Genomic DNA, 288,358 nt, shown 5'->3' with positions numbered 1-288,358 from the left:
GACCTACAGTCATAGATGATGGATAACATCAATGGCTCTTAAGTAGATTAAAAGATTCTTCCATGTAGCGCAGATTAAAAACCATGTGATGGAATGATTGTCAGGAGGTTCTCCTCTGCGCTATAGGGGTACTGAAGAAGTTAGACTTTGAAGAAGAGTTTGTAAGAGGTGGAATATGATCAGGTCAAGGCCCCTCTCCAGCCACTCCCATAATTGAGTTTCCATTTCAGCATGTAGCTGTGGATATTCTGGGTCCTTTCCATAAGAAGACACCCAGAGGAAAGCTGTACATACTGACTTGCTTGGCCGTAAGGCCAGGGCAAGCACCACCTCTGGCTGTAAGTTTCCTAAAGATGAGTTCAGCTATTGAGGATCTAATCCTCCCAGACGAAATGTAACATTTTCATGGACTCTCATTGTGCCAGCGTTGACTCTGGTCGCAAGGTAAAGATGTGTTCAGCTATTGAGGATTTAATCCTCTCAGAAGAAATGTAACATTTTCATGGTGTGACATTCTGTACCTCCATTACTCAGGCAGTGCAACTTCCCCTCCCACATACATAACTGAGTCCCATATGTATATATTTGTTATAATATTGCATTGGCCAGGAAGCATCGCTTTATATTGCACATGCTACATTGTACATGTACATTATACATAAGATCATATTTCCTTTTGTAAACATGTAACCACCTTATGTAAAATTGAGCAAAATGCTTAAAACAGTTCAAACACATTATGTGAGGAAAAGATACACACTGAAAATGTGTTGCGGTTACTGAAGTATTTCCCAGGACTATCTCCTTCAGTCCTGCATCTCAGGATATAAAATAATCTAGACCGGCAATAAACTGTACAAAGGGAGACTGTCTCTACAATGTAAATAGGTGAAGTGATCTAAAACATACTTTTCTTGGGCAAGACCTCATAAGATCAGATTACATGTCCTTCAATTTTGCTCAGTTTTTCTGTGTAAAAGAATGAAAGCTGGCACCTCCTAGAGTAGAAAACCTCCCAAACATTTTAGAAACGAATTAACCACTATATTAAGTCACATGTGCTGCCCTACCCTCTGTTTATATACAAAACCAGAATACAAGCAGAATAGCGGCACTGTGCTGAAAGCAGGGTATGTGCTGGGAAGTCTCTATGCCCCTTGGATTCTGTCATGCCTTTCTTTGCAACCTGAATGGAGGGCTGCGGGTGTAGCCACTAGACAGGTCTGTGCTGTAGGTGACAACCAATGTATGAGGTGTATCGGAACCCCATTTGTCTCTACCACTAGAACACCAGTGCAGCTATTCCATGCCAACCCAGCAGACTAAGGGGCAAAATATTCCACCCAAAGCCAGATTTTTGAGCTTTGATGAGAGGTGGCACCATTTGGCCCCATGTGTTCTGTATTTCTTGCCTCATTTTCTTGCTAAGGATATTTGCATACCATAATCTTCCCTTTTCTGTGACCTCATAACTTCCATAGCAAGTTGTTTCTAATGTCATAAGCAGTGGTGATATGTGTAAATTAGCAGCAGTAGATGAACTTCAGATGTATAATGTATAGCATGTCCTCAAGCTTAAGGGGAAAAAAAGCACAAGTATTGATTTGTTCTCAGTCCTTATTTACAACCTTCTACCAAATTGTTCAAATTTATTTGAACACATTGGATTAGAATGAACAATCCTCGATCCTTAGATAATTAGGGTAGTTTAATGACTAATAGCAATGGAAACCAAGTGCTCCACCCAACAAAAAGCAATAACTTGGGAGTTCTCAGGCAGATACAGGGCCAGAATATGGTGTATTGATCCTTTCCCCAAGTACAGGGTATCTATCTAGTGCTCAAGATAATGTTAAAAGGTGCAGTCCAGGTACCCCATGCTACTACATTGCCCAAGGAAATGTGGTTCACCAACAAGGGGGCAAAGCTATACACCAACTAGTGCATTCCAAGTTGCTAATACATAGTCATCATCTTCTGCACAAAAGCACAATTTTTGTGCATGGCCATGAACCAAATGCTGCTTGTTTGACTAATGGAAAAATTGTCAGTTCCATATCCATGCCATCTTATTTTATCTTTTTGTCTGACCACTTTTCCTTGCCAAACTCTAAAGCAAAGATCAAGCGGAGTGCACACTAGCTGTTCTGAAGCACCAAGGTAAAACAGTTTGATGTCAAAATTGCAAAACCGATATGGAGTGAGGCTAACCCAGATAGGATCCCATACTTTATTGCATTCGATAATGTGCCACACAGCATTGAAAATGGTGGTATATTACACTATAATACAAACAAGTAGCATGATGGTTTTGCTATATTTCCCAAACTTGGATGACCTGCTGAGGGGGGAAATTGCTCTAATGAAAACACTAGAGGTTAGCACATAGTGTAGACACTTTACTTTGACAGAATGGGCAAGAAAAATATTGGCCCAGCCAAAGCATAGAAGCAACTTGATGTAACCTCTCTTCAAGCAGGTCATTTTAACTCTTCACTTTTACATAGTATCTTCAGAGGCTTTATGTAAACTATGTAATTATCTTCTATATTTCCCTTACTCCTACTTTTCATCTAACAATTATGGCACCACAACAAAGTTCATCGCATATTTCCCACATCATTTCTCCTCCTTTTCCTCTCTCTTGGTCTGTGTCAAGCTTGCCTGTACTTTTCCTTGTATAGGCAGCTTCATTTCCCTGTTAGACCAAAACTGTGCTAGATAACCTGTAAGGGCCATCAAATAAACCCCTTTAATCCTAATTTCCCTTGAGGGGCTTTCCAACCTTGGGAAGCTTTTTGGCTAAAAGATAAGCTCATGTTGGCCTATATTCATCTTAACGTCTGACAACGTGGCAACCCTTCAGCACAACTCCTTTCACAAAAGAACAATTTCATATCTAGTGGGGTGATTGTTTTCAATTACTTGACTGTGTATTCATGCTGGTGATGGTCAAATGCATAGATAATTGAAGCATGTATGCAGCTGACATTTGCAAAATAATAAAATGTTAAACTATCTTCTGTGTTGAAATTTTATGACTGTCAAAAACATATACTAACTATGCAAGTCAGAATGCATCAATTCTCCCCATGTATAAATCTGTGTGGTATAAATCTGCTCCTTGAACGTGTCAGATACTGCTTTGTATAATGTATGAGAAAATGTAAGTAAGTGCACTATGACATGACACACAGGATCACAACACATACAAGCAGACGGACATAAATAGACAAGACAGAGGTGCTATAGCTGTTACCTAAACACAAAATCTTAGACAAGGTGAAGAACCTCCACAGGCTATAGAAAAGGTGATTCCAAGTCACAGGAATGATGTCTTTCATGCTCATACTCACAGAGTAAAACATACTCTTCAGTCTAGATTTGTTTTCATTCAGGTCAAGGAAAAACATCAAAGAAAGGGCTTAACCCTGAGAGGCACTAATGGCTTCCTGCAAGGTCCTGAGCACTCTGAACTCCCACTGAACTGGTGGGTGCTCAGCACATCTCAGAATTGGGCCCAAAGACTGAACAAAGAGAAATTTTCCATGGCAGAGAAAACACAGTGACTGTAACATGCTGCATCTTAAAGACAAGATGGCAGCTGCATTAGGCAGGGAGAAAATCTACTTTTAAAAGTGTAGTATTTAGAAAACAGCCTTTAATTTACATTGCTATGTGTAGAAAGAATAGTTAGAGATAATTGGCAAGATTCTGTCCCCCCTACTCACACTAATACCTCACTCTCCTAACACTGATTTCAATGGGGGTTGCTTGTGGGGTATTGTACTTGTCAACATAAGGGTGGCAGAGTCTGGCCCAACATGAGAACAATGGGCCAGATCCTCAGCTCATGGAATGCAGCATGGCACCTTGGCTAGCCCAATATTATTAGAAGAATCCAGATAAGCCAGAGTAGAAGTCAGTTACAGAGATTGGTGTAAGAGGGTCAGAGCCAGAGCCTGACAATAAAATTCACACACACACACACACACACATATATATATATATATCTGGAGAGAGAGATATCAACACTCAGAGATCATCCAGAGCTCTGAGATAATAATAGAGAGCCCCTGACTAAGCCAGCCCTGATTACAGAATGGGCCCCACCTGAGAGAAATTAGGTGATTTCAGGTTTAACTACTGAGTGGGCCCAGCTGAGGAAGGGCTGGAGGAAAGAGAAGGCAGAGAGTCAGAAAGTGCCTGGAGGGTTTTGAGTGAGCAAGGAGGCACCTGGGATAACCAGGGAACAGATTTGGAGACCTAGAAGGGAAGGAAAGAGGTCAGGGAGGAAGGAAGGAAATAGCGCAGGGAAAACTGCCATATGGCTGGAGGATTTGATGTAGCTGTGCAGTACAGGGCCCTGGGCTGTAACCCAGAATTGAGGTTGGGACTGGATTCCCCTACCAGCCCCAAGGACGTGGTGTACCAGGGTAGCTGAGCCCAGCAAGGGGGCTACAGGCTGAATGTGACCTTGCTGAAGAAGAGCTGTGGAGAGGGTGGAAGCTTTTTATTTCTGTTAGATAGTTTTGACCTTTACTTTGGAGAGCTGACACTGGAAGGAATGGGCTAAAGACTGTGCCCTGGCTGGAGGGATGAGTTATCTGAAAGAAACCACCACAGCCCCAGAGTGACTGTTGACAAGGGCTGCTACCCCACAAGGACACTGTGACGCCATGCCTGGCCATGAGGAAGTGCATAGTAAACCCTGTTACCATGCTTTTCCTTACATGCTTTAACTGCAGCATGTCTAAAACAACTATATTTTTGTAGTTTTCCTTTTCTATTCTCTTTTTTTCTTATACTTCATGGCAAGCACTGTATCTCAGCCCTAGTCTACAGCCAGCTCCTCCTTCCTTGGAAAAGAAGAGCTGAATCTGACACAGAATTTGAATTGAAGGACACAGTTTCCAGTTCTCACTTGGACTGGAATCACAGTTCTAGCAGCTAAAATAATTAGTTCAAGAGACATATAAGCAGAAGCCAAAATGATAAATACTTTTAATTAAATATTTGCCATTTGAACTCTGATCTTGAGAGATGCTATATCTTTTCTCTTGGTCAGTCTGAAGAACTTTGTTGTCTCTTGCCCTTCTTCTTTGAAAGAGATTACGTACACAATTTGTTCATAAAGCAAGAGAATGGCAAAAGACTGCCCTCTAGTGACATTTCACAGTAATCTTTCAGAGGTTGCTTTACTCTTTACCATGGACCAAGATATTCCAAATTTGCCAGGCCTGGGTTCTTTTTGGATTAAGACATTTTGAAAGTCTTTCTATAAAGTAAAGAAAGACTTGAGAACGTGGTTGAATCAAAAATGTATAGGGTTACACTTCATTCTTTGAAATTGCCCTGGGATCAAAGATTTTGTTGTCTTAGTTTCCAGATAAACAAGCAAGCTATAAACTGAGCAGTCAATAATACTTATGAGTTTTGCCATGGTAAGAATTCCTGATGGTGGTTGTTTTGGTTTTTTTTTTTGTTGTTTCTTTGTTGTCTTTTGGGAGGGGAAGGGACTTAGAACCGTTTTTCTTCTGGGTTCCCCTGGAAACCTGTTACACCTGTATAATATTTGTTCATCAGCTTTTTATTGCTACAGAGCCAACAGTGCCACTTTTTAGGATGGGTATATTTCTGCCCACAAGTCATAAAGCTTAGTTGATAGATACATCTCATCTTCTAAACTATATGTTCCACAGGTCATTAGCTGTCATTGATTTACTTCTGGAAGCTCCCAACAGTTTGTTTCCTAATAAACAGGGTTTCTAGTTTTGGGTTTCAACTGATAAAATGATCCCAAATCTATTTTAACTGCTTGAAAGTTTTTAAAACCTAGAACAGAAATGAATCAAATTTGGATATTTTGAAGGTTTTATTGATTGATTGTATTTAATCTTTCCTGCTGGAGCAGGTCTCCCAGTCTGTTACTGGAATGTTAAATAATACATCTGTGAAGGGGAAGATCTCTAATGTTGTTTTACTCTGTTAAAACAATGGCTTAGCTTCTTTCCTGCTATGTGGCAACATTGTGATCCTCTGCTGGCGAAAAGCTGCTTTCATGCTGGCATAGGCAGCCAGTAGATGATTCTCTCTCTATGCTAAGGAATTCTAAATGGTGTAGAGCTGCCTTCTCCTAGCTCTTGGGGTAGTGGACAGGGTTGAGGAAAAGGAGGTATGACTGGGATTTTCTTACACGTTGGTCATTCTTAGCTGTCAGTTGTGTCCTGGGGGCTGTGGACAGATGGCACAATTTAGAATAGCCCTGAGGTTGCTTTAAACTGCTTAAACTGAACTTGAGCTCAGTTGCTTATAATTTTTCAAAACTGTAACAACTTGGGCTTTTTTTTTTAAGTTTAGCAAAAATGGGTCAGCTGTTTCTGAGAATGGGATAGGGGAAATGTAGTTTTGCCAATGTTTAAAAAAACCCCTTTTATTTCTGATTTTTAGAGGGGTTCTAGCACCTTCAGACTTTGGAACTGGAACTTGGAAATTTGGCAGGGGAACGGTCTTGGGGCAAGAGAGATGTCTTTTGCTGCCTCTGTGAATATGTGAACAGATTTGAACAAGTCATCAGCCACTGAAAATCACCATTTCCACATATTCAGTAGAGTTTTGTTAGAGGCTTGCTGCTAAAATCTCTCAACATTCCATCTCCATGGAGCATGCTCTCAGGCCCCAAGGAGCTTTATGGTAGGTACAGAGCTAAAGTCTTGGATGGGACATAGTCAAAGCAGTATAATTAGCAGCCGAATATTGTATGACTTAGAGGAAGGTGTGCAGGACTGGGAACCTGGAAAACTTCAAATCTGACTTGTGTTAATAATTCTGCCTACTTCAGCCCTCCTATCTTGGAGACAGGCCAGTATCATTCTCTGCATTTCTGCAGGAGCTGAGAGATTGCACAAGGTCATTTCTAATGGAGCTAGGAATAGAACACAAATCTCTAAAACAGCAGACACAAAACTCATCCATAGCTATGCTGCCTTTCAGACACAGTGTGCCAAATCTGTGTGTTTGCGTGTGCTGTCTGTGTTAATTTTTTCACAGGTCTGGTCAAATTTAAACCAGCAGGTGAGCTGTTAATCTTCCTAGAGGAAGAGGATATCAAGGGGGGAAGAATGGGGATAAAAAGGCTCCATGTAAGTCTCCAGCCTTCTCTGCCCTCCCCCAGTAAATCTTCCCTTCAATCACCATTCTTTTACCCTTCTGCCCCTTCACTTTCCCTCCATTGCATCATTCAGGGTACAGGATAGACAAGTGAGGCAGAGTAATAGTGAAGAGAAAAGATGTTCTCTTATGTGAAGGCGCTCCCTGGGGACCCAGGAAAGCACAGTTCTATTGCTGATTCTGCCACAAGCTTCCTATGTTACGCTGGTTGAATCTGTCATAATCATGCATAGACCCCACACTACAAGAAGGATGTGGAAAAATTGGAAAGAGTCCAGTGGAGGACAACAAAAATGATTAGGGGGCTGGAGCACATGATTTATGAGGAGAAGCTGAGGGAACTGGGATTATTTAGTCTGCAGAAGAGAAAAATGAGGCATTTAACATCTGCTTTCAGCTACTTGAAAGAGGGTTCCAAAGTGGAGGGATCTAGACTGTTCTCAGTGGTAGCAGATGACAGAACAAGGAGCAATGGTCTCAAGTTGCAGTGGTCTCAAGTTGCAGTGAGGGAGGTCTAGGTTGGATATTAGGAAAAACTATTTCACTAGGAGGGTGGTGAAGCACTGGAATGGGTTACCTAGGAAGGTGGTGGAATCACATTCCTTAGAGGTTTTTAAGGTCAGGCTTGACAAAGCCCTGGCTGGGATGATTTAGTTGGGTTTGGTCCTGCTTTGAGCAGGGGGTTGGACTAGATGACCTCCTGAGGTCCCTTCCAACCCTGAGATTCTATGATTCTATGTGTGGGTAGGTACTAAGGTGGCACAGGGAACCTAGATTCTGGCATTTCTTAAGTTTTTAGTGCTTCGCTTTGCAGCTCTAACATTCCTTTAATAAAGTGTTTTTTTGCTATAAAATAGTAAAACAATAGATACATTTACAAAAAAAATCTGACTCTCATATAACGGCGTATGACGTTTCTCATGTGATCTGAAGGAGTTAAACAAACAGATTTTTATAAGTATTTAAGTGCCTGAAGATGCAGATAAGTTGGTTAAGGCAGGCACCGGGCCATGCTTCTGCTCCGGGGCGTGGGCGGCCGCCTGCTCCTCCCCCGGCCCGGGCGGCGGTTTCCACGGAGACAGCGGGATACAAGTGCCTGGAGCCGCCTCCCCAGCCCGGCTCGCCTCGGCCCGCAGGCGGCGGGTGTTAGCAGCCGCCCGGACCCGCTCCTGGGGCCCTGCCCGGGCTCTCGCCCCGCGCTCTGCTGGGCTGTGGACAGGGGTGACTCGCCCAGCCCGAGCGGACCCTCCGGCTCCGGCATAAATAACTCTCGGGTGGCCTGGCCCGGCCCGCCGGAGGGGCCGCGCCGCAGACAGAACCCGAAGCCCCCAGCCCGGGGAGTCAGCAGGTCGGCGCCGTGAGCACTGCAGACAAGGTGGGTGGGGAGTCCCGGGCCGGGCTGGGCTGGGGGCAGGGCTCAATGTGTCACCCCTCCCGCCGTGCCACTGCCCGTTCTGCTGTGCGGACAATCAGCCACTTCTCCAGCCACATAGCCACCATCCAGCCATGCAAGTGCCCGGCCACCAGTCCTGCTACCCAGACACCTTCCCGCTCCTCCAGCCATGCAGCCACCCGTCCAGCCACCCATCCAGCCATGCAAGTGCCCGGCCACCAGTCCAGCTACCCAGACACCTTCCCGCTCCTCCAGCCATGCAGCCACCCGTCCAGCCACCCATCCAGCCATGCAAGTGCCCGGCCACCAGTCCAGCTACCCAGACACCTTCCCGCTCCTCCGGCCATGCAGCCACCCGTCCAGCTACCCATCCAGCCATGCAACTGCCCGGCCAGTCCAGCTACCCAGACACCTTCCCGCTCCTCCAGCCATGCAGCCACCCGTCCAGCTACCCATCCAGCCATGCAACTGCCCGGCCAGTCCAGCTACCCAGACACCTTCCCGCTCCTCCAGCCATGCAGCCACCCGTCCAGCTACCCATCCAGCCATGCAACTGCCCGGCCACCAGTCCAGCTACCCAGACACCTTCCTGCTCCTCCAGCCATGCAGCCACCCGTCCAGCTACCCATCCAGCCATGCAAGTGCCTGGCCACCAGTCCAGCTACCCAGACACCTTCCCGCTCCTCCAGCCATGCAGCCACCCGTCCAGCTACCCATCCAGCCATGCAAGTGCCTGGCCACCAGTCCAGCTACCCAGACACCTTCCTGCTCCTCCAGACATGCAGCCACCCGTCCAGCCACCCATCCAGCCATGCAAGTGCCCGGCCACCAGTCCAGCTACCCAGACACCTTTCCGCTCCTCCAGCCATGCAAGTGCCCGGCCACCAGTCCAGCTACCCAGACACCTTCCTGCTCCTCCAGCCATGCAACCACCCGTCCAGCTACCCATCCAGCCATGCAACTGCCTGGCCACCAGTCCAGCTACCCAGACACCTTTCCACCCCTCCAGCCATGCAGTCGCCCACCCACCCTGCCACCTACCTGTCTGGCCATGCAATCGCCAGCCAGTCCTCCAGTCATGCAGCCATCAGACCAGCTGCATTGCCACCTGTCCATGCATTCTGTCACCTATGGAACTGCCCAGCCTTCAGTCAGCCATCCACCTGCCCAGCCACAAAGCTGCCCACCCTTCCAACCGCCTAACCATGCAGCAGCCTGTCCAGCTTTCCAAGTACCTGCCCAGTCATGCAACCACTCACCCAGCCTTCCAATTGCCCAGCCTCCCAATCACTCATCCACTCTCCCAGCCATGGAGCTGCTCAGCCACCCAGGCTGCCAACCCTCCATCCATCCATGTCCACTCACCCAGCCCGTATGACCACCCAACCACTTGCCTCACCATCTACCTTCCTATCATCCATACATCTATTCACTCACTCATCCATCCACCCACCCACTAGCTCAGCCACTCACTTTCCCACTCAGACACCCACCCATGCACTCAGTCATCTACCCATCCACACACCCACTTGAGGAGCCATCCAGCCACCCATACAACTGCTCACTCACCTGGACATCCCCCTATACACATCTGGCCACTTCCCCAGCCATCCAAGTGCCCAGTCATCCATACACTCACCCACTCTCCTACACCTCCTTACACTCAACCATTTGCTCATTTGCCAAACCATATGTACCAACAGTCCGTACACCCAGTAAATTTCTCATCCCACTCTTCTCCTGATTCTCTGTGCCCCACCCACTTTCCCATCCATCTCCCACAAACTCAGCCATATCCTCACTTACACACTCAGCTGCTTTTTGATCCAACCCTCAACACGCCAGTCCACCCATCCATCACTCAACTTTAAAATTATGTTATAGTTGTTTATTATATAGCACCACAGGTGGGCATGGTGCTTTCCAGAGCTGATGAAGACTGTCCTGTTCGTGAGAGCTTACCCTCTAAAGCACTGGTTCCCGAGTTGTGGTCCATGAAGCACTTGCTAAGGGTTCACAGACAGCTGGCTGGTCACAGGGTGTTGACTCACTTCCTTGCTTCCATGTGCTTGACTGCATTTAAAAAAAAGTTAAAAATACATTTAGACACCTTCCTCACACTATTTTTGTATGTGAGCAGTTGCAGTAATTGCTACAGGAATGCATGCAACAGAAAGGGAAGGTCCATGAGATAATCTCTCCATTAAGAGGAGATCCATACTATAAAAAACAACTTTGAGAGCCTTTGCTATAAGGTAAGATGATAGCACAGGGAGGGCTAGGAGAGAGAGAGAGAGAGAGGGTGAGGATGAAGACAATACAATTATTTGATTGATTGGGAAATGTACTGTATTTTTCTTTAGGATTATGCAGGTTATTTTAAGTGATAGGACTAGGTTTTATAAGCAGGGCTTGAAAAATCCACTTGCCTTTGGCTAATTGGAAAACTTCTGCAATATATAAACTTTCATTTAAAAAACAAATGCTAGCCCTTATAGTTGGGAAGATAAACAAATGTGAATCAAGTGCAAACTGGTGCAGTACTGCCTCCTGGATCTTCTACTCCTGAAGAAATTCTGTGCCAAAAATAAAAAATTCTGCACCAGAAAATTAAGAATTCTATGCACAATAATTTAAAATTATGCAAAATTCCACATATCTTAGTTGTCAAAATAACACTCTATAATCGTGCCAGTTTCAATTATTTTGGTAATTTATTCCAAAATACCTGTCAGCATACTCTAACAATACAGACACACAAATTGCCCCAGGAGTAGGGAGTTAAAGAAACCCCTATGACAACCCAACTCCTGTTTCTCTTCCCCTTACCCTCCAGAGCCCAGCCAGAGGTGCCCCTCCCCCACAGCCCAGACACTCTCATCCCCTTCCCTCCCAGAGCCCATGTATGCAGAGGGAGAAGCAGCCTGACACTGAGTCCTGGGCTTGTATGGCATTTCCTGCATGCCATCTCCTTCCTTCAGGGTGTGCCAGGAACTGTAGCTTCCAGGAACCCTCCAGCTCCTTCTCCCTCTCCCTGCCAGCAGTGTCTTCTATTTGGGAGTTGGGCTTTGCCGGGTCCAGCTGCCCCTAGTGATGGCCAACAGCTCTGCAGTGCCAGTTCGGTTGGGGGGAAGGAAATTCTGTGCAGAACATTAATTCTGTGCAAATTCTGCATTGCACAGTGGAACAGCATTCCCCCAGGAGTAATCTTCAGATAGACAGCTTATGTTTCCAATATGCTGCTGCTCAAGGTGAAAACTGCAGCACAGCAAACACTAACCAGTCTTGTTAGTTTATGTAGCTGCTATTCAGAACCCTCTGGGGAGCAGTGTAATTGACAAAAATCCGTTCCATTTTACTCTGCTGCTGCTACTTGAGAAAGCTTTGAGCAGTTGTAAAAGGAAGCACTATTCACTGGGGAGAAGGACTCAGACAGAAGCTGAGGGAGGAGGAGTATACCAGGGTAAATCCTCTTTGAGCAGTCAGGGAGGAGCTAGAATAGAGGTCCATGCAGACTACCTATCTTGGTATGTGGTGGTACATTTTGCTCAAAGTAGCCTGTTCTCACCACTCCAGTGAAGATACAGCATTGTTTGCTGGGGTGATATAACTTATCACCCCAGCAAAGGGAGGGATAGCTCAGTGGTTTGAGCATTGTCCTGCTAAACCCAGGGTGGTGAGTTCAATCCTTGAAGGGGGCCCATTTAGGGATCTGGGGCAAAAATCTGTCTGGGGATTGGTCCTGCTTTGAGCAGGGGGTTGGACTAGATGACCTCCTGAGGTCTCTTTCAACCCTGATATTCTATGATCTCTAAAGTCCTAAAGATATTTGTGTTACTATGGTAACTCCCTTGGGTCATCCCTTCGGGATAGGGGATTCCTAAAAAGGGTGACGTGGGCTGGATATAGGATAAACTATTAGAAGTGACGTGAGAGGTTGACCTGAGCCAGAGAAGTAAGTTTGTTCTTCATGCTAAAGAGAGCTCTAAAGCAGCAGTATTTGAGATCTACTCCTGTAGAAACCCACCTGGGTACATGAAGATTGAGGAAGCCTGGCTTAAAGGTCAGAGACTAATTACTAAAAGGGCCAGGTTATTGAGTATACAGGGATGTACCAAAAAGTGTTAGAGAGCTAATGTGTTGAAGAATTCTCTTCTGACTTTGTTCAGTTGAAACTGACTTCTTGTATCTAGTAAATATTATTTGTCCTTTTATCATTTGGAAACTATTTAGAAATACTATTTGTTTTGTATTGCTTTCTAGCAAAAGTGGATGAGATCTGGGCTGTATTCCTATCTGTGCCAAATATCTGTGTGCCTTTGGGCAAGTCACTTAATCACTCTGTTCTTCAATTTCTTCCTCTGTGGCAACTGGGATAATATTTACCTATCTTACTGGTAATGTTTGTAGAGTCTTTTGAGGTCCTTTAAGGGAAGGTACTGTAGCAGTGAAAAGTATTATTTTTAATTATTAATCTGGTCTGCATTAAAGAAAGTAGTATAGAGGAGAGATTAGAGATAGGTGTTGGTAAAATCAACAAAAGAAAATTCCAATCCCTAGAAAACTTGGATGTTTAACCCTTGTTCTGCATCCAGAACTGTCATATTGTTGAACCAAAGGAGGGCAGTTGTTGTATAATTTTCTTGTTGTGGGATGAGACAAAATGGGGGTAAAATAGGCCATCTGTGAATGGGAACTCTGGGCCAGGCCAAACAAAGCAGGGTAGGCTTTGCCTACTTTATTAAGTTAGATCCAATGTGATCTTTACTCACGTTGTAAATTACCAATGAACATTTAGTTTAGTTTTGCCTAACCATGTTCAAATATCAGCCATCTCTACTGGGAAACAAGAAAAACCCTTTCTCTGCATTGTCTCACCTCTCCTCCTTCAGTTACCAGTCTTACCATCCCTCAGCCTCCTCCTAATTTTGTCTCCCCTCCCCCCCACCAATGTTGTTTACCAAGTTATTTCCCTGCTGAATTGCCCTACTTGACATAGCTTGTATCTGCAGCATTGTCACTGAAATGAACTAATATTCTGTCTCTCACACTGTACTATTAAAACACAAGTATAATTTATTTATACCTCTAGGTGGCAATTGCAGACTGTGATCTGTTTTAGAGAATCCTGTGAGAACACATTGTTTTCTTAAGGGTTTAATCTGGTGGTATCCAGTTTGCTTTGGAACAGTGATTACTCCTGGAGGAATTATGTGCCAAAAAATCAAAAATTCTGCACACAATATTTTAAATTTCTGCATATTTTATTTGTCAAAATAACACAATATAGTCATACCAGTTTTGATTATTTTTGGTCATTTAGTTCAAAATACCTGTCAGCAAGTATGTCTGTAACCATACAGACAATAAAAAAAATTCAGAAAAGGTTTTTTGACAAATAGATTCCTTACTAGGCATATTAATACAGAACTCTGAGTAATAATTCATTTAAACTACAATACAGAACTGTATTTCCCGCACCCCTCAGAAGCAGTTTAAAGGCTTGGGGGAGTCAGGGGTAAGTGAGGAGTTGAGGGAGAGGGAAGTAAATGGCTGGGCAGGAGCCTGGTGTGAACTTGGAGGGCTGTTGGATATGGGTGGGAAAAGTATGGTGTGACATTGCACTCCATATGCTTTATGAAAATATGCTTATGAATGTGAATATGATATAACTGGAATATGCATTATGCAAAAGGTCTCTTGTAAGATATCATTACAAAGTTTATAATCTACTGAGTGTGTTCATCCTATTTGTATGTAGGTATCATTCTTGTGTCTGAAGCTAGAAATATGAAGTATAACTCTGAGGTCCTATAGTAATTATGCAAAGTATGGGCCATTAATGGTGGCTTAGAATCTTGATGGCTCCCATTGACTAGGACAATTGGTTGTGAATGGGTTTATTTATCTGCAAGCCTTCTTGTGTACCTGTGGGCTAGCCTATGAGATCTTACAGTGACATGTGACCATGTCACCTGAGACTGGAATCCATCTTAAATATGGTACTTTTTCCATTTCCATTTAGAAGGAGGGGTGGGGACCCAGAGAGACAAAAGATTCCTGCCTTGTGCCAAAGCTATAAAAGGGGGTGAAGCAGGACAAAGGAAGCTGCCAGTCATGAGAACACCATTGCTTTCCACCCAAGGCTGCCAGTCATGAGAGAACCCCTAGTTTCCACCTAAGATGTCTGCTGGAACTAAAAAGGACTGTACCAGGGGAAAGGATTGGGCCCAGACTAGGAAGGGATTCTAGTCTATGAAAGAAGCTCATTGGAACATCTCTGAGGGTGAGATTTTACCTGTAATCGGTTTCTTAATGTATTAGGCTTAAACTTGCATGTTTTTGCTTTATTTTTCTTGGTGACTTACTTTGTTCTGTTTGTTATTACTTAAATCCTATTTTTATACTTAATAAAATCACTTTTGTTTATTAATTAACCCAGAGTAAGTGGTTAATACCTGGGGGAGCAAACAGCTGTGCATATCTCTATCAGTGTTATAGAGAGCGGACAATTTATGACTTTACCCTGTAGAAGCTTTATATGGAGTAAAACGGATTTATTTGGGGTTTGGATCCCCTTGGGAGCTGGGTGTCTGGGTTCTGGAGGCAAGTAACCTGCTGAGCTGTTTTCACTTAAAGCCTGAAGCTTTGGGGGTGTGGACCAGACCTGGGTCTGTGTTGCAGCAGGCTAGTATGTCTGGCTCAACAAGGCAGGGTTCTGGAAGTCCCAAGCTGGCAGGGAAAGTGGGCTCAGAGGTAATTCCAGCATGTCAGGTGACAGTCCCAAGAGGGTCTCTGTGTCTGAACCTGTCACATATGAAACGGGTTTTTTGGGGGAGGCAAGGAAGGATTGTTAGGGAGCTTACCCCATGCAGACCCTGGCTGACCCCTAGCCTCTCCCATTCAGGCAGGCACATCTGCCTGCTCCCATGTGTCTCTGTGCCCTCACCCAGCCACTTCCCTGTCCCTATGTAGCTCTGGCCCCCTCCCCTGTCCCCATGTGTCTCTGAGCCTCCCTCCCCCCATGGCCCTGTGTCTCACTCCCATTCAGACCCTGCCCCAGTCTGTCCTCCCCCAGTAGCCCATATGAGCCCTGAGATAATGCTCCTGGTGGATCGAGAGAGTCTGATTTTTTGCAGTTCTTCAGCAGTTTCCAGAGTTGGCCTTAAGAACAAACAAAACAACTGACTGCTTTTGGCCTCTGGGTGAAGTGCTGTCCCCATGAAAGTCAGCTGGAGTTTTACCATTCACTTTAGTTGTGCCAGGATTTCACTCACTCCCAGTATTTTGGGGGCTCCACGTAGCTTCAATAACACCTAACCTGATCACCCTCTAGTAGAAGGATGGCTTGTTTTGTTTTGATCTTGGTTAAACCTTCGCTACTCTTTTGTTTTGTGTCATCCAGAAGTGACTCTACAGAAATGACACTGTGGGTTCATATGAAATTTGATCAATTTTTTTTATCTGTCAAATACTGGATCTGAAAGTCAAGTCAGATTCTTTCCTTCTTGAGTATAATTACCGGTATCTCAAACGAAACTGAGGGGTAGTATAGGTATAATTAAGGTGGAATGATTGTCCAGTTCATTACACCTGTACTAGGGATGTAAAATGCTAACTGATTAACCAGTAAGCATAGTCTTACCGGTTAACTGCCTTAACCGTTAACTCCTGGGCTGGCCGGCCAGCCAGCTCCCATGGTCTCGTGCCAGCTGCAGCTGGCCGAGCCCCAGAGCCCAGATGGGCAGCACCGCCTGGAGGGAGCGGGTCCAGCTGTAGCACCCAGCTGAAGTAGTGCCGGCTAGCCAGTGCCGGTGGTATGGGGCCCAGCCACTTAAACAGTTAAACATTACAAATATTTAGTTTAAACAGTTAACTTTTTAAATGGTATTTACATCCCTAACCTGTACACTTCTTATGGTATCGAAATACTATATATTGTATTTTATCATTTGTGCTATTCTGTTAAATAGGAACCTTCTAATTTTCACCAGAAATTAAAAGGTACAGCACCAAAAGTGAAATCCCTGCAAGCTGCATGGAAACTTTTTAAAGATACCATAAATAGAGGGTCTATTTAAATGTATGCCTCAAATTAAAAAAAACATAGTAAGAGGACCAAAACAGTGTCACCGTGGCTAAACAACAAAGTAAAAGAAGCAGTTAGAGGCAAAAAAAAATCCTTTAAAAAAGTGGAAGTTAAATCCTATTAAGGAAAATAGAAAGAACAGCTAGCCAAAGACTCAAAAAGTAAGAGCAATAATTTTTTTTTAAGTACACCAGAAGCAGGAAGCCTGCTAAACAACCAGGAGGGCCCCTGGCTGAACGAGATGCTGAAGAGCACTCAAGGAAGATAAGGCCATGGCTGAGGATGTGAGGGAGATTCCCAATTCTGAGCCATTTTTCTTTAGGTGACAAATCTTAGGAACTGTCCCAGTTTGAGGTGTCATAAGAGGAGGTTTTGGAACAAATTGATAAATTCAACAGCAGTAAGTCACTAGGACCAGATGGTATTCACTGAAGAGTTCTGAAGGGACTCAAATGTGAAATTGCAGAACTACTAACTGTGGTATGTAACCTATCATTGAAATCAGCTTCTGTACCAGGTGACTGGAGGATAGCTAATGTGATGCTAATTTTTAAAAAGGGCCCCAGAGGCAATCCTGGCAATTACAGCCTGGTAAACCTAACTTCAGTACCAGGCAAATTGGTTGAAATTATAGGAAAGAACAGTATTATCAGACACATAGATGAACAAGATTTGTTGGGGAAGAGTCAAAATGATTTTTGTGAAGGGAAATCATGTCCCACCAATCTACTAGTATTCTTTGAGGGGGGTCAACAAGCCTGTGGACAAGGATGATCCAGTGCACATAGTGTACTTAGATTTTCAGAAAGCCTTTGATGAGGTCCCTCACCGAAGGCTCTTAAACAAAGTAAACTGTTATGGGATAGGAGGGAAGGTCCTCCCATGGATCAGTAATTGGTTAAAATATAGGAAACAAAGGATAGGTATAAATGGTCAGTTCTTGGAATGAGGAGAGGTAAATAATGGTGACCCCCCAGGGCTCTGTACTGGGACCAGTCCTGTACAACATATTCATAAATAATCTGGAAAAAGGGGTAAACAGTGAAGTGGCAAAATTTTGCAGATGATACAAAACTACTCAAGATAGTTAAGTCCAAAGCCAAAGAATTACAAAGGGAAGTCACAAAACTGGGTAACTGGGCAACAATGACAGATGAAATTCAATGTTGATAAATGAAAAATAATGCACATAGGAAAACATAATGCCAACTATACATACAAAATGATAGGGTCTATATCAGCTGTTAGCACTCAAGAAAAAGATCTTGGAGGCAATGTGGATGGTTCTCTGAAATCATCCAGTCAATGTTGAGGGGCAGTCAAAAAAGCGAACAGAATGTTTGGCATCATTAGGAAAGGGATAAATAATAAAACAGAAAAATCATATTGCCTCTATATAAATCCATGGTACACCCACACCTTGAATACTGCATGCAGATCTGGTCACCTCATCTGAAAAAAGATATATTGGAATTGGAAAAGGTTCAGAAAAGGGCAACAAAAACGATTAGGGGTATGGAACAGCTTCCATATGAGGAGAGATTAATAAGACTGGGACTGTTCAGCTTGGAAAGAGATGACTAAGGGAGGATATGATTGAGGTCTGTAAAATCATGTCTGGTGTGGAGAAAGTAAATAAGGAAGTGTTAGTTACTCCTTCTCATAACACAAGAACTAGGGGTCTCCAAATGAAATTAATAGGCAGCAGGTTTAAAATAAACAAAACCAAGTATTTCTTCACACAACGCATAGTCAATCAGTGGAACTCTGTCGGAGGATGTGGTGAAGGCCAAAACTATAACAGGGTTCAAAAAAGAACTAGACAAGTTCATGGACAGGGGCGGCTCTAGGGATTTTGCCAACCCAAGCACGGCAGGCAGGCTGCCTCCGGTGGTTTGCCTGCAGAGGGTTGCCTGCGGGAGATCCGCTGAAGCCGCGGGACCAGTGGACCCTCCGCAGGCAAGCTGCAGAAGGCAGCCTTCCTGCCGCCCTCGCGGCGCCGGCAGAGCGCCCACCGCAGCTTGCCGCCCCAAGCACGCGCTTGGCGTGCTGGGGCCTGGAGCCGCCCCTGTTCATGGAGGATAGGCCCATCAATGGCTACTAGCCAGGATGGTTAGGGATGCAAAACCATGCTCTGAAGTGTCCTTTGCTGCTGTTTGCCAGAAGCTGGGAATGGGCGACGGGATAGATCACTTGATGATTACATGTTCTGTTCATTCTCTCTAGGGCACCTGGCATTGCCCACTTGCAGAAGACAGGATGCTGGGCTAGATGGACCATTGTTTGACCTAGTATGGCCGTTCTTACGTACCATTTATCATCACATATTCCTTTCCCTAAACTCTAGCCAGAAGCTTTGTAATGTGATGACTATTTTGATGTTGTTGCCTGGGAAGATAATTGTGTGCTTAAAGCAGCTGTTTGGCCTTAAAGCCAATAAGTTCATGCGGCTTTAAAAAGTCTGAACTGAGGCCCTGACTCAGCAATATACTTAAGTTTGTGCCTAATTTTAAACTCATGAGCCATTCCATTGAAATTAATGGATCTACTCACATGCTTAAAGTTAGATACATGCCTAAGTACTTCGCTGAACTGGAGCTAGTGCTTCTACAGCTGATTCTGGACCCATGTAAGTTAATGAGAATTTTGCCATTGACATCATTCGATGCAGGATCAAGTCTTTAGCCTCAGAATGGAAAAGTAAAATTGCATCTTGTTTTAATTACTTAATCCAAACTCATATGCATTTTTTTACCTTTTTTGCCAATAGTTAGTTGCTTCAGTCCTGTAATGATGCATTGAATATGTTCATGGAATGCCTCAATTCATCTGTAAGAATTATATTTGTAGTTCTACTCTTGCTGAAAAATTTCACTTTTGTGTACATATGTTTTTTGCAGATGGAGCATTTATCTGAAAAAGCAGCTGAACGGCTCCATGCTGAAATAATTAATGAAGCAGACACACCTCGCACCCGTGACCTCAAGCTCTTACGGGCCAAGCGCTTAGCTTACTATGGAAGGTGTGGAAGGACAAAGATTTACTCTTGTGGTACTGATGATAAACCAAGTTCATCAGCTTCCAGAGGAGCAGTTTTACATTCTGCAGTGAGCACTAAAGAAGAAGAAAATCAGACTTCCACATTAAATGGCTCTCAGCAACCCAATAATGCAACAAATGGAAGGAAACTTTTAATTCAGAGATCATCTGGAGTAAACCATCAAGGAAAAGAGCAAGAAACAGTTATCACAAATCCAGAAACACATAGCAAATATATGAGCCAGACCTGTATTTCAGAATTAGATCATAGACTACTTGAGGATCTGACTGTTCCAGAGACACACAAACTCCAGCATGTTATGAGTTGGGCACAATTGGTCCTTAGTAAATCTCAGCAAGCAGCTCATCTGCTGAAATGCTCACAGTTATCTCAAGGACTTATTTTGCCTCAAGGCAATGAAAGTGAAATAGCACTAAGCAGGGAGACGAAAGAAACCAGAAGCTCATCTAGTTCTTTGTCATCATTGACAGATGATTTTAACCTCAATGCACATGCTAATATTTGCAAGAGTTCCAGCTTTTCTTCAATCTCTGAAGTTAACTCAGAGCATACAGAGAGGTGCATTTCTCTTGATCCTTTAAGAGATAAAACATTAGCCCCTGAAAACAAATATTTCTATAACATTCAGGCTAATAATAATAATAATCAGAGAAAGACAATAATTAGCATCAAGAGAGAAAGAAGGAACCCTGAGATCTCCCCATGTATTTTTGGCCAGCTTGCACTTGCTGATGAAACCTGGAACAGCAAAGAAAAATCAAATTTTCAAAATATAAGTGAGAAAGATATGTGGTCAGAGATGCATAGTGTCCAGCCACAACCTCCAGTTGTGTGTAAAACTGACAATTCAAGTAAAACTGCAGAGGCTCCACGTGAAGATCCTAGTACTTATTTTTGGGCTCCCCTAGCTGATAGTTCAGATGAGGAATGCACAGACAGAATTGTGACGACAAAGAGATCAAATAGGTCTGGTGCTGAGATCAAGGAGCACAAAAAATCTTCACACAGCATATTTTCACTTAAAGAAAAAAATATAAAATATTTGAGTTCTGGTGTGCTGGGTGGTAGTATTGCTTCCATGAGGAAGATGCACAGCAATGGAAAATGGTCCGTGGGAGAAAAGCTCATATTAGATAACAAAGAAAATTATAAACACAAAGATTTCAACTTGGCCTTAAAGGCTCATGGCTGCAGTGAAGGGAAGGTTATTGCAGATAGCATCAAGGAGGAGGCTGAAAACAGATGTATCCCCTTCTCTAGTGAATCTGATGTTGAAAATGATGAATTGGAAGATCTGGTGGTAGATTTTACACCTCTGAAGAGAGAGAAAGATCATAGAAATGAATCAAGATTCAAGGATATGGAAGACTCGCATTCCTCTGAGGCGAGAAAATGGATTAGAGAAGAGCAAACAGACAGTATCTTCAGTAGCACAAGTTTTGACAATAGTATGGGTAAAGGAAATAATTACAAGAGAGCTCAAAAAGAAATAGAGCTAAAATGCTCTAAGATAGATCCAGCCATGCAAAGTAGCAATCCTTTGCTGAATTCATTAGTGAACCGTCCGGAACACACTTTTAAAGTTTGCCCTGACTGTGAAAGTCTCAGTTATCCAGATATGACTTGGTGCAGTGGATGTGGTTGTGTTTTATTAGGTGTATTAACACAGTCTAGTAAAGACAACATGGAACATAAATCCAAAGTATTCCTAGGAGATGTGACTGACAAGCAGAATAATGTTTTCAGTCAAGTCATCAAATCTTCACAAATTTCAGAAAGCAGCTCAGAGGAATTCCCGAAACTAAGAGAAAGAAGTGATGATTGCCAAAAGATATGCTGGGATGATAAGCCACTGTTATATTCAGACTGTGATATTAGTGTTTTGGATAAATATTATTTTTATTTGGATCAGTTAAATAAGGCCAGATGTCTTCATCCCAAAGAGAGAAACCAGCCATTTTCTTTCCAAGAATACCTTGGATACTCTAAAGAGGAAAAGATCGCCAAACATCTTGAGGGTAAGGTGGTTGAGCAAGAGGAGACTGAAGAAACTCACAGTGATTGTGGAGCTACTAAACTAAGCTATGTTAATGACATAAATCCTGATGCCATAGAACAAGAGAACAGCCATCTTGAAGAACAGGACACATCTGAAGGAGAATCTACTTTTATGAAACTTTTGGATGATCTCGAGTTGAATAGTAAAACAGAGCAGAAAAAAAGCAAAGTTTCAATAGGTAAAGAAACTTTTCACATTTAAGTTTATTTTTAATTATGTAAAATATATAACCATTGCTAATGACTACTTTAAGGAGAAATGTGCTAATCCTCTGTTGAATATATGCGTGATCCAGTTGTTCTTCTCTGACTGTCATAATTAATTATTTTGGGTGTTTATATGTAAATGTAAAATTTTATGACCTTTGACATAAAAATAATGATAATGGTTCAGCACCGATAAAGTAGCATCCATCTCTCAATTCCTAATTCACTGTTAACTGAAATTGATTCATGTGTTTTGAGATGCTTAGTTTTTGCATTTAAAAAAAGCTGTCAAGTAATGACACAACTGTTTGTGAAATTCATTGCTTTTATTAGCCCCTTTTTATCACTTGCATGTAAATAAACAGCTCTGATTAGGCTGCTCTTGGGACTCAATGAGTAAAGATGATGTTTGTTTTTTAGGAAATGTTTCTTGTGGAGTACAGTAGAATGTGGAACTACAGTACTATACTTTGGTGTCAGAATTTACTCATAGTGGAGTAAGATTGCTCCCTATGATTTTGAAAAAATCATAAATTCATTATATGTAAATGTTTGGTAACATTTAGTGTTACATATTTTTAGATAGGAAACTCTCAGAAACCAAAAGCATTAGAACACAACTGACTGGTTCTAAGAGGTATTGGGAGAAATCCAGCATTGCATGGTCATCTTACACACATGGAGAACTGAAGCCAAGGTTTGCTTACCTTTTTTTTTGAACTTACAATCTACTAAAAATGATCTGTAATAAATGCTCCAGTTAGGGCTTTAATACTTACATTCTACCCATCAACATCCTTAATCTTATCAACCTTGCCAATTTTTTTCTAGCTCTGCAGTATGTTGTTCTAAAGTTACAATTTAATTTGAAACATTCTAATTTTAACTCAAATTAAGTAGTCAGAATTGAGACACTAGATTGGCAAAGAATTGAAATCAAGATTTTTCTTCTACAACTCTAACAGCTTCTGAAACAAATCAAGCAGTGGGCATTTAAAAGGCAGCTGAGTGGGAAAGAACAAGTCTACTCCCCACATGGTTAATATCCCTTGGAGTCACAATAAGGTCTGTGGGAGACATTTGTTTATAGCGCTTCCCTTTTCCTTCAGGTCAGCGATTAGATGGCAAATGGTTAAAGAAAGGGGTTGGAAAATACAAAATTGTTATGGGAATATTTTTATTGTCTCTTAAGAAGAATATTATTTATTATGGTCTGATTATCCCTTATACTAATGCCCCTTTAAACTAATTTAGCAGTGTAAAGGGGCATAAAATCAGTGTAAATGACATTTACACCTGCTTTATGGTAAGGAGCCTTAGCATAAATGAGAATCAGACCCTATGCTGGGGACGCACTACAGAATATTTTTGTATAAAAAAGAATAAGTAGAAGCAGTGGGGAAAAGGGGCACATAAAATATATCTACATGGCAGAGTCTGGTGGTAGCAGCCTTCAGATGGCATCTGGCAGGAACAGAGAATTGAGTGGGGGGAGAGGGTGTGGTTAGCTCTTATAGTGGCACCATCCATATCAAGTGGAATGAGCCTGAGGATCCTCTCTCTGACTGCCCAGCAATTTTAATTCCGAGAAGCCAGGTAGACAGTGGCAGCACAAGGGTCATGCACAGGAGGTGATGGTGGTTTGCTGTGGGAGCTGCTTTGATGCAGCTCACTCCAATGACATTGCTTCCTGGATTTGGAGCCCAATGGAGGCTCAACATTTTCCCCATAATTAAGTTGGAGATAATATTTTCGTATGTGACAGTCAGCAGCGACCCCCTAACAGCTAGTAGCCTTATAATAGCTGGCAACCATTAGGGGAAAATGGACACCTCACGAACACAGTAGCCTGAACTTTTAAACTGTCTTCCCTTATCGGCCTTAAGACAGATAAAGCTGGTCCTAAACCGGTTTTTGCTGACCAGATTGCAAAAGTGCAGGGTTTGCTAACCACCAATCAAATGCTAACACAACCAAAGCCTGTATATAAGTGTGTATAAAAAATTCTTGGTTTTTGTATGGAGTAGAGTCTTTGTACCAAGGTGCAAAACTCTCCTTTCTTCTGCAGAATAAAGCAACCTTTCCTTATCCCTGTCTAGCAGTCATTGGCTCTCAGCTAGGCGGACTCGACATTTCGGTAACACCTACATCACAGGAGAGGGGAGGATTAATTCATTAGAATTAGCAAAAATGCTTTTAAATTGCTGGCTGGAAGGCACTATAGAAATGCAAAACTGTTTCATTATTGCTACTAAGCTAAATTCACCCTGGTGTAAATGCATTGACTTCAGTAGAATAACACCATGCTTGATTTGCACCAGTGTCTGTTATAGAGCTAATAACAAAGAAATCAGAGCAGCAACAAAAAGATGATAAATTTACATATTTCCAATCTAGTCAGTCAAATTATTAGTTGTATTGTGTATGTCTAAAAGGTGATACTTGTATTAATTTAGGGACCCAAATTTAGGCGCCCATGTTTGAAAAGGTTGTCTTACCATTTTTGTGGTGAAATTTCCAGTTTTAACAAATTCTGTTTCTTACCCATTACACCATTAAACTGATTAATTGCTTCCTGAAATGGATAGTACCAATAGTAACTAGATAGATCATAGCTTGGAAAGAGTCTCGTTAACATCTCATAGTCTCTGACCTTGGACATTGTTTCACATGGGCAAACCTCTGTGTCCGTGTGGGGTAACTGAAAGGATTGGGCCCATTTGTGGAGTCCAGCTTATAGTAATCATCATTTCTCTTAAAAGAAAATATAAAAATAAATTTGCAAGAGAAATAAAATAATTAAACTAGAGGTTTTATAAATCTTATCCGAAGAAAACATTCCCCAAGTACTCACAGCTTATCCGAATTGGTGTGAACGTATTATAAAAAAGCATACATCTAAACAGTGGAAAAAGTCAGTGTTTGTAGAATTGGGGAGAATTCAGGCCAAACATGAAGTTGCACCAAGTAAGTTTTCTTCATCCATCTACTCAAGAGGGCTAAATTCTTATGATTTCATGGCAGAGAGCTGAAAACTTTTTTTGTGTGTTAATATTCAGATGCTCTGGGTTGGTTTGTGTAGGAAGGCATTTTTATTTGTAAAAATCCAATTGTGCTTTTTCCATAATAAACTTCTTAGCACTAGTGATCAATAAGATAGAGTTGTTTTAATCTGGATTCAGTTACTAATGGCCTCTTTTCTTATTTTCAAGTGATTTGTTCTTTGGTTGTAAGAATCTGTGCATGTGCTCTTGCCCACGTCCTCTGTCATTTTTTGCCTCATTTCTGTCTTTGTTAAGGGCCTGACCCTGCTTCCTGTGAAGCCACTGGGCTGGATCCTGTGGTCTACTAAAACCACTTTGCACAAGGCAGTCTTAAAAAGTTGCTGGAAATGCACACTGGAACTCTTCACAGCCAGCAAGCTGGCAAAGCTGGCTCCACCACCTTCTGTGACTGCCACCCCTGTGCCATCCAACTCTAAGGGGGAATTGGAGAGATTCAGGGAGATTGGTGGGATGGAGATGGGATATGCTAGAGTGGAGTTCTGCTGTTCCCTATTCTTCATTGGTTTATGGTCCCTGGTGGACCTTACATCAGTAGTGAAAGGTAGTAGTGAAAGGTAGAGGCGCTTCGGTGAAGCTCTAATTTGCGATGGTGATGGAGGGTTGAATATCAGGGAGCAACAACTAATATTCTGCAGTGGCCTCCCTCCACAGCATCTGAACAGAGGTTGGGTGGAGTGGGGTGAAGTATGTACCCCATTGTTTCTTTAGACATGGGAGAAGGACTGGACCCTAATTGACTGTTTAAAACAGGACCAGTATGATGCATTCTTCTTCAACCCCTGCACCACTTTTGTCAGTTAATCTTTATTGGTCAATGGAGTTCTAAAATGTTTCCTCAAAATAGCTCATTCATGAGCATAACTGAGCACATAGGAGCTGCTATTGCTGGTGCTGCCCCAAAGTGGTTCATGAACAAGCCATTGTGTATGAGAGAGTGTTTAAGGAGATTTCACCCCAAGCTGTGAATCATAGAAAAGTAGGACTGGAAGGGACCTTGATAGGTCATCTAGTTCAGTTCCCTGCACTGAGGCAGCACTAAGTATTATCTAGACCATCCCTGAAAGGTGTTTGTCTAACATGTTCTTAAAAACATCCAGTGATGGAGATTCCACAGCCTCTCTAGGCAATTTGTTCCAGTGCTTAAATGCACTTACAGTTAGACATTAGGAAAAGCTTTCTTTCTTAAATAGTCCTGCTTCATAATTTGACCTAGTTTCCACTTTCTTTGACTCGTTTTTGAGTTTCAAGTTGTTGAAGATCTCCTGGTTAAGCCAAGGTGCTCTTGTCCCATGCTTCCTATCTTTCCTGTGCTTTGGCATAGTTTGCTTTTGTGCCCTTAATAATGTCTCTTTAAAAAACTGCCAACTCTCTTGAACTCTTTTTCCCCTTAGTCTTGCTTCCCATGGGATCTTAGCTACAATTCTCTGATTTTGCTAAAGTCTGTCTTCTTGAAGTCCATTGTCTTTATTCTCTTTTCCCTACTACCATTCCTTAGAATCATGCATTGTGATCATGAAATGATAAAGTTCATAATTCTTTTCACCCAAAGTGCCTACATATACCTGTAGACATTCAAATTGCTTGAAAGAAAGAATTTTACTAATTTCAGTTTACTCCCTTTTCTGGATCATTAGAGAGTATTTTAAATACGACAGGACAAAATACTGGATCCCACTTGATGCCTGCCTCCGTTCAGTAATTTGCTCTTTATCTTTACCCTTTGTTTTTGTTCCTTCAGTCAGTTTTCATTCCATGTGACTTTCCTCTAAACCCAAACAATTTTGAATAAACTTTGTGTATAATCTGCCATGAGAGAGTATAACAAATGCTTTTTTAAAATCTGCATATTAATATGCGTATTTACTAATTGACTTCTAAATGAACATTAATGCTTTAAAACAACTCTGTTTATACACTGTGGCTCTCTGTATATTTCCCAGTTAGGGTATGTCCATACTACCCGCCCGGATTGGCGGGTAGCAATCGACTTCTCAGAGTTCGATATATCGTGTCTCATCTAGACGCGATATATCGAACTCCAAACGCGTTCCCGTCGACTCCGGAACTCCCCACCACAAATGGCGGTGGCGGAGTCGACGGGGGAGCCGCGGACGTCGATCCCGTGCCGTGAGGACGGGTAAGTAGTTCGAACTAAGGTAGTTCGACTTCAGCTACGCTATTCGCGTAGCTGAAGTTGCATACCTTAGTTCAACCCCCCCGCCCCCAGTGTAGACTAGGTCTTAGTTAACAAGGGCAAGCAGTAATAATTTATATTAACATTGAAGGAAAAATGATTCAATAAGCACTTGTAGTATAATTCCATATATATGAGGTAATTTGCTCTATAGTAATTTAATGAGGAGAAATTAAATAAAGTCTCCTCTTGAAATAAGGTTAATGTTATCAGAGTTCATGTGCACACACGAGAGGTGTGAACATCTGACTCAAGCTCTCTGTCTTCATTTGCCAAATGAGCCAAAGGAATGCTGTGATACTGGAGCTGATCTGATTAATAATTTGTGATGGAAATGTCTGATAATGAAAGGGATGAATTCACACATGACAAGACTCAGATATTCTAATAATACTTTAGTGGGAAGAATCTGCATAGAGTTTTTTTAAGTGCCACTAAAAAATTTCTAAACCCAGACAAGTAAAGTGAAAGAATTTTTGTAGAACCTTCCTTGGATATATGTAATAGGTTCTGCAAACTATTTAATTGGTTCATAACATTTATCACATGGCTATCACCATGGTTCCATACGGCTCTGCAGCTTATCAAATATTTATTCTCTCCCAATATGTTGTACATTATATATGTAAATAAATGTGTCTAGTAAGTTTAATAAAACAGTAGTGGTACGATTTCAGTTACATGTTTGTCTTCAATTTACTGGGTGCTGTAGTGCCAAAGGTACGCACTATGTTTGTCAATCCATAGTATGAAATATCATATTATTAGCCTCTGATGATGGGCAAATGGAAATAAAGAAATATGCTATTCCAACGATTTTTTGTTTGCCTGATGTAGATCACAATGTGTACAAAGACCAGTCTCAGCTGATGTAGGCAAGAAGATGGTCTATAAAGCTCAAAATATTCAGCCTTCAGGTATGTGAATCAATAACCAGTAAATGTGACCACATCTACAATATGCCAGAGAAAATTAGTATTTTAAATATCATGAAAATATGTGATTTGATGCATGTATAGCACGTAGCTTTTGATAGTGGAGAGGGCAGGGGAGTTTAGGTAGACTCCAGAAGCTGAACTTTCTTCTGAAATAGCACATGTAACTGTATTTTAAGGGATCAAATCTATTTCTAATTTTTAATATTTTAATTAAAAACACAAATAAAGGGAGAAATGATCTGCTACTATGGGATTTAAAGAGCCCCACTGCCATCTTTTTTTTCTCTGTCATATTCTCCTCTGCCTTGTGAGAAAAGTGATGTGTTAAATGGATAATAGTCACTAGGGCTGAAATTCGGGTACCCACCACGCCTCTCACCAAAGCCCAAGTAAACAGGCTTTGGACAGGGAGGACGAATATGGAGACTGAGAGAGATGGAATTTTCCCTTCTCCTAGCCAAGAGGCTGGACTTGGAGCACTTGCTCAGCTAGTCCATGTCCATTAGTATATCCTGTGTTCTAGTAGCAGACATAGCTTGCTACAGCCTCACTGTGCAGGATTTGTGCACGCTGGATCTGCACAGTTATTGGGTCCATTGACCACTACCACTTATCCAACCACCTACAGTACTTTACCCCCTGCACTTCTGTAGGGAGAGCCACCATGGATCTTGACTCCAGGGTGTGCAGGGGCAGCAGCAGACTTTGTGGATATTTTTGGTAGTTTCAGTATATCCATAACCATATCTAGAGCCTCCCTGCTTATTCTTCCTCTTTCCCCTGACCTCATCCAGTTGCTTCCTGCTCTTTCTGAGGTTCATAGATTCCAAGGTCATAAGAGGGACCATTGTGGTCATCTAGTCTGACCTGCCGTATAACACAAGCCATAGAAATTCTCCAAAATAACTCCTAGAGCAGATCTTTTAGAAAAGTATCCTAAAGTGGAAGGAAAAAGGACAAATAATCTCTCTCTCCATCTAGGTTCTCAGTTGCACCCATCTTCATAGTGTCTGAGTGCATGACTAGAGAGTAACTGTCTAGTCTTTGCCCAGATACTTCTGCATATTAAAAATGTCTATATGATAGGCAAAGTGAAAGTACATAGCTGGATAGCTACTCAAAATAGGATGTGGGAGAATGGCAAACAAGAATGAGGGAATATAGACCTTTTGATCCCAAACCTGACAGATAATTTAAAATAGGGATAATTTAATTAGTAGGGAAGAACAGCAAGATACAAACAAATATTTTTTTAAAAATTAACCCCCCAGCTGTAATTTCTAAGCCCATTACTTCCTCAGTTTCTTTTGTCTTATGTAATATGTATATGTTCTCTGATCAGATCTAGTTTGAGGACTGATTCTGGAAGGTAACAAACACCTTTGGAGAGGTACTGAGAGCCCTTGACTCTCATTGCAGTTCCTCTCTTGTGAAAATGCTGAGATCTTCAATAACCAGAAATAGTCAGGACTGTGGGTTTGTATCTCATCTGCAAGACATCAGTGCTATCCTCACAATGCTTCTTTACAGTGTGTTTGGGCATTGGGACAGTCCTGATTTAGAAGGGGAATGGCTTCTTGTAAATTGCCAGTACCACTTCCTGCAACATTTTTTGGCTTTACTTGGAGGCCTCTAATAAATATTGTCAGGCCTGACTCTACCATGGAACATCTAACAACATCACAGCCTGATATAACATGGTTACGTTACATCCTAAATGAACAAAATGATTTGGGAAATTCTAGGTAGAAATCAATGTTTTGCAGTGGATAAACAGATCACCTTCCTTTAAAAATAAGTGGTCACTTTTCAGAGACCCATTCCATGACAATGGCTTTAATAAACACCCTTTAAAATGTTAAAAAAAACCCATGAGAATGAATTTACTGGCTACAAAAAGAGCATTTCTTATGAGTATTAAAAGACTTTTCTGAGCCTAACAGTGTGGACCTCAATTAAAGGCAAGTGAAATGTAAATAGGTCAGTCAAGAGAGCCATAAAACTGAACAAGGTTATGTAGCATGCAACCAGAACAGAGATATCCTGGGGATATTTACGGTTCCACAGATTTATAACTGAAAAATTGAGAGTAAGGTTGTTTCCTGTGCTCATCCAAAGTACAGAGAAAATTGCATGTTTTGGTGAATGTTCTTTCTGCTGTGAACATTATTTAACAAACACAGCAATGATCTGTGCAGATTATTATAAGGAGTGATTTTAGTGAAGTATTTTTATTTGATTTTTAGCCAGTTGAGGACATCTGAATAAGTCAAATCTGTTTTCTCTACTCATAATGCCCTGGGTTAGCGCCTTCCAGTTCCTGACCAGCCAAAGAAGAATCTGCCTTCAAAAAAATCTATCCAAGGTGGTACATTGAATGATGGGACAAGAGTTTGGGAATTTATTCATTGCTATGTGAATGCTCATTTAGTGTAGCTGTGATCAATAAAGCTCTGTCTTGCAACTCACTGTTGAGCATCGGTGCCTTGTATTAATGTGCTCCCTAATAACCAGGACATGCAACTATTTATGTGTTGGTTGAGTGCATAACTATTTACATAACTTGTGTCTAAAATGGAAATATAGCGGACATTTGCTCTCTTAATATTCTCTTGAAATGAATACTTGCAGCTATGGTCCATTTGAATCTCTATCTGATGATATTGTGTTCTATGTACAAAGACAATCAGCGTATCTGTGCCAGTAGTGGCGTTATAGTTTCGGTGTTCAACCATTTTTGCTTTTCTAAAAGATGCTAATTATGTATTTAGGATGGTGTATGACATTGTATAGATTAAAAGGCTTTCTAGTGAGTGGCCTTTCGACTGACGAATGTTTGATTATTTTTTAATGTATACCGAGTATAATGCAACTGGTCTGTTAGCAGCTGTAGTGACAGAAAAAAATAATGTAATTTAATTAATAATTGCACCACTCACCAAGACAGCAAAAAGTTTGATTTGAATATTTGCCAAAAATGTTATTCCATTGGAATGTCTGATATATTAGAGATAGAAAAGACCCGTTAAAGCCATGTAATCTATCCTCCTACTAATATGGGAATATTATATTCTAGTTCTGTGTTTAGGCTAGTTTTAGAGATTAAGTACCAGCATTTTCTTCCTGCCTTCAGCAGTCCCCGTCCCTCCCTCCCGCCCCCGCCCCGCCCTTTTTTTTTGACCTGTAAAATTGTCAGCATAGTTATTTATACCTAGGGTGACCAGATGTCCCATTTTTTAAGGGACAGTCCTGTTTTTTGGGACTTTTTCTTATATAGGTGCCTATTACCCTCCACTCCCTGCCCCGTTTTTTCACAGTTGCTATCTGGTCACCCTATTTATACTTGCATTAAGGTTACATAGATGTCTAACTATCTAATTGCTCCTGCAGGTCAGGTACTCAGACATACGTATGACAATGTTTGGGTCCAAATAATTGCGCGCACAAAAATAATTATGGCACAAAATTATGCCTGCAACTACTTGCCCCCATAATTTGCAATCATAAAAAAAGAGGCCAGCTTTTGAAAATCTGGTGCTACTGGCAAGATATTGATACGTAGAACCACCAAATATATTTTTCTATATGCGGCTGTTGGGTTTGTTTCTTTGTTTTTACATTAAAGGCAATTGGGAAGAATCCTGCCCTAACCGGAGGTAAACTAAATACCTTACCAGGTCTTTTTCATCTCTAATTTCTGTAATTCTGATTATTTATAGTGTGGCCAAATGGAAATATTGCTTCATCTTTTCCTCATATGTTGCTCTCTATTACCAAACAAACAGACTTTCACATAGCTCTGAGATTCCAGAATAATTTCTCTTTTACCCAGGCACTGACTCCAAGCAACCTTGCAAAAGTACATTTCAAGGTTTTGAGGAAACAGTAAATTGGGTAAGTGTCTGCATCAGCTCCCTAGCTGTATATAGAACATGCTGGTGTTTCAGAATTTTGAAATCTATTTTTCATACTAACCACAAATCCAGTCTTTACAAATAAAGGATCTTGTCTGCGCAAAATATTCTACCTTCTGGATTGGGCCTTAATAACCCAGAGCCAAATTCATGAAAGCAATAACTGCTTGATGTATTTATTTACCTTTTTTAGAAAAGTCATTGTACTTTATTTAATCTGGTCATTTGAATCTGTTTTCTAATGTGAACAAATTTCTATTAATGATTTATCTGCTGCATGAATAGCAAAATGGTATTTTTATAGCTATATTTTGAAAAAGAGAACTGGAGAGCTTTTATGAGACACTTTTTTTAAAATTAAGTTGTTAGGTAATAAAAAGACACTCTGTTCTGCAGGCAAAAAGTTTTATTGGCATTCAGATGGAGACATTTGTAGAAGAGATGGGGATTGAAGCCCATCTATGGCTACCTTGAATGACAACTCTGGAGAAGTTTTATAAAATAAAAGTAATACGGTGAAGTTTAGTACATTCCTAAGGGAAAAATTTTTTCTTCAGAAACTGTTATCATGAAGGCTGTGGTACCAGAAAGCATTGTTGTGCAGGGAATTTGTGGGTATATAGAGCCAAATCTCTGCCCATACAGGCCAATGCTGTGCAAATGTCATAAGATTGTATACATTGAATTTTTCTGTCTCCTGTACTTTTACTACATAGAGGACTATCTGGCCCTATGTCTGCAAACCATAGGAAGCACTTAAAAAAATGAGGGGTAGTTGGTAACTTTCTTCAGTGTGTTCCAGGCTGTTTCCAGCTTGGGAGAGCTAAGCAGAACCAAAACATTCCAGATTGGAATTGTTATCATTATTATTATTATTCTGAGAGTTGTATTGATAAAGTGAGCTGGCTAGTAAGGGTGTGGCTGATCAGAATGCTAGATCCTCATTCCTAACCCAAAATCCAGCTGGTTAAAATTAAGTAATACATCATTCTGATGCCTCAGATTGGAAATGGAAGAGGAGAAATAGACTGTCCCTTTGCATTAAAGTCTCTTCTCGCTTTGCTTGCCAGTGAAACAGAAGAAAATGTTCTTCTCTTTGGTACCTGAATCTGATTTGTTTAGTTTACTGTTTGGAATGGACAGGAGTTAGCTGTCCACTAGAGAATGCATTGTATTTGTTTGCTGTTCCTTGTAATAGCATGTTACTTTGATTTGTTTTTAGGATAATAACTGTGAGAATGACCTCTCAGTTTGGCTGCTTCTTCCGGATGAACTGTGGCTATGCATCTTCTCATTGTTTTCCCATAAAGAGCTTTCTCAGGTTGCCCAAGTCTGCCACCGTTTCCACCAGCTTGCGAGGGATGAGTCCTTTTGTAAGTACATTAAAATACCTAGCTAGTAATGGTCAGTAAGCAGAAAGAAAGGAAGGTCCTCCAAGGTAACTAAGAATGCCAGTATAAAGGAAATCTCTAGTGTAATATCAAAAATATCCTGGGATTCAAGATATAGGCAATAGGATTAGCAGCAGGAACAGACATTTCTGTGTTGAACTACATAGAGGAGTGAATCACTAAAAATGTTTATTAAAATGTTTAAAATAAAAAAATGAATAATTACCAATCAATTTGGAAGATGTCTGTTTCCTACAAAGTTGAATTGAAAGAATTGGCTTCAGCTTCATCATGCTACCTTGCAACCTGTATAAATTTACAAGTGTAAAGAAAACTGTGAAGGCACTGGAAATTAGGAAACTTTGGAGTTATAAATTAAGATCTACTATTGAAAAGAAAATAGTTGATTTAACAATGATTAAATCAAATGCTAAGTTAAATAAATTGTTTAAAAAAACTTGATAATTTAGAATTGATTCAAATTGCTTTCTAATGGTGCCAGGGGTGGCTCTAGGATTTCCGCCGCCCCAAGCAGGGCGGGACGCAGCGGGGAGGGGGGGCGCTCTGGCGGTCGCCGGTCCCGCAGCTCCGGGGGACCTCCCACAGACGTGCCCTGCGGAGGGTCCGCTGGTCCCGCGGCTCCGATGGACCTCCCGCAGGCATGCCTGCGGATGCTCCACCGGAGCAGTGGGACCAGCGGACCCTCCACAGGCATGCCTGTGGGAGGTCCACCGGAGCCGCCTGCTGCCCTCCCCGCGGGACGCCGCCCCAAGCGTGCACTTGGCGCGCTGGGGTCTGGAGCCGGCCCTGAATGGTGCTGCTGTCCCTCAGTCCTACTGTACTTTGAATTACATTGAATCCTTGCTTTGAAGTGTAACCAAAATGGCATCTCTTCCTGAAAAAACCAGACTCATTCACTGAATATGTATATTGAAATTAGAGATTGGATATTAAACCAAAAACTCCGAATTGGAACAACCCAAACAAGTTCCCCAGAAAAATCATGGAACAGATCCTCAAGGAATCCATTTTGAAGCAGTTGGAGGAGAGAAAGATGATCAGGAACAGTCAACATGGATTCACCAAGGGGAAGTCATGCCTGACCAACCTGATTGACTTCTATGATGAGATACTGGCTCTGTGGATATGGGGAATGTGGTGGACATGATATCCCTTGACTTTAGCAAAGCTTTTAATACGGTCTCCCACAGTATTCTTTCCAGCAAGTTAAAGAAGTATGGATAGGATTAATGGACTATAAGGTAGATAGAAAGCTGGCTAGATTGTTGTGCTCAATGGGTAGAGATCAACGGCTCGATGTCTAGTTGGCAGCCAGTATCAAGCGGAGTGCCCCAGGGGTCGATCCTGGGGCCGGTTTTGTTCAACATCTTCATTAATGATCTGGATGATGGGATGGATTGCACCCTTAGTAAGTTCGTGGGTGACACTAAGCTTGGGGGAGAGGTAGATATGCAGGAGGGTAGGGATAGGGTCCAGAGTGACCTAGACAAATTGGAGGATTGGGCCAGAAGAAATCTGATGAGGTTCAACAAGGACAAGTGCAGAGTCCTGTTCTTAGGATGGAAGAATCCCATGCACTGCTACAGGCTGGGAACTGACTGGCTAAGTGGTAGTTCTGCAGAAAAGGACCTGGGGATTACTGTGGATGAAAAGCTGGATATGAGTTAACAGTGTGCCCTTGTTGCCAAGAAGGCTAATGGCATATTGGGCTGCATTAGTAGCAGCATTGCCAGCAGATCAAGGTAAGATCTATTTGGCACTGGTGAGGCCACATCTGGAGTATTGCATCCAGATTTGGGGCCCCCACTACAGAAAGGATGTGGACAAATTGGAGAGAGGCCAGAAAAAGGGCAACGGAAATGATTAGGCAGCTGGGGCACATGATTTATGAGGAGACATTGAGAGAGCTGGGCTTATTTAGCCTGTAGAAGAGAAGAGTGAGTGGGGGATTTGGTAGCAGCCAGGGCCGGCTCCAGACCCCAGCGCACCAAGCGTGCGCTTGGGGCGGCGTCCTGTGGGAGGGCAGCAGGCGGCTCCGGTGGACCTCCCGCAGGCATGCCTGCGGATGCTCCACCGGAGCCGCGGGACCAGTGGACCCTCCGCAGGCACGTCGGTCCACTGGAGCTGCGGGACCGACGACCGCCAGAGCGCCCCCCACGGAGTGCCGCCCTGCTTGGGGCGGCGCAAATCCTGGAGCCGCCCCGGTAGCAGCCTTCAACTACCTGAAGGGGGGTTCCAAAGAGGATGGAGCTAGGCTGTTCTCAGTGGTGGTAGATGGCGGAACAAGGAGCAATGGTCTCAAGTTTCAGTGAGGGAGGTCTAGGGTGGCTATTAGGAAAAACTATTTCACTAGGAGGGTGGCGAAGTACTGGAATGGGTTACCTTAGGAGGTGGTAGAATCTCCATCCTTGGAGGTTTTTAAGACCTGGCTTGACAAAGCCCTGGCTGGGATGATTGAGTTGGGGTTGGTCCTGCTTTGAGCAGAGGGTTGGACTGAATGACCTCCTGAAGTCTCTTCCAACCCTGATATTCTCTGATTCTATGCCCTTACTTACAATTTGTGGTTAAAGTGTAATTGTGGCCCTACCTGTTTGCACCAGTCATCCCTTTTATTTCGGTAGTTTGTTTGCAGAATACACCATATTCACACACAAAAGAGACTTTGGACATGCTCTGCTTTGATTTTGGACATTTAAATTCAGCCTTGGCCTGTCAGATGTTCTTAACCACTGTGAAAAAGGCAATATCATTCCATAATTCCATTTGAAATTTCTCCAAGCACGGGGGGTAACTATAATGTTACTAGACAAGCTGCTCAATAAAAAACATTGGGGGAAATTTTTCAGTTTCACAAAATATTGTAATTCAAGTCAATGATAGCTTGTGATGGAAGCTTTGTATGACATATTGAAAAACAACAAAAATTATTACTGTAGTATTTTTAAAAACATTTTTAAAATGCTTTGAAATGTTATAACAAAAAAGAATAGGCAAAGATTTTCCAAAACCATATTATGCCTGATGTCAGCATCTTTATAATTTATTTTAATTCTCTGATTTAAAAAATGACATGATCTTTTTAATTTTGGGATTATAATTGCCTTTTATTTGTGCCTTGTCCAGGTCTGGGTTATAAATTACCCTGCTTGGAATTTTTCAATAGGGTGAGTACTCAGAAATGTTTCCGTAAAGGAAAATTCTGTCATGCTTATCTTTGGTAACTTAGTTCCTGCAAGGTGCCCTCTCTGTCTCTAAGTTCACCTTGATATGTTATCCATGTACTTGCTCCAGATACCATCATGACTCCTACGTTCAGTGATCCAAGAAAATTGTGCTTGAGGTTATGCTCATACAAGAGTGTGAACAAAAATTGGTGAAATGGCATCTATTGTTTCAAACAAACAGACAGCCTGAGCAAAATGTCATTAATAATGGATATTTGTATCCAAATGGGCTCAGTGATTCTGATTCCATGATCATACTGAAAACAAGATGATACTGGTAGTTAAGTACCATACATTTTGTAAGTTACTGTCTCTGGCCTAATTGCTATGGTCCTTACTCCATAAATAGTATGGGCCGAATGAGTGCAGTATCTTTAAAGCCTCTTGAGCTGCATCCATTTCCTCACTGTAGAATTTGACCCTGTATGACTGTAGAGTGAAATGAGCTTTTTGTGGCTTTAGGGAAGTCCCTTTGGTTGGGATCTATGAAAGTCCCAGTTTTAGCTCCATTGTGAGCCACAAAACTCTAATTGAACCCTAAACTCACTTAGCACCTAATTTTTTAGAATAAAATTTCCCTAGGGGCCTAAGTTCCTGCCTCTAGGCATGCACACTGCTGCCTCCCTCTAGGCAGCTGGATGCCTATCTCTTGCCTAAGTGCCACAAACCAGGGAAAGACAGGTAGTTAGCCACCAAAGTCACATGCCCTGGGGGCTTGATCTGGTAGGCTACCTCGGAGCGTGTCTACTGGATTGGGTCCCATTTCAGACTCCAGGAGGAGCAGTAGTATTAGGTCCCTTTCAGAATCGAGGAGGTGATGCTGGTATGCACCTTAAAACTTTTAGCTCTGTCGTTAGTGCACTTACCTGGAATGTGGGAGACCCAGGTTCAATCCCCCTCTCTGCCAGAGAGGGAGAAATGATTTGACCTCGGATCTCCTTTCTCTCAGGAGAGTGCTTCAACCACTGGCCTATGGAATATTCTGATGTGTGGCTCCCTGTTGAAGCTGTTGATCTGTGGATAAAAAATAATGAATGAGTGGTTGAAACAGGGGGACTGGACAGGGTCTTTTACCTCCCAGGTGAGGACTATAACCACTGCGCTAAAAGTAATCAGTGGGTAGCACTTCCACCTTCTCCAACCATTTTGTGTGGTGGAGTGCCCATTTCAGTCCCATGAAAAACACCTTAAGCACCTGAGCTGCCTGACTCTAGATGGCAGGTTCCCAACTGTGGATCATTAAGAAGAGCTAGGTGCCTCCCTGCAGCTCAGACTTAGGGGCCTGTCTCTGAAAGAGGGGCAGGGCTTAGTGCACACACCCAACTCCTCAGCACCTCCCTTTGGCTGCTGGCTCCCTGCCTAATGCGCTGGCTTTTGTGGATTACATTCTCAGGTGCCTATATATCCCTGCTCATTGTTCAGGGAGCCTAGGCACCTAACTTGGCTTTGTGGATCAGTGTTGTTCCTGTGTGGTGTGTGGGGTTTTTTTTGTTTGTTTGTTTGTTTTTGTTTTGTTGCCTAAAAGTTAAGCACCATGATGCTCAGCATTGCAATGTCTAAATCCCTTCGTGGATCCCATCCATCATGTTTCTGTTTTTCCATCTGAGTAATGGGGAGAATATGTAGGTATCACTTCCAAAAGTGTTTTGTGCATTAATTAGTTAATCTTTGTAAAGAGCTGCCCCACAGAAATATGATTACATTTCATTCACTGCTGACTAGGGCCTTATTTGAACCGGTGACCTGGATAGCTATGGAAAATTCTTTTATCAACAGTAGTAGTTCATATCTGGATTTTTATATCCTTTAAACAAAGGAATCCCAGTCGCACTCAGAATTTCCTTCAGGTAAAATAACTGATCCAGCGTATTTTTATCCAAAAGCTTATCATAAAGATAGATACGTAGTTAAAACAACAACAACAAAAAGCACTGAATGAACTAAATGCCAGACGTTTAACAAAGAAAGAGACTTCTAAAAAAAGAACAAACTCAAGGCTGTGACTGGGGAGGCAAACAAAGCTGTAGGTCACCTGCTGTAGATGCCTGTGTCTCGGCTTATGTCACATTCCCACGGTGAACTCCAAGACAAATACTTACACCTTGAACAAACAAAGGTGGGCCATTAGACGTAGCTGAGTGTTGCGTTTCAGTGATGCTGAACAAATGTTCTAGGAACTAAGTGTATTGTTCTTTTAAAGAAGCAACAGCTGTCATGAATGGTCTCATGTTTATAACTATTGTGTAGCCATAGGGGCTTGCATTTCTAGATGAAGCCAGCAGTGCATTCTGTAAAATCTTTGAATTGTATTGTTGGATCTCATGTATGAGGTAAACTAAACTAACCAACTAGCCAGGAATCAGCTTAGTTTCTACTCCAGGTTTTTTCTTTGTGTGTTTGTTTTATCTTGTTATCTCTGCTGTGCATATCATCAGGAACTAAACTCTAGAAAGGAAAGCTGGAAAACATATTAGGAAGATTTTTCAATTCCACATGGCAAATACAAGTGAGAAAGTGTTTTAGAGGATGTACAGTATATTTCCATATTCCCATGTATTTCAGCCATACTGTAGCATATGGTTTTACAAATATTAAAGCAGTGAAGGTCTTTATCAGTCTGTTTTGGAGATTTTAGCAAGAGGAATTGCGTTGTTTTTCTGAGGCAAAAGCATTTTCTTTTAATTTTAACTATATGGGTTTAGAAAACGATATAATATCATGGTAGAACCTCCCCCCGCCCCCCACCGTAGATGCAATTATACCTGCATAAAGATGCTTATTTCCATATATTTATAGAAATGAACTGTCTGGCTGTAAACACCTTTACACTGGTGTAACTGCATTCACATAAGGGGATTGTGGCACTTTATCGGTTTCTAAACCAACACAGTTATAGTAAACAAAAACTGTACATAGACCAACCATAAGAGAATTGTTTGCAAGAGTTCAAGTGACAAGTTGATATTGATAGAACAGGTTTACAGTAACATGGGCAGTGGCCCTCTTCAGTACTCCCCCCATCTCTGGTGGGGGGGAGGGGGAGGGCATGCTGTGGATCAGAGGAGTAGTACCCTTATAGCACAGTGCTATGGAGATTCTGAGCTGCTCCACAACCTACAGGTAGGGCTGTGGGTCCAAGGGATTGCTTGCTTTTACTAACAAACATCATGTATTTAAGGACTCATTCAGTACAAAAAGAAGAAAAGCCTAATATAAGAAGTTTTTCATCCAGTATCCTAACAAAGAATAGTTATACCTTCTAATCAGGCTCATCACAAATAATGATGTCATTTAGTGCTTAAGCACAAACAACTCTATGTAGCTTTCTATGGACTCACAATTCATGGGCTGACCCAGACTCCCTTTGGCAGCAAGAGTCGGAAGGATTTCTCCAGTCAATTTTTCCAACCCTACAGCTTAGGTCCCTGCAAATTGTAAATCCTGCCCTGCTTTTAGCTTCAGTTCTCAGCGCCATCTTCATATTTTTATCTGTAGTCATCATCTTGGATATTACTCTATGCTGTACTTGTCCTGCCAATATGGTGTGTAGTTTGGATTATGTTTGATTGTACACAGGTCAGTTTTGGTGTATTAAAGCAACTTTACTGGGAGACAGGGTGCTGCTTGGAGCACCTGAATTTGATATAATGTTCATTGAATATTTAAAATAGCAGATTCATTTAGTGTGCTTGTATCTTTTCCCTTGGATTCTCTTTAGAACTAGTTGAAAAATGACCAGATACAAAGCTTTGCAAACTTTGTTTATTTTTTATAAAGAGCTTCACGTGAGCTCTTAGCGTATTTCTACCCTGCAATTAAAAACCTGCAGCTGGCCCTGTGAGGTTGGAGGGTCCAAGAGTTTGGGTTGCAGCTCAAGTCTGAAAGTCTACCCACAATAAAACAGCCTCTTAGCCTGAGTCCCATGAGCCAGCTGGCACAGGCCAGCTGCAGGTGTCTAAGTGCAGTGTAGACATACTGAGGCTAAAATTTTCTACCTTTTATCTATGAGGTAGAAATGTCTGAAAATAAAGAGTCAAGTAATAGTTATACCTATACATCCTCTGATTACTTTAAACAGTTGCATATTTCCTGGACTTAGCGGACTGGTAAGTGAATCTCTCAGTTAACATTGATGCATCATATTTTGCGTTTGCTCAGGATTAATATTATCTTTCACCATGAACATTTCATTTGTATAATATTTATATCCCCTTTACTTGTATTGGAGCACTCAAGGCAAAGTGTGCTGAGCTCCTTCAACTTCCAAGGAAAACAATTGGTGCTGAGAAAGATCAGACCCTATGTTTACAAGTATAACTCAAATGGAGAGGCTTGAGAAGCTACTGTATATGCCAAAGGGCATTTATATTAGTGCAGTTTTGAATGAGGTACATCATGGATTGCAAGGCATGAAAGGGAGTAAATCAGTCTAACGATCCTATGAAGGCTCTTCTGATACTTAACGTAGAATCCCATTTGGACTTTCATTTCTTTTTTCCACAACCACCGTTTAATTTAAAAAAGTTGAGAGATTTTGATTAAATGTTGTGTTGCTGTCATCTCAGTCAGACTATATAGGTTAGGGGAGTTTGATAGATAAATGATGGCTTTTGGCTTTTAGCTGAGCTATTTTGCTGAAAGCAATATGGCTTTCCTGGTCTGAAATGGAAAGTTCTTGACCCTTTGTGAACTAACTTTTTGAAGTGTATGTTCTAAATTGTTTATTGGGATTGTGATTGCTATTTATATAGCACCAGAGATGCGCATCGTACTTTATAGACAAGGTGGCGGGGGAGGAGGGAAGACCCTGCTGGGATATCTTTTCAGTCTAATTGGAATCATATATTAAGCAAAGGGTTTTCAGTGAATGAACGTGGACAGCTGAATTTATGCACATCTGTAATTCAGTTAGAACTATCATAAGTCACTTCAACATTCAAGCACACATTAAAATATATTATGTCAAATCTGGAGGTCTCTGCATTTGATCTATATTTAGGCAATTGAGTTATGTCAGTTTGGATTGAGTACAAACTAAATAACAATTTCAGGATTTGGCCCTAAATATATTCCTATCAAGCTTAGAAACTTTCTATATTCTTGCACAGCTGTTGCTGTGGTCACAAAATTGTTTGTGTATAGTAGAAGCTCTACATTTTGTAAACAGTTTGTTCCTCCTACCTGCATCATTGACTAATGACACAATTGAGGATTTGTGACATTGCAAGTGTTTCTAATGTGATGTCACAACCACTGAGTTATAACTACTGAAAGAAAAAGGCTAACTATTAACGAGAGCTATTTACATCTCTTTTTCTATGTAATCAACAATGATGGCAAAAGTACAATAGATGCCTATTTTTGGCTCACCACTCCCATGAAATGCTGAGTACTCTCAGCTCCTGTTGACTTCAGAATCTAATGAAGTTTTGTGAAATTATTAGAAATCTGTGCTTGGTTATTTAAGTTCACAACAACTAGAAAAAGCATTGGAATCTATATCAATGAATCTTAATGCCAAAGGGTTAAATCAGTAAGACTTTGCTTGGCATATATCAGATGACTGTTTAAAAAAAAAAAAGGTCCAGACTGCCAGCATTTCTGTCATAAAAACTCCGCCTACTACTAAAGAAAAGAAGAAGAAAGGGACATACTTCCTGCCCCTAGAAAGCTCAGCAGAAATCTTATTAGTAATACAGGTAGGATTTTAGAATACTTTTACATAAAAACCGTAAGGAAAAATAGACCTGTGTTTTATGAACCCTAAAGGATTATGTCGGGACAAAGAGATGAAGAAAACACCTGATTCAGTAATATAATCCAACTGTTATCCTGCATCTCATTTCTTTGGATTCTGTAGCAGAATGTCATTCAGCTTTGATTAGCGAGCCCGTTTTACCACCGAAAGCCACTGTCTGCAAAAGATTTAAATAGCTGTGTTCTTTACTTAAAGTTGTATCTTCTCTTATCCCTCATACAAAAAGAAAGAAAAGGCTTTATTTTGATCCCTTGTGTCCAGTTTCCTCTGGATCCTGTGGTATACTTTGAGTCAAGTCATATGCAGTCAGTCCAATTGTAATGTATCCATCATCTAAGTATACAGAACATGTCAAAGGGGTCATGGGTTTGAGTTCTCTTTTATTTTAGAAGTGCTGTATATTGTATATCTATGGACAATTGAGGTTAAAGTAGCCAATTAGATTAGGATTTGAAATGTCTGTTAACAGCAGAGAACTTCTCACTGTTGAGGTGACAGCCAAAATAAGTTTTTTTAAAAGTCAGTGAAAAGGGAAAGGAATTGCAGTGACCTATATTGTTCTCTTGCCACACCCAGGGCTGTATAAAAGTTTATCCAGAAGCTCAGTTCCATTGTTGCGTTGCTATGGGCATTGCTATGTAATGGTGTATCATACACAAATAAGGGAAATAAGTCTGTTATTTAAGGAGTCTTGAACCCCTGTAAGTTTAATTCTTTTGACAGTGGAAGTCAAATTACTCTTCTTTGTAATAGAGCAATTTCATTTTAAGATGCCTTGATGGTGGTGGTGGTGGTTGTTTTATTTCATGTTTAGAATGCTAAAATCAGCTCAGGTTCCCTAAGGTTTGCTTTCTATTCAGATGCTCCCTTGGCCAAGTCACATACACAGGTCACAAATCAATCACCCAAATCCTACATATCCTGAAGGAATCAGTGTGAGCAGCATCCTGAAACACACAAAAGAGATCAAGGAAAAAGAAAGGGTCTTAGCTGGAAGGAAAGAAATAAAGTGAAACCATGGGAGACAGGATTTTTTTTAACACAAGTATTAAAAGCTTTTTAGCAAGAAAAGGCCCTGCTCAGATAAAATTCTTTGATACTATCAAGGCCATGTTCAGGAGGGAAGTTGGAATCTATTTGAACAAGGCTACAGGTATAATCCGAGAAAAAATATATTTAAAATCATGAGTTTATTATTGACATTTTAATACACTCTTTTATATTAGTCCAGATAAACTGTGTCTTGTTGAACAGGCTCAAGCAGTGCAGAACTAATTAGCTGACATCAAAGACGTTGCTTTGGTAGTGAATAAAGATGACATGAACATTATGATCTGATTCTGGGAACTAAGCAGAGTATGACTGAGAGTGAACTGTTCTTTACGCAAAGCCTGACATATCCTAGAGGAAATTGCTAATTTACCTTAAGCTTTAGTTGGACTTACTTTTATCATAGTGTTCGTAAAAACTTTACAACAATAACAATAGCAAATATAGCTATATTTTTATGATATAGTTTTCTCTACAAAGAAGTTTGTCCTCCTGCCAACCAAGGGTCTAATTCTTCTCTTATTTACACTGTTGCAAATCAGGAGTAACTCTACTGAATAGAAGGAGTTATAATGATGTAAAATGGGTATGAGGTCAGATTCAGGCCACAAATTGTTAAATCATTGAAGTTCACACTAGTTTTACATTAAATGCTTACATTATGCAATATACTAAATGCTCTCAATACTGATTGATTTCCCTGGCAGCACCTCTCAAAGTGAGTCCCTGGGTGATTATGTGCACCATTTCTGTGAAGAAGTATAATTTAGATGTCTCCCTTCCTACTAAATAGAGATGGTACAATATTAGATGTACCCAACACAAGAGAAAAAGTCCTGATACTCTGGCAAATTGACAAAAAGCAGTCATGATTCTGTATACTACATTATATGCAGTGTTGTTGTAACCATGTTGGTCCCAGGGTATTATAGGGTCTAGGTGGGTGATATTAAAAGAAGTTGGTCCAATAAAATATATTACTTCGCCCACTGGCTTTGTAACCACTTGATATAAAAAAAATTGTGCATTTTCAGTTCATACTATGGCTTTTTGAAAGTTGAACTTTAATGATGGATATGTTAGTGAATACATTATGCAAACATACCCTGAAATTCAGTTATCCAACTGAGATCCATCAATAATTATATTCTACCATGTTAATCAAAACAATAGACAGTGAATATGGGCTTGTATTTTGTGTTTGACCATTTTGGTAATCTGGCTGTCTTTTTCCAGGGAGGCAGATTCAGATTTTAGACTGCCATTGCTTGAATGATGAGTGGCTGATCCACCTGGGACTACACCATCCCCAGTGTTTCACTCTTTACCATTGCCATGATGAAACACAGAGCATTACTCATAAGGGGTTAATGAAGTTCTTTCAGCACTGCCGAGACTCTCTTAAGGTAACATCAGCCTATGTTTAGAATACAGCTTTACTTTCTGAGACATTTAGTATGACGCAATACTAATATATTTCAGATTTCTAAACGTGTCCACAGATTTCTAAACATGTGCTCTGTCATATGCACAAACTGTAAAAGTAGCATTCCAGTAAAGAAGTATTTCATTCAACTGTCTACTTTTCTTACCAACTTTTCACAGTATTTTAAAAATGTCATGTTTGTCATGATGACCAGTATTGTGTCCTTGATTCCTTGTGCTTCCCCACACCCGTCTGTTGTACCATTAGTTTCTCATCTTATTCTTCATTTGTAAGGTCTCTCACCAAAGGCTCTTCAGCAAAGAAAGCCCTCATGGGATAAGAGAAAAGGTCCTCTCATGGATCAGTAATGGTTAAAAGTCAGGAAACAAAGGGTAGGAATAAAAGGTCAGTTTTCACAGTGGACAAGGACCTGTACCGGATCCAGTACTGTTCAACATATTCATTACATGCTCTGGAAAAAGGGGTAAACAGTGAGGTGGCTAAGTTTGCAGATGACACAAAATTATTCAGGTTTGTAACTTTTCACAGTCTGCTTTAGACTTAACTAAGGGATCTCACAAAACTGGGAGACTGGGCTACAAAATGGCAGATGAAAGTAATGCACATTGGAAAACATAATCCCAACTGTACATACAAAATGATGGGGTCTAAATTAAATTGGAGTCCTCATGAATAGTTCTCTGAAAACATCCACTCAATGTGCTGCAGCAGTTAAAAAAGCGAACAGAATGTTAAAAATCACAAGTAAAGGGGCAGATAATAAGTATGGAAACAGTTTTGTCATGGTAGAATTAGGCAAAATTTATGGAACAGTCATGGTAAAAATGTACAAAATCAGGATATGGTCATGACAACAAAAATATGTAACAATTTAATAATTAAATATTACAGTGTAATATTTACACAAAAAACAAACAACATTAATGCATTGGTTTTCATTTCCTTGTCAAAGTAAACTGTTTCAAAATTATATGCCTATTGTGCAATAATGTTTCAAACAAAAATAATGAAAAACTACAAAAATAACTAATTCTTTTTAGTAAAGTCCCTTTTGTAAACTGTTGTAATTTTGGTATAACAAGTTATGCAGAGACAGATTGTTGTTGGGTTTTTTTTATGCGGCATCTGTTGTCCCCACACACATTTTTATAAGATGAGAAGGAGTGTTTGTCATCCATGCTGTTGACTGGAACTGCTAATCATCGCAGGGCAAGTACTGACAGAGCTGAGAATTTGGCCATTGTGCTTCTCCAGAACTGGAAAACATCCTCGTTCCTCAATTCTGGAACTGCTCCACAGTAAGCCCAATATTCTGTCTGTGCTGGAATATTGTCTTCAAACAGTGGTATATTGTCAAATACTGTGGTCTCACAAATGTCAGTGTTTTGCTTAATTTGACTCAAATACACTGAAGTTAAGAACTGAAGAAAGTGGCAGCAGGTTGGTGAAAGCGAGAACTTGAATCAGTGTCCATATATGACTTCATTTTCTTTGAGCTTTCCATGAGTGTTGTTTATGCAGTTGGGTGTTGGCAAGTTTCAGAGCAGCTCTCTGCCTACAACACAAAATCACACATGTCATTTTTGACTTGATGAGCGCAAACTGTGGACTCTTCATAAACTGTAAGTGTGTTCATGATTCAGGGCCCAAATTCTCTTAGAGCTTGGAGTTCAGCAGCTGCTTTGGATTGGCAAAGAGCAACAATCTCTTGAACACTTGAACTACTGCTATGACCATTCTCTTCTGTAAAAAAATGAAACGTAATCCTCAGTGTGTTCAGTGTGATAAAGAGCTGCATTGAACTAGGTGTTCCATCTCGTTATTATGGGAGGTTGTTGTGATGGAAGGACTGTTCCCTCTTTCTGTTAGAAACATACAGAACTAGACTTTTCTTGCAGGGCAGGCAGTGAAAGCACATTTTACAGCCACAATTAATTTATTTACTTTCAAAAGTATCTTCCTCTACAGATTGCCCACAAAGTTAAGCAAATGTGCCATGCATTTAAGGTGTGCAGCATTTAAAAACGTTTTCAAACCTTGATTTCAAGCTTTCCTCATGTACGTGGCGTTAGTGGTCATAAATGCAGTGTTACGGTCAAATGGTAGGGCAGAATTTTCAACTGTTTCCCATATAGCTTTGTGGACGGTTTTAAAATTGACTGCTTCCAAAACTTCACAGTGTAACAAAAAAAAAATCCAGCTTGTGTTCACTTGCATCAGAAGTGCCTGCATTGTCACTGCTTGTTGGGATGGGGATGGCAAGAATGTTAAGCACATACGTTTTCTTCAGCATCGGAGTTTCACCTGCGACAATGCTAATTCCTTCACAGGACTGCAACTTTTCCTTTGATTCTTCAATGTGACAGTCAAACACTTTGGAAGATAACATTTTCTAAGTTGATCTGCACTTGGTATAACACCTACCGTGCTTTCTAAAAACCATCTCAGTTTTGGATTGTCAAGGGTATGCAGGGGTATATTTGCAGCAGAGTGTGTTAATTTGAACACTTTACTTCTCCTGTAAAGCTGCTACTCGATCTTAGTATTAAACGGCTCTGTAACTGTTTTCTGTAACTTTTTAAAATTTTTATCTGCGTTCATTTTTAATGCCTTTCGTTTGCGCTTATGAGTTGCACTTTCAAGATGCTTATCACAGCTAGTGTTTCTTATAAAATCAATATTTATATTGCATGATGTAGAAAACAACTTTCCTTCACTTTCATAGAATGTTTTAGGGTACTGCTCTGCTCACTGCCTCACACTTAATTTTGACATTTCATTCATTTTTTTTGTTTGCTACTTTTCTGTCTTCTTTCAAATTAATCGCTGTAATCCCTTCTTTTACAAGATGCGTGACTCTTACGTATTAAATTTGACAAAGGCAGCGTGATGTAACATCCTTAGTTAATGTTGCTAGGTGAGTGACTAAACAAAGTGAGCAGTGGTGAATGGAAACAAATGTTAGCGAGTTTATTTCATTTCTTTTTTTACATATACTTCTTACAAATAAAAAAAATCATTTTTATAGGGATGGAATGGTGCATTTTAAGGCATTCTCTCTCTTTTCATGGTCAAACTGAAGTAAATGGCAAAATTTGTGGATTCTGTGCCAGTGATGACTGCCATGACATAATTGTACCCATAATAAGAAGACAGAAAATATCATAATGCAACCATATAAAACCATGGTAAGCCCACATCTTGACTACTGCATGCAGTTTGGGTCACCTCATCTAAGAAAGATGATATATCTTTATATAGAGTTGGAAAGGGTACAGAGAAGGGTAACAAAATGATTAGGGGTATGGAACAGCTTCCATATGAGGAGAGATTAAAAATGCTGGGACTGTGCAGCATAGAAAAGAGATGACTAAGGGGGGGATATGATTAGAGATGTATAAAACCATGAATGGTCTAGAGAAAGTGAATAAGGAAGTGTTATGTAACCCTTCACATAACAAGAACCAGGGATCACCAATGAAATTAATAGGCAGCAGGTTTAAAACAAAGAGAAGTACTTTCTCACACAAGATGCTGCCAACCCTTGGAACTCATTGCCGGGTGGATGCTGTGAAGGCCAAAACTATAATGGGGTTCAAAAAGAAACTAGGTAAGTTCATGGAGAATAGGTCCATCGATGGCTATTAGCCAAGATGGTCAGAGATGTAACCTCATGCTCTGGGTGTCCCTAAGGCTCTAATTGCCAGCAGCTGGGACAGGACAACAGGGGATGGATCACTCAGTAATGGCCCTTGTTCTGTTTATTCCCCCTGAAGCATGGGGCATTGGCCACTGTTGGAAGACAAGATACTGGGCTAGATGTACCATTAGTCTGACCCAGTATGGCCATTCTTACATTCTTATGCAAGCTATTCATTTGGCAGAGGAGGAAAATGAGTCACTGAGAAGTTAAAAGCCAAAATTTTCAAACATGTATGGCTAAAACTAGACACCTAAATCCTAATTTTAGTCTGAATGACTTGTTCAAGGCCACACGGTGAGTGAGAAACAGGACTGGGGTTAAAATTTTGGAGTTCCTGGCCCTCCAGTGGAAACTGTTGAAGCTCTACTTGGGATTCAGAATTACTTCAGAGTTTCTTTTAGTTTGTAATGCTAAAATAGGTTTCTGCATAGTGAATGGAACAGCAGCCTCTGCCAAGTAGGGAAATAAAATCTGTGAACCTTGTCACTGTACAGCTGGCACTTCCTCTGTATACAATGGGCAAAATTTATCACATATATTCCTGGTGTAAATCCATTAAGAATTCACAACTTTTTCATATGCTGAAAGACTTTACAGGGAAGAATCTCTCTCTCATTCTAGCTGTCATTAGTGAGCTAATTGTTCAGTGGGTATTGGCATACAGATTCAGTTAAATAGTAGATTTCAAATTTTGTCAGAAATATATTTGAGAACTTTCATTGAAAAATAGAAGAATCCTAGGCCTCTGGAAATAAAAAACCAACAACAACAAATGTTATTATCAAGGTATTAAAAAGCCGCAGGTGCAGTGCTTTCACATCCTGTTGATCCTAATTGTAGTTCATAAACATCTGAATGTTCTCCTAAGCATAATGAATTAAATTCTGCTTTCAGTTACACCAGCGTAAATCCCTAGGAGCTCTACTGATGGCTTTGCACCAGTGTAACTGAGTAGAATTTGACCCAATATTTTAAACTTTCCCTCTTTTCCCCTCCCAGCATCTATAAGAGCAGTTTGTAATAGTCATAGAGGTCACAGGATTCAGGAAATAAGTAGATTAGTTGGATGTCTTTAAAATACCTTCAGATTATTTGACTGCCTTTTGTTTGCAAAACTCACTTTGTGATATCCTTCTATCAACTTGGCATGTAATTGCGCAGTTCTGTATCACATGCCTCGCTATGCAAACTGAATAAAAGTTTTCCATTCAAAACATTTTAACTAAGCAGTTAAAATATTCTGAATGGAAAGTCTACCACTAGTCAGTAGCAACTTATTTAACAAACACGTTGCAGGTTTCATTGTTTAGTCCATTGACTTTCTTAAGAACTGCAGTGGTGAATCATGCCCTACAGTGCAACTTCCCTTAACTATATTTGAATCATCTGACCTTTTAGGGCATTACTGTGGCTCCTTATGTAACTCTGAGCTCACTTTCAACTCTGAACATCTTCAAGAATTAGGCCATATGTGACATTCCCATTTAAATACCCCCTAGATGTTACAGGTTTTGGCTGGGCAATAGAATATTGTACATGACAGAGGGGGAAGTGTAGTACACTGGGGGTGAGGGGGGAAACCACTTTTATTCATGCGACCAATACCAAATCCAGAATAACCAAAGCATTACATTGATTTTTTTTCCTTATGTAAATACTATCAGTGCCTTCAGTACAAATGAGTTTTCCTAGGCTAAATAATGTCTTCCTATAGCAGTATTCATTGGACAGGGGGAGGAAATCTCTGAAAAGATGCATTATTGGTGATTCTCTCAGATCATCCAGTTGTGTGCAGGGTGGATAGGAAGTATTGTCCCCTCTGTGGAATAAGCTGCATGGATAAACATATGTATTCCCAAGAATACGTGTGGTGTATGTAGTAAATACAGTGCTTATCCCTACAGATTACCTGGTAATTGTATTTAATTGCCATTTAATGTGTGCCCTTGTTTAAAGGTGAACTCTGTAGGAAAGTTGTTGGGGTTTTTTTTCTGCTTGTTTTTTATATTAGAAATATGTCACTTGTTTTGTTGAAGGGCCTTCTGGAAGACCAGAGAATTAAGTGGGATAATGATATCACCAGATGTGTTGCAACTTTCCCAACCCTCAGTTTAGGGGAGATTGGGGTTCTCACAGAGACAGCTTGTATCCCAGTTGTTTAATGTTAGGAGCTAGAGTTAAAGAACGTCCCGTCCTTCCTTGATCTAAGTCATGGGAAAGCTGCCACTCAGGTTTCAACCTGATGTGATGTCACTGTTCTTTTCCAGTTCTTCAGGAACAAAGGGTCCTTCAGAAAAACAGGGAAATCAAGCTCTGATATTTCTGTTTATACAAACAAGCTGTAACAAATCCCCAGAACAAAATCCTTTTGGTTGAAAAAATACTAAGGACCTGTCCCATGAACAGTTTGTTCATGACAATCTGAGGTGTGAATATACCCTCACTAACCTGCGGAGGACTAACTCTCCATATGGATCCCGCTGACATGCATTAACAGTTTGTTAATGCTTTTTGATCTAGTCCTCTTTGAAACAGGCTAGACCACAGCACATTAACGAATTGTTAATGCATATCAGCATGATACACATGACAGGTAGTCTGCAGCAGGCTAGCGTGAAGTGGATTCACACTCTTGCTTGCTGCCAGGAGCGGCTCTAGCAATTTTGCTGCCCCAAGCACGGCGGCACGCCGCGGGGGGGCGCTCTGCCGGTCGCTGGTCCCGTGGCTCCAGTGGACCTCCTGCAGACGTGCCTGCGGAGGGTCCGCTGGTCCCGCGGCTCCGGTGGAGCATCTGCAGGCACGCCTGCGGGAGGTCCACCGGAGCCGCAGGACCAGCGGACCCTCCGCAGGCACGCCTGTGGGAGGTCCACCGGAGCCACCTGCCGCCCTCCCGGCGTCCGGCAAAGCGCCCCCCGCGGCATGCCACCCCAAGCATGCGCTTGGCGTGCTGGGGCCTGGAGCCAGCCCTGCTTGCTGCAGACTAAATGTGTGTGTGGACAAGCCCTGAGTCTTGAATTTTCAAAGGGGGTTAAGGGAATTCGATGCTGAAATCCCACTAGAATTCAGTGGCAGTTTGACAGCTAACTTTCTTAGGCTCCTTTGAAAATTATAGCCTATGATTGTCATTATGCATTATAAAGGAGAAAAAAAGTAGAAGTAAAGAGTACAATCTTTTTGTTTGTTTTATTTTGTAGTTCACCTTTGAACCACAAAATAAGATGCATCTACAATGTCATTAACAGTACTTAGCCTGTAAACATCCAGTATGTATGTATCCAATCTGTAAACAAGAATGTTACTCAAATGATAAACAGTTGCCATACTAATAGTTTTACATTGTTTGTGCCCTGTAAATTAAACCATAATTGCAATGACAATAAGATCAGTATTAGTAAGAAAATGTTTGTTATTAGATTTTGATTTGCCAATAAATAGTTAAATTCTAATTCGTAATGGTTTATGGCAAAGATTACAGCAGTTTTACCACTGCCATGTGTGGTAGTACAAAAAGAGCCACAGAGGCTTTTAAAAGGGGACGACTTCTTCAAATACTGGGAAGCTATAATAGGCTTATAGTATTTGTATTCATTCTGTAAAGTAAGAATCTGAAATCTACTTTCCTCAGGATGGAATGTTTGACGTCCTAGTTGACTAGATTTCTGTTCTGTTAGTTTATTAATACTCATCTTTACCACATTGGAATAATGATTGTTTTTAGTATTTATATAGTGCTTTACATTGTAAAAGCACTCTACAAACATCAATTAATTTACACAATGTCCTTGTAAAATAGGTAATTGTTATCTCCGTTTCATAGTTGAGACATAGAGGTAAAATGACTTATATGAGGCCAAACAGTGCTCCTGATTCTTCTCACAGGTGTAATTCCACTGACTTCCGTGTGGAGTGTAACTCTATCAACTTCAGTGGAGTTACTCCTGATTTACACCATTGTAAGTGGGAGGAGAATCAAGCTCAAAGAATGAGTGGCAGAGCCAGGATTAGAACCCAGGTGAACCTGTCTCCTAGTCTGAAGACCCATCAAAGTCCCAAATGCTTGGAAGTGGGACTAATAAACCTTGGGTATCTACAGGAATTAATGTCTAAATGCCACTAATGTTTAATTTGCACTGAGGATTAATAAAACTTTGTCCCAAAGTTTAAAAACCCATCTCCAATGTTGTAAATGCAATCAGTTGATAATGCAAATAATTGGGAGTGTAAATTATGGCTTTTAGGCATCTAACTGCATGATTTGCTGGTGCAGTCAGTTAACTTCACATTTAAATGCCATAATTAGTACTTGCAATTGATTACTCTCACAAAATTAGTGATAGGATCGAAGCCCCTTTTAAACTTTGGTCCATCAATTTACAAATTATTCAATATGTTGGTATTGAGGTACTGGCTAGGCCACTTTGCAGTTGTCATCAAAGAATACAAAATACATATCTCTATTCAAGTTTCCGTACAGTGATATGTTTAACAATGCAATTCGAAAAAAACCTCACATCCTGGAACTATGCTTGGCAAGGTGTCACCATGCCTCCATGGGTCAAAACTGAGAATACCAAATTCATGACAAACTGCTGAGAAATAGGGCAGACACACCCAAAACTAATGGTTATTCTTCCATGAGATATACTCAACCAGCAACAAAAGTAAACTTCTGTCACACCATGCTGGCTAACAAGAAGTCAGAAATACAGCCTCCTTCTGAATTCTAGTCCTGGATTCAGTACCCAGACACTAGACTTAATGAGTAGTTATTTAAAACCAATTTAATCAAACAAAAGGTGGTTCTGATCCCAAAGGACCAGCCACATACCCGAGTCAATATTTAACTCATATCTTACCCAATAATCATGCTATTGCCAATCCTTTAATATCTAAAATCTAAAGGTTTATTTCTATGAAGAAAGAAAGGTGAGAGTTAAAATTGGTTAAAGGAATCAAATACATACAACAATTGCAAAGTTCTTGGTTCAGGCTTGTAGCAGTGATGGAATAAACTACTGGCTTATGTCAAGTCTCTGGTTGCTTCCAAATCATTGGAAGGTCCCCGTCCCTTGGTTAGAATGCTCCCATTAGTATAAGTTCATAGTCCAGAGATCTGAGCAGGAAAGAGGCAAAATGGAGATGCTTCCAGGGCCTTTTATAGCTTCTGCCAATCTTTCCTCATAGGTCATGCTTTCTAGACCTTTAATCATTTTTGTTGCTCTTCTATGGACTTTTTCCAATTTGTCCACATCTTTCCTGAAATGTGGCACCCAGAACTGGCCCCAATACTCCAGTTGAGGCCTAATCAGCACGGAATAGAGTGGAAGAACTACTTCTCATGTCTTGCTTACAACATAAGACCATAAGAAAGGTCATACTGGGTCAAACCAAAGGTCCATCAAGCCTAGTATTCTGTCCTCTGACAGTGGCCAATGGCAGGTGCCCCAGAGGGAATGAACAGACAGGTTATCATCAAGTTATCCATGTCCTGTCACCCAATACCAACTTTTGGTAAACAGAGGCTAGGGATACCATTCCTGCCCATCCTGGCTAATAGCCATTGATGGACCTATCTTCCATGAATCTATCTAGCTCCCTTTTGAACCCCATTATAGTATTGGCCTTCACAACACTCTCTGGCAAGGAACTCCAGAGGTTGACAGTGCATTGCGTGAAAAAATACTTTCTTGTGTTTGTTTTAAACCTGCTGCCTATTAATTTCATTTGGTGGTCCCTTGTTCTTGTATTATGAGAAGGAGTAAATAACACTTCCATATTTACTTTCTCTATACCACTCATGATTTTATAGACCTCTATCATATCCCCCCTTAGTTGCCTCTTTTCCGAGCTGAAAAATCCCAGTTTTATTAATCTCTCCTCATATAGAAGCCATTCTATACCCCCTAATCATTTTTGTTGCCCTTTTCTTTTTTGAGATGGGATGATCACATCTGCACTCGGTATTCAAGGTGTGGGCATACCATGGATTTGTATAGTGGCAATATGATATTTTCTGTCTTATTATCTATCTCTTTCTTGATGATTCCCAACATTCTGCTCGCTTTTTTGACTGCCGCTGGACATTGAGTGGATGATTTCAGAGAACTATCCACAATGACTCCACGATCTCTTTCTTGAGTGGTAACAGCTAATTTAGACCCCATCATTTTGTATGTATAGTTAGGATCATGTTTTCCAATGTGCATCACTTTGCATTTATCAACATTGAATTTCATCTGCCATTTTGTTGCCCAGTTACCCAGTTTTGTGAGATCCTTCTGTAGCTCTTTCAAGTCTGCCTGGGATCTTTTGTATCATCTGCAGATTTTGCCACCTCACTGTTTACCCCTTTTTCCAGATTGTTTTTGAATATGTTAAATAGGACTGGGCCCAGTACAGATCCCTGGAGGACACCACTATTTACCTCTCTCCATTTCTGAAAACTGACCATTTATTCCTATCCTTTGTTTCCTATCTTTTAACCAGTTACCAATCCATGAGAGAACCTTCCCTCTTATCCCATGACTGCTTATTTTGTTTAAGAGCCTTTGGTGAGGGACCGTGTCAAAGGCTTTCTGAAAATCTAAATACATTATATTCATGGATCTCCTTTGTCCACATTCTTGCTGACCCCTCAAAGAATTTTAGTAGATTGGTGAGGCATGATTTCCCTTTACAAAAAACATGTTGACTATTTCCCAGCAAATTATGTTTATCAATATGTCTATCGTAAAGAACAAAATTGTCAGTTTCAACCAACTTGCCTGGTACTGAAGTGATGCTTACTGGCCTGTAGTTGCCAGGGTCACCTCTGGAGCCCTTTTTAAAAATTGGCATCACATTTAGCTATTCTCCAGTCATTTGGTACAGAAGCTGATTTAAATGATAGGTTACAGATGACAGTTAGTAGTCCTGCAGTTTCATATTTGAGTTCCTTCAGAACTCTTGGGTGAATACCATCAGGTCCTGGAGAGTTATTACTGTCTAGTTTATCAAGTTATTCCAAAACCTCCTCTAATGACACCTCAATTTGGGACAGTTCCTCAGATCTGTCACCCAAAAAGAATGGCTCAGGGTTGGGAATCTCTCTCAAATCCTCAACAGTGAAGACCGATGCAGTGAAACACTCCTGCTTGTGATCCACTATGACCCCCAGATCCCTGTCTGCAGTACTCCTTCCTAGGCAGTGCAACTGATTGTTCCTTCTTAAGTGGAGTACTTTGCATTTGTCCTTATTGAATTTCATCCTGTTTACTTTAGACCATTACTTTAGACCAGTTTGTCCAGATCATTTTGAATTTTAATCCTGTCTTCCAAAGCACTTGCAACCCCTCCCAGCCTGGTATCATCTGCAAACTTTATAAGTGTATTCTCTATGCCATTATATAAATAATTGATGAAGATATTGAACAGAACCGGTCCCAGAACTGATCCCTGCGGGACCCCGCTCATTATGGCCATCTAGCTTGACTGTGAACCACTGGTAACTGCTCTCTGGGAATGGTTTTCCAGCAAGTTATGCACCCACCTATAGTAGCTCCATCTACATTGGATTTCCCTAGTTTGTTTATGAGAAGGTCATGCGAGACAGTATAAAAAACTAATGTCAAGATATACCGCTTCCCCCACACCCAGAAGGCTTGTTACCCTGTCAAAGAAAGCTATTAGGTTTGTTTGACATGATTTGTTCTTGAAAAATCCATGCTGACTGTTACTTATCACCTTATTATCTTCTAGGTGGTTGCAAATTGATTGCTTAGTTATTTGCTCCATTATCTTTCTGGATTGTGAAGTTAAGCTGACTGATCCATAATTCCCCAGGTTGTCCTTATTTCCCTTTTGTATAGATGGTCACTATATTTTTGCCATTTTCTAGTCCACTGGAATATCTCCCGTCTTCCATGACTTTTCGAAGATAATTGCTAATGGCTCAGATAGCTCCTCAGTCAGCTCCTTGAGTATTCTAGGATGCATTTCATCAGACCTTGGTGACTTGAAGACATCTAACATGTCTCAGTAATTTTAACTTGTTCTTTCCCTATTTTAGCTTCTGATCCTACCTCATTTTCACTGGCATTCACTACGTTAGGTGTCCAATCTCTGCTAAACTTTTTGGTGAAAACTGAAACAAAAATGTAATTTAGCACTTGTCATTTCCACATTTTCTGTGGTTTCCTCCCCGTCTCCCTCATCATTGAGTAATGGGCCTGCCCTGTACTTGGTCTTCCTGTTGCTTCTAATGTATTTGTACAGTGTTTTCTTGTTACCCTTTATGTCTCTGGCTAGTTTAATCTCATTTTGTGGCTTGGTCTTTCTAATTTTGTCCCTACATATTTGTGTTATTTGTTTATATTCATCCTTTGTCCATTTGACCAGTTTCCACTTTTTGTAGGACTTTTTTTTTGAGTTTCAGATCATTGAAGATCTCCTGCTTAAGCCAGAGTGGTCTCTTGCCATATTGCCTATATTTCCTACGCAGTGGGATAGTTTGCTCTTGTGGCCTTAATAATGTCTCTTTGAAAAATTGCCAACTCTCTTGAGCTGTTTTCCCCCATAGACTTGCTTCCCATGGGATCTGGCCTATCAACTCACTGAGTTTGCTAAAGTCTGCCTTCTTGAACTCCATTATCTTTATTTTCCTCTTTTACCACCTACCATTCCTTAGAATTATGAACTCTACCATTTCATAATCACTTTCACGCAAGTTGCCTTCCACTTTCAAATTCTCAACCAGTTCTTCCGTATTTGTCAAAATCAAATCTTCCCTAATAGCTTTCTCCACTACCTTCTGAAACAAAAAAAATGGTCTCCAATACATTCCAATAACTTGTTGGATAATCTGTGCCCTGCTGTGTTATTTTCCAAAGAGATGTCTGGATAGTTGTCCCCCATCGCCACTAAATCCTGTACTTTGGATGAATGTTAGTTGTTTTAAAAAAAAAGCCTCATCTACCTCTTCTTCCTGGTTAGGTGGTCTGTAGTAGACCCTTATTATGACATCACCCTTGTTTTTTACCTCTTATCCTTAACCAGAGACTTTCAACAAGTCAGTCTCTTATTCCCATCTCAACCTCAATGGTCTCTGCATTGTCTCTCTGTTGACTTGGCTTGTTCCTGTACTTTGAACACCCAGCTTTGAGCATTGGTTTGCACCTGGACTCTGGCTATGATACTGATTCTGGGTTGATGATGGACTCTGATCTCAATTTTGACCCTGGCCTGTCCCTGTATCTCAATTCCAATATCATCGTTGTCCTAGTCCTGACCCTACACCCAGCTTCAACAGCCACGCCAACCACTAGGTCTGATTACTGTGAGGCAGCGCCTGACATCACTTCTCACTTCATAGGGATGTTGTGAAAATAAATAAATTTAAAGTTTGTGAAGCACTCATATTATAGTGATGAGAACCATAGAGAAGTTCATAAGGAAATGAATTCTGTCTTCAGAACAGGGTTTGGATAGTGTGCAGTGAATAAGGCTTGGGAGTTAGACATTGAATAAGGACAAAACAAAACATTGACTATGCATCTTGTGCATTGAATGAGGCAGGAAAAACAGTATCAGATAGCTTTTTTGGTCACTGCCTTATACTTACAGATTTAATGTACCCTAATGACTTTAGTTTAAATGGGTCAAGTTTTTCTTATGTCTGATTACATATAAAAATCATATAGAACAACTTTATATAGATGAGCTGTTTTTGCACCTGTTAGTTATTAATGATCTGATAACAATGATTTTTTTAGTTTTTTAAAATAAAATATAAAGGAAAAGAAGATCTGAATAGTATATTTTATAATAAAAACACTATCTTGCTAGGATTTGATTCTATAATTGTCTTTATCAAGGAACTCCACTTATTCCTAAAGGATGCTCAGTATTTTTGTGAGGGAAAACGAAGAATGCAAATGAAAAATAACCACCAGAGGGAGCCCATAAGTTACCATTACCCCATAAATATGACATAATATTTTTATACAAGCATAGCCGAGGATATTCCATCTTTATTTCAAGACGTAAATGTATGCGGTTCTTCTTGAAAATTATTCCTAATAATTCCATGTATTTTAATTTTTCTTCAAAGAGATGGTGAAAACTTTTAATCAGATGCAATTTGAAGGCTCATAGCAAAGAGAAGACACTTATTGAATAAAAATGCAACCCTAGTAGCTTTGGGACAGTGTAAAATCCTATCTCCAAGGAAGTCTGTGGAAGTTTTGCCATCAACTTCAGAGGAACCAGGATTTGACTCTGTCTTAAATGTAAGGAAATCATTTTATCCACCAGGCTACAAAATGTATAGGTTTTTGCCTTGAATATTTTTTAAGAGTTTTCAAGAGTTCACAAAGAAGGTGACAATGTGAGCTCTTTATGTTTTTCAGGAATCTTCAAGGGTCACACAATGAGTGGAGACCTATTTGGTACCTACAAGGAAAAGGTGTAACAACTAGTATTTCCAGAAGGAAAGGTGCAGGCTAGAAATGAGGGGCAAGCTGCTTCTTTGAGGGAATTGTTCGATCAGAACTTTCCATCATATGGTGATGTGGAAGCAGATAGGTAAATGAGTTTAAGACAAAGATATTTTTGGAATCCAAAAATCTACTTAGGTCTTCTGGCTGAGTAGCAAGATGTCTCTTGCATAATGTAGAGAATGGAGTAATAAAGTAGTTTATTTTATCTCATGGAATTACTCTTGCTTTACACAAATGTAAATGGGAGGATAATCAGGCCCAATGTGTCTAATGTCAATACTTTGGCCATCCTAAATTACTGATAAAACGGGTGGTTTAGACAATCATCATCCTTAGGGCTCTTATAGAATGAGAATTTCCAGTTAAAGTCTCAGGGTAGTCATGGTAACAAGGGGAAAAAATGGAAGTATGGATTAAAAAAATGAGGACTTGATTCTCATTCACTACTTTGCAGTGTAAAGTGGACCAGAGCAATGTAAAGGGGCCTTAGTGTGAATGAGAAATCACACCTAAGGCCTGGTCTACACTAGGACTTTAAGTCGAATTTAGCAGCGTTAATTCAAACTAACCGCTCAACCGTCCACACCAGGAAGCCATTTAATTCGAACTAGAGGGCTCTTTAGTTCGAATTTGGTACTCCACCCCGACAGGTGGAGTAGCGCTAAATTCGACATGGCTAGTTCGAATTAGGCTAGGTGTGGATGCTAATCGAACTTAGTAGCTCCGGGAGCTATCCCACACTGCACCACTCTGTTGACGCTCTGGACAGCAGTCCGAGCTTGGATGCTCTGACCAGCCACACAGGAAACGACCCGGGAAAATTTGAATTCCTTTTCCTGTCTGGGCACTTTGAATCTGACATCCTGGTTGGACATCGGGGCGAGCTCCGCAGCACCTGCAACGATGCAGAGCTCTCCAGCAGAGGAGTCCGGGCAATCCAAGAATAGAAAGAGGGCCCCAGCATGGACTGACCGGGAAGTCATGGATCTGATCGCTGTGTGGGGCGAGGTGTCTGTGCTCTCGGAGCTGCGCTCCAACAAGCGGAATGCAAAGACCTTTGAGAAGGTCTCCAAAGCCATGATAGACAAAGGATACAGCTGGGATGCGATGCAGTGCCGCGTGAAAGTCAAGGACCTGAGACAAGGTTACCAAAAAGTCAGAGCGGCAAACGGACGCTCCGGAGCACAGCCCCAGACATGCCGCTTCTACGAGGCACTGCATGCCATTCTCGGTGGGTCTGCCACCACTGCCCCACCAGTGACCGTGGACTCTGACGATGGCATAGTGTACCTGGACAGTTCCTCGGCGATGTTCGCCAATGGGGAAGATGAGGAAGGGTTTGTGGAGGACGGCGCAGGCGACAGCGAACACAATACCGCTTGCCCTGACAGCCAGGATCTCTTCATCACCCTCACAGAGATCCCCTACCAACGGTCCCCGCCCGTTAACCCGGACTCAGAATCAGGGGAAGGATCAGGCGGTAAGTGCTATAAACATGGAAACATTTATTTTTTAAAAAAACAGGTATAGAAAAAATAGAAATACTATATAAAAAATTTTCAATGTCAGACTATATAAATAGTAGGTCCACACATATAGGGATTGAACAATTGAACAATAATCCTCTTGGGACAGTTCAACAAAGCTCTCAGAGAGATGCTCGAAAAGCCTCCACAGGAGGTTCCTGGGGAGAGGTGCCTTATTGGGTGCTCCGTGGAAGCACACTCTTCCGCGCCAGGGCATCCTAATGTAGAGAGGAATCATCGCCTCCACCAGCATTGCTGCATATGGTCCTGGTCTGTGCAGGGCTTCCTTTAGCATCCGCTCTTTCTGACTACGAGTGACCCGCCTCAGGGTGATGTCATTCTGGATAGGCTGCATCTAAGTAGGGCAATTAGTGTATTGTTACTATTGTTAATGGTTTAAAATTAGGTTGCATAACAACGACCCTCGCTTAACAGCCACGTGCTGGAGGCCACAGAGAACAAGCATACATTGATCTTTCCCGTCCACTGCGGCACCTCCTGCTGGCCATCACAGGGGTTCGCTCTGCTAGCCAGTGTGCCTTCCAGGTAAGGTTGCCAATTTGGGTTGGATGTATTCCTGAAGGTTTCATCATATGACATAGTCTTTAATTGAAGATTGATCTTAATTCCTGGACAATCCTGGAGGGTTGGCAACCCTACCTCCTAGTGGTGCCTCACCTGTTGTTGTCGCCTGCAAATCTGACTCAGTCTCAGCACTGCAGCATCTTTGTCTCGACTCAGCCCTCTGGCCATGTCACTGTCCATATTTTCCTCCTTCCGGGGGGAGGAAGGGGTGGTGGGAAAATCTCCGTTCTGGAGTCTAGCCACTTCCCCAGTGGTGAGTGTTGGGGGTGGGGGGGCGGGGAGGGCCACCCATTACTCTGGGTCCCGGCTCAGGGATCCTGAAGCTAGCAGCATCCCGCTGCCTCTCCTTAACTTCTCACCTATGTTGCTTCAGATTCCCCGGGCAACAAGAATATCTCAAAACCCATGACTCTATGTGGCCATCACGGCTAAAAGGTAGCTTTGGTTATCAGAGGGTGTGACAAATTCTATCTGCTGCACTACACTAGTGCTGCCATTGACACAGCTGAAAGATTTCAATGCTCATCTCCACATAGGAAACGTATCCGTTTTTCAAAGACAATATATCCCAGCTGCTACAGATTCATCAGACTAGTAAGAAAGGAGACTGACTGCCGTATAGTCTTTGCTGTTCTGTTGAACTTAATGAGCAGTGAGCTTGAAGTTAAGCATGTTGACTGTCGAACAAGGGCCTTCATTTCTGTGGTGACCTGTTTTAATATGTCACAAAAAGCTCACTCCTTTAATAATAAATAAATAAATAATTAAAAAGGCAGGTATGGAGGAAACAGAGAACCATGTTTTGGGACTCCTAATTTATTACTGGGCAGTGTTTTGCACAATTTGTGTCTTTTTTGTAGTTACAATGTATTCACATCCACATAGCAATCCTTATAATTATTTTAATACATTCACCAATGCATGATCTGGTAGATATTAGGCACACTGGTTCTGATGCATCTAAAGTCTTAACATGGGGATGGTTGCTCCTCCCTCTTCCCCTGCCCCCATGCAGTGTGATGTATTGTGGCTCATAGTTGTTAATACATCATGATTTATTTTAGTGTTTATAAATGTGGTGTGTTGAGGACTGTTGGAATTGCAAGCTATTGCTTTAAGAGCAACGGGGAGGGGAGATGTTCCCTGGACGTGCTTGCAGACTAGAGAGTTCTGTAGCAAAGCATACAAGCAGAGGTAGTTCGCAAACAGACAGCTGAAAGCTGGGTGGCGTGAGCTGTGCCTCTCTGCCTTAAGGTGCAGCCTGTTTTTCTCTCTCTCTGTTTTTGGGTTCATGTATTATTGTTCTGAATTCTCAGAAGTAAAGTAGTGTTATGTTGCAACCTTCTAGCAAGAGAATTTGGTTTTTTTTGTTTTACTACTGTTTGTATGCTATGAAACATAACAATATGTAAATATTTTGTACCATAAATAGCAATTGTTTGTGTAGGGAGACCTGAGGAAAGTCCTTCACTTGGTTATAAATTGTCTGTTCTATGGTTCTAAAGAAACAAAAAACATTCTAACCATGGTATTGTATTGGTCCCTTACTAGATGGAAATGGTAAAATTGTCAATAATAGTAGAGAAGAGGCAGAAGTGTTCAATAAATAATTCTATTCCATATTTGGGAAGAAGACAGAAAATATATTCATATCATAAAATGATAATGAAACACATTCCTTTCCAACAGTAACTCAGGAAGATGTTAAACAGCATCTACTAAAGTTAGACATTTTTAAATCGCCAGGTCTGGATAATTTGCATCTGAGAGTTTTAAAAGCACTGGCCGAGGAGCTATCTGGACTGTTAATGTTGATTTTTCAATAAATCTTGGAATTTGACACACATTAGATTAAAAAGATTAGATTAAAATCTGGCTAACAGGTCTCAAAATGTAATTCTAAATGGAGAATCATCAAGTGTGGTTTTAGTGAGGTCCTGCAGAGATTGATTCTTAGCCCTGCTCTAGTTAACATTTTTGTCAATGACCTGGAAGAAACCATAAAATTGTTACTGATAATTTTACAGATAAGCTTACAAAGGGTTACTTGATCACACTCTATTTGGATATCTACACAACATTTTGAAGCAAGTGGGAGCGAAACTTCCACCCCAGGTTGACAAATGTGGGTTAGCGGGGCTCACACTGGTGCTCTAAAAATAGCTGTGAAGACAGGACTTTGAAGTTGTGGTTTGGGCTGGAGTTGGGCTCTGAAAGTCCATCCTACTCCTTAGGCTTTAGAGCCTGAGCTTTAGTCTGAGATGCAACTTTCAAGTGCTGTTTATACAGCTATTTTTAGAGTGCTAGTGTGAGCCCCCTTAGCTTAAATCTGTTGATCCAGGCTGGGAGGCTCACTCCCGTTGGCTCCAAAATGCTGAGTAGGCATATCCTATAACAGCCTATATGGGGAATAAAACTTTGATAGTGGGTTCTTCGATTTAGCAGACACAGATATAACAAGATACAATGATTGAAAGGTGAATCTAGAGTCTAGACCAGTGGTCCCCAAGCTATTTGTGGCCAGTAGCACATTCTTGTTTTCAGAAGAGTGTGGCAGGCACCAACAATTTTTCAAGACTTATTTTGTATTTGTACATTAAATAATACGAAAAACATCATATTTAATATACATAATATATGAATCCATAAGATAAAAAGGGTAATTTTACATGTAAAAGGTATTAATTAAATTATTCAGCAGTTACTCTTTCACCTTACCATGTGAATTTTCTCTTTTTTTATCTATCTGTAAGAAAAATTAAGGAGTTTTACCAAAATAAATATCAAGCAGTTTTCATTATTTATTTTTAAAAAGTTAAACATTGTTGAACTGCTAGTCCAAATATATTTATTATTCTTACTTTAACATAGAATGAAGCCTGGAGCCCCGGACTTCTCTGTCCCCGGCAGGCGCGGGGCCGTGGCTTCTCTCCCTTGCTGGGCACTAGGCAGGCGCACATAAATGCCCCGGCAGGCACCATGGCTCCCACAGGCACCGCATTGGGGACCACTGGTCTAGACTAATCAGACTGGAAATAAGATGTACATTTTTAACAGTGAGGGTCTTAGTCACTGGAACAATCTACCCAGGATGGTGGTGGATTCTCCATCACGTATAAACAAATAAAACTATTCTCCCAAAATAGTGACTAGCAAATAAAATGTCAGCTGATATGAAATAAATGGTCTTCTTCAGAGACAGAACTATTGCTGGACTGCTGCCATGATTTCCATAATGAAAACGTGTTCTGACATTTTATGCCATTACATGAGACTGCTGGAAATAATTCAGTTAATTTCTGTAGCAGTTCACCTTTTGCGTGATAGTTATTTAATTACATGCCTGTTCCCACAAGTTTAAGATTAATTAATAGAACCAAGTCTACTCTTCTAAAGCAAGTCATTGGACATATTTACTTGCATTCAGCAGGTTTTGATTTATTTTAAAGTACAAGAAAATGGCAATAATAAGTAATATTGCCATTTTGTTGAGAAATCAAAATATTGTGAAATTAGGCTATGAATTTTTTTTTTTTAGTTTTCTGAAACTTCTGCTTATTGTCAATTTAATATAATTGCATTTAGAACCCAATCCAGCTCCTATAAAAGTGAATGGAAAAGCTCCTATTGACTTCAGGGGGAGTTGGATTGTACCTTAGGCCTGGACTACACTACAAAAAGGTGAACATAGGTTGCCTTGTGTTGACCTACTTGCGTTTTTGGCTATGCTCAAATTGGTCACCAGCTAACATAATAGCTTAGTTACAGCAAAGTAGTAAAACCACCTCCTGGAATGGCGTGAAGCCAGGGCTGATCTACTGAGGTCAATGCAGTGCAATTGTAGACACTACATGACCTGTGTTGACCCTAACAGTCCTTCAGCAGTTGTCCCACAATGCCCCATTCCCTGCAACAATGACTGCTCAGGTCACAATTGGAAACTAAACTGCCTTGGAATCATGGATACTGGAAGTCTCTCTCCATGTTAAAACTTCCTATGTGTTTTTGAAATTCCTTTTACATATTGCCCAATTGCAAATCTAGCAATTCTCCCTTGCTGTGTGCAACTGCCCAATCAACCATGCCAGCTCCATGCACTAGACATGCTGCCGCCTGGAGTAGACATGAATTATTGGATCTCTTGGGACTGTGGGGAGAAGAGGTTGTGCAAGCAGAGCTACGGACCTGCTGGAGAAACATGGACATCTATGAAAACATTGAATGGGAAATGCAGGCAAAGGGGTATGATAAGGATCATTTGGCAGCAGACGTGCAAAACCCGTGAAAAAAACAGAGAAATTGGGCTTTGTTTTGGCCTAATTGGCTTATGAGTTGCTTGTTGGCTAGTTTTTGGCTTGTTGCTTGTTGTAGCTTTTTGCTTCTTTTTTTGACTGGCTGCCGGCAAGGGGGAGCAAAGAGGGGAGAGAGTCAGGGGTGCACAGCAGGCCCACCACAGTCCCAGACTCCACGCCGGGGGGATCTAGTCACATAGAGTGTTGGGGTTCTTAGGGATTGGCTTGTTTTGGCCTTGTTTTGAAATGGGATTAGCTTGATTTTTGGCTTATTGTGAAAGTCGGAGTCCTTATTTACCACATGAAAGTTGGCAACTGTGATCAGCAGCAGTGCCACATCAAACTAAGGCACTTTGTTAGGCATAAGGCGAGGTCAGGGGGTCAAAAAAACTATCTGGTGCTGAGCCACAGACCTGACACTTTTACAACTGCCTGCCATACTTGATGGAGACCCCACCAACACCCAGCAGATCACCATGGATACCTTGAAGGAGCTCGAGACAGACACTTCTGCAGTGAACAGGGAGGGCAAGATACACTACTCATGCCACGAGCCAGGACCTGTTTGAGACTCCACCATAGTGTAGCCAGTTCCACCAGCCGAGCATGGACCAGCCCATTAACAGGGAAGGAAACTCAGGTGAGATGGGGCATGCCAAGCAGTTTGTTTATGTACATAGGGATATCCCTTGTATCCTCCTAAGGGATCTTAATAAAACTTTAGTGAAGATACTCTGCAATCTTCTTCCAACAGTTTCTAGGGTTGGCTGCCTTATGTTTTCCTCCATGTAGGACATTTTCCTATGCCGCTCCATGATGAGTTCAGCAGGTACCACTGTAGTAAACAGGCAGCTCTCTTTGCTTTTGTCACTAGGCAGAAGTGATTTTGCTGATAACTCACACCCTCAGGAGTGAGTTATCAGCCAAAAGCACCACTGCCTGTGGAAAACAGTGCCAATATTCATTGCCCTCTACTGGTATGTGTGAACTAGGGACCGAAATTGTATTTCTTGATGAAACTGAAATTCCTTCCACCCCTTGCCGTGGTGGGCCATACTCACTATGGCTGGGCTGGAGAGCGGTGCTGTGCTGAGGTGTTGCAAAGATGAAATGACAATAAACATGACTTATTAAACATTTTTATGAGACGAAGGGAAGGCAGGTTTGAAACTTGTCTTTCCCTTTCCGCTGCGACTGGAACAATACAATGATACATCTGTTTTTATCAGCTACTGCTGTTGTGGCCTTAGGGGGTGCCCCTTCCACACCCACAGAATGTCTAACCCAGAGGAGGAGGAGGAGAAAGAAGATGACTAGGGAGGACGTGTTCAGTCAGATTCTACAAGCTAGTGCTGCGTCAGAGCATGAACAAAGGGCCTGAAGGCATGGAGAAGGAAAGAGCAGACAGGAGAAAGACCTAAGAGTCCCAGCAGGAAAAGAAGAGGGAGATGCACCAGGACGTAATGGTTCTTCTCAAGCAGCAAACCAAATGCTCCAGACGCTGGTTGACCTATAAGTCTAAAAATCGCAGACTTCCCACCTTTGCAGTATTTGGAGAACTCTAAAGTAACAGCTCCCCACATCCCCCAGCATACCACATGACCTCCCTACTCCTATCATTCCATGTTTGTCTATGTGTGAAAAATATAAACTGGGCTGAAAACACAAAACTGAGAGAGACAGAGGCAAAATGCAAGAAAGCCAAGCATCTGTCTGTGAGCATGGTGTATGACCCTAGAAAACACCAGAGAGAGAGAGTGTGTATTTGGGGCCTGGGGTTGACTAAAGAGTTTTCGGGCGATAAGCTAAAATAATAATCTTTTGTTTCTGGTTCCTCCTGTGTTCAGAGAAGCAGAGACTTGTATATTCCTTGTAAATAAACAAAATTGTATCAAAGAAAATACCAGACTTGATGATTAATTTCTACCCCCAACTGGAATATCCTTAGGGCCCCCAAATTTTGACAAGCCACACGCGTCGAAAAGGGGCAACTAAATGACAGTCAGGGGTCCCAGAATGTGAAGGGGGGGAACAACTGCAGTGGGACATCTAAGTAATATTTGTTAGTTGATTGAAAAATTTTGTTATATAAAACAGGCAAAACTGTGCTATTCTCCAGCAGAACTACACATATTACAGCTCAAAAGATAATTGCAGGAACATTAGTAACTTCATGTAGTTGATGTCTCTTGGTAAAGATTACAGAGATGTAATGGCAGTGAAGAAAGATTTAACACCTCATTTTGCACTCCCTTTGAAGTCAATGAGAGATCAATGCATGTAAGCCTTGCAAGATCCAGGTCCCGGTGCAGCAGAGCATTTAAGCACATACTTACCTTTAAGCATGTGTTGAAATTATTTGCTTAATCTGGAGCAGTACTTTATCTCAGAAAAATAAATTTTAGGTAAGAATATGTTACAATTGTTACAATCCTAACAGAGCTCTCCTTGTGGATGATCACCACATTACTATATTAGACCCAAACCTTGGATTCTGCCAGAGTTTAGGCTGGTTAAATTGGGACAGAGCCCAGTCACTGTCATAAACTCTGTCGTTCTAGACACACTCTTGGCATGCAGATCTTCTAGCACTTCTTTCCCAGATATGGGACTCTGCAGGCCGACCGCACTGGTCCTGAAATTAATATTGTCCTCTCAAGCCTTCTCAGTAGTGACTGCATGCTCCCCAGAGTTCCACTGAAACCATGGACTCTCTGGATTTCTGTTTCATCCTTCAGAGAGTATGTGACAGTTAAACTGAGAGAGAGACAGCTATCACAAAACAATGCCTAAACACTTTATCTCTTGTGCTTTGTCTATGAGTATACAGATCTATGGGAAAATAACAAATACCTGCATGGAAATTCCTGCTTCCAGTGTCCTCAAAACTCCAGAACCCTTTGTGCTTTAGTCCCTTTTTTTCAGGGTCCCAGGATCCTCCTCTCTTCCTTCTCTTACCCAGTGTTGCCTTCTTGTTTGAGACAGTGAGAGAGTGCCCCTGCTAAAACCAAAACTTGTCCTTTTATAAAATTCTGTGCCCCTCTGTGAGGTGCTTAGAGCAGCTTCAAGTCTCTTTTCAGGTGATTTGTTGACAGCCCACCTGAAATCCAGATTGGGAAAACTTGTTCTAAGGTGCTTCCATTTGAATGGAAGATCATCCAGATTAAGAAATCTTGATGCTCGCCATTGTTAACCTACAGCTAGTGGGCACGAGGTTAAGAGGCAAAAGTAAAGGCACAGTGCAATATACAATCAAAATGGAGTTGCCAACCAATATAGATACACTCATCTGTCACTACAATGTAGCCAACTTTTGTAATTTTCATTCCCAATCTTGCATTTTTGGGTGTTTTTCTTAAAACCCTCTCTTGGGGTCCATTGATTACGTGAGAATGTCAGCTTTCATATAAAAAGAAAGTTGCTGAGAAAATCTTGAAAATATGAACACTAAAAGCTCATAAACCAGAAGGCAAATATAAAGTATCCCAACTTTATTATTTTTAAAATGTTATTATTTTAAAGCCAGTCATGTTATTTTGGGGCCTGATTCTTGATTTTTTTAATACTTGAGGTTGACAATACTGTATGTAGCAAAGTCCATAAACCTACGCCTTGTGAGGCTGCAACATTATCGTTTTACTTAAATAAAAGTGACTTAAGGGAAAAAAAGTGATCTTTTCTGTATGTAATTTAAAAGGAATAGTTTGGCTTTAAGACACTGTTTTAAAAAAAACAGGCCAATCAAAAATGAGTGGTTTGGACCTTGGCCACTAAGAGACCAACCCTGCAAAGTGCTGAGTGTCTGCTGTAACATGCTGAATGTCCTCAACTCACAATTAAGTTAGTAAAGTGAAAGCAAGCCACTGTCAGTTTAAAATTTTGGGTGCTCCACACCTTACACAGTTGAACCCTTAGTTGCTAAGGTTGACCCTAAAGACTTACCAGCAGTATGTTGGGGGGTGTCCAGTCCCACCTGCAAAAGTCCACAATTGTATTTGCAAATGCATGCATCTTGTATATTGCAGGGGCTCTGTTAGAAGCCCATTTAAAAACCTGGCCCTCAATATAAAAAAATCTCAATCTCTCTCTCTCTCTCTCTCTCTCTCTCTCTCTCTCTGTGTGTGTGTGTGTGTGAAAATATATGAAAATGAGAAAGTACATTGAAAAAAAACAATGAAAGAAGACAGAGACTGTACCCAGTTTGTAGTTTGGAAGGCAAACTTCTACAAGCTGTAGTCATTATTTAAAGTTGTCTTGCATTGCAGTTATATTGTTGTTTGTTCACCCAGGAATTGAAGATAACAAGCTGCAGTGGTCCTAGGTTGCGAGGGGACACAATTCTTCTCCATGCAAGCTCCTTTTGCAGCCAGCTGACATCCGTGGATATAAGCTGGACAGGGGCTACTGATTTAGGGGTCATTGCTCTAGCAGAAGCTTCTTTAAGGTAAAACACTTAAAACCCACTTCGCCGCCGGCGTGCTTTACAGCAATAGTTGTACGTTCCTCCTGTGGATCTGTTTAGCTGTGCAAAGTAATGAAAAAGATCAATTGTATTCATTGGGCGTGATTCACTTCTGTGCCAAAGCTCTGCTCAGTGTGGGGGAATTGAAGGGGGCCAGGAGTTGGGTTCCAGCTCTGGCTCCCTGGTTCCCAGCTCAAGCCACAACCTTGCTGGAGTTGGAGTTTCTTCCTAGCAGCTCTGACTTGTGCCACTGATGCAGGTATTATCGGTGTAACAAAACAGAGCTCTGTCATGGACCCCTCCCTGCCTAGCTCTAGAAAGTCCCTGACTGCTCCCTGCATTGAGGGCAAGAGAGGCACAGGGGCTGGAGCCAGCACACTTGTATAATTTGGATGTTCCTCTGAGATGGAATTTTTCTGCTGGACAGATGCAGCCAGTTTCCAGCCCCTTTATGTCTCCTAAGCGTCAGAAGGGCAACAGGACAAATACAACCATGGTGTAACTTTTTTGAAGCTGATGGAGTTAAACTAGGGATGATTTTTTTAAATATAGAGAAATAACTGTTATTTTTCATTTCAGCCTCCAGGCCCTTTCTGCTAATGGATGCCAGCTGACAGATGATGCTATAAATGCCTTGATTGAAAAGCATGGGAAAAGGTAATTCATATTCACACAATGATCCTGCACTGAGATATTAGCCATTAACAAACCAAAGAATAATAGCATACCCACCACAAAATGCTACCAGTTTGTTTCTCTTCTGGCAACCTACTTTTAATAAAGGTGCAACACACAGGAATGCTAGTAAAGAGACTGGTCCTAGTCACTTGACATGGGTCAGAGTTAAGAATGGTTATTTCCCTTGTATCCATTCACTACAGTGGCTCACCTACCTTCCTTGCACTTCCTGCTATGCTCATCCTGAAAAACCAAAATGCAGCCTTAACTCTGACCATATTTATAGGGTATATGTTCAAACCACCTGAACACAATGCACCAACATATAACCAATCACAACATATATAAAAATACCTGAACATGTAACCAATAATCTTACTCTTAGATTTAAGACTTAAGACTGCTTGGCTGGTTTTTTTTTTCAGGATAAGGGTGGAAATTTATGGGCTGTAAGGAATGTAAGGGAGGTAACTAGGGTTGAGATGGGGAGCTGATGAATGGAGCATGGAAGAGAGACTGAACAACTGAATTGTTTCTTTGTGTGCGTTACAGAATTTGTGTTGGTTTATACAAGGTCTAACAACCTTAACTCAAAGCTAACAAAGTTTTGTTGTGTGAAAATATGTATTGGGCATCATGCTCAAGCCCTCTGATGGCAGTAGATCAAAAGGAGATAAGAGGAGATTTCATAGTAAGCTTTAAGTAAGCATGGGAGTGAACATGAAGTATGTAGGAGGTAGCATATCATTTTGTGAAGGAGTGAGACGTAATGGAATAATTCTGTAAATTTTCTGAATGCAGACTGCTAAAATTTGTAATAAAAAATAAAGGTTAGGAATAGATAATAAATCTTTTGGGAACCCATTGCAGCTAATGAAAAATCATTTTTATATTACCTATTTCAGCAATAGGGTATAATAAGACATGTGCCACTAAGCGATAAAAGCAAATCTTGGCTGTGTAGTAGTGAAGCAATAAATAAAAAAGATCACAGGCATGAATTGTGATATTTTTCCCTACCCAGACAAAGGGGTACTTTGAGACAGACTTGCTTGCTTGTCAATGGACATCCTTCTAAAAAATGGAATCATAAAACATGAAAATCTAGTTTTATTGTGTTTGACATTCTATTTGTTATTGCTAACAAGCATGACTCAGAGGATGAATAAACCCAGCCAGCTGAGACCTATGTTTTTGTTTACAATCTGTGGATAGTTCTAATTCCTCAGATGTTTTGCTCAGGGAACAAATGAAAACATCATGGTGAATGAAGTCAACAGAGATGTTTATGTAGGTTTCTGCTGAATTGTGTTGGAGCTGATTTTTAGACAGAAACTTGGTTTGACTAATCAGGAGGCAGACAACCTAATAACCCAGGCAACCACTCAGATTTTTTTGGGTAAAGTCTAAGGGCTCAGTCCTCAACTGTGACAAGTGAGTTTACACTATGTGCAGTTTGATGAAGGGAAGAGTGGAAAGGTAGCCTCCTGGTCACTTTCTTCTCCCCGAACCTGGGCACTCAAATTGCCCTGGCATAATTTAGAGCAGTCTCATTGCTGCTTTAAGGTATGCCTTAAGTCTCATTGCTGCTTTAAGGTATGTAATCAGCAATTGCAGTAGCTGAAAATCTGATGGATTGCTTTTTTGCAAAGCTGCTGGATCCGGGGCCTGAGACTGCGTCCTAGTTCTTTAGAATCTGAATTTGCTTAAAGAAATTAAATGGCAAGTCAAGTGGATATTGTTTTTCATCTAAGGGCTAGGTTGAACTTCAGTCCTAAATTTGGGGCATTGGGTAGCAGCACCGTGTCCAGGAACGCCTTGAAGAAATTGTGATTCAGTGGCTCCCTAGACTCCTCTCTTGCACTTGCAGGCAGAGAGTAATTTACTTCACTCCTTTTTGAGGTGCAGCATACTCGCTCCCTCATGCAACAATAACTAGAATGTGGGCATAGAGCCATGGCTCCTCTACTTGCTGACCACTTGTTTGCAGGGAATTTTGGGTCACAGCCTCTACTATCCCTTCACACTTGAAATGGCAACCTGGGAGAGTACTATGCATGCATGCAGGGTGGGGGAGCAGCCTTACTCCACTGTTTAGCTGCATAGGAAAAAGGCACAATCAAGCTTTTCTCAGTTATAGAATTGAAGCATGTCTGACCAGCAGAAGAGAAGCTGTGGAAATAAAAGCCAAACTTTTCAAATGTAGCTTCCTAAATCTGGGCATGTTGTGGCATCTGAATTATTGACCTGAGTTTCAGAAATATTGAGTGCACAGTCTCATTGAAATTAGTGGGAACTGTGGGTACTCAGTGCCCCTGAAAGTCAGGCCACTTACAGTATTTAGGACTCTAAATGTGAGCTTATAAGCCTGGTTCTAAGCACCTATGTTTTAATTTTTAACCCAAAGAATTCAGATGGAGTTGAAAATCTTTAGGGAGAAGATTTGTCATGGACATCTCCCAAAGGCATACTTTGTTTGCTAGAGAGGAAATAGTCAATGAGCAACATAAAACAGTATGGATTAATTTACTTAGCTATTTTTGGACATTATAAAGAAACAAAAACAATGTGTGGTAGGATATATGGATAAACCAAAACCACCCACTGCACATAACGGAGAGAGAAATTCCCTTCATTCTCCCAATAATCAAACATAAGCGATAGAGCAGTTTTGGAATGGTTTTAGAAATTACAGTCAGCAGCCTCTAAATCAGGGTTTTTTCCAGCCTGCTTTCTTGCATTTAAGCCCATATAGGAGCGTGGAAATACACTGAGCTCTAGTTCTCCCTTCTTTAGAGTTCATTCTCTCATCTGAAGGCAAATCTCAAGCCCACCTCCAAGCAGTGCCGGCTCCAGACCCCAGCGCGTGTGCTTGGGGCGGCATGCCGCAGGGGGCGCTCTGCCTGTCGCCGGGAGGGCGGCAGGCGGCTCCAGTGGACCTCCCGCAGGCGTGCCTGTGGAGGGTCCGCTGGTCCCGCGGCTCCCGTGGACCTCCCGCAGGCATGCCTGCGGATGCTCCACCGGAGCCACGGGACCAGCGGAGCCTCCGCAGGCACGTCTGCAGGAGGTCCACCGGAGCCGCAGGACAGGCGACCGCCAGAGCACCCCCCGCGGCGTGCCACCGTGCTTGGGGCGGTGAAATTGCTAGAGCCGCCCCGCCTCCAAGTATCCATTTTAGAACTTCTCCACTCATGCTGGTTCACCAAGTCACCATCTTCTCTGCATTCAAGTCCTGCCTAAAGACTCAGATATTCAGTGACACTCACAACAAGTGAATATGTTCTTTATGAATAGGTCATAAAGAAGGAGCAAGGCTAGTGCACTTGTGCCTGGTTTGTTGACCCCAGTTACGCTTGAAAGACGGCACCTGGCCGGGGGGAGGGGGGGCGGTGGGGCGGAACCTGGGTGAGTCAGGCCTGAGAGTCAGTCAGGAAAGGGACAGAGTGAGTGCATGAAGACATGGGGCTCTCAGTGCCTATTCCCATGGACTAGGGAGATGGGCCAGAAGGCCTGGGTATTGGAAGCAGGACAGTAGGATCTTCTCTGGGAGAACCTGCCAAAATCCTTGGGGAGGGGAGGCAGTGGAAAACTGCTGGGGAAAAGAGTCTCCAGGAAGAATCTCAGGGTGGTGGTGCTAAGTGAACAGAGCATGGAAGATTCCTGCAAGAAGCCCTGAAAGAGGAAGGACTGAGAAGTGAAGGGGAGAATCCCCTGGGAGCTGTAGCCCAGGGTGGGCTAATTTTTATTTTGTTTTGTTAATTTTGCCTTATTACAGTATAATAAGTCAAAATGGATCCTTCCTCCAAGCATCCCATAATATCCCATCTTTTCTGTGTTTGTCTTTCAAATAGTCAGTTCTTATTGGACAAGGACTGTTTCCATTTTGTGTGTGGTTCACTCCTGAACACACTTCTAGCAGTATTATTACTATGGAACAGTATAAGGGGGGTAACTATAAGGTGGCCTATAAGTCAAATAAAAGGAAGTTCTTCGCGCAGCGCACAGTCAACGTGTGGAACTCCTTACCTGAGGAGGTTGTGAAGGCTAGGACTATAACAATGTTTAAAAGGGAACTGGATAAATTCATGGTGGCTAAGTCCATAAATGGCTATTAGCCAGGATGGGTAAGAATGGTGTCCCTAGCCTCTGTTCGTCAGAGGATGGAGATTGATGGCAGGAGAGAGATCACTTGATCATTGCCTGTTAGGTTCACTCCCTCTGGGGCACCTGGCATTGGCCACTGTCGGTAGACAGATACCGGGCTAGATGGACCTTTGGTCTGACCCGGTACGGCCGTTCTTATGTTCTTATTAAGCCTTTGGCATGTTCGTTAATCAAAAGAAATCAGAATACATGAAGAGAGTATTCTGAAGTTAATTAAGCAAATGCCTAACTTTCAGCATGTATATGGTCCCACTAAAGTTAAGTTTAGCTCTAAAACGACTGTATAGTTTGGCTATAATGAGTGTAGCTCTGCAGTTCTTTACCATTGAGCTTGCTTGCAAAAGAAATCACATCATGAAATCGATGTTAGTTGGGATAGCTTCACTTATGCAGGAACCCGTTGACACAGATCAGCTGGTATTGTTTTTTCTTGTGTGTGTGTGTATCCTCATAAATCTCATTCAATTTAAGGAAATTATATAAAAGCATACCAAGAAAAGAGAAATCTAGAGCACTCTGCAGATACAAAATTTGTATCTGCATTCAATCTATGATCCACAAACATGGTGCGTGGATATAAAGCAGATATCTGCATATTTGCAGGGCTCTAGAGGTATTTTCTATTGCACAAGATCCTTAGCTCACAAAAGATGACTTCTTAAAAGAGTATGGCAATTTGCACTCAGAGTAGAGACTTTTTCTACATTAACGAATTGCCAGCAATGGTCACATTGCATCAGTTTTCAGCAGTTTGAAGCCCAGTGTTACACTGTATTCTCACATGCCCAGTTATGTCTTATTTATTAGTAAGGATGACCTAAATGACACTCTGAAGAAATAGTATTGGATGAGAGAGAATGCCAGTGCTGCTTCTATTTTCAGTAAATACTGCTTTTTTCATTATTCACAAGTTGTATTGCATGTTGCATGGCTTCAGAGAGAGGTCTTCAAAAAGTGCTTTATTTGAGAACAAAAGATGGTGGTGATTGTCTGCCATGATGGCCACAGAGGAGATCTTCAACATGCTCTGCAAAGTATATGAGCATGAATTAGAATTATGGAAACACAAAAAAACCTTGCCAATCTATTTGATTTCCTTCAATGAATAAATTATGCAGTCTCAACGCTAGCAGGAAGCCTAAATTTTGCCTGTTGTTTTAATCTGTCTGACTGCATTCATACGTAGAATGACATATAAAATGCCTCTAAATAATAAATTGTTAAGCCTTCATGTACCCTTTCTTTCTTGGTATCTCACATCCTGTCAATTAGACTAAAACAGCACATATTAAAACACAGGACACAAGCACAATCAGTGGGAGTTGTGTATAATGGACCATATCCTTAGCATGTGTGGATTGAAGTCAATGGAACTATGCTGATTTACACTGATGAGGCTCTGGCTCTACATACTATTTCTGAGGGAAGAACTGAGCTCATGGTGTGTAGAATTTTGGGTGTTTTTTTTTTAAGAAATAGGTGTAATCCAGCTGCTAAGGGACACTTTTTCAATGTAGTTTCAAAAGCCTCTAGCCCAACTGTTGGTGGAGATGCTAATGGCAAACATTTGTAATAAGAGTAAACATATAATCCCAATAATAGTCTCTTCATACTTGCAGAGTGACAGCAGTATCTTTAATAATTGTTTTAAGAGGATCCTTGGCCTAAAGTTTTGCACCTAAAATTCACATTAGGCACTTACAAAAAGTGCTCTGATATTCAGAGTTCTGCAGGTTTCATTGATTTCACAGGACAAACTGGATTTCACAGTCCTAGCAGGAGTTATCTCGCTGAGTATTTGTCTACAGCATTCTGGCTGCAGTGCCTGTACATCTAAGACTGGCTGTCTTAGACACTGCGAACAGGTGGTTGCCTAGGGCAACAAAATGTTTAGTTATAAGCCAGCCAGGATCTATATCCTGTAATTAAATTTTCTTTACAATCCCTCCTACTCACACCCTCTGCTGCTTCACCACTTTCTAAAGAACACGCAATAAATCCTCCTCTCAGTGTTAACCCTATCTCATCCAAACCACACATATTTGTATTTTAATACTGATCTGAGACATGTCAGTCTCTTTGGACATTTAGAACTGATGGAACACGTATAACATACAGCGAGAGGAGGGGGAATTTTCTCTGGTGAAAAGCTGGATGAACCTATAGGGTCAGGATCAGAGGCAGAGAAAGACTAAGAAACCCCTCCCTGCAAAAAATATCATGACAGGAAAAAACAAAAATGAGGATTAATGTAGTACAAAAGAACCTCAAAAATACATTTCAAAAGTACCAGAGAGAAGGAAAGATGAATGAAAATGAAAGTAGGAACAAAAATAAAGTGAAAAAAAGGATACTACGGGAAGAAGAATAGGGCCTGATGAAGTGAGGAGCTAAATTCCCTAATGATTTGAGGAGCTCAGCATCTCACAAGGTGCTCAGCATTTTACAGAACTCTTGTGGAAGAAATAGTAAAGTCTGTACCATAATGCATATACACAAAGGGACCAAATTAAGATCTCCTGGGCAGCCTGAATACTGGCATCTCCTAACTTTTGAATATTTGACTTTGCTAAATAAATAATTCTTTTGACATAGATTTTTATATATAATCATTAACATATTACCAAATATATATTATACTGCCACATATATTTTAAATATTTTTCTTGCTCAACTCACCCCAGTAGGCATGCGCAATTGCTCACAAGGCTAATTATGTAATAAATATCTTTTTTCTTTTCTAAACAACTTCCTCCTGCTTGCTAAACAATTTTGTGCCACTACAATCTGAGGACTGGGACAACAATGTGACTTCCATGGTTCTGAATTATATTGTCGTAAACACTAGTTTGTGGCCTCAGTTCAATGAATCCAGGAGGAAGGGGTGGAGGTTGAGTAAATAAGAAACTATAGGGGACAGATTCAATACTGCATCCACCTTCTGCAAGGTGCAACAGAGCAGGGATCTGTTGGAAACTGCTTACGTGTCCCTGATTCTTTGCCCCCGCCCCAATCCATGGGGCCGTTTAAACTTGTGACACTTGATATGACCTCCAAAGGACCCTGTACCAGTAGTGAGTAGCTGCAGAAGAAATTTTCATGTTCTGGCCATTCCCTGTCCTGGCTCCCAATATTCCCTTGCTGCTCCTGATGTGCCTCCTGCATTGGTTGTTGCAGGAGTGAAATCATATGAGCCAGCTCTACACCTGTTGGGGACTCTCCCATGTACGGTGGGGCACCAGAAGGGACTTGTGGGAGATTTCCACTCTTTACATTGCCTCGAGAATCTAGACTTTTCTAGAAAAGTCAACAGCAGTGCAGGTTTCATGACAGTGCCCTGTCAGTGTGCCTCAATCTTGGTCAGAAAGGAACATCTCTAAGAGTGAGAGAACCAAGAGAACCATGCCATAGAAAGGGAAAGAAAAAAAGATAAAGTAGAGAGAGCTAAATTTTTATTCTTTCTTTCTTTTTTAAAAATCCAGGGAATACATTTCAGCTTGTCAGGGAGAAAAGAAATGTGGAGTAGAGTGAAAGGTATTCTTCTCCACCTTTGGAATAAGAAAACCTCTCTGCATAATGTCTGTTTTCTCCAGTTGTTCGGAATGATCTCATACCACATATGTTTGTGTTCTTAGCCATTCAACTCATCTCTGCTCTGTTAAGAGGAACATTGATTATCTGTCGCACTGTAGCTACCATAGATAAAGCATTTTGATGAAAGAGGCTCTTCTGTTGTTTATTTCTTTTTTTAAGTAGGACTGAATGTTCAGTGCACTTCATTTTAGGGGCTCCACATATGAATGAAGATAGTACTATGGGAATTGCTGTAGCACTGCTTGTCTAATTTGTTTTGATTAACTCAGTGCTGTCATCCAAATGAGGCTTTAGCATTTTGCTTCCTCTCACTTGAATAATGTGTGCTGGGGTGGAAAAATAGTTTTTTCTTTAAATGAAAGGCCCTATCTAATGCAATTTTCAATGTACTAATTTCTTATATTTAATACTTTAAAAAGAAGAATTTGTTTCCTTAAGATAATTAAAGTGGTTCCTCTTCATCCTTTAAAAAAATGTTTGCCTTGAATTTTGGTACTTATATTTCATGGTACAGTGTTTATTGCAGTTAATGGATGAAAAATAACCTTAGTTTATTTGGTTAACTTCAGTTGAGTTGTACCCTTGATCCAAATTTGCATTGGATTCAAGAAGTCTAATTCTGATCTCACCTACACTGGCGTACTGGAGTAACTGACTTCTGATTTACATTGATTTAAGTGAGAGCAGAAACAGATCCCAGTTGTCTTTCCCTTTTCATTGATCTGAATCTCTTGGTAGCATTTGTCATAGATGCTTTTCTTCAGGTGCCTAATCAGTCTGCAATTAGGGGTTGTTTAGAAGGGTTTTGTAATAATTATAATTTCTTGATAACATTTTTTTCATTTATACATTTTCAGAGTACAGATGAGCAACATGTCCCTCTGGCGCTTCTGTTTATACATAGTATGATTTGTAGGCTACTTATTCCCTTTCCACTACATGCATCCGACGAAGTGGGTATTCACCCACAAAAGCTCATGCTCCAATACGTCTGTTAGTCTATAAGGTGCCACAGGACTCTTTGCTGCTTTTATTCCCTTTTGTAATCTTTAACTATATGTAATAGAATAACATAAGAGTGAATTTAAATACCAGCATATAGAATAATGATGATTGCAAAATAATCTGTTTATAATATATAAACACACGGTAACATTTATAAACCTGGCAGGCACAATATGTAATATTGATGATAGAAAAACCGGACTGTGAACCTTCTGAAATTTACTACAGCAGAAAATAAATTATTTTTCCACTACTTTCAAAGAGCAAAATATGTCTCAAGTAATTTGGTCTTCCCAGTAATTAGCCTCTTGTAAGACATTCTCTCTTGAATTTCTCATTTTATGATTTGGCTCTGCAGGATTTTTGTGTTCCTAAATCTCCACTCCTTCTCTTATCTAGTGGCCTCACTGATCTGCAGACCTCAGCTATTTCCTGCCTCTACTCTGACAGTTCCTACCTAGTTCTTAGTGAAGAATCAAATACAAAATAGAGGTGGACTAAGGAAATGATGTTCTGGATTAGATTTAGATCTGGATTAGATTTAGGCTAGGAGTTTGGGTTGAAATTTGCATCAACCAAAATCTTGCAATCTTTATTTCTGAGATTATGGCCGAGAATGATCAAAATCTCATAAGATAGTTGTTCTCGTGACATTTTTCATCACTGGGGGCTTAAAAACCAGAGAAGTAGGTTCAGATCAAGGGATTCACATTGAATTCCTTATCTAGGTTTGGATTTGAACTGTATTATGGGGAGTTATCTCAACAGTCCCTTTATGTCATTGGTTGAAATGTCTGAGGGATGGAATTCCCTGGTTGATGCCATCATCAACAATAAGAAAGTGAAAGGCACTTGTGTTTAATGGTGCTTGACAAAGTAGGGATCTCTCTTAATTAGCTTCTGCTAATTAGCCGGTTCCTATCCTTGCTGGGATCAGCCTCAAGAGGGAGACATGATCACCTGTGTTATGCCTGTGTATTACACTACTTTGTTGAATGGATGCTATGTGCTCAGATAGAGTTTAAAAAGTCAGAGTGAATGCTATAGGCTTAAGTGTTGAAAGTGGGTTACTTTTAGGGTAATATATGATTATCTGAATTATTTTCAATCTATTGCTAAATTTTGTAGGGGAAAATGAACATGGTTATTGTTTGTTTTTAAGCATTTTATCAGTGATTTAATTTATCAATTTGTGTGATAGCCATTTCCAACTACTTCTTAAAGTTATCAAATATAAGGGGACTTGATTCCGATCTCACTTTTACACAGGTCTAATTCCAATTACTTCAATAGTGCTATCCAATATTTACACAGGAATGACATCGGAATCAGGCCCACTATGTTTAGGAGAAGGAAAACTGAAACATCTTACAAGAAAGTTTATGCAAAGCTGTGGTTTTTGTATGCGTTGCACTGTTGATATTGGATTAACTTTTTTCAGTAATCTCATCTGTCTTCCCTCAGTCTCAGTAAACTAGAAATATTTGGCTGCCATGCTCTTACTAACAAGTGCCTGGGTTTCATGGCTAGAGAGTGTCCAAATCTGCAGACGCTGAACATTGGCAGAGTCCCCAAGGTTACTGATGTCTGCTTGGCGAAGATAGTGAATTGTCTGAAAAAGCTAACTACACTCAATATAACTGGGCTCAATGTGGTAAGAACACTTTGATTTCTCACTGTTTTCGCATTGGTTTTAAATCGACTAGAAGCAGATTGATTGATGTATATGGTATTTGTATCAATAAATGCACACTGGTATGTGTGAAATTCTCTGTTCTTCTCCAAAGTGAAGTAATTGAAGGAAAACAGCATTTTTATATAAATGTTATGGCCATTTCACCTAGTTGTGAGACATGCAAATAGCCAATTACTTTGGCTAAAAAATGTTATCAAATATAATACAAATTCAAAATTAGTTAAACCGTAAGAGAGACAGTAGCTTCTAACACTTGTCCCCTGTACAAAGCCTGAGTAGCTGGGCTTTTCACAGGTTACTTACATGGAGTTTAGAAGGGACAGATCCTCCCTCTAGTAGTGTCCCAGAGGTCTCCCTATGTCCCGGTCTGGAAGAAACAATTATAAACGGGAACACTGCACTTGCTAAAACTCATGTCTGTTTTCAAAATACCCACAGCAACTACTACAGCCTTTAGGCTACAGCAGTGTCTGCACTTACAGTGCCCTTCCTCTCCCATGTTTAGGGGTTATGGCAATTGGATCTGGGTAGCTGATATTATCCACTGTCCTGAATTTCCTCTCTGTGTTTCTCTGTGGCACACAGTGGGTGCCTGCTGCTGTTTGGCTTTACATGACTACACAAAATTGATCAGGATTTGATTCAGTTTTTTTCTTAATAACAGAGCTAACCTTAAAACTATTGGGAAAATGTCCAATGTCTCATACATTCCTATGCTAAGCACCATAACACTTAATTTGTCACAAGGCGTGTCAGTAGGATCACACTGTTGCTGAGGAGAGGCACTAAAATGGGCAACTCTTATTGAGAGTCTACAGAACCATTCCAGGTCAATACATGTAGAGATTTTTAAAGAATGACCAGGATGGTGAGAAGAGGAAGGAAGGACAGAGTTCAGTGAGTACTGCACTTGAATTCAACAGCTAAAGTGCAGAAAACCAAAATTAGAAAAATCATAAAGAAAATAAAGCAAGCTGAAATTAGAGTTGGAAAAACTTTCATTAAGAAATGTGCTCTCTGGCCATGTAGAACACCCAATTCCTTTATTTGCTACTTGGATCCCCAAGTAAATACAGGATTTAACAACATCCTGCATAAGTGAGCCAAAGCTGCTGTAGTGCTGAGATCCAAGACTTTCTATATCTTCTCATTCAGCATTGGAGGATTTAGGTCATTCACACTGACAGAGCACTTCAGTCTCACTTGGAACCTTTCGGCTTGGAAAGAAATGCTCTTTGAACAGAGACGGCAATTTGCTATATGTATATAAAGTGCCTAGCTGCCCTAAGGGAACCTGGTCAGACTGAGACCACTAAGTGCTACCACAACACAAATGACAAATAAATTACTACTACTACTAAACGAACCTCCCCTAATCTTGTGAAGTTATCACACCACGTGTTTCATAGATGTACGTGGTGATATGGGTCCAGCTGTGTGATGGAGAACCCATGAGTCTGTACATATTTTGATGATGATTATTATTATTATTTATTTCTGTTGTTTTTTCTATTAATTTCCTTTGTGTTCTATGAGGGCCCTGCCCACAGGAGTTTCCAGTCTTCCTTCTTCCATATGGGTGAGAGAGCAGTAAGAGCCAGCCCAGATTCCAGGGACAGGAGTTGGCTATTGGGTCCTCCAGGCCTAGGGTCCCATTCACCCTTGAAACTTGAACTAAAATGGGCATCTTCTGATTGGCTGTTGTTTATTTGTCGCTCAGACATGTCTCTGTTCTAGGATGGGTTTGGTGGAAGAAGGGCAGTTTACTGTATTTACTAGGGGCAATGGAGGAGCAAGGGAGAGAGTGGGCCAGCTTAGGGCACGAAGATAAATGGGAAAACTGAAGGAAGCAGTTGGTGATTATGTCAATATATAGAATCACCAGACAGCTGTAACAGACAAAGGCTGTGAGAAGGAGATACATTATACAGGCACATCATCTATATCAGGGGTAGGCAACCTATGGCAGAGGTGCTGAAGGCGGCACGAGAGCTGATTTTCAGTGGCACTCACACTACCCGGGTCCTGGCCACCGGTCCAGGGGGCTCTGCATGTTAATTTAATTTTAAATGAAGCTTCTTAAACATTTTAAAAACCTTATTTACTTTACATACAACAATAGTTTAGTTATATACTATAGACTTAGAGAAAGAGCCCTTCTAAAAACATTAAAATGTGTTACCGGCACACAAAACCTTAAATTAGAGTGAATTAATGAAGACTCGGCACAGCACTTCTGAAAGGTTGCCGACCCCTGATCTATATAAACTCAAACCATATATATAATGGAACTAACACAATATGTGCTTAACATCAGACTCAAACACTGTGCCTGTATATTGTATCCTCTTTTGACATGCAAGTTCTTCAAGGAGCAGAGACTATGTCTTCTAAGAGTCTGCAGTGCCTAGCACGTTGGAGAATAATGTAAATAATAATGTTTGATAACATGACTGAAAGAATGAATTTTATTTTTTTAGCTACCACCGAATATCTCTGTGGGCTTTTGACAGACAGTTGCGCATATCTGAAAGAAATTTTTGCATTTCTTTTCCCTTTGTGTGATGCGTTCTAGGTAAGAGACCGTGTTGTCCACTTTATTGTAACACAGTGTCCTAAACTGGAGTGTCTGGTTCTCAGCTCCTGCTCCCAAGTGACTGATATAAGCCTAGTGGAAATTAGCACCTACCTGCAAACAATCAGGTACAAGTTTGAAAACTAAACTAAATGCAAATGCAAATGAATTAGCATTTGAAAGTTAAAGCATTTCTATCATTCAAAAGGGATGCTATTGGGATCATTGATATTCCAGTTAACAGAAGCTTTGTTTGGTTTGCTCACAGAAAGTATCACAATGGTGCTGTGTAAGCCACACTGTAATTGCCCTGGATCCACAGTGCTGCTCCCATTGGATGTTACAGGTGTGGATCAAAGCAAATATGTGGCCTTTTGAGTGTAGATCACTTAATAAAAACCTATTATTTCTACATACACACATTATGTGATTTTGATTTACAGAAGGATGTTGTCTCTTACTTTTCAAATGTATAAAACTCATGAGTCAGAATAAGAGTAACCTCTCATACTAAAAAGAGCAAACACTTTTCTGCAGTAACCAATCATAGTGCTGTAGTACTAATATGGCAAGATATGCAGCATTTAAACCATTACTGTAGAATTCTGGAATACTTTACTATAAGAGAAGCAATGTATGTGAATGTGGAAATGCTAGAAAGTTATTCAGTTAATTTGAAATTTATCTTAATTATATCATTGTATCTCTAAATACACACCTAGCTCTAATAATTCAGAAAAGAATTTAAATAAATGAATACAAGTGCAAACCTAGATAAGGATTTTACTGAATTGATTTAGGACCTGATTGAGTGAATGTGATACCAAAAAATGAATTACTGTGGATTGCAGAATTAGACCTTCCATCCCTGGAGTGAAATCTTGACTTCAGTCAGGCCAGGATCTCACCTCTTGTCTCTTTAATCTTCTGAGTGGCTCAGGCATAGGCCAGGTCCACAAAAGAGATGAAACAATGGAAGTGGCTTCTATCCATCTATCTTGGGTATCTCTATTCTGCTCACTGATGAAGTATCTAAGCACTGCTTCTGCAGACCTAATGACCATGCTGTTCAATAGGTTGGCTGAACACACAAATCTCTGATAAATGTGGACATCAAATATGAAAGGAAATGTTACTTTTATATTAATCCCTTATAACACTAACATCTTCCAGGCTGTTGGCCAAATGAAATCATAGGACATATAGATACTACATATGTCTGTAGTCTTCAAATAGTTAATGATAGTTGATTGAACTACATGGAGAATATATTCCTACAATCATTTTACAAACAACAAGATTTCACGGTACTATTTGATATAGTGATTTGGTATTAAATTAATTCTGACATAGCATATATATTGTAATACAAGACACGCCTTGGTAATTATTCCACAGTTTTAGCTCCTAATTGGTCAATTAGTAGCCTAAAATCCCATGCAGCTGAGACACAGTTGAAAGCTTCCCCAGTTTTATTATGCATCCTCGGTGAGATACTTCATAAATGAATATGCACCATCAGGTTTTGGTCTTATGGTGTAAGATTGACATTCATGAGCCATTTAGGCGTGAGGCTCACATGCAAGCCGAGTGGTTCTTGCAGTTAGAATACAAATGGAGCAACATGCTTATAGCTTGTTAGATATAACTCTCCGTGACACCTAATTCATTTCCCATTCTAGAAATCATTACATTTGGGTTCCTAAAAGTGTTTATATATAAAAAAGGTAGGGAGAGGGGATTACATTAGTAAATGATGCTTTTTTTAATCCAGAGGAAAACTGCCATGATGGAATAAAGAAAACCTTTTAGGTCATAACACTTTTTTTCCCTTAATTTGAGCTTCCTGGGAGTAAAAGGAATGAAATATTAGTGAATTTAGAAAGGGCAGTTTTTTGAATAATCAAGCTGTTTTTTTGTTATGCTTTATGGAGTTACCTGTATATTTATTAAAAATAGTATAAATGGGTAAAGCTCTATAAATCATCCCTGAAAATGAAACTCGTACACCACTTTACACTATTGTGCCAATGTTAGACATTCCTTGGTAGTAATCTGTTCTGAAACCTACAGATATCTTGATGTGAGTGGCTGTAAAAGGGTGACTGATGTAGGAATTCAAGCTTTGGCAGGGAGCTGCCGCCAGCTTCATTACCTTGATCTGAGCTCTACAGGAACAAGCAAGAGGGGGTAAGAGATAACTTCAGCAGTTATCACCTAATACTTGGTATTCTCTCTCTCTCTTTTTTTTTTCCTGTCATTTTCTTCTGTGTAACAACTTCATTGTGCTTCTTTTGTAGGATTTTCAGTATTCGGTATGATCATTCATTAATCATCAAAACAAACAGGAGTTACCCGTATAGTCCTTCTGTAAAGAATACATAACTGGGCATCGCTAAAATAGTGACATATGCTAATCACAGTTTGTATTTGTCACAGTGTTTGTTATATTCTTCACTCTAAGTGCAGGGAATACCACAAATCCATATGTGAGATAAATACTCTATCATGGTGCTGCAAACATTAAGGTTGTAATGGCATTTTGCTGTGCAGAGATGTACAGACATTCAAATATTTTATGCCCATCATTACTTATGTTGGTAACAAAGTATCCTCACTATTAATTAAGTACTACAGATGAATAAGGAACATTTTAAAATGTATTGTTTAAAGTGATTACCTTGATTACATTGATAGCCACATTAAAACCCCAGCTGCTTCATAATATCTTGCTGAAATTCTTCATATACCAAATGGTTTTAGGCTGAATCAAAATATTTGTATATTCATTTATGTGTATATATTTATATATGTTTTATATTCTTTCTATAGGACAGATGAATATCTGTATATACAAATTGCCCACATACAAACCCACGTCGGAGATTCCTTTCTAGTCACATACGTTTGGCAGTCACTCTTAGAAATATATTTTCTCTGTTTGTACATATGTGTCAGATGTATAGGAGGAAGAGTGACATGCTTGTGTGTATATTTGTGTGTGCCGGTATGTTGTTCCAGAATCTTCTATTTGCAAAGACTTCGGTCAATGTGAGAGATTTCCTCATTGAGTGTGTGGCAGTCTGTGAAAGGGTGAAAATATGCCACTCCAGTAGAGAGGAAAGGGTTAATAAGTTTCCTTGAGAAGGAGAAGTACCTGCCACACTTCAGATAAACTGTTACTTTTGGCAAGAGTGGCTGGCAGTGATGTCTTTTTAAGGATCTAGGCTGTTTAAAAGAAAAACTTTAGACCCTGGCAGGAGCACTTGCTCCTGGGAAAGAACAGACTGTGCCTGGACCCTGTCCTGTAGGACTGACATGAAGGGCAAGAGACTCTGAACATAGGGATGGTAGATTTGGTTTTGGTATGAATTCTGTAGCAGACTTTTCACACAGTGCAGTGACATCACTGTAAAAGTCTTGTGGTAGTAAGACACACTGAAGTATAGCCTCTTGAAATACAGATGGCATAAGTCCCATATTTATTTTTGTATTGCTGAGATCTATCTGGATATTGATAGCAGAATAAACCCCTTAGTGCAGGGGTTCTCAAACTGTGGGTCAGGACCCCTCTGGAGGTTGCGAGGTTATTACATAGATGATTATATGTGAATATGCGATAGTATCCTGTTGAGGAATGAAAATCAGAACAGAACTAAATGGTACTACATTATACAGTTGCCTTGCACATAGAACCCTGACTTAGGCATAACCAACAGTTAATTACAGATGGCTAGAACAAACTAGATATTAATTGTAACCTGTGACCCACTTAGATTTGTATTTGTTTCTTCTGACTTGAAATTTAACCTCTTCTTTGCTGCCTTACCTATGTCGTACATCAGTCAAAAAATATCTCCAGTGTTACTGCATGTGTTGCGTATATCCTCTTTTGAAATACTGATATTACAGTGGAACGCGGGCACTTCAACATAAGTCTGCTCCAGTTTTACTGCTGTTGATTAAACCCCAAAGCCAAATGAGACATTTGATAATTATTGCAGCCATTCATTACAAGTACCCTCCCATTTTAGCTTCTTGTGAAGCTTTGAAATTCTTTGCTGCTCCCTTCTCTGGTTTTCAATGTCATCACTTTAGGGACAGTTAAATATTGTTTCAGGGAGTAGTGTGTGAGGAAGACGACAGATGTGATTACAGACAGAGGACATATTTTCTTTTATAAAGGAGTAAAAAAAAAACCTCACGCAAACATGTTCTTGCTTCAACATGGCTGTATGTGCAACTGCAAGTGGAACTTGAGTGTGCTTGTTCGCACTCTTTTAACCATTTGTCCCAGAGGGTCAAGGATTTCATTATTGTGTTAGAGTAGGCGATTTCATTTTCCTAAGCTGTCAATAGCTGAAGAATTTCTCTCTGTACTATAAATTGCTAATGTTAATCTATTTTGACATTGTTAAAGGCAGAACACATTTTAATAGTGTGTGTTTGTCATTCCCAACTGTACAGAACCCTCTCCCCTCCTATTCACAATCACAACTTCCTTGTGGCAACTACAACAACTGCTTACATGGAAAGCATTAGGAAATTGATTATGTATGTTTAGTTTCTTTTAATGTAATGTTGCAGCTAGAAACAAGGAGGGGAGAAAGAATCATATGACCAATGCCTTCTTCACAGACTAGTCTATGAGCCATTGTTTAGACATCCCCGGGTTAGAGGACCTGGATGCCATAGGGAAGTGGCAATGGGATACAGAACCTTCCAACTCTAGGCTCTTTGGGCTCTTCATGAAATGAATTTGGCCATTGGCTGTGTGGCTATCTCACGTCGTGTAACTTACAATCTAAGAAATTTCCTGATTTGAATCCACCACCATTTGGGTTTTTTCCTTTCTTTTGTTCTTTATTTTAAACTACATTGTTTTAAATTCAGTGAGAAGTTTTCAGTATATGGGGAAATCTGCAAAAACTGAATAACCTATCACCTCTAAGCTCCATTTTAAAAAGAGAATGTTAAAAATTCAAGTTATACTTTAAGCCCAAATGGCTTAATCTTTATTCTTCATGAGATTTAATCCAGCTATCTCTGAGGGTACCTCTAGACTTTGAGCTGGAGGTGTAAATTCCAGCTCAAGGAAACATTCCCATACAAGCTCTGATCGTGCTAGCAGTAAAAATAGAGTGTAGCCCTGGCAGCATGAGGGGCTAACGGCCCCAGGTATGTGCTTTGCATCTCTTACATACTGGGGATGTCTAGCTCCTCCTGTTGCTTAGGCTGTGGGGGCTATGAGAGCTAGTGCAGGTGTGTCATCTCAAATTGGAAGCTACACCTCCAGTTTGAAGTCTAGACATATCCTGAGAAAAGAGGGGCATAGAAAAAATATCACTGAAAAAGTATGAAGCCCCCTAATTCTGGTATAAAGGAGATGCCCCCAAGAGGATCAACAAGTATGTTAAAAAATCTGTATACATAGTCTATAGGTTTCTCAGGAATTGGATCTCTGATCCATTCCCTCATACACAGTTGCACAAGGAAGTTTTTCTAATGCTTATTAAATCTACTGTACAGCCATGCATAGGGTTTTGAAAATGCCAGAGAATTAGGTGTTGTAGGATATGGACCTTTCAGCTCCCCTCTTCAACTTTCTCGCTTTGTACTGCCTAAAACAAAAGGGCTTTTTTGGATTTTGTTATTAATGGGTTCTGCTATATACAAACTCTTTTGGCTAACTAGTTGTCCCTGCCAAGGCAGCCCATGTTGTAAGATTTTCCACAGTTTTGTGTTATGATGTGGGAAGTCATGGCATATTGATTCTCTTGACCTGAGGGTGCAAATCATCAAATCTGTCTTAAATAATAAGGGAGGAGATTGGCACCAACATCCATTGATAGAATTTCCCCTCCCAGAGTAAAACTAGGTTACCCAAGACCAAGGGCAGAGACCAGGCTGTTGGGAGCCATGTAGGGTGACCAGACAGCAAGTGTGAAAAATTGGGATGGGGGTGGGGGTTAATAGGAGCCTATATAAGAAAAAGACCCCAAAAATCAAGACTGTCCCTATAAAATTGGGACATCTGGTCATCCTAGAGCCATGAATCAGCAGCAAAGGCACAGAGCCTCAATGGGGTGATCCACAGGGTTAACTGTGTGGGTCATATGTCTCATTACACAAGGAGGAAGAGGAGGAACGAACCCAGCCTCCCTGATAGAATGATATGGGGGAATTTTCGTGAGGAGATCCTTGTGGATTTTTCCTTCCCTCAGCCCATTCCCATATGCTTTACCATAGGAAAAGGATCTGGTCCAATAGTCATACATAACAGTACAGTTTACTTACATAGCACATTTTAAGCAAGGCATTTTTCCCAATCAACTTTTTGTGGTTACATTTATTTTCTCCAGCTAGCTTTCCATGTTTCCATTACACATCTTGGTGTTATTCTGTGACTAGAAAACCCAGGAAAAATAATTGAAATGAAGTGTGTCTATGTGTCTGTGTGTGTGATGAGGGGAGTTATATTCTCAGTTGTTAAAAAATATATAACTTATACATAAATACTAGGTTTGTATGATTCAATTATAAAAAATCCTGTTTTTGTTTATACATTTACAGTGAAACAAGGAGCCACATGCAACTCATTATAGCCATGTTTTCTGTATTATAGACATAGACTTTCATATGATTGTAACAAATCAGGTCTATTTTTTAATTAGAGAATTATCTACATTTAAAAAGAAGATGGCCTCACTGATGGAGTTGATGTGCGTCAGAGGCTACAAAGCTCCATGATAACAGAAATATTGACCGCAGGTGTAATGTGGGTGCTCTCTTTTCATCACATCTCCATCTTTTCAGAGGTGAAAAGGCTGCTAATTAAAACACAGAGAGGAGAATAGGCTAAAGAATTGAAGAGTGTTTTAAGTACATTTTCAATTTCCAGTCCTGAATCAATGTGCATTAAGATTTTGCATTGTGTTTTCTAGGTATCTGTAGCAACATCTCCATTTTGTTGGCTTTTATGTTTCTTTAATACAGTTCAGTTCTACGGGAATATCTAGTTTGTTTCCAGGGCTGCCCAGAGGATTCAGGGGGCCTGGGGCAAAGCGGGGAAGCTGCGGTGCTTGTACTTACCTGGCGGTGGTCCGGGTCTTTGGCGGCATTTCGGTGGCGGGGGGGGTGTCCTTCAGTCGCTCTGCGTCTTCGGCAGCACTGAAGGGCCCCCCGCCACCGAAATGCCACCAAAGACATGGACCGCTGTCGGGCCAGGGCTCACGGGGTATTTCGGTGGTGAGGGACCCTTCGGTTGCTCCACGTCTTCAGCAGCACTGAAGGACCTCCCGCTGCCGAAATGCCGCCGAAGACCCGGACTGCCACCGGGCCAGGGCTCACGGGGCCCCTGCGGGGCCCAGGGCCTGGGGCAAATAGCCCCACTTGCCCCGCCTTCCCCCCCCCCGGGTGGCCCAGTTTGTTTCTGTCCATTTATATACGACTCTGGTATTTTAGGTGAAATGTCCAATTGATTCAGATTTTAGTATTCTTTCTTCTGTGATCCAAGAGGATTACAGTGCCTTTGTCCTTGTGACCGGCCTTTTTATATGTAGCTTGCTACTGTGGTATAAATTATAGCAATAATTTTGATGCAGCTTCACAGCACTGGGTTCCCTCCGCTGCCCGTTGTCGTCCTCTACTGTCCATTGACTCAGAGGAAGAGCTCAACACCTAGTAGGGTCAGACCCAAAGAGTACATGTCAGTTAGTTATGTCTCATCAGTCAGTTATATGGACGGAACATTCCCAACCCTTTAATTACTAACAGAGCTTGTTTTATCATATTAGTCTGTGCTATTTTAATATTGAATGAAGATGAAAGAAAACATTAGTTATTTATAAATAGGTTTAAGTTGCTGCTCCAATTCCAATGTTTTATCATACAGTGAAACTTGTTTTAAGCAACCATTCAAGATTTATGAAAAAACACACTTGCTTGATAGTAGTAGTCTCCTAATATAGGTGGCATGGAATTGTACTGTCTGTGGACTAGCTTTTGACATAACAATCTGCCCTGACTGAGTCAGAGGGGGCATGTAGCTGCACTGTCTAGCAGTAGACGAGGGACAATCTTCCCAAGACTTTCCAAGTCACAGTTCATTCCCTGGTTTCCACCTTGTTTCAGAGGGAGGTATTCTGTGCTGTCTCTTTACCAGGCATCATCCTCCACACAAGCTCAGCTGTACTTGCTGGTGCATAAATGAAGAGGCTGAGTCAACACTCCGCTTTTTCCCTGTCTGTGCCAGCCCACTCATGTAGTGAGTAGTGAGCCTGCAGAGGCTGTTCTCTTCCTATGCTGTGACCAGCACCTTTACTCTTCTGCACAAATGCAAAGGACAGATGATGATCTTGCCTTTGTGTAGTGATATTTAGAGTGGTCTCTTATGACAGGAAGTTGCCTATGAAGAGTGAGATTTTGCGTAGAACAAATTGTCAACAACACAAGTCAAAAGATACAAAGTAAATATCCTTAAATCAAACTTTAATAAATTATAAACCAGTATTTTTTTTTACTTTGTCTGTCTTTTGATAGTATCAGAGGGGTAGCCGTGTTAGTCTGGTTCTGTAGAAGCAGCAAAGAATCCTGTGGCACCTTATAGACTAACAGACGTTTTGCAGCATGAGCTTTCGTGGGTGAATACCCACTTCGTCGGATGCAAGCAGTGGAAATTTCCAGGGGCAGGTGTATATATAAGCAAGCAAGAAGCAAGCTAGAGATAATGAGGTTAGATCAATCAGGGAGGATGAGGCCCTGTTCCAGCAGCTGAGGTGTGAAAACCAAGGGAGGGGAAACTGGTTCTGTAATTGGCAAGCCATTCACAGTCTTTGTTTAGTCCTGAGTTGATGGTGTTAAATTTGCAGATGAACTGGAGCTCAGCAGTTTCTCTTTGAAGTCTGGTCCTAAAGTTTTTTTGCTGTAGGATGGCCACCTTAAAATCTGCTATTGTGTGGCCAGGGAGGTTGAAGTGTTCTCCTACAGGTTTTTGTATATTGCCATTCCTAATGTCTGATTTGTGTCCATTTATCCTTTTCCTTAGAGACTGTCCAGTTTGGCCGATGTACATAGCAGAGGGGCATTGCTGGCATATGATGGCATATATTACATTGGTGGACGTGCAGGTGAATGAACCCTTGATGGTGTGGCTGATCTAGTTAGGTCCTGTGATGGTGTTGCTGGTGTAGATATGTGGGCAGAGTTCGCAGCGAGGTTTGTTGCATGGGTTGGTTCCTGAGCTAGAGTTACTATGGTGCGGTGTGCAGTTGCTGGTGAGACTATGCTTCAGGTTGGCAGGTTGTCTGTGGGCGAGGACTGGCCTGCCACCCAAGGCCTGTGAAAGTGTGGGATCATTGTCCAGGATGGGTTGTAGATCCCTGATGATGCGTTGGAGGGGTTTGAGCTGGGGACTGTATGTGATGGCCAGTGGAGTTCAAGAGTGGAGTGGTTTAACCAAGAAAGAAACCAACAGGACTTGGTTTGATTGATGTCATAATTTAACAAGGTGCTCATAACTCCAGCAGAAATGCCTGCTTTTAGATTAATTAGTGTGGAATATAATGGACTATTTTTTGTCTCCTAAGAGGAAAATATCCTTTTACTCAAGATCTGGAAATTAGCTGGTTATAGAGGGTTCAACCTACAGCTACTCAACTTGTAATGATGCCTTCAGGAGCAGCTGGTCCAGTGAATCACTGAACACATCCTATTTCTATTAATAAACTGCTTCATATGTGCTATTGTATTTTATTAGCTTAACGTGAAGTTTAGTCTCTGGGGGTGGAATCCTGGCCCCATTGAAGTCAATGGCAAAACTTGCAAAGATTTCTCTGGCCTAGGAATTTACCCTGTGCTTCCATTAGTCATAGGCATGGGTCAGTCTCAGTTACTAAATGCTGCTGAGTGTAGAGATGCTAAGAGCACCCAAAACTTTTATTCTTCCGTGTGTAAAGAGGTTTCAGTCTATTTTAGTGAGAGTTTTGGAAGGAAGAATGAGTTCTTGATCTTCACCTAGGGATCAGTATATTTATACACCTCTAGAATGCATAACAGCTCTTCACCAGGAATGTGCCATTTAACAATCCTTTTTCAGCATTGCGTGTATATATAGATCAAATGGCACCCATCTGTATCAGCAAGAATACCTGCAGCCCAATGTGGAAGCAGGCAGTGTTTGTGCAGCCAGCCTTCTCCAAGGGCTCATCCAATGGCAGGCGGTATTAATTTGCAATTGGAATCTGATGGTGGATACTGCTAAGGGATTTATTATTTGTATAGCCCTAGCACCTAGAGGCCACAGTCAGGACCTGGGGACCAGATGTGCTATGCTCTGTACAAACACATGCAATGAAAAGTGGTATGTGCCCTGAAGATGTTGCAGTGTAAGATCACATCCTGTATTGAAAACCATGTGGGTGCAGGGAGGTTTGGGGCCCAAATATTAGTTGAGACATAGCAGGTAGATAGACCAAACTGACTGGGGGAGCACAAAGTAAAAATGAGACAATTATGACTAGTGTAATACAGAGCAGACTCCATCTCTGTGTATCCCAAGTACCTAGTAACCCCCCTCTTCCTCGATCACTGCAGCCCACTTTTCTGGTTACAGTGGTCAGCTGCAGATCCCCTGGCAGAGCAGGGTTCAGGGCATCTTTCAGAAAATGAGTGAATCATGAGTAAAATTTTAAACTCATAAATGGCTGCAGTTTACAATTTGAAATGTTCATGTTGGCTGATGCTCTCAGAAGTCTCTCTATGCTTTTATTTAAAAAAAAAAGACATACAACTAAGTTGTTTAAACTAGGAGTATGGAGTAGTATCCTTTGCTAATAGTGAGAGCTATAATCGGAAGTTTGGCTTCAAGGAAGTTACAACTCTGTCAAATTCCCTGACAGAGCTTTTAAGTTCCACCAGCTTTATAGGTATTGATTTTTTCCCTTTTTCTTCCTTTTATTTTTCTAAACCAGGGAAAATAAAATTATAAATCTGAATGTATGTTTTTATATTTCTATATGCAATATATACTTATATTTTTCTAGCAGTGAACCACAATCACCCACATTTTTCTGAGATAATGTATTTATAGGTCTCTGTGTGGAGAACAAAAAAGTGTTTTTCAAGAGCCTGCGCAGAACTTGGAATTAATCTCTTTTTTATTCTTGGGCTTAAGGGTCTGCTTGTTGGCCAGCTTCTGCCATATCAGTTTGGAATGTGTGAAGCTCAGTTTCTGCAAGGATATCACTCTGGAGGCAGTTAAAAAACTCTGCAAAAACTGTAAAAGGTAAGAGTTTCAGCTTTACACAGATAAAAAACTCAGCTATCCTGTCAGTGCTGGGCTGATATACTAAGCTATTCTATCGGACACAGACTTTGATCCTGATAAATTAATGATTCCTACAGCCAACAGTACATTGTTTATATATGTTTTCCATTCATAATAGGTGCTGTTAAGGTATCTGTATTCAAATGTTTTACATGCCATTTTAAATAGCTTTTAAAAACTGCAGAGGCTGATGCAACTCTCAATGACTTTTCATACAGTACTTCAGGTGTCCACTTCCACTTAGTGTTTTTAACACTGATAAGAGAAATGTGATCTGCAGAACATAAGCCTGTACTGTACTTTTTAAAATCGATATTGTTACATCTGAAAACACAGAAGAGGTGCAAGTGACCCAGCTTTCTGACTGTAGATCTGAGCTGATAGAATTAACCATGGAAATACAGAATGAAGGGATAATCTTTAGATCACTGGTTAAAGCAAGCAAGCAAGCTCTGATGTTGTGTTTATAATGTATAATGGAAATATCACACCTGGAGAGGGGAAACTGAGGCACTTGAGAATTTTAGTATATCTTAAAAGTGGGGCTGTAATTGTAAGTACTTCTGTATTAAAAATCTGTACCTTTCTTGAGTTACTGACCATCATCAAAATACAATCCTGATCCTGCAGTGAAATATACACAGGTAGGCACTTGTGCCTGCAGGGATCTCAGGCTCCACGTGGCCCCTGAACTGTGCCAAATCTTGGGAGCTGAGGAATGCTGGCCAATCAGCACACCTCTCTCCCAGCTGGCCAGTGGGTGCCAGAGAGTCCCAGGGATAGTTACCTATTGTTCCTTGGCAAATGCCTCCCTGCCTTGCTATTAGGACTGTCCCCCTTTCAGCACCTGCCCCATCAATATCCCCCACCTGTTGATGTGGGTGGCACTTTGATTAAAGAATATTTGATGTAAGAAGTAGGCGAAGAGACAGGTTGATTTTCAGATGCCGTGGTGAGTTTGCAGAGCTGGCAGTTACAAAACCTGGGCTTGAAAACTCAGTTACGTTGCTGTGGAAGCCATAGAGAACAGAATAAATGTGTCTCCATGAAGTCATATTTACAGTCACTTTTCTTACTGTAGCCAAAGTTTAAAAGAAAAGGTTTATATTAAAAACAAAAACCAAACTCAGCTCTGTTCACAGTGTATTGTTTATTTAACAAATGTAGCTGCTCTTGTTTTTGGATTGTCTGCAAAGAACTTTCATACATTTATTATTATTCAGAATTATTTGCTAAGTCGTCATTGCAAATAATAATTGGTTTGTAGTGTGTATATAAACGAGACCATTGTGAGTTGTTGAAATTTGAGCTATCTTAGGTTTGATTGGACATATAAGGTCACCTGTTCTGTTTCAGTTCTGTGAATGGATGAATAATTATGATGGCCAGTCTATATTACAAAAATAACTGTACACGCAGAGCTGGTTGTAACTTGTTAAATGTCATGTAGTTTCAAGACAACAGAGGTTACAATATGGATATATCCAAAAGCCTTAGCCCAGTTTCACAACCCTGTTAAAACACTCAGTTAGGCTCTGCTCCTGTCTATGTTAAAATTCTAACTGTATAGTAACCAAGTCAATGGACAACTGTTATATTTGGGTCTTGTAACTCAGTTTTTTTGTAGAAGAGGATCATATTTCCATTCCAACTACTCCTGTGTACAGTCTAAATTTGATTTCTGTGTATATTCTCCAGTACGCACTTAGAATTCATTGTTTAAACAAACATCATTATCAGCAACTTCTTTGCTAGAATATTTGTGGTAACAGTATGTGTGCAAAGTCTAAGCAAATATATGTAAATATTTGAACAAATACGTGTTGAAAATAGTTGTTTTTAAGTGTTCTCCAGTTCTAGAACATTATGCTCAACAGAGATCTGCCAGGTTAATGGAAAAACTTTAGAAGGAATATTTACTTTATTCATGGAATGGGCGTCACAAGAACACCAGCTTTATTTCATAGTTAGTATTGGAGGGGAGTACAGGAAGAGCCTAGTAGTAAGAAATCTACTGAATTTTGATATATAACCTGTCTGTTAAAAAGAAATGGCACCCCCAACAGAGTTCAAATTTTTATTTTTTTATCCAATCCTTTATCATTGACGTACATTCTTTATTCTACCATTTATAAAATGTTTATAGTGTAAAAATATAAAAGGCTTTTATGGGCCTCGATGGGAAAGGAGGATCTCTTAAAATGGTTAGAAATACTGAAGAAAGATTTTCCAGCTCACTTGTTAAAGAACTAAATGAACATCTCACTCCTTAATTTAAGAGCCATGAGTATGAGGTTCTATATTACATTCCAGAAGAATTAGTGTAGTTTTACAGCTTTGTAAATCTTATCTGGTTTGTCTCACTTTGCTGTTCTGAGTCATGTAACCTTTAATCTTCTTTGGTGTAAAAGAACAGATGAACCTCCTTTAACACTTCCTCATTGAGGAGATTCTTGAGAGATACCACAATCACATTCCTGTTCTTTTTCTTTTCTGCCCATATTGTTGTACCAATATTGTTTCCTTGTAAATGCAAACAAATAATTATTTGGTGTTCTGAAGGGAACTTTTTCTGTCCTGAATTGAGAGTGCCAAAGGGTTGTTTAGGCCTAGAGTACTCAAGTTGCTTGTATTCTCCCTTTTGCAGAATTTAGATATAACCAGGCATATGGCCACAGTAGAAATTGTTAAGGTGCATTTTAATATAGAACAAAAGTACAGCCCTGTCCATTTTCAGTATAGAATATGTTCAGTGTAAAAATCTCAGCAAGAATTTTACCTAGATCCTTATTCTGCTCTTATGTTAAGGTACAATGAGTTTCAAACTCTGTATACAGAAGCAGTTTCAAATGCAGCTCTTAATCATTCTGATTACATAGGTATGTTACGTAGAAATTACATAGGCATGTTAGTTCAATACAGTAACTCCTCACTTAACGTTATAGTTATGTTCCTGAAAAATGCAACTTTAAGCGAAATGATGTTAAGCAAATCCAATTTCTACTGGAAGTTAAATTGTATTGAGGAAAATGGAAAGGAGCATAAACTCTGGCAAGTGAAGTGTAAACATATATTTAGAAAGGCCAGAAAAGAACTTGAAGAACTGCTAGCGAAAGACTCAAAAAGTAACAGCAAAAAATTTTTTTAAGTACATTTGAAGCAGGGTACTTCTTCTGGCATTGGCCACTGTCGGAAGACAGGATACTGAGCTAGATGGACCATTTGTCTGACCCAGTATAGCCATTCTTATGTTCTTCAATGGGGTAAGGGCACACACTTGTTACTGATGGAAGAATTCAAAGGAAATGCCCCATGTGGAAGCTCAGAATTTCTAATCCCCTTCACAGGGTATTTCTTTTAATTGAGAATCTTTGTCATTCTGGGACAAATTCTTCTCTCACACCATTGTAAATGCAGAAAAGTGAGTATCATTTGTATCCTTTATATCTAAAAAGCATTTAATAAAATAACTCTCAGTACTTTCCTGTTCTTTTTTGTTAATTCTCTCTAAATTTTGGAGGGTTATTTAACTGGTCAGTTATCTGGGGTAAAATTTTCAAAAGCACTGAGTGTCTAAGGATCCTAAGTGCTACTGAAAATAAGTCAGATTTAGGCCCCCGGGTTACTTAGGCACTTTTGAAAATTTTACTCTTTTCTTTGGTTAAAGGAGCACTGTGATATATATGGTACCCACTATTGTATGTTAATACACAAAACATTTGCTTTTTTCATATTTATAGATTATAAAGCTGGATGGTACTGCTGTGATCATCTAGTCAGACCTCATGTATAATACAGGCCATAGGACATCCTGGAATTAATTCCTGTGGGAACTAGAGCTTGTCTTTTAGAAAACATCCAATCTTGATATTTTTTGCCACTAATAGCTCCTTACATTATTAAAAATGAAAATCATTAAATCTAATTTCCTTTCTCATTATAGGTCCCACTCTGCCCTCAGTTACCTAGGGAGATGCACTTGTGTAACTGAGGGCAGAATTGGGGCTTTGATGTTTACTTTTTGCATTTTATATAGCTTGGAAGATAAACTCAGAGGGTCAATTTCTTTTTCTGATTCTCATATACTGCAAATTGTGTGTGTTTAGGTTTCTAATAGTGCACGGGAGAGGGAGAATTATTCTGTTTAAAACGTTGTTTAAAATATAAACATGTTACCGAATAAATATATTAAAATAAAATTCTGAAAATTTTATTGAGAGCTTTGTATTATCAGGGCTTGCAACCCTGCCCTCTCACCCACTTTTTACATTAACAAAACATCATGTAAATGTTGGGAATAAACTACTTCTCCAGTCACCTCCTAGCATTGGAATATTTTTGGTAGAGTGGCATGAGGAAGACTACACGGGCCTCCCTAGTAGGATCATGAACTTTTATTGGTTATTACAGAGGTTCGCAAACTACCTGATTGATCAGATAGTCAAGGGGCTTTAAAAGGGATTAGCACGGTGTCAGGGACTCATTCTGCTTTTGCTGCCAAGTACTCTTTGACCATCTGTGTTTAATTCTGTTCCTAATGGTCTGCTTTCTCTCTTTCAGGTTGAAGTTGCTTCATCTCTATGGCTGCCACATCACTGATCTGGAGTCCATTAAAGAAATCAATAAAACAGTGCAAGTGTATCACGACCTCTGTTTCCCACCTGCTAATATTTAGTTGAATGAGGAACTCTGTCTGTTGCTATGGACACCTTGGCTTGTAAATATGACAATGCTTCAGCAAAGAGATGCTATATCAGTTAGTCTTGTACATATTTTTAATTGTAATCTCAGCACGGGGTTGGGAACCATGAATTCCTGAACTGTAATCCTGACACTGACTCCGTTTCTAGTTTTGCCCAAGTCACTTACCTTCCTCGCAGGGGTGTTGTGAAGATAATGCATGTGATACATTTTTAAGATGAGAAATAGAATTCACATGCTAAATATTACTAAATGTATTACCCTTGCTATTTGATTGGAAAGAATAAAAACGTGGGTCAAAATCCGCAATGATGTCAGTGGTGGTCAGCAGGTGTAAGCTCCGGTGTAAAAAAAATGTTTGCAGTTGGCAAAGGAGTGTAACTTGCAGTGGCTGTGCACACTGAATGATATACACCACTTGGTATTCTGTGGGGAACAACTTTCAAATCTTGTGTCAGCGGCTTCAAATCCCATTGAAGTCACTAGAAAAAAGAAGAGAAAGGGAAGAAGGCCACCAAAATAGGGAAAACAGCATAGGCTGAAGTCCTCCCTCCACAACTATTGTATACCACAAATCACACACCTCCATCTTAACTCTGCATTCCTAAGGATGCCAATCTTTCATCATCTCCTTTACCAAACACATCTCTCCCAACACACTAAACTTCCAGTACTAATAGTAGTGAGAGGGGGTAGTGTGGTAAAGAGATATGTATGTCAAAGAGAATTGTGAGGAGGGGCAGAATTAAGGTTGTGGTATTTTTTCTGTGTGCTTGTGCATGGAGGATTACAGGGTATGTACTACTGCTCAACTTTTAACTTCTTTGTTTTTCTGGAGTTGTGATGGCTGTTATGTGAGCACAAACATTTAGTTGTTTCACAACAAGATTTTTTGAGTATGTATTACTGTTTCCTGTTGTACCCTTTAATCAGCTTGCTGCTTTGCAAACCAATGGCACAGTTCTGGCCCAAAGAGCTTAAACTGTCAAAAGACAAAACAAACAGGGAACAACAAACAGGTAATGTGGCCATATAGTGATTGGTCACATGCTGATAATACAAAATTTGAATGGCAGAATATATATTTACACACACACACAACTACATTAAAACAACATTATTAAGGTTGCAAAGCTAAGTACTCAAAAGTTAGGAAATGCCAGAATTAAGGCTGCCTGTGCAATTAATAATGATCACAGTTCCTGGTTGCTCTAGGCCATGCTGGGTCCAGGACCTGAAAGGAGATCAGGGAGATTCTCTCTCTCCTGTGCTGTAAATGACCCTGCTGCTGTGGCCAGGCAGTGGGAGGAGAAAGCTGCCTGATTAGAAGGTAGAGAGCACAAAAGTTGGTTCAGTGGTTGGGGGAAGGAACAAAGGGCCTGGACCAGAGGCTGGCAGTGAGGTGGAGAGGGGAACTGGAACTGGATGCTGGGGTAGTGGGGGAGGCTAAGACTTCAATCTGGAAGACTGGAACTGGCTAGGCAAAGAGACTGGGTCTGGGAGCTGAGGGAAGACTGGGACTGGCAACCTTAATTAGGATGCCCTTGTGCATGCCACTGAGTAGAGAATTTAGCCCCAGGAACTCTGTTTAAATAAGTCTCTTCTCCTCTTTCCCATTCCTGTTAGGCAATGTAATATGACACCAGATAATATCACAACTGTAGCCAAAATTAGTGGGATCCTCGTTTTTCCTTATAATGTAAATGATTAACTTATTTGATATGTAGTGGAAAAATGCACAATTTAACACTTCAGTGATATTGTTTTATACTGAATTTAAAGTGTGTCCAACATAGCACCAGTGAAACTGATTTTATGTCATGTATACTTCAGGTTCTATTCAAACAGAATATTTTAGGTTGTGATATTATGTTAGGTACTCTGTATTCACACACAGGCTCACACAGCATGATTTCATACCCTGCTACTGTCTTATTCAACCATAAATTTTCTGGTGCTGAAACTGGTTTTGAAGTGTGGTTGGAGTTATCTTTTGTAGTCGGTGAAAGTAAGCTGGTATGAGCTGGTACGGTGTACCGGTAAAAAGTGGCCGCCTGTACGCAGCCAACGTTAAAGTGCTGTCACAGCAATGGACCCTGCCTAAAGCGCTACCATGGCAGCGCTTTAATGTTGCTGCCCCTTTTGCGGTCGCCCCTCCCCCCCAGCCACTGACAGGGGCAGAAGGGGGCAATAGGAGCAGCTGCCCTGGGGCCAGTGATTTAAAGGGCCCAGGGCTCCGGCTGCTGCTGATGCTACCACGGCAGCGACCAGAGCCCCAGGTGGTGCAGGCCAGTGTGGCCTACAGGCCCACCCCTTCTGGGGGTCAGAGCCAGCCCCCATACTGCTAAGTGTTGAATGTTACTTTCAACCCTGTTTGTAATAAGACAAAAAGGCACTGAAAATTATATCTCTATTTCTAAGATGGTTGTAACCTTGGTATCTACCTATTGAATTCATATGACTGCTTCTTTCTGTCTCCTGGGTAAAAACTACACTTAGAGGGCCATAGAAGCGATATTTTGTTTTGGAATATTAAATTAGGCTAGAGCTGGACTCCAGCAGCACATCCTTCTAACAATAGGTGCATAATTTCAGAACAAAGCTTTGTTTTGCCATTTTCTGCTGGGAATCCTGCCCTCAACACCCACTGTTAGGGCTCATAAAATGAATCATCTTTTGTTTTGTTGTATCTGTGTCAGTTTGTTTGAATGGCATGTTTGAACCCTGTGATTAGAAACATGAGTGCCAAGCAGGATAGGTTGAAATTGGCTGATTGTATAATACTATAGGTACCATCTGTTTTGGAGGATATACTTCTTCCATGACAATGCTAAATGACAGCATACTTCATCTTGTTGCTTGAGCTTAATCGGCCAAATTAAAACTTTTGTAGCAGTGGAGGAAAGAAAGGCACAAAAGCCCATATTCTGCCCTCAATTATGACCACTGACTACAGAGTGGGTTGCATTCATATAAGTAAAGGCAGAATTTGGAGAAAATGTAACAGTTACATAGGGCTCTTACAAATATTGCTTTTATAGGGCCTGCTCCAAAGCCTCCTGAAGTCAGTAGAAAGACTTCCATTGACTTCACAGGGCTTTGATCAGACACCTTGTGGAGCAAAGGGGGAATGTCTTGTATTGCTCTTTATTACTTGTATCATCTTAGATGTTCAGGGTGCTTTACAAACCAAAAAGTTGGAAGCCCTAGTCTAAAAGCCTAAGGAAGAAGAGAACAGGAAAAGGCAACATATGGAAGGGTTGAGAAGAACAAGGTGTAAAATCAGGACTAATAAAGGACCAAAGTAATATCCAGCTATACTCTATGTGATGGCATATCCATGGTAGACCATGCCTCCAGAGACATGCAACCATGAAAGAGTGAATCTGACCATGCCTGAGATACAAGATTACCAAGAAGTATAATTTAGTGAACAGCATATGGCAACAAAGGCAAACAAGATAGGGTGTACATGTTGATTATGATTTTGAGATATCACTGTCTGGTGAGGCAAACTCAACTCACAAATAAAAAGTACTTCAGCTTAACAGCTTGTCAATATCAAAAGCCCATGCCTAGAAACTCCTGTTATCAAAGGGCTGGCACGCATAAGCAAGATAAATGTGTTTCACTTTGATGAGGGAACAACTGCAGTCTGCCTTAAAGCTCTCCTCTGTTAGTCAGTATGAGTGCTCTTTCTTTATATGGTCTGCTTATTCATCAGGTCAATACTTAGTGGGCCTCCTTTCATATAAGAGCCTGGAGGAAGCAGGATTTCTTTTGTTCTAGTTAGGAAGATTTTGCTGGAGTACAAAGGGTTAAATCTTAGGCCATATCTATACTACATGGCCTACAGCAGCATAGGTATGCTAGCTTCATCCTGTGTGTAGACAAAGGAAAAAAAGACACACACAACTTGTTCCTCCAACCTACTTCTGAGGTCATGTCAGCTGTTCCGGAGAGACTGAGGTTGGTACTGTGAATCCTTTATAGAGCATAATACTACAATAAATCAGTCAATCTCTATTAGTGTTTTGGATCACTCTAGAGTGGCTTCCTAAATGAGATTTATGGAAGAGCACAAATTTTGACAGACCCCATAGTTACAGATAATTCTAAGAACATAACACTTCCTGTGCTGCAGAGTGAACGTTTTAGTTCAGAACTGTAGCAACACCACCTCCCCAAGGGATGGCAGCTAGGTTGACAGAAGCATTCAGCTGTTGACCTAACTGCATCTACAGTAGGGGTTAGGATTTTTCACACCACTGAGCACTGTGTTGATCCAAGTTTCAAGTGTAGACCGGGCCTTAGCCTCTGTGAAGTTAATGGAGTTTACACTTCAGTGAGATTGGTCATTTCTAGTCTATGTTAAACAAGATGATTGAAAAAAAAACATTTGGTTCCTGGATCTGTTAGTCTCTTCAGAAGTCAGGCTGTGGCACAACAATATTTTATATTACAACAGGGTCCCCATAAACTTCCACTGATGTCATTTTCTGACATTTTAATAGGATCCTCTTACATTCCTATCATTTGCCATTGTATCTGGATCACAGGACATTCTTAATTAACATATTCTAAAGGCAACTATTTATTAATACAGGAAGCACTTTTAAAAAGAAACAGACTCCCATTGACTTCAATGGGCTTTGGACCAGGTCCTTAATCCCTTTTTCCTTCTTCAAATACTGTCTCTTAAAAACTGATGTGGAAATTTCAGTTACCTGGAAAGTTTCTGCTGCAGCAGAGAAGAGGACTGTGGTAGGGGGACTAATCAGAGAATGAATAACGAACTTCTAAATGGTGTCATCTTACTAACAGCTAAAGACAATTCCAGGTTCAACTGAACCACTGGACATAAAATAAAGTGTGTAGGCCGTTCCTGCGGCCTGAACGCTTAGCAAGGAAACATTTCTAACAGACCGTTTAATGTTTTCTCCAAAGCAAATATAATGCAAACAGATGCAAAAAGGGTCCACTCCTAAAAGCTTCCTAGGCAGCTTCCACACGAACTGACAACTTTACCCCACTCTTTGCATTCCTTCCCGCGGGGATTTCCTCCAGCGAAGAGAAGGGAGCGCCGCAGTTACGCAGGTAACCGCATCGTTTGTCTAAGGTGAACCTGGCAGGTTTGTCAGGGGGAGCGCCGCTGCCGGCGATGCCCACGGGCAGGCCAAGCGCTACACCTTACATAATAGCGCGCTCCTGGGCTCCGCCCGCCTCGCTCGGGAGGTGCGCGGGCTCCTCCGCCCAGAGAGCGGCTGGCGCGGCGCAGCGCGGCGAGTCTCGGGGCGGGCCGGGGGCGGCTCCGGTGCAGGGAAAGTTGCGCGGCCGGTCGGGTCGCTGAGCTCGGCGCCGGACAGCAGCGGAGCCCGCACCCCGGCCCGGAGTGGCCGGCGGCAGGAGGGCGCTTCGCGGGCCGCTGGCGATGGAGCTCGAGGAGGGGGACGAGCTGGCCCGGCTCCGCTCCCTCTTCGTGGCCTGCGACGTGAGGGGCTCGGGGCGCATCGAGCGGGCGGAGTTCGGCTCGCTGTGCGCCGAGCTGCGGGTGCGGCCGGCCGAGGCCGAGGCGATCTTCCGGCGGCTCGACACGGACCGCGACGGGGCCATCACCTTCCAGGAGTTCGCCCGCGGCTTCCGCGGGGCCAGCCAGCGGCCGCCGGGGCAGGACGAGGAGGAGGCGTGGGGCGCGGCGGGGCCCAACCAGCCCTGGCGGGATTTCGAGCTGCGGCTCGGGAGCGAGGCCAGATACGTCCCCAGGTGAGAGCAGAACGGGTGGGTGGGTGGCAGAAGTTACCCCACCCCTGGCCCCGCACGGGACCAGCCCGGGGAGGGGAGACGCTGCCTGCTTTAGGGGGACCCTCCGTGCGCACAAGGCAGCCTTAGCGCGGTAGGATCAGCTGTGCCCGGCGCTGCACAAAGTGATGGCCCTTGGCTCAAGGACCGCACGACAAGAGACGGGGGGGGGGGTGTCACAAGGGAACAGTAGGGCTCAGGATGAAAAGCCGCAGGCACAGCACACCTGGTAACTTCTGGCCTGGAAAGCACAGCAGTGCCTGTTGGAGAATATGATCCCAGCTGCAAAATCAGGGTAATAATAGTTTGTGTGAAATAGGGGAAAGTTGCTTTTCATTTCCCTCTCAATCTGCTTCTCCCCTCCCCTCCCCTCCACTTTATGCTGGTTTTATATGAGAATTGGTTCTTTGGGTTTTCCATGCTGATGAAACCATCCCAAAGTCCATCCTGGTTAGCCAGAGTAGGCACCAGTGCATGTTGTGAGCTCAAGAGACATCACCTAATTGATGGGTCCCTGAGAATTAATGGAAGCACAGCTTAAAGGGGATGTAGGTTTAATGCTTGCGGGAAAGGGTGAGGAGTTCTGCATTGTTGTATTGGTGGGGCAGGACATGATCTTGTACCCACTCTTCTGTATGTAAGGTAAAATTTGCCTGTGCTGTAGAGTTCTGCAAGGACTTCTAACCACTTAGGCTATCCAGAGGGCATGGCACCTGCTTGGATTCAGAGGGAGATGAGCCTCCCATGGGCCATACAGAGGGAGGGATCCCAGTTTGCTACAAAGAGGCTGTGCATAGTGTGTTCTGGACAGAGGCCAATAACATAGGTGCATTGACTCAAAACCTGTGTGTGGGAGAGGTTTGGAATGCCAGCACCCCCTTTTCCGGTCTATGGGCTTGATCATTGAAGTCAATGGTAGCTTTAGATCAGGCCCTATATTCTGGAGTTGCAGATGCTTATGGACTGCATTTCATCTCTCCGCTCCTGCATAGTTGGAGTTGTGAATATCCTCTCCCTCAGCTGCTGAGTACCCACCCATCATTTGAACAAGAGACAAATGATTCAGTACCAAACAAAGCAACAGATGTCGAAGAAAATCACATGAATGGGACAGTGCCCACTTGAAATCTTGACACTTATGAGTTAAAAGTAGGTTCAGGTGCTACTTTGCCCCTGGGTCTCTCTGCCAGTTTTTGTGGTCCTTACTATCACATTTTTGAGTTTTTAAAATGTTTTCCCTCTCCTCCGCTACTGTGAAAGACCCAAACAGGAAAAGGACTGACTGTGCAAGTGAAACAGACTATATGCAAAGTATTGTGAAATACACAATTTAAACAAATGAGAGGGGAAATTCCCCTCTAATCTCTTTCGGATATAGTAATCGGATGTTACCTATCATTACAGTAGAAGATAAAAATCTTTCTTCCGTCTGAAAGTTTAAATTGACTGAGCCCCCTTAAATAAGCCAGGAGGCTGTAATTAACTCATTCTGGACTATACTTCCTGTGCTGTGATCTCAGCTCAGACTTCTACATCTCAAGAATTCTCCCACTTCTCTCTTTATGCTCTGAGCCTTCTGCGAGGGCCCTGATCCTGCTCCCACTGAAGTCAATGAGAAAATGTTCAGTCCCGTAATGGGGAAAGTTGGCTGGCCGCAGCCTGCTTCACCATGAAAACTGTTAAAAAATACTTCCATAATTGTAAAGTTTTCCATTTTGAAGGATTCAAAATGGATCCATTGTCTATTTTTTATCATTTTTTAAATTATTTTTAGCAGAAATTTTAATTAAAATTGATACATTCTATAAAAGCAAAAAAAAACTATCAATGTCAAAATTTTCTGAAGAGTTTTTAAAAGACCATTTTTTAGTGAAATACTTTTTACGCAAAAATTTTTGACCAGCTATCCTCAGAATAAAGCTTCATGTTAGACAGGAAAGGTAACAACCTGGCTTGCTTGTTAAGGGCCCAGTCCTGCAAACACGTATGCGTAGGCTTAACTTTACTCACAAACAATCTAATTTAAATCAGACAAATTTTATGTAAAAAGTGAAGCATTGCATAAGCATTCCTAGACCAGGGCTGTAGTTGGAAATGTTGAGAAAGAAACAAGGAAGAGCATTTGCAGAAGAACAAATAGGCAAAACCTCTGGTGCACATGAACCTATTCAAGATAGTTGAAAATGTCAGCATGTTTCCAGACCATCAAGTTTTTCATTATGTTAAAAGTTTAGTCCAGATCATACTTTAATCTGTTTTCTTGAAACAATTGTAAATGGCTCAGGACTTAATATTAAAGAAATGGAAAAAAAATATCAAGTCAGACATGATGAATATCAACTCACTGGGTTATAATTTTAAATCAAGATGGCCAACTATTTAACCTGGTTTAAAGATCTGTATATGAATAAAATAGAATAATTTAGTGTTTTGATAAACTTTAATTAAGGTATAACATTTAGATATTTAACTGCTACTGTTTAAGGCTCTGATTCTGCAAAAACCTATGCAAGTGCTTTGAAATATTTGAAATATGTGACTCATCCAATGTAATTCCATGGAATTACTTGTGTATAAAATTAAATACATATGTAAGTCTTTGTAGGAATCAGGCCCAAAAGTGTTTTTTAAAATCTATACTATCCCCCAAAAAAGCATTCAAGAGATGTAGTCCCAGTATTTTGGATAATTAAGAGTAAAAGCTGTTTTTTACCTGCCAAAACCTTTGTTCAAAGTCTTTGTCTTGTAGCCACACTTTCAGAAGTGTTCATTTAGGCTTCAGTGTTGCATGTTAGTGTGCCTTGATGGACCCTTGTGCTCATGCAGAGACTGTGACTTCAGTAGGGCTCTGTGCGTTCACAAGGGTCCATCCACATGGCTCATCTTGTAGGCTTGGAGCCTAATGTTGTGTGTGTCAGTTTTGGGCACCCTGCTTAAGAAAAGTTATGCATATTGAGGACGATGACATCACTGCTAGCTCAGTGGAATTTTTCATAGAAGCAATGGACAACATTGCAGCAGAAGATGAATGGGCTGACTTCCAGAAAGCAAATTGGTAACTTATTAATTTTCATTTGGACACTGGAGTTGTCAATGGTGTTAGCACTAAAAGAAAAGCCATGGGTGGTGAAGGTAAATGGTAAAACAGTAGTGAGTTTATCCCACTAAAGGAGAATATTAACTTGATATATGGGTAAATAACAAACTGGAAAGATAAAATTTGTAGTAGTGCCAGGGAAAAGAATATCTGTCATTGGGTTAAAAGTGTCAAACTCTTAGTCTTGTCAAGAGGTGCACTCTTTGGTGGGGCAGAGAACCAAAACAAATGACAAGCAGCAAAGAGTCCTGTGGCACCTTATAGACTAACAGACGTATTGGAGCATGAGCTTTCGTGGGTGAATACCCACTTCGTCGGATGCATGCTCCTACCCACTTCATCGGAAAGCTCATGCTCCAATACGTCTGTTAGTCTATAAGGTGCCACAGGACTCTTTGCTGCTTTTACAGATACAGACTAACACAGCTACCCCTCTGATACAAAACAAATGGTGAGAGATTGAGGACATCTTCCAGGGGATAGGGAGGCTCTCAAATGAGTACAGAGTATAGCTGAAAGAGCCTAATTGCCCCACTATTTACACACCTAGGAAAGTTCTCTTTGGCCTAAAGCAGAGAGGCACAGGATTATTGCTCTGGTAATCAGAATGAGAACCACCAAAAGCGTGGGTACACTTGTTAGTCACTGAAGAGAGAAAAAAGATGGACTCCTTCACTTATTTATAGACCTAAAAAAACGATACAAAGATGTAAAAAGATAATATTTTCCACTACCTGTCGGGAGAAATTTTGAGGGATATGGCTGATGCCAGATATTTTTGTGTGCTGGATGTGTTGTAGTCTGGTACCTATATCTAGAAAACATTGTACACATCTGTGCACATTCAAAACACCTTTGGGAGACACTGTTTCCACAGACTGCCATTTGGATTGTGTTTTGTTCCCGAGGTGTTACACTGGATAATATAACAAATGTTTCATGATATTAGAGGATACTAAGATTTACAAAGGTAACATTCTGATCTGGAGAAAAACAGCAGAAGAGTATGAGTAGAGGCTCCGGGGAGCTCAAGAAAGAGCAAGTGCAGCTGGGCTAAAGTTAAATACACAAAAATTCTTTGCAACAGAAATAACATACCTAGAAGAGCAGCTAACACAGCAATGTGTCCTGGTTGAGGTCATCACCAACATGCCTGTCTCAACAGATGAGAGGGTACAAAGATTCCTTGAAATGGTGGACTATGTAGGGAAACTTGTGCCAAATCTAGCTGTTCAAACCAGCAACCTGAGAGCACTATTGTGCAAAGATGTCCAGTGTACATAGGCTGCCAGTCTTAATAAAGTGTTTGAAAAGCTGAAGAAGATAATTAAAGAGGCCCTAGTCTGGAGGTACTATCACAGTAAGTGTAAAACTGAGATGTCCATAGATCCCTCCAAGGAGGGTAATGGCAGCAGTATGGTCAAAACTGGAGATGAGTGGTTTATGCGCCGCGGGTGCTAACAAAAAACTGAGTATCAGTATCCTCAAATAAAGAAGGAGGCTATGGCCAGTCCATCGGTGTAAAAAGATTCATATTTTTATTTATGGGAGACCAATGTTAGCTGAAATGACCATAAACCATTTATTACCGTTGCCATAAAGGGCTTGGTAAATATTCCCCCAAAAATATAAAGGTTATTTTTTCAGTTGTAAATCAAATAGAAACCTGGGAGTGATTTGGTAGTTGCAGACATACTCTCTAGAATATTTGTCTAGGGGAGCAAATTCCAGCGCTAGCTTTTGTGCATGTCAGTTTGGTAAAATAACCTTTCTGGTCTCAGACAAAATGTGGACTGTAATTGCCAGAAGAACAGATCAGGATGAGAAGCTGCAGAAAGTGAATAAGGCTATTTCTATAGGGTAGTCAGAACAGCATGTTTCCAGCTTCTATGACCAATTAAGAGAGAAGCTCTCAGTCCTAGATGCCATTTTTTTTTGAAGGTATCAGGATGAAGATCCCTAAATTGTAATAGAAAAATATGTTAAAAAGGATAAAAGATGCTCATGTAGGGATTGAAAAATCTAAGAGGAGAGCTAGAGACATTTTATGTTGGCCTCGAAAGAACAGCAACATTAAGGAAGCTGCCATGGCTTGTTTCATATGCCAGAAGTACTAGCTAAGTCAAGCAAAAGAGCCCATGTTGGTGACACAGGAAAGATTTTTCTGCTTGGAGCAGAGTAGGCATAGATTTGTTTATGATGACTGGGGGAAAAAAACTATGCATTTGTTATAGACTGTTATTCTCACATCCCTGAGATAGCTTTACTAGAAGATACTACAACTAAACAATCTGTTTTTGCCAGCCATGGTATACCTGATGTGGGTCTACCCACATTTGGTTACATCTGACACTGGGCCGCAGTTCAGTGGATATGAGTTTAAGAAGTTTGCAGTGAAGTTTGGGTTTAGGAATGTAACCTCTAGTCCCCATTACCGCAATCCAATGGGTTGGTTGAAAATGATGTTAAAATAAGGAAGTGCCTATTGAAAAATGCTGCAGTCTCATTGGTGGTATTCTGTAATTTAACAATACCTAAGTACAGATCTTTACCTTTCCATTACAGAATGCACCAATGAAACGTGGTTTATTACCCGTAGGCATTTTATTTAATAGAAAACAGAGAACCAGAATGCCTGTAATGAAAAAGCTGATCTCAGAGGAACTGGAGATTTGCAGAAATAGAAAGAGATGGATAAAGTTATACAAAAAACTCAATATGTTTTGAGGTTCTGGGAGCTATCACTACTTCATGAATACAGCACAGTGAATGTTTCTGATGGAAATGAATGGTTGCAAACAGCAATGTCTCAGGAGGGTGTCACTCCAAATGGACATGTACTGAGGAGGAAACAGACCCTTTCCCCAGCTTTGAGAAAGGAAAGGGATGAGGGGCACTGAGTTTGTTGTCTTGCCCAAGAAGGTCTCAGTTTGGTAACAGCCACAACAGATCCCCAGGATATTATACTGCCAGAAAAAATAGACTCACTGCCTCCTGAGAACAGTAGTACTTATGTTCAAGGGAAATCTGCAAGTCCAAGTGACAGCTGAAGACTTCTCAGAGATTGATAGAACACAGTTAGTAAATTTAATTAGGTTGGTTATAAGTGGAATTCTGTGTTTTATGTAAACATTTAAATTATAATATTCTTAAGTTTTGGCTGGCAGAGGAAGGAAGATTGGTATTGGTAACTGTACCTTTAAGTGGTTTAACTTCCCAGACAGGTAGTCTGAGGGGAGGGAACTGCAGAAGTCCACCGTATGTAATGCAGAGGCAGCTGCTAAGTGGCATCACTCAATAAAAAGGATCTCTTTCATGCACTTCGGGCCTACCACGATTACTGATGTAGGAGTCATTCAGTAGGAGATCAAAAAATATGACTTGTGCGCCATGGTGCTTTCTGAAAGCATCCGTCTTCTTTCACTAAGGGCTGGTCTACACTGTGGGGGGGGATCAGTCTAAGATACTATTTGCGTAGCTGAAGTCAAAGTATCTTAGTTCGACTTACATGGCCGTCCTCATGGCGGCAAGTTGACCTCCGCGGCTCCCCCATCGACTCCGCTTACTCCTCCTGCTGAGGTGGAGTAGGGGTGTTGATTCTGGAGTTGATTTATCGTGTCTAGATGAGACGCGATAAATCGATTCCCCGATAGATCGATTACTACCGCCGATCCGGCGCGTAGTGTAGACGTGGCCTAACAAACCTATCCCAGTGTCTTGGTTACTGTGTTTGCAGCAGCAATTTGAATGCTGTCCCATTGTTTGTCTAAGTGGGTAGTATGAGGGAATGGGAATAGCTTTATTTGGTATAAGTGATGTGGTCTGATTATACTGAGTTGCAATTCTCAGACATCAAATTACCAACTGAAAGACGTTCAAAATGAAATGGTGGTGATCTAAGTGCATATGTACTCATATCAAATGAATAATTCTGTACTGTTACTTCATGCAAACCAGTCCTCTTCCTTTTTAGGTTTCTAAATAACTTTGAACCTCTCTAATGTATGATCCTTGGCGTCATTTGTTAGGCATGTATCAATTCAAGTTCAGGGCATCCTTTGTTTTATTTTATTTTTCCTTTTTGTTTAGTCTTCAAGTACTGGAGACCGAGCTATGCTACTGTTCAATTTCTCCATGCTGGTCCCAGATCTGGCAAATGTTTTAGCATGTTTATCTTTGCTCCTTTGGGTAGTACTATTGAAATCAATATGATTACTTATATGAGCGAAGTTATACAGATACTTAAGTGTTTGAAGGAATATGGGCCTTGGACAAAAAAATGTAAAGCTTGAGATGACTTTATAATATATTGTTTTACATTTAACTGTTTATAAATCCACATTTCCTAAACTTTTTCCTAAAGGAAAAGTTAAACAGGATGGCTGAAATGCTTCTGAAATCAAAACTGGAAAAAAATCTTAAAATGGCAAACTTCTCACCATGCTAATTACAGAACTGTTTTTAAGGTATGCAGTTTGCTAGCATATGAAATTTTACATAATAGTTTGTAACTGTTATTCTCAAAATAGCATTTTGTGTCCCAGCACATGCATTCTTCTTTATTTCTTTGATACAGTATTTCCCTGGGATATATTTGCACTGAGAACCACAAGTAAAATAATTTAAAACTAGCAAACAAACAAACCCTGGCCAGCTCAGATGTGTAATTAGTTAAAATATGAACCATCAATAGAGACGCTAACTTGATTATGCCCAGATTCTGACCTCAGTTACACAGGTAAGATGGAATAATTCAGCATTCGGTCCTGCAAGGTGTTGAGTACTTGGTAGTGGGCCCCAATCCAGCAAAGCATTTGATCATGTGCTTATTAAGTGCCTTGCTGGATTGCTCATAAAAATGGAGGAGTAAGCCATAGAAGATCAGAGTAACAAGACAGAAATGGGACCAGTTTCCCTGTAAGATAGAAAGGACAACCTTTCTCTACTTCCTTGTATTGCCATTGGGAGTTGCACTTGCATCAAAGGGGACAATTGGCCTTTTATTCTACAAACAAGAAATGATAGAAAATTTCACCATATGATACAAATAGAATAAAACCATTAAAAAAATCTGAATCTTGGATTAGAAATTTCTCTTGTGCTTCAATGATAATGAATGCCTGGGTCTTAGGTAGTGCTTTTCATCCATAGATCTCAGAGTACAAAGGAGTTACAAAGGAGTTCAGTATCGTCATCCCCATTTTACAGATGAGGAAACTTAGGCACAGAAAGGGACATGACTTCCCCAAGAACACCCAGCAAAGTAATGGCGGAGCCAGGGATTGAGCCCAGTTCTCCTGTCCCAGTCCAGCATCCTATCCACTAGGCCATGCTGCTTAGCTATTAACATTTAAATTATACTAAAGTTTGTAATGCATCAGTAAGGCTAAGGCCCTTCATTTTCAGTTTTTATTTTGTGTAAAATGTTCCAGGAATTTATCAGTGTTCATTACAAAAATTAATAAAAAGGTAAAAATAGTGTAAATATTAACTCAGTTGTTTTCTGGGTAAATATCAGGGTTAATATTGTGGGAACGGGAGGACAGAAAAAAGCAACAAATAGAGAAAAGTAAGCGTATTGAAACTAAAAGCAGTTTAATGCTGTGGCTTATTTAATTAACTGTACATTAACAGTATGTACACATATGTTTGTGTATCTTCCACTACATTGCCTCACTTTAACAGACAGGTAGACTAATTTATTATTAACATAAACACGTCTACCTAATGTAATTTTATTGGATTTTCTTAACATCAGTATTTTCATGTACATGAATGATCCAAAATTCAGGTGAAAATCAGTACAAAACTGAATAATAGCTTTTGTAAAACCCAGGAATTTTTCAGTACATAGTAGTAAGAGCTGAAAACGAAGGGCCTTAACTATGGCATATTCACTTTCTTTAATCAAAACTAGTCTTTTTAAAAGAGTTCCAGTCATGTTATCTTTATGTAGGCTTAATGCAAAAGATACCAAAATCAATCCATTTTTCAGAAAGCCATAATGCAGGAGCAAAAGTATTATATAGGTTTTTTAAATAATTTTCTAGAATTGAATACTGACTTTAATAGAGACAGTACACAATTCCTGGGGCATCAAAAATTCCAGCTAGTTAACATTATCTGTGTACTTACTTTTGACTTTCTAATATTGCCTTATGGGTTTTGTCTTGATTAGAATAAAAGGTGTGGTGTTAGAAGGTTAGCTAGCATACTCTTACTAGCACATTCTAACACTCTAGCATAGACAAGCCCATGTAAACTATTAACACATGCCATCTGGTCAAGATGAAGCCTACTTAGCAAATCTGTCTAATGATACACCTTTAAATCTTAGTCATGACAAACCCTATCACACTAGGTAAAAGAGAAATCCTTGCTGAACAGCTGTGGTCTCCACCAGTTTAAAATGATAAGTTATACTGTTAACTGCTGCCTTATCAAACTGTTGGTAAGGTGTAAGGAAAGTTTCTGTTATCTCCAATATTATATAGGAGTTCAGCAGGGCTGATCACATGTAAAGTTACGTGTGTAAGTAATTTCAGGATTGGGGTTTAAGACATGCTTCCTGCTTCAAACAGCTTAAGGTTAATTACCATGTGGTAGTAATATTTTCCAGATTGTATCATATTTTGCCACGTTCTCAGGATGATTATGGCTCAGATTCAGTGCCCACAAATCAGAGATTTCAATAAGCAAGGCTCAGGAATTATTTCAGTAAATGTAACACTAAAAGGCACAAAAAAAGCCTTAATTGTTTTCAGTATTAATGATCCATCTCCCAATCAAATCTGCAATCAGTATAGTAGTAGATGTTAGATATACAGTATCTGTGGGCAAGTACTCTGTTTCTACACACTGTATAGTGCATATTTTGAAACTAACTTAATTTTTTAGACAACTGTTATGGGATGTGTCTTGCCTGTCTGCAGTTTGATTTATTGATTGTCCAATTAATTTAACTTAGCTTGCTGTCAGGATGCCTTCAAAGCATGTGTTATAGTTGCCTCTATTATCTTTTGAAGTTAGATGGGAGAACCAAATTTATCCTTTTTTCCTCCAAAGAAAGATTTTTTTTTCCCCACAGATTTCCAGGGGTGTGTTTAGTCAGATTCCTCTGTGAGCCATTCACTGTGAGCCGAAGTGTTGTTTGCCAGTTAGCCTTTATACTCAGTGAGCAATTGTGCTAGTAGCACAAAAAGCGGAAAGTGTTTCCAGACTAGTAACCTAGTATAATGCAAGACGTCTGATTTTAACTGAATCTTTTTTTTTGTTGCTTTCTTTTCATTCAAGACGTAACCATCCTTCCTTTATATTAAATCAAATGCAATGAGTAATTAAGCACAAAAAGACAGTGATTTCATTTTATATGCAGTGAACTACCTATTGGAGCATATATGAATGAGCTTTAGAAGTTCTCCTTTATTGAGAACTGAGGCACACACCAGATTATACAACTAAAAGCTATTTGACTTTATCTGAGTATTCAGTTACCCTCACACCTACTGAAATTTCAATTCCCAACATTAAAAGAAAAGAGCAGGGTATTTTTAAATCTGTATAAAAAGGACAGCAGCTTTTTCCTCCCTGAAATTAGAATAAGGAATGATCCAACGCTCACTGACACCTCAAGAGAAAACTCGTGCTTGCAAATCATGTAACCATCAAATGTGCCAGCAGTTATTGATGTCTGCAAATGGTGGACTATGGATAGTGACTTCTTTTGGATTTTGTCTCCTTTTATGCCCCAGACAGGGATTTAATGCCCCTAGCAAGAAGTTGGTGGGGTGGGGGGAGGAGAGGAATAGGGGTAGGGAAGAGAGAGCTTTTCAGGGCCAGCTCCTGAATCCCGCTACCTGGAGAAATTTGCTTTCTTTCCCCACCCATTTTACAGGACTCTGAGCTTCAGTCTGAAATATACCCAAGTAAATATAAACTAAAAATGATGTGAGGAAGTGTATGCTGCATAAGTAGAAAGGCCATTAAATGTAAGGTTATAAATATTCTCTCTCTGAAAATCCCACCATTTTGCTATGCTTTTCACAGCTCCACTTCTGTTATCTGTTCCTTTCTTTGTGCCTTACTTCATTCTACTTGCTATGTTCACCTGACTGTAGGCTTCCATCTCTTCAGGACAAGAATTTAATTTTATTTCATTTCTATAAAGTTGGAGCTATGTGAATGTTAATAATTTTGTTTATAATAGCTCTTCTATGGAACTATACAAGTAACTGATTTTTTCCATAAAATATCAGTAGATCTTTAAAATTTAATAAACTCAGCATAATATTGGTGTGCACAAAGCTACCAAATCTGCAAAATAATCTACAAAATAATCATGACTGAAAAATGTGTATCAGTGTCTGCTGCATAAAAAGCTGCATTTCAGGATGATAACACTCAAGAAAGGAGCGATGGCTAAAAGAGGGCAAAACCTTCCACAGTGCACTCATTCAAAGCACTTGAGACAGATAAACAGGTGCCATCTAGACCTTCCAATTTGTTCCCAGAGCTTCAATCACTAGCGCTATTATGAGACAACTGTGTTCCTGAAAAACATTCTGGGCCTGATTCTGATTGCACTAATACCAATGTAAATCAGGAATAACTCCACTGAAATAAATTGTTACACAGATGTAAAACTGAAAGATAAAGTTAGGAGGCATGAGATCAGAATCAGGCCTGTAGTATATTAATATGAAAACAAGTACTCCAAGCATCCTAACTGGCTTCAGAATTCCCATGTCCATAAGGATTAAAAGTTTCTAGGCCCTTTTTATACAGGTTTTGCAAATGCACTTGACAATTGTGCATAAACACAATTTAAACTTGTTCCAAGATGGCCTCGCTCTGATGCACTTTAGCTCCGTTGATGGTGGCTAGCCAAACAACAGTAGAGCCTGCTTTCCCTACAACTGCATAAAATGGAGATGGGTTTGAGCTGATACGGATCTGAAATTTGGAGTGTTTGGCTCTGGAGTTTTGATTCAGGCCAATCTGTCTTAAACACTGTTGTAAATACCTGTCCAGGCATGACCTTAAGATAAAGCAAGATATATTCAGGGCAGGTATACATCAATACCCAGAATGCTTTTCTGTTCTAAATTTATCACAAAGCTCTACTTTGGGAACATACTTTTTGGGAACAGCTGGCAGATTGCACAACAGGGATTCAGTCCCTAGTGACAATGAATAGCAATAATTTATTTTACATTATTTTTTAAAACATCTATCCCATGCATTAATATTTATGTACATCTCTGGGTGTACACATTTTTAAGAGTTAAAAGCTTGGCACTTGGAAGTGAAGGAGGCCAAAAAACAACAACATTGAACAGTCTTAAAGAATTCAAACTGGGTTAATTTTTAAATTGAAAGTTCTGAATTTTCTGAAATTTGTGACATTGAGATACAAACTTTTTAGTCTCCCTCTGTATCAAAATAATCTGAGTTTCAAATATTAGATATTCACAATGCACTGCTCAGGAATAAGCTGCAGACCACAACTTATTTTCAAAGTTTATTCAGGCAAACAATTTTGAATAACTAGTACAATTTTGAAATTGATCTCTCCATAAATGGACGGTATTAATCAGTTAAATTATTAAGTACAATGACTCTGTCCTTCTGTAATTATGCCAGTAAAGTGTCCCAAACTATGTGAAAGCAGAAAAGTGGTTGAAAAATATGCAAATATGAAAATTTTTCTGAATTGCCTAACAGTCAAACACTCACTGCAAAAGGCCACATCCTTCTAAAATTCTGCGAATTTATAAAGTATTACAGTGAGCTTGCAAGTTAATACGTTACAAAATATAGTTTTCAGATACTTGAGGTGATTAAGTCAATGGCATTACTGATAATTTGTGAAAATGTATTACATCTTGCTCAAGATGCCAGTGGTCAAGTGGAATTGTAGCAAATTTGTTACAGATTTTTTATTTCTTCTGTGTTTTTCTGTTGCTTCTGTGGGCTGTTGAGTCATGTTTTTAATTAAGATTTTATGCAAAGCTGTCACTGACGTGCTCAGGTAAGTGCCATCAACATCCCTGAGCTGTCAGTTTCAGTTTAAAAAAAAAAATCTCCCAGAGGCTATTGCAGCTTCTGTTGGGTGTTGCACTACTGTGGTTGTGTGGATTTTATTTTACCTCTTAGACTTAACTGGCTCTGCATAAAAGTATGCCAGTAGGGTGTTCTGAATCTAGCTCTGACTGCTGTAACCGGGCCAGTGAGGAACAATGAACATAAAGAGGTTTTTGGATCACATAGCTAGCCTAAAGTACTATAACAGCTACTTATGTTTCTGACATCAACATCTTAATACAAAGCTTACACACATGTGTGCGCAGTCAGACACAGTGGTAGCGAAGCATTGCTTTCAACCTTCCTTCTTTGTATTTGTTCATTTGTTTAGTCTTTGATGTCAGAAAATAGAATACTGAGAGAGGAGTGGCGGTGACACTCTTGGAACAGGAACAAAAATGTAAAATACAGAACAAAGCTCCACCCTGGCGCAAGGAGTTTGTTGTAGGGAGAGACCAGTGTGCTTGATTAATTTTCAGTTTGTCAGCATGAGGCATCGTAGCTGCATATGCTGTCCTGTAAGCAAGAACCTATTGGACAGTGCACTAAAGATGCTTTAATAGTAATATTTTACATGAGTACAGTGCTTTCTGTCCCAAAGGATCTTTCCAACCACGAAGCACACTTAACTTTATACATATAGCTCCACTAGGGTGGAGGAAAGCAGTCAAGCAGTACTGTACAACACTGGAGTGAGGAGGGCCTGAGCATTTTTTTGCCAAGGACTTTTTTTTGCGAGGAACACAACACAGCCCCCCTACTCTTGTGAAAGGTTTGATGATATGGTCCCTTCTGTCCAAACAGAGCTGACAGAACCTGTATGTGCAATACAGATGTGTGAATACCTCAAAAAAACTCCACAAACATTTTCTCAAATAAAAAAATTGAATACATTTTGTCTATGTTTGTGTTTGCTTTCTGTGAATACTATAACAGAGTTTTACTGGCAGGAACGTTTATGGATGCAGCAAATTTAGAACAGATATAAAATATTTGCAAAATGCAGATTTTGAACTCCGATGAATGTGCACACCAAAAACCTGATTCTAAAGAGTTGTGCTCGTCCATCTGAGGAGGCAGAAACATGCCATGTGATCTCTGTATCCTGTCAAAACTAACCAGTACAATTAGTTTTGAACATCAAATGCTCTCAGTAAATTGATCACAAACCTTCTATGGACCAAGCGTTTTTCATACAATTTTGGGGTGGGGTGGGGTGGGGTGGGGGGGAATAATACCTACTAATGAATAAGAGCAGTCATACTAGGTCAGACCCAGGGGCCATCTAGCCCAGTATCCTGTCTTCCGTCAGTGTCCTATGCCAGGTGCCTTTAGAGGGAATGAACAGAACAGGTAATTATCAAGTGATCCATCCCATCGCCCATTCCCATGTGTCTTACTGATATGTGTCTTCTTGACAATTAACAAAAAGAAACTCATTGAATAATGTAGTCACTACAAATTTTTTGCTCAGCTTTAGATTTTACGTTCACATCCCAAAGACCCAAAAGTGCTGATCCAAATAATGTTGAATGTATCTACCTTAGAGGGATGAACGATTCATTTGACTATGATGGATTTTGATATACAAAGAACACATTTTCTTTTATTTAGGGCCCAATCCTGACTTAAATAAGTAGTCCTTACTCATCTGAGTAGTATTGTTGAGTTAAAAGTGACAGCTAATAATAATACTACATTAATTAATACCTACTTTGTAAATGTTGGCAGGATCCGTCCCTCAATTTGTTTTTGCAGGGCAAAATCTAAACCATTCCAAACTCTCCTTGTTTTGCCTAAGGAATACTACACAATATGAACCATAGCATCTCAGCGTTGTCTTGCCCTTGTACTACTGAGATAGAACAAAGTAATAAAAGGATGGAATTTCAGCCTTTAAATTTCTTTGTTTTCCCTCATTTAAAAATTAATTAATCATGGTGATAGTTTGTATTTAATGTCAGTGATGTTTTAACTTTTATATTAATGTCAAATGAAAATGTCCTTATCTGTATTTTAAATATGAGTTATTGACCAAACTGTGTAAATATGCAGTAAGGGAGTTTTTTAATTACTGGTTATTCATGCATAGTCATGACTGGATAAACCTGGTTAGTACCATGATCAGGGCCGGCTCCAGACCCCAGTGCGCCAAGCGCGTGCTTGGGGCAGCGTGCCGCGGGAGGGCGGCAGGTGGCTCCGGTGGACCTCCCGCAGGCATGCCTGCGGAGGGTCCGCTGGTCCCGCGGCTTCGGTGGAGCCTCCGCAGGCGTGCCTGCGGGAGGTCTACCGGAGCCGCGGGACCGGCGACCGCCAGAGCGCCCCCCGCAGCGTGCCGCCCTGCTTGGGGCGGCGAAATTCCTAGAGCCGCCCCTGACCATTGATCACCTATGAATCATGGTATTACTTTAAAAATATGTTATGAAATGTGCAACTGTGCATATATGGCAGAGAATCTTCAAAGACTAATACAAGTGTTGAAATTTTAACTTACAGAAATACCTAATATACCTACAGTACTAGCCTGTATAAAAGAAATGATTTATGGAAATGATAGTTTAGGTGCACAAAAATGCCATGAGCATTAGTAAATCTGTATTTCGTTGTGCTCTTGGTACATTGCCATATATTCAACTTGTACATCAAAGTTTCAGCCTATAGATTTTTATAGTCTCCTGGAAGTTCTGCAGTTGTTTAAAATAGTATGTGAGCTATAGCAGCAGTTATGGCACAGTTGTAATAGAATAATGCATACTGCTGGTGGGAAATCATATGGAGACATTGTGAGAAGGTATGTTGATAACCTACTACACCATGGATATACAGTATGAGGTGCTTAAAGTAGATAAAGTACTAGCTACAGAGAACATGAATCCTCATTCTATAAAAAAGTGTCCAAGGAGATACCAAACCTTTTAAGTTATATTTTAAATAATGCTGCATTTGTAAGCGATTCTTCATGACTGGATAACTGCAAGTATAAGTTCATTATTGGAAAAGGGTCAAGTGTATAATCTTGGGGGGGAAATCTTAAACTTTTCATTTAAAAAATTTCAAACTTTTCTATAAAAAGGAAAAGAGAAAAGTTACCCATGGTATATTAGATATGGTGCTGGAGTAGGACTCAGAAAACTTAGGTTTAATTCTGCTTTCTGCCACTGACCCACTGGATGACCTTGGGCAAAACACATCACCTTCCCATGCCTCAGTTTCCCTTCCCATTTTCTCTATTTAGGTTGTAAACTCTTCAGGGCCAGATCCATCTCTGTGTGCACAGTGCCTCACATAATCTGGCTCTGATCTTTGTTGGGGCCTCTAGGTCCTACTATAATAATATTTCCAGTAATCAGATTTATAATCCAAATAACAGAAATATCTAGCATGTAACAAAATACATTACACTACTATAGTTCCTGATGATAAGGTCAGAGAGCTCAATGAGTTCATTCTATTCTTCAGTAGTAACCTCTGTAATATTGTCATCTTTTCTTAAGCTGTTGCGTATTTTGTTGCTGTTTTTGTGTTTGCTCTTGGCAAAATGGTTTGATTAGGCAGTCAGGAATTTTTGTATTATAGTTTATGAAGGGAGCCTGCTTTAAAAAAAAGTGCATGTTGTTGTTCTGTACTATGGCAGAGGTTTTATAAGTGGTGTTGTTTCTTATAAAAGTTTTCAGTGACTGTATATACACACACACACAAGATTTTTTGCTTTCCTTAAGCATCCACTGTATTTCACATGAGAATGGTATCTAGGAATGGCATCTTAGAAAGATTACCTTTTTATTTTTTGTCAAATAGAGCAGACAGAGTTCCAAGAGTAAAATGATTGGAATTAAAATTATTTGTTTTATACCAGTGATTTTTTTACTCAGTGTTCCTTGACAATTTACTTCTTGGTTAAATAAAAAATGTTGGTCACTATCTATAAAGCTGTAAATGGTCTGGGCCCCAGATATCTCAGAATTCACCTTCTGCATCACTATGACAAATTAAATTACTGATTCTGATTTACTAATGTGTTGTTCATTGAGTCATCGCCGTCTTCTTTTCTCCAAGAAAATATGCCCAACTCCTTAACCTTCCGTTATAACTTAGGTGCTCACGGTGGTGTCCTCTTTTACCCTATGCAGCAGCCTCCAACAGTGATAATCTCCTTATATAGTATGATTACCAGTAGTGCACTCAGTGTGCCTGATTTACCACTGTGATACTCCAGTTTTACCCTGCACTTTACACAGCTAACATAAGTAATATGAAATTATTCAAGTAATACTTCTAAGAGGTTTTTCTGGGAGAAGTATAATGCAGTAAAGAGACCAGAAGGATTTAGGTACTTGAGAAAAGGGCAGATGCTATGTAGAATGTTTTAAATCTGTATTTGTCTAGTTAAATTTTAAAATCTGAGACACAGCTTGTTCTCATTTTGAATAAATTTTGGAAGCCTAATGTAGTGTTTTTGTGTAAGGAAATATGCTTCATTGTTTTGTTTGTTTTTTCTTGTGTTTTTTTTTCCAGGCAAGAGCAGGCTAGTGTTCTGTATGCGAACATCAGCTTAGTGGAACCAAGATTAATTCAGCCTTATGAACATGTTATTAAAAACTTCATCCAAGAGATCAAACTTCAAAGCATGGAGATGGAAAGCTTGGCCATAGCTGTAAAAAGGTACAGGGGATAGTTCTGAATGTCAAACGTGTGCAGTTATGCAGTTGTGAACTTCACCACTTATTTCTGTAGTACAGTGTGTTGGTTAAAGTTAATATTTGTAACTATATCATATTGGCATATTTGTATACTACATATTAAAATTCCTATATGTCAGGGAAGCTAAAAATGATTTTGTTCTAAAAAGTGACTCTGCAAATGTTATCATGATTTTCCCAGTTCATTGTGTCTCAATGAACCCAGACTAAATTTGCTCAGAAACTTTTAATTTCCAGTCCTGCAAACTCAGCCTTGGCTTTGAGAGTCAAGCTGATTTCTTTCCTTCTTGTACATCATCTCCAATAATATCGTAGAAATGTAGGACTGGAAGTGACCTTGAGAGGTCATCTAGTCCAGTCTCCTGCACTCATGGCAGGGCTAAATATTATCTAGACCATACCAGACAGGTGTTTCTTTAACCTGCTCTTAAAAATCTCCAGTGGTGGGGATTCGAAAACCTCCCTGGGCAATTTATTCCAGTCAGAGCCATCTCTTGGTAGGGCAAATCTGGGCAACTGCTCCGGGCCCTGCGCTTTGGGGGGCCCTGTGGGCCAGTGCTATTGGCTGGCGCCTTCAGTTTCGGAAGACATTGGCGCAGGAACTAATAGTGCGGGGGGTGCTGCAGCACCTCCGGCTGCCGCCCCCACCCCATGCCTGGGGTCTTCCCCCATGCCCAGGGTCCCGGCTGCCCAGCTGCCAATGCAGAGCGGGGCCCCCAAGCCGACAAGGGCTGCTTTGTTCCGGGCCCACATCCCCTAGGGACAGCCTGATTCCAGTGCTTATGTAACACCGACAGACCTCAGTCATCAGCAGGCAGGATCGAACCTGGGACATCTGACGTTTAGTGCATGAGCCTCTACTGCATGAGCTAAAAGCTACATGTCTGTTAGCTAAGGCTGTAACAAATTAATTAATCTCCAAGTGGTTTTGGTACCACTACATGGGATAGAACACCACACCCAGGAGGTGTGTGGGTTACAATTATCCACCTGACAGGAATTTTTCCTAATGTTCAACTTAAACTACCCTTGCTGCAATTGAAGCCCCTTGCTTCTTGTCCTAGCCTCAAAGGTTAAGGAGAACAATTTTTCTCCCTCTTCCTTGTAACAATCTTTCATGTACTTGAAAACTGTGATCATGTTCCTTCTCAGTTTTCTCTTCTCCAGACTAAACAAACCCAATTTTTTCAATCTTCCCTCATATGTTATGTTTTCTAGACCTTTAATCATTTTTGTTGCTCTTCTCTGGACTTGCTCCAGTAAGGGCTCCAATAAAGGTGCTACGTCACATTTGGACTGATAAGTAAACTTATGCATGAATGGTCATCATCTTCAAATGATTTCCTTGGCTAGGTAATATCAGATTGTCAGTGGGATGGCACAGCAGTAAATGAAGGCAGAATTTTGTCCCGCCACTGAACCTGAAACTTTAAATTAAATTTATGTATTTTGGACAATATGTGAGAAGGAATTGAATAAGCCACATCAGTACTGGAGTGATAATAGTAGTTAGACAAGTAAAAATATAGCTTTTCCAGTAAAGTGAGTTAAGATGACTAAATGTATATAGGGCCTAGATCTATTGAGAAGATGGTGTATTTCTTACATAGTCATTTTTCAGAGGAGAATTTCACTTTAAAGATTTATTTTAAAGGGAAAAATATGAAACCAACTTTCTTCTAAACAGAGCATAAACATCATAGCCTTTTGTCAGTACTGCCGTATCCAGGGGCGGCTCCAGGCACCAGTGCAGCAAGCGCGTGTCTGGGGCGGCGAGGTGAGGGGGGGCGTGCCGGTCGTCATGAAGGTGGCAGTCAGGCTGCCTTCAGCTGCGTTTCTGTGGGAGGTCCACCAGTCCCACGGCTTTGGCGGCAATTCAGCGGCGGGTACGCCAAAGGTGCAGGACTGGCAGATCACCCGCAGAACCGCCACCGAATCCGCATGACCAGCAGACCTCCCGCAGAAACGCCGCTGAAGGCTGCCTGACTGCTGTGCTCGGGGCGGCAAAAAACATAAAGCTGCCCCCCGCCGTATCTATCTTTCAGCCACTAATAAAATTGTAACATAATTGCCTCTCATGTTTGGCCCATGTTTCAACATATGCATGTGTATGTTTGAACTGAATAGGACATGTATTTTTTTCTCAAATTTTCTTTGAAGCAATGGAGGACTCATTAGAGAATATTCATGTTTAAATCTTAGAGCTCAGGATAAAGCAGCAATACAGCTCAGTGAGATGGAGGAGGAGATGGATCAGCGGATACAGGCTGCAGAACACAAAGTCAAGAAGGAAGTGAGTACTAGATATTCCCAGCATTTCATAATTATCAGGTTACTCCTGCCCCTATTGAAGTCAATATTGACTTTAAAGGTGCAGGCTTCAGGCCCCAAGTACAGAATATTTCTCATCTTGATTTACAAATGTCTAAAAGTTTATGGAATCACATTTTCCAAATAATCTTATAGGGAAGTACTGTTGTTTGGTTTTGATGCCTGTGGATCAATACAGGCTGTAACTGAGCAATATTTTCGTTGAAGTCATTTGGTTGAATGTGGACCGTAGAATTTAGGACAGACTTAAGGTTACCAAATGCCTGAATATCATAGAAATGTAGCACTGCAAGGGACCCCAACATGTCATCTAGTTCAGCCTCCTGTGCTGAATTAAATTATCCATCCTTATCCTTTTCTTTTAGAAGCATACATTTGATGCTGATGAGGAATGTAATTCTTAAGGAATTATTTGCACCATGAATGTTCTAAAAGCCATCCATTTCCCCTGCACAAGTGGGGGGTTTGCATCACCATTTAGATTTGTTAGGCCTAACAAAAATACTTGGACAAAACTCCCATTGAGTTTAAGGAAGGATTGAGGGGTAAATGATTCTCTGGACTTGCATAGGCCTGATCCAAAGTGCACTGAAGTCAATGGAAAGACTCCCATTGACTTCAATGGGCTTTGAATTTTGCCCAGGAAGAGGATAAAACCTCCCAAAGGACATTTTTTCATTTTCCTCACAAAACAGATTGGCTGCTTATGTGTAAGTAATAAATTGCAAGACACAGTGCTCCTATGTTGTTGAGCGGGGAGTGGAAGGGATTGACCACTGAAGGGGACACAGAATGGAAGGATGACATCCCCCAGGGAAAGGGTCTAATCAGTAGTACCAGTACCCTAAATTTTCCTGTCTTTACAGAGTTGTGTACTGATTATTGTTTGAGCTGTTTAATCTGCTTAGACTTTCTTTCCCCTGTTCATGCACAATTATTTTTTTTAGAGATTCCCAGAAGAGGGAGCGAAATCCTGTCCCTATTGTAGTTAATGGGGAATTTTGCCATTGTCTTCAGAGACTTCAGGTTTCACCCATTATCTTAATCCAGTTGCAACCTTGATGGACTGTTGGAAGAATCCTTTTCTCTTTATTAGTTATGAGAAGATATATTAGAACCCTAAATGAACTATGTAATAAAAGGTAGAAAATACAATAAACTACATACTCCTTGTGATGGATTGGATCACAGAAACCCCCCTGGGAGCTGCCACCCGATGGGCCAAGACTACTTTTGCCCCCTGCTTTCCCTGCCAACTCAGGACTCCAGCACCCTGTCTTGCTGAGCCAGACACTCCTGTCTGCTCCAACACAGACCCAAGGTCTGGATTACTTGCCCCAAAGCTGCAGGTTTACCTGAAAGCAGCTAACAGAAGTGTTCCTGTCTATAACACTCAGATGCCCAACTCCCAATGGGGTCTAAACCCAAATAAATCCGTTTTACCCTGTATAAAGCTTATACAGGGTAAACGCATAAATTGTTCGCCCTCTATAACTGATAGAGATGCACAGCTGTTTGTCTCCCCCCCCCCCCCGGTATTAATGCATACTCTGGGTTAATTAATAAGTGAAAAGTGATTTTATTAAATACAGAAAGTAGGATTTAAGTGGTTCCAAGTGGTAACAAACAGAGCAAAGTAAGTCACCAAGCAAAATAAAATAAAATGTGCAAATCTATGTCTAATCAAACTGAATACAGATAATCTCACCCTCAGAGATGCTTCAGTAAGTTTTTTTTTTTTTTTCTCAGACTGGACACCTTTCAGGCCTGGGCACAATTCTTTCCCCTGGTACAGCTCTTGTTCCAGCTCAGGTGGTGGCTAGGGGATTCTTCATGGTGGCTCCTCTCTCTCCCCTTTCTTCTGTTCCACTCCTTTATATATCTTTTGCATAAGGTGGGAACCCTTTGTCCCTCTGGGTTTCCACTCCCCTCTCCCCCACACTGGAAAAGCACCAGGTTAAAGATGGATTCCAGTTCAGGTGACATGATCACAGTCACTGCAAGACTTCATTACCCACTTCCCAGCACATACACATACAGGAAGACTCACAGGTAAAACACAGCCATCTGCAGACAATGGTCCTGGTTAATGGAAATCATCAAGGTTCCAAACCACCATTAATGGTCCACACTTTGCATAATTACAATAGGCCCTTAGAGTTATATTTCATATTTCTAGTTTCAGCAACAAGAGTGATATATTTATACAAATAGGATGATCACACTCAGTAGATTATAAGCTTTGTAATGATACCTTACAAGAGACCTTTTGCATGAAGCATATTTCAGTTACATTATATTCACTCATTATCATATTTTTATAAAACCGTATAGATTGCACAACGTCACACTCCTCTTTATCTATATAACATAATGTTATGTTAAGCAACTATTACATTGAAATGTAAACCTACTTCAATATATAATATGCCTAAGAACAAAAATAAAATTAAGATGGTCTAACACATGCACAATAAATACATCAAATAGTTTTTATTATTATTTATGTATTAATTGTTTAATTTTTGTAGGCTACACAATGTACTTGGACCAGTCTGCATACTGGAAGACACGGCCCCTTTCACCAAAAGGGAGCACATTGTTATAATAAGCTGCCAAACACTCATTACTACTTATATCATTCATGGTTATTTGATTGGTTAGTAGGTGAGAAGATAAATTATATTTGGATAAATATGCTTATGTCATTGTCCTGTAGTATGTTTACTATAAATACTCATTTTGTAATATAATAATCAGTGATTTATCTATCAGTTTCCTAGAGGGGATAGAACACACATGATGACATCAAGGTCTCAGGTGTGAATTCAGTAAAATGGTGTGTTATAATATGTTTGGCAAATGACAATGTAAATCACAGGAAAATAAGTGGAGGATGGGCACAACTATATATCCTGCTGGGAAGATATGGAACATTTACACGTAGGAAACAAATACATTACTTCTGGAAGAATTTCCTCTCTGCACACGCAAATACATTGCAATAATAAATAAATAAAATGCAACACTCTCAACAACCATTATGTGTTCAACAGATGAACAGGAAACATGTATCAAAGGTCAGGCACAACAAGCCATTGCACTTGTGCACTCGTGCTGTCTGCTACATATTTCCGAATGTAGATTATAATTTTTATCTTAATACAAATCAGTCTGTACCATGGGCTAAAGAGTTCTAACAAATATGAATGGATGGACTAAGAATCGGATAAATGACAGTGTTTTGGGACCACTGGGGTGAAATCCTGGCAACATCAAAGTTAATTGCAAAGCTCCCATTGACCTCAGTGGATATGTCTACACTGCAATTAAAAACTCCTTAGCTGTGGTGCAGACATTTGGACTTACGGAGCCTGCAAAGGGGGAAGGTCCAAGAGCTTGGGCTCCTGCCTGAGCCCAAATGTCTACACTGCAATTACAGAACCCCTTCGTCTGAGTCCCACAAGCGTGAGTCAGCTGACACAGGCCAGTTGCGGCTGTTTAATTGCAGTGTAGGCATACACAGTAGAGCCAGGATTTTACCCCCGATACCTAAGTACCAATATCAAGGATGGGCTGTAACTGATTTCTCCTATCATTCTTTAAATTACATTTCTTTTACATGTTTCTTTCAGTTCATAGCTCGACATATTTTCAAAAGGTAAAACGCCCCGAGAGCAAATGTAACTTGCCGATATATTTATTTTATGGGATTGTTCTAAGCCATAAATCTTAATGGCTGCAGTGAGCACACTATTGTTTCAGACAGTGTGCTGACTCACACCAGTGTGACACCTTCCTCCATATGATATCTGTATTTTGAGTGTTCCCTGCCTTCATGTTTTCACCAGGAAGGCAAACAATTACTGTACAAGTCATACGTTAGGAATCTGTACAGGTGTCAACAGTAGGAAAATCCTGCACTAGCTGGACAAGTGATTACCTATATTGCTATAATTAAAACACACACATACCAAAGGCTCTTTTATGAAAAGAATTGCATTCTGAGTAAAGTTTCGGTCTTTGTTCCTTTCCACAAATGCTGATTGTTGTGACACCTTCTAGTTTGTAGTGCTCAAGTCAGAGAGGAGGCCTGCGGTGAGTTTAACATTCCCATCTACAGCTCTGGAAGCCTGTGTAAACCTTATTGATTTAAACAAACAAAACTCCAGTAATCCACTTGGACCAGTGTTCAGACTAAAAACCTTCCTGAGTCCCCTACAAATTAAGATACTGTCACCATCCTTTCTCATACTCATACCTTCCCTTTCCTCCCCTCCAAAATGGGATAACAGTATTGCTTTAGTTGTATCTAGAGACACTTTTCAGTGTCATTGTGGACACTGGCAACACTGAAACAAGGAAGTATGACATGAATTACAAACAAAGAACTGTCACACAAATTTATCTTGGGAACCAGCGTGTGATATTTTCTGAGATGAGAAGGGAGGAGAAAGATTATTTACTCTGGGACCATATGTGTCTTCTGTGCAAATCACAGACTGGTCTAAAATCCAGCTGAGTCCACAAAACTGGGTTATGGTTGAATTAAGTAACATTGGTGAACTGACCTGAAGTTTTACTCCAATCTGCTAAACATTTCTCTTCTACAAATACTTCAGATACTACAAATGGGGCTGTAATAACTTGAGAATTCAATTCAATGCCCATTTTAGTCAATTGAAAGGCACCTATTGACTTTTAGTGTTGGATAAGACCCTTAATCGAAAGCCAAAGATATGTACTTCAAGGTAAAAGGAAATTGTTTGGCTTTACAATAATGAAATGTTTAATACCTTGGTGACTGAGATTTTAAAGAAAATGTTTAAACCTGTGTTTTGACTGTTAATAAAATACCAAATGTTACAGGAGAAGCGGAAAGCTGAAGAGGCATTAAATAATCTCAAGCGTCAGTATGAGAATGAAGTTGGTGAACTTCAGGTGACAATAAAAAAACTTAAAAAGGTGGGTAGCTTGGACTTGTGCCCAGAATTCTGTGGATGCTACAATAGGGCCTGACCTGGGGGGATGCTAAGTGTTTCTTCCGAGGTAGCTAATGGGAGCTAAGGGTGCTCTGTCTTTTGCTGTAAAAATTTTCCAGATAATGTGCATCATTGAATGGCAACTTGAAAATAGTTTTTAAAATTGCGTTGACTAAAATACCCATTGCTGTTGTCCTTGAATCCATTCAGTATAGTTTACTGAAATACTTTGCCAAGGGACCTAACTGCTAGCCAAATAATATTACCAAATGATTGCTTATGATTATCAAGAAACTGGCATATTTTGATACCCAGTGGCAGTCTGGAATTTTATACATTGGAAAGAATCCAATTTATCATGTATAGTTATTTGTAGTTGACAGAATCATAAAGGGGTGAAAAGGACCTAGTATCATAAGTCGTCATATCCATCCTCTTTGCACTATTAGGTTTATCTCTACTTTAATATTCCTAGCTCTGTGATTAACATTCCTAATATTGCAGAGAACCCCAAATCTGAACTCTCAGTGCAGGGACCAGAATCTGAATTTTGCAGTTGATGCGTATATCTGTGATGGGATAAACTAGAACCCCAGAACTGAATGCTCACTTTGAATATTTGAAATTCAGATTTAGGTTTTTGTGGCTGGCCCTTGCTATAGCTGTTAGTAACATTATATGTGTCTTTCAGCAATATGAATCCTGGATGTGAATTGCACTCCATTTTCCTCTTTATTATCATTAAATCACACTTACAATTCCACTGATACTAATGGAAGTTTCCTCTGAAAATGCTGTAGTTCTCTTATTTTTTACTCTGTAGAGAATTGGGGCTAAATGAGCTGGGTAGATATGCACAGCTCCACTGAAATCAGGGGAACTACCACTCTTATTACCAGCAGAGGATCAGACACTGGGCTGGTTTCTTGTGTTGCAAAATGACTGTTAACATTTCTAGCTAAATTCTGTAGAACACACTTCGAGAAATTTTCAAAATATTTTTTCTAAAAATGAAATGATATAAACTAAATAATTTGGAGGTGGAAATTTCTTGTGTGTACACCTGGAGAACTCATGTATTGTAAAAGACCTTTCGTAGCTTGAAAATGCACATAGGTGTCTTTCAATATAGCCCTTGATCCAAATGACTTTCATTGACTTAAATGGGCTTTGGATCAGGCAACATGTGTTTTTAAAATTTGCACATTTTATTTGCTCTTTCAGCTGGAAGAACAGTCAAAGAACATAAATCACAGAGAAGATTTGGCTGAATTAAAAAAAAGAATACACGAATTGTCATGGGTAAGAGCTGATTATAATTTACATACAGAAGATGTAGATTCAATCTGCACTTTGTACTTTCTTCAATACCGATTTGTTTTCCCACTTCAGAACTGGTATTAGAATTATGAGGCTAAGAGACTGTCTTTTTTTTTTTTTTTTTTTTGGTAAAGATATTTAAGGTGGGGTGATTGCTTATTCTTGGATAAAGAAAAAATAATTCTGTTTAAGTAGATATGAATTCTATACATACCATTTATTAATCATTTGAAATAGGATGGTGTCATTTTTGTGTATGAGAAACTGCAAAATCTGAAATTAAATTGAGTTTTTGAGTGTTAGAACTATGGAATGTGCTTAACTTTAAGCATGTGAGTAGTCCCATTGGGTTAGTTAATAAAGTGTGTATTTAAGTGCTTTTGCCTACTTCAGAGATTTTGAGTGTCAGTCTTAAAGGTTTACCTTTTGTAAATTAGCTTTTCATAACTGGCACTTTTAACAGTTATATTCTTAATTCTATCGAGATTTTTATATTGTTACTGTTTTTTATTTGATTTTGATCTTTTATATTTTAGTATTACAGCACTTCATTATTTTGTGAAGGCAGCTCTGTTGCATAAACTTCATTTTTTGTTTTTCTTTAGGAAAATCAGAAACTTAAAAAAGATCTTTTAGAAGCACAGACAAGTATAGCTTTTCTTCAGAGTGAATTAGATACTTTGAAAAGTGATTATGCAGATCAAAGTTTGAGCTCAGAAAGGTAAGTTACTTCACATTATAAAATTTTTATTTGGGGGGAAAATAAGTTGTTTTGTGTATATATTATATATCTAGTCAGTAACAATTATTTTAATAGATCATAATTGGCTAGTACATAGGTTAAAACTGAGATATTGCCACATATCTACTGTTTACTTAGTAGGCTATAATGGCTCTGATAGAGCAAATTTTGGGCCTGATCTGGAATCCCTTATTCATGCAAGTAGGTTCACTGACTTCACTAGTGAGTAAGAACTACAGGGTTGGGCCCTTTCTTTATAACTCCATTTCAGTGAAATACCCTTGTCTGTCATGGTAAATAAGGCCATGGAAGTCTTCCAAATCAAGGGTGAACCTGTGAAAACAAAAGCTACTCTGGCTATTTTGAGACCTTTCACAAGAAATAAAAGTTAGGGCTAAATTATGCCTCTCATGAGGCTGAGCAACATTGGAGATGGAAGGAGTCATATTGCCCCAGTGACGGTGCTATAGGCGTTATGCCTTTGAAAGGCACAGTGGCTAGTGGGTGATGATGTCTTGCTACACCTATCCAGTAGGTTTAGTCAGGATCCGCTTAGTACAGAAAAGGAAGATCCATAAACCCATTAGCACATCACTCAGAGATTTACCTATTGGGCCATCAGCACCACTTCCTTTATTCCTAAACACCTGCAGCTAAATTATGGCTGGCTGCTGGTGGGAGAATAGGGACTCCCTTCTGTCGCTCACCTGCCACAACATGTTTAAAATGGAGCAGTAGTAATTTAAGCCCCAATCATTCAAATGGCTGTGCTGTGGCACACTCTTGTGTGGTCAAAGTCTCATTGAAGGCAGTGGGGCTCTTCCTGGGAGCATGAATGTACCCACATGCTGTCAATTGTAGGATTGGTCCTTTAACCTTTAGAGTACATCGGAGTTAAATTAGCATTAATTTCTTTTGCTAAATCCGCCTATAAAATATATGTTGAATTCAAAGTATTTTGTACACACACCAGGGATATAGACAATTTTTAATCTTTGGGGAAGCTAGAGTTACAAAATTATAAAATAATAGCTGTTGGCTATTGCTTAAATGAATAGTTTGGTATCATGACTAAATTTGTCCACTTTTAATAAAGTGAGATAAATGAACTTCTGTTCCAAACGCAGTGTTTCCATTATTAATGAAATCCCTGGGTTGTCAGAGAGATCAGGAGGGGGCTGGCAAAAACCACCCAAGTCCCCGATTGTCTATTTCCATGCATGCTGGCCAGTTTTGAAACTTCTGTACCTCTTGGAATTTCCTTGTGGGTGGAACCCTGACTGTTCACAAGGTGCTGGCTTTTTGTTTCCACCTGCTGAATTACATTTAGAACAAGCTAACGAAACATTAAAAACGTCAGTAATACTGTTTTTTGTTTTTTTCACATCAGTAATTATCACAGTTGTCAAAGTTGACCACCATTGGGAGAGGAGGTGGTCCATGTGATTGTGAATTGGATGGGAAGCATTTGCAAAACAATCTCTTAAGACACGATGAATGTTTGAGAACTCCTGGTCTGTTATCAAATTGCTAAAATATTTTAAAAACAAATTTATTTTTAATATAAGCAAATAAAACAATCAAAACCTGGTGTAACTTAAACATTCAAACCAATTTCTCCCCTCCCCCCCGTATACATTTGCAGCCCTCTAAAAATATTTTTCTTAGATTTCTAACTAACTCCTTCAAAATCTGTTACAGTTGAATTTTGTTTTCTGCAAGAGTTAACACTCTAGACAATGGAGCAGTGTATGTAGAGAAGTATAACTTTATATTTTGCAGAGACCTGGAAATGGTCCGAGAATACACTGAAGACAGAGAGAGCCTGGAAAGACAAATTGAAATACTTCAGTACGTTTTAATAATTCCCTGTTCTTTCTTTACAAACTTTATTCTGAAGTGTGCACAGCTAAACACGTTTCTCTAGTTGTAGGGATATCTTGATGGAATTGAAGAAGAAAATATTATCAAGGGAAAATGTTTTTTTAGCTGCAATTTAAACTGTTTCTGTTGTAGTAGACTTCACTTTACTACCTGGACTATTTAAGAATAGTTTTAGTGTCACATGCAGCAACTTGGGAACACAATGTAAAAATACTATCTGAATTTAGTATCTCTCCCTGTGATCCCCTATATAATCTTGTCCTTTCACAAAAGATGAAAGTATAATCTGTCTCTGCTCTTCAAAAATTAAGTTGTAATGGCTCAGGTATGTTTGGACTGATACTGGTTGACTACTTCATTCTTATTTTACCACAAAATAACTGCACACATTATTACCTTTTTATATAGTACTAGAATGATTTCTGACAGCCTATCCCTGATGTCTCTATTTATGTATGCTACAGTTCTGTCTGTCTGCATTTTTTTCTCTAATGCTGTTGAGCAGAGGGATACTGGACCATATCATGCCACTGATTTTATAACCGGAGCTCCCTATTGACTTAAGGGAGCCAAAAATATTAAAGATTTATCCACCACAACTGCCAGCTTCTTCAATTCAATATTTGGTAGTGTGTGAGACTGCTGAGTCTTGAATACTTTGTGGGATTTTTGTTCTTGGCCTAATTGCCTTTCATTTATTTATAAATAAGCTGAATAAGATCCTTGTGTATCCATGTTATTCTAAATCACTTGGCTCCTTTTTTATTGACTTTGCCTCTCCAGTAATTCCCTCTTTTATCATGATCTTTAAAGCATCAACAATGTGTCTAGTGCTGTATGACGCACGCACACACACTGCTGCCTTCAAGGATCACCCAATCTAAATAGTTTTACATCCTCAGCAAGTTTCCTCATCATACTCATGAGTTTTCTTCCAAGTAATTGAACCAAATATCTCCTTAAAGTTATCCCAGTGGCACTCAGGCACTTTCCCCTGTTCATCCCAAATCATTACCATTCACAAGCAGTTTCTGGCTTTGAGATCCAAATAACTCGGCTGAAGTCACTCATCTCCCATATTCTACTTATTGACCTTGCAGAATTCTTTTAAGGATTACATAGATTATGTCCACTCTTCCTCCCACCAAATATTTTCAGTTACTCAATTTTTTGAAAAGTATAGCATTTATGATCTTCCTTTTCAATTCAAGATAACATTCTTGATATGTAACTTTCTAACTTTCAGGTATGCCCCTATTTAATGGTCTTGACTTTGCAACCTTAGGCCCTGATTCTGGAAACACACGTGCTCAACTTTACTACCACAAATAAAGGGATGCTTCCTTCTAAATCCCTTCCAGTTCATTTGATCTGATAACTGTATCTCTTTCATAATGAGTACCTACAGTGGACATCCATCACATGGAGGTGCCAGCAGTTAGCTTGGCTGCCTCCTTCTACCCCCTCTCAGTTCTCAGATATTTACCAATTCCTTCCTTAATATTGGACAAAAAATATATCCACTCCCCAGTGTACCCCTAACTCCTTTCCCTCTAAAGAAAGAGAGGCACCTACACTAAACAAATCTGTACTGCTTTAATTGGGCAAATTCCATTCTTTCCACACATTTGTAGAAGTATGACTCTCCTTGTTGTTCCTTAATTGGTTTGTTGACACATTGTGAGTCAGGGTGTTAAGTCCTTCCCCGCCCCCCATTGCAGATCAGCTGGAAGGGCAGTGCCCCTCTTGACCTGGTCCAGCGACCTCCTGCTCTTTCCCCTCTTCCTCCACTTCTGCTACAAGTTACAGAGAGCGCCCTTAAAGTGGTAATAACTCCTTGTCTTCTGGCCAGCTGACTAAGGATCCTCTGTCTACAGTTATAGTGAGCCCAGTCGTAGTTCACACTTTACTTGAGAGTAAACATCCGCAATTGACAGTTCATCGGAAAATCCTCACAAAGTTACACTTTGAGTACAATAACGGCTCTGGGCCCACCCTTCTCATTAGAGTTCATTTAAGGAAAAAAAGAACCTTTCTAATTCCATCACAGCTGCTGGATTTGACAATGTGTAACCTGTAACGTAAAAATCTAATAATCCTTTTTTTACTTAACCTATTAGGAAGTTTTGCAAAAAAACTTTAATTTTGTTACCTGTTTCATCTTATAGATCAGCTAACAGAAAACTACATGACAGCAATGATGGTTTAAGGAGTGCACTAGAAAACAGTTTAAGCAAATGCAACAGATCACTGGTATGTAATATAAAATTATAAATTATGCAAATATGTTTTATATAATTGGCCATATTCTGCTGTCTCTTACACCAGGGTAAGCTGAGAAAGCTCCACTGACTTCAGTAGAGGCATTCTGGGTTTACACTCATGTAACAGAGAGCAAATTTTGGTGCAGTGTTACTACATTCTGAAGTTGTCTATTGTCTCTATGTGTGTATGTAATTCCTATTAAATATTGGGGTTATACACATGCATATCAAGAGATGAAAACATCCTTTCCTTCATCCTGAAATGAATATATTTACATTGGAACCCTCAAATACTGAAAACACACTTTTGCACAAAACAACTTAAGTCTCAGCAGAGATTCACTGTAATCTGAATTGCAATCTGCCATTTAAATACATTGACAGAGTTCAGGACTTTCATTATATTTAACTGACACATGAGAGTTTCACTGTAACTGGGTTCACTTTCAATGGGTTCCACTGCCCCACCTCTAAGAGGTCACTCATACTTCCTGTGCTGTGAATTCTCCCTGTTCGCTGTAATTTGAAGGAAGGTATGTCTACACTTCGAGCTGGAGGGTGTGAATTCCAGCTTAAGGAGACATAACCATGTGAGCTCTGATTGAACCAGTGTGCTAAAAATAGAATGTAGCTGTGGCAGTGTGAAGAGTTAGCTGCCTCAAGTATGTACCTGTCCAAGAAGGTAGGGATGTGCTTGAGGTGGCTAGCCTCTCACGCCGCTTGTGCCACTGCAGCGACTCTATTTTTAACATGCCAGCTCTGATCAAGCTACTGTGGGCATGTCTCCTCGAGCTGGGAATTGCACCTCCAGCTCAAAGTGTAAACAAACTCTGAGAGAAGTCTGGTTTGATAAGGACATAGAAACAGCAAGACATAGTACGGTTAAATGTAGTGGCCACAATTTTATTCATTTAAAACTCTTACCTAGCTGGAGTAGCTCCCCTGGAGTACCCTGCAGGATTTTTTCTCATGGGAATGTCAACTGGCCCCAATAGTCCAAATGGACTATAAACGTGAGGATGATTGTGAAGGCCAGGCCCTCTCTATACCCTCAGGCCTGCCAAGAGACCTTGATTGGAAACTAGAGTCCCAAAGAGCTGCCCTCCTCCACATTGAAGGTAGGCGAGATAAGATGAGAGGAGGTACATGCTGAGATATAGAGGCAACTCCCTCACTGTGCACTGAGGAGATATGCCTAAGCAGGCCACTGAGCTACAGGGACCTCTTCTGGACTCCTAACCCACCAACTGCGCTGGTACCATCCAGTATTGCAACAGTTGTAATGTAACCCTTCCCCTCCCCTCAATCAAACATTCTGATGCTGGGTGAAAAAAAACACCCAGCAGTTTGCCAGTTTTTCCATATAGGAAAAATCCCTTCCAGACCCTAAAACTGGTTGTCAGCCAAGCTCCTGGCATTACTAGAGATCCAGCAACTAGATGGGTTGGGAAGGGTGAGGCTGAAACAGGAAGCCCACAATAGCTACCCTGCCTAGGTAGCAAACTGTATTAACCCTCCTCCCTTCTCTCCCACCAAATGGGATCAGCATCATTCCCACCACCCAGTGAGAGCAGTGGTGGGTGGGCCAGGCTCAAATGTACCATGTGACCCCGCTCCCCCATACACCCTGCAGCACAAGGAAGAGAAAAGCAACCCTTGCATGTTGAAAGCAAATGGGAAAGGGTGAGAGAGGAAAAGAGAGGGGGTATGTGGAACAGTCTCAGCTGCTCCAACCCGGGAACTCCATTCTCTCCCTCCAGCCCACTGCTTCTAGCCCCATCACAGCTGCACCCTGGCTGGAAAGGTGAGCACATTTTAGTAAAATAGATATTGAGACTTTAAATTTTGGTATGATGTCTTCCAGCAGCCTGAATGTCTATGACCTGAGTGTATTTGAATCACATTGGAGATTTCGCTCTCTCCATCTTGACCACCTACATAATTCTAACTGGTGGTTATTCCAAAATGAGAAACAAATCTTAGGTCATTCCCCAAAATACTGCATTTCTAAAAGACTGTATTATAGTTCATGGAATGAGGTCTCTTACTCAAATGACACTGTTATACAGACCAGCCACTTCACTCTCAGAAATCCCATTGCTGCTTGGTGGTTGATTTAACTCCAGAAGTTGGGGTCCATAATGTCATCCTAACATTACATATTTGAATGTTACATGTTAGACATATATACATGTTGACATCCAGTCCTGTAAAGGATAAGGAAAAGAAAAAGTTGGATTTACATCATAACATACAGCAGCGTTAGCTTTGATGGTTGTAGTCCCACTTGTACAGTAAGATTCTTATAGACCTTTCTACACATGTCTATTACAGCGTCTAACAAACATCTCCCCGGGAAATACAATTACTAGAAGCAGCCCCAAATGTAATGGTGGTCAGTCTCCTCAAAATCCACGATATGACAGGTAGGCCTGGTACATTTTTACTTAAATTATAGCATAACGATGGACCATTATACATGTCTTAAGACAGCCAAATACTTAGTAGAAAATGACAGAGTTAAGCAGCCTGTTCTATCTTTTCTCAATTCCAACTCAGAAATTCAAGCAGAATTCAATTTGTGTCCTCTCAGCAGGACCAAGCCTTACAAGACAAGGTTCTAATGTGGACCATTCTTAAATGGTCCCTTCAGTACTTAAAAGAGAAAGCTCTGGTTTTTCAAGATCTATATAGCTGGTGTCCCCTGTGTAATAAATTAACTTCTATCAGTGTATGAGGGCCTGATTCTTCAAGGGGTTAAACATCCTCATCTCTCAATGAAATCCCAGGTAAATGAGTGTGCTCAGTGTTTTTCCTCAACATTTTGCAGAATAGACTATATAGACAGCATAAGACCATTTAATTAATTTTTCAGCTTCAAAAATTCTTGAACTAACTATTAAATGGTCAAAGCAACTAATTGTCCTCTTTGTTTTATTGGATATAAGTTCTAGATTCAAAACCCACTGAAGTCAAAGGAAAGACTCCCATTGATCTCACTGGGCTTTGGATCAGGCTGTAAGTGCAGTAGGTTATACCATTTTACTGGCTTGACACATTCTCTTAAATGACAGATTTTTGTCTCATTTTTTTCTTTTGGTATTACTTCAAACTGCATATAGATCTATATTAGGGCCTTTATATGGTTAACATATATATTTTGGAAGTGGGTTGACAATCTTTTGTAAACATTAAATTAGCTTTCACTTTACACTAATGATAGCCAAATATATCATTAATTGAATACTATTATTGAATCTGCTGTCTCCGCGTTGGAGACTTGTTTGCAGGCTATAAAATTCTGATTGCAACAAACTATCTTTCTGCTGAATGCAGATAAAATAGATTCCCTCTTGTTAGATCCTCTCCTTTCAAAATATACAGATGTCCCTTACTAAGTTGCACATTAAAAGGAGTAATGTTTTGAGGGGAAGGAAGGAAGGAAAGAAGTCGTCTATTTAGCAGGCCTGAAGGATATCCTTCTCTGAGAGCATTTAAAAAAAAATAACCTGCTATTCTGTGTAATCTAGTGTATTCCAACCTGAAGTGAAAAAATTGACTTCTCCAGAAGTACATGTGCCAAGGGTAAAACTCATTCCTGGCAGGTATGGCTTAGCAGTATTTAGAGAGCGATTAAGTTCTGCTCCCAAAATGCCTGTCCATTTTCAACACTTTGTATCAGACAAGAAACATCAGAAGGGTACTGGTTTGGATTCTCCCTGTAATTGCCCTTGCTGACCAGTAGTTGATAGAAATTATATGGGAGTAGGCAACGCTATGAATCCCAATGAATAGAAACTACAGCCCCACAGAAGGCTGCACCTCCATGCTGCACACTAGTGTTCAGATCACTTGGCAACAAAACTCTACAAGGAACAATGCTTCCATTGGCTATATTAGCTGCAACTGTGATGTCCTGCATCTCCACTCCTATAAGATAGAGCAAAGTTAACTCCACTACTTTCAGGCATTTCCCACCCCACTTTACTTTTATTTGCTCCTGTCCCAGCTTGCTGCAGATAGGGGCTGGAGACCATAATACCTTTTTTGAAGGCTGTCCTCTTTGTCTCCCTCCATTCCTCTCTTTTCCTTTCCCCTTTTTGTACAAATTAACTTAAAAAGGAAAGACACGACTGCCATTTGAGTATCCTATTGTATGTCGTGGCACCCAAAGCAAAACAAAAATAGCCTTGGAAAAGAAAAGAGAATCAAAGGGGAACATTGTCTTGGAAAGGAGGGGAGAGTCAAGCCCATTACGAGAAACCAGTTGTTTCTGGCTGTTATGCCAAAGATTATGTATGGGGTATCTAAAACTGGAACTGAACACATTTCTGCGCTGCTTCTTCAACTGTTGCTGCACTTGTGATTTCTGCTGCTCCTTTTTCATAGTCACAGATATTTGCAGGACAATAAATTATGAATAAAACCTGGATACGTCCATTTATATTCAGGTTCAGTATATTGAGACCATTTTCCAGGTCCTGGGATGGACTAATATCTCTACTGCCCTGTTTTTAATATGTTCATGGTACAATGTTCTATTTTTTTTAACAACCATTTCCTTTTGGATTAAGAATAAGAATGCCAGACTGTGAATAAATACAACATCCTCACCATGGCATGTTAGATGAACTGTTTGGGTGCTCACTGCTAAGGATCTAAATTAAGGAATTTATTTACTGGAGATTTAAAAAAAATAGAGATCCTTCTTTCATAAAGGGCAATAAAATGTGTACCTGAAATGACTTATTTTGTTGGGGAATCAGATCCTGTAAAAAGTTTATTTTCCCCCACTTTTGTCACCAGATCATCTCGTTCTTCCTATGTGGATGAAGATGAGTGTTTAGCCCTTTGTGACCCTCTGCAAAGGATAAACTGTGATGCTGATAGCTTGTCTGAAAGCTGCTTTGACAGTGGTTTGTCTACCTTGAGAGACTCAAACGAATATGATTCAGAAGTGGAATGGAGACATCAAAGAAATTTTCAAAGGCCACACTGTATGCAGGACAGTTCTGGTGGTGATGCTTCTGATACAGATGTAAGCTCCAGTCTTATTGCATTGCTAAGAGACACCTTTGTTTGGAGGCAAAATTAACTCCCTGTTTGTAAGGTGAAATCTATCTTTTTCACGTAAATCAGGGAACCTAAATTGTCGTTACCTGGGTTATAAGCATTAAAACAGAATTAATAGGATACTTTTGTGGATGTTTAAGGGAACACTCTGTGGTTTAAAAACAGTCCCATTTTCACTGGTTTTATAGATTCATTAATGAAGCTATAACTTTTCATAAGTTTGTAAAAGTGAATTTAATATTTGTGAAAATTGATAAATTGTTAGCCCTGAAGATTAAAGTCCTCCTCTTATCAACAGCAGAGATACAATAGAGGTAGTACATCACCCACAGCCTGCCAATGTGCCTTGGCAGTGATGTGAAAAGAGAATAATAATAATAATAGTATTTATTGACACTTACAACATTTTACATGCAGAGATCTCAAAAAACTTTACAACGTAGGAAAGCATTGTTGTCTTCATTTGACTGAAGAGGAAACTGAAATGGAGATAGATGTAGTGACTTACTGTGAGGCAGTGACAGAGCTGGGTGTAGAATCATACTGGCTCCTGGCTGCTAAGTAGCTCAGTCTCCCTGACTCTTCAGTCCCTGACCTTTGTGTGGAGAATGCTATTAAGGGTACCAATTAATGTCAACTGCGGTGACTTTGTTCAATGAGTTTGAGCCACCAGCTTCTTAATTAAAGTATTTCTTTCATAACTTTTGAAGTAAATTTTCTCACTGTTTGTTTATTGTAATCCTTTTGAATCTGAAAATTTCCTTGCTGAAATCTTTTATTCCTATTACATCTGAAACCAGATTGATGTTATAGGGTTGTTTATGAGTACTGGGCATTTGGCACTGATTGTTTTTGAGAACACTAGATTAGAGAAAGATGTTTGTTTTGGGGGGGAAAAAATCCAAGATACATAACACTGCAAAGCACTATTCTATTTCTGATTTGAGATATTACAAAAATAGCAAAATTTGCTGGTACTTGCAGGTTCCGGAGATCAGGGATGAAGAGGCTTATAGCCCTGACAACAGCAGTATAGCAGAAGACTGGAAATCCTCCCAACCAGTCAGTCGAAGCAGCTCTAGTGCTTCAACAAGGAGGTGTCTCCCTGCCCTCTCTCCACAGGTAACCAGTCCAGAGCAATTTTATATTTTAGTTTGACATACTTAACTATACTGCAATTTTTTTTTTCATTTTTAATATGGATTTGGTGGGCTCTTTTTGCGTTTAGACAGACACAATAGACTGTAACCCGAAATACCCTAATTCAGAGAAGGCTTACAAGATCGTTCTTGCTGGAGATGCAGCAGTAGGGAAATCCAGTTTCCTTATGAGACTTTGCAAGAATGAATTTCGAGGAAACACCAGCGCAACTCTGGGTAAGGATTTGAGATCTAAAGCATATGGGTGCCTAAATGTGTATTAGGTTGGGGAAACTAAATGGTTATGTTTATCTTCAGGAACATGCTCCATGTTTTATAAACATCCTCTGCACAAAGACACCCATTAAAACCTGTGTGGAGGGGCTGCAGTATCAGGATCCTTGAACCTACTTTAAAAAAAAATCCTCTTTCAATTTTCCATTATCATCTTTTTCCTGCTATGATTGCCACCCCTACGCACACCCCTTGTGGCCCCTCATGGCCCTGCAGTTGCACTGCACTCAGGGCCCCTGGGATTCTTTCAGCAAATTAGGTTGGTTCAAAACCAAGTACCCTCTTCCTGGGGTCTGACTTATTAAGACTTTCTACAAAGTGTAACTCACTTTGTTAATTTCCCCAGTTTATGCCCACTCTGGATCCATATAAGAGTCTCTTGCTCCTCTTCAGGTGGTCTCCCAGCCTCCTTTGTGGAACTGGGGTTGAACTTTAAATTGTCACTTCCTGTCCCTCAAGTCAGGAGTCTCCAGCTTCCCACCTTAGAGTGGGGTTGTAATTTAGGCAATTACAGGTCTCTCTGCTCAAGACAGGAACCCCCAGCTCTCCTCCTGGAGCAGGGTGTACTTCAAGAAGTTACTCTGTCTCTCCTTAAAGTAGGATCCCCAGCCTTCTGGATAATTCAGAAGTTATTAACTCTCTCCTTAAGCCAGGAGTCCTTCATCTGGAGTACATCCTCATTTAGGTCACCAGAGGAGCCTCAGCCAGATTCTCCTCCAACTGACCCTTTTCCTCTAATTAGTCCTTTTAATCCTCATGCTAGGAGGGTTCAGCAGGCAAATGTTCTCCTTCTGATGTCATCCTTGGTATTGGGGGAGGCAGCGTATACGCTAGTCCACTTCTCCCAGCTCATCTCCAATTGGTCAGGTCAGAATGGAGCCTTGCCACACCCACTCTGCAGTAACTTACGTTCTCCAAACAATACTTATACTCAGACCTGCTTTCTCTCTACCGGTACCTCTTATTATCTAGGTCTTTACATATATCAAACCCTCCCAGAATCCTAAATGGGCTTGCAAGTGGGCAGGCGGAAGGGGGACACTTAAGGATCCCAACCCTTATCTCTGTCCTTTTTCATATAATTTTCTCTTCATCCGTTCTTCTTAAAAGTGTTCTTAAAGCCTGGACTAGCTCTAATTCAAATGCAATTGGAGGGATTTTAAAAGCTTGGAGGTCTCAACATTCCAATCTATATTATCACATCCATGAACTACTGTAGTTATATTAAGTTCAAAGCTTAATTTTTTTGTCTGCCCATCAAATCACTTGTGTGTTTATTTGTTGTGATTTGAGGGTTTTTTGTTTGTTTGCTCCTTGTTTAGAATAAGATCTGCTATACAAAATATTTTCTATCCTCTGTAAAAGGCTTTTATAATGTAACATAGATGGAGCTTTTTGTTTATGATGTGAAATTTGCATCAGTACTCCTGAGTAAATGCATGAGAGGATGTTTTAATTTTTTCCCCCTAAAACCAATTGATTATGCACCATAATACAGTGGGGGGATTACTGCATTTTTTTGGAGTGTTTTAACTCTAGAGCTCTTTCTCACAATGTACTAAATGACTTGTAATTTGAAATGGCTGTTACAGCCTATTACTTGAACTATATCACACGGTTATTCATTTGTAATGATGTTGGTAATAGTATTAATGTAGTTCTTAAATCAAAGCCAATATTACGTCCACTGACTAGTTTTGTACACTTTATATTTCTTTTTAAGGAGTTGATTTTCAAATGAAAAGGCTTGTTGTTGATGGAGAACCTACAGTGCTCCAGCTATGGGACACAGCAGGACAGGAGAGGTTAGTAATGCTCAACAGATTACTAGGATGTAGATGTGAATTGACTTGTTTCTTAGTGAAGAATTTGTATTAGCATCTGACTTTTTTCCTAGTTGTAAGAAAAATAGTACCAGTTTCTTGTCCACATTATTTCTCCTATTTTTACTTTTCAGTCCCTTCCTTACTTTTGCTATTACAGACCTTTACCTTTGTAAGGGCTCAGTCTTACACGGTGTTCAATGACCTAAATTCCTATTTGGATCCTTGACCTTGATTCCCATTGAGCGTAGCCAATTGTCTCTTCTGTGGTATTTTAAGAGAAGCATGATAAACTTGCACAAGTTGCTGAATTCTCATAAATGGATCTGTAAACTATCTGTGTAGTTTTATAAACCCAATAAAATCCCATGAGATCCTGGACAGCAAAGAGCCAATACATTTTAGCTGACACAGTTGTATGTATATTAAGGTGCTTGATCTAATTCCATTGAAGTCAGTTATAATCTTTCCATTCACGTCAGTAGAATTTGTATTGAGCATGCTATCTACTTTTGCATTGAGTGAAGTCGGTGTATTATGTGGAACAGGAAGTTAAAAGATATATTTGGCCCACTCATTCTTCTTCATTATGTGAAGATCTCAAATGTGCAATGTAATGCCTTGTCAGTCATCTTAGTTTTGGAACAGGCCACAGTACGTTTACAGAAAAGAAAGCCCTCTATAATTGAGGGACTCATCCCTGTTGTAAATCCATTGGTTTCATATTTCACACCCATTTTATTGACTTCAGAGATGTTATACTAGAAATGAATTTGGCCCACTGTGTTTATGAACTTTGCTTCTCAGACAGGAACATAAACATGCTACCATATCATCAAAACGCCAGTGTGAAGAAGGTGTCCTTCATGTACATTGCTGTTTACTGCAAAGTGGTGTCTGACTGCGGTATAGGATACTGCAGGTTTTAATGGAGTGTTTATAGAAGTGGATAAATAATTTGGAGAAACCTTTTATATGAATTCAGTAATACATGCAAGTTTGTCAGATTTTTCTTAAGAAGGCTTTTGGGGAGACAAATGTATTTAACAGACTAAGCTAATACAATAATGATTCATTATTAATGATGGTAATATTAAATCTGTGTTTAAAATGTTTCAAACATCATTTTTTTCTAAAAGATTTCGAAGTATTGCCAAGTCGTATTTCAGAAGAGCAGATGGCGTGTTACTGTTGTATGATGTGACATGTGAAAAGAGTTTTCTTAATGTACGAGAATGGGTGGATATGATTGCGGTAAGAACTTAACTGTGTGAAATTTGCAAAGTACACTTACTATGTAGTCATTTGAATATTTTTTTTATTAGGAAATGGGCATTTCCATTGGGAGCACTCTGGTATGGGTCAGAACCATGGAGTCCTTTTAGGGATACTTGTTTTATTTGTTTTTAAATCTACATTAAGGTGGTTGTGTTGCAGAATTGGCCAACATGCAGTTTCCACTAGTAATGCAAGTTAAATGCACTGCTGTCAGGATACAATAAATTAAACTAAATCCTGACACAAGCTTCTGGGCTCTCATTAAAGTTGATGAAATGTGGTGTTTGGTATCACAAAATACCATGTAATAAACCATTTCATATTGTTCCCCCAATCTTGTCTGAATATCTCTCTTCCCTTTGATCTGAAAATGCAATACTCACCCATTTCAAATACTTTATGGGAACAAGCTCAATTTTCCTTGTGGTCTCTGCCACAGTACAGTGTTTCTTCCTGTACAACCACCATATTTCCTATAATCCACAGCAGTGTTTTCCCCTGTAGCTTTATCTTATTATTACCCTTTTGTGTTACCTGAATACTAATTTGCATTAATAAAAAGGGCTTCCCTCCTTTGCCCAAAGGTGTTTAATAGAAAGGAAGGTGATTAGAATAAAATTTCATTTGCCACTTAGGCCTTGGCTACACTTGCAAATTTGCAGCGCTGCAGCAGGGTGTGAAAACACACCCTCTTCAGCGCTGCAAATTGCGGCGCTGCAAAGCGCCAGTGTGGTCAAAGCCCCAGCGCTGGGATCGCAGCTCCCAGCGCTGTACGTTATTCCCCACAGGGAGGTGGAGTGCGGACAGCGCTGGGAGAGCTCTCTTCCAGTGCTGGCGCTTTGACTACACTTAGCGCTTCAAAGCACTTCCGCGGCAGCGCTTTGAAGTGCAAGTGTAGCCAAAGCCTTAGAAAGAATGCTTTTTTTTTACCTTGGAAATTGAATTAGCCCCTGTTTCTAGGGGTAATTGTGTCATATAAAATAACATAAGAATGGACATAATGTGTCAGACCAATTGCCTATCTAGCCCAGCATCCTGTCTTCTGACAATTGCCAGTACCTGATGCTTCAGAGGCAATGAACAGAACAGGGCAATTTCTTGTGATCCAGCCCGTTGTGCAGTCCCAGCTTCTGGAAGTTGGAGATTTAGGGACACTTGGAGCATGGGGTTACTTTCCTGACCATCTTGGCTAATAGCCATTGATGGACCTATCTGCTATGTACTTATCTATTTTTTGAACCCAGTTAAACTTTTGGCCTTCACAACATCCCATAGCAATGAGTTCCACAGGTAGACACTGCGCTCTGTGAAGAAATTATTTCTTTCTATGTTGGTTTTAAATCCACTGCTAATTAATTTTATCAGGTGACCCCTAGCTCTGATGTTATGCAAAGGGGTAAATAACACTTCCTTATTTATTTTTTCCACACCATTCATAATTTTACAGACCGCTATCATATCCCCCACTTGGTCTTATCTTTTCTAAACTGAACAGTCCCTGTCTTTTTAATCTCGCCTCAGATGGAAGCTGTTCTATGTTCCTAATAATTTTTGTTGTCCTTATCTATACCTTTTCCAATTCTAATGTGTCCATGTTGATCCATAATGGGCAGAGTGTTCATTTCCAGAAGAGTTATCTAGCAAATACAATTATTGTTGGAAATGCATTCACTCCTGGTAGGTTCACTATTAAGATAGCCATTTTAAGATATACATTGTTTTATCTGCAAAGTGTTTAACATGACTGGTGTTCAACATATTTTAACTATCTTTTCTTGCATTAATATTGCATTGGTTTTAGATGTTTTGGTGGTGAAGTAATTAATATGATGTGTGCTCCAATAACCTGCTGATATATTTGACCTTTTTTGTATTCAGAATTTTCCAAAGGTAAATAAACAATATATTTATTACAGGATGCAACTCACGAGAATATTCCAATCATGATGGTTGGTAACAAGGCAGATCTTCGCCAAACAGTTTCAGAACAAGGACAAAAATGTGTATCAATCAACTATGGAGAAAAATTGGCCATGGTAAGACCTATATCTAATTGTTTCAAATTTAACTCCTCTTAAAAACTTTAAGATGAGGTCTGGATAATTAACAAAAATAATTGTGAGGCAAAGAGTCTTTTACCTTATCACCAAGAAGGAATTTGTCCTTGGATGGGTAATGCATACTTGATCAGGTTGAAAAATGTCACCAAATAATGATGGATCTAATATGGTTATTTGCTAGTCTCTATGAATGAGTTAGCTATCTCAGTCCAGAGTCGTCATCACAAATTGGCACATTCTTGACATTCTCAGAAAAGTAGTCAAGAAATTCATGAGTCTGAATAGGATGACCAGATAGCAAGTGTGAAAAATCAGGACGGGAGTGGGTGGGGAGCAATAGGTGCCTACATAAGACAAAGCCCTGAATATCGGGACCGACCCTACAAAATCAGGACATCTGGTTACCTTAAGTATGAAATTTATCTTGCCCACTCAGCATGAGTTCATGTTTGTACTCTACTACAAGTGTGAGGTACATTACTGAGAGCAGGGCCGGCTCCAGGCACCAGCACAGCAAGCAGGTGCTTGGGGCGGCCAATGGAAAGGGGTGGCCCGTCTGTCTCTTTGGCGGCATGTCCCTTAGTCCCTCTCGGAGGGAAGGACCTGCTGCTGAATTGCTGCCGCCACTTCATTCTTCGGCGATAGAGCAGCTGCCAAAGTTCCACCTATTTTTTTGGCCACTTGAGGCAGCAAAAACACTGGAGCCGGCCCTGACTGAGAGGATGTGAGGAAATTAGCTTCTGCTTCTCTTGTACCCATAGATGTTCTGAAGTTAAAGTATTTTGGTTTCTAAAGCCCAGATTATCAAAGGTTTTAGCTGCCTACCTCCCCTTGAAATCAGTAGAATGTGGGCATCTAAATACCTTCAAGGATCTGGGCCTAAGTAATTCTGTACCACTCTAGCCATGACTGCAGCAGTTTTGGCATGATTTGTTGCATAGGAAAACATAAGCAAAATTCCAGGAACTTGTACAGTGGATCTGCACATCCTGGTTGCTGTGGAGCTGTTCTTTATGGGATTCCCCACACCACCAGGGGCAGGGTTTTTTGGTTAGCCAGCAGTGGAGCAAGAGTTTGCTCTGTTGGTAGATCTGTGACAGTGCAGAAGCAGTGGCCATTCTCTGTGCAAAGGAGTGTGGGCCTAGAGCTGTGGATGCTAATGTAGCTAGTACTAGTTAAATACCAACGTGTCAGGGGTTCTGGAAATATGATAAGTAGAATGTAAGCACCAGTAACCGCTTCAGAGCTTCTGCTGCTGGTTTACAGCCTCGCAGACAAGATTATTCAGGCTGGACCTTGGGACCAGGATTTGTTCCTGAATCAGTTACATATCTTCAATGCTCTTAAGTTTTAAAAAGCTATAAAACTGAAAATAACTTACCGGTACTTAGTTTTAATACTACAGAAATAACGTCTACAGAGTATTAAAAGGACCAAAAAATCCTGTTCACTTTAATCTGTTAAATCTGCTCTTCAGTAATACTTAAATTTTCTGAGGAAATCATTTGGAGTAAACATTTAGACCTAACTGTACAATAGACAATGTAGCCGATCCTTTTATTTTCTTCTCACAGACTTATAATGCACTCTTTTGTGAAACAAGTGCTAAAGATGGATCTAATATTGTAGAAGCAGTTCTTCATCTTGCTCGGTATGTAGTCATGTTTCTCATATCAAATATTAGCTTTGTTGGTTAATATATATTATATTTACTGTATAAATAAATGTAAAACAGGATTCATTCTTAAGGTTTTACATGGCATATATTTTATTTTATAGAGTTCATTTTGATCTTAGCTGATCCTAGTACAACAATTTTCAGTGTTAAATATCTATATTCTAAACACATTTAAATTATGTGTATATGTATATAAATATATCTCTGAATATAGATACTTAACATTGAAAATTGTTGTGCTGGAATCAACTAAGATCAAAACAGGACTCTATAAATAAAATATATGTGCCTTGTAAATCCTTTAAAAATAAACATAAAACAGGATTCATAATTGAATAAGTGAATCAAACAAACGACTAAAGAATCTACACCACAAACACTAAAACAATATTAACATATTTACAGACAAAATTATGTTAAAGTAGAGCTCAAATATGGATCCCATTCTTTTAAAAATCTCTCTGGTTGATAAATTATACTTTCTAATGAGATACATGCATTTATTCTTTTAATCTTTTCATACACTGAAGACATATTTGGTTTTGTATCATTATATATGATTTTGCTACAGACAATTTTAATCACATACATTTTCCTTGATGTCTACTGAATGTAACTTTTTTCTAAACTATTTAAAATTCAGACATCTGGATTAAATAAAAAAAATCCCATCTAGCAAAGCTTGCACATACTTGATAAATTCTGACCAAAACATTGCAATTTTCCTACAGTTTCCAAACTAGTATTAATTATGATTACTGGTGTATATATAATTTTTAAAGGATCAGCAATATGTATTACATTTAATACATGAAGCTCCAAACTGGAGTCAATTGCTCATCATATTTATTTGTTTTTATTCTGTAGCTTGATATGAGAATCAAATCTTTTGACTTGAAAGGTCAATATTTGGCTATTCCGTGCTACAGTATTTTTAACAGTAATAATTTGAATAAAAATTGGATTATTGGACAGAAGTAATGCTGTCTGTTCAGTCAGAAAATGGAAAAATACCTAGACTTCCAGTGAGAACAGGTGTAGCAGAAGTATAGTCATTCATTTATATTCAAATGTCAATACAAAGTTAATTGTTAACTTGTATGACTCATTTCCAGGCACCTGACTATGAATGCAACAGTGCATTGTGCTGTTAGAAATTTCTATAGCACAGTTTCATAATGTTAAATCACAGGTGAAAAAACACGTTAAAGGCAACATTTGATTACAATAGTTCAATGATTATAATAGTTCAATTTTGTGAAGGGACAAACTGCTCTTCCCATCTTGCCTATCCCCTTTACAATACCTTGAATATATGATTTGAACCAGTCTGTTCACTGGCTTAGTGAAAGTTCATTTCTGAGGGATCTGTTAATATTTGCTATATTTGAGAGCAATGGCAGATGCACCAGACACTGTCCAACAGTTTGGTTTGAGATGGATGGTTATACTCGGGGATTAATATTTCTCATTTCCTGGAAGTAACATCTTTAACTTAACATTTCATGGGAAAGTTAGACTTCCAGACCCATGTTACCTGTATTTAGGGTTTGATTCTGCCACTGTTACTCATTTTAAGTAGTACAATATTGATGTCAGTAACTGGTTTCAGTGGAACTAGTCGGTCTGAGAATTGGGACTTTACAAGATACATTAATAATACTGGTACAAAATTGAAAATCACATGTACAGATAAACCAGTTACAAGCATCTTTGTAACAAAGTGGCTAACGATATGCACTATTTCTCAGAATAGATTTATAATTGTATAATAGTTTCTTACTTTAGTATATTTTTGCTTTCCTCTTCTGGGATATGAGGAGGGGAACAAATAAAAGAAAAATGGGCTAAAAATGAATGGAAATCATGACTAATTGTCTAGACCTCAGATTGGAGTGTTATAATTAATAGTTTTTACATAACAACTATGCTTATTCCTTCTGCTAATTTTGCACTTTGGCAGAGCACTTTGTATAGAATTATTGCTGCCATTCCAAAGCAGAAACTGTAGAGAATTTCACTCAGTCCCAATCCTTTCATTGATTTCATAAACTAAAAACATTTATCCTTTTAGACAGTTTGTGAATTTACATTATAAAGCAGTGGCTGACAGTGGGCAGGGCATTCCTTTTTATTGCTCTGTGTAACATATTTTGAGTAGTATCAGAGGGGTAGCCATGTTAGTCTGGATCTGTAAAAAGCAACAAAGAGTCCTATGGCACCTTATAGACTAACAGATGTATTGGAGCATAAGTTTTCATGGGTGAATACCCATTTAGTCAGAGGCATTTAATGGAAATTTCCAGAGGCAGGTATAAATATGCAGGCAAGAATCAGTCTAGAGATAACGAGATTAGTTCAATCAGGGAGGATGAGGCCCTCTTCTAGCAGTTGAGGTGTGAACACCAAGGGAGGAGAAAGTGCTTTTGTAGTTGGCTAAAAGCAGTTTCTCCTCCCTTGGTGTTCACACCTCAACTTCTAGAAGAGGGCCTCATCCTCCTCCCTGATTAAACTAATCCCGTTATCTCCAGACTGATTCTTGCCTGCATATTTATACCTCCCTCTGGAAATTTCCATTACATGCCTCTGACGAAGTGGGTATTCACCCACGAAAGCTTATGCTCCAATACATCTGTTAGTCTATAAGGTGCCGCAGGACTTTGTTGATATTTTGAGTAGAAATACCAAGATACAGTTTGGTGACTGTAATTTATTTCATTGCTATCTTACAGTGAAGTGCGAAAAAGAAGTGACAATGAAGACACAGGGTCCGTAACCAACCTGGCTGAGCCAACTGTCAAAAAATCGACACTAATGAAGAACTGCTGTAATATATAATTAACAAATTCCCTTTCTGCCCTAAATAATTTTACTTTTGTATTTTTATCACTTTTAAAAATGAAGGACTTACATGAGGTTGTTCTCCTTACTATGGATTTATATGTATATAGTAGTTGCAAAACTTGAGAAATTCAGTTCCTACTTTCTGCTGCTCTGCACTTGTGCACTTGCCTTGCCTCACAGGCTGTGGTTTGATCTCACTTATATCAGTGTATGTCAATAAAATTAGAGAAATTACATTGGTTTAAAAATGGTCTGAGATCAGAATCAAGGCTTCTACTTTTGCCGGGAATTTATGATAGTCAGTACAGTACTGTATTTTCATTTCATTCATCTAGACATTTCCTTATAAAGTGAAAGAGGTTTCACAAACTGAAGACACTATAATAATTTATTTTAAACCCAGGATATTCAGAGCCCAGGGGAAATTCCATCGTTACTTCATCTAATTTTGCCTAGGACCGCAAATGTAGGTCAAATTAGACCTGTATGAAATATTCACAACAAACCACCCAGCCACTTGAAAGTTACCTAGGTTTGTCCAGGTTTGTCAAATTTTTGAACTTTTCAAGTGAGCTAGCTGAGTTTTGAGCATACCTCGGCAAATATATGGTGTTGCATCTATAAAGCAAAACTCAAGTCTGATCCCACACAGATCAAAACTGGAGGAAATACTTGCATGAATCCTGCAAAGCAAAAAGACAAATTATATACTGCTCTAACCTCAAGAGAGGTCACAGTATCTGCAGGATTTAGGAACACTGGGATGAATTAATGATACATTTCCTGCCTGTTTATAAATGAGACTGTTACTATTATTATAGGGGAATGTGAATTGTCCCTTCCTTCTTGTTCTTCAAATGTTTGCCATTGATATATATGACAATTTAGACAGTTAAAGTGAAGGACTCTAATAGTACAGAAGAGTCTGTAGTAATCTGTTTTCTTAGTGAATCTTTAGGCCTTAAACCACCTGTTAGCAGCTGTACATGCACAAGACTCCATATTAAATTTTTATTAAAGGGATCAGTCAGCATGACCATGAGCCACTTTCCAAAAATCAGGCAATACTGTTCCCATCAAGGTAAGGCCGAGGAGACTCAACTCCACGCGAAGTCAGTGGGAGCTGAAATTCAAGACATTGGTTTTATTGAGTTTTCTAAAAATCCCATAGTTTAGTACATATTTTAAACTCAAAGCCTAAAATCATTAATGTAACAATGACACTATTATAGTATAATTATTAAAATAGGAGCACAAAAAAGCATCACACCCTAGTGACTTTGTTTAGTCTTTTGTTCCCTTAGGGCCAGTCCTGCAAATATTTAAGCATGTGAGTGGCACTTTGCCTGCAGGTAGTCCCATTAAAACCAATTCATGTTTATAGGTATTTGCAGGATCAGGAGCTTGGGACCGAGTCCTCCTCCTGTTAAAGTAAATGGCACAGCTCCCACTGACTTCAATGGGAGTACTATTAAGACCCTTAATGGCTGAGCAAACTATCTCAGCCTTTTTTTGTGTATATTAAAAACAGGTCTCAAGCTGCAACCAGCCTGCCTAGTGTCAGACTTAGATGAAGTTTTAGGGTCTGACCTCAAACCTGTGAAAAAGTGGATACTAGCTGTAGCAACATTAGATATTTTCTGAGCCACTACGTCTTAAGAGTATAGCCTCTGACTGATATTGTTAATTTTTATAAAATATGGACTTCCCTAGAGTAGGATAGTTTATCACCTGGGTTTTTTGTTTTTTTTTTTAAATGCCTTTTCAGGTAAAGAGATCTGTGTTTTTAGGTATCCTTTTAAAGCTATGTTTTCTCAGAGATTTTATCCTCAAGCGACTAATCCTGAGCATTTTCCAGCAAGGCAAAGAAACTATAATGCCAAATAAAGTTGGCACATTCATTATTTCTATATATTTTGGCCTCATAAAAGAAAATGTACTTGGGACCAGATCATGCCCCATAATATCCATGAGCTGAGGGGAACCTTTGCACACAGATCTATCTTATCCCACATGGGAGGGGTAAGGAGTCACCTAGTTCTGCAGCACCATCCTACCCCACCTGACAGAAACATCTCTGTGGCTCTTGGGTCTGTGCTGTGGGAGGTGAGAAGATGGGAGAAGTGAGCAAGCTAGGCATATGGCCACGGAATATAAGCAGAAAAGATAGTGCAGCCATTTTTCTACAGGGGCAGTCATGGCCGGGGGAGCTTGGCTTTGCTGTCAAGGAGAAGAGATCAGTGCGGATCACTGGGAATCCAGGATTTCTTCAGTGAGGGATGAGGGTTAATCCCCCGCCCCCCCAGCTCCTTCCAAAGGAGTGAGTGTGAGTGGTGCTCCACAAGGGTATCCTGGAGATTTCCTCCTCCAGAGCCCACTCCTGTGGATTTTATCAAGAGGGAACATAATCCAGCTTTTGGCTTCTAAAAGCCTAGGCTGACTATATATAGGCTTTCAAATTATTAATCTGTTTGAAATTGACCTTCCCAGTAAGAAGCTAGATTCATATTAACTCTTTATTTCAATTAAAGTTATTGCTCATTCAGTGTTGATAACTTCTGCTCACTCTTACTGCCACTCCAGAAATTTTCCCAATAATAGCTGTCTTTCCTGTTAAAAAAAATAGGCGAGAGAGAAGTCAGAACAATCACAGGTTACCTTTCATTTCATTGACAATGAAGGAGAAATATCCTTGAAAATTCTGCAGGGACATTTTAAAGTAATGAAACTGTGTCATGCTAGTATTCAAAAGAGAAATCCCGTCAGCAGTGAAGCGAGTAGAGTCCTGTGCCTGTACAGAGTACAACTGAAGTCAGTAATGTCAATAGCCTGACCATTTAGTTTTCTCTGTGGGATTGGTATCTTGGGCAGTTCTTGTTGATTTTAATGACCAGACATGTGTGTCTAGGGATTTTACCAAAATTTATAAATTGAATCTATTTTTTTAAACAATGTGACTTTTGTTTTGCATTTGTGTGGGCTATAGCTAAGCAAACCCACCTTGAAACAATTGTTTTAAAAATTAAAGTGTAATGGTCAAAATAGTATCAGCCAGGTTTCATCCTGGAATGTGTTTTATGGTCAACTTTTATAAATTCTTAGAAAAAGGGCTTTGAAATGAAAATCCGGTGTCACTGGGCCAAATTCTGTACTCATTATAGGCAGTGGAGTTGCAGAGTGCAGCTCTGGACAGAATTTTGCTCACTGGCCATAGCAGTGTGAAGAGCTCTTGTCATAGTTACATTTCATAAGCCCCTTTTGCAATTAGATTCACTAGAGCAGTTTTTTTAAGCCCTGATGGGATCCTGCTGACTCAGTGAGTGTCCACACAGGCATAAGGGTCTGTGCTACTGTAACCAATTGTAGGATTTGGGCCTAAATATATATATATATATATATATATATATATATATATATATATATATACACAGATTATAATATATGCACAATTTATTAGAAACACATGGATTCAGGCCCTGCCCCTGCGATATGATGCATACTCAGAGACTGCTCCTATACAGAGCTTCATTGACTTCAGTGGGGGCTGTGCATAGGTGTAGAAGTCTGCTCCCATGAATCACTTTGCAGGATCAAGGCCTTATTTAGAAATCCTGCAATGATCGCCCCTATCAAGTCTGACAATTGGCATAATATGAGATGGCATTCATGGTAAAATAAGAGGGCTTGGAATGAAATTATTAATTTTAGAAGCTAAAATATCTGCCTTTTAAAAAAAAAATCAAAGCTAGTGTTTATATAAGGTCCTCCTTTTGTTTTGCTTTGAAAAGTTGTCTTGCCTGCTGCCTAAAACATATGGCAGCAAACAGCAGATTTATGTTCTGGCATGTCTGCACTATTGTGTATTTGTGTTCCTCTGTGATTTTGTTCAGTACTTAAAGCTGTTCATTTATTGCACAAAAGTTGTTTTGTTAGTTAGTGGCGATGTTATCTTAATAACTATTTATTTTTAAAGGAACGTCTTTTCATGTTTTTTCCAACAGAATCTGTAAATAAGATTTTTTTAATGCACTTGACACACAAGTATTATTTTCGTCCTTCATTGTCTTTGCCTTTTTAATGGTCACACGTTAAACATATTTTGAGGCAATAATTTTTGTGGGATGCTTTTAAACATCCAGGTGATCAAATGATTTTTTCTAGGGGTCTCATCTATTTAGCACTATTTAGTTGCTTGCTTATTAAAATTTGCTGTATTATTTCCCTTACTCAAGAGTGTAGTTATGATCTAACTGCTTGAAACCATATTTAAAACAGATCTTCTTTCATATTCATTGAACAATTCCCTCTTAGTTTAGCAAATACTGTTGATCATAGAGCACACAAGATCCCAAAGCACATTACAAAACTAATGTGGCAATCCTGCAAGGAGCATCAGGTGGAAAGACTCATGCAGAGAACTCCATCAGTGGGGTTCTGTGCCAGCATTAGAGGTCTGTTCACAAGGAGATCCTTGTACAAAGTTTTTTTGAGAGGCTGGGGCTATGCAGCCTATATATTCTGAAGTGTAGCTACCTCTGGGGTTAAACGTAGTTCCTGTTTAACACTCGTAGCAATACTATACATTGTAGTACAGGAAGTGAAGAATACCAACACTGACAGATATCAGATGGATGTTGTGGTAGGCACAATGTATTTATCCCCATTGGAATTTGATGAGGACAGCAGGGTTAATTATTCTGACAAAAACAAAAAACCCCATGGTATTTATGATCATCACTAGTGATTAAGATCTCATTTTACATTTCTCCTGCAATTTCAATGTCTCCTACCACCATGTCCCAAGGTGTTGATACAGTAGGTGATAGTTTCCTCTAACTACTAATCTATCAACATCACTTCCTGCAGCATGAGGCATTTGAGTAAAGATATCTCGTCCAAGCACAGACAGGCATAATGCTGCTTGGCTTAGATCTGACATCATAGCCTGAAGGATGTTTTTTGTTTTGTTTCACTATTACCTGGCATTTCTTTTTTTGTTTTTTAACCCCAAACCACTTGTCTTTTAGGTTCAATTTGTGCCACAGAAAATGGTAAAGAGTGCTCTGTCACTCGCATTTTCAGCCCTTAGAGAGAGAGAATTAACTTCCCACTAGCTGCATATATGTGAAGTTAGTAGTTAAATGATCAGCTAACAAATAACATTTGCATAAACCCATGCTGTGTAAACTTCTAAGTGAATATAAAGTTAAGTATTTAAAATAGAGATTTATTTTCATACTTGTATAGTGAGCAGATTCAGTGAACTTTAGTTTTATGTGCCAAATTTAATTACAGACTATATGTTTAAAAAGTGTGCAATAAAATAAACAGGTCCTATAGAGTGAAACAATTATTTTGAAACTTTGATTTATTCCGTTTACAAATATGACAGCAAGAACTGTGGTGTTTGTGCTAGTTGTTTCTCCTCAAAACTAGAGATCATTCCACCCATGGTGTAATTGTCTACATATGTTTAAAAAGAACCATGTGTTTGTCAATTGTATATTGCTGTACAATAAAATGTGCTTTAATTGCTATTCAATAGGTTTTTTTTTTTCCCAATTTGCCCCTAAATTTGCTGAATACTTTCAGCCACAACATTTCTTCCAGGCTAGATCCATAAGGGAACTTAAGCACCATTCACGAAATAGAAGAGCTCCTGTCACCTCCCTTATGTCCAGTAACATTTAAGGCACTTACCTAGGATGTGGGAGAAACGGATTTAAATCCCTGCTCTGCAGCAGAAATTTGAATTTGGATCTTCTACAACCAAGGAGAGTACCCTAACCACCAGGCCATTGGGTACTCTGAGGAGGGCTCTCAATCTCTCCTGTTGAAGCTGTTCCACTTAAATATTCACTGGACCAGAGTGAGACTATTGGGGCTAGAGCACTCACCTAGGTTCTAGATCCTGCTCCAATAAATATTTTATAGAATGGAACAACTTCAACAGGAGAGACAAAGGGACTAGTGCACCAGCATTTTGAATAGCCCAGTAGATAGGGTACATACCTAAACTGTAGAAGATTGAAGTTCAACTCCTTGCTCTGAATCAGGCAGAGTTCCTTCTCTACCACAGACTTCCTGTGTCACCTTGGGCTGACCAGTCTCTCTCCTTCAGTTCTCATCTGTTACATGGGCTTAACAATGCTTCCCTGCTAATGGGGTGATGTTATAATGGGGGGCAGGGCATGTAAGTACATCAGAGGGATAGAATAGTCTGCTAATTTTGCCTTATAAGTTGTGATCACTGGAGCTGGTAGGAAGTTTTTACCACAATGATCTTCTGATGGAAAATTCATTTTCTACAAAATCAGTTTTCTGTGGAAAAATTTCTGTTGTCCATCAGGAAACTGCTGTGGTGTCCCTGTTCCTTGGCAGACTGCCTGGCAGGTCTTGGGGGGATATATTTACACTGCAGTTAAACACTCTCCGGCTGGCCCATGCAATTGACCTGGGCTGGTAGGGCACCAGCGAAGGGGTTGTTGAACTGAACTGTCGGATATCAGGCTTAGCTCTAGCTCCCTGTGAGGTGGGAGGGTGCCAGCACTTGGGCTGCAGCCTGAACCCGAACAGCTACACCACAATTAAACAGCCCCTCAGCCCAAGCTCCATAAGCCTGAGTTAGCTGCACGGGCCAGTCGCAGGAGTCTAATTGCAGTGTAGACATACCTTAGGAGCCCAAACTTCCAGGCTTTGTGGCTCCCGGCCCTGTGGTCTCCCAGGTTTCTGGGTCACTCAGGTTTCTGGGTCACTCAGGGAGCCCAGAACCATTTCAAAAAGATTTAAATGAAACATTTGAAATTCCAATTCAGTTGCAAATGTTTAAATTTTGTTGCAGAACACTTTTTAAAAAATAAATGTAGGACTTCCCCCCCAGAATGGGAATGCCAGTTTCTGTCCTGCTCGAGTGGGCACGAAAGACCTCTCCTGGTTGGCTTCCTGCTATGGTTTTAAAGAAAAAAAATACACATCCTCACGGTGTGACTCTGCCACTTGCCCTAGATAACTTGACATCAGTACACATCTACCCTGATATAACGTGACCCAATATAACATGAGTTCGGATATAACATGGTAAAGCAGTGCTCGGGTGGGGGCTGTGCACTCCGGTGGATCAAAGCAAGTTCGGTATAATGTGGTTTCATCTATAAAGCAGTAAGATATTTTGGCTCCTGAGGACAGTGTTATATTGGGGTAGAGGTGTATTTATAGTAATGTAGGTATTGCACATCGTAAACCTAGGTAATTATTATTTATAGCTCCACACATGCACACTTTTCAGAACAAAGATGGAATACTACGTAGGCTAGTTGACACCCTAAGCCTTGATCCTGCAGATGTGTGTCAGTAGCATTACACCTGTGTTTAGTCCTGCTGCGTTCAATGCAGTGCTCACATGTTTAAATGTTTGTAAGACTGGGGTCTAAATTAAGAGAACTGTAAGATTAGGCAATAGCACAGAGTAAGACAATGATTGTGTGTGACCAGGTACTATTGTTATACATTGTATAACAACCTGGAATATTAACACGGACTGATTATTCACTAGCTGCTAAGTGTTGGATTTTCAGGATGTATTCTTCTTAACGCAAAACTTATGGCAGCCTACTACAAATCTTTTTGGTTTTTACATTTCCACTCACTTTCACTTGATGTACTACCATCAGCTTGCTCTGAATTGTGTTTATATGCTTGAGAACAGCCACAGCTATGCTGAGCACTACCTATGCTCACCCCTTGTAGGCTGGTGTTACAAACTGTCTTCAGCTTTGCTCTGCTAGTCCCTGACTCAGTTGGGATGGGCTAGAGAGTGGAGTAACATTGATTGGCAATACACAGTAGCCTTTTTTCCTAGGCTTAGAGCCAAATTCTGTCCCAGGATACAATGTACAATGCAATGACTGGGAATTTAAGCAAGAGAGGCTTAAATTCATCCACATTCTGTTCTTATGTAAACAATGGGAACAATATGATTAGACTTATAACTGGAGGAGGCAATTGGGTGACAGGGAGCAGAGGCAGAGGAATAACTATTTAATCAAGGAGTAAATTATTCTCCCTACTTCCAGAACCCAAGGTGAAAAGTTAAAACATCAGATTTAATATTTCCTTTAACATCCATCTTTACTTTTAGACAGTTTTCTCCCCCATTCCTACAATCCATTCTGCCTGGGGCTTTAAAACTGTAAGAACTAGAGAATGGAGAATTGTTTTGCAACCCTTTGCAACAGAAATGTTTAGTTTCTGTTCCTCTAAGGATAATTTAAATTGGCTTAAACACCATTTGGGGGATGATACTTTTTAACCACAGTTAATATTTAATAGCCAATCCATTCATTGTGCAGTAGGAGCAAGTGTTACTGTCCTAAATAAGGGACTATATCATGTTATTGATTTTATGGGCTATGCTGGTTCATAATCTATTAGTTATATGAAAAAAGCCCCTGAGAGAGTACGGGATGTAATTATCCTTATCCCACAAACTGCTAAATTGACTGGAAACATGAGATGCAAGGCTCAAAAACAAACAACAAAACCCCCCAAATGAAATACTGTTACAGTCTCTAGACCCTTTGAACATCTGCACAAATACAGACCCCCCAGCTCCATTCTCATCTCTCAAAGGCCCTCAATGCAGCATTTTTGTATATTTAATATTGGTCTAATTGCCCCTTATGATAATCCTGCAGGTCTCCTGAAAGGTCTCTTTTAGCTGGCTTACATTTTAAACAAAGGCAGAAGTCACTATTGTAAAGAAAAAAGAAGCAAGCAGATCTATTCCTGACACCATCACTGGATGAACGTGGGCAAATCAATAAACCTTTGAGTCTCACTTTTCCCTTCTGTAAAACAGAGATAGCAATAGCTACTGCCTTTAGCAAAGTGCTTTGAGATTCTAAGATGAAAATCCCTCTATAGGTGGAAAGTTTTACTTCTACTATATATCTGCCTATAGCCCTTTAGAAACAATGGCAGACGCAACTGGGCATGTGCAGCAGGAAATGTGAACTTGCCCTTTAAAAATAGGAATACTCACTCAGCCTCTCTCCTTTTACACTTGGCTGCCTCTGGGTGCAGTTACCCACCAGCTTTGCTATGTTTTCCTCAAGAGCTAATGGGCTCCTTGCAAATGAGGGTCTCTCTCTTAAAAATAATAATAAAAAAGGAAGTATTATTTTGGTAAAGAGGAGCAAGGTGGACTGTTTGCTTCCCCCCTCCCCCAACATATTCTAATAAGGAAGAGCAGCAGGAATATTTCAGTTAAAAGAAAGATCAAAGCTGCTAAGTTGAATGGTTGTAACAAAGTCTATGGCATCCCCTCTGCTGCTGGCAGCCCTGCTCCCCACTTGACTTCCCAACAGACCAACAGCCACTACCTTTTGGTAAGTAGATTCTATTTCCTTGTGTAGCCTTTGTGGGACCTTTTGATTCTGTCACACAGGTGTATCTCCTTAGGGATCCTTACTGGAGTTGCCAGACAAAAAGCTAAGACCTGTTTGGAAGGAACTGGTGGGAAGAGGCCAGCTAATCTAAAACTCTTTAAACTGAGTAGCTGGTAGAGGCTGGGGTTGGGTTTGACGTCTATTTTAATTAAAAACATGCGCTCAGTTTCAATATACCGTCCATCCCAATCTAAAGCAAACTACAGTGTATTGATAAATGAAACAAATTAAAATTCCAGATTTTGAACATGGTCCCCATCAATGTCAGATTTAAAAAAATGTATTCAACAATTTTTTAAAAAAATAGAATTACAATATACAGTACAACATAAAAATGTGTATGTACTTAGCCTTCTACCCACCACTATCTAGATTTGATACCACTCATGTGCATGTATGTTCTCTGCCCATATTGTAGATCTGTAACTCACAATTTTATCATTATTTTTATGATCAAGATGTTCCAGCAAGGCACTATCATCCATCTCCACAGATCAATTTCTTATGAATCTGAGACTTCCCTCTTCTCACAATTAGGCTTTTGGTCAAGGACAATAGCAATCCCATGTTTTAAAACATGGTAATAAAGGTAATAATTGGAGACATACCAATCTCCTAGAACTGGAATGGACCTGGAAAGGTCATTGAGTCCAGCCCGCTGCCTTCACTAGCAGGACCAATTTTTGCCCCAGATTCCTAAGTTGCCCCCTCAAGAATTGAACTCACAACCCTGGGTTTAGCAGGCCAATGCTCAAACGACTGAGCTATCCCTCCCCTGCATGACTTTTGCATTCTGTGATGGTATATTAGCATGATATACAAATGCCTCTCATTTTTACAAGAAATGTTATATCAATGTTTATAAATTAACAAACATCCACATTATCCAGTCTCATAGCTGGGTGGGAGACATACTTTCATGAAGAATCTCTGGACTCGAGATGCCAAGGCTGCCTGCGGCAGATCAGGACTGCCATGGAAAGGCTGGTTAGAAATCACTTTAACTGTACCGTATGGCGCCTTCTCAAAACCACACTCTCAGAGGGTGCCATGTTTACAACTGCTTACATAGGGGATGCATAATAAATACATTAAATAATGGTGAACTTGAAACATTTGTATTTGAAGTAGTAGATGCTTTCAGAAATGTTACTGCTCATTCTGATTTTCAATTTTAACCAAAAATAAAGCCTGTGTTCTGACCCTAATAAGAGCATTAACAGTAAAGTCATCCCTAGTCAGGGTCCTATACTGAAGCCTAAATGTAATCCTTGCCACTGTGGAACCAAAAAGGGTACTGAGAAAGCTGTGCAAGACCGCTCTTGTTAAGCAGCCTCTAGTTCTGAGAGGCTGCAGCAAATATACTCAGTAGGCTGGTGCTCCTCCTTTATTAGCAAGCCCTCTCTGTCAAGCAACCATTGCCAAGTCTCTTGAGTGCTTGTTTAAGAGATGTCCATTTAATGGAGGGGAGTGTGTTCCTCCCAGCACCACGAAACCATTCAGGGACATCCTGAGACCAGAGGACTAGATCAGAGGGGGTAAATAATAAACACTAGTTGATTTCTTTTAAAAAATACAGGGAGATAGTAACTTTTCTATAGCATTTTTCAGAAAGAGTAGTATTCTTGTCAACTTTTTCTCTCAGTTCTGAGTCCAAAGCCATAGGAAAGATCTTGCTGAACACATAATGGCTACCACATTTGCCCACAGAGCATTAGTAGTATTTTAATGTAAAATGCTTTGGGCTACCTTGAATATAAAAGCCGCTATAAAAAAAAATCACATTCTATTCCATAATTACTTGGGAATGTGAATCACCATTTGAGTACAGAAATGCCTCAAGATGATCCTCTTCAGAGGTTGGCATGGCTGATTTAAGCTGCAAGGTGGTCCTAAGGAATAAATAGTGTCTTCCTAAAGACTTCATGGATCATTTGAGCACTACAGTTCTTTCAGAATAAATGTGCTCCTTAAAGAGGAACATGAATAATTTGAACAGTGAAGTGCTTTGATGGGCATGAAATCTGTCCCCCTTAAAAGGGGAATGCTCATGGATCATTTGGTGTGTGTGTAACAGTGAGAGTGACATTTTTCTGCCTCTTAAAAATGATACAAGTCTTTCTTTAGTGTATTTACAAGTGACTATTGGGGTGGACTATTGGGGGTTTTGCAGCATGTCTATACTGGTTCCCCAGAGAGCATGTTGACAAATACAGCTTTGAAATAGTTCTGTATGGAATATTACATTTTCAGTGTACGGAACGAATAGATGGTGTTGAGTGTAAAATATTTTTGGAGATTAGCTTTGGAGAATATTTTGCTGAAAGTAATGTGGTTCAATTCTTTTATTTTTCCAAAATATATCTGTGAAGGTGGGGATGCTCTAAGACCCCAACCCAGCAAAGCAGTTAAGCATGTGTATAATTCTAAAAATGTATTTCCACTGAATTCAGTGGAACTATTCATATGCAGTTACACATGGAGTTAAGCAGTTTGCTATCCTGGGGCCTTCTCTTAAAGGACAACTCCAGTAATTATTCTGCTAAGGTATAACGATTTTATTAAATAAGAAACTGCTCTTTCTCAGTATTAAAAAAAAAAAAATAGGCGAGGCCCTCCAAAATGCTAGGCTTGTCTTAAAAATTAACAGATTTAAATGAATACATGTATATTATTTTAAATTTGCCTTCTGTTTGTTTTGCTTGTTTTTTGAACCTGTAAGGGGAAGCTGCCTTTCTCCAAACAGTGAGAACTTCAGGATCAAAATTCAATCTAAAATGCACATGCAAAAGTGCAGGCCTCCCTGCTGGCTGCTTAAAGGGGAACTTCCCTTACCTAATCTTAACCTCTCCTCCCCGTTACTGTGGAATTGAGGGGTATGTTACCCCAGAATTTGATCAAGCTAACTGTGTGCATTCAGCCAACCACAAATTAATAAAATAGAACACCACATAGTTAAGGGTTAATTTGGACAAGCAGGGCTTTTGGAGGCAAGGTCAAATACTAGCTGCAGGCTTGCACTTTCTGCTAATCAGAATGAGAGGAGGGGAGAAAAGAGTCAACAAATTATGAGATTGAAAGAAAATAAGTGGATGGAGACCTTGAGTTTGGGCGCCTTTGATATAGAAGCTTATTATGGCCAAGATTGTTAGGATTGTTTTGTGGATAAGTAGTTGATTGAAATTAGAAGTGATGACCTAGTAGGGGTCACTATGAGCTATGTGTTTTGTAAAAAATAGTTATAAAAAGGCTAGCTCAGGGGTCGGCAACCTTTCAGAAGTGGTGTGCCGAGTCTTCATTTATTCACTCTAATTTAAGATTTTGTGTGCCAGTAATATATTTGAATGTTTTTAGAAGGTCTCTTTCTATAAGTCTATAATATATAACTAAACTATTGTTGTACGTAAAGTAAATAAGGTTTTTAAAATATTTAAGAAGTGTCATTTAAAATTAAATTAAAATGCAGAGCCCACCGGACCGGTGGCCAGGACCCAGGCAGTGTGAGTGCCACTGAAACTCAGCTTGCGTGCCGCCTTCGGCACATGTGCCATAGGTTGCCTATCCCTGGGCTAGCTAATAGAGCAGTTCTCTGAAGCTAACCTGAGAGACTTTTTCCTGACACCATAATCCCCAGTGGGGAAGCAACCGGCCATTGCTGACCTGCTGCTAATTACGGTACCCAATACTATCTCAGATTTTAGATAATTATTTGGGATGTTCTAAACCTATTACTTATGTCCATGTGTTTGTAAATCTAATAAATAGTAGTTTTAGATAAGAGGATGCTTCCTTATATCACTCTTTCATCAGTCGGACATGCTGTATTCCCATTGATTTATTTCTGACACTGCCTGGAGTGATCATTGCTAGCCTGTCTCTTCTACTGCCCATCTCTCTCCCAGTCCAACCTCTCTCCTCCTTCACTCACATTTTTCAATAGTCTCCTATCCCCAGCCCTCACCATTTTTCCTATTTTCCCCTTCACAGTAATATTCCCTTTGCTGCCACCTATTCCCTTCCACCTCTCAGTTTTCTCTCATTCCTCTTCAGTATGCCCCCTGCACCTCCATCAGCCATATCTCCTTTTCTTCTTCAAGGGGAAATCACTTCCCACATATTTCTGTCTCATCATGGTTTTCTTTCCAGCCCATTAAACATAGCGTCCAGGAGGTTGCCATTTTGCTTGCCTAAGTTGGCAGTCTGGCTTCAGTATAATTGAAAATAGTGGGACCTGGTAGCCATCGTTGCTACTCTTTCTCTTTAGATAGGAGTGAGCAGAAAAGAGAAATACACACGCACCTCTATCAGTTCCTGTATGTGCCTCAGGGCTGAAGCATGTTGATAGTATTTGAGTAATTACAGTAGAGCCTAGTGTCCCTAATCAAGGCCCCATTATGCCAAATGCAGCACAGACATGAAAAGTCACTAAAGGCAGAGGGAGAAAGAAGCTCTTTACCTTCACTTGTAAAAGCATTGACACAAAGTATCCTTGCACATCCCTGACTCTTTGATTTTTGCTATGGCCCTAGATGCACCATACTGCCCAGGTTGCACCTGGGGTCACCTATTTCTGGAGACACAAGATATGAAAGGTTGCCTATGAGCAGAAGATTGTTTTTCTTTTGGACAGGTCTCAGCACTGAGCTCACCTGTAAGGTGTGGGTTTTTTTTTAAGAGAGAGTGATTGTAGCTTAGAAGCTTATCCTATCAGAGAACACTGTGGAAACTTGGTACTTTGCTTAAATGATCATGAGTTTGAGACATCTCCAGTTCAATGAATAAAGATTGAAGAATTCTCAGTAATTTAAAGGGGAAAACCCTCTAACCCTTAAAGAATATTTGTTAAACACGTTAAAAGAAACTAGAAAGCTAGCATTTATCTACATTAGCAGTGCTTGTACTATTGTAGTCCGAAGAAGTGGGTATTCACCCACGAAAGCTCATGCAGCAAAACGTCTGTTAGTCTATAAGGTGCCACAGGATTCTTTGTTGCTTTTACAGATCCAGACTAACACGGCTACCCCTCTGATATTGTAGTCATGGTATTGCAAATTCCTAATATAGATGCCCCATACTGATGTAAATCAGGGCTCACACTGGTGTGGTTTCCTATGGTAATTAACCAGATTAAATTACAATCTAAACTAGATTTGATGTAGCAGTGTGTCTGCATTAGGGTTTTTCATCAAAGTAAGTACATTAATGTAGTAAATTTGTAAACCTTTTTCCATTATTGACAGATCCTAAGTAAAAGGTTAAATTTAAGTAAATAAATGAAACTTAAAAACACCCCCCTTTCCCCCTCAGAAACAGTGGAAAGTATGGAAAGGCAGAGGTAAGATCACTCAAACAGCTTAATATATAGACTTTGGGAACTTTTTTGATATGTATATGTTGTTGTTTTTTTTAAAGAAACCCTGCGGCTGGATCATGGTTTTTCATTAAAAATTCTGCATATTTTTTAAAAAAAATAATATTTTAGTCTCTGTATCAGATACATCATAAGGTATTAAACATCACTACATGTTCAGCACTTATTTACCTTTAATCATCCAAAATATCAGGCCCAATTGGACTCCCATTGAAACCAGTGGGAATGTTGCAGATGGAGAATTTTCAGGTTTAAGGCAATAGTCTTGCATTTAACAAATATATATAAACCTTTTATTAACATATTTGATACTGAGGGCCTTATCAATGCCTCCCATGCTGCAAACACACGCACATAACTGGATTTGCATGATCAGAGTTTAACCATTATTTGCTCTTCTTTGTAAATTATGGCCATTAATTTCCATTAATACAAATATAGTAGTTACCAATTTATCCTGTCATTTTTTTTGCCCTTTGTAAAATTCTATAAATTACATATTTTCATGATTTGATTTTTTTTCTCGCTTGAGTTTCACAAATCTGTACATATCTAACCAATACTATAGCACTTGTGATTTTTTTTTATTTTTACAATCAAATCAAACCTCAGACCGTATGGAGTTGTTCAGCCTTTTGTAGCAATCAATTCCAAATGATTTTCTATCACTGCAATTCTGGCTGCAAATCAAATCTAACCTTGCAGCCTTTGTAATGGAAATAACTCTGCAGAGAGAATGATAGTTAGATATCTCTGAGGAGCTGCTGGTTTTTTGTTTTTAATCTATAGACTATATTACAGGTTCTCTGGAATAGAGTCAATATATAGTCACACAACATAAATTAGTGATACTTTCTGTTAAGTTTGCATACTGAAGCATTCATCCTTTGTTTATTCAAACCCATCATTTAGGAAACTTCATTCAGATTTTAGGCTTATAAATTTTTGCAGTAGGCTAACCATACACAATTGGTCATTGGAATCTGGGTGAAAAACCTTTGAGAGCAAATACAGTATATAATTACTGTACTAGTTCTCTGTAGCCACTAGAGGACAGCAACGTTCTAGATAACACATTTTTTTTCTAACTATTTTAGTACCTCCGGTTAGATTGGCATGCAGAAAAAATAATCATTAAAAATATATGCAATCAAAAAAAGTAGGTTATTATAGCGGCACGTTCCTGCTGCGCTAGTTAAAATTCTGTCAGCATTTCCACTGTAAACCCTCTTTTTTTGACGGGTTTATCACTCAGCTCTGAAAATTTGCTCTAAGCAAAACCTGACATACAAGATCTCAACCCTGGAGCAGATTTCTTTTTGCCATATTTTTTGTCAGTTGGTTTGGCTCCTTTTAAGTTACAGTGTGGGAAGTAGTAGATATTTTTGTGGTTGCTTAGCTGTTGTCCTAAAATGCAAAAATGTCTGGGTTGGGTTTTTTGATGATTATGAAAATGAATTACTACAGGTCAGTTGCCCCTAATGAGATGCAGTCCAGTTTGATATTTGGAGGAAAGGTTAGAAAAGTGGTCTCTAAGGGTAGGTCTATACTTACCTGCCAGGTCGACGCGTAGAGTTCGACTTCTCGGAGTTCGAACTATCGCGTCTAAGACGTGATAGTTCGAACTCCGAACGCGCTCCCGTCGACTCCGGAACTCCACCATCGTGAACGGCGGTGGCAGAGTCGACGGGGGAGCCGCGGACTTCGATCCCGCGGCGTCTGGACGGGTGAGTAGTTCGAACTAAGGTAGTTCGAGTTCAGCTACGCTATTCGCGTATCTGAACTTGCGTACCTTAGTTCGACACCCCCCCCCAGTGTAGACCAGGCCTAACTCTTCTTTGACTGAATTACACTATACATATATATTGTACAGCATTGGGATTGCATTCCACATTTTTGTATTTTGGAGTGGCTTATGGGAAAGAGCGATTACTCCTTTAAAGGGTCCTTTTACATGCAGATACTAATAGGCTGAATTTGTTAAGATCAAGTGAATAAATAAAGTCTGGAAGGGAAAAAAAGTCCTTAAACAACAGTGGTTCTTGTCTAAATTAGTTTTTGGTTGTGTTATGACTTGAGTTCTTTGACTGACAATTAATTTAAGCTAATTAACACAATTGTAAATACCAGTCTTATCACCTCCCCAGATGTTTGTTGGTACTTTTGCCCATTTGATCAATGCTGCAAATGTTTATTCTTTGTCCCACCCATCAGCCTAGCATAATGGAAAAAAACAAAAACCACTTGTAGCTGGGAACAAATGTGTTCCACAATAGCTTTTACAAACAGGTGAAGTGTCTCTAGTTAACTGCCAATCCATTAACTCTAGGTAAAAAAAGTCTAATATAGATATAGCACTGGGCTTGTTAACTTGGCTCTTGCTCAGGTGTTGCCCCTAAGCCAGCTCCTATTCACACATCCAGTCCTCTTACCTGATTGTGGTGGTGCTTTACACCAGGGTAGCTAGCCTATTCGGAGATATAGGCTAAAGCCTGAGTAAGACTTTCACTTGGGCTGGGAGCCCTCTTCCCCCTCCCCCATGTATTGTGGATGTAGGCTAAGCCACCTGAGTGCTGATAGTCCTCCAATGCCTTCCCACAATTCCCCCATTGGCCCAGGAAGGACAAGTTTTTACCATGATTGGGAAAGAATCATATAGCAGCTCAGCTTTACTGCAGTGCTATGACTCATGGGATATGACCCCAGAAGTCCTAGTGATGTGGACAGGTGAGTGTAGCACCAGTGTGGGCCTGGGTTCAGGCCCAGCTTTTTAAGTTTTGTAGGCATAGCTGTGCTCAGTGTTGCAAAGTCCAGGTAACTTGGATGACTAAGTCCTATTTTCTAAAGTAACTTAGTCTCCTAAGGGTGGGATCCGTGAAGGTACTTAAGTCCCATTTTTAGGCATCACTGTGATCCACAAAACTTTTGCTTGGCTGCCACCTACTTCTGTAGGTGCCTAAATTACTTCCTCTGGGTATGTGCGCTGCAGCCTCACGATAGGCAGCTGGACACTTATCTCCACCCTAAGCACCAGAGCGATTCATAAACTGGGAAAGATAGGCATGTGGGGATGTGATCCAGTAGGCATTCTCTGAAGTTGCCTATTGGATTGGGCCCATCATGTAAGTCCCCACTCCACAGCTCCCCATTGTTTTGTGTGAAAAGCTTCCTTATAACCTTTAGCCTAGATCGGGTTTCTCAAACTTTTTTGCTGGGACCCCCTTTGAAAATATTTCAGGCTGTGACAACCCCCTTCCGCCCATACCATGGCACCCTTACTTATGTGCTGCTGTTGGCAGTGGTGTTGTCTTCAAAGCTGTGCACCCTGATACAAGTAACCACTCTCATGACCTCCCTACATTAGTCTTGCGACTCTCTTTTGGGTCAGGCCCCCCTGTGTGAGGAAACACTGGCCTAGATACTTATCTGGGATGTGGGAGAGCCCCAGTTTAAGTCCTCACTGCTCTTGAGAGGAAGTAGGAATTTGAACTGGGATTGGCTACACCTCAGGTAAGAGCCCTAACTACTAGAGTATGATGTGGGGTTTCCTCAGTCTCTCCTATTGCATTTTAAATAATTGAATAATTAAATATTAATTGGATCAGTGAAAGAGTTGTAATCAATCTATAGCCTAGGGTTGGGTGGCTCACCTGAGAGGTGGTCGTTTCCTGTTTAGATTCCCCCTCTCCTTCAGGAGGAGGGGTAACTTGAACTGTGACTCTTCCACATCATAGGTGAGTACCTTGCCCACTAGGCCAAAGGTTATAAGGGAAGTACTTCTCCTCAATGTCCCCCCTCCCCTGGCACTTTAGTTTCAGGTCCTACATGCTACTTAGGTGTTTAATTACCTATCTTCCCCCAGTTTGTGGATTGTAAGCAGAGCAAGGTGCCTCCCCGCAGCCTGGCCTTATGTGCCTGTTCCCATGAGAGGGACAGGGTTTACAACACACCTTCTGGTTGGCAACTACCCACCTAGTGTGTGTAGTGTGTTGGCATTGTGGATTGCAGTGTAAGGCACCTATCTCTCCTGGTGCCTAATTCAGAATTTGTGAATTACAGTGTTGCTTCCTGTGATTTCTCTAGGTACCTAAAAATTAGGTGCTCTGACTCTGAGACACACCGTCTAAGTCCATTGGAGGATCTGGGCCTACGTGCCTAAGTTACTTTGGAAAATGGGACTTAGGCCTTGCCGTGCTGAGTGAAGTAATGCCTAAAAAACTTGGGTTCCAGTAACTCAAGTGTGGCTTTGCAACATAGCTGCTCACACCTGAGCTAGGCTAACCTGGTGTTCAGATCTGGGTTAACTCTTCAGGTGAGCTGGGCAGTGAAGAGTAGTTATGTGTTGCAGAGGATTTTGAGATTTTAAAATTTGGTGTAGTTATAGCTTGGAACAAAACTGAAACATCTCAATGTTTTCCACAAAATTGAATTACTCTTCTGTCCAGGTTGACTGGGAGTCCTGGCTCTGAGACAGTCACCTGGCAGGATGCCGAGGAACTAGGAGCCCAGGAGTATGTCCACACTGAAGCTGGAAGCAAGCTTCCCAGGTGAGGTAGACAGACTGGTTTTAGTGGGATTCATGCTAGCATGCTAAAATTAACTGTTTGTGGCACTGGCAGAGGATCGGGCTGGCCACCTGAGCTGGACCCAGGGGGTAGGGTGGACTTGGGTAGCAAGCTCAAACATCTACTGGTACTGCAGTGTCTGCACTACTGTGTGAATGTGCTAGCATGAGTCAATCTACTCAGGCTGGCTGGTTCACTCTCAGCTGCAGTGTAGATGTACTCTGGGAAGTCTGGCTACCAAGGAGATGTGAACCCTGAAATGTGGAGTGGGGAAACTAGAAAATCTGCCTGGTTTTTGGTGGAATTTCATCAGAAGTGATATTGTCCCATGGAAGGTTTAGAATTCTACAAGTTGAAAAATTCTAAGGAAAAACTGTTCTGCAAAGCTTTTTCTGACAAGCTGTACTGGGCAGAGAAGATATTTCCATTGTATCCTGGAACAAAGGTTTGTGGAGTGGTTAGACCAGCAGTTACAGGCATGTTAGCTAATTTGAGTTAATTGGCAATCAAGTGTGTTGTAACTTGAGTCAATCAAGAACTCCAGTTTAGGCAGACAAGCATCCTGTAACTGTCTGACAGATTGATAGTCCATACATGTAAAATATATATATACCAGTGACATACTGTACCAGGCTATGTGGTGTATACTAATACCCTGAAATAAAAAAAGCAACCGTTAATTGCTTTGGATAAAATGCAGATGTTGGAAACTCCAGTTTATCAGCTAGTGAAGCTGAACCAAAAATAATTGGTTATACAATGTCCAGTAATTATTCATTTTCCAGATTGCTTTGTAGGCCACTGGATATGTAACTCACCTTCAGGTAACAGTGGTTTTGTTGGTAGAATGAGTCAGGAACTATTATTTCCACTTTGTTTGACCATATAAAAAACATTGTTTTCTACAAGCATCCAGGTGCACCTACACAATAGTTAACCATCTTTAACTCTTGAATTGCTTGTGATTGTCTCAGACATCAGAGCAGCAGAATTGGTTTTAAGCAAATAGCCAATAAACTGGAATTTCCAGCACCTGCATTTTATCCAAAGCAATTAACCATTGCTTTTAATATTTCAGGGTATTAGTATGCACTGCATAGCCTGGTATGTATTAAGAGCTCTTTTCTGGCAAATGGCTTCTTCCTATTTATAGTTTTTCACCAAATGAGTTGCTTAGCAGGCTTCAGAAAGCCATGTTCCTGTGATTGTTTTTGTGTTGCTTCAGTAACTCTAGAGCATTTATCCATGTAATAGCATGGTCTTCTGCTTCACTGCTTATATAGTCCTCATGCTTCAATAACTTTGTGTGATAAGATTCAGATGAAATGCTGCTTAGTATATTTTATGTATTTAAATGAATATTTATAGCAAACAAGGAAAGCAAACATTTTTAAAAAACAATCCATTTGACTTAAAAGGTTAATTGGGCTTTAACATATATTATATGACTATGAACAACTTGTTATAATACATGTAAATGCTGTCATTTATTGTGCTGTATTTGAAATGTGAATTATTGGCAACATTGGTACAAATGCAGAGATTTTTATCTTCTAATGTGCCTAAAAACAACCTAAGTAGGACAGTTCCAGGACTTGATCCTGCAAGCCAAACCAGGCAGGCAAATCTCTGTGTCACTGCAACAGAGCTTCCTCTTGTGAGGACCATGGGGGCAAGGATTAGAGGATGCTGGAGGTACAGAGGTTTATCTGTGCCTGGATAAGCTCAAGGGGTCAGGACCACAGTATCCTCTAATCATTGCCCCCACCAAAATTATTCAGGCTCAGCTGAATTAGCTTATAGAAAAGGCTCTGCTGGCAAGCGAATAAAATGCCATTAGGTAAAAGTTAATTCACTAGCTGAATATAATTTAAGATTGTGTTTCTCAGTTAACCCAATACTTATGCAACACTGAATTAATTCAAATTACGTTAGTGACTGCCTTACTTTTACTTCCCATTTGCTTAAATTAGGCACATTTTGGACCAAGGAGGGAGCAAATTTCAAGGCTGAGAGGTATCCCAGAAAAAGTTGTCTCTGCAGTCATCTCTGTATTCAATCACCTGGTTGAATGCCTCAAAAAATTGTAGCATAAGCATTAAGCCATTTGGGCCACCAGAATAGTGATCTTGGTATTGTACCTAGTAGAATGGCGTAGCTAATTGTCAGACCATCCAATGTATGCTTTCCCTTCTTTGTTACTCTCACCTTGAGAGGCCAGGAGAAGATTAAAAAGGGACTAAATCAGTGTATTCCTCATGGGCCATTGCTGACATCACAAATCCTGGCTTCTAGTCTTGACTTTGGGAGAGCAGTGTGGTCTTGTGGTTACAGAATAGCTAAGCACATAGATTTGGCAATTTTTTTCTGAAAGGCAACATGGTTAAGTGTATAAGATTCGGGTTCACCATACTAGAAATCTGTGTTCTATTCCTGCTGTGCCAGCACTGACATTGTGAAGTGTATAGAATTCTCACCAGCCAATGGATAAAGACAAGTCTCCAACCCAGTGTACCTTCCACTAGGCCAAAGGGTATTTTGGCAAGCAAGGTGGCTGGCTAGTTGAGACCCCTCAGTGAGGTTTGGGAACATTCGAAGCTTGGATTATTCAGAGAATTAAGGGACCAGTCTTGAACTTGTATAAATGATGATTTCTCAGAAGCTGAGCCAAAACCTTACTGACCTAGAGACTATTTAGCAGCCAAATTCCAATCATGTAGGTGGTAGAACTTGTTAAAAATATTCTGACTTTAAAATATATATATTCCCCTGACCTCTCTGGGAGCAGGCTGAATGGTTTGGGCTGAAACATTTAAAATTGTACAGGCAGAGATCAAGCGTGAAACTTTCAGTCTTAACTGTTAAAACTTGGCAAAGTTAATGGGAAGTGTTAGGGTAATCTTAATTATCAGTGAAGCACATACTGAGGCAACCTTATATAAGGTTCTGTGTGGGTATGTTGGGTTTGTGTGTTTGTGTGTATACACACACTAAAATATATTTTTATTAAATCCATACCTTGTATACATTTAAAAAATCAGTTATGTAATCGTGTTTACGATCATACTGTATATTAATATTCAATAGACACTATAAAAATATAAATCTAATGGAAGCATTTGATAGTGTTGCATGAAATTTTATACAGTACTCAACTAATTCAAATTTATCTTGGATGCAGGGACTGTTAATGGGACTGATTGATTAGTCAAAGGGGGTTATGATGATCAGCAATATATTGAATTGAGGGAGAGGTCTAGTCAATGCAACAGAGACTGGTGTAAAGTCTCAGCGTATTATTAATGACCTGGTTGGAATAGAGCGTTCATACTAAAATAGGGGCAGTTGTGAATATCAGGGATGACTGAGAGATACTATACAGATCTGGGGAGGTGAGAAGTATGGGCAGGAAAAAAAAAATTGAAAGTCCAAAATGTGACACACAAAGTCCAAGGTAGAGAAAAATATGGGCATTCAATGGGAGGGATGTACATATTAGTAAGCACTAATACTGAAAGAGACCTAGAGTAAATAGTGGAGGGCAAATTAAGCATCAGTTAACAAGTTTGGACTGACTAAACAGACGTATCATCAGAGCATGGAGCGAGAAGGCAATGGTCCCTCTCTGTACTCCCCTGTATGTGAGGGAAGATTAAAACTACTAAATATATATAGCTTGGTTGGACATGGATGAAAAGTATAGTTATGGGTGGAGATATGTTACTCTACAAATATTTGAAGGGTAAGAACATCAGTAAAAGGAGGAATTATTTACGTTTGTAAAGGGGCATAACTAAGAATGTTGAGATGGAATATAAAGGAAATTCAAAATGAATTTTAGGAAAAAATTCCTGTCAGTGAGATCTATTTGATCATGGAATAATCTCCCAATAAAAATGTGGAAGGCCAGGCCAGTCCTTTCACACACTCAGAGCTAGGCTAGAGAGTACACTAATAAATATACAGAAGGTATAACTCTGTAATGAGGAGGAAATGGAATAAAACTAACTAACAGGGCTAACAAGGTGCAGTATTTCAGTTGCTACTTAAATAAAAGGCTCCCATTCTTTCCCACCCCCACAACCAAGTATATACAGAAGATGCTTTAGGCTATAATGATCAGACCATGAAACAAAATATTTGTCTTTTGCTGAAAAAATATGGTTATATGAGTTAATCTGAATGGCTCTTTCATAGCATCACCTTACACAATATTTAAAAAATATATATATTTAGGTAAATGTGTAACTCCTTTGCTGGACGCACCACCAAATCTTGTTTGGTCATCAAGATATCAGTGTTCAAAAACATAGTGCAGTATTTTTGTGAAATGTGTAGAGCATCTCACTTGTTTTGACTGATGGATCTCTCAAATTGCAAAGCCTAATGTTCATCTGTTTGTTTTTTCCCACCATGGGGTGGAAGACTTTTTTGTGTCTGAGTTGGGTCTTATTTCAGCCAATATTAGGAAAGGAGGATGAAAACTGAAAGTGTCTTTAGGTTGCCATATCCCTTTTGGAGAGCTGTTTGCCTTGGCACATCTCTGTTGGGGCAGCTGGAAGAACAATTATGTATTGCAGCTGAGAGAATCCATCAGATCTGGTGGCTGAGCTCAGAGGATTTAGCACTCTGGCTCTAATTTAAGCATTGTTCTTTCTGAACATTAAAGTATGATAACTTTAATCAGATGTTGTTTTCAACATTTAGCAGTTCTGGGTCTGTCTTAAATGACAAAAAGCAAAAATTAAAGAAAAAATCATTTAGACTTGCTGAAGAAAAGGATTTACTTCATTCTCTTCATGGTCTAGCAACATTCAGTAGATTTATGAACATTATCAACAGAATTCATGCTGAGGCAGCTCATTGGAGCAGAAACTCCATGCTTATGAAGAACCTACTTCAAACCTGCAAGAGAGGAGAATAAAAAGAAAAGATGCCCCTAAGTTGCTATTTTGCCTGTTTTTGGCAGATTGTCATATTACATATCAAGTATAGATTAACTGCAGCCATATCCTATATCTTTATCATTAAAAATGATACCCAGTGTGTTGGGTTGGGTCACAGAAACCCCTTTGGGACTGCCACCTGATGTGCTGGGACTACCTCTGAGCCCATTTTCCCTGCCAGCATGGGACTTCAGTACCCTGTCTTGTTTGAGCCAGACACGCTTGCCTGCTGCAAACACAGATCTAAGTCTGAACCATGTCCCCCGCAAGCTGCAGGCTAAACTGAAAACAGCTTAAGAAGTGATCCTGTCTCCAGCACTCAGATACCCAGCTCCCAATGGGGTCCAAACCCTAAATAAATCTGTTTTACCCTGTATTAAGTTTATACAGGGTAAACTCATAAATTGTTTGCTCTCTATAACACTGATAGAGAGAGAGATGCACAGCTGTTTGTGCCCTGGGTATAAATACTTACTCTGGGTTAATTAATAAGTAAAAAGTGATTTTTATTAAATACAAAATAAGATTTAAGTGGTTCCAGTTAATAACCGAACAAAGTAAACTACCAAGCAAAATAAAACAAAAATACGTAAGTCTAAGCCTAATGCGGGTAAATCTCACCCTCAGAGATGTTCCAATAAGCGTATTTGACAGACTAGCCTTCTTCTAGTCTGGGTCCAGCAATCACTCACACCCGTGTAGTTACAGTCCTTTGTTCCAGTTTCTTTCAGGCATCTCTTTGGGGGTGGAGAGACTATCTCTTGAGCCATCTGAAGACAAAATGGAGGGGTTTTCCCAGGGCATATATAGTCTCTCTTGTGGGTGGAAACCCCGCTTTCCCCCTGTGTAGAATCCAACTACAAAATGGAGTTTTGGAGTCACATGTCCATGCATGACTCAGTTTTCTACAGGATGTTCCCAGGAAAGCTCAGATGTGGATGGCGTCCATCAAGGTTCATTGTTAGAAAAGTACTTCCAATTACTTGAATAACCCCTTCACACTATTTTGCCCAAATCTGCCTTAGATGCTTTCTACAGTAAACACTTTAAATACAAGCATAGCGCCAACACTCATAACTTCAGATATGAAAATGATACATGCATACAAATGGGATGAATACATGCAGAAGAACATAACCTTTCCAAAGATATGTTACATGGCATATCTAGCATACAACATAAGAGAGTGTAAATATGACATAACTGGAATAAGCATATTTCTATAAAGCATTGTGGGGTGCAACGTCACACCCAGATCTCAACATAAGAAAAACAAGAACAGTATTTAGCCACCATTGCACAAATGCACATATTAATGGAGTTATGGTCCTGTGGATCAACTCGCCTCTCAAACAAGCGGTTTTGAGATAATTCAGTTCAAAATAAATGCCAGGATGAACAAAAATAGATCTGTGACTAGGGCTTTTGATTTAGAAATGTTTTGATTTTTAAAATGTTAAGGAAAGTAGATAGGGAAGTGGATTGGACTGAACAACTTGTGGCTCTAAAGGCAGAGGAGGCAGGGCTGGCTCCAGGCACCAGCGCAGCAAGCAGGTGATTGGAGTGGCCAACAGAAAGGGGCGGCACGTCCGGCTCTTCGGCGGTGGGTCCCTCAGTCCATCTCGGAAGGAAGGACCTGCCACCGAATTGCTGCCAAAGAATGAAGCAGCGGCGTTGGAGCTGCTGCCGAAGTGCCATCAATCGCGGCTTCTTTTTTTTTTTTTGCTGCTAGGGGTGGCAAAAATTCTGGAGGCAGCCTACAAGGAGTGGAAAATGGGAAGGATTAGCAAGGAAAGCTACTTTATTGAGGTCAGAACATGTAGGGATAAAGTGAGAAAGGCCAAAAGCCATGTAGAGTCGGACCTTGCAAAGGGAATTCAAATCAATAGTAAAAGGTTCTATAGCCATATAAATAAAAGAAGAAAACAAAGAGAGAAGAAGTGGGGCCGCTAAACACTGAGGATTGAGTGGAAGTTAAGGATAATTTAGGCATGGCCTAATATCTAAACAAATACTTTGCCTCAGTCTTTAATGAGGACCTTAGGGATAATGGTAGGATGACAAATGGGAATGAGGATATGGAGGTAGATATTACCACGGCTGAAATAGAAGCCAAACTTGAACAGCTTAATGGGACTAAATCGGGGGCCCCAGGTAATCTTCATCCAAGAATATTAAAGGAACTGGCACATGAAATTGCAAGCCCATTTGCAACAATTTTTAATGAATCTGCAAACTCAGCGGTTGTGCCGTATGACTGGAGAATGGCTAACATAGTTCCTATTTTTAAGAAAAAATAAGATTTAAAAAAAAAAGTGATCCAGGTAACTACAGTTTGACATCTGTAGTATGCAAGGTCTTGGAAAAAAATTTGAAGGAGAAAGTAGTTAAGGACATTGAGGTCAATGGTAATTGGGACAAAAATACAACAGGGTTTTACAAAACGGAGATCGTGCCAAACCAACCTGATCTCCTTTTTTGAGAAGGTAACAGATTTTTTAGACAAAGGAAATGCAGTGGATCTAATTTACCTCGATTTCAGTAAGGCATTTAATACAATTCCACATGGGGAATTATTAGCTAAATTGGAAAAGATGGGGATCAACATGAAAATTGAAAGGTGGATAAGAAACTGGTTAAAGGGGAGACTACAACGGGTCACACTGAACGATGAATTGTCAGGCTGGAAGGAGGTTACTAGTGGAGTTCCTCAAGGATCGGTTTTGGGACCAATCTTATTTAATCTTTTTATTACTGACCTTGGCACAAAAAAGTGGGAATGTGCTAATAAAGTTTGCGGATGACACAAAGCTGGGAGGTACTGCCAATACAGAGAAGGACTAGGATATCAGACAGGAAGATCTGGATCACCTTGTAAACTGGAGTAATAGTAATAGGATAAAATGTAATAGTGAAAAGGGAAAGGTCATGCATTTAGGGATTAATAACAAGAATTTGGGTTATAAACTGGGTACGCATCACTTGGAAGTAACAGAGGAGAAGGACCTCGGAGTATTGGTTAATCACAGGATGACTATGAGCTGCCAATGTGATATGGCTGTGAAAAAAGCTAATGTGGTCTTGGGATGCATCAGACAAGGTATTTCCAGTAGAGATAAGGAGGTGTTAGTACCATTATACAAGGCACAGGTGAGACCTCATCTGGAATACTGTGTGCAGTTCTGGTCTCCCATGTTTAAGAAGGATGAATTCAAACTGGAACAGGTACAGAGAAGAGTTACTAGCATGATCCAAGGAATGGAAAACCTGTCCTATGAAAGGAGACTGAAAGAGCTTGGCTTGTTTAGCCTAACCAAAAGAAGGTTGAGGGGAGATACGATTGCTCTCTATAAATATATCAGAGGGATAAATACCAGGGAGGAAGAGGAATTATTTAAGTTCAGTACCAATGTGGACATGAGAACAAATGGATATAAACTGGCCATCAGGAAGTTTAGACTTGAAATTAGATGAAGGTTTCTAACCACCAGAGGAGTGAAGTTCTGGAACAGCCTTCCAAGGGGAGCAGTGGGGGCAAAAGACATATCCGGCTTCAAGACTAAGCTTGATAAGTTTATGGAGGGGATGGTATGATGGATAGCATAATTTTGGCAATGAATTGATCTTTGACTATTAGCAGGTAAATATGCCCAATGGCCTGTGCTGGGATGTTAGATGGGGTGGGATCAGAGTTACTATAGAGGATTCTTTCCTGGGTGTCTGTCTGGTGAGTCTTGCCCACGATGCTCAGGGTTTAGCTGATCACCATATTTGGGGCCTGGAAAGAATTTTCCCCCAGGGCAGATTGGCAGAGGCCCTGGGGTTTTGGGGCCTTCTTCTGCAGCATAGGCCACGGGTCACTTGCTGGAGGATTCTCTGCACCTTGAAGTCTTTAAACCACGATTTGAGGACTTATATAGTTCAGATATAGGTTAGGGGTTTGTTACAGGAGTGGGAAGGTGAGATTCTGTGACCTGCATTGTGCAGATCAGACTAGACGATCATAATGGTCCCTTCTGACCTTAAAGTCTATGACTGATTCTATGATTCTTAGATTCCATTTCCAATCGTGCAACATCCCCCTTCCAGCTGCAGCAATTAGCTATGCACTGATTATCAGGTTCCTTCTTATGCTTCTCTGAGAGTCTAGACTCCCTTTTTTTTTTTTTAAAGACACTTGTTAAAGCATCTGACAACAAGGAACAGGAATTAGCAATAGGTAACTTGCCAGCTATTTGCAGCCTTTCAGAAAATGCTCTGCTAATTGGTCAATAGCCCACAATTTGGGAAATGCTGATTGTTGTATAAAACTACAACATTGAGAACCAATAACCCCCAAATCTAAAAAGATGTATATGCAAACCACTTGCCCAATTAAAACCTGGGCAATTACTCTATGACAAAAATGTTTGACTCTGTAGTAACTATTACCCAGTTGTGTAACATAACAGCACAGAAGTGAATAATAGCTGTCTTTTCTGACTGATCTGGCTTCTTTGTTTCTTGCAAATTGCTTGTGTATCTGTCTTCATAGAGCCATCTCTACCCAGAGGGTCACTTTGCAAAGATTTTGAAATAACCTCTAGCTCTCTGAGGACTGTCTTATCTTTCTTAATGGCTCAGTTGCTAGCATTATTGTCTGAGTTCTCTTATTTTCAAAGAATCTTTGCAGTACCTTCGGTTCTCTAGTGATACTCTACATTTCGACTTCGTCTTGCATAGCAGTTAAGAAGCTGATGACATGTTCGACTATGAATGGTCTTAAAGGCATGGCTGCTGATATGGGGAGGAACTGCTCAATGCAGTGAGTTATAAGGAAAATAGATTGCCAACTTGAAATTGATTAATATTAGTAGTTACCACTTATAAAGCACTTTTCATGTTCAAAGCACTTTACAATCATTAACTAATTAATCCGCAAGACACCCTGATTTCCTCCCCCAACCTCATTATCTGCTCCCACCATCTACCTTTCCACCCATTATCATCAGCTCCCACCATTCTCTAATTTTCCACTCCAACAATCTATCCTCACTGTTCATTCTGTAAGCTTCATTTAGTGATTATTTATGAGCAGCATGTGACCTTCTCTCCCCCCGAAAAATCTAACTGTTTTAAACACACACTTATCACAGAGTGAGTCATAAACCTATATAACATGTAATTTACTGTATTTGACTATGCATCAGATTCAAGCAAATTGACAATAAATTTATATTAAACATTTTATGTTTGTACTGGGGTTAGCACTACTGATCTATTGAGAGCTTACCAGATATAAATATTCTTATTAAATAAACAAAATACATAAATAGAAAATATTAGCTTCAGCCCTGAAAAAAAAATTAAAAGAACCTCAGAAATTTACAACTAGTGAGTGAAGTCAAGTATTAATAAACCATTGTCAAGCTTACCATTTGCACTGTAAATTTAACTTTTAATTATTTGGGACATTACAGACAAGTAGAATTAACTCCGTTTAAGATGCAATAAAACATGAGTTTCATATGAACACCAGAGGACCAAATGTTTGGTCATGAGGTTGTGTTATCTTATGTGAAGATGTCCACAGGGACTTTGTGGCAGTCCAGGGGAGTCCCTGGTAGCATAGCTCAAATGGACCTAAGGTACAGGATAGCCCTGTAGACCCACTAGGTTTGGAGGCAGGATCCAGGTTTTTTTCTGCGTGGATCATATTCCATGCCCCAACAGGATAATGAACAGAGATCTCTATCAAAGGATCCTTGCAAAGATTTCATTCCTTTGCAAGGGTTTGCCTGATTAGGTATCAAAGTTATTGGACTCCATATCAGCTTCAGGTTTTTTATTTTTTCTCTTGATGTGATGAAAATAAGGAAGTCATCTGTATACAGCACAATTTTATATACCTTTCTGATTCTTATTGTTTCTTCATTTGGTTGGCTATTCTTAGGGCTATCATGATCATTTTTAATTGATTGAATGCTTTTTAAGAACCCATTAGTATTGCTGGTCGGTGTTGATATTCTGAATAACTGACTAAGAATAGTCTTAATTTTTCCAGTGGCTTGACTTGCTATGGAATTGGTGCACTTCCATGTGTGGAAGTATTCTGACCAAATTGGTTTGCCCTAGCCTTTGCAGTAATCTTGGCACCTGTATTAAACAGTTAAATGAGTCTATAGGAAGTATGTAATAGATGCCTTTTTCCACGCTGTCTGGAGTGGCTCACAACTGTGAATGCCTACCTCAGAGCAGACTGTCAGAAACAGACCGGCAGACACCCCAAGCTGGTGGTGTGTTCTATAATTAGATTTCACCAAGCCAGTAACACATGTGAACTCTGAGATCACTGTACCAGTCTTGCCATGGAGGCACAGACAGTCCCCTTAGGCCTGGTCTACACTAGGCGTTTAAATCGGTTTTAGGAGCGTAAAACCGATTTAACGCCAAAACCGTCCACACTAGGAGGCACCTTATATCGATTTTAATGGCTCTTTAAACCGGTTTCTGTACTCCTCCCTAACGAGAGGAATGCGCTAGTATCGGTATTAACATATCGGATTAGGGTTAGTGTGGACGCTGATCGACGGTATTGGCCTCCGGGAGCTATCCCACAGTGCACCAGTGACCGCTCTGGACCGCAATCTGAACTCGAATGCAGTGGTCAGGTAAACAGGAAAAGCCCCGCGAACTTTTGAATATTTCCTGTTTGCCCAGCGTGGAGCTCCGATCAGCACGGGTGGCGATGCAGTCCGAAATCAAAATAAAAAAAGAGCTCCCGCATGGACCATGCGGATGTGATCGCTGTAAGGGCAGGCAAATCCATTCTATCAGCGCTCCGTTACAGAAGATGAAATTCAGAATCCTTTTTTAAAAATCTCCAGACAGACGCCATAGCAGGGACTCAGCGCACTGCAGCGTGACAAGCGTAACGGAAAGCCAAAGAATCAAATGGTTGCTCATGGACTGGAGGACTGAAGCTATCCCACAGTTCCTGCAGCCTCCGAAAAGTATTTGCATTCTTGGCTGAGCTCCAAATGCTTCTAGGGTCAAACACAGTGTCCGCGGGTCAGGGCATAGCTTGGCAATCTACTCACCCACCCCCCACCCACCCCCAGAAGCGAAAGGTAAAACAATCCTCTGACTCTTTTACATGTCACCCTATCTTTACTGAATGCTGCAGATAGACGCGATAGTGCAGCACTCAACACCAACATCCTTGCTCCCCCCCCCCCGCCATGGGCGGCTGATGGTACAATATGATGGAAATCCATCCTCATCATCAGCCTCAGCTGATGGTACAATAAGATGGAAATCCATCCTCATCATCAGCCTCAGCTGATGGTACAAAAGGACTGGTAACCGTCCTCGTCATCAGCCTATTGGCCCTAATTTTTTCTGGTGGATGGATGGTGCAATATGGCTGGTAACCATCCTCATCATAGCAACAGGGGGCTGAGCTCCATCAGCCCCCACCCTTCATGTGTAAAGAAAAGATTCAGTTGCCCCTGGACTAGCAGTGGGATGCTGGGCTTCTCTCCTACACACTGCTTAATGTCCTGTCTGGACTATCATAGCAGCTGGAGGCTGCCTTCCACTCATTTCTCACTAACAAGTCAGTGTGTCTTATTCCTGCATTCTTTATTAATTCATCACACAAGTGGGGGGACAATGCTACGGTAGCCAAGAAAGGCTGGGGGAAGAACGGAATCAACAGGTGGGGTTGTTACAGGAGCACCCCCTGTGAATAGCATACAGATCATAATTTCTGCAGGCTCTGACACAGAGGAGCTGTGCTCTCTGGTTCTATGATACGGTGGTTCTCTAGTACACTTGCCTATATTAGGCAGCACTGATTCTATTTTTAGATACCAAAAAGGAGGGATTGACTCAGGGAGTCATTACCAATTTTTGCTTTTGCGCCTCTGGCTGATCGGCCAGGGGTACTTATGACAGCAGCAAATGGTACAAAAAGATGGAAGGTGCAATATGGCTAGTAACCAATCTTGGCTTTTGCGCCCCTGGCTGATCGGCCAGGGGCACTAGCAGCAAATGGTACAAAAGGACTGGTAGCCATGATCATCCTCAGTTCCAATTTATGGAAGGGTTTGGATGGTGCAATATGGCTAGTAACCATCTCTGCTGTCATGCAAAAGCAAAAGCATGCTTCTGTGTAGCGCTGCTGAATCGCCTCTGTGAGCGGCATCTAGTACACATACGGTGAGAGTCACAAACGGCAAAACAAGCTCCATGATTGCCATGCTATGGCATCTGCCAGGGCAATCCAGGGGAAAAAGGCACAAAATGCTTGTCTGCCGTTGCTTTCCCAGACGAAGGAGTGACTGACGACATTTACCCAGAACCACCCGCGACAATGATTTTTGCCCCATCAGGCACTGGGATCTCAACCCGGAAGTTCCAAGGGGCGGGGGAGGCTGCGGGAACTATGGGATAGCTAGGGAATAGCTACCCACAGTGCAACGCTCCAGAAATCGACGCTAGCCACGGACCATGGACGCACACCACCGATTTAATGTGCTTAGTATGGCCGCGCTCCACCCGATTTTATAAATTCTGTTTTACAAAACCGGTTTATGCAAATTCGGAATAATCCCGTAGTGTAGACGTAGCCTTAGACTCTTCAGTCTATCTTGCCAAAAGGTCACTTAAACCAAAAACCACATCCCATTTAGCTTGCTCCCAGTCCCAAAAGACTAGTCACTTACCCCAGATCAATTCTAGATCTTACACCAAAGACAATACTGGCAGCCAATTCTATAGTAAACTAATTAATGGTTTATTAGCTAAGAAAAGGAAATAAAAGTTATTGAGTGGTTAAAGCAGGTAAAAATATATACACAGGTGAGTCATCATTTGTGGCTCATGAATTAAACTGCCAGTTTCCCAAAAGTCTTTTCAGGGTCACACCAGGTTTAGGTATTGTTTCTCAGGTGCTATAAAACGTGTGTGCATGTAAGTAAATAGATTAGGTGCCAAAAGATGGCTCTTAAGAGTATCCTGTGGTGTTCTGGGTTTTGTAGGACGAATACACTTTTCATTGTGCATTGTAAATGGCTTCTTATGTGTACCTCTCTATATGCAGCTCTTAATTGGTATAACTGCAATGTGGCATTCCATCGTTTAGACTCATTTTAAGGATTTCCCATGTGTGAATATTAAGTCTTTTAAACATTTTATAATAATCTGTTGTAAAACAGTTAGTAGATTCTGGGGATTTCCCTCCATTTAAAGTCCATAGAGAACTTTAAATTTTTCTGTGTTCTTTCTCTGTTTAGGGTTTCTGTTTGGTAGTCATCCAAATATAGGAGTTTTAGTTTCAACAGCTATTTTGAAATGTTCTCAATTAGTTTTACCTGGTCTTCATTCTCTGTGAAGAATTACCAATTCTGAAACCTTTGCAGAAAATCTTTTGGTTTCAATTAAAAATTCTCCTGCACTGTTTTGAAGACTATATTTATAATTATAAAAATGGCTCTTTTTAAACTGATTTGCTGGAAGAACTCTAGATTTACTGGCATGTCCTAAATATTTGTTTTATAAAGTGGTAATTTTATTTGGGCTTTTTGAAATGGTAGAGAATCTAAAGATACTGTAAAAGTTTAACTTGAAGCTTACATCTGGATTCTTAAGTATTCTCTTACATTTGTACACAATTTACACTTTTAAAATAAAGTATACATGGGATTCTCTTTATTACATATTTAAAATGGGCATCTTCCTAAAATAAACTATAATTTCTGCAAAGTTTCATATGAAAGTATTTCCTGGTCCTAGCTTACGTTAGCTATATGGGCACATGTTCTGCTGATGCCACAGTTCCAGTGTTAGTATGTGAGGTTTTGTTCCTCAGGGTATTAGAAAATTTTAAAACATTGATACTATGATCAATCCCTGAGGTATTTAAATGATAATATTTTCCTAAAGGATTATTCCATCTCCAAATATCTACCAAATTTTGTTGGTATATTATTTCTCTTTTATAAGTTCTATCCCCTTTTTCTTTATAAATTTTAAATGCTTTTTTTCTTTTTGTTTTTGTTTCTTTGGTTATATGATCCTGGGTTCTATGCAAGGCTCTTAAACATAAACTCTGAGGATGGATGACATTCTAGCCTGATTTGAATCATTGGTAGTTTTGCCATTGACTTTAGTGGGGCCAGGATTTCACCCCATGTCTTCAGCAACTATGTGCCTAAGATTTCCAGTACAGTTTTGTTTGACCTTTAGTTAAAGATGCCTTTCTACTGGGCAATTGACCGTGTCAATTTCTTGGGTTTTTGTTTAACGATTTCTCTGTTTTTTGTACACACAAGAGGGTTCTTTGTAGAAGGACCAGATCCTGTTTTCTGTTACTTTTTTGGAAACCTAGTATGACTGTGGATTTACACTTGTGTAAAGGGGAGTACAAATTGCCCCATAAATTGTACTGTTCTCTTACAAACTCTTAAAAACAAAGAATTTTTCAAATGCTACATGTGCACAGAAGGCAAGAAACTTTCTTTTTAAAATGAAAAGCTAAAATTCTGAAACATAAGATAGCCTCATGGGAGAAATGGTAGTAGGCTGTACTGTTATATGCCATATCCCTTCTTAATCTGTGCCCTGGTCATTATGGATAGTGAGAGCACAATGCTTCATTCCAAACATACCTTCTGAGATTGAAAATCTCACTTGCTTTACTTTTGTATAGGCAGTGCCAACAGAATGATGGAAAATCATATTTTAAAAAGTGTAAATGTCCAAAGTACTTCTGACCTAGGCACTAACTCTGTGCCAAATTTCAAGTTTGTGCCAAATCTCAAGTTTCTACAGTTCCCACTGAGACACTGGAACTGTTCAGGAAAAAGGGTGCTTTGTTTGTTTGTTTTTTTTACATTAATGGAAAAAGTGTACTGTCTCCCCTAGTCTCTTGATACTCAATAATGGCTACATTGGTTTTGCTCAAACTTAAAAAAAAAGTCACCCTCAGGCAGGGCCGCCCAGAGGGGGGGGGCAAAGGGGGCAATTTGCCCCGGGCCCCGGGCTCCGCAGGGGCCCCCAAGAGGAGCGGAGGCTCCCGCCTCCGCCCCTCTCCTGGAGCGTCAGCGCATCAAGCGCCGAGACTCCGGCCGAGCCCCTGAGCCCCGCACCGATCCGCGGGGTGAGGGGGCGGGGCTGGGAGCTCCAACGGGGCCTGAGCCCCGCCCCGCTCAGAGCGGCGTGGTCAGGGGGCGGGGCAGCTGCCTCCGCTCGGCCCGGAGCTCACAGCCCCGCCCCCTCAGCACGCGGTTCTGAGCGGGACGGAGCTCAGGCCCCGCCGGTGACGCGCTCGGTAAGGGGCCGAGGCCGGGGGGGCGGGCGAAGCCGGGAGTGGGGCCGCGGCCGGGAGGGCGGGCGAAGCCGGGAGTGGGGCCGCGGCCGGGAGGGCGGGCGGGCGAAGCCGGGGCCGCGGCCGGGAGGGCGGGAGACGCCGCGGCCGGGAGAAGCCGGGAGTGGGGCCGCGGGCGGGAGAAGCCGGGAGTGGGGCCGCGGCCGGGAGGGCGGGCGGAGACGCCAGGGCCGCGGCCGGGAGGGCGGGCGAAGCCGGGAGTGGGGCCGCGGCCGGGAGGGCGGGCGGGGGCAGCCGGGGCGGCGGCCGGGAGGGGGGGCGAAGCCGGGGCGGCGGCCGGGAGAAGCCGGGGCCGCGGCCGGGAGGGCGGGCGAAGCCGGGAGAAGCAGGGCCGCGGCCGGGAGAAGCCGGGAGGGCCGCGGCCGGGAGGGCGGGCGGAGAAGCCGGGAGTGGGGCCGCGGCCGGGAGGGCGGGCGAGACGCCGGGGCCGGGGCCGCAGCCGGGAGGGCGGGCGGAGACGCTGGGGCCGCGGCCGGGAGGGCGGGCGAAGCCCGGCCGGGGCTGCAGCCGGGAGAAGCCGGGGCCGCGGCTGGGAGGGCGGGCGGAGAAGCCGGGGCCGCGGCCGGGAGGGCGGGCGAAGCCGGGAGTGGGGCGGCGGCCGGGAGGGCGGGCGAAGCCGGGAGTGGGGCCGCGGCCGGGAGGGCGGGCGGGCGACGCCGGGGCCGCGGCCGGGACGGCGGGCGCAGCCGGGAGTGGGGCTGCAGCCGGGAGAAGCCCGGGCCGCGGCTGGGCGGGCGGGCGAAGCCGGGGCCCCGGCCGGGAGGGCCGGGGCTGGGTGGGCGGAAGACGCTGGGGCCGGGCCGCAGCCGGGAGGGCGGGCGGTTGAAGCCGGGGCCGCGGCCGGGAGGGCGGGCGAAGCTGGGAGTGGGGCCGCGGCCGGGAGGAGGGGGCTGGGTGGGCGGGAGACGCCGGGGCCGGGGCCGCAGCCGGGAGGGCGGGCGGGCGAAGCCGGGAGTGGGGCCGCGGCCGGGAGAAGCCGGGGCCGCGGCCGGGAGGGCAGGCGAAGCCGGGGTGGGGCCGCGGCCGGGAGGGCTGGGTGGGCGGGAGACGCCGGGGCCGGGCCGCAGAATCCGGGAGGGCGGGCGGGAGAAGCCGGGAGTGGGGCCGCGGCCGGGAGGGTGGGCGAAGCCGGGAGTGGGGCTGCAGCCGGGCGAAGCCGGGGCCGCAGCCGGGAGGGCGGGCGGTTGAAGCCGGCCCGAGGCTGGGTGGGCGGGAGACGCTGAGGCCTGGGCCGTAGCCGGGAGGGCGGGCGGGAGAAGCCAGGGCCGCGGCCGGGAGGGCGGGCGAAGCCGGGAGTGGGCCGCGGCCGGGAGAAGCCGGGGCCCCGGCCGGGAGGGTGGGCGAAGCCGGGAGTGGGGCCGCAGCCGGGAGGGCGGCCGGGAGAAGCCGGGGCCGCGGCCGGGAGGGCGGGCGAAGCCGGGGCCGCAGCCGGGAGGGCCGGGGCTGGGTGGGCGGGAGACGCTGAGGCCTGGGCCGCAGCCGGGAGGGCGGGCGGGAGAAGCCAGGGCCGCGGCCGGGAGGGCGGGAGAAGCCGGGAGTGGGGCCGTAGCGGGGAGGACGGGCGGGAGAAGCCAGGGCCGCGGCCGGGAGGGCGGGCGAAGCCGGGGCCGCGGCCGGGAGAAGCCGGGAGTGGGGCCGCGGCCGGGAGGGCGGGCGAAGCCGGGAGTGGGGCCGCAGCCGGGAGGGCGGGCGAAGCCGGGGCCGCGGCCGGGAGGGGGCCGGGGCTGGGTGGGCGGAGACGCTGAGGCCGGGGCCGCAGCCGGGAGGGCGGGCGGTTGAAGCCGGGGCCGCGGCCGGGAGGGCGGGCGAAGCGGGGAGTTGGGCCGCGGCCGGGAGGGCGGGCGAAGCCGGGAGAGGGGCCGCGGCCGGGAGGGGCGGGGTGGGCGGGAGACGCCGGGGCCGGTGCCGCAGCCGGGAGGGCGGGCGGGCGAAGCTGGGAGTGGGGCCACGGCCGGGAGGGCGGGCGGAGACGCCGGGGCCGGGGCCGCGGCCGGGAGGGCGGGCGAAGCCGGGAGTGGGGCCGCAGCCGGGAGGGCGGCCGGGAGAAGCCGGGGCCGCGGCCGGGAGAAGCCGGGGCCGCGGCCGGGAGGGCGGGCGAAGCCGGGAGTGGGGCCGCGGCCGGGAGGGAGGGCGAAGCCGGGAGTGGGGCCGCAGCCGGGAGGGCGGCCGGGATAAGCCGGGGCCGCGGCCGGGAGGGCGGGCGAAGCCGGGAGTGGGGCCGCGACCGGGAGGGCTGGGTGGGTGGGAGGGCCGGGGCCGCGGCCGGGCGGGCGGGCGACGCCGGGAGGGGGGCTGCAGCCGGGAGCCGCCGGGGCCGCGGCTGGGAGGGCGGGCGAAGCCGGGGCCGCGGCCGGGAGGGCCGGGGCTGGGTGGGCGGGAGACGCTGAGGCCTGGGCCGTAGCCGGGAGGGCGGGCGGGAGAAGCCGCGGCCGGGAGGGCGGGCAGAAGCCGGGAGTGGGGCCGTGGCTGGGAGAAGCCGGGGCCGCGGCCGGGTGGGCGGGCGAAGCCGGGGCCGGGGCCGCGGCGGGCGAAGCCGGGGCCGCGGCGGGCCGGGCGGGCGAAGCCGGGGCCGCGGCCGGGCGGGCGGGGCTGGGTGGGCGGGAGACGCTGAGGCCTGGGCCGTAGCCGGGAGGGCGGGCGGGCGAAGCCAGGGCCGCGGCCGGGAGGGCGGGCGAAGCCGGGGTGGGGCCGCGGCCGGGAGAAGCCGGGGCCGCGGCCGGGAGCGCGGGCGACGCCGGGGGCGGGGCCGCGGCGGGGCGGGCGGCCGGGAGAAGCCGCGGCCGCGGCCGGGAGGACGAAGCCGCGAGTGGGGCCGCGGCCGGGAGGGCGGGCGAAGCTGTGAGTTGGGCCGCGGCTGGGAGGGCGGGCGGAGAAGCCGGGGCCCCGGCCGGGAGGGCGGGCGAAGCCGGGAGTGGGGCCGCGGCCGGGAGGGGCTGGGTGGGCGGGAGACGCCGGGGCTGCAGCCGGGAGGGCGGGCGGAGAATCCGGGGCCGCGGCCGGGAGGGCGGGCGTAGCCGGGGCCTGGGCTGGGTGGGCGGGAGACGCTGGGGCCGGGGCCGCAGCCGGGAGGGCGGGCAGGAGAGGCCGGGAGGGCGGGCCAGCGGGCGAAGCCGGGGCGGGGCCGGGGCTGGCCGGGCGGGCGAAGCCGGGGCCGCGGCCGGGAGGGGCCGGGGCCGGGGCTGGGCGGGCGAAGCTGGGGGTGGGGGCGGGGAGAAGTGGGACCCGCCTCCGCCGAAGCACAGCCCAGTCTTTCGCGGCCGGGGCCCCATCTGTTCCGGGACCCGCCGCCGAAGTGCCCCGAAGACCCGCGGCGGGGGGCTCCTGCCGTGGGTCTTCGGGACACTTTGGCGGCGGGTCCCGGAACGGAAGGGCCCCCCGCCGCCGAAGACCCCGGGCCCCCGGAATCCTCTGGGCGGTCCTGCCCTCAGGCAGAGACTAAATCTGGAAAAATTCAGCCTGAAAGGTAAAATTTTGACAAAGCTATAAGCATCAGAAAATGCCCTTCAAAATGGAAATGCTTAGACAACCTTAATATGAATGTTGATATGTGTGCCAGCAATAATAAAATCTGGTCAAAGTTCTCAAATTAACAAGCCTTGACTAATGATTGACTGTGATATTCTATGTCAAAAACAACAAACATTGCTGAGAATGATTCCTAAATTTAGCCTGAGAATTTGCAGAACATTACATTTTGACAATGAAGGACAAAGTCAGCAAAGGTGTAAGCAAGTTCAACTTCATTAACTTTAGAGTAAGCAGGTAGAACTGCCTTAAAGTTGAATTTAGCATTGATTTCTCAGAGATTAGAGACAATTATTTAACTGATCTTTAAGGTCAAATATTTTGTTATTCCAGTTGAGCTGTATTTACATAAACCTAGATTAAGCTAGTTTTGTTATCTTTCCTTTACATTATTAAGTGTTAGCGTATGAATATTATTTGTTACTGATGAGAATAACTGCTCAGCTTTGCAAATACAGTATATACTATGTTAATTTTTCTGGTTTTCTTTAATTTATTCTGTAGCCTTTGACTGTTTAATAAACTTCTGGTGCAGTAGTTTATTGGAATAAGTATCCAAACATTTTGTCTCTGTAATGAATACAGGGCTGTTGAGCTTTCCGCTGTAGCAAAAACAGTTTTCATGAAACACAGCACTGTTGAAATTGGCCTTCTGCTCTTACTACTCTGCCAGTGCACCATAGACTTGACCTGTGACACAATAGTTATTCCTGACTTGAACCTCTTGTCAGCAGGGACCGTTCATTGATCAGGACATGCAGGTGAATGAGGACAGACACAGGGATGGTTTAAGCAATGTTATCTGCTCCATCTCCCTTTACCAGGCATTTAAGTAGGTTCCATGCAGGATATACAGGGTTCCTATCATATAGCCGATAGCAATCCTCTGCCTACTCTTGTGATTCAGCCCACTCTGCTGAATCCTCTCACCCTTCCCTGTGAAGAGGACAGAAGGTACCAAAGAGGGACCTTGATCTGTGAATATTTCAGTTCTCCCCTTTTCCCATTGGCCTGAGGTCCACCAACATAATCCCAGGTCTCTCTTATTTCTGGGCACTGGCCCCTTTGTCCTTTTATCTGCACTGGACACAAGTTCTGACAAACTAAACAGTCATACACATTCCTGGTATTAAATTTCTAAATCGTATTCCTATTTAATCTAACTGTGTCTCTATCAGGCCAATTTGGCCCCAAAGGGAAACATTCCTTCCTGACCCTAAAACAAGTCTCACCCACAGGATCCTAAAAACACAGTTCCTATACTATCTAACTACTGGGATGGAGGGTGTTTTCAGCTAAAATGGGGCAAGAAGCTTGAGCAATGTAGGGTAATTATTAATGATGGTGCGGAGCAAAGAGCCAATCAACTTCCATCTCCCTCTGGCTGGCCAGTGAGTGGCAGAAAGCTCAAGAGAAGGAGGAGACTACCTTTGCATACAGTTCCCTTTTCAGTCTGAAGCTGTCCAGCACCATGCAGATCCAATCAATTCTCCCACTCTTAAAGTGGGTGAGTGGCTGTGATGGAATGCATCTCTGTATTCACACCATTCACACTATTGTAATAATCTTTGTACAAAATATGCCTTGTACAGTATCATTTTGAAAACTAATAACTTGCTGGTCAATAATATCATGGTGGAATGTATGTAGCAACATTATATGTAAAGTTAGGAATTCTCCCTGAATGATGCTGATGGCACATGTTCAAACCAGCAGAGCCTGATTAGACAAAACTGGGCAAGCAGGTCTTAAACAAAGGAATGTGTGTTTACCTCAGTTTACATTTACATTGTAAACAGAGTCCTGAGACAGTGAGGGAGAATGCAGGAGACCAGGAAAATTTGCATTTCAGCAAACAGAGGTAAAAATAAACAGAATGTAACTTCTTTCACCATCTGACATGTCACCTTCTTTACAGTTTCAATAAACTTTGCTTTGAGGGATAACCTTTAGGAAAATGCATCTCCAAGGGGGACTGGACTATAAAAGGGAAGGGCAAAATAACCCAGTTTCTCTCTCCCTATCCATCTCTCTTGAACCTAAGAAGACAGACAAAATAGTCTAGCTCTTCGACTCTGAGAGGGCGCCTGACCTGAAGATTTGTCGGTGGGGATGCATGTGGTAAGAATTTTACTTTGAACCAAGCCTAGTTTGTGAAGTTTTAGTATTAGGAAGCCTTTTATCTTTATTTCTCTTGTAACCATTTCTGACTTGAATGACTATACTTGTACTCAAAATCCTATCTTCTTGTGTTAAATAAACGTATTTCATTCTTTAATCAAAACGAATCCACTGTTGTGGTTAAACTGGGCTGCATGGTAACTCCATTTAAAAGGAGCAAGTTGTTGTATATTGTTCCCTTACATGGGCAATGGACCTAGCTGGACCGTCCAGGAGAGGGCTGGACAGTGCAGAACACTTTTTCGGGGGAAATTTGGGACTGGGAGTGTGTTAGGGTCACCCTGCATGTAGTAACCAAGGCTGCTGGAAGCCAATGTGTGGCTGGTGTTTGCTGACAGGCTGCTGGGATCAGAGCTGCTGGACCAGATGCTCGGGGTATGACATGCATGTTTGTGAGGAGCCTAGGCTGGGAGACAGCTGCAAAACATTGTGAGGTACCCTGGGTTGCAGGCCATGTGGTGACACGGCTCCTCACTGGTCTGGACTGCATCTCATAATGTTATAACGGCATTATGCTAGATTAAGGACTAGTCTGAGACTACTAACTGATATTTTTCCCAATGATCTAAGTAGGAACATTCACTCCAGTCTTCAGGGGTGAAAGGCAATACTTATTTTTTTTTAATATAAATACAACATTCCGGTTACAAAGCTGTCAGTTATAAGAATTATTTGTAATATAAAGTCAGCTGTACTGCTACCCCAGCTCTCTGAACTTTGTCGATTATTGAGCTAAACAGGCAATTTAAGATATCACAAGAACAACATTTCAAGAGAAGTTGCACTGTTTTATTATCTGGCTATTGTCCCAACTACTTGCTACTATTTCTCCTATATGTAGGCTGCCTCCCATCTTGCCTTTTAGTAAACATAAGTATTCATCATTCGATTTTCTGAATCTGCTTATCACCAAAGTACAGTTGTATATTGATGTGTGTTCGTGGGCAGGGGCGGCTCTAGCAATTTCGCCGCCCCAAGCACGGTGGCACATGGGCAGGGGCGCTCTGCCGGTCACCGGTCCTGCGGCTCCGGGGGACCTGCTGCAGATGTGCCTCCGGTCCACACCTGCGGGAGGTCCACCGGAGCCGCGGGACCAGCGGACCCTCCACAGGCACGCCTACGGGAGGTCCACCGGAGCCGCCTGCCGCCTCCCGGCGACCGCCAGAGCGCCCCCCGCGGCATGCCGCCCCAAGCACGCACTTGGAGCGCTGGTGCCTGGAGCCGGCCCTGTTTGTGGGTCACAGAAATATTCATAGTCCAACAGTCATGCAATCCTGTTCTAGACACCGTGAACACTGTTGTTGGAGAACTCTTGGCATACTCCAATCAGTGTGGTCTTTTGCAATTTATGAAGAACCTTTGTAAATAATTAAGCAGTGTCATTCCTGATTATCTTTGTAATAAAAAAGAGAGCTTAGTAGTATACACCCACACCTTCTATGTTTGTCATAATTGATTATTGGTTGTTCCATCTGAAGAAGATGCTCTCATTTCCTTGTGATTTGTTTTTAATTAAGATCCAGCTTTTAGTAATATTTGCTGTTCTTCTAAGATGGTAGAAGACTTAATGGACTGAATAACACTGATCCCAGAGATGAACCATGATATAGGATAGGGATTTCCAAACTTTTTTTGCTGGCTTGGCCCTATTTAATGAAGTGTTTCCTGCCAGGACCCTAGACAGCATGGAGTTTGCCATTTTGAAGAGAAAAATGGTGCTCTCCACACACGGTGACCTCGAACGCACCATATGTGTGAGAGCATCCTCCTTGCGGCATGACATTTTGCTCCACAAAATGGCATCTTCTTCCCAATATGTATCCTCTTGTTTAAAGAAGCTTATCTTACCTAAAGTTCTTACCAGAGTTTTCAACTAAACCTGGTTGAGATCCCACTTTTGTGAAGTAAATTCACTGTCCACTTAACTCCTAGGTGAGGGATGACAGAGCATTGTCTTTGTCCCCCAAATATTGTAGAAAAAATCCTTGACCTCCTCCTCCTCCCATCTTCTTTCTTGCTTCTTTTGTCTCTTTAAATTTTTTCACAATCCTTCACTTGTATTCGGTTCAGACTAGTAGAAGGAGACTCATTGTGAAACATGCAGTTCTTAAGATACATATAAACAGCCAGCTAGATAAATATTTCTTTTTGGACAGCAAACCCGTTTTTCACCTTTGCTTGTGACCAGTCTCTTACACAACACCTGTACATAAATTTCACAATGATATAAATGACCGGTGTGACACAGGCTTTCATTTGACCCCCTCATACAATCTTTTTGGTGAACTAGAATGTACACACTAGACTCAGGAGATTCCTGTAACCCCTCTCCAATCCCTTGCCAGTTGGATTAGGAGGCTTTTGGGTCACCCTCCCCACGGAGTTTGGCCACATAGCTGCAGCTTCACTATAGCCAGATATCTTCCTTGTCTCAGCCTTGTCTTTCCCACGAGAGACTAAATCTGGAAAAATTCAGCCTGAAAGGTAAAATTTTGACAAAGCTATAAGCATCAGAAAATGCCCTTCAAAATGGAAATGCTTAGACAACCTTAATATGAATGTTGATATGTGTGCCAGCAATAATAAAATCTGGTCAAAGTTCTCAAATTAACAAGCCTTGACTAATGATTGACTGTGATATTCTATGTCAAAAACAACAAACATTGCTGAGAATGATTCCTAAATTTAGCCTGAGAATTTGCAGAACATTACATTTTGACAATGAAGGACAAAGTCAGCAAAGGTGTAAGCAAGTTCAACTTCATTAACTTTAGAGTAAGCAGGTAGAACTGCCTTAAAGTTGAATTTAGCATTGATTTCTCAGAGATTAGAGACAATTATTTAACTGATCTTTAAGGTCAAATATTTTGTTATTCCAGTTGAGCTGTATTTACATAAACCTAGATTAAGCTAGTTTTGTTATCTTTCCTTTACATTATTAAGTGTTAGCATATGAATATTATTTGTTACTGATGAGAATAACTGCTCAGCTTTGCAAATACAGTATATACTATGTTAATTTTTCTGGTTTTCTTTAATTTATTCTGTAGCCTTTGACTGTTTAATAAACTTCTGGTGCAGTAGTTTATTGGAATAAGTATCAAACATTTTGTCTCTGTAATGAATACAGGGCTGTTGAGCTTTCCGCTGTAGCAAAAACAGTTTTCATGAAACACAGCACTGTTGAAATTGGCCTTCTGCTCTTACTACTCTGCCAGTGCACCATAGACTTGACCTGTGACACAATAGTTATTCCTGACTTGAACCTCTTGTCAGCAGGGACCGTTCATTGATCAGGACATGCAGGTGAATGAGGACAGACACAGGGATGGTTTAAGCAATGTTATCTGCTCCATCTCCCTTTACCAGGCATTTAAGTAGGTTCCATGCAGGATATACAGGGTTCCTATCATATAGCCGATAGCAATCCTCTGCCTACTCTTGTGATTCAGCCCACTCTGCTGAATCCTCTCACCCTTCCCTCTGAAGAGGACAGAAGGTACCAAAGAGGGACCTTGATCTGTGAATATTTCAGTTCTCCCCTTTTTCCATTGGCCTGAGGTCCACCAACATAATCCCAGGTCTCTCTTATTTCTGGGCACTGGCCCCTTTGTCCTTTTATCTGCACTGGACACAAGTTCTGACAAACTAAACAGTCATACACATTCCTGGTATTAAATTTCTAAATCGTATTCCTATTTAATCTAACTGTGTCTCTATCAGGCCAATTTGGCCCCAAAGGGAAACATTCCTTCCTGACCCTAAAACAAGTCTCACCCACAGGATCCTAAAAACACAGTTCCTATACTATCTAACTACTGGGATGGAGGGTGTTTTCAGCTAAAATGGGGCAAGAAGCTTGAGCAATGTAGGGTAATTATTAATGATGGTGCGGAGCAAAGAGCCAATCAACTTCCATCTCCCTCTGGCTGGCCAGTGAGTGGCAGAAAGCTCAAGAGAAGGAGGAGACTACCTTTGCATACAGTTCCCTTTTCAGTCTGAAGCTGTCCAGCACCATGCAGATCCAATCAATTCTCCCACTCTTAAAGTGGGTGAGTGGCTGTGATGGAATGCATCTCTGTATTCACACCATTCACACTATTGTAATAATCTTTGTACAAAATATGCCTTGTACAGTATCATTTTGAAAACTAATAACTTGCTGGTCAATAATATCATGGTGGAATGTATGTAGCAACATTATATGTAAAGTTAGGAATTCTCCCTGAATGATGCTGATGGCACATGTTCAAACCCGCGTAGCCCTGATTAGACAAAACTGGGCAAGCAGGTCTTAAACAAAGGAATGTGTGTTTACCTCAGTTTACATTTACATTGTAAACAGAGTCCTGAGACAGTGAGGGAGAATGCAGGAGACCAGGAAAATTTGCATTTCAGCAAACAGAGGTAAAAATAAACAGAATGTAACTTCTTTCACCATCTGACATGTCACCTTCTTTACAGTTTCAATAAACTTTGCTTTGAGGGATAACCTTTAGGAAAATGCATCTCCAAGGGGGACTGGACTATAAAAGGGAAGGGCAAAATAACCCAGTTTCTCTCTCCCTATCCATCTCTCTTGAACCTAAGAAGACAGACAAAATAGTCTAGCTCTTCGACTCTGAGAGGGCGCCTGACCTGAAGATTTGTCGGTGGGGATGCATGTGGTAAGAATTTTACTTTGAACCAAGCCTAGTTTGTGAAGTTTTAGTATTAGGAAGCCTTTTATCTTTATTTCTCTTGTAACCATTTCTGACTTGAATGACTATACTTGTACTCAAAATCCTATCTTCTTGTGTTAAATAAACGTATTTCATTCTTTAATCAAAACGAATCCACTGTTGTGGTTAAACTGGGCTGCATGGTAACTCCATTTAAAAGGAGCAAGTTGTTGTATATTGTTCCCTTACATGGGCAATGGACCTAGCTGGACCGTCCAGGAGAGGGCTGGACAGTGCAGAACACTTTTTCGGGGGAAATTTGGGACTGGGAGTGTGTTAGGGTCACCCTGCATGTAGTAACCAAGGCTGCTGGAAGCCAATGTGTGGCTGGTGTTTGCTGACAGGCTGCTGGGATCAGAGCTGCTGGACCAGATGCTCGGGGTATGACATGCATGTTTGTGAGGAGCCTAGGCTGGGAGACAGCTGCAAAACATTGTGAGGTACCCTGGGTTGCAGGCCATGTGGTGACACGGCTCCTCACTGGTCTGGACTGCATCTCATAATGTTATAACGGCATTATGCTAGATTAAGGACTAGTCTGAGACTACTAACTGATATTTTTCCCAATGATCTAAGTAGGAACATTCACTCCAGTCTTCAGGGTGAAAGGCAATACTTATTTTTTTTTAATATAAATACAACATTCCGGTTACAAAGCTGTCAGTTATAAGAATTATTTGTAATATAAAGTCAGCTGTACTGCTACCCCAGCTCTCTGAACTTTGTCGATTATTGAGCTAAACAGGCAATTTAAGATATCACAAGAACAACATTTCAAGAGAAGTTGCACTGTTTTATTATCTGGCTATTGTCCCAACTACTTGCTACTATTTCTCCTATATGTAGGCTGCCTCCCATCTTGCCTTTTAGTAAACATAAGTATTCATCATTCGATTTTCTGAATCTGCTTATCACCAAAGTACAGTTGTATATTGATGTGTGTTCGTGGGCAGGGGCGGCTCTAGCAATTTCGCCGCCCCAAGCACGGTGGCACATGGGCAGGGGCGCTCTGCCGGTCACCGGTCCTGCGGCTCCGGTGGACCTGCTGCAGATGTGCCTCCGGTCCACACCTGCGGGAGGTCCACCGGGCGCGGGACCAGCGGACCCTCCACAGGCACGCCTACGGGAGGTCCACGGGCCGCCTGCCGCCTCCCGGCGACCGCCAGAGCGCCCCCCGCGGCATGCCGCCCCAAGCACGCACTTGGAGCGCTGGTGCCTGGAGCCGGCCCTGTTTGTGGGTCACAGAAATATTCATAGTCCAACAGTCATGCAATCCTGTTCTAGACACCGTGAACACTGTTGTTGGAGAACTCTTGGCATACTCCAATCAGTGTGGTCTTTTGCAATTTATGAAGAACCTTTGTAAATAATTAAGCAGTGTCATTCCTGATTATCTTTGTAATAAAAAAGAAAGCTTAGTAGTATACACCCACACCTTCTATGTTTGTCATAATTGATTATTGATTGTTCCATCTGAAGAAGATGCTCTCATTTCCTTGTGATTTGTTTTTAATTAAGATCCAGCTTTTAGTAATATTTGCTGTTCTTCTAAGATGGTAGAAGACTTAATGGACTGAATAACACTGATCCCAGAGATGAACCATGATATAGGATAGGGATTTCCAAACTTTTTTTGCTGGCTTGGCCCTATTTAATGAAGTGTTTCCTGCCAGGACCCTAGACAGCATGGAGTTTGCCATTTTGAAGAGAAAAATGGTGCTCTCCACACACGGTGACCTCGAACGCACCATATGTGTGAGAGCATCCTCCTTGCGGCATGACATTTTGCTCCACAAAATGGCATCTTCTTCCCAATATGTATCCTCTTGTTTAAAGAAGCTTATCTTACCTAAAGTTCTTACCAGAGTTTTCAACTAAACCTGGTTGAGATCCCACTTTTGTGAAGTAAATTCACTGTCCACTTAACTCCTAGGTGAGGGATGACAGAGCATTGTCTTTGTCCCCCAAATATTGTAGAAAAAATCCTTGACCTCCTCCTCCTCCCATCTTCTTTCTTGCTTCTTTTGTCTCTTTAAATTTTTTCACAATCCTTCACTTGTATTCGGTTCAGACTAGTAGAAGGAGACTCATTGTGAAACATGCAGTTCTTAAGATACATATAAACAGCCAGCTAGATAAATATTTCTTTTTGGACAGCAAACCCGTTTTTCACCTTTGCTTGTGACCAGTCTCTTACACAACACCTGTACATAAATTTCACAATGATATAAATGACCGGTGTGACACAGGCTTTCATTTGACCCCCTCATACAATCTTTTTTGGTGAACTAGAATGTACACACTAGACTCAGGAGATTCCTGTAACCCCTCTCCAATCCCTTGCCAGTTGGATTAGGAGGCTTTTTGGGTCACCCCTCCCCCACGGAGTTTGGCCACATAGCTGCAGCTTCACTATAGCCAGATATCTTCCTTGTCTCAGCCTTGTCTTTCCCGGGGAGAACCACATCATAACACTATAGTATCCCCCCATGCAGCTGCTGAATGTTATTACTGAAGCTAATATATGTGGAAATATTTAAGTATTTGCTCACCGTAATTTTTTTTTTTTTTTTTTTTGCCACCAGTGATATAAAGGCTTAGGGTGAAATACTCACCTCATTAAAATCAATGACAAAACTGCTATTGAGTTCAGTGTGCCAGGACTTCACCTCTAGTATTTGGATCTGAGGAGATTCGTCAGAAATTTTAAGATATTTTGGGCTCCAAAAGATGCAGATGGATGCTTTTGAAAACCCCACAAGGTACCTACGCACCTAACTCTCATTGTATCTTTATAAGTCTGAATACCTGTACAAATCTGGCCTTAGTAACATTCAACAGAAATTTGGATGCACTTCTAGAAATATATATTGCACTGCAGGGTTCGTGGGTAATAATCTCTAATGCTCTTCAACAAAAGGTAGTTTCCTGAATTAATGTAGCACATCTGGGCACTGTTCCAATGAAAATGTTGGCTAGATGCTGCCCTGGCTGAAAATATTGAGAATTAAATAGCTTCAGGCTGGCACTGCCAGCTAAAGAGAACCCTTCCCTGCCCGAGTAGCTGTATTGCATGTTTGAATGGCAAAGAGTGTAAACAACAATTGGTCATGGATTTTTAAACAGAAAATGTTAAACAAAAGTAGAGGTAAACATTTTGATGCAGGAAGCAGGGGCGGCTCTACAAATTTGGCCGCCCCAAGCAATCATGCCTGGGAGGCGCCCCCGAGCCGCGGGAGCAGCGGAACTGCCGCGGGCATGACTGCGGAGGGTCCGCTGGTCGCGCGGCTCAGCTGGACCTCCCGCAGCTGCGGGCGGTACGCTGGTCCGGCGGCTCCGGTTGAGCTGCCGCAGTCATGCCTGCGGGAGGTCCAGCCGAGCCGCGGGACCAGCAAACCGTCCGCAGTCATGCCTGCGGCAGGTCCGGTCGTCCCCGGGCTCCGGTGGACCTCCCGCAGGCATGACTGCGGCAGGTCCACCGGCCCAGCCTGCCGCCCCCCTGGGAAAGGGCCGCCCCAGGCGGCTGCTTGCCCCGCTGGGCTCTAGAGCCGCCCCTGGCAGGAAGTAACTAATGAAAGCTTATGCTGAAATAAATTTGTTAGTCTCTAAGCTGTCACAAGTACTCCTGTTCTTTTTGCGGATACAGACTAACACAGCTACTACTCTGAAACTAATGAAACAATAATTCTAGATCTAGTTTTGCACATACCAGGATAGTTTCTGGAGAGCAAATTCTAATATGTGCTGGATATTTTGTGTGTGCGTGTTTTTATTTTAAAAGAATTGTAATAGAGCCCTTGTAGGGCCAGGTGGTCTAATGGATAGTGCACTCAGTGTTGTTTCTCAGCGGGAAGGCCCTTCTGTCCAGTTTCTCACCTGAGCAGGGGCGGCTCTAGAGCCCAGCGGGGCAAGCAGCCGCCTGGGGCGGCCGTTTCCCAGGGGGGCGGCAGGCTGGGCCGGTTGAGCTGCCGCAGTCATGCCTGCGGGAGGTCCACCGGAGCCCGGGGACGACCGGACCTGCCGCAGGCATGACTGCGGACGGTTCGCTGGTCCCGCGGCTCGGGACTGCGGCAGCTCAACCGGAGCCGCCGGACCAGCGTACCGCCCGCAGCTGCGGGAGGTCCAGCTGAGCCGCGCGACCAGCGGACCCTCCGCAGTCATGCCCGCGGCAGGTCCGCTGCTCCCGCGGCTCGGGGGCGCCTCCCGGGCATCATTGCTTGGGGCGGCCAAATTTGTAGAGCCGCCCCTGTACCTGAGGATGGGTTTTGCTTCCCCCGGGTTGCCATGTCCTTGCCCTCTTCTTATCAGGAGGAGGGAGGTGACATTGGAATATGGCTTATGGCTAGCAGGGTAGGGAGCCAGAATCCTCCCATTCCACTGGGCTCCAACCAATGGCCCTATGAGATTCAACAGCACCTCAGAGTTACCCTCCCTGTGTCACTTCCTACCATCTGTCTCTCCCCTATGGCTCCAAGTCCAATATAAGGTAACAAAAGAAAAGGCAACTAAACCTTCAGCCCCCAATGGGCTCAGAGTGCAGCTCTACTTCCCTCAGGGAGGCTTCTTTGGTACCCTTGTCTAGGAGTCCTTAGGGTGGGTCTGTCTTCCTCCACAGCCTCCCTCTGGCTGAGCTGGGTTGCTCCATTTCAAGCTTCCTCTCCAGAAGGAGCATACTTTGCAGGTCCGGAGGGGTGGGGCTACCTGGGCCCAATATTGTCCTTTAACCCTTTGGGCCCAGTGTGGGATTTGTACACCCCATCACAAGAATATTGTGCACAAAATAGCCTCCCCTGCAGTATAGACCTAGCCTTGGGGCCGGGGGTCGACTTAAGATATGCAACTTCAGGTACGCAAGTATCTTAGGTCGATTTACCTGGCCGTGAGGACAGCGGCGAGTTGACCACTGCTGCTCCCCTGACTCCACTTCTGCCTCTCGCCACGGTGGAGTTCCGGAGTCGACGGCAGAGCGATCAGGGATCGATTTTTATCGCATCTACACTAGATGCGATAAATCAATCCCCGATAGATCAATCACTACCCGCCAATCCCTGGGCCCTTAGGGTAGTGTAGACGTACCCTAAGGGCCCAAACTAGTAGTTTCTATTCATATGATGAGTACTTCTTGCTCATGTAAGGAGTGTCACAGATGTCAGTGAGGATCTTCCATGAATAAGAAGTGTTCAGGGGAGCAAGAGCTGCACCATTAGTTGTCAAACTGTGGTTTTTAACATTTAAAATATTTCTCCTCCTATTGAGGCTGTGTTTGGTCATTCAACGGGGAAGATAATTATGAGCTCTTTATAACGATTTTTCTCCATCTCTGGAATCCTCTCTGCACTTCCTGGTACAAAGATGATGTCACAGAATGATATGGTCTGTGACAACCTGGATATCATAACTTGTGTGGGCTACAGTGGTACTTCTGGTATCTTTGTTAGGTGATTTATGTTATTACAGAACACACCAATGATCCTGGAAGTGCCAGGAGGATTTCACATGCAGAGTGGGAAAACGTGAGGAAAGACTTTATTGCTTACACTAAACCGTAGCTCTTTCTGGTACAAACATTCTTAGCTTGCTGAGTAAATTATGTCTTTACAGGAGAACTAATTTCCTCTAGGTTTATCTCAGATACTTATATGACTCCCATCACTGTAGTATCTGAGAGCCTCACAATCTTTCGCATATTTACTCTCAAAACTCCCCTGTGAGGTAGGAAAGTGCCATTATGCCCATTTTACAGATGGAGAACTCAGACATAAAAAGATTAAGTAACTTGCCCTATTTCACACACAAAGTCTGTGGCAGATCTGAATGTGGGTCTTTCAAGTCCTAGGGTAGTGCCCTAACCACTGGAGCATCCTCCTTCTCCATTAAGCAACCACTGATGATACATGCAGGGGTTATTTTTCCAAAAACACACCTTTAGGATTACCTTGCACAAACATAGGCAAGCATTTTACATTCAGCATACTTAGGACCAGGAACTATATGTTTTTAAGAAATTTAGATACTGGATATAAAATAATCAATGTCTGTACAGCAAGCAGAATTCCTCTCCAGCAGGATGGACACCACTGTCACGTGAATTTATATTTTTAGAATCCATTAAGGATACGCCAGGAGGCACTTGCTGAGTGTAATGTTTTTGTTCCTCTTTATGTCACTTGGCAGTGAATAGGTTAAGAACACTCCACTCTGCATAAGCCACCCCATTAGCAAATAAGAGAAAGAAATGGGTAGGTAATGAAAAATGCTTGGTTGGAAATGTTAAGAAATGAAGTCCAGAAACATGTGTAATAGCAGTAGGCGGTCATAGGTTTATGGGGTGTATTGATTAGCTAATAGCAATAAAAGGAAAAGATTAGGATGTTGTAGACAAAGACTGTGATACTGAGCCAAAGAATCTGCAATCAATCATTAATTTTCAAGATCCTGAAGAGGATACAGGACTGACTGATAAATCTATAGGGAAGCAAAGAACTCTCATCTGCTGACACGTTTTACCCCCTTTCCCTCACACACTGCTCACCCTCCAACTTCCCCGCCCCCCTTAATGAATACCAGAAAAAAGCAAATGCCCCTGAATGAGGATGCTGCCTGGGACCATGGGAGCAGATGAGTCTGAGAAATGATTCTGTATGGCAAAGCTGAAAGATATAGTCCTCTTTCCTTTAAATTGCTGTGAATGAAGAGTAGTGACTATTCTGAGATAGCGTGGAAAGAGTTATATCTGGTTTCAAGATAACCCATGCAACCTGAAAGATGACAACTATGTGTTAATGTCACAGGAAGCTCCTGATTTCCTGGACAAGTTGGCTAATTATGATTGCGAGGTTATGCTCAGAGCACATGACTTGTTCTGTGAGATGTATTAGACCTATTGTACGCCATATGCTGTGGGGCCTGTACATAGAGCACAGGCCTTCAGGGAGAAGTCCTCTGAAAACAGAGTAAGAAATGACCCAAAGAACAATTGCACTGTGAGAGTGGGCACTAGCCGCAGTGACACTTACTGATGGTTATTTTTCCTTATGCGTAAAATCTTTCCAGAACTATAGGGATTAATGCAAATGACACAGGCACTTAGTGGAAAGAAGGATATAAGGAGTTCAGAACAGTAAAATGACAACTAAGGGAGATGAACTGGAATGTGTCCCCATGTTGAGGTCAGGACTCCTTTATCCCACTGCCTGTTTGTAATAAGGGTTAAAAATATCTGTGTACTAAATTATACAGGGGCCGGCAAGTATGATTCCCCTTAAAAAGCTTGTTTTAGCTAGGATCCTCCTTTTAATTACAGAAAAAGGTTCTGGCATTACCGTCCTCTTCCTTTAGCAAATCCTTTTGAAACAGCAGCCTAAACAGAAGAAAATTGGCCTCATTTAGGTAACCTGCACATGATGGCTGCATAACTTGCTGTGGCTCATTTTACAAATCTTCTGGAACTATTTATTTTAGGTTTAAAAAAAATCTAGTTTAAATCTAGCCTGTGTACAGAATCTTCAGTCCCTCTTAATATGTCAGTGGCACTATCCGGAAACTAGACCACACATGTTTGTATATTCTAGGAGAAAAAACAATCCTGTCTTCATTATTCAAACCATCAGCCCATAGACAAAGGGGAAAAACAAGAAACAAATCACTACAGTGACACCCAGATCTTTCCTATTTTATCTTGACAGGGTTTCATTTATACGATAGTGCTTTTTCCTTTGCAGCTATTGCCTCCTGTTACTCTTTATGGTAATTGAAGCTGGGCCCAAAAGACCTTAGAGGCTTGTATCTTCTCTTCACATGAGTGACGCTTCAGTGATAAACTTGAACTTAAAGTTACTGAGGCGTAACTGAGGGTTCATTTGATAGCTAGTGGTTTTCAGCAGCACTGCAGGGCTTCAGGGGCTCAGCGTGAGTGAGATTGTTAATGTCCTGTGAGGGAAAACAATAACACATTTCATTAATGCATTCATGTGTGAAGCATCCATTAGTGAACTGGAGGTATTAATGACGTTATGCTTTAAACTGACATGTGGGGCATGACAGGAATTGCAAGGTCTGATGGCAACAGATGACAAGATAAGCAAATATTTGAATGGCTTCATTTGCCTGCAGGTCAAAGGATGGGTGTATGGGAAGTGAGAAAATGAAAACCTGGGAGAGATTGGTGGTGTTCTAGCATGGACTGAACTGCGGCAAGACTAAAGGAAAACAGAGCTCACAAGGTAAATAAAGTCTTTACTAAGGGCGGTAACACTGTAAAAGGAAAAGGCCTAATTGTTCTAGAGATTCAAACTGCGACATTAGAAGAAATGTTAAGAATGGCTCAGCAAAGTTTGAGGTATAAATATGTGCATACCACCTTTGTTTGTATGAACACACTTTTATTTGACATTCCAGCTTGTTTCCCCTTTCCTGTCTGCCGGCAGCAGGGTTTGAAATCTAGGGCGATATTCATTGCTGGCTAAATCATCACCAGCACTGAATTTGACCCTTGGATTTTAATGGAATTGTTCATCTACTTGTCAACAGAAGGTATTAAACAGTTGATAATTGGAGGATGGGATTAATTTTCCTTCTCAGAACCTCTGATTGTTGTGTGTTGTTCACTTTGTCAGGGTTTAATTATTCAATTTTAGTCGGTAAATAGGCTGATAAAGGCCCATTCACCTGCTTGGACCACGGTTGGATTCTTACACAAGATTCTGAGTAAAAAGGACTTGACAGCTGCAGCGCAGCCTTTAGATGACAGTAGTGCACATCTCAATGCCATCAAGCATAATTTAACATGAATAATCTGACATGCTTGGCAGCTTCTCTGAGAAGGGGGGGAGGGGGGAAGAGGCCACTGTTTTGCTAGCTCTGAGTCAGAATGAAGTTCCACAACCAGAGAGTTTTTCCATTTAGCACCAGATTGACGCTCACTAGTTGGCTAATGTAGTGAGATTTACATTATGAACACGGTGCTGCTGCTGACTTGTTAAAAAAAAAAAGACTTAGTCCTTCAAGATTCTTGTGCAAAAAAAAAAAAAAAGCACATCTCTCTTCAAAGATCCATAGCCCCCATCATCCAATAGCAAAGTCTAGCTATGTGCTTATGTACCCCTAATTTCCTCTCACACTCCTGTGTTAAATTTCTGTATAATGAGTCTGTTACCTACCCAAGTCTTGTTCTACACACATTTTAAATCAAACCTGTAATAGTTAATATAATCTTAGTGACACTCCCTCACCCCACACCCTTTAAATGCTGGAAAGGTTGCCAAACAGTTTCTGTTTACAACCACAATCAGAAACATTCTTCACTTACACTGAAATTTTCCACGTATGGAAAATTGCACTGAAAATTTCCCTGAAGGTACATTTTTGGGGGAGAAGTTTAAGCCAAAATCCCTTCAGATGTTTGGAGTTATTAGAAGGTGGTAAAAAATAAATTTTCCACTACATAGTTGCCAAAAAGTAAAACATGTTGCCAGGGACAATTCTTTTAATAAGATGCAGGGCTGTGCATAAATTCTGGTGAGTTTTAGATTAATTTCTTCATAAGTGGGAGAGAGAGAAAATGTTCAGCAGAATGCATGTAAAATGCTCTGCTAGTGCTCAGCCTGCACCTGATTAACTTGAAAAATTATTCCTTAAAGTCCCCCCACTTATTTTTGTCAGCCTGCCCATATTTTTGCCAGAACTAATCTGTATTCTGACCGCTCCATGACCTCCCCAAAGTAGGCGGAGCTAGGAGATGGCTGCCTGGTGATTGAAGTAGTGGGAGGAGGAGCAGCCACAGCAATCCAGTGTCCTAAGTATCTTTTCCTGCAATAGAAAAATTCAAAGGGAACTTCATGGGGATGATTTTGCAGTCTTTTATTTTTTTTTTTGCCAGATTTGAGCTGAAGATTAGCAAAATTCTAATTCTAAAGGTGTTTTGATCCAAGCTTTTAGTTTTGTCCTGACCTTTCTCTTGCTGTTCTCTAAAAAGTAAACTGATAGAAGATGCTGCTATGACTACTAGGGACACTGACTGGGAATGGATAAAACAACAGCTTGCTCTAATCTTTTTGTCAAAAAATAACCCTGTTCTGCATCTTCTTGGGCTACTGAAATTATTTGGTTAATTTATTTCTCCTTTTCATGCTTCTCTGCCTGTCTTGGCCAAATTCAGCCAGAAGTGGAGATACTTAAAATACAATGGAAGAGTCTATTCTTACATGATTCCAAGCCTGATTTCTAAATGAAAATGACTTTGATAAACTGCTGAACTTTTGGATGCTTATTTGAAGTGAACCACCAAACCTTTTGTGACTTGCCCATTGCTAATGCTGATGTAGCTCCTATGACATTGACAGTGATGAAGGGTGGTATATAATTTTAAATGTTGAAGATAAGAGACCAGATAAAAGGAAGCCCTTGAGCGTGAATCATCCCATGGCAATTAAGTGGAACTATAGAAGTTTTGACCTTTCTGACTAGAAGATGTCTAGAGGTAAATGGCAATAAGGCAAAGGGCAGGCATGTCATTCAGGTAAAAATGACTTCGTAATCTTTCTTCATATTGCCTTCTTTTAGGTAAGAAGAGGAATCTTTGTTCCAGTCCAAGATTTCCCTCTATCCCCATAGGATTGCTATGTGTCTTCCTTGTGGATTATACCTCAGGAACCTGGTTTGGAACATAGGCTGCCATGGTAGTGGCAATGCTGGTAGAGTTGAAATCCTGAACCTTGAAGTTATACCTTCATGAAAGGATGCACTCTTTGTCCCAGATCCCTGCCCGGTGCCTTCTTACCCTGATTGGCAGCAGAATCTTTAGGGAGGCTATTTCTGTATTTCCAGACTGTAATCTCTTGCTCTCTGTAACCTTTACTTCTGCAGATTAGGTATAAGGCCAGACTGAATCTGCGTTCTGTCCTTTTGAATTTTTGCATGTTCTGTGATGCAGTGGTTTCTTGGATCCCAATCTCTCAGCACAGGAGAATTGAAAGTGAAATTGCTTAAGACTAGAATGCATTCAGCTGAGCCCAAGAGTTGTACTGTAAAGGTTAGGAGGAGGACCTAGGACCACAAGTACGCTTAGGGGCGGCTCCAGAGTAAAGGTAAGAAGACAATTTCCATTACAAGAATAATGCTGATACCCTCACATTGAACACAAACTTCACTCCTAATTTGTGGTCCCTGCCCAGAGCAGATTTTTTTTTAAAAGTTAAAGAGGTTAATTAGACAAATCCTCTTTGAGCTGTGTCTTTTTGAAAGAGTGCTGTGTGTGTTCATTTTTTAAAAAACTTCCTTGTTGTCCACTCTCAATTCACTGTAAAAATTTCAATCTGCTTTTATTCACTAATTCTCAATGAGAACTAGTGCATTAGGATGTAAATTTTAACCACACATGAGAGCAGAGATTTTGTTTTATGTCTGCAAGATTTGTAACTTCCACGCAAGGCCTGGCAAAGGTTGTTGTAAGCTCTGATATGCACTTCTTTAAAAAAAACAAAACACTTCATTGTAAAATAAAGTAAACAAGCTTAACCCCTCATCTCCCTTGAAAGCCCTTCTTATCATAAAGAGAGTCTTCAAAATGTAAACCAGTTATTAGGCTTATAAAGTTATAAATCTGTCATATGACTTCCCTTAAAAATACAATTTATTCGAGATTATTTAACCCCTCCCCCAAAACAAAACAAAACATCACCAACACCACTCCTTGTAAGTGTAAGTTTTAAGTGTAACTCACAATCACCAGCCATCATCAGAGCCCTTGCTTAAATGTTTGCTTCTAATCACCCCCATTTCCCCACACAGTCCACAGGAAATGGTGGGACGGGGACAGATCTCCACGCAATGTGAACTCCCTTCAGATCCTTGCTCTCACTGTTAGCAGCTCCCTCAGAAATGCCACTGTATCAGGTAAGCACTTTGCTGCACTAGTTCATGAACCGTGGCTACTTCCCACCTTTCCAGCTCAACAGATGGGGTCCATGTGGGGGGAGTCTTGTAGGGAGACAGTCTCCTGAAGGAACTGCATACTGAGAAGACGGGGACGCCAGGTAAATATGATCTCCAAGTTGGTAGTAGGGAACTGACTATGCCCTTGTCTCTATGCTTCTTGATGCAAGACACACTCACAAACTGTCTCCTAATCCCAGCAGGTACCCTTTCTCAGTAAGGACCCCTCAGAACAGAACAGTATGGGCCCTTTATGCTTTGCTACAGTGCTAAAAATAGCAGTGTAGATGTTCCTGCTTGACCTCTGAGACCCATCCCCCTCACCAGGTTTCAGAGCCTGAGCAGGAAAGTCTATGCAGCCATTTTTAGTGCCATGGGGTGAGCCTGGATCTGTTTACATGGGCACTGAGACTTGCTGGTGCAGTTTTATTGCAGGGTAGATGTACCCTTTGAGACTTTCTGCAAGCCTAATCAATTTTCTTAAGCTCATTCTGGAAGGTGGATGGTTATGCTTTGCATTGGAGTGCGTGATTTTCTTTTGAGAGACATAAGTTGCTTTTCAAATATATAAAACTGATACTTCATGTGTTTAAAATTTGCATGGGTGTATTGCACTCCATAGTTCAATCTAAACACAAATAAACGCGCTAGATTGAAGGGGGTGTGTGTGCAGACAAAATTAGCTTTTCTTTCATTGCTCATGTTTAATGAGTGTCAAATTTATTAGAACAGGAAAACTGTGCTTTCTTCTCTGCCCAATAGAATACAGAAAATGCTACATATATTTCTTCAAAGTATTGTACTGCTTGGAAATCTGCAAAGGCAACATCAGAGGTCTTGTCTACACAGAGCAGCAATGCGTTCTATGGGGGTATGATTTCTAAAGTACACTAATGTGTTCCGCACAAACTGGTCTGTGTAGACCCTGCTGGCACAAGTTAAAAGTGCCCTTGTGCACTTTAACATAGTGCTGACTATGTTAAAATGCACCAGGGAATTCTTAGTTCATGCCAGCAGGGTCCACATGAACAGTGTGCTTTCCAAATCACTAACCTGTAGTGCACCTTGCAGCTCTGTAAACAAGCTTAAAAAAATCAAACTGAGTGGAAGATAATCTGCGGTGAACTAGTTCTCTTCTGTAAATTAAATTTCCCAGAGTCCCATTTTTTAAGGCTTTGTACATATACTTTAGATTCAAATCAAGATAGTTTGTAATTAATCATAAAAGAAAGTTACAGTCAGAACTTGAGTTAATTCGCATTTCATTAGTTCACATGCAAAAATTAAAGTCTCTCCACTTCTGAAAGATTTAATAGCAGACTGATGTGTGATATCTGCTATTGCTAAAACTTCATAGCTGTTTGTTTATAAATATACTTTGAAATATTACAATAAATTGAAGCTAACTGAGCTAAGTACTTTTTTTGATTCCTTACCCATGGTTTATAGTGTTTGACTTCATATATATCATACATAATAATTATTTGTTAAGTGTGAACTCTGTTTGGGACTGTACAAGACCCAAATATACAGTCTGTCCTAAAGAGAATACAATCTGGGAGAAATCCAGAGAAGAAAGAATTCACTGAGAAATCCAGTTTGAAGTAATCTGCAGGGTTATTTATTTTTTTAATTGTCTGATTAACTTAGTTCTTTTGGGTATCATGGCACTGAATTTTTATGAGGGCTTTGAATGAGAAGAGTGAAGTCTTGGTAAATGGGATCACAAGGGACAGCACCTATCAAGATATTTCTATGCCTTCATTAAGTAATATTTTACACACGCTTTGCATAGGTGTAAATGATGACATAAAGTGCAGGACAATGGAGAATCCAGCCCAGGAGATGTAGGTTTGGTGCCTGGCTCTGCTACAGGCTTCTTGTCCTAGGGCTTCTTCTTGGAAAAGGCACAGAGCAGAAGTAGGAGAAGACAACAAATGAGGGTAGAGAGCTGGTCTTGCTGATGGAATGTTTGCCTGGGGAAATATGGTTTGGGGAGAAAAAAAAAAAGCTCTGGAATGGGATAGCGTAGAGTCTATCGTAGACCCTTAAAGAGAAGGAGTTTAAACTGGACGAATTGTGTAAGGGGAAGCCAGTGAAAAGGGTTTAAAGAGGAGAGTCACAGGGCCAGATGAACAGGAAAGCAAAATAATTACTTGCTAATTGACAATATTCAGTAATTTGCAATAGATCTTCCAGCACTGATACAAATTAGCCAGGTTCTACTATTTTATTCTGTTTCATGTCTTTCACACAACTGGTCCAGTAATAAAATATTAGTCTCAGTGAATATTTTTCCTGGATGCTTTTTAGAAAGATGGGCAAATCTGAAATACCTCTGTAATACCACCAGTTCTGCAGTCATGTCTGCTGTGCCATGGTATATTTGTACTGACAAACATAATAATAAATCAGTAATTCATGGCATATTTCATTTAGACCCTAATTGCAGTTCTAGCTCATTATTGATATTAATGACCCAGCAATCCTGACTGTTAAGTGATGAACTGAGCAGAGATCATGGTCCATAAGCTTGCTACTTTTTTAATAGATTCAAATGAGAATTAGAATATGCATGCAAATTGGGGTCTAAAAGAAATGGGAGCCTTTCAGCACTATTGAATTAGCTCATTTTATTGGAAATCAAAGTAATATTAACAAGGAAGCGTGTCTTGACTTGCAATAGTGTTATACCCCCGTCACTTGCACTAGGTGTCACTGTATGAGCTGGTATTATGCTCCGTAGTGTAACACGGGAAGCAGAAAAGAGACACCTTTCAAATCTGGTTTTGTACTTCACAGCATCTCAGTATTTCTTGAGTGTCAGCAAACCGCACTGTTTTTGAATATATGCATATGTTAAATGCAAAATGAATAACATGCCTGAAGATATACTGACGCCTTTCCCAAATACTTTCTCCGATTTGTTAGAATTGTTGTGAAAAGAAAATCTTCCCAAATGACAATGTCTAAGTGCCAGCCAGTATGAATTAGGCCTTGAAGTAAATCTTCCAAAGTTCAATAGTCCCATTTTCAAAAGTAACCTAGCTGCTTTATAAAATGGGACTTAGCCCCCCATGTCAAATAGATGCTATTGAAAATATTACCACTTGTCTACATAACTAATCTTGCAGGACAAATAATTTGATGCACCTCAGCTAACATGCACCTTGCATCCTTACATGATGGTGCTTCAATTGATTATTAGGTGTGCTAAATGTCATGGACAGTCCTTGATTTTTACATGGCTATGTAACAGCTAAAACTCAGTTGTTTTAGGTTCAGTCATTTGTTTTCCAGCATGGGTAGAGATGTCATGCCACAAAAATTGTCTCTGGATTCAGATTTGTAATTGCCCTAAATCTGGAGGAAATTAGATCAGAGGATTTGAACCTAGCCCATCTCTGCTTTTCAATAAAAAGGCACTTTTTATCAGGCATAGTAATGATTATGCCTGTCTTCTGACTGATGTGTATTTATGAACATTCTTCACTTTGCTGTGCTCTGTGGGTGTGGTTGTAAATCAGACACCTACTAAAATGTGAATTATTCACTAGAAAAATTTATACATGACTGAATTCTATATGATGGTTAAAAAGAGTCTACAGAGAGGCTGCCATACTCTATTATATTCTCTAGACTGTTGTAATTTTCATGAAGTCTTCATTTGTTTTTTTCCTCTTAAATGCAATAGGATTTTATCCATCAGGGTGAGGTCAAATATTAAAACCAGGTTTTTTCAGGTGTTTTCTGTAGGTCACCCAAGTCTCACAGCCATAGAGGAGAGTTGGGATTACCACCGCTTTATAAACTAAAAGTCTAGTGTGTGTGTTCTTATGTTGTGATTGTTGAACATCCAGTGAGACAGTCTGCCAAAGGCAAGGCTGGTACTGTGAATTCTGTGCTGAATCTTAACACCTATGTCTGCCCACTGTGAGAGATGGCTGCCAAGAAAGGCAAAGTTTTCTACATTTTCCAGTTGTTCTTTGTCGATGTACATCTTCCTTGCTGGGTCTGATGATTTGACCGGCTGGTGGTGAACTTTCATTTTGCTGATGTTCAGGGTTAGCCCTAGGCCTTTGTAAGTGTCAGAGAAGCAATTAAGGGCTGTTTGTAGATCCTCCTTTGAGTGTGCAACTACAGAACAATCATCTGAATACTGGAGTTCAGTTATTGTTGCTGATATTACTTTAGTTCTGGCATGAAGAAGAGAAAGGTTGAAGAGGTTGCCATCAATCCAGTCTTGGATGCCAATGCCCTGTGGTAGATGATCTTGGGTGAATGTTTTCATAGTTGCTAAGAATATGGAGAAAAGGGTGGGTACCAGTACACAACCTTGTTTTAAGCCAGTTTGGATGACAAAGGGCTCAGAGGTAGAACCACTGCACAGGATGGAGTCATCTAGTCATGGAGGAGTCTTACAATGGTGATAAATTTGCTTGGGCAGCCAAACTTTTTGACATGATTTTCCACAGAGCCTCATAGTTGACAGAACTGAAGGCTTTGGTCAGACGGATAAAGACCATATACAGCTGCTGGTGGTGTTCTTGACATTTTTCCTGGATCTGCCTGGCTGTGAAAATCATGTTGGTTGTGCCTTGTGATGGTCCGAAGGAGCACTGGGACTCTGGAAGTACTTCCTCTTCAAGAGGGAGCAGGCAATTTAGTAAGAATCTAGCAAGAATCTTCCCAGCAATGGAGAGGAGGGCAATGCCTCGATAGTTGCCACAGTCATCCCTGTCTCTCTTTTTGAAAATGGTGACGTTGTTAGCATTACATAAGTCAGCAGGGATTTCTTCGGTGTGCCAGATTTTGAGGAGCAGCAAGTGAAGCTTGTTAGTCACTGTTTCTCCACCTACTTTCAGTACTTCAGCTGGTATGTCATCAGGACCTGGTGTTTTATTGTTCTTCAGGTGTTGGTGGGCTGGCAAGAGTTTCCCAGATTGGGTGCTGAAGGATGAAGTCGATGATGTCATCAGTCAGTTGATTCTCAATTTAGAAGCTTTTGGTAGTGTTTCTTCCAGTGCTCTTTGATGGATTCATTATCTTTAAGAAGGGTACTACCACCTTCAGATCTCAGAGGCCACATGAGCTTGGTCCATACAGGGTCTTTGTCTCACAAAAAAACTCTGCATATCATGTCTGTCAGCGAATGTTTGGATTTATTTTGCTTTGTCCTCCCACCAATTGTTTTTGATTTCTCGGATCCTCCTTTGAACTTCAGCTTTGAGCTGTTGGAAAGAGCTCTGCTTCTGACTAGATAGTGATCAGTTTTGCTAGTTGCAAAAAGCTTTTCTCTTCTGGTCCAAAAGGGCTATAGTCTCAATGTTGTTGTTGTCAAACCAGTCCTGATGGTGGTGGGTAGCAAGGCCAATGGATTCCTCACAAACCTCATGGATGGTCTGTTTTAGGGCTTCCCGGTCATCTTTGACACTTGTGTTGTAATTTCCAGGTGTGCATATGGCCAGTTTTTCACTGAAGAGTGCTTGGAAGTTCTCTTGGTGCAATGAGGATTGAAGCCTTTGGATGTTGTATTGTCATCTGTGTGATTTGGATTGCTTTTTGTGTTTCAGTGCAATCTTGATGGACATGACTGACCTCACCAGGTGGTGGCCAGTCCAGCAATCATCGGCTCCTCTCATGACGGGGTGATTTGGACATCTCTTAGATACTGTGGTCTTACAATGATGTAGTTTAGGAAGTACCACTATTCTGAGCGAGGGTGTTGCCAACTTGTTCTATACTTGTTGTTTTGTCTGAAGAACATGTTTGTGATCACGAGTTCGTGCTCTGCACATTTGCTGAGTAGAAGGATGCCATTGGAATTGGTCTTGCCTACTCCTCCCTTCCAACTCTTGCATTTAAGTCCCCTAAGAGGATTATCTTATCTGTTTTTGGAAAGGATGACAACATTTTATTAAGGTCAGTGTAGAAGGATGCTTTCTGTTGTTCTTCAGCATCAAGACTGGTGCATATGCACTGATGATAGTGGCAAATGACTTATTGACCAATTGGATGTGGAGGGTCATAAGGCACTTGTTGATGCCGATGAAGAGCTCAGTCAGCAGTTGACTAGAAGGTTTTGATTGCAAAGCCAATACCGTGTATTCGGCTGTTGCTTGCTGGTTTTGCTTTCCAGAAGAAAGTGTAACCACCACCCTCTTCCCTCAAGTGGCCTTCATCTGCACATCTTGTTTTGCTGAGAGCAGTGATGTCGATGCTGTACCTCGAGAGTTCTTGGGCAACAATTGCTGTTCTGCATTAGGGTCTTTTACTTTTTGATTTGTCTAGTAGGTTACAGACATTCCAAGTTGCAAGAAACCTTTTTGTTTTTCGACCGCACTGGGAGTGATCTCTCTGGACATGATTATCCAGTCAGGTATGATGGGATCAGGAGTGCAAGTATGGCATTACTGTCCAGTACCCCATACCTGCAAAACATTTCTAGCCAGTACAGAGTACCGGAAAGACATGGGGTCACTGGACAGCCCCATGCCGGCAGCTCCACCCCCTACCCCCATGAGCTGCATAGTCCTGCTGGAGGACACGGCTAGGGGAGTGGGGCTGCGCTTTGCTCCTTTCCCCACTGTGGCAGTGGGGAAAGGAGCAAATGCAGCTAGGGCATTCGAGTCTCGGCTTCCCTTTCTGCAATGGGAGGTGAGATGTAGTTATGAGCAAAGCCTTAGAAATGAGAGTGAACAGCTTACACTCCGGGGGAAGAGGAGGGGGGCCAGTGAAGGGCCACAGATAGGCAGGGAAGCAGATCAAGTGAGCTGCTGAACATTCAGTTGATTGAAGAGGGAGAGGTGGGACACTGGGGAATTAGAAAGAAGGTGGTTCTATTGGTGCAGGTTAAAGAGAACCACAGTTCTTGCAGAGGGACTGTAGAGGAAGGGGCAGGTTTTAGAAGTATCTGGCAAAATTTGAGAAGATCCTGGATCAGGAGAAAGAAAGGGGGGGTCTCAAAGCTAAGCCTGAGTCTGAGTGATGGCAAAGGGATTGGAGTTGTCCCTGGTGAAAGGGGAGAGTGTAGAAAAGAAAAAATTAGACAATCTGTTTAATCAAGGCCGTATCTAAGGCTGTGGTGTGACATTCCCAGGTAGGTACATTGAAGAGACAGGAAGAGCCGTTGCTTGAGTGATTTTGTTCTTTCCTCTCCAAATGTCAAAGCCTGTTCCCATTGAACTCAATAGAAAAACTCCTGTTGATTTCAATGGGAACATGATTGGGCCCCAAGAGATCAGAGAATGTGATTTTGATCAATTGCTTATTTGTCCAGAGACAGTTCTCATGCATGTTCTCCCAGGCTGATTTTGATTGTCCCTCCTGTATGTCATGCCGAGGAAAATAATAAAGCAATTTGGGCTGTAGTACTATCAAGATGTCCATGGCGCACACAGTTCTATGCCTATTTTCCATCAAACCCAGATGGCACAGCATCTTTGCTTTCCTAGTGCCTGGCGGAGAGCACTTAGATAAAGGAAAGCTGGCAGAAGCTTAGTTTGGACATAAGAGGCACTGATAGTGTGTTAAGGGAAAGTGGGGTGATTATCCATCCAATCCTTCTTTCATTTAAGAAGTTTTTAATTTGGGGTGCTGCTGGATCCTCAATGATACCTGAAAGTACAGGTGGCACTAGGGGCCCAAAGCATCATTTTGTAAAATTTTAAACAGGTAAGGAGGGATATTAGAGGGGACAGGGAGAGCGTGGGAGCCTCAGGTTGGGGGCGAGGTGGGGAGGAGTCACATGGAGGGTCACGTGGAGAGTGTCACGTACCCCCATGCCCCTTGTGTCCCTCCCATGAGTGCAGTACCAGCAAGTCATAATTTCTCCTTGCACCACTGGGTAGGATAGTCTATGTTTGGGGCACCTTTTCTAGTGCCTTCCCTGTATGGGGTGAGCAGAGGGGTTCCTAAAAAAGGCCTGCTCAGTCATGACCGCTGCTGCTGCCAAAAATGCCCCCCATCCCAGTCCAGGGGCACATGATGACCATCTTTCAGTCACCACCTGTATGTGGATCTGTGACTAGGGACTCCTGGTGATCACTTCATATGTCCCCATCACCACTCATCCATTGCCGCAGGGTTTTTATGGGTTGGGGTGGGGAAAAAGCCTGTGCATGAGTAGTTTAATGTGTGCAAACTGTTGCACACCAATGGCCACACACCATCTTGGTGAAAGAGGGACCTGTGTCTGGTGGCAAGGAGGTCCAAGACGACTGGGGATTTCTCCTCCATTGCAGCCACTGAGAGGTGATCCTGATTCATCTGCCTGTTCTGCGTTGAGGTCTTATTTAGCAAAACCGGGACTAAATGTGAAGCTGTTGCAGCATTGTAAATGGAATAAGCAGCCATGTTGATATAGATCCTTTTTAAAGCACTTCAGCATGTAAACCTGTAAATAACATTTATTGTGTGCATAGTGCTGCTGACCTACTCACTTAGTTTGGAATGGAAGAAAAGAATCAGCTGATCAATGTGACTGGTCGATAATTCTTTGCTGTGAGATTGGGTTAGGGCATGGGTTGGTTGAAGGGGGAAGGCTGGTCCAGAGACAAAACATGTAATGTCATTACTTAGGGAAGTAAACTTAATTCTTCCTTCAACTAGTTCTTCATGGTTTGTCTTTTTTGATAGTTTGAGACAAAGCAGAGCTCTGTGCTCTTTCCACAGTGACTAATGGGGCTTGCCATGCTATTAGTGCTGTGTCTTGAACATTTTACTTTTTAATTTATGGAACTAGATACTGAAAAGTTTTATGAAATGTTAAATCACTCTCATACTTACCTATTACAGCCAAGGAGAATGGAGTAAAATAAAATACAAAATACCCACACCCCAAAGTGCTTATTTTCGTCCTTTTCCTGTCTTCTTTCCCAGTCTGGTTTTGTATTCTTTGATATTAAATTGGAACAGTAGGAAAAGTTCAGCTAGATTTTGGTTTGTTTGGGACAAACCATGTTAGCTGCTTGTGAGAACATTCAAATCAAGGTTTAACAATATGTATGGCTAAAGTTGGACTCTTAAACTACTGTATTAGTTAGGATCCTAAAAAAGTGGCCTGATTTTTTTTGAAAGTGTGAAGTGTATTCAATGTCTTTCATTGACTTACACTTTGAACTTCTGAGTGCTCAACACTCTTTGAAAACCAGACCACTGAAGGTATGTCTTCCCTGCAGCTGTAAGTGTGCTTCCCAGCCCTGGTAGACCGACTTAAACTAGCTCGGCTTGAGCTAACGTGCTAGAAATAGCAGTGTGGATGTCGCAGCATTAGTGAAGGCTCAGGCTAGCCCCTCACACTCGGACCAAAGGGGTTGAGGTGTCACCCAAGCTGTCACATCCACTGCTATTTTTAATGTGCTAGCTCAAGCCAAGGTAGAGTGACTGTCTACAATGCTCCCAGCTTGTCAGGTGCTTAAATAAGAATTTAGAAACCTAAATCTATTAATCACCAACTTTGGAAAACCTTGGCCTCCTAATTCATATTAGTAGGACTTTTAAATAACAATTATTTTGTTTTTAATATATTGTCCTAAATTCCCGGTTTGATTTTATGTATGTAACACAATGTGTACTGTTGTTAAAGTTACTGTTTAACTTTAACCATGCTATCTAATAATATATATAGTAATAAAGCATATAAAGTATAATATGGTGGTAATGTGCATGGTTTCCAGTTCTGAATGAAGGCCTGCACACAATAAGTGTCTTGCTGTTTCTGGAACAATTGCAAATGTACTGTATGTCTTATATAGTGACTCAGATCAGTCAGCATATACAGAAGAAACTCCCGCTCAAAATCACTTGTTGATACAATAGTTGGTGTAGGAGAAACTAGGCAAGAGTGGGTCACCAAAACAGATAAAAAATCAACCAGATATTTTCAAATAAACAATACAGACTATTCAATAGCTCCTACAGCCCAAGTCCCCGAATATCCAGACATGACCTTACAGATCTTGTTGGTTCATCTGTGCTCAGAGAACAGTCCTAAGAGCTCCATTTTTCTTTGGACCCATTGTTCCATTTGCATAGCAGGCTGTGCAATCAAAGTAATACTCCTAAACAAATAATAGAAGAAATTCATTTGCTGGGATAACAGGTTAGATTCTCATAGCTTATTCAGATGCACAGAACTCTTGCAGCCGGTCAGTATAAGTCATAAGTTCTCCTGCTGAGGTTGCAGGTTCCTCTGATAAGGCTCTTTAAAACCTGATTAAATTTAAATATCGTTGCAACCACATTGAAGTCAGCCAGCTGGATTATGTGTGTGGCAAATTTAGACTTAGATCTAACTGTAACCTATTTCTCTCGGTTGTTTCAATTTTTCATGCAAATATTTACTCACAAAATCTATTTGGGCAAATTTCCAAAGACAGCCTCTTAAATTTCACCTTCAGTTTTGCTCATACAATTATTCATGAACACAAACTCCACATTTGTATGCAGGACTTGAATAGTTACCGACCAACTTGATCTTGTGTGTGTGATTTTATATATATAAAATAAATAAAATAAAAAAATGGGCTTACTTACACAAAATTTACATACAAAGTTTTGGATGCTGGTTTGATATGAGATGGCTATCTGGCCCATTAGTATAATCATTTTTAATCTGAGCCTTGGAAACTTGCTGTAAAATTCAGTGAGCATCTTGAAAAGTGCTTCAAGCTGGCTCCTGCCTCTTGGAGAGAGACTATATGTGGGAGTTGATACAAATCACCACACCATAGCCCACTGAAATTGGTTCAGTTTCAATTCATACCAAGTATTGACTCTAGAAACTTTCTACGTCTGCTCTTCCAAAGCAAAAGCAACAACCTTAGATACAGGTTTCTTCATTCTATTGAGCGCTTACCAAAGTGGTGCAGTCATGTGTCTCAGAGAGAAACTTGCAATGATTTTAGAAGTCTGTGAATTTTGCAGCCTAGGAAGATATAACTCCTTTAAACTGTCCAAGATGGGGACATCCCACCAACCCATCTCCTTCCTGATGACTATGTACAGTGTGTAAGTGAAGTCAGAGAATGAGTGGTAGCTCTCCCCTGGAAAAGGGGAGGCTCATCTAGTGGTTAGGCCACTACCCTACGACTTGTCAGACCCAAATTCAATTCCCTCTTCCACCTCAAACTTCCTGTGTGACCTTGGGCAAGTCACTTAACCTCACTATGCCTCAGTTCCCCATTTCATAGGTGGGGATGATACTTCCTTACCTCCCAGGGGTATTGTGAGGATAAATACATCAAAGACTGCAAGGCACATAGAAATTACACCTTAATGTTAGGTTCCTAGACGCTGAATTAAAAGATGCAATGGAAAATGGAATGACGTGCATTTGGAATAGGCTGGTGCCAGACCCTGTTTAACCTAGATTTAAGATGAAGGAACGCTCTTTAATCTGTGTCCCTAGGAAGAATTATTTCCACTAAACTTATCTTACAATGTACTCAGCAAGATAACTTTCCAGGTGCCAAAATAACTACCATGTGCTACAGTCCTTGTCTTCTACTAAAAAACCTCAGACAGCAGTCAAGCACAGTACACCATCAGCATGCACTCGGTTAAGTTCTGTTTCATTATTACTACTTGTATCTGATTTAAAAAAAAAACTTAAAAAATCCCCAAAAACTCATTCCATCTTTTTCATTGAAAAATTTAACTTTGGAAAATTTTGACTGGCTTTTAGCATATTTCTGGCTCTTCAAAAAATGATTAAGTGCCTCACAATCGCATGCAGACCTGGTGCTTAGCCTGGAGAGCATAGTCATGTGATGTGTGACCCAGGAAGAGTAAAACTCATTCACTGGGGAGAAAGCAGGAAACTATCTCTTAAAAACAACTTCCTGAACCGCCAGACCTGGAGAGAAGAGTCAACAGCTGCAGCGTGTCAGGTTGCTGGGAGAAAGAGCTGATAGCTATGCCTCCTAAGTGGAGGAAACCATAAAAAGAAGCAGTGGCTTCCACAGGGCTACAGAGAGAGAAGTGTGAGGAGCTGCTTTCTGATCTCTTCCTAATCCAAGTGACTGCTGATCTATAGGCAGGCTAGGGAAAAGGAGGAAATGGGGGCATTAGTAATGAGGGAGAGTATATGACTACCCCGAGACTGTAACCATAGTAGGAACTGTTTTGTTTGTTTTTCGTCTCAGGTGGGTCCTTGTCTGAATGAAGAGCAGCCCTGTGTGGTTTGGAAGAACTGAGACTAGGCAAAAAGAAGCTGCTCTGTGTTTGCTCTGTAGTTGTGGTCAAAGGAAGCCATTCTGTGATTCTATTCCATCCTGGTTCAGAATGGAAAGTTTTTTGTTTTCCTTTTTAAGATCCTGGCTTAAAGGGGCTGTAACTCCAAACCCCAGGGATGGCTGGTGGGCCTGCCATAGTCATAAACAAACAAGGAAGGGAAAGACAAGTGAGATAATGATATGATCTGTCAGTCAACTTTGTTCCGTTCCTTCCTGCTCTCTCCTCATTGATGAGATGGCAGAAGGAGGTCTTTAGAAAGGATTTGAATATAGTGAGCGAGATGACTTGAATGAACTAGAGGAGAGTGTTCTGAGCATTAGGGGCAGCATGGAAAAGAGCACAGAGACTCCTTTTAGGAAGAAAAGATGAGGGGATATATAAACTGGCATCAGTGGATGAGCAGAGGGGAAAGGGGGGAAATGCAAAAAGAATTCCAGCTCAGAAAAGTAGATAAGGGCTGCATTATGTGAGGCCTTAAAGATAAGGACAAGACCTTTTAGTTTGATGTGTAGCACAGTAGGGATCCAGGAGGCTATTGTCAAAGCAACAGAGAAGAAAGATGACTTCTGAGAACACTTGGATGGACTGGAGGAGTCAAGGTGAATATTAAAAAGACCCGAGAGGAGGTTGCAGTACTCAGGGAGAGAAAAAGAGAAGTTTAGGGAATAGCTGAGCCATTGGCTTTTGGGGGAAAAAAAGGGAGAATGGATTTTAAAAATGTCATAGAAGAAATGTGTGGGAAGAAGACAATGGAGGAGTCCAAGGAAGCCATCAGGTTATGGGCCTGGGTGATTGTGAGTATGATGGGATTGACAATTGTATTTAAGATGGTATGATTTTTAAAAAATTAAATAACTACTATTGTCTAAGTGACCCTTGACCTAGCCATTAGTAATTTGGTAACTTGTCCTCCCTGCTCCACCAGTGAGGCTAGTGTCATCCCACACCTGTATTTTTACTCTCTCCTGTTGCACCTTCACTGAATTAGTCTATAAGGCCATTATATCTTTCTTCATATCTACTACTACTTCTACAGTGACACCTTCAACAAACTATCTTACTGAAAATGTTTCGGTTGAAAACTGCTAATGGATATTTATTTTGTTGGCTGAAAACAACCTATGAAACAAAGATGTCCCTTTGATTCTATGTTTTAACCCTCTCCCTTTCTTCATTTGTCACTTCTTAGAGTGTGAGCTCTTTGTGGTGTTTTAGATGTTTGGTAAGTGGTTAGCATATTAGTTAACAATGAGCATAGTGAGTTTGGCGACCTATATGAGACAGCAGCAAAGAATCCTGTGGCACCTTATAGACTAACAAATGTTTTGCAGCATGAGCTTTGCATCCGACGAAGTGGGTATTCACCCACGAAAGCTCATGCTGCAAAACGTGTGTTAGTCTATAAGGTTCCACAGGATTCTTTGCTGCTTTTACAGATCCAGACTAACACGGCTACCCCTCTGATACTTGACTATATGAGATAGTGAGCCAATCGAGATCAAATGTTTGAGGTACAGTGATATATGCAAGGGTGAACTAGAGAAGATAGATCCAGATAGATACAGATTTGAGCTATTAAGCCCACCGAGCAGACTTGGTCACTCAAAGATAGTATATAGAGAGGCGAGGAAGGGAACAAAAATAGAAGACACATAAAGATTATCTCTACGGGAAAACCTGTTGAACCAATTGAAACCAATGGTCTTCTGTAGAAATTCTCTAAAACCTATAGAATTTGATAGGGAATTATATTTCTGCTATAGAATTCTGTAGGTTTGGGAGGTTTATTGCTATGTATGAAATCCTGTAGAACTTTTCTGTAGCATGAGTTTAAATGTTGTGGAGAGGAGGAAGAATTTTCAGTACTGGATAGGAGCCTTTTAGTGTGTTACAAATACAGTCTGAAAGATGAGGATGGTTTATACAACTTAGCCAGATAAAAGCTTGAAGGTCTAAATATGCCTCTTAGTGCAGTTCTGTAAGAATAAATGTTCCAGTCTCTCATAGTGTTCAGCAAACTGTCACAGAGAGAGCAAAAATTGGGACAATAAATAGGAACTTGTTTACCTTTGGGGTATTCTTAAATAGTCTCTGTCTCAAAATAGAAATACTGCACAAGGTTAGCAGGACTTTCCCCTCAAATTCTAATTTTTCCTCATACCTATTCATCCTGTTATATTCTTAGACATGACACAATCGTATTTTAATGAGACACGTACTAAGATTTTTCCTGTGTAAAAAATGTTAAAGTAATTGAGTTCTGTGATATTGTATAACAATGAGAGCCTTGAAGACCAATCCCTTTACCTACCCACACAAAGGTGCAGTGGTGGTACAAACTTGCCATCACTTTCCTGACAGTATAACTCAAAGGTGGCCCACAGACCGTAATTTAATTTACAATTCCCATTCAATCCAGGTGTCTCTGCAAAGACACAGTGCCATTTATGGTGGCTCTTTTGTGCTGTGGATAAAGGAATTGAACCAAGGCAACCAAATCACTTCATGTGACTCATCGAACAGCTATGAGGTGGTGATTTGAACAGTGACACATAATCCTATAGAGTTGCCACCTATGAGATGCAGAAAACTCAGCCACTGGCCACCCTCCCAACTGACAAAAAGGGTCTTAGTGCAGACTGTAGCAATTATTACGAAAATGTTTTAGACAACCATTTTATACACACAAACCCCCCACAGTATGTGTATTTTTGTTGTTTTATTATTTTTCTTACCTATCCTAACTTGACGTTGCAGTCTGGATTACTGGGGAGTGTGAATTTCAGAGCACTCTAACATGTCTCAAATGAAAACAAGAAAACAAACAGCCCAGCACATTAAACCTTTTAGCCGGCACTCCAGTATGAAAACCAGCCAGGTGGCACCTGAGCCATACGGTCTTCCTTAAGCTTTAATAAAACGAGGCATGTTCTCTTTGTTTGAATAGTCAGGCAAAAGAGGAACTATGGTAGAAAATATGTAATAGCCATTTAGATGGGATAACAATGTGAAAAACAACCTAATTGTTAAGATAAAGGGCCTAGACCTGTCCCTGTCTTCTCCCGTGGCAACAGAACCTCAAAAGTTCTAGAGCCTCCTTGATTTCTGCAGAGCAGACAAGCTCAGTTTTAAGCCCCTATCTAGCTGATGGATCTATCAGGCTAAATAACTGTCCCCCTTTCCCCACCCCTTCCAACAACCACCTTACCCTATAAAGAATTGAAAATTGGGTGGGGTCAGGGTGTTGAAGCAGCCATGCATCCACCCTCTACCTGGCAACGTACACTCTTTTTTGTTGTAGAAAATACCTACAGGATATAGTATTGACCTTCTCTGTGCTCCCTGCAGGAGCTGCATAAGGGTTATTACAGCTTTAGGGCTGCAGTGAACTCTGTAGTCTCAAGAGGGCAGAGTGTTTGGATCAGTGTATAGCTGTTTGGGAAGTGAAAGAGGCATGGAACTCATTTACGTGAGTTGTTCGTTCCAACTGTATCAATGTTCCAACTGTGTGGTAGTTGTGGGTGTGCCCTCTCCTAAACATGTTGAGCTCCTGTAGACTGTCCTGAGGGCAGCAAGTACTCAGCAAACTATTTAGGTTTGGGGGTCTTGTACATCCTTTAAGGCCATGTAACTCTTGTTCCAGGTTTGCCCCAATGTTATGTCTAAGTAAAAGCTTTCTTAAGTTTCACTGAGAGTTAATGCTCAGTGGAACAGTGTGAATGCTGCTAAGACTTCATAAATGTTTTGAAAAAAGATCCATCGCATATATTCTGTAGAACACAGAATTTCTGAAATCAGGTGGCATTTATACACATTTCCTGACAAAGGTCTATTCCATTTCCTTACTATTTATAATGGATGGTCCTATGGCAGAATGTACAGTGACCAAACATCAGAAATGCCAGTCCTATCAATAATACCTGAACAAGGTCTGCTGATGAGGATCTGTTAGTAATTTCTAAAATCTAGGACACCCCTCCCCCCCCACCCCCGCTGTGGAAACTGAGGATAGAAGGGAGAGAACTTTAAGACTTTCATTTATCTTGTTCTTCTGTTTAAGTTGGAGTTCTTGAAGAGTTCAGGTGTAATCACAGCCTTCTGTTGCAACAGGAAGCACCATCTGCTGAGGCATTCTGTAAGCAATATAACGTCTCTCTAGAGATAGTTTAGCATTCAATTCACAAAGAAGGATGGCAGGGACTTGTAAACAAAAGGAGACAACTGAAGCAGTGAAGAATGGGCTGTGCTCTAAAGATTCAATATGTTTCTTCATAGCTGGAAAATCCTGTAATGCTATAAAAGCCTGGCAGAGATTTCTGATGTATTAATTGTTTTTTTTTCTTTCAACCTTGCTATTTGAAAGCCAAAAAGTAAGCCCAAAATGTAACACTTTGTTCTTTTCACTGAAACTTTTAAGTTCTTGTGAACCTGGTATTTTTTATACAGCAACGGCAGTTGATAAAGGAAAAAATATCAAGATTTTAATTACAGTGTGATCCTAATTATAGAGTGTGTGCTTAGTAAAGAGCTGATATGACTGGATTTGTCTATTGTATATCTAGTTGTATAGCAGCTTGAAATGAACAAATCTCGCTATGTAATAAAATTACTAGTTTTATCTCCTCTCATTTAAAAACAGTCTAATAATATATTTTAAAGAAAACAGACATGGGGTGTGGGGGGGGGCTGTGGTTGGGACTGGGGGCTGGGAACGCTGTTGCAACTAAGTCAAAGGATCCTAGTTGTATAGGCTAGACCCCTAAAGGAACTTTAACTAGTTCCTTTAACTAACATTTGAATTATAAGTAGACAAAAAATAAAATCCTGAGAACTGGCCCTTGATATCAGCAGAGGTTGTGGGTTCTTAGGGTCAGCCCCAAGAGGTTAAGATTAATTTAAATTCTTGGGATAAAATCCTGCCCCACTGAAGTTGATGGCAAAACACCCATTGACATCAATTGACTTTAATTCTTTCTCTAAAAAGATACTTTCACAGTATCGTTCTACACAGTGAGTGAGCAAGTACAGTTAAAAGATGTTCTTGATCTTTCCCCCTTCCCTTCACACCTTCCATGACATGTCAGGTCTCCTTAGTTTTATGAGAAAAGTTTGGTTTAATGTGACATATATTGGACCTTGTGATAGTTGCGTGTGTGCTTTATGCGTATCCTTGAGCTGTGAGAGAGGTTTTGCCTCATATGCTTCATGAATTAAGCTTTCAGAAAATGTTAGCTTTGTGGGGGGAGGGAGGGAGGGAAAGCTTTCTTTTATAGGAGTGTAGTCTGAGCTGCTATTTGAACTGTGTAAGGTGAGGTTCAATGTACTGTTTCTTTAAGGCTGGACTGTGGGGTTGGTATGCGATTAAATGGCAGTTAAATTCCTAGACAATTACATCCCCCCAGAGGGCCAGCTATAGGACCATGTTTGTACTTAGTGAATATAGTAGCTCCTACCTCTTTTTATTTATTTTATTGACTATATGTATAAAGTTGATATGGAGCTTATTTGTATTTGGTCCTGAATGTGAATCACATCCAGATGCAAGTTTGCTATGTAATGTAGGAGGCTTCAAACTAGATATAAATGCCTTTGTTTATCCAAACATCTTCCATTAAAATTAATTCCCTTGTACTGTTTAAGAATCTCAGCCTTTATTTTTCATCCATTGCAACTTATTTATGGTGAGGGCCATGAGGACTGAAGTGGGACTTGCGCTGGCTTCTGCACAAGCATGTGTGCTTCCATATTTCTCTTCTGAGACTATTCCATACTTGCAGGCCCTTCAGCCAGCTTCAGATTCCCACTCTTCTCTAAATCCATTTAATTTAATTTTTCTAGTGATGATTCCTCAGGCACTATCTCCCATGCTTTGCTAAGGTCTAGATGTGTTATATCTGTCCAAGGTGACCAGAAGGTCTGGTTCATTGGAACTCTGTTCTGAGGTCCTGGATGAATATATTGAAAGTAAGGTTTTGATCTCAGTTTCAGTATAATCCAGGGTGGTTTATAATCCATGTGCTCACCTATGTTCCATAGTGCTGCTGGACTTCAGAGGAGCTTCTTCTGGCTGTCCAGGCATCTGTTCCTGCTCCTAAAAGGCTATTGAGCAAAAGTCAGAAGTAAAATTGACTGTACATCTCAGCACTATTCGGTAGGAATGTGTGAAGAATTGGTGTCTGTGGATCTCCTTTATTGTCTTTCACCTGTAAGCTTCTCACAATAATGTCTTTGGTGCTGCTTCTGTATAGAATGACCTCTCCTTCAAATCTCCTTTGAGTCTTTCCTTGGTTTTGGGGTAAGAAGGGAATGTTGGCATTTACTTCCCACAACGTGTATAGTATTGCAAGTAGACACACTTGGTTGTATTCCTCTTCATCCACCCTTCATATGTCAATTGTATTCATAGACTGTAAGCTTTTTTGGACAAGGACAGTGTCTTCATATGTGTTTCTACAGTATCTGATATGATGTATTGCTGATCCTGATTCATGCTTTAGGGGCCTACTGTAATATAAATATTTAATAATGACACAAAGATTTGCGGAAGTAGGATAGAAGATACAGTAAAGAACCTGAGAAAAAATGAGAGGTGGGAAAGATATAAGTGCAACTTTCTTCACTAACCAAACCAAAAGGATTACTGTGTAATATAGAATGAACACATGAGGACCTAAATGAGGGGAAGGAGAAGACCCTTTCCCACCTAGGGTGAAAACATGGCAAGAAGGCCCACTTTGTTCTCTTTAAGGTGGCCATCACTTGCAGTGCTGCTATTCCCATCTCTGGACTTGTCCTAGGCATTCCATCTGCATAGGAAGATGCCAGGGAGGGAGCTGGGGTTTGTGTTGCAGTTGTGAATGTTGAGGGGTGGAGAACTTTTTATAGTGGTGATGATTTAGTATTTAGTTCATTATAACCCTTTCCTTTGTTAGAGCCACTTTTCCCCATCTCCAATAAAGTCATTATTTTGGGATGTGGCATTTCATTTGTTGGGGGTTGTATTAGTGTATTTTGTTGCTTGGATACCAGGCTGTACTCCTTGTTAAGAGTAGTAGTATTAGTCATTTTCAAAGGGACAGCACCCACTGTGTCCCAGGCACAAGGAGGTGTCAACTTGGATGGAGGCAGCAGGCATCACAACAGAGAACCCGAGCCAACCCATACAAGGAGGGGAGGAGAAGCACTTTGATTTGCAAGCATGAGGGAAGAGGCTTGAGCTGTGCTGATTCTGATGGAGAGCTACAGTAGTGCTATACAATTTTATCTTTTAGAAGAGATAGAAAAGCAAAGTGGACTGTGTGACAGCACATATGGAGGTCTATCTCTTCCCTCTGTGAGTGTGATTGGCACTCCCTCTAAAACCTACTCTATAATTTCTTTCAGCCCTCTAAAGCCAGGGGATATTTGTTTGGATTTGTTTGTGAAGGGGGCAGGTGATCCTTTGTCCTGGATTAATGCTGAAGTGTAACTTTCCCTGTTGGAATGCATGATAGGACTGATTATGGGAATTGTAACCATTTTAAACTCAAAGCTTTGGCCTTCCTACAGTCACTAGAGTCTGGCTGACAGTGGGGAAGAGACAATCTCTTTGGGTGATTGTGGAAAGGCATACTTTGTAAGTCTGACTCTCTTAGCCTGTGAGGGTCGGATCCTATGAGGGGCTGAGTCACCTGAACTCCAGTTTAAGGCACTAGGGGCTTAAGAAGTACAGAACCTTTCAGAATCAGCCTCCTCTGATGGTTGGTAAACTCTGTGAACCTCTTTTAGCATCCTGTAGTCTTGGTTTTAGGTACAGCAAGTCAGTTAGGCTTGAAGGGCTTCTTAGGATCTACATGTTGCATCCTTTTAACCTCCTCCTTGGTTGGCTTTGGGATGATGCACTTAGGTACTTGGTATTATCTTGTTCTGTTCTTAGAACTTGTCCTAGGAGTACCCCAGGTGAGTGAACTTTGGTGGTTTAGGCTGAACTCTGTTAATTCCTGAAATTCGTAATACCCACCAGGACTGGATTAAAGAATTTTGGAACCCTTTGCGCTATGCAAATTGGGGGATCCCATTTTTGGAGGGGGAGGGGGTGGCAAATCTCCTGGTGGTTCAGTGGTTATGGTAGAAGTGGGGAGTTGAGCATCAAGTCGCAGAGTCACTCACCCAGATTTGGCCTGGCTACCTCTTCATCATGATATGTGTGATGGGGGTGGCCAGGCCAAATTTGCATGAATGGTGTTGTGACCTGGCATGCAGGGTTGCAGCGCCACTCAGTTTTGTTTTCCTCCCAGTGGTTGAGATGGGTGCCCAGGGAAAGTGCACCAAGTGCACAGTGGTTAATCTGGGCCTGATACTCACTCAACCCTGTTATCATTAATCTAGCAGTTGAGCTGGCCTGCCATCTGGACTACTGACATTTTGGCACATTTGCCCTTCAGTAAGTGAAGACACTGTGAAACTCAGATGATTTTTTTTTTTTGGCTGTAGCACTATGCAATCAAACATTTGAACTCTTCTACTTAGAAGCATCACACAGGGTCTTGTTCTGCCAACTTTGAGTCTATTTCCTGTTGGGAATTACTTTGACGTGAAAGGGGCACTTTCAACTTAAAGTCAAACCAAACTTCTGTCTGAAAGCCTCTTATCCATTATTGTTCCAAGTAACACCTCATATTGCTACAGCTTAAAGCAAGCAGAGACAAATATATTGCTTTTTCTCATCTTGCACAGTGTGTGCAATTTGCCTTAGCAAAACTGCATCCAGCACAAAGTTATATCAGCAAATGGGGTTTTCTGTTGAATCCTTCTTTTTTACATTCTCCTTTTGGTGGAAATGGATGGGATTCATTTTTGTCACCATGACTATCAACTGGGTACAACAGTTCTGAAATAAAAAATGAGGAGGCAGAGAGATGCAATGGCAACAACATACAAATCTTCTGACATAGAGGTGTTGGTTAGGAGAACTTCCTGTAAAGTGAGATTGCTGCAGAAGAGTTTTATTTAGGGATTCTTTTGGAGAAAATCACTCTGTGCTGAAAGTGCAACTATAGTATTGTGTATATAAATAGTAGTAATATTAAACAGTGTTAGAATGCATCATATTAATTTGGGAATCAGTGGTAAATGTAGTCACTTTTGGCTTGCAGTATATCAGTGACCATTAATAAGGAAGCAAAAATGTTGAATGTTGTTGATAGACACCTCTTTGGCTCTGATAGCAAAAGTATTTTCCACTCTGCAATGATCCATTCCTCATCAAAAATCCAAGAAGGAAGTGCACAGGTATTTGATTGATTAACTGTCAAGTATTCTACACTGGCTTGTTTGGAAATCTTTACCTTAAAAAACCAAAACAACAACACTCTTCATACTGCCAAGTCCTTGCTTTGTTACATCCCATGTGCTGTTTCTAATTTAGCTGACTAAGTTAACCCAGTTCAATGGGTCCCCTTCACTCCTCTAGTTTTCAGAGAATACCCAAGTGTCATATGTCTCTTACATCGCTTTCCATCTGTTGAATGTCCCTCACTCTCTCTGCAACTCGTGCACTATTGAATGCATATGCTCAAGATAATGGTTGATTATAAATTTCATAAAACATCCTAAGGCTGTACAGACTCTTACTGGCCTACAGAGAAACTTCCCATGAAGTCTCTCCAAGCAGTGGCAGATTAATCTCAGATCCTTTGATCTCTGGAATCAGGTGCTGGCAAGCAGGAGGCCACAGCACCCAACATAATTGATATACAGGTCCATGTGGGAGGCCTCACCACTGGAGAAGGAGGGGTCCAGGAGGCAAGGATCCCAGGAGGATAGGGGCTACCTCTGCCTTTTGCTTTTAGCATATTACTGGGTTTATTCCTTATAGGAAAAGATGTGAGACACCCGCATAATGCTGTGATAATGGCAGGAAGGCAGCGCATGAGGTAGGCCAAGCATTGAAGCAGCTGGTCCATCGGATAATCGCAACATGAAGTCGTAGAAGCAGTGCTTCCAGTCCCCTTAGCTGAGAGGACCTTCCCTGTCCTCTTGGGCAATATTGATTGTGCAGAGTCTCTGTTAGCCACCACTTCCCAAATCTACCTTGAGGCCACTTTTGTCTCCTTCCCCTGGAGGTTCTTGCCTCCTCAGTCTGATGCTGAAATTGCATCACATCAGACCCAGGTCCATTTTATCAGGCTTATTTCTTTAGCTCTGGTACTGAAAAATGGCAACATTCATTGTGGATTTTAACGGTTTCACAGCCAGCAGACAAAAAGATGACATTGGTGATAGTGAATAGGAATCCCTGGAGCACTGAAAATTGAAAGGACATGTTAGATTCTCTATTACTTGATCAATGCTGTCACTAATGCAAATCTATTCCCACAATGCACAGAGTGACATTAATTTTATGTTGTTTACGCACTCTTGCCATAAGGTTAAGCAATTCCTACTATTAAGCTAGATGAAATTGCATTACCTTAATGAAATGCACTTTACTGATAAAGAAGAATGTCACTTTCACAAGTGGAAGCACTGTTAGCAAATTTTTACGAGAGAATTCCCAAAATCATATCTTAATTGCTTGGACAGCTGTGTAGTTTACATAACGAGCAAACAATGCCAAGGTTTTTTATTTCCTTTGTCAGCTGTACTGGATGTTAGTATGCATGGTGGACCTTTTTTAGGCCTTTTATTACTTGATTGCAAATCATTCTTCATTGCTGCCCAAATTTATGGAAGGACATTGCTCCCCGAGGTGCCGTATCCTTTCAGGTCTGTAACTGAACATGACTGATGGCTCCAGTGTAACAGTTGCTTATTACGGCGCTCACTGAGCTATGATTGCTTCAATACTTTATGTTGGCAGATGTGTTTCCCTTGGAACAGCATCTCCGAGACAGAGGTCATTGATCAAACCCCCCTCTGGCTGTTCCATTATGTGCAAATTATTGCTAAAAGCAGAGAGACTGATTTTGTGTGTGTGTGTGTGTGTGTGTGTGTATTCATTGCAGAACTTGGGGGCAGGGAAAAAGCTAACGTAATGAAGCAGAAAAAAATTCTGACTAAACCGGAGTAGTGTTTTTATAATGTGAATGAATAAGGGGAAGAAAAGAATGACATGAAGAGTATTTAGATAGATACCATTTTCTGTGATTGTACGTGTTTTCTCTTATTGTTTTAAACTGGGCAACATACAATATTATTGGCTGTGCTCTGTGACTAATAGAGTATTGTTAGTGCTGGAGTTAAACCAAAAGAGGGTCAATCAATACCCAACACACTCCTAATAACAATAGCTAGACGTGTGAGAGAACCTTGTGTTGGAAACAGCCTTGCTAATATGGACAGTGATCGAGCAGTTTTCCAGTTCCCAAGAATCAAAGCAGAGATGGAAGAGGTCCTGAATAAGTAAAGAAGAGAGGGAATTTGAAGTACCTGTAGAATTGACTTTTACATCCCTTCTTTCTCCAGCTGTACATTAAAGCTAGAATAGAGGCTTTCAGCAACGTATACCTGCTGAATCAAAGATCCTTTCAATGAGTCCTGTATTCAGGTGGTGGGTGGGAAAAGATTGTTCACAAATATAGGAGCAGGAAATGTGAGGAATAAAGCAATGCTCCGTGAAATGGTTTGGAAACTTGGATGAGCTTCAGATAAGTATCTGATTTCAGGGATATTTGTTCAAATGCAACTTCTAAACACCACAAACTCCTATCCTTAATGCTGCTAAAGAAAAAAACAAAAGGATCCACTGTCAACTGTAGATGATGATGTGGTTTGTTTTTGGGTTTTTTTGTAAACTTCTGCACATCTTTTGAATTTGTTGGGGAATCTGATTTTCTGTATTTGTTCAGTAGGGACTTCAGAATCAAGAAAAAATGACTCTCTTTTTGGAAATGACTGGCTGAGATTTCTTTTCTTTTTTCCAGGATGTGAAAAAATCAGTCAGAAACAATCTATCCCTAATTTAAAAACTTGGAGCAAGTGAAAAATTAAACACAACACCGAGCTGTTTACCAGACTGAAAATAGAATTTATTCCGAGTTAGAATCTAGTTCCAATCTTCTTGTCTGGGTTTCCCAAAAATCTCAGATTTCTTGTAATGTAAAATAATTGATGGTTGACTCCAGATGGATGGATGGACATGGACATGCACGCATGTGGATTCCCAGGGAAATTTAAAAAGAACTTTGTAGCTCTTGGCAAAAGCAGAAGTCACTGTTTTTATTTGTACCAGTCTTTTCCCAGCATTGTCTCTTCCCTGACTATTTTATGACTGAGATCAGCAGGAAGGGGCAGCAGAGATGCTAGTTAGAAGAAAAATAGTTTCACATGCCTGGCCCACAGTCTCCATGGCTGCTGACTCTATCATACTCATAATGTTTTGGCAACCAATGTTCAAGTGGAAGGGGATTACTCATCAGAAGATGGTAACCGATACTTTGTTTTCCATACGGGACCATACTTTGGCTTTTGAGGCCTGCCACGTTTTTGATGAGAAATCCAATCTATCACTTTCTGGTCATTTCTCTATGATACTTTACTAAAAGGTGCTTTTTATCAAGCACCAGTCTTTCACAGTTTCAAGCAATGATGAGTTCATCATTTCAGTAAATGGTTTCTCTTTGGAGCCATTTCCATGCATATTCATTTGAGTTCAAAACTAAACTTTCTTTTAACAACACTTTCTGTCCTTCCATTGTTATCTTCCACAACAACTTGAGAGTCTCTGCTATAAAAGAAAAATTTAGCTGAAATGTCTGAATAGTCACCAAAAGAAACTTCAGATTTAAAAATGTGCAGTACATGTTATGTTGGTTAGTTATATAAATATTCCATACGGGGAACAGAAACATGATGACATGATTTACAGAACTAACTCAGAGAGCGATTTCAAATAGCAAATAATTGTAATTTATGAATGATCAGGGCAATAAATATTTGAAGAAATTAATACACTTTGAATAGTGAATATTCATTTTTGAACCGTAAAAAATTAATGGTCTGTTAAAGACAATTCAAAGCTGAGGGGAAAAAGCAAAATTAATCAGTTTATTCATTGTAAATTACACATTTGCCTCTAATTTTCTTTGGGATTTCATATGTCTGGTGAGTATAATACTGTCAATGAATTTTAATTTCCACATACAAGTTGCCCAAATGGATGACACTAAGTGTTTGGGGAATAAGTGAAGAGAAGATTGTGCAACGTGTGGAACACAGGAATGGAGTCAGAATTCCTAGGTTCAGTTCTTGTTTCTGGGTGACTGTAGGCAAGCAACTTAACCTCTATGCCTCAGTTTCCATACTAGTAAAATAGGAATAATAAAGCCCAGAACTTACAAAACTGACCCAATGCCTACTAGTCCAATAAGAAAGCCAACTGTCCTCAAGGTCTAACAATAATGTAGATGGTTCCACTGCTTGTTTCTCTTGAGAGAGAGAGAGAGAGAGATGGTTCAAATGCATATTGGGCCGGATGCTCAGCTCGGAGCATATTGGTGTAGCTCCACTTGAATGGAGTTTGATGGTTATACACCAGCTGAGGCTCTGGCCCACTCTAGTTAGACCATCTTAATGATCTTAGGTTAGTTCAAATCAGGAGAGCCCATTAACTTCCTCTGATAATAAGCTTGCTTTAGTTTTTACCAACGAATACAATGAGGTTCCCATAAAATTGCTGAAGAATAGCATTCTCCCTAGGGAGTACTATTTTTCTTCATAAATAGTTTGATCATGATCATGCTGGATACCAAGCAATTACCTTGTATAGCACTGTCGATTATTTTAACCACATGCTATATATTATACCCATATTTTTTTCCTTTTTAATAGAAAGACTTTTTCCCTTTCAGTGAAGAAAGTAATCAAAACCAGCTTTTCTGGAGAAAATAAAAGGGCCTGTGATTAATAGATAATTCCAGTTCTGTCTTCTCCCTCTACTTTTATTTTTGATAAGGGATTCCATTTTTAATTTAAAAGAAAATTTAAAATGAAGTTAGTGGCCATGCAGGTTATAAATTGATAGTCCTAGAGTTTAAAAGAAGAAAAATTACTTACCATTGTAAATGTGGCTCCTCAGGACTCTTGCCTCTGCATATTCACACATGTTAGGTATACCCCACACACACACCCCAAGTGCTGCTGAGTTCTGGGAACTTTCTGGAAAACACTACCCATCAGAACCACTTGACAACATCTTGAGGCACTAGGCATTCGAAGCTAAGGTTAGAGAGAGGCCTTCTTGGCCCAACCACTTCAGACCCGTTTCTTAAACCTAAGAGTTATATGAGAGTAGATCCATAAAAAGTAAGGGAAGGTGGGAGCATGGATACACGGAAGCAACATTCTCAGAGAACCACAGTTACTATGTTAAGTAACCTTTTCTTTTCTTCAAGGTTACCTCTGCATATTCTTGTTTGTGGTTGTTTAGTGAGCAGTAAAACATCCAGGAAAGTGGGCTGAGGAGCTCATATTAAAAAAGTCATTTCTGCACCAGATTGTTCTAGGGGAACAAAATTTTTTAGTGCTGAAAGAGTCCTCAGAGCTTACTGAGCAACTGATCAAGCATTCTCACCATTAGGGCCTTGACATGTCAAAATTTGTGTCTGCACCAATAATTGTACTGATGAGGCCTCCGTACTCCTTGAAGACTTGGGCATTATAGCCATTGACACAGATTTATCGGGCATCAGTGTCTTTGTGCTGAGGTCATCCCTATCTTGTCTGGCTGTATAGCTAGAGATGGTGTACTCTGTAGCTTCACTGGACAAGGGGCTGATCCAAAAACAGATTTAGGAACCAGCATCATAAGGCCTCCTCAGTGAAAAAGACATAGTCCTTGCTGCCTATGGGAATGGACTCAATGTATGAAGGCCATACATCCATAGAAGTGATTTTAGGTAAATGACTGAGCGGATAGGCCAAGATAGTGGCAGAATAGTTGGTTTGTGGTCCCTCTCCTGCGGAAGCAAACATATACAAAATCTAAAGCCACAATTTTATTAAATGAATCTCCCTCTTTTGCAGATAACTGTAGAAGTACCCACGTTGGGTGGGTGCAGTTACTGTAATTCATTTATTTCACCTTTCCACCTGATTTAGTTCTAGTTCTTGCTAGAAATGAGTCCAAAGCCAAATATTGACTCCAAACACTTCTGACCTCTTTGGAAGTTCACAACCAGACTTGACTCAGTGCTGCCCCCTATTTCTCTAGCTGGTCAAACTAAAACCTGGATCCTAATACCCTTGAGAACTGGGGAAGTTTGGCTCTGAACTTTGCATCTTGGGCCCATCTCTAATTCTCTCTAAATCCGTTTAAACTCACCAAGCCAATGAAAATGCAAGAAAGGAATTTTGGGTATCAAACCAGTCATGGGTCTTGTTCCTGCAATGCAGTCCACTACTGTGGAGCCTTTGCCTGTGCTAATACTGAGCTGGGGTCTGTATAGGTGAAGGGATCTGTGTAGCAGGTTTCATTGTGAGATTAGGGTCTTGAGCAGTACTGTAATATTAAATCAGGAAAAACTTTGTGGCTAAGTTATCTGGCACAAATTTTTTCCTTGTTTGGTATTATGGTATTGCTCAAGGCCCTGATCTCACAATGCAATTTGCTAGCCCAGACCCCTTGACCCATACGGATGCCAGCACAGCATTAGCATTGACAAAAGATCCATAGTGGGATTGCGTTGCTGGAACAGGACACCTGCTTCTTTCTAGGAGAGGACTTTTCTATTTCCCCTTATGTCCCATTGGAAAGCAAAGCCTTGTGGGTAATATCTAAATCACTCAGTAAAACAGAATAAATGTTAGCAAAATCAAAGCTGCTAAAAGACTTTTACAATCATTCTACCAAGGCTGAAGTAGCAATCTTTCCAGGTCAGTGAGTATCTAGTCTAAGTCCCGCTGAGTCTTCCTAGATTAGCAAAAGTATATCTATACTCTTTCCAGGTCAATAAAAGTATTTCAAGTCTCTAAGAGTCTCCCCAGGATGTTGGAAAGATAGTTAGAGACAGTTTAAGCCAAATTCAGTCAGGTTCTGTTTCTTCTAGTTGAACTATTCCAGTATGTGTAAGCTTTTATTAAGTCCTTACAGGTGTAAATTGACATCTCTTCTGGGAAGAAAAATACTCTCTATCCTCTGGAAGAGTATAAATAGGAAAATAGGTTTGCAAAGTCTAACAAGCAAAGCGATAGCTTTGTAAAGGCCAATTATTCTGAATAAAAGATTAACAAGATACAGGGTTATGAGAAACTTTGAATCAAATATTCATTTCTCTTTTGATGCACAGTACCCCAGAATTAATATGATAGCTATGCGTTAAAATGGTCAGTATTTTTAAAAGCTAGTATTTTGTGAGGGCTCTATAATTTGTGAAAATGAGGGAACATTTTCACAGTAACATTCCTGAAGTTTGCAATCAATACTTAATACCTTAATCAAAACTACAATAGTGTGTGGGTGTAATACACGGTCATCTTGAACAGTCCTTCCACTCTACCCCACCCACAGCACATCTTCTCTAATTAGAGGTTTATTATTATTAAAATTGCATGTTCTGATGCATTTAAAATAACTGGTCTTCCATTCATTCAGTAGTATAAATGACATTTCACCATATCAGAATTCACGGCAAAGAAAACTTCGCTCTGTGCATATAATATATATATAAAATATGCAACCATATAAACACAGCTTTCTATATGTGTGAGACTACATGGAGTTAATTGTTTTGAACACCATTACATATTTACCATTATGCTGTTAACACAAAGACTAAATTGCTCTGACAGTACTTCTGATATTGTGGAAACCATTTGATACAGAGTGGTGGTATTGACAAATATGGTATCACTGAAAAATAAGACTAAGATGAAGGTGGAAGACCAACACAGCTAACACCTCTATAGGAAGAAGAGCTTATAGATATGCAACCTTGTTCAGATTGTGGATTATATTAAGAAAGCCTGATACCAAAGAACTAGAGGGCATAGGACTAGGACATTGGGGTTCAGCCACAGACTTCCTATATAACCTTGAGCAGCTCATTTAATCTCTCTGTGCCTCGGTTCCTGATCTGTAAAATGGGGAAAATTCATTATCCTGACAGTACTCATATGATTTTGAGACACTCTGTTACCTCAGGTGGTGAGGACCATGTAAGTACAGGCAGGTAGATAGCTATGGAAGTACTATGAGATACATGAAAGGAAATTGGAAAACTTAAGATTGTAGTTCTAGAAGAGGAAGAGGTTATCATGAAATATTGTACATAGCTACTAGATACTATCATTCCTGTGTGAACACAACATATGACCCCATGACTAATATAGTAATACACACTTCAAAGTGACTGAAGAGTATAAATGGCAGCAATTGACACAGAAGCAATTGATATTAGAATCTGGTAGATGCAGGGTTGCAGCAAAGGGAGAGATGGAAACTGACCCAAACACAAGATCTCTAAATATGTGAGCATTTAATTCTTAAGGTTTTTTTTTAACCTATATAAGCAATGCTAGTTGTGCTCTTAGATCTAGGTATGTTCTAGCCCGTTGCTCTTTGACTTTTTTCTCTAACTTTTCTTCTAATATTCTGGGTTATAAGTCAGTGGCTGAAGTTGTGCATGGCAAGGGTCCATTGGAAATATAGTTGATTAAAGATTACCATCTTGTGCATACAAGGGGGTAGAACTAAATTTGCATAGGCAATCTTAATTGTATCATTTCTTTAATTTGAGTGCTTAACTTAGCCAACTTTAATAACAGTGGAGTCACCTGTTGGGGTGTCAATGCCCTCCTTCCTTGGTTCAGTGACAAGTGGGGAGACAACGAGGATGCCAACAGTTCCCCAAACCATGCCTTCATCCTGGTAAGGGGGAGCAGGAGGGATCAGAATCTGCAATGGCCCAGGTGGGATAGAGAATAAACTTTCCATCCCTTTGGGCTTTGTTGGGTCCCTACCATGGGGTTGCTTAGCATTGACTCTGGAATTTCTGTCACCCCAACTTAATTGTCGTCCACTCATGCCAGGGCAGTAAAGTGACATCGTCCTCATGAATCTTCTGTTTGAGTGATTCACTTCTGGAATTTCCTGATTTAGGGCTTGTTTGAAAGCCTATTGAAACCAAAGGGTGTGTATCCATTGACTTCTGTGGACTTTGAGTCAGTCTTTTTGAGTGCTTGATTTCTTGTTACCTTAATGCTACTTTTTTGCATAGATCTGACTGCTGTTTGAAATCACACTCATCTAAGCATCTGCATACAAATGAAAATTGATAGAAGGGGGAATCTTCCATTTGCCCCATAGCATAACACTTTACCATAATAGTGTACTCTGTGACACATACTACTATAACCCTTGAATTCCATTCTAGGTGAGTGAAGATTTGGATCCTGAATCTCAAAATTTATGAGTGGAAGAAACTCAGGAATATCTTGCTGTGAACTGACTCTGACTAGGCATACTACTATATTGCTCAGAAAAAAAACCCTTAATATCCTTTTAGTGCATTCAAGCAGAACTGTCAGTACACACCAAGCAGAATAAAATGCACAAAAGATAACATTCAGAAAGAACATCTATAATACTAGAGAAAAATGTGCCCTATGCCAGAATGTAAACATCTAATGGTGGGCACACAAGTGAAATCCACAGTATTGCTTGGTAATCCCATTTTCTCTTATAATGATTATTCAGATGCATTTTGTTTCCAAGGCGCATGAAACTATTCCCAAGGAATTATATCAGTACAGGAATGGCAGAGTGAGTTTCACTAAAACATAAATCTGCTTGTTTATGGCCAACACTACAGAGTAGCAAGAACACAAGTGGTGACTGTTACTCCATGAGATGTCCACTGGAATATGTAAAATCATTGGGCCACCCAGCAACTACCATAAATCTGGTGGATCTGGCCTCCGACCATGGACAAATCTTTGGGTGGTGTGAAGCTGTGGTAGTGGCTTCTATGGCAGCCTCTTTATTGGCCCATGCTGCAGATTGTGTGGCTAGAGAGAGAGGGGCATGGCTGAGGTATCCCTTCATGCTTGTAATACTTCGCTGCCTTATCAGTCCCAAATTAGAGCAGACTGCAGGATACTCCGTCTTGCACCAGGGATTTATGGATTTCTGGACATGCATTTTCTGAACAAATGTAAAGGTACAAGCTGTGTACACCTCTATCACTTCAATGAGATGTCACCAAGTGTCCCTATGCATTCACTCTCTTTCATTTCCCTTTTTAAAATACTATGAATCACTAAAAATATTAGTTATAATTAGGAGTTTCTGTCCATTGTAAATAATGGAAAACACATCAATCCATAATCATCACTGTCCTAACAGCTAAAGCACAAGATGGGGTATTAATTGTGGTCTACCACAGACCACTAATTCACACTAGTGAATAGGATTACTGGTTCCTTAAGCAATTGTCCATAATGTCTAAAGAGAAAAAAGCTGCATTATCATGCGGGACTTCAAGATGAGTGACATATACTGGAGGTCTTATGTGGCCAGTACTGCTATTGGAACAGTGTGTTCAGATCTGGTGCTGAAAAATTGGAGAGAGCTCAGAGAAGAGCCCAGAGAGTGATTAAAGGATTGGAAATCATGCTTTATAGTGATAGACTCAAGGAGCTCTAATCTTCTTTTTGATAAAATAAATAAAGTGTGATTTGACCAGTCTTTATGTGCCTTTAAGGGGAACAGAAATTTGATCAGAGGACTTTTCAGTCTAGCAGACAAAGGTATAACAAGGTCCAATGGATGGAAGCTGAAGCTAGGCAAATTCAGACTAAATGTGCAGATTTGTGACAGAGAGGGTGACTAACCATTGGAACAATTTACCAAGAATTGTGATGGATTCAACTTTAAAATCAAGGCTGGGTGTTATTCTAAAAAATATGCCGTAGATCAAACAGGAATTAATTCATGGAAGTCCTCTGGCCTGTCTGGGAGGTCAGACTAGAGCACAATGGTCCCTTCTGGTCTTTATATCTGTGATGGGGAGTCAGCCCCACACAGGATTGGAAGGGGCTAAGGTGGCAAGGTAGGCCTATTAACTCCACCAGCTTCACCTGGAGGAAGAACCAGGGAGCAGGGAGTTGATTGCAAGCAGGTTCAGCTGTGCAGAAACTGATGGGGCCTATTAAAACAGGAAACTGGATAAGGGCAATCACTCCCTGGAAAGAGAGAGTAGTACTTGGTAGCTGTAGAGATGTGTAGGCTTCAGGTAGTCCCTGGAAGTAGGGTTTAAAGCTGGTATACTCAGAGCAAGAAGGGGAACCAAGAAGCAGTCCAAGGAAGTAGTTGTGAGGACTGGAGAGTAAAACCCCGAACTGCTAGGTTGAGAGTCCCTAGACTGGAAGCTGGAATAGAGGGTGTTCTGGTGTGCGTGTGTTTCCCTACTAGCCACTGAAGGAGTGGCACCTGAGGCAGTGAATGAGAGGACTGCATAGGGCTGCTGAAGGAAAGACTTTGATGCACTCCAGAAGGGGAGAATGCTGAGTGACCTGGCCAGAGGGCTGAGTCACAGAGGATGCCGCAGTTCCTGAGTGAGAAAGGGGCTACAAACCAGAAAGCATAACAGAGTGACAGTGTGCAACTGTAGGAATGGGTGTTATCCTGATTAGCTAATCCTCAGAGTGGCCTGGAGGAGGCACCAGACTAGCGGTGAGTGGTGCACCCTGTCACATACACTATAAATCATTTTCTTAAAAAAGAAGCTGCTAGATATGTGTTTAGGTACCTGTCTGATCCTTTCAAAACTCCTGGGCATCCTACAAGGCCTATTGATCTCTGTGACTTCCCATTTTCAATTTTATGTGATGTTTCTATCAGGTGCTCTTTTCAGCTTTGGAGGTTTGTTGATCTGTAGATATGACACACAGTAAGCAGTGTAGTTCATTAAGTACATAAAAGCATGGGCATATTTGGAGAACCCTAACTGTGACATCCAATTTCCACTTTGGAAAATGTTTTACCCTCTGTGGTGAATGCAACCACAGTGTTAACTCCAGACTAGCGATGGCATTTCTCACAAATTGGCTCTGTCTTGTTTTAAAAGTTCAAAGTGGGAAAACTACACTGCTAAATTTTAATAGCAGAGCAATGTTGGTAGTGCATGCACAAATCTTGCTATTGGAACATACAGGGCTGTATGTTTCCCTTTACTCTGGTATTGTGGGGAGTAACATAGGTCAGAATGAGGTAGAAAAACCCACACAAGATAAGAAGGGACGTAGTAACTACACAAAGTTCATAGAAGCTCTTTGCCTTAATATGAGCCATGCAGATGGGGCTCTTGGGTGGGTGAAGTGCAAGGCTAGAGACTATTCTGTCTTGGTAGCATCTCTTCTGGAGAAGTGTGTGTTTGTGTCTGGATTTTTTTTTTTTTAGTTTTCCGTACATCCTACTTTTAGAATTGGCATTAGTTTTCATTCTGCTCTGCATGTTTCCTACAGAAAGGATTGAGAGCAAACAAAATTCCATCAGGAATTGCTCTTTATTGTTATTTGGATTGCAGTAGTGCCATGAGCTTCAAGGATGACAGCCCCCAGTGAGCTAGATGTTGCATGACCAGTAATAAATCTAGTTCTAGGTTCATGGCAAGGTGTTAAAATGAGCACATAATGAACAGTGTTGTTACAGCTGTGTTGGTCCTAGGATATTGTAGAGACAAGGTGGGTGAAGTAATATCTTTTGGTCCCATTAAAAATATTACCTCACCCACCTTGGCTCCTACAATAAGCAGTAGTCTCAGGCCATCATGCCATATGAGAAGGTAAGTCTAGGCAGCATCATAGAGGGTCAAGCCCTCAGTCCATGGCTGGTCTGGGACCTGTGGGTTCTGAGATTCCTTTCCTTTGCTTTTTCTATGCTGTGCAGTGTTTACAGTCCTTAGAGTCTTGTCACTGTCATGATGCCACACATACTCCTTTCCCTTGATGAGAGAACTTACTGGAAATATTGTAAGGTGAACCTTGTGGGGCTTCCTGAGCCTTCTTACACCTCTTTCAGACATTGTGGGACATATAGGACACCCTCTCAATCTGCACATAGAGTACCTCCCATACAATGTCTTTTAAAAATGGTCTACCAATTGGAAATTGGCTTTTTTGTACAGAGTTTGCATAAGAAATACGAAATATACATGTCCTGACTCAAGCATGCTGGTTGGAGAATTTTTAAAAACACATAATTTAAACCTATTTAGCTTTCAATACATTCATAGTCCTGAAGGGCTTGAAAGTCCTGAGGACTCATTGGTAAACAAGCTCATTTAAATAGATGTGACTACACTATTGTTGGTGCCAAAATGTACTGTACAGCTTCTGTCTTAGGTGGCAAATAGGTCCCTGTAAAGCAGATGGTGCAACGTATACAAAAACCTGAACCTCTGCTCTTGAAAGCCAACTGAAGTCTTTATTGATATACGTGCATTGCTAAGGATATGATTTGGTCATGAATTCCGTGACTTTAACAGGTGTCTGCAACTTCTTTGGCTTCAGCCCCGGGCGGCTGGGATGGGGGAGCACCACCTCCATCCCCTTGCTCACCTCAGTAGTCCGCCCAGCCTGCAAGTCAAGTGTCAATGCCTCTGCACCCAGGAAATGAAAACTATTGCATTACATTTTTGTAAATGTTACCCTGTAATATTCATTATTAAATTGTTACACATTTTTAGTTGCCGTGACCATGCCCTGATTGTGTATGCTTTTACCATGGCTGTTCTCTGAATTTTGCCTTACTTTACAGTTACAAATTTATCATTACACATACAATGGATATGGATACCATCTCCTAACTCCAGGTTAATCGGATGGCTTTATGAATCTGTAAATTAAGAGATCATTGGAAAATTTGACCATTTAAAAAAAATCACAAGTTGAATTAAAAAACAAACAAACCTCTGCTCATCTGTTACCAAACTGAAAAAGTGCTTATGCATGCAACTCTAAATTCTATGGTTAATTTTGTCCGAAAGAAGAACAAATGGGCTGATTGGCTAGTTCGCCTGCTACCACTACTAATCTCAGGGAATTGTAATTTTTATTAAAGGATATTTGAGAATACTTATAGCAAATGAACTTTAGCTTTTTCCTTTTTGATACTACTGGTGTTGATAAAACTTCCGTAAATTTACAGGAGAGTATTGCACTTTAACTTTTCACATTATAGTTTAAAATCTCTAGCAGGCTATTGTTCACTTATTATTAATGTAACATGTTAAAACATACTGTAAAATTCAAGTCGTAGGGTGGGGAGTAAGGCCAATCTAGTCACTTAGGTTGAAATTACTTTCAGTTGCATAAAGCAGGAGTAGTCTGGCTTTATGTACGGGAAGTGTGGCAGGGTTGGAGAGGTGGAATCCAACCTCCAACTTGGTGTTAGGGCACAAGGCAACAGTACAGCTACCCTGTACTCCACATATACAGAGGGTCAGGGCTATTGGTCCTGTGGTCCTTCCCCCTGCCGTGTCCTATGGGTCAACATACATATGACTGACTTGAAGCTAGCCCACTTCTAGGCTTAAGTGGGTCTTGTATGGGCCAATCCATATCAGAGTGAATTTTCCCCAATAGACTGTTGCATGTGTATTTGGGGTGGGGTAGGGTAACCCTGGGCTTGAGCTATTTTGGAAATTGTGTCCATTTTCGTTCAGATACTGAGAATTGTTTTTAGTTTAATTTTTGTACTGTACTTTTACTTGGGGCTTATTAAATAAGCCACCCTTACTGATCTTAAAGTAAAAATGGACCGGCCCTCTTCATTGTTTACTTGTAGCAAAATTACATGGTCTTGTAGGGCAGTGCAAGGTGTCCCTATTGACCGGCTTCACTGTGTGCAGGAGCAGAGAGAAACAATCTGAAAGTACTTGGTGTTATTCAAATATCATTTGTCATTTTTTTCTGGAAATAAGTACAAATGGTTCTTACCATACATTGCTCCAATGCACCTTCCATGGCAGAAAAAGACAAAGCAGCTTTAGATCATACTCTAAAGAATAGAGGATCTACAAAAAAGGATTCTGATCAGTGGGTTTTATAGGCAAGAGGACTTGTTTTAATAAAAAAAAAAGTGAATAGGTTTTTTTTCCCTCCAAAAACAAATACCATATTATAAATAAGAACAAAATGAGCAAAAATATGGAGTTGGGATTATTTGAACTTCGTTTAAGATTTCTAGACTATAAAGAGAAAATAAATAGACTATAAAGCTAAAATAATAGTTGTTGTGTATACTATGGCTTGATTTGGAGAGCTGCAGTTGCTCAGTACCTTTTTGAAATTAAGGCCCTTACATGTTAAAATATCGTTGTTGTTTTTTAATATAGAAGTGTGAGAATTACAGATATTGTGAGAAATTAAATTTTGTGTACTCACCTGCTGCTCCAAACAGGTGGTGATATATAAAGTAGGAAGATCAAGAAGTTGGTGCGGTTATTGAGAGAGAAATCTAATACATACCATCGAGATAAACATACACAAGAGAGGATTTAACTGAAGCATAAAAATATTAAAGCTGTAGATAAAATCAATAAATGTACTTTCAACAAAACCTAGATGGGGGAGGACCAAGAGGCAAAAAAACGGAAGTTAAGCAGGGATGAAAAATTAATCACATCTGTTCTAAGAAAGCGCTTATTCACTCAGAGAATGATGAATGTTTGGGATGGCCTACAGGTCAAAGTTGCTGATGCAAGGACATAGGGGTCATTTTAGAAGCAATTTCTCTCCTGGGAGACAGTGAGGAAACTAACTAAATGGTCTCTCTCTCATTCCAAGTACTTACTGAATCAGGCAGGCTTGCAGCACTGGATGTGCTGAAGTGCTGCTGTATTGAGTTATATAACTCTTCTGCATATCCTCTCTATAGAATGCCAAAGTATCCCCTGTCCAAGAAATAATGTAGAGACCCAAAGTTACATGGGTTAAGAATTACAAAAAGTTGTGGTGGATAGAGGCTCCTGGAGCTAGAGAACGATGCATTTCCTGCCAGTAAAATTCAAACATATCAATAGGCACAGCAATAAAGGCAATATGAGTGACTGAAAGTTTAATTAGGCTTCCATGATCAATGGCATACAATTCCACTCCGAATCTCAGTATAATAGGCACCCTGAGCAGAGCTATTGGTTAGTAGACAGTTCCAAAAAACCCACAAAAAAACTGGAGTGTGTGTGGGTTGGGGGTGCGGGGAATAATTTTCAGTCACCATGAAACCTAAACTTTTGGAATTTTCAGCAAATTGAGAAGTCGGGAGAATTCCAACTTCATTTGAAACCAAAATGAAACACTTTTTAAAAAAAAATCAGAACTCTTTAACCTTTTATTTAAAAAGTAAAGGAAACTTGGAAACTAAGGGCTTGATTTTTAAAGGCAATTTCGGCATCATTGATAAAAATGTGGTGGTGCTACTGTTCAATAGCCCGGTAGTTAGGACACTCACCTGGGATATGGGACACCCAGGTTGGAATCCCTGCTCTGGAGTAGGACTTGAGCCCAGGTCTACCACAGGGCAATCTGATTGCTCTAACGTAGGGGCTCTCAACCTTTCCACACTGCTGTACCTCTTTCAAGAGTCTGATTTGTTTTGTGTACGCCCAAGGTTCACCTCACTTAAAAACGTACAAAATCAGACATAACGATACAAAGTGTCACAGCACACTGGCACTGAAAAATTGTTTACTTTTTCATTTTTACTATATAATATCAATGGAATATAAATATTGTACTTGTATTTCAGTGTATAGTAAACAGCGGTATAAACAAATAATTGTCTGAAATTTTAGTTAGGACTGACTTGGCTAGTGCTTTTTATGTAGCCTGTTGTAAAACTAGGCAAACTAGATGAGTTGATGTACTCCCTGGAAGACATCTGAGTACCCCCCCAGGTGTACATGTACCCCTGATTGAGAAGCACTGCTGTAATCACTGGACTACTGAGTATAGGGGCACAGCAGTTCCTCTTTCTGTTTTGTGAATGATTCTTAAGTCCCCTTGTGAATCTAGCTTGAAAAATTGAAATGTTTCATTTTGAAAATCCATAAAATGGTTTATTTAGACATTTCCATTGTGTTTTTTTCCTTTCTCTTCTCCTCCCCCCTCCCCGGAGTGAAATAATTAGGCAAAATCAACACATGCATGAAATATTTTGTTCAATATAAATCAGGGTTTTTTTTGTTTGGTGGTGGTGGTGGTGAGTTTGAGCTGAAAATGTTTTCCAAGCTGTAATCCTGAATCAATGCTTAACAAAAGATGAGCAATGGTTCTTTATGGAGCTATGCCCGGCTGCTGTGGTTTGGCCTTGTACAAGGAATTCTTGAAAGCACAGTCAGATAATAAGCATGTAAAGAACATGCAATGACACTTTATAACTACTTCCTGTCTTTGACTATACTTGTATATGATGGACAAATATTCACCATCCTGCTGAGGCCTAAGAAGGACCCCCCGGAAAGACAATTGTTTTAACTTCGGGGCCATCTAACATAAATTTCACCAGTGACCCATCAACCGGTAAATTTGAAACAGCTGCTACTGCTAAGCTGTTTTGATTAGGAGGGTATTTGATACAACAAGATGAAGATCAAAGAGTTCAGGTTTAGTCTGGCTAATTAAGAATCCAAAAGTTTGAATAATTATGTAAATTTCTCTAAATTATCTGAAGTTTGGAGTCTAGCGTCACAAGTATGGTACCCTTCCCCAGAACTGGCTTTTGTTCCTCCCACCCAGACAATCTTCTTTCTTATGTCCCTCTGAATAGATCTTCCCTCACATTACTTTGCCTTGCTTTCTAGAGTACAGAGAAGTCTGATGGCCTTCTGCTTCCCCACTCTATCTTCATGATGTGGCTAGGTGACAGTCTCTCCTCCTTATAAGGTCTCACCCCCACTTGGAGCTGTTGGGTTCCAATATGGGGACCTGCATGGATTTCTCTAAACTTAAATCCTAGTTTAGATCTGGTAAAAGCTGCCACCACCCAATAATGTACGTGTATTGGGACACAGTCCTTCCCCAAAATCCTTGGGGATCCTAAGAGCCCCAAATCCATGGAGTTCTTACACCTAGGAGAAATAAACCATTCCCCCCTGCTTCCTCCCCCCTCCCTTTTCCTAGGAGAGATACCGGGATCCAACTACAGAGGGATGCCGTCCTCCTCCCCTTTCCCTGAGAATCCACCCAAGGAAAGATCAACCAAGTTCTTAACAGAAAAGATTTATTAAAAAATAAAAAGAAAGTAACTTGTCTCTGTAATCCTAGATGGAACAATACACAGGGTCTAAACTTATTAATCTCTGGAGAGAATCCCCCCCTCCTTTCTTTCTCAGTAAAAGCAAAGTAACAGCAAACAGAAATAAAGAATTTCCTTCAGCAAACACACAATTGCAAATGTAGAAATCAAATTATAAGACTAATCCGCCTTTCTAATTAATATTCACTATTGAATAGTAGGAACTACTCCAGGAGAACTTGGAGACATGTCTGGCCTCTCTTAGATCCAAAAAGAGAACACAGAGCCAACAAGGAACACAGACAAAGGCTTCCCTCCACAGAGATTTGAAATTATCCTGTCCCTTGATTGGTCCTCTGGTCAGGTGTTTCTCAGGTTACTGAGCTTGTTAACCCTTTCCAGGGAAAAGAGACCTTAACCCTGATCTGTTTATTTATGACATAAGGGGTGATTGGTAGATTCTTTGTTCCTCAAGTTAGGATGCCCTCAACTTCAGGGGGAATACTGATCTGCTGGCTTGCCTTCTAGCACATGAAACCCTGGAAAGGTTATTGCTGTCCTTTTTGTTGCTGCAGATGCTAGCCCTTCAGCACTATCTGGGATGAAATCGAAATTGTCTTGTTTCCAGAGTGTATTTAACAAGCTGTAGAATGAGCCAGAATGGTCTCCAGTCCTTCCTGCTCTGACTACTAAAGGATGCCAGGGTGGGCAGGTAACCTTTCCAGAAGGTGGGGATCTAGGGTTTGGGGAAGGGCATCTCCTATCACTTCCTGTAAGAGAACAAGAAGTGGAGCAGGTCAGGGTTCTCCATTCCACTGCGGATGAGGCCAGACATCCTCTTGGGTTGTGTGTACCTAACACCTCCCATTAGAAGACTATTTAAAGAAAAGTGGAAAGGGAGGCTAGGGATATAGGAGAAAAAATTTTGAAAAATGTTTGGGCAACACCATCATTTTAGTAGCTTGATCTCTCAAAGGGCTCTTATTTGTCACCCTCTCTTTTCATGTTAATGTAAGAAAATAATTTCCACAGTCAAAATTCTGTTCACTTTTAATAAAAAATGTATATCAATAAGTTTCTTGGATGGGGGCAGGGAATCTTATTTTTCAAAATGGGTAATAGTTCACCCATCTCTAATTTATACAATAACATGTAAAGGTTTGCTATTTCCAGTCATGCCCTCAACCCCTTGGTGCCAGTCAGTCTGGAACTTCCACCGTTGTCATGAATATTCCTGTATGTGTTACAGTAACTTATAAGGAAGTGCTGTATAAAAAGGTTCATTAGAGCTATAGTGGATCATGGATACTTACTGACCTGTGAGCAGCCTAAGTGCTGTTTCTTAACTGTTCTTTGCTTAGAAATATTTCTTTAAAACATACCCATTGCATTGCACCAAGTTACTGCAGGTCACATTTCATGGATAACCATGTGTATGCAGGCATAAAACTCTGCATTCTAAATAATTGGTAGTCATTGTCTTTTCACATAGAGACCAGGCAAGCAAGTAATTAATTGCTAATAACACATTTTCTTGCTACCTAGGAAATGTTGCTTTTCTTTACTCATGTCTTTTAAAAATATTCTATTTTATAAAAAAAAGACAAATCTGATCAATGTGTATATCAGATGTACTGCTGAATCAAAATAAAACAGTAATTATTTTAGCCTTTGAGTGAGAATATAAAAAGCCACTGAACATTTCTACAGATTAAATGAAGGGTTCTTTTTTTTCTTTTTCTTTTTATAGGAAAAAAGGTGATTAGCAGCTCAGGATAACTTTTTATTTTTATTTAGCTTTGATTTGTTTTTTTGTATGTCTTAAAAATCTCTAAAGGAGGGTCTGGAATTTTCTGGGAATAAAATGTTTGTTGGAGCTGACGGTTAACAGATTTAGGACTGTAGTATTTGCAACATAGTTACTTTTCATGTTGATACAGATTTTTTGAAAAGTGGTCTCCTATTTTGCACTTGTAAATAACTGAGGGTGCAAATTTTGTAAGCACAGTTGATTGTGAACTAAAATTCCAGCCCTGATCTCTTAATTACACTCAAGTCAGACATCAAATGACACAATTAGCACCTGCAAACATTTGTGTGGGAATACTGCACACAAGTATTTGTAGGTGCAAAATGGCAGCATCGGAGAGGTTTCTTAAAAAAACAAAAACAACCCCCCGCCCCATCCTTTGCTATTTACAAATCTTCAGAGTGGGGATATTTTTAATGTTTAACCTTACTCTAGAAGGAGTGCTATTTGTTCAAAGTTACCAAGCTAAGTTTTTTTTTTTAAAAATAAGATATTTGTCCTCTTTTAAATGCTTCAGCTTCTCTCATTGGTCTTGGAAGCTGCTGAATTATCTCATGTCCAGACATGGGTCCTGTCCCTGCAGGTTGAGAATCCAAACTACTGATGTATTTATATGGTCCCTATCCCTGTAGTATCTGAGTGCTATGCTGTGCAATCTGGTAAAAAAACACTTGCTGATTCCCAAGTTTAATGGGACTGACCACCTACACAAGATATGCTTGGAGGTCATTTGATCATTGCAACATTATTGATCTGATAAAGCATTCTTAATTAATCAGAAGTCCAAATCTGTTTAACAGACATTTTGTTTCCCATGTGGAGTTAATAAACTAAGGCTATGTCTCCAGGATTAGCTAGGGGTGTGATTTCCCCCACTCATGTACACATACATATGCTAGTTCTCATTCAGTACATATCCACCGCCTGAGCCAGTGAGTATATACTCACCATGGGTTAGCTGTGCCTCTGCTTCTGCTACATGTGCTACTGTGGCTACACTCCTATTTATATTTGCATTAGCTTGATGAGAGCTAGCACATGTATGTGAACATGAGCAGGGGAATCACATCCCTAGCTTGTAGCGTAAATGTCAAGTTAAACCTGGGTAAGATTAAAGTAACAATCAGGAGGGCGAAACAACTTGAATTAGCTGTAACACTGATTTCCCTTCCCATCAAAAGCATCTGCCCTTCTTATACCAACCACACACCAGAGCAGTATGAAGCCATGGAGTTCTGCAGGACTCATCAATAACTATATATATATAAAACCAGTAGGGACAATGGCAAGAATGCCTTCTGAACACTTCCAGCAAGCTGGGAGACTTCATCTCTTTTTCTCAGATGAAGTGGCCATAGTGATCCAGTCTAGACTGAATTACTGTAACTCAGTGATGGAGGATTAAGACAGTAGTAAGGCTGGTCAATAATTTTCTAATCAACTTTTATGATAGCATTTTCTTCCCCAGAAATTTTGTTTGCTTTCCTTGAAAGGTTCTGATTTTTTTTTAATCATCCAAACAAAAACCTCAACGCTTTCTAAAATTTTTTGTTTTTTTATTAAAAAAAAAATAAGTTTGCGAAGTTTAACTTATTTTGATGAAGTCACAATTTTCCACTGCAAGTTTCAATGACAGTTGGGTGTGTGTGTGTGTGTGTGGGGGGGGGGGGGGTTGTTGAAATTTTGCACAAAAAATGTCCAGTTTTCCTACCAGCTCTGTGCTGAAGCAATGCTGAGACAGAAGCTTGTTCTGAAGCATCTGGAACTGTCCACTGTCAGACAGGATACTGGGTCAGATGGACCATTTCCTCTGACTCAGTGTGGCCATTCTTGTATCTGCCTTCTCTTCAGGATGGGCAGTTGCTGTGAGGATATCACTCCATGCTCAGCACCTTCCTATGACTCTCAATCCACTTTTGTTGCAACTTCAGGTGCTTTTTCTTGTTTCTTAAAGCCATCTATGCCAGGACTGAGGTACATCAGTGACCACATCCTTATTCAAGACCCTCCAGGACAGCTCTGTTCCTCTGGGACAACAGTTCTAACTAAACCTATGATGAAGCATGTGAGAGTTGAGACAAATTGTGGAGAGTCCCAAGGATCATTCTGACACTTCCAACTCACTAGTGAATAACTTCCCAAATGTACTTCCTTCTCTCAAAAATTGGCTCTGAGATAGATCTTGCCAATATCTTTTAATACACTTGTGAGCAGTGCCTGGAATGGACCACACTGAGAATGGCACAGTCAGGGCAAGTAATCCCCAAAACTGGTGATTTATTCTATAATGAGAGTTGCCAAATTAGTAATAAAGAAGCTTCTGTAGCACCACATCGGTTAACCAGAAGTAGTCCCCTATTCCAGCCTTTGGTTCCCATCCAGACATACAGGTCTAATATAGTGAGAGGTTACTGAAAACTCAATTCAGCATACCAATCCCAAAGGCTCAGACATTTCCCGCCCCAGGTCAATATACATATTTCATATCTTACCCAAATATCACACTGTCAGCCAATCCTTAGTAAACTAACTAAAGATGTTCTTAATTAATGAAAAGAGTTATTGAATATTTAAGGAATAATATATATGCATGTGATTTTCAGTGTTCGTAGATTAGGATCATAGGAGTGATGGATTAGACTGCTGGCTAGCAGAAGTCTCTCTGGTAACTTCAGAAAGATTGGAAGGCCTCAAAATACTCCTTCTAGTTGTAAATCCACAGTCCAGAGAATTGGAGCAGGAATGAGGCAAAATGGAGATGTCTCAGGTGTCTTTTATATCCTCTGCCATGTTCATGGAAATTTACTACCCTAAACAAAGCCCCCAGCCCCTGTGTATGGAAAGTTACTAACAAAGATGGCATCTGAGGGCATATGTCCATATCCCATGCCCTTACATGTTTTGCTGAATCCCAGGGGTGGCCATTGCCTCTGTGCTGTCTGAGGCATCCTCAGGAAGAGCTGTCTGGAGAGTTGATTCTTCTTAATGGCCCATCCAGCTTGAATAGTCCATTCACAATGGGTTGTTGAGACTGGATGTAAACTACCTTGTGGGGGTCACCCCAAGAACAAGCACATTTGAGATACAAATACATAGCCAATATTCATAACTTCAGGTACAGTAATATTCATGGATTTAACCAGGATAATCATACTTGACAAATTGTAACTTTTCCATTGACACCTTACATGCTATATTTTGTATAAGATTTCTTGCAATTGTATTAGAGGTAACAATGATAAAAATGGTCACCTTCAATCATGCAGCATCACACCACCTCATTGGGAATGTCTAAGACAACCCATTTTGGACACTGAGAAAAAGCATTAAAAGAAACTCACCTATTGTCTAAGTTTCATATCTTATGGCTTTTTAAGATTTTTTTAGCGGTAGGGTCAGAATCTGGCATGTAAAGATTTAATCGTATGTATGAAGTAGCTACTTTCTACATTTTAAAAAAAACACAGTGGAGAAGAACCAGCTTTCAGTTTACAGCTATGAACTAAAATGACAGCTAAATAAATGCAGTCAGAGAGAAAATCAAGAACTCTTATGAAATGGGCAGTTATTAGTTCTGTTGGGCAATGGGTCAAGCACAATCTTTCATGCCCCACAGTGGAACTGCAGCCTAGGGGCAACAAATTCTGCAGCAAACACCACTAAACTCTGCAAAAATATTAATGTATTATATCTCTACAATGTACCCTTCCTTCCCATCCCTAAACGTACACATGACTTTGGCTCATAGTTGAAAATACTAACTGATATACACTTAATCATTACTGAAAATAGTAATGGATTATTTTTGTTTTCTCCCCTGCTGCCCACACCACTTGCATTCTCCAGATAGCACAGCTCTGAGGGCCCCAGCAGTTACAATGGTGTCTGAATAGTGTTAGAGTGAGGGTTGCCAACCCTCCAGGATTGACCGGGAGTCTCTAGGAATTAAAAATTAATCTTTTTAAATTAAAGATTGTCATGTGATGAAACCTCCAAGAATACATCCAATCAAAATTGGCAACCCTAGTTAGAATAGACTTCCCCTGTCACATTAATGCTAAGAAAGGAGGACACTTGTGGTCAGTTCAGAGGTTCATCATCTCAGTTCCACAGGCCTTGGCTGCTATTCTGTTCTCTAGGCACCATAGCTGCACAGTATGCACTTCTCACTTCCTCCACTCTGTGGCTATGAACTGGATTCTGGCTCCCTAACTCCCTTCCTGCCTAGTTCTCTAGAACACTGAAAGGATCATGCCATTTAATTCCCCTTGTGGGCAAAAATGCAGAGCAAGAGGCAGTGGGTGAGGAAGACAAAAAGCTAAATGCCAGATGCTTGGCTGCAGCAAAATAAGGAATTCTGTAGCAAAAATGCTATACTCTGAAAATCTTAGAACTATATCAAATTCCACTGACACATAATGGTTTAGTCCTGAGTTAGATGATGGAGGAAGTTTGCAGCTTGCAGGCTCTTACAAACTCAGATGTACACAGGTTTATACTCAGTTCATATTTGCTTGGGCTAGAAACTTAATTTAGTTTTTAATAAAAGCTGAGATCCTGGAATAAAATTCTGCTTCCAATGGCATGATCGTGGAATATGTGGGTAACACGTAGTCACCTTGTCTTGCGTGTGTGCCTTTGAGCTTTTTATTTTTATTTTTTGTTTTGAACAAGGGCGGGGGGGGAGGGCGGTGAACCCTTAGCCATCTGTCTTTCCACAAGCCTTTCCAAGGTTACCATTCACTGGTATTATGTCAATAGGGGAGGGTCAAATTTAGTACGAGGCATGGATGAAGAGCCTAAATCAGAAACAGCTCAGATCCACTGCTGCAAATTAAAAATCCACTCTAGAGCCGAGAAGAGTCTGAGCTCTGTCGGCATCCAGCCAAGGAAGTAAATATTAATGCTTTTTAATGCGCTAAAATGTTTAGTGTCTAGAGGGGTAATCCCATAGACACTAAACTAATCCGGATATTTGAGTCTGTGGATAGATTGCATAGACTCAACAATGGTGTATGAATGTATTTTAAGATTAGGAACTGCATCCTTGCTTAGTGGGAATATCTAGTAGACCCAAAAGCTTTGCAGATCTCAGAGCAATTAACTGAGCAGCAGTATGATTGTTTAATTCAAACAAAAACAGTTTGAGCTATTAGTAAAAGATTTTAGGTTATGAACAGAAAGAATTGGAAGCAAAAAAAAAAAAATCAACCAAAAGGAGTCCAAATGGAAAAGAAGAAAGGTTACAGTAGGAATTTTTGGAATATTTCACTTCATGTGGAAATTAAATATGACCTTTTTATTATTGCTGTTGTAAAGGAAACAATATCAAGTGGCTGTTTCAACCTGAATGTGGTGACTTGCTCCACGTTTATTAGATCAGAGGTTTCCTGTGTAACCTGAAGATTGTTGTTTTCAACTTGCTACTGACCTGTGTAGAAATACAACCAGATGATGACACATGAATGCTCTAAATGGGGTTTTGTTTGGACATTTGATTGTATTTTTGAACTGATCCTACCGAGTAAATTGAGGTGCACTATCAGTGGTCACCAGAACTCTGGATTGGTCTGTTAAGGAATCCTCCCAATAGTGTCCTTTGCCTCTGTTGAATATTCCCCTATAGAAACCATACCTAATGACTATCCAATAATGGTGGCAGTCATCCAAACCCAGTAGCGAATATAGCAAGGCTTGTCAAATAATGCTTTAAAAAAATAAACAGGAGGAAGATTTGAATTATTTAATGAGACTTTAGATTCCATATGTAACAAAATTAAAGAGGCTTGATGGGGACTGATGGGCACAAGAGTTGATTGAACTAAGCTTAATCAAAAAATGTAGAGATCTCAGTTGCATGACGAAGTTTTGGGAATACTAATTGCTTTCTGAATGCAAGTGTTTACTATCTAACATATAAGGTGATGTATCATATGTAAACACATGTTAAATATTTCTAGGTCTCCAAAATGGTTCTAGTCATAAATGATGATCTAGAGACACAAACAGTACCAGGACCGCCCAGAGGATTCCGGCGGCCCGGGGTCTTCGGCGGCGGGGGGCCCTTCCGTTCCGGGACCGCCGCCAACGTGCCCCGAAGACCCGCGGCGGGGGGCTCCCGGCTGCGGCCCCACTCCCAGCTTCGCCCGCCCTCCCGGCTGCGGCCCCGGCGTCTCCCGCCCACCCAGCCGCGGCCCCGGCTTCTCCCGGCCGCCCTCCCGGCTGCGGCCCCACTCCCGGCTTCGCCCGCCCTCCCGGCTGCTGCCCCGGCCCCGCCCGCCCCCCCCGCCCCTCCAGGCCGCGGCCCCGGCGGCGCCCGCCCTCCCGGGCGCCCTCCCAGCCGCGGCCCCACTCCCGGCTTCGCCCGCCCTCCCGGCCGGGGCCCCGGCTTCTCCCGGCCGCCCTCCCGGCCGCGGCCCCACTCCCGGCTTCGCCCGCCCTCCCGGCTGCGGCCCCGGCCCCGGCGTCTCCCTCCCGCCCAGCCCCGGCCCCTCCCGGCTGCGGCCCCACTCCCGGCTTCGCCCGCCCTCCCGGGCGCGGCCCCACTCCCGCCCGCGCTCCCGGCCGCGGCCCCGGCGTCTCCCGGCCGCCCAGCCCCTCCCGGCCGCGGCCCCGACTTCGCCCGCCCTCCCGGCCACGGCCCCACACCCGGCTTCACCCGCCCACCAGGCCGCCGCCCCCGATTCTACCGCCCGCCCTCCCGGCCGCGGCCCCACTCCCGGCTTCGCCCACCCACCCCTCCCGCCCGCCCTCCCGGCTGCGGCCCCGGCCCGGCGTCTCCCGCCCACCCAGCCCCTCCCGGCCGCGGCCCCGGCTTCGCCTGCCCTCCCGGCCGCGGCCCCGCTTCTCCCGGCCGCCCTCCCGGCCGCGGCCCCACTCCCGGCTTTGCCCGCCCTTCCGGCGGCGGACCCAGCTTCTCCCGCCCGCCCGGCTGCGGCCCCTTCGCCCGCCCTCCCGGCTGCGGCCCCAGCGTCTCCCGCCCACCCAGCCCTCCCGGCCGCGGCCCCGCCCTCCCGGCCCCCCTCCAAGCCGCGGCCCCCCGCCCGGCGTCGCCCGCCCTCCCGGCCGCAGCCCCGGCTTCGCCCGCCCTGCCGGCCGCGGCCCCACTCCCGGCTTCGCCCGCCCTCCCGGCCCCGGCGTCGCCCGCCCAGCCAGCCCCTCCCGGCCGCGGCCCCGGCTTCGCCCGCCCTCCCGGCCGCCCTCCCGGCCGCGGCCCACTCCCGGCTTCGCCCGCCCTCCCGCCCGCGGCCCCGGCCTCCCGGCCGCGGCCCCGGCTTCGCCTCCCGGCCGCGGCCCCGGCTTCTCCCGCCCGCCCTCCCGGCTGCGGCCCCGGCCCCGGCGTCTCCCGCCCACCCCGCCCCTCCCGGCCGCGGCCCCGGCTTCGCCAGCCCTCCCGGCCGCGGCCCCACTCCCGGCTTTGCCCGCCCTCCCGGCCGCGGCCCCGGCTTCTCCCGCCCGCCCTCCCGGCTGCGGCCCCACTCCCGGCTGCGGCCCCGGCGTCTCCCGCCCACCCAGCCCCTCCCGGCCGCGGCCCCGGCTTCGCCCGCCCTCCCGGCTGCCCTCCCGGCTGCGGCCCCACTCCCGGCTTGCCCGCCCTCCCGGCCGCGGACCCGGCTTCTCCCGCCCGCCCTCCCGGCCCCCTCCCGGCCCCGGCGTCTCCCGCCCACCCAGCCCCTCGCGGCCCCGGCTTCGCCCGCCCTCCCGGCCACGGCCCCGGCGTCTCCCGGCCGCCCAGCCCCTCCCGGCCGCGGCCCCGGCTTCGCCCGCCCTGCCGGCCGCGGCCACTCCCGGCTTCACCCGCTCCCGGCCCCGGCGTCTCCCGCCCACCCAGCCCTCCCGGCCGCGGCCCCGGCTTCGCCCGCCCTCCCGGCCGCCCTCCCGGCTGCGGCCCCACTCCCGGCTTGCCCGCCCTCCCGGCCGCGGCCCCACTCCCGGCTTGCCCGCCCTCCCGGCCGCGGCCCCGGCTTCTCCCGCCCGCCCTCCCGGCCGCGGCTCCACTCCCGGCTTCGCCCGCCCTCCCGGCCGCCCTGCCGGCCGCGGCCCCACTCCCAGCTTCGCCCGTCCTCCAGGCCCCGGCCCCGGCGTCTCCCGCCCTCCCGGCCGCGGCTTCTCCCGGCCGCCCTCGCGGCTGCGGCCCCACTCCCGGCTTCACCCGCCCTCCCGGCCGCGGCTTCTCCCGGCCACCCTCCCGGCTGCGGCCCCACTCCCGGCGTCGCCCGCCCTCCCCGCGGCGGCCCCAGCTTCTCCCGCCCGCCCGGCTGCGGCCCCACTCCCGGCTTCGCCCGCCCTCCGGGCTGCGGCCCCGGCGTCACCCCCCCGCCCTCCCGGCCCCGGCGTCTCCCGCCCACCCAGCCCCTCGCGGCCCCGGCTTCGCCCGCCCTCCCGGCCGCGGCCCCGGCTTCTCCCGGCTTCGCCCACCCTCCCGGCCGCGGCCCCGGCTTCGCCCGCCCTGCCGGCCGCGGCCTCCCGGCTTCGCCCGCCCTCCCGGCCGCAGCCCGGCTTCTCCCGGCCGCGGCCCCACTCTCGGCTTCGCCCGCCCTCCCGGCGGCGGCCCCGGCTTCTCCCGGCCGCCCTCCCGCCCTCCCGGCCGCGGCCCCGGCTTCACCCGCCCTCCCGGCTGCCCTCCCGGCCGCGGCCCCACTCCCGGCTTGCCCGCCCTCCCGGCCGCGGACCCGGCTTCTCCCGCCCGCCCTCCCAGCCCCGGCTTCGCCCGCCCTGCCGGCCGCGGCCCCACTCCGGCTTCACCCGCCCTCCCGGCCCCGGCGTCTCCCGCCCACCCAGCCCTCCCGGCCGCGGCCCCGGCTTCGCCCGCTCTCCCGGCCGCCCTCCCGGCTGCGACCCCACTCCCGGCTTGCCCGCCCTCCCGGCCGCGGCCCCGGCTTCTCCCGCCCGCCCTCCCGGCCGCGGCTCCACTCCCGGCTTCGCCCGCCCTCCCGGCTGCGGCCCCGGCGTCTCCCGCCCACCCAGCCCCTCCCGGCCGCGGCCCCGGCTTCGCCCGCCCTTCCGGCCACGGCCCCACTCCCGGCTTCGCCCGCCCTCCCGGCCGCGGCCCCGGCTTCTCCCGGCCGCGGCCCCACTCTCGGCTTCGCCCACCCTCCCGGCCGCGGCCCCGGCTTCGCCTGCCCTCCCGGCTGCGGCCCCGGCTCCGGCGTCTCCCGCCCACCCATCCCCTCGCGGCCCCGGCTTCGCCCGCCCTGCCGGACACGGCCCCACTCCCGGCTTCGCCCGCCCTCCCGGCCGCGGCCCCGGCTTCTCCGCCCGCCCTCCCGGCCGCGGCCCCGGCTTCTCCCGCCCGCCCTCCCGGCCGCGGCTCCACTCCCGGCGTCTCCCGCCCTCCCGGCCCCGGCTTCTCCCGCCCGCCCGGCTGCGGCCCCACTCACGGCTTCGCCCGCCCTCCCGGCCGCGGCTTCGGCCTCCCGCCCGGCCCTGGCTTCGCCCGCCCTCCCCGCCGCGGCCCCACTCCCGGCTTCGCCCGCCCCCCCGGCCGGGGCCCCCGCTCCGCCCGCTCTCCCGGCCGCGGCCCCACTCCCGGCTTCGCCCGCCCTCCCGCCCGCGGCCCTGGCCCCTCCGCCCGCGGCCCTGGCTTCGCCCGCCCTCCCGGCCGCGGCCCCACTCCCGGCTTCGCCCGCCCACCCCGCCGCGGCCCCCGCGTCTCCCCGCCCCCCCGGCCGTGGCCCCAGCTTCGCCGGCCCTCCCGGCCGCCCTCCCGGCCGCGGCCCCACTCCCGGCGGCGCGCGCCCCCCCGGCCGCGGACCCGGCTTCCCCCGGCCGCCCTCCCGGCCCCGGCGTCTCCCGCCCACCCAGCCCCTCCCGGCCGCGGCCCCGGCTTCTCCCGGCCGCCCTCCCGGCCGCGGCCCCGGCTTCTCCCGGCCGCCCTCCCGGCCGCGGCCCCACTCCCGGCTTCGCCCGCCCTCCCGGCGGCGGCCCCGGCTTCTCCCGCCCGCCCGGCTGCGGCCCCACTCCCGGCTTCGCCCGCCCTCCCGGCTGCGGCCCCGGCGTCTCCCGCCCACCCAGCCCCTCCCGGCCGCGGCCCCGGCTTCGCCCGCCCTCCCGGCTGCCCTCCCGGCCGCGGCCCCACTCCCGGCTTGCCCGCCCTCCCGGCCGCGGACCCGGCTTCTCCCGCCCGCCCTCCCGGCCCCCTCCCGGCCCCGGCGTCTCCCGCCCACCCAGCCCTCTCGGCCGCGGCCCCGGCTTCGCCTGCCCTCCCGGCTGCGGCCCCGGCCCCGGCGTCTGCCGCCCACCCAGCCCCTCGCGGCCCCGGCGTCGCCCGCCCTGCCGGCCGCGGCCCCACTCTCGGCTTCGCCCGCCCTCCCGGCCGCGGCCCCGGCCCCGGCGTCTCCCGCCCACCCAGCCCTCCCGGCCGCGGCCCCGGCTTCGCCTGCTCTCCCGGCCGCCCTCCCGGCTGCGGCCCCACTCCCGGCTTCGCCCCCTCCCGGCTGCGGCCCCGGCGTCTCCCGCCCACCCAGCCCCTCCCGGCCGCGGCTCCGGCTTCGCCCGCCCTCCCGGCTGCCCTACCGGCCACGGCCCCACTCCCGGCTTGCCCGCCCTCCCGGCCGCGGCCCCACTCCCGGCTTCGCCCGCCCTTCCGGCCCCGGCCCCTTACCGAGCGCGTCACCGGCGGGGCCTGCGCGCCGTCCCGCGCAGCACCGCGTGCTGAGGGGGCGGGGCTGTGAGCTCCGGGCCGAGCGGAGGCAGCTGCCCCGCCCCCTGACCACGCCGCTCTGAGCGGGGCGGGGCTCAGGCCCCGTTGGAGCTCCCAGCCCCGCCCCCTCACCACGCGGATCGGGGCGGGGCTCAGGGGCTCGACCGGAGTATCGGCGCTTGATGCGCTGAGGCTCCAGGAGAGGGGCGGAGGCGGGAGCCTCCGCTCCTATTGGGGGCCCCTGCGGAGCCCGGGGCCCGGGGCAAATTGCCCCCTTTGCCCCCCCCTCTGGGCGGCCCTGAACAGTACAGTGGTGACTTGTTACTCTTCAAAGGAAACAGTGCCATTAATTGCACTGAATAGCAAAGGCCTGTGGTTTCCCTGCCCCCAATGGATATTGACTGTTGGCTTCTAATACTTTGTCAAATCTCTTAATGAACTTCTGGAAGGTGCTCAGTACCTTAGTGGTAGGCATGGTATAAGAACTAGAATAGAAATCCTGTGACCTTTTGGCATGAGTGACATTTGGGCGCATTGTTCAACCAATACACACAATACTGTAATCTCATATTTAGAATCAATGAAAATCTATCTAAAATTATGTGGGGTTTTCTTTACTTGATTTTTTTTTATTCTTGAAAAAGACGGTCATAGGGTGTTTTTAACACTACAAATTGATTATTAAAGTACTTGTTGGGTAAAAGTGTATAATGTGGTCTGTGAAGATTCTTAACTTGTATAATACATTGTTCAATATCCAAGTAAAGTTAGGCCAATTTAGTTACTGGCTAAAACACCCTTAATAGATTTTTAGCCTCAATTTTATCCTGCCAGCGGAATTTGTATTTTTTTCATACATTACTAAAATACTTTTACAGTACAAAGTTAACCTTTTTAACACAATATATTTGAGTTAGTCAATAAAATGTTACACAGATCAAATAACTTATTTTGTTGCCATTTTTGTATTTCACCATTTCACTGAGAAGTCCATAATATCTATTTCTAATTGGAATAAAGTTGAGGTTTTTTTTAATACCTAGGAGAGTCTGCTCTACTTTTTTACTAAAAGTTGCAACATAAACACAAAGTTTTGTACTCTGTTAAATGATAGCAATTTATAGTTGCACAGTGTTAATGGATGTTACTTGCAAACATCAGTGAAAGAAAACAGTTTAGGCACTTGATTTGTTTTTTTGTGCAGCAGAACAAGATCATGTCTAGATAAGGAAAAATCAGATCCTGAAAACACTGATGTATCTAAATAATTTTATAGCATATTTCTGAGCAGCATTCTCTCCCCCGCCCCCACCCAGGGGAATTTTATTTAAATAGGAACATAGGAATTCCCTGTTAGTAGTAGCATCAGATTTCAAACTATAGTTTGTAGGAGTGCAGTATTCATTTAGAAATGTGTTTAAGAGTAAAAATATCTGCAGTTTGTTTAAACCAGGAACACAGGATCATTTTAACCAAGCTTACGGAGATCCTTTTCAAACATGAGTTGTCAGGTATGATTTATTTAAGGCAATGAAGTTAGATTATTGAGTTGAACAATAACTGTTTTGGACTCTAGCCAAGCATTCAGAGAAAGTGACTATCTAATGAGGCTGGATAACTCACAGGGATGAATAATCCAAAAGCCTTGTGATGAAATTGAAATAGTTAAAAAACACACAAACACACAAAGCTCCTTTCCTACTTCATTTTGTGAGTTTTGAGAAATGAACCTTATGAAATCCCTAAAAGCTTTCTCTGAAATAATGCACCAAGATGATGTGAATCTGTGTGACTAGCTGGAGCTTGCACAAAATATTGAAATGTGATCAGTAATTGGGTTTTTTTATTAACTTCTAGATGTTCTGATTTTCTAGTTTCCCATTCTTCTCAAATTGTTACTTGTGTCTGAGTGCCAGTCACGCTATTTACAGGGTTGTTGAAGTGACTTTGAAGAAGTATTTTATTACAACTGAATGATTATTCAATCTGAAGAGGAACCATTTATATATTACTGATCCTATTTTTTTTTCATTTTGCATACTGTGTGGCTGGGGCTGTATTGATATTGTTTGTGTTCAGGACAGAAACAAACAGAATATTAATGGAAACTCCATCCTCAGTTTATTACTTTTCTAAACATGCTTCTCAGGATTTTATTTAAAGTTTAGTGTTAAAAAAAAAAAAAGCTATTCCATTGTATGAAGCTTCAACAAATGTGGGCCTGAAACTACAAATGCTTACGCACCTGACTAATTCTACTGATGGGTGGCACTGCTGCCCCATTGATTTCAGTGGGGCTCTCTCATGGTTTAAGTTACTTTATGTGTATAAGTGCAGTGCCAGGTCCTATGATTGTTCTTGTTCATCAGTTTTAGTAAAATGTTGGCTATTTGGGTACTTTTATACATTTATCAGAGTTGTTCCCCAAACTCTGTGAAATGTATAAAAATAAGAGCTGCTGATTTCAGCAGTTATTTCTAGATGAATATCTGCAGGGACAGTGTTTGGAGTAGGAATAATCCCTTAAAGGAGAATGCTATTCAAAAAATTGAGCTACAGTGGGTAAATGTAAAACTTTAGAGTTTGTTCACTTTAAAATGAATGGTTGAGGGCATTTTACAAATATATGTTCCAGTATGTGTGGTGGTGATGTAGAAAGTGTGGGTAAACCCTGTAGTTAACTTTAAGTGCCTATCGCATCTGATTTCAGGTTGTTTTACTGTCATTGGCTCAAATGCTGAATACGGATCACTAATTTTGCGTGCTCAGCTTGGGGCCGGGTGTTTCATCAGTGCTATGCATCCATTGATTTCCGCTGGAGTTGGGAGAATCCAGTATCACTAAAAATCAAACCCTAAGTATACGAAGTCTGGTATCCAAAAGTGATGGTTTATCAGGTATTTGTTATGAGGACCTTCCCCCTGACTTTAACTCATAGGGTTTTTAAATTTTATTTCTAATCTAATTTCTGGTGGTCATACCAGTAGTACTTTCTCCTGACAGAGACTTCAGTGTTGCTGTCTGATATGTTATGATGTCTAACATATTGTATCAGTGCAACTTCTTAGCTTATCACTGTTGTATCTCTTAGCTTGAACATATTGCTTTACAAAGGAAGTAGGCATCATGGGTCTCATTTTACAAATGAGGAAACTGATGCACATAGAGAAGTGATTTGCCCTAAGACAGTTGCCAAGGCAGGAGTATAACCAGGTTTCCTGGGTCCCGGTCTATAGCTCTATTTACAAGGTCACAGTGGTCATCTTGGTGTTCACAATAGGATTTACTAAAATAGAATGAGCCCCAAATGTTTTCTCTTCCTCGCCTTTTATATGAATTATAATCTGGATTGGTAGTACTGTCAATTATTAAAGTGAGTTCCTCCCCACTTCCTGGGCCCAACGGGGGGAAGGCACAGAGTACAGGAGACACAGGCTCTCAGGTCAGGTGCTTTGACTTGAATGCAGTATGACCCAGAAGCCCAGACCTGCAGTTACCAGGCAAGTCCTGCACAGCCCCAGGCTGCAGCATGCTCAGTGCGGATGGAATAATTAGGGAATTTAGATGCTAAAATCTAAGAAGTCTACTGAGCATGTGTGAACTTCAGTTTTTCAAAGTCTCATAACCTGACCAAATTTGCATGGTTTTTCACAAGGATAGTAAAAGGCACAACCCTGACACAAAGGCTACTCTGCCAAATTTTAAGTTGCTGCTCCAGAGCTTAGGGGCACTAGAGCAGTTCAAAGAAAAGTTTGCCATTGTTCTCTAACAAGAGACATACAATGTATTTTTCTCTAGCCTCATTCTCAGAAATGGCTGAACTGACTTGGCTGAAATTTACTTACTTGATCAGGCTGAGGCAGACAGTTTGGCAAAGTTATAAGCAACGGAAAACAGAACCTTATAAAATGAAGTGCTAATAGCCTTGCATACATAATAAAATAATTAATACTCTCTCTCCAAAGAGACAGAGTGTGAGGGAAGGTAAAAACTGCTGAGTGGGGCACATTTACTTTTTTTGCTTCGGTTTCCATGGAAAGGCCGTGCATAGCTCTAACTGCTTCCCCAGACTGACAGGTTGTGGCAGGGAAAGGGACCACAAAGCCTCTTGGTCTGGACAGTGGCAAGTGACTAGGGAGTGGGGGCTACAGCTGTGAGACACACACAATGCACGTCTAGGGCTTAGTCTCAGTCTAAGAACTTGTCCACACTGTGCCACAGTGCAGACTATGGAGATGTGGATAGCAGAACGGACCAAAGCGTTGTGCTCTAACTGTGAATGCCCTCTGTGGATGCTGCTGGCATGACCCAAAAGGTACCAGTTTGTGTTAGTGTAGTCCTCTTTCCAACAGGATTGTGTTAATGTAAACTAGGTACCTTTTGGGTCATGCCAGTGCAGTTAGAATGCAGCGTTTTAGTACATTCTGTAATTCACCTCCCGTAGTCTGTACCGTGCAGAAATAGCCTAAATATGTTAAAATGAGAGACTGTACTTATAACTTACATGTCTCAGCTCAGAATGTTGATCAATCAGGGTATTCTTCATAGGTACAAAGTTGTTAGGTGATTCACCTAAGGTGAAGGCACACCAAGATCTCAAAGACCTATCCGTTATGTGCTAAATTAAATGTTTCAAATGGGATCTGTTGGAATTATCTTCCTTTTTCTTTGTTTGATATGTGAGAGCAGGAATTTCCCAAGGCCCTGTCACACAAACTTTTTTTGGATTCTGAGTCCTGACCTTACCTGAAGGATATTAGAGTGTATCAGTCAGCACACCAGGTCTCTAGATCTTGCATTATAATATAACTGTTTGCATTTCTGTGGTGGTCTTTTTGGGGTGTGGGGAGAAGGAGACAACCAAACAACCACCACCCACAAAAAACCAACCCCAATCTCATTGCCTTTTAATTGACAGCTGGGAAAGTTTATTAAGCTTTCAGGTGGATCTTTGTATGATTTAACTCTGAGAAGATTGTTACTGAGAGGACATGAGAAGATAATGAAACACTGGCTGAAGCAAACCCAATGTAATATTTGCTTCCTTTGCAAACTAACAATGAACTACAATTTCTTGCAGGTATGGGGTTATAAGACTATTCATGGGAGTTTTAGGAAACTGCTTTATTTTTAAAAAGTGAAATGCAAAAATAATCCCGTTTTGGAAAAATGCAGCTTGTTGGCAGAATGAGCTTGCACTTGTGCTAGGAGGTCCTATAAAGGGCTATTTCTTTGGAGCAGGATCACCATGTAATGTTGCATGCCATATGTTTATGGAAATATGCTTATGAGTGTAAATATAATGTAACTGGAATATGCCTTATGCAAAAGGGCTATTGCAAGGTATCATTACAAAGTGTATAATCTACTGAGTGTGTTTTATCCTATATGTATGTATCATTCTTATATCTAAAACTAGAAATATGAAGTTAACTCTGAGGTCTTTGCATATTGTAATTATGCAAAGTGTGAGCCATCAATAATGGCTTGGAATCTTGATGGCTCCCATTAACCAGAACAATTGGTTGTAAATGGCTCTGTTCACTTACAAACCTACCTGGATATGTGCAGGCCAACCCTGAAAGAATGGAGAATGAGGTTTTACCGTGACATGTGATCATGTCACCAGGTACTGGAATCCATCTTAAACCTGGGGCTTTTCCATTGAGAAGGAAGGGTGAGAACCTAGAGAGAGACAAAGGATTCCTGCCTTGTGCCAAAGCTATAAAAGGGGGTGGAACAGAACAAAGGGGGCTGTAGTAATAAGAAATCCCCTAGTTACCACCTGAGCTGGAACAAGGACTGTACCGGGGAAATGATTGGGTCCTGACTAAGGAGGAGTCTAGTCTGAGAAAGAAGCTTATTGGAATATCTCTGAGGGTGAGATTTACCTGTATTCAGTTTCTTAAATGTAATAGGCTTAGACTTGCATGTTTTGTTTTATTTTGCTTGGTAACTTACTTTCTGTCTGTTATTACTTGGAACCACTTAAATCCTACTTTTTATTATTGAACCCAGAATAAGTGATTAATACTTGGGGGAGCAAACAACTGTAGGTATCTCTATCAGTGTTATAGAGGGCGGAAAATTTGAGTTTACCCTGTATAAGCTTTTTACATAGCAATATGGATTCATTTGGGGTTTGGATCCCATTGGGAACTGGGTGTCTGGGTGCTGGAGATAGGTGGCCCACTGAGTGGTTTTCAGTTAAAGCCTGCAGCTTTGGGGACATGGTTCAGACCCTGGGTCTGTGTTGTAGCAGGCTTGCATGTATGGCTCAACAAGGCAGGGTTCTGGAATCCCAAACTCACAGGGAAAACGGGGGCAGGGGTAGTTTCAGTGCGTCAGGTGGCAGTCCCAAGGGGAGTCTCTGTGACCGAACCCATCACACACAACACATCTGTTTTGGTGGTATTCGAACCAAAACTGATTTATTTTTTTGTTCTATTGGATGCTGAATTCTGTATAAGCAATGGAGTAAATTTTCAGCACAGGGAATTAGGCATGTAGCTACTAGCTTCTATTAATAATAATAAAAGGGGCGGCATGCCTAATTCTCCATGCACCATACTGAAATGTTTTCTTCTGTCTCTAATTCCTTAGGAAATTAATAAGTCATTGCAGTGCTGGGTTACTATGCATTCTAGGGGTGAAATACACTAGCTTGTTGATCTTTCTTCATCTCTCCCCAAGTGGCAAGAATATTTGTCAGCATTTAATTTTAAATGAGGAAGCTTGTGTTGATAATGAAGGAATGTATATTCGAGAATAGTCACCACATATCTAAATCTATTGCTCTGATACTCTTCCTCCCTGACTGAGTCAATCCTAGTTTATTGAAGACCGTTATAATAATCTTTACTGAGCATGGATTTATATTCTGGGACTGTCAGAAATATTTGGATTGGAATCAACATCTAATTCAGGGCTTCTAGTCTAACATCTTCTTGCATTTGATCAAGCTTGATTTAATTATTTATACAGCTTCCCTGGCTATTTCCATTGGTGACAGTTTCACAGACTCTCTTAGGAGCTGGTTCCAGTACCTAATTATTCCCATGTAGTTATAGTGTAGTTATAGTTCTAGTGTTGCACTTTTTTTATACAGTATTTAACTTGGTGTCCTGTCTTCATTGACTAATGAGAATAATTGAGCCCTCTTCTTTTTAGAACATCTCCTTATGTAGTTGTGGATATCACATCTTCCATCAGTTTTCTTCTATAGATGTGAGGTGCTCATTCCTCATAGATCTTATTTTCTAAATCTCTTATTGTTTGTTGTTTTCCTCTGAAGTCTCCAATTTTTCCCTCTGCATTTTTGTTTAAAAATATGAACTGCCCAACACTGAATGCAGTGCTCCATCTGAGGTCTAAACAGCACAGAGTTCAATAATTTGCTCATTTGTTTTACACATGATTTTCCTAGAGCTTTATCCCACTGTAATATTTACCATTTTTGCAAAAACATGGCATTGTTTGCACTCATTTAATTTTTAATCCATTATAACACCCCATCCTTCTCTGAGACGCTATTGCCTAGCCTGCATTTCCATTCTTTGTCTGTGCATTCGATTCTTCCTACCTACATGGATCATTTTACATTTGTCTGTATCAAATCTTATTTTATTGATCTTCCTACATTTCTCCATTGTATTACACTTTAATTTAATACTTGCCTCGAAAGTGTTTGCTGTCCCTCCCATCTTCAGACTATATCATCAACAGATGTGATTAGTAGCTGCTCACACAACCTACCTCATTATTCATGAAAATATTGAGTTGTGGATCCTGTATAACATTAGCAGGTAGTGTTGAGGGGAGTAACCCTGTTTGGTTTTTGTAGTTAATTATTTATATGGCATCCAAAAGTGAACAGAACTAGACATATAAAAAGGCAAGTGCGTGCCCCAAAAGTGCTTACCATCTAGTTAGCTCTATCAATATAATTGTGGTGTTTCCTTATGAGAATGTCCTTGTGGAGTCGTATCAAATACCAAATTTTCTGTCTGGGTCTAGAGTGGAAACAGGCTGAACACAATGCAGAGTGGACAGGGCTCCAGAAATCTGGATTACTTTCACAGCTGCCCACATACTTCATTGGTTTCCTTTCTAGTTTGCTGTGTGTGGTGGTGGTGGTGGTCTGGTGCTAATCACAGATTCTACTTTCTCTGTCATGAAGGACCTGATTGTCTCCTTTCACATTAAAAACCGTGGGAAGAAATCTCTCAGGATTGTTTTTGTTGTCCCCGCCCAGTCATCTTGCTAGAGGAAGAGGCTCACTCCAATGCCTGGCAGAACCAGAGGGATGTAAGGAAGGTAAATTCATACACAGATCCTGGGTGAAGTCATGGCGCCTTTTGACTTCAGTGGGACCTGTGTTCCTGCACGGGGAGATTTTTCAAAACCACCAAGGAGAGTTAGGTGCCTAAACCCCATTCCCAAGGTAATGGTAACTGGGTGTCTAACTCACCTTTGTGCCTCTGAAAACATCCTGCCCAGCCCCCTCAGTGCACTCTGCTTCCCTCCTCACTTTGGCTCACTGGCAGTATAGTTTCTTTGGGGCCCATGCTAACAAGGATTCCACTGGCTATGGTGGTTACCAGGATCCCAGCTGGGGAGAAGAGGGGTGGGAAGTGAGGTACTTGAAAAAGTTGTATTATGTTTTCCAGGTGAAATGTGTAGAGCTAGAGAGGACACAATATGTTTTCTCTTCCCCCTACTCCCAATACCTACATGCCTCTCCTAGCCAGCACCTACCTTTGAATGGCAAGGACTGTCCAGGCTGAGGGTGGATGGAGACATGGAGGTGACTGAGCTCCCCTTCCTCAGGGATGGTAGGTGTGGGTGGGTGGGTGTGAGAGAGAGAAGGATCCTGCCATTGGTAGATCTGGGAGGAAACAATCTAGTATCATATTATTTTGAGATGTCTGAAGTTTGGGGGGCAAAATCATGCCCATATGGAAGGGAAAACTTGTGAACTTTAAATTATAAGATTTTGAGAGTTCCTGGGACCTTTCAATGCTATTTTCAGGGTCCACGTTCAAAATAGCAGCACTGCTCAGGAGTCATGTTTTTGCCTCTGTCCCTGGCACCATTATTACCTGCAAGCATAGTGGAGGTCCATGGAGCAGAGCTCTGTAGGAGTTAAATTATGATAGGATCTGCATTAACTCTCTCAGGAATTGTGTTGTGGGATATTTTCCTGCAGAGTTGCTTTCCCACAGTGCGGCCATATAAACATGCAAACTTGGGTATTTGCACAAGTTTAGGCTAGTCACAATGAAAGACCATGCCACCTATTTTACAAAGATTTTTTTTAGTCATCTAATTGTCAAGCAGAAACAATAACAAAGCTTGTGATTGATCACACAAATAATGAATAGTAAATAAGAAAAATATAGTAATTGAAGTGAATAGTTTGCAATCAGCCCCAGGCTGAAATACATTCACATAAAGTGCTCATGATGAAACAATGAATAAACTTGTACAGTAGTCTGTTCACAGATAATTTAACTGAAAAGGACTAAATTCTGCAAGTAAACTATTTACTACAAATGTTTTGCCCAGCTCCAGTAAAAAGTAAGCATCTAAAGCTCTCTAGTATTTTTTGGTAGGAGCATGCTGATTATATTATGTGTATGAATTTGGTTGGTTTATTCATATTATTTTTTTCCTTCATTTAAATTTAGAGCCAAACCCTTAAAGAAATAGAAACCACACAGTCACTTTTACATATTAATATAATCAGATTTACCTAGACAAAATAAAATTTTGAGCTTAGTCTGTGTGATCAGTACATCTCTCCTTCCTTATATCTGAAGATATCAAACAGAGTTCACTTGAGTAGTAAATTTTGGGCAGGGATTATATTTTTGTTCTGGGTTTGCACAGCACCTAGCACAATGGGGTTGTGCCATATAAATAATAGTATGCTCCCCAAATCCAGACACTGGGCAGGAACAGTGATTTTGTTCTGAATGGTTTTAACAGGTCTGCTCGTAGAATTTGACATGACTTGATTTGGTTACATTTGTATGGCTTGCACGCTCTCCATTCAGTTCTTTTGTGGGCTCTAGTAAGATCAATCCCCAAGGGGAAGTGGCAGTACATTTACAAACTTTATATTTTGTGGTAGAATTTTTTTTTTAAAGTCACACATTTAAGTCAAAAACTTGTCTTTGTGTTGAAATGAGTAATGTACCATGATAAAAAACGTTTTTGTCTCTCTTAATTTAACAAAACAAAAAGTTTAGTGAGTCCCCTTAGAATATAATCCTTACTGTCAAAAAGGGACCATATTTATAATAGCTAATAGCTCAGGTAAACCGTATTGGGTTTACCACTTTTTCACCATTGGAACTAATCTCTCCATCTTCTAAGTTGAACTTTAACTCTTGTTTAAGACCCTTTTAACCAATATCTAGTAAAGAAAGTGTAGCAAGCAGATAAGGTCTTTCCTTAGCCTAGCATATTTTACTGTTTATGAAACCTGAAAATCATTATGCTTTCTTAGTTATTTTCTGTGTGTGTTTGTATGTATAATATTTTTAGTGTGGGTTTTTTCTGTGTGCGCACACACTGGAGACCTAGTCCTCCTGCCATTGACTTGGAGACAAACTTCCCATTTATTTCAATATGACCTAGATTTTGTTTGTTGATTTCACAATACAAACTATACAACCTATTTGGCAGGTGCTAAAATATTGTTTTCCCACACGAGGGCATCAGAGTTGTTCTAACAAGCTGTTAGAGTCACCAGGTTGAGCTATTTAACTTCATCTCTTATAGAAACAATGGGAAGTATAAACACATAGATAGAAGCTCTTACATTTTGAATTTTACAGTTGGAGAGAAGGTTATTTATTTTCCATTTTAATATAAAGATTTTTATGAAGGTTGTGGTTTTTTGTTTTTGTTTTTGTTTTTTTTTAATTGAAATGTCTTGAATGTGAAGGGCAGCACCTTCCTCCCCTCCCCCCCAAAAAGGCACAATAGGACAATTCCAGCGAATCTTGCTGGAACTCGGCGTAGAGGGCGGGCCCGGGTTCCCCCCAAACCTCTCAACTCCTGATCAGACACAGGAGGAGTTGACCCGGACTGTGGGTTCCACCAGAGGGGAAGATCTCTAAGGCGAGCAAATCCGCCAATAAGCGCAGGACCCACCAAGGTAGAGGATGAACTTTGTCACAGTTCAAATAGTATGTAAACCCATACATTTTGAAATTATTCATAAAAGATTAAAAAAATAGTTTTAGAGTGAAGTGTTTCAGTCTGAAAATGTCAAAATTTCAATATGGTGAGAACCTTTCCCTAGTTTTTTCTCCTAAACGTAATATCAAAATCAACATAATTTCATGAAACGTTTTTGATGGAACTGCATACTTCTATGGAAAATATTTCCAGATAGATTTTGTCACCAGCCCTATTCATTTTGAATTTTGGTTGGGAGAGGTGGATAGGAGGAAGACAGAGAAGGCATTTTTATCAAATTTCTCCTTCTATATAGTTTCAAATGAGTTACATACCTCAGTCTTTATATGTAGGGTAAAGTCCTTTGATTCATGTCTGAATTCTGGTGACAATGCTTCTAAAAATTCTCCTTTGTTCTTGATCCATTGCTAGTTTCAAGCACTCAGCAGCTGACCTCCCACTATCAATCAATCTCCTCACTGAACATTCCCTACTATGATGACCTGCCACCATGCCTTCCATGAAAATTTTCTTGAGGTTATTTCCATCTCTCCGCCTGATGTGACCAAGGGACTGAGTTTGTCTTTTAATTTCCAACAAGAGTCTGATTCTCTCCAATAATATTACTAACATAAGTGTTCATAGTCTTTTCAATACAGGATATATGCAAGAATCTTTGCAAGTAGCATATCTCAAAGGCTTCAATATCTGGGAGATGCTCTGATTGTTACTCCATCTTGTTATATTCCCTTTCTTTGGTAAGGGCAGAAAGAATCCTTTTATCCAATCATTCGGTCAATTACTAGTTGTCCATACATCACTGCCAATTTTCCACAAGATTAATTCTGTGGTCACCAATTGCTTTTAGCAATTCTACTGGTATATTATCTACCCGGATGCTTTCCCAGCCTTCATAATAGTATGCACCACTTCCTCTTATAGGATTGAGTGCTCCAGCTCCATATTCCTCTTTCTGTCTTCCTGAGTTGTAAGTGGCTCTGATGAGGCATTCAGACTGGCACTGCTGTCTCTCTATCTGTGTTTGATATCATCACCTTCAGTGAAGACTCTACTATCATGATCTTTTATTACACTGAGTTGGTAGGAAAACTTTTTAGTAAGAAGTCTGACCACTGTGAACATGCCTTTTGTATTATTATTCTCTTTATAATTCTCAAGTTCCTTAAATTTTGTCTTGATGTCTTTGCTCTTGTTGTGTCTCATCTGCCTGCTCAGTTCCTTGTATTCTTTCCTATGGTCTTCAACCTCCAAGTCACTCTTTCACTCTGTGTTGGTTTTTTGCCAACAGAAACACCTTGGATTATACTAACACACACACTTTGTCTCCTTGGATCAGATAAATGCAACCCAATTTCCTGTCACTTTTCCAGACCCTGGGTAGTATGCCTCATACCCATGTATCATCATGAAATGTCCCCTACTATTACATCACATCTTTCCAATTCTTTGGTCACAATGGCTAGCTTCCCTTGGTAATACTCCTGACTTTACACATTGCTACTCTGATGACTCATTTATGAAGGTTCACGTCACTTTTTCCTTGGTGTAAACATCAGGCACCATGCTTACTGAAGGATTTGGTACACTACCATCATAACCTTAGTGGCACAGTACTCTTAATGGCTGGAACTCTCTCCCCAGTACAATGTATTGTGCCTTTTGGACTGAGGATCTAATATCTGGTGCCACATGTTGATCACGTTGCCTTTGTTCTGTCATCATAGTTCTCATGGGAGAAAATAGAGAGCGTGGTTTCCTGCTGCTTTCCCTCTGGTTTGGGTGAGCTATTGGTTAAATCATGGTTTAACTCTTCTGCCTTTCAATGGAATTTCCTCCTCTGAGAGTCCAACTACTCTCCTTGGACGTGTATCCACTGAAACGTGTTGGCACATCCTGAGGGTTCAGCCAGTCACAGCTGGTATCATCTACTGCCATTACAGTAGCAGGCTACAATACAGCCTCTCTAGTTGAAGGCTTATTGTTAACATTTTTTAAAGGTTACCAAAAAGTTGAATTACAAGAGTAAAATCAAATGATGAGGATATGGAGCTTGAGCAATAGCAGGGACATCTGTATGTAGAATCTGAGCGTGGTTGTGGGTAGTCTTATTACTATTACATGTCTGTATACCTTGGTGAGATTTTAGTGTGGTAATGGATAGCTCCAGTGCACATGTATCCAGTGGTACCACATTTTGAAGTCTTTGTTCTCTATCACTGGTTTAAAATGAAGAAAATAGGTTGGTGGTATTCACACAACTTCTCCCTCACAGATCCTATAGTGTCTGGGAAGCACATTTGTAGTGAATGTAGTTTTGAGACAGAACACAAGGACAACAGCGAAAATAAAATTGCCACCCAGAGAGCATACTTAAAAACTGTCAGTTTCCCAATATAGTCATGTAAAAGTAATTTATGATAGCCAACTTTCCCCCTCCCACTGTGGGAAATTATAGTAAGAGGACAATTTCAGCACAACTATTCCAGAATGCAAGATAATCCCTGCCACCTCTACTGGTTTCAGGTCCCTTCCATAAGTCAAGTTGTCATGGCCTTCCTGGTTTTAAATATTCTCCATGGACCTATTTCACTCAGTATCTCTGACTTCCTTTATAGTCCATCTAGACTTTTGCCTGCTCAATCTGTTCCTTCATTCTAGGCTTCCAGTCTCTGTTGCTGACACTTTTTCTACAGTCCCATTAATATAAAAAGTAACTGTATAAAAAGGGTCCTTCAAGCAGGCACCTCCATGTTCAATGAGAGCAAAGCTCTAAATGTGCATTTTTTTGGGAACACTCTCTAATTCCAAGGTATCTGTAGATTGTCAACTACCCTGCAAAATACCCTGTTTGTGACAGTTTTTCATTTTTAATGAAGAATAAAAATAAAACTATTGTTATGCCAATATTTTAAAAGGGTAAACAGGATGACCTGGGTAATTATAGGCCTGTCAGCCTGATATTGATCCCAAGCAAAATAATGGAACAGCTAATAGGGGATTCAACTGAGAAAGAAAGAATTAAAGGAGGGTAATATAATTAATGTAAATCAACATGGGGTTCCAGAAAATAGACTGACTTGATATCTTTTTTTAATGTGATTACAAATTGGGTTGATAAAGGTGAAAGTGCCGAGGTAATATATTTAGACTTCTAAAAGGCATTTGACTTGGTACCACATGATATTTTGATCACAAAACTAGAATGATATAAACTCAGCGTGCGACGCATTTAAAAGGAATAAAAACTGGCTGACAAGTCTCAAAATATAATTGTAAATGGAGAATCGTCATCAAGCAGGTGTTTCTAGTGGTGTCCCACTAGGGTTTTTGGCTTTATGCTATTTAAAAGAAAATATGAAATCATTACTCATCAAATCTGTGGATGATATAAAGCTTGGAGTGGTAGGTAGTGAAGAGGATAGGTTATTGATACCAAGCAATCCAGTAAACTGGGCTCAGGCAGGCAATATGTGTTTCCATATGGCTAAATGCAATGTTTTACATCTAAGAACCAAGAATTCTAGCCACACTTACAGGCTGGGGAACTCTCTCTTGTGGAAAATAGTGACTCTGAAAAAGCCTTTGAGGGTCATGGAGGATAATCAGCTGAACACGATGACCTTGTGCATCACTGTGGCCAACAGGGCTAACATGATCCTTGGATGTATAAACAGGAATCTTGAGTAGGAGTAGAGGTTTTATTATCTTTTGTATTTGGCATCAGTGGAACTGCTATTGGAATACTGAGTCCAGTTCTGATGTAAACAATTCAAGAAGGATGTTGTTGAGAAATAAAGAGTGATTAAAAAATTGGAAAACTGACTCAAGAAGCTCAATTGATTCAGCTTATCAAAGAGAAGATTAAGGAGTGATTTAATAACAGTCTAGAAGTGCTTACATGAGAAACAGAAATTTGATGATTTCTCTTCAATCTGGCAGACAAATATAACAAGATCCAATGGTTGGAAGTTGAAGCTAGACAAATTTAGACTAGAAATAAGACACAAATCATGAAGATCAAAGGAAGAATTTATCAAGTTCTGTGATGGATTCTCCACAGCTGGAAGTGTTTAAATCAAGATTAGATGCTTTTCTGAAAGACATGATGTAGTGGGGCAGCTGCCCCACTCCTGAGGAACAGGGGTTAAAAGCAGCCCTGGAGCAGCTGTGAAGAAAGTCTCTGATGATTGGGGAACCAGCCACAGATGTGACCACACCCAATCAGGGCCCAGCTGGCCCTTATAAGAGGGCAGTGGGCCAGGAGCACACAGAGACTCTCCCTCTAGCTCTTGAGGGAGATGGGCCTGACTCCTAGGAGCTAAGCAGGGTACGGAGACTGGAGCAGGGCTGGGGGAAGGCCAGAGGAGCTGGGGAACTCTGGCCTAGAAACCCCCCAGGCTGCAGGGGGGCAGAGGCAGCAGGTCCAAATGCCCCTTTCCAGTAATGAGTGGCACTTACACTGCAGTCTGCCCCAGGGAACGGGGGCTAGGTGATGACTGGCAGTGGCCATAGACTGAGGTGAGGTGGGGATAGAGGGTGGAGGTTCCCTGGGGAGGGGAGACCCAGATCTGTGGGGGTACTGCCACAGGGCAGCACCCTGGCCTGAAAGGGGCACCAAGGTCCAGGAGGGACTTGGGCCCAGTGGCAAGCGGGACACTGGCCTGAGGAGGGTGCTCCAGAGGCTGGAAACGCTAATTCCCTGGACAACCAGCAGGAGGCGCTGTGCCAGTGAGTTGCTGTCCTGTTACAGATGCCTTACTTCAAACAAATTAATTTAGAAATGTTCCATGGCCTATGTTATGCAGGAGATCAGATTTATAATCATGCTGGTTCCTTCTTGTTTTAGAATCTATATGAATCTGTTAATTAAAAGGGTGGTGCTTGCTCAGCCTGCCTCCAATACACAAACTATTTCACTCTGCTGCAGGGAATTGTGATGTCTTCAGTTTTGCAGCATGAACAATATAAAGCTACCACCACAGCAAAGAGCTGTGTTTCTATTAGCTCCCTCCGTGTGCCTCTGTCTCCTTCTCTGCAGGGTCCAGATATAGCAGGAATCCTCTTATGAAAATAGACAAGCTGCCAAATGTTACTGTCCCACAGCTTATCTTGCTTTGCCCCTTAAAATGTTATGATTCACTTGGCTTCTCTGTGGAGGTCTTCAATCCAAGTACTTTTACAAGCTCACACCCAAAGTGGAATGATTTATAAAATGTATTCTTAGCTAAAATGAATTGAAAAGTGCCCTGTGCTACACTTAAGATCATACCACTTGGCTATAGAGTCATTAAAAAAAGAATAACCTTCACACTGCAGGTGAACAAGAACCCAGATGACTATTCTAGGTTAAATTTCTACTGCATTAATTATAGGTAGACCCAAGTCACAGTGTTTGGAAAGTAAATAATGGGAATAGCAAGAAGCCCCAGATGGAATTCAGAACTGGATTCATGCACTTTTGAGGTTCAGAGGCTTTCAGATCTTACAGAAGGGGCCAAACCCAAATCCAATATAAACAGGTATGAAATCTATAAAATTGTGTTTGAAAGTAGGTAAATAGTGCTAGCCTGTCATTCATTAATATTTTCATAGAGAAGCAAATAACCAAGCTTTTATTTGAAACAAAACAATGTTGGTTCTTTAGTACAGTAAATCAAAGAAACTGAAATAAATGATTTTGTTTATTTCTTCTGCTGGCTCCAGGCTACTGGTTTATAGGAAAGTATTGTTTCATTGAGAAAATTTATACCTACAGAAAGGTGGTATTTTCATCTTGAGGATCTCTATGTACAGCAAATGATACCTGCTTGTCAAGTAACTAATATTTCCCTATCCCAAATTATAAGAGAGAGCAAGAAAATTAAGAAAATATGCAGTCAAGAGCGAATCATAGCATATATCCTCAACACTTAATGGAGTAGTTATAGGGCACCACCTTAGTCGTGTGCATAAAGCATTAACGAAACTATAGAGTTCATTGTACACTTGCCTATCATTTTGTATACCAATTTCCAAACTTTCAATAATATTTAGCATGTATATAGCACTTGAATAATATTTAGCACTTTCAGACTGCTGTACAAACATTAACTAATATTAGGATGACCAGATAGCAAGTGTGAAAAATCAGGACGGGGGTGGGAGGTAATAGGTACCTATATAAGAAAAAGCCCCCAAAATCGGGACTGTCCCTATAAAATCGGGACATCTGGTCACCCTAACTAATATACATGAGGTTATTTTTTAAATATCTCTGAATTCCAGTCTATTTACTGAGTAGAAATGGTTGCTTTTTATTTCTAATGTTCCCTCATCCCTGTGCTGAAGGTAGATGTAGATTCTGTCCTATTCCATTTTGTAATACTTCTTTCCACAGAATCACCAGATAGTGTGCCAAATTCTTCCTTACTTAATTTGAGAGAATGTGACGACTCCTTAGATACCACTCCAGCTGACACATTTACAACTCCCCTCAAGTCCCCACTGAGGCAGGCACCTATTGATTTCTCTGTTTTCTAACTTCAGAAGTCATAGATTTCCCTGTCTATCTCTAAGAAAAGAATATAGTCTAACTAATTATATACTTAATTAGGAAAAGGGCAACAGGTAGTAAAAATGTTTGCAGTGTGTTACCTTAATACAAATTTGCTTCTATAGTTTCAATTTTTCGTTCAAGGTATCAAATATTATGATAAGGGGTGGATGAATTCTTTCCCCCAATTTCTTGGCCAGGTTAAATTATAAGACTCTGAGCACACAAAAATTTCACTCTTATTTTGCAAGGTGCAATTGGAAATCAGTGTTTCCAGTCTTCATTTAATTTTCAGGAGGAAGCCAGGGATTTGGTACTAATGAAAAGCTTAGAACAGAGGATGAGGAGAGCCTTATTTCCAGGCCTGCTAGAATCCATAGACTTGATAAAATTGCCTGCTCTCTGAGGTTTCCAGGCACCAGGAAAAAAAATCAATCTGCAAATGTGAATTAGAGCTAACCCTGGGCTGCTATCCATTTTAACTCTGGAAAAGATATCTTTCAAAACTCTAATGGTAGGAAGGGGGTATTTTTTTTTAAGTGGCTGGTTCTAATACACCTGTGAAAATAAGAGGGATTGGTGAGAACAGATGGGAAAAAGGCAGAAGATAGGAGGAAGAGAAATGGTGGATGAAAGAAGACAGAATATTGCAGTGAAGTGAGATGTATTTACAGTGAGTGAATCTTTTATTTGCGTTCATAAACTCTCACTCCCAAAACTGGGAGATAGGGTAAATAAATAGTTAAATTTCATGAGGTTTTAATATAACACATTGGTACCTTAAAATAAATAATTCTGTAACAAATCTTGTTACAGGCTTTTGCTCTTGTTATAATTTTTGTCTATTGAGAATTATATTTATACATGTAATAGTAAAACAAAAGAAACCCAATAATAACACGGACCTCTACATTTTATATTTCCTTATTAAGTCAATGGAAGCTTTGGATTCAGATCAATGATAGGATATTATCCATCTATGTATGTGCATTATACGTATGCACAAAATGGCCAGGTTGCCTTAAATTACTCTAGAAGCATTCTAGTTGTCTTCTGAGCAATGACAAAATTAATTTCTCATTTATAATCTCCATATAAGCTTCACTGAGATCACTGGCATTATTTCTCAGAAGAGCATTATAGTTGTTTAATCAGCTCAAAGCTGGCTTCAAAGAGAAGTGGCCAGAACATGAAAGGCTGGTGGGTGATCAGCTGCTCAGTCAATCAAATTTCTTGTTTTCTGAGAAGAACCATTCTCCTCATGTAAACAGTGGTTTTGTTGTTTAATGGCCCAGACATCACATGTGATTGATTGGACACACTCAAATGCTGTAAGGCATGACTTTGTATGTCACATTAAGAAATCAGATTACCTATTTCAGTTATTTATAATTCAATACTCCTATGTGAATTCTGATTACTTGAAAATAATTAGATTGGTCTGTTCACCACGATTGACTATGGTTGTTCATTACTTAAATAAAACCAAGTCCTGCTTACAGCCTCATTCTCCTTACAACATTCAGTCCTTCATCTGGAAGTCCATTCCCTAATCTGATATGTCAGTTTTGGTAAACTAAACTGACACACAGAAACTTCTGCGTTGCAGTGAGGTCAGATTAATTGAGAAATAAGAAACTTGATCTTTTCCCCCCCTTTTATTGAGGCATTGGTCATCCAAGTTTGGGCTTTCCCTCACTTGTCCTCCTGCCTAAAGGCTAGTGCCAAGAGTATTCATTCTATGGGTTTGGTTGGGTTGTAGTAATGGATTATACCTTAATATGTTACTGTCACACAGATGGCCATCTGCCATTATTATAGATATCAAACCATAAATGCATGAGATATACCCAGGACACTTTTATATCAAGATGATTTTATTTTGTTTATTTTTTTTCTTAATTTCCCTGAAGCAGTAATGACCATATTAAAAGTTTAAGTTGCCATTTGCTTTTGTTTAGCATATAGAGCTTTATGGTCTAAGGGGACTGTTGATCTCAAAAACTGACTTAGTGTTTTTAGTCATTGAACGTTTAAATTTATATGGAACTGACGTTTGGGGGACTGCATCCTCAAACTCAAAGTAAAGTTTTAGGGATGTGAATCAAGACACAAAGGAATTGTTGCTTAGAACCTGGGATCGTAAACTGTCAAATTTGGCATATCTGTAATTGCAATCAGTATGGGTAGATGGCCAAAGAGAATGGAGGATTCTGCTTGTTAAATGCTCAAACCTTGCCAATATATTGGGTGACCATATTTTTCAAAATTGGTTTACTTTTGTGGTGGCACTTCTTGTAGTCACAAACATCTCATAAAAAAGACAAAAATATACCATTTAAAAAAGAATCTGTTGCAGCTGCCGTTATCAGCTTCTGACTCCACAATGTCATGTGCATTTTCTGAATGAGTCTGTCCCAGTGACTTCATGTTCTGAATGAGTTTATCATGAAACACAGAACAAGTGTTAAACATTTAGTCTGGCCAAAAGAACAGCTCGGTGGGTCACTCATTTGACTTCTCTTTGCTTCAGATGCTGTTCATCACATTGAACACTTGTTCCACTGAACTGTGTGCTCCTGGTAAGCACAGAGCAAATTTTCCTCAGTGTAGCGATATTAAACACACAGTTCGTAGTTATTTTAAAAATAAAAAGATGAAAAATGGGAACGCTTCAGGTGTGCTAAAAGAAGTGCCTTGGACACGAAGACTTCATATGAAAAACCATACTGTTCCACTAAAACAGGGTAAATGATCACTTTACCATATAGAATAGTATTTTAATGATGGCAATAGTAGTAGTAATTGCTTGTAACTGTTTAACTTTGGGGACAAGTTATGTACCCTGTGCCAAATACGCAGTATTAATGAAGGACTTTTCTTCAGCGGTGAGGTGTAGGAGGAGGAATCCTCCATCCAGGGTTGGGAAGCATGTTATTTATATGTGGTGCGATGCCTCTTTACGTAGCTCCAATGGCCTCACTTCACATCCAAGCTCCTTTTGCATGCCAGGATGTAGGGATTCCACAGGGAAGTGTTATATTGCAAGCAGGGGTGTAGAAATCCTACGCTCTGTCTCTGAAGATCCTGCTTCTTCCTCACCCTACATAGTAAGAAGTAGAAACAACCTAGTACTATCATCTCCTAGAGATCTCTGCTCCCTCAGGGACATGGGCTTTGTAACAGGTGGTCCCATAGCAGTGTCTAGCGTGGTATAAATTAAAAAATATATCATAACTTTAATTTTTAAAATACCCAGTTTCACATCTATTCTTCACATTCCTTCCTGCCTAGTGTTGTTTTTTTTTCCCCTGAGGATATGGGCCCATGAAGAAGAGATGTGAATTACAATTTATTGGGAGGCAGGGGAACGAAAAACAAACCCTTAAAAAAGAAACATGAAAACTTGCTTGTTCAGTTATCTGCTTGTGCAGTCATTTTTTGAAGGAAATTGAATGTGCAAATCCAGTGATTAGACAAACATCTCTCATTAAAAGTTCTAATATGGAAACCTTTAACATTTATACTCTTATCATGAGCTACAAAACATTAGAGGGCTTATGTGCCCAAAATGCATGTGTCAGCTCATTTTTGTTTTAGCATACACGCTTTGCCAGTCATTAGAAAGTGATGAAACCTTACAGTGACTGGGTAACTCTGCCTTCCTTTACCTCAAGTGGTAATAATGTTTTCTCTATTTTATTACAGTCTCTTGAGATTCTGACTGATTTGCATATTCTCTAACATTTAATTAACGATGTCACCTTCCTAGTGCCTTGAAAACTGTTTTCATTTTTTCCTCGGCAGGCCTCCAACAATTACCTCCTACATTTTCTACTGAAGTCCTTTTTATTACTTTAATGACAAATAATTGGACAGATTCTGAGTAATGAGGGTGAGAGCCAAAGGACTGTTGCATAGGAGACGGCTGCTTGTTACAAGACACTTTTAGTGGTCTCTAAATCAGATAGACAAGTAGAGTAATGATCATCTTGCTGTAATGAGACACAATTAAGAATCGCTGCACAAATGACAGAGCAGTTCATTGAACAATAACCTCTCTCTTTTTTTCCAAAAGGAGATCGAAGCTTAATTATAGCATCGCTATTCGCAACGCTATAGTTAAAGTTGTGTCAGCATTTCCATTATAAACCCAGTACTTTCAAGGATTGTAACTTGGATGTAAAAATGTGCTCTGAGCTGAAAATTTGTACAGAAATTCTTAAACCAAGAGAATATTTTTGTGTGCGCATTGGGCAGTGTGAGGTGTTGAGAACTGTTGTAGCTCCGTTTAACATAACTAGAGTTATGCTGATTTGCTCTGGCTGAAGATCTGGTCCAATCACACACGTGCAAATACCGTACAAGATGCTGAGCACTTCCTGCGAGATACCAAGTACCCTCAGCTCCTACTATAGTTGGTGGAAAAGGAGTGTGCTCAGCACCTTGCATATAGATTTTTCAAGAGAGCTCAGCTCCTAAATAAGTGGCCAGATTTTCCAAAGAGCCCAGCTGATTTGATGCTGACCCTTTTTGCAAATATGACCCATACTGCTGATTGTACATGGTTTGAGTGCTCGCGTAACTCAAAGTAGTTAATAACTATGGAAGTGATTCTGATGTCACAATTTGTCATTCAGTACATATGTCATTGGATTATTGTCGTCATTGAATGAATGAGGTAGAAGGGAGAAAGACCATTCGAAAGCAGGCACTTTTACACATAAACATCCTCCATAATCAGCAAGGATTACAATAAGAGAGATAAAAGTAAGTGGCAGCACAATGCACTTCAGGCAAAATATTCTCTGCTAGAATGTTTCTCTGAGTATGACGTGGCTCTTTAAGGTTGTAGGGGTGATAGCGACTAACGCCAGCCAGTTAATCTCCAGCTATGGCTGACTCTCCAGCCTTGCCTTGAACCTCCGCACCTTTTTGGCAGTGGCATGAGTTAGAAATAGGCATTTCTGCCTCAGTTGTGAATTCACTGGCTGCTTGTTTTGTCTGCCGTAATCCTGGACCTATGTAGAGAATTTTTTTTAATGTATTTTATTATGTGGGTGCAACAAAAATAAATTGTGTAATTTTCTAGCAACTCTAAAAGGAGCTCAGTTTATTTCATTTATGTGATCAAAATTTGTGCTTTGGGCATATTATTGGCAATTAAACTAATTTTATTAAATCTGTGTAATTACAGGGCAATGGTTAATGCAACTCTGATTAGCCACTGTACACTCCACAAGCACTGCAAATTCTGTAAACTATGGGCCAGATTTTTGCTCGTGATAGGTTGCTTTGTACTGTTCCCACAACATAAAGCAGCATCAAGGCATCAGCTTCCAAGCTATACATAGGGATATCCTGGCACAGGAAAATCCTCTACTGGACAAGAGGTGGTGTAGCTGGCCCTATGTTAACTTCTTCCCCTACATATTGGGGTTTGCTAGGGGGAATAAGAGGCTGAGAGACCAGGGCTGCTGATCTCCCTTAGTCCCCAGTTTTGGAATGATCCCTTGGGAGCCATTGCTGCTTAGTGTAACTTAGAGCTGGACTGGTGTGGTTTTAAGATACATTGGGGTCTGATTCTACTTGTTGTATCAGATCCATTCAATAGAGTTCAAGGGGAAGAAACTCAGGGGTAAAATCCAGAGAGATGTGCTGGCGTGAGAAATGGATGTGCATGTGGGGGAATATGGAGGTCAGGAAGGAGGGGAAGCTAGCGTGTGCATTCAAGCGGCTTTGTGTTGCTCTGATGATGCCCAATATGCCTGGGGATTGTTCTGTACTGCTCTAGAATTTAGTAAAGTAGCCAGAGCATATGACTGAATCTGGCCCTAAAAATTTAATTAAATTGGTTTCGGTTGCTTTTTGAAAGCATTAGAAATATCACATAGCAACATTCTTTGGGTTTCTTGTTTACAAGTCACATGGCATGTTTAATAATTGAAAACAATTCCATGTACACCGAGATGGAGTTAGACTGTAAACTCTTTGGGAGAGGGACTGTATTTTTATTCTGTTTGTACAATGCCCTGCACAATGGGATCCTGGTCTATGACTGGTGATTTTAGGCACGGCCACTATACACATAAATAAATTCATAACAAAAACAATAACAGAGTTAAGCTTGAGAATAAATTTCAATAGTTTGGAGTAAAATTCATTATAGGGATTTTGCAATTATCCACAAGCTAAGTGTTATAAATCTAGGAAATTCAGAGCTAAGGTTAAACTTAAAACAAGCTGAGGTCTGAAAATACAGTTGATGACCCAAACAACCCTAATTCTGCCTTCGAATGATTAATACTAAAATTATTTCCTATTATTAGTATAGGGAAATACTATGTTTTCAATACCACTGTTGTAATTTTTGATATGCAGTAACTTTTTTTTAAAGGAGCCCCCTATATTATGCATCTTACATTTAAAGAGTACATGATTATCTGTATTTATTCACTTTTAATAAGCAATATATTTCCTTTGTTTTATTTTTTGCTTTTAAACGCAGCATTTAAAAAATGTTTTCCTTCTTCATGATTTAGCTGTTCAAACAATTTCTCTTGAAACTCTTGACAGGAAATTATGATCAGCTACTACAGTACCAACACCTTTACTGAGCTCCAATTTGCTTTTATCTCAATAAATGTCAGCTTTCAGGAATAACAGAAACTTTGAAAGCCAGATCTACAAGAGGGCTCCCAATCAGTGACATCAGTTTTTGAACTTGTCAACTTGTGTCCTTCTTTGGAACCATGTTTTTCGGAGACCAAGAGCAGTATTCATCTGAGTTTTTCCTCAATGAATCTTGAGTTTGATATTCTGCTCTTCTAATATGTGTAGCAAAATTCCATGTCAAGGATATTTTTCTTCCTTGTAGAGAAATTAGAATATAGGTCTGACAAGAAATTTTTTGCTTTAATTCACTATTTCAAACATTAACCATAAAATATCCTTCAGCTCTTACACATTGTTTTAATCACTGATTATTGGGTCATTCTTCTATTTGTTTAATATCTGTATATTTGCATCATTAGAGTAAAAAGGTAAAGCTAATTGTGCCTGAGTCTCACTTTTATATTAAGGACCCTGTGTGCTGTTCTGGCAGTTTAAAGGGGAATTAAAGTGTGCATAAATTACACTTTTAAGGCCCATTTACACTGCCAGCATGGTCTAATTGGACCTTTGATGTAAATGAAAATTGGTCTCTATTGTGCTCTCCTACAGAGGCCTGAAATTTGTAAAATAAGATTACAAGTACATTGTGCACATTACACTTAAAAATTGGAGTTGAAACTAAAAACTTCTAATACAACAAAAATCTTCTAACACAGGGGTCAGCAACCTTTCAGAAGTGGTGTGCTGAGTCTTCACTTATTCACTTTAAGATTTCGTGTGCCGGTAATACATTTTAACATTTTTTAGAAGGTCTCTCTCTAAGTCTATATTATATAACTAAACTATTGTTGTATGTAAAGTAAACAAGATTTTTTAAAATGTTTAAG

General features: G+C 41.6%; 2 protein-coding genes and 5 long non-coding RNA genes across 10 annotated transcripts; 5 read left to right on the top strand and 2 right to left on the bottom strand.

Moving 5' to 3' along the window:
- The first annotated feature begins 8,469 nt into the window (after positions 1 to 8,469).
- Positions 8,470 to 100,269, top strand: LOC120408123. The gene is made up of 14 exons (XM_039544727.1): positions 8,470 to 8,545; positions 19,553 to 21,950; positions 22,561 to 22,675; positions 28,075 to 28,154; positions 32,008 to 32,069; positions 33,312 to 33,462; positions 44,770 to 44,939; positions 69,851 to 70,005; positions 70,603 to 70,680; positions 80,929 to 81,118; positions 83,736 to 83,863; positions 85,809 to 85,925; positions 94,909 to 95,019; positions 99,622 to 100,269. Exons 2-14 carry the CDS (start codon positions 19,553 to 19,555, stop codon positions 99,734 to 99,736), a joined length of 3,870 nt encoding a protein of 1,289 aa, XP_039400661.1. The 5' UTR covers positions 8,470 to 8,545; the 3' UTR covers positions 99,737 to 100,269.
- Positions 100,270 to 104,952: 4,683 nt separating this feature from the next.
- RASEF (RAS and EF-hand domain containing) lies at positions 104,953 to 154,273 on the top strand. Its single transcript, XM_039544729.1, has 17 exons — positions 104,953 to 105,525; positions 123,257 to 123,403; positions 125,644 to 125,734; positions 130,642 to 130,737; positions 131,979 to 132,056; positions 132,680 to 132,795; positions 134,599 to 134,667; positions 136,869 to 136,953; positions 139,299 to 139,390; positions 141,771 to 142,002; positions 143,022 to 143,159; positions 143,266 to 143,413; positions 145,194 to 145,275; positions 146,433 to 146,547; positions 148,488 to 148,607; positions 150,206 to 150,282; positions 153,042 to 154,273. Exons 1-17 carry the CDS (start codon positions 105,194 to 105,196, stop codon positions 153,145 to 153,147), a joined length of 2,124 nt encoding a protein of 707 aa, XP_039400663.1. The 5' UTR covers positions 104,953 to 105,193; the 3' UTR covers positions 153,148 to 154,273.
- Positions 154,274 to 155,713: 1,440 nt separating this feature from the next.
- On the bottom strand, positions 155,714 to 226,362 carry LOC120408130. Of its 2 annotated transcripts, XR_005600438.1 has the most exons (4): positions 226,183 to 226,362; positions 221,165 to 221,271; positions 162,194 to 162,300; positions 155,714 to 155,763 (listed from the first exon to the last, which is right to left on the bottom strand). It is a non-coding gene; the product is annotated as an uncharacterized LOC120408130 (long non-coding RNA). The 2 variants fall into 2 exon arrangements; XR_005600437.1 differs by lacking the exons at positions 155,714 to 155,763; positions 162,194 to 162,300 and adding an exon at positions 207,074 to 207,208.
- Positions 172,200 to 175,457, top strand: LOC120408128. The gene is made up of 3 exons (XR_005600435.1): positions 172,200 to 172,282; positions 172,416 to 172,517; positions 174,509 to 175,457. It is a non-coding gene; the product is annotated as an uncharacterized LOC120408128 (long non-coding RNA).
- LOC120408125 lies at positions 199,050 to 236,311 on the top strand. The gene is made up of 5 exons (XR_005600430.1): positions 199,050 to 199,225; positions 201,865 to 202,041; positions 207,392 to 207,501; positions 210,143 to 210,363; positions 235,351 to 236,311. It is a non-coding gene; the product is annotated as an uncharacterized LOC120408125 (long non-coding RNA).
- A 17,808-nt stretch (positions 236,312 to 254,119) lies between these two features.
- Positions 254,120 to 263,178, bottom strand: LOC120408127. Of its 2 annotated transcripts, none has more exons than XR_005600433.1 (3): positions 263,075 to 263,178; positions 255,368 to 255,517; positions 254,120 to 254,522 (listed from the first exon to the last, which is right to left on the bottom strand). It is a non-coding gene; the product is annotated as an uncharacterized LOC120408127 (long non-coding RNA). The 2 variants fall into 2 exon arrangements; XR_005600434.1 differs by lacking the exon at positions 263,075 to 263,178 and adding an exon at positions 257,818 to 257,997.
- Positions 263,179 to 278,611: 15,433 nt separating this feature from the next.
- LOC120408131 lies at positions 278,612 to 287,753 on the top strand. Of its 2 annotated transcripts, none has more exons than XR_005600440.1 (3): positions 278,612 to 278,651; positions 279,697 to 279,843; positions 287,433 to 287,753. It is a non-coding gene; the product is annotated as an uncharacterized LOC120408131 (long non-coding RNA). The 2 variants fall into 2 exon arrangements; XR_005600439.1 differs by lacking the exon at positions 287,433 to 287,753 and adding an exon at positions 281,397 to 281,526.
- The last annotated feature ends 605 nt before the right edge of the window (positions 287,754 to 288,358 follow it).

Source organism: Mauremys reevesii, linkage group 6, assembly GCF_016161935.1.
Source record: "Mauremys reevesii isolate NIE-2019 linkage group 6, ASM1616193v1, whole genome shotgun sequence".
In the NCBI taxonomy this organism is placed as follows: Eukaryota; Metazoa; Chordata; order Testudines; family Geoemydidae; genus Mauremys; species Mauremys reevesii.
The sequence above is the reverse complement of the archived record's forward strand: the minus strand, read 5'-3'. Positions and strand labels throughout refer to the sequence as shown.

Bases quoted from the DNA above. Each gene is read 5' to 3' on its own strand.
- LOC120408123 (XM_039544727.1), top strand. From the start codon at position 19,553: ATGGAGCATTTATCTGAAAAAGCAGCTGAACGGCTCCATGCTGAAATA. The intron at 81,119-83,735 runs GTAAGAACACTT...GATGCGTTCTAG, and splicing joins ATATAACTGGGCTCAATGTG to GTAAGAGACCGTGTTGTCCA. The intron at 95,020-99,621 runs GTAAGAGTTTCA...TCTCTCTTTCAG, and splicing joins CTCTGCAAAAACTGTAAAAG to GTTGAAGTTGCTTCATCTCT.
- RASEF (XM_039544729.1), top strand. From the start codon at position 105,194: ATGGAGCTCGAGGAGGGGGACGAGCTGGCCCGGCTCCGCTCCCTCTTC. The intron at 142,003-143,021 runs GTAAGCTCCAGT...TGGTACTTGCAG, and splicing joins GTGATGCTTCTGATACAGAT to GTTCCGGAGATCAGGGATGA. The intron at 145,276-146,432 runs GTTAGTAATGCT...TTTTTCTAAAAG, and splicing joins GACACAGCAGGACAGGAGAG to ATTTCGAAGTATTGCCAAGT.